General features: G+C 40.1%; 7 protein-coding genes and 1 long non-coding RNA gene across 51 annotated transcripts; 4 read left to right on the top strand and 4 right to left on the bottom strand.

Annotated features, from left to right (window-relative positions):
- Positions 1–27,406: 27,406 nt before the first annotated feature.
- EMP2 (epithelial membrane protein 2) lies at positions 27,407–45,782 on the bottom strand. Of its 2 annotated transcripts, XM_085514747.1 has the most exons (6): positions 45,716–45,782; positions 36,153–38,956; positions 33,613–33,724; positions 31,378–31,471; positions 30,638–30,784; positions 27,407–30,062 (listed from the first exon to the last, which is right to left on the bottom strand). In XM_085514747.1, the coding sequence occupies exons 3-6, from the start codon at positions 33,688–33,690 to the stop codon at positions 29,878–29,880; spliced, it is 504 nt and encodes a 167-aa protein (XP_085370873.1). In that variant the 5' UTR covers positions 33,691–33,724; positions 36,153–38,956; positions 45,716–45,782; the 3' UTR covers positions 27,407–29,877. The 2 variants fall into 2 exon arrangements, with proteins under 2 accessions (XP_085370873.1, XP_015732596.1); XM_015877110.2 differs by lacking the exon at positions 36,153–38,956.
- A 149-nt stretch (positions 45,783–45,931) lies between these two features.
- LOC107320860 (uncharacterized) lies at positions 45,932–86,147 on the top strand. Of its 4 annotated transcripts, none has more exons than XR_014934094.1 (4): positions 45,932–46,097; positions 47,238–47,378; positions 52,657–52,735; positions 85,802–86,147. It is a non-coding gene; the product is annotated as an uncharacterized LOC107320860 (long non-coding RNA). The 4 variants fall into 4 exon arrangements; XR_001558401.3 differs by lacking the exon at positions 85,802–86,147 and adding exons at positions 57,251–57,502; positions 58,554–58,909 and having other exon boundaries at positions 45,932–47,378; XR_014934093.1 differs by having other exon boundaries at positions 45,932–47,378.
- TEKT5 (tektin 5) lies at positions 84,199–101,432 on the bottom strand. Its single transcript, XM_015877103.3, has 7 exons — positions 100,191–101,432; positions 99,362–99,445; positions 98,404–98,474; positions 97,639–97,782; positions 95,407–95,629; positions 86,628–86,782; positions 84,199–84,548 (listed from the first exon to the last, which is right to left on the bottom strand). Exons 1-7 carry the CDS (start codon positions 100,749–100,751, stop codon positions 84,335–84,337), a joined length of 1,452 nt encoding a protein of 483 aa, XP_015732589.1. The 5' UTR covers positions 100,752–101,432; the 3' UTR covers positions 84,199–84,334.
- On the top strand, positions 101,416–118,006 carry NUBP1 (NUBP iron-sulfur cluster assembly factor 1, cytosolic). 2 transcript variants are annotated; one of them, XM_085514745.1, is made up of 11 exons: positions 101,416–101,457; positions 101,534–101,635; positions 101,805–101,941; positions 102,031–102,099; positions 102,902–102,934; positions 103,248–103,338; positions 103,663–103,817; positions 104,430–104,540; positions 104,660–104,762; positions 105,177–105,260; positions 117,867–118,006. In XM_085514745.1, the coding sequence occupies exons 1-11, from the start codon at positions 101,424–101,426 to the stop codon at positions 117,977–117,979; spliced, it is 1,032 nt and encodes a 343-aa protein (XP_085370871.1). In that variant the 5' UTR covers positions 101,416–101,423; the 3' UTR covers positions 117,980–118,006. The 2 variants fall into 2 exon arrangements, with proteins under 2 accessions (XP_085370871.1, XP_015732591.2); XM_015877105.3 differs by lacking the exon at positions 117,867–118,006 and adding an exon at positions 105,779–105,945.
- Positions 106,862–114,686, bottom strand: TVP23A (trans-golgi network vesicle protein 23 homolog A). 3 transcript variants are annotated; one of them, XM_015877107.3, is made up of 7 exons: positions 114,531–114,686; positions 114,349–114,428; positions 110,668–110,812; positions 109,869–109,958; positions 108,833–108,958; positions 107,433–107,562; positions 106,862–107,028 (listed from the first exon to the last, which is right to left on the bottom strand). In XM_015877107.3, the coding sequence occupies exons 1-7, from the start codon at positions 114,537–114,539 to the stop codon at positions 106,967–106,969; spliced, it is 642 nt and encodes a 213-aa protein (XP_015732593.2). In that variant the 5' UTR covers positions 114,540–114,686; the 3' UTR covers positions 106,862–106,966. The 3 variants fall into 3 exon arrangements, with proteins under 3 accessions (XP_015732593.2, XP_085370872.1, XP_015732592.2); XM_085514746.1 differs by having other exon boundaries at positions 110,776–110,812; XM_015877106.3 differs by having other exon boundaries at positions 114,349–114,686.
- A 524-nt stretch (positions 118,007–118,530) lies between the features above and the next one.
- CIITA (class II major histocompatibility complex transactivator) lies at positions 118,531–144,199 on the top strand. Of its 13 annotated transcripts, XM_085514728.1 has the most exons (21): positions 123,057–123,613; positions 124,155–124,348; positions 126,302–126,442; positions 127,196–127,324; positions 127,757–127,816; positions 129,143–129,226; positions 129,879–129,929; positions 130,465–130,611; positions 131,842–131,982; positions 132,121–132,177; positions 132,801–132,866; positions 133,278–134,994; positions 135,096–135,269; positions 135,369–135,440; positions 136,591–136,671; positions 137,784–137,876; positions 138,816–138,899; positions 139,635–139,718; positions 140,339–140,422; positions 140,835–140,927; positions 142,430–144,199. In XM_085514728.1, the coding sequence occupies exons 3-20, from the start codon at positions 126,319–126,321 to the stop codon at positions 140,905–140,907; spliced, it is 3,321 nt and encodes a 1,106-aa protein (XP_085370854.1). In that variant the 5' UTR covers positions 123,057–123,613; positions 124,155–124,348; positions 126,302–126,318; the 3' UTR covers positions 140,908–140,927; positions 142,430–144,199. The 13 variants fall into 13 exon arrangements, with proteins under 13 accessions (XP_085370852.1, XP_085370859.1, XP_085370854.1 ...); XM_085514726.1 differs by lacking the exons at positions 123,057–123,613; positions 124,155–124,348 and adding an exon at positions 118,531–118,629; XM_085514731.1 differs by lacking the exon at positions 124,155–124,348 and having other exon boundaries at positions 123,057–123,406.
- Positions 144,200–145,535: 1,336 nt separating this feature from the next.
- DEXI (Dexi homolog) lies at positions 145,536–151,344 on the bottom strand. Of its 11 annotated transcripts, XM_085514754.1 has the most exons (5): positions 150,389–151,344; positions 149,379–149,579; positions 149,119–149,210; positions 147,296–147,600; positions 145,536–146,174 (listed from the first exon to the last, which is right to left on the bottom strand). In XM_085514754.1, the coding sequence occupies exon 1, from the start codon at positions 150,756–150,758 to the stop codon at positions 150,477–150,479; it is 282 nt and encodes a 93-aa protein (XP_085370880.1). In that variant the 5' UTR covers positions 150,759–151,344; the 3' UTR covers positions 145,536–146,174; positions 147,296–147,600; positions 149,119–149,210; positions 149,379–149,579; positions 150,389–150,476. The 11 variants fall into 11 exon arrangements, with proteins under 11 accessions (XP_085370880.1, XP_085370875.1, XP_085370876.1 ...); XM_085514749.1 differs by having other exon boundaries at positions 149,119–149,579; XM_085514750.1 differs by lacking the exon at positions 147,296–147,600 and having other exon boundaries at positions 149,119–149,213.
- A 230-nt stretch (positions 151,345–151,574) lies between these two features.
- CLEC16A (C-type lectin domain containing 16A) lies at positions 151,575–200,481 on the top strand. 15 transcript variants are annotated; one of them, XR_014934091.1, is made up of 25 exons: positions 151,575–151,774; positions 154,217–154,345; positions 155,129–155,262; positions 156,015–156,163; positions 156,961–157,066; positions 158,497–158,620; positions 159,368–159,542; positions 160,151–160,204; positions 160,889–161,002; positions 162,212–162,440; positions 163,104–163,233; positions 164,182–164,282; positions 164,502–164,624; positions 165,709–165,818; positions 166,282–166,326; positions 167,426–167,479; positions 168,044–168,172; positions 171,644–171,764; positions 174,803–174,954; positions 175,545–175,749; positions 176,193–176,360; positions 182,803–182,949; positions 187,461–187,584; positions 189,960–190,040; positions 191,318–191,333. XR_014934091.1 is itself a non-coding variant. In XM_085514736.1 (25 exons), the coding sequence occupies exons 1-24, from the start codon at positions 151,695–151,697 to the stop codon at positions 189,992–189,994; spliced, it is 2,934 nt and encodes a 977-aa protein (XP_085370862.1). In that variant the 5' UTR covers positions 151,575–151,694; the 3' UTR covers positions 189,995–190,040; positions 191,318–191,455. The 15 variants fall into 15 exon arrangements, 13 of the variants coding, with proteins under 13 accessions (XP_085370862.1, XP_032303453.2, XP_085370864.1 ...); XM_085514736.1 differs by having other exon boundaries at positions 187,465–187,584; positions 191,318–191,455; XR_014934092.1 differs by lacking the exons at positions 187,461–187,584; positions 189,960–190,040; positions 191,318–191,333 and adding exons at positions 197,782–197,906; positions 200,338–200,481.
- The last annotated feature ends 7,903 nt before the right edge of the window (positions 200,482–208,384 follow it).

The raw sequence follows: 208,384 nt of genomic DNA, 5'->3' as shown, positions 1-208,384 counted from the left end.
CGATGCAGGAGCCGTCGAAGTGAAATCCCTGCCGCGGGCTCAGGGGAGCGAACGTGGAGCGGCAGCCACTGCGCTAAAAGCAGCCCGGAAAGCTCCAGTCCGCCGGCAGGTCGCACACGGGCGCTGTGCAGCAGCCGGGCTCCGTCGGGGCGCTCCCGCTGCTCTGTGCAGCCCCGCACCCCATTCCAGGCGCTGTGCCCACGGCTGCCGCCCTCCCGGGGCGATCCCACTCCGCACAGCGCTGCCCGCTCCTCCTCCTGCACCTACACCACGGCTCCGCTGCTCCCCCCGTTCCAGCACCCCGCTCCAGCTGCCAAAACTTATTCTCTTCTGCCGGAGTAATGCAGCAGCTCGCTACCACGCAGGTGACGTCTTCATGCACTCACTGCTTTACAACGGCACTCATTGCTAAGCTAAACAGCTGGGACCCGCAGCGGGACAGACCCCTGTCCAGCAGGACCCGCGGCAGAGGAGGACTTTGGGTTCGAACAGGCTGAAACCATCCTGCCACTCCCCCCGGGCACACAAAACACGAAACTCGGTCCCCAAGGCACTTAAGCGCACGTCAGTTTTACTGCTCCTGACAGTCTGTTTGTAAGAGTCCCCAGCAGATCTACGCCTTTTCTTTCTCGAGAAACATCGTCTCCTGACTTATTTAGAGCTGACTCCCTCAGATGTCACATTAGACTTTCGAAGCAAAGCAATTAAGCAGCTACAACTTGTGCCAGTTTTTAAAGTTTGATGTTTAAGTGCATCTTTGCACGTCACCCCGGTGCACGCTGCCCTCCATCCATACAGGGTAGCAGCTCCAGCCGTGCCTCACTTCCATAGGTCTGTCACAGCAGCAATTAAACGGGTTGGAGACCTTCAGGATCCTCCAATGCGAGTTAAATCCACAGTGGGGAACCGTGGCTCTAACATCAGTGTTTGAAATACATGTAACAATGGCCTTTAGTATGGGAAAAACTAAAAATGATGCCGCGGGTGAATGCCCTGTGCTTGGAGACATTCAAGGTTAGGCTGAATGGGGCTCCAAGCAGCCTAACTGAGCTGTAGGTGTCCCTGTTCATTGCAGGGGAGTAGGACCAGATGACCTTTTAGGGTCCCTTCCAACTCAATTCTATGATTCTGTGAAAAAGAGATTTGTTCTCATGTCATGACACCAAAGTCCGACAAAAATTCTTCAACGCATTAGATATCAAATTCTTGCCGTTCTATTCTCAGAAGTTGTTTATCTGCAAAAGTTTAAGTCGAGATTCAAGATTCCTCTAAAGCAAACTTGCAGTCATTCCCACTGCTGCATCAGTCTCCATGATGGCAAGATGGGAAGGAGAGACTGCTGGAACTGGTTAAGGGGAGACACGCTTTGGATTTACTCCAACTTTAAAAACATCCCTATTTCCCCTGACAACTCATTTTGCATTTTGAAAATCTCTCTGTGATTAACAGGACTATATTTACCTGTGTCTTATCTGCCGCAAACATCTCAAGGCCCTCCGCCCTCAGAAAGCTTCCACAGCAAGCACTGAAAAGACATGGACATGAGGTCATTTCTCAGTACACACAGGATCAAGTCTGAAATGAAATGATTTGATTCAGCAAAACCTTAACACATGGCAAATAGCGAGCTTACTTTCAGATGGGCTGCAAAGTTTCAAGCATACTAAATGAACTCTACAAGTAAAAACAGAAAAAAAGATTCGACTGCTTTCAGATTGACTAAAACATTTGGTTACAGATGGCCCTCTTATTGAAAACTGGCTTAGCTCCTCATTTGGCAGTGTCCTTTCTTGTACAATTTACCAAGTCATGCATGAAATGATGGCCTTGAGCTACTCTCAGTTCTGCAAAGGACACGAGCTGGCTGCCACGGAAAAATGGCAACAGCTTCACTGAGAGGACCTGAGGGTACAGCATCCATCTCCTGCAAACAGCCCAGGACAGGGCAGCAGTTACTGCCCACCCGTTAGCCCCCATCATCAGGTATCTGACTTTCCCCAGAACTATGGCCAGGAGTTGTTCCATGCTCTCCAGGGTTGTGTATTTGCTGCTTCCATCATCACTTCTCCCTATCAAATCATGCTTTTGCTTTATTTCCAAACTCTGCCTTGCAAATCTCAAGAGGAATCCTGTTTTCTCTGGGAACTCACTAAATTAGTCAGATCTCACTGAGGGTCAAACCAGAATTCCATTGTGACTTCCATGCCTTTTAATTAAAGCTGTGCTGTTAACAGATCTATGTCACAGCAGTGCAGTTGTGTGAAGGCTGTCAGAAGCAATCCCGTAGTACATCCAGCTGCTTGCATGAGGACTGGACTTTGCAGATCTGAATGAGCTGTAAATGCGTAGCTTAAGGCTACTTCTCTTCCTCCCCAGCAGAAGTTATGAAATACCCATCTATTTCTAATAAAACCTTCTAGGAAGCACCCGAGGAAGCACCTCACCCTTGTATATCCAGCACAACTTGTTCATTCACCTCCAAGAGCAAGCAAGAAGTTCTCATCAGCTGTTTAGGGCCAAAATGCAATCCCGTCATCATCACTGAGTACAGCAGAAGTGACAAGCCTTTGTGAATCAGATTTGTTTTTAAATACTATTTTAAGTCTTCCTTACCCTCACACAAACCAGCCCCTTCCCATTTATTTCTGGACAGCACAATGGGCCCCATCTTGTATCAGCCTGCCTATAGGATGCTCAGATACTGCAAGTGTATGAGGAAGTTTTGCTTTTGCCTCACGTGGAGCATTCTGTGTCCCCATGTTTGAGACGGTCTACATTTATACAAACAGATTGTTTGCCCAAAAAAGCTCCTGTATGTAGCTGATGCATATTTTTAGAACTTCTGCTAAAAACTTGAAACAAGTTGGAAATTGCCTCTTAGAAGGATTAGAATGACAATCAGTTCCAAACGCCAGCCCTTTAGATCAATGCACGTGCATTCAAAGGGCTGGACAGACTGCTGAGGTTTGAAAATATCAGAATATTTGTCATGAATCTTGAAGAGAGGTGAACTCCTACAGTCTTATCAGTGTTAGTGTTGCCTGCAAACCAAGCCTTGGTGGAATATTCTGAAGTTATTTCACTCCAGATTTGATTTGACACAAAGAAGAGACTTCTTCGGACTGACACCAGTGACCTCTCACACTCCATTCCTCAGCAGTTCCTGCTGCCAAAGCTGCACTGAGGGGGAAGCACTGCAGTGCCTACACTGCAGCTGCTCCCCAGGGCTTCACTAAGTATATTTCTGCTTATGGAGCTGAGACTTTGCTAAATCCAGAACATCAAATTTAGTAAAGGTCAATGACAGCTCCTCAACACACAGTTACCTCAGCTCGAGCTGGAAGATATTTTTAAGATGAGTAGTATTTTGCTCCTCAGATCCAACTCATTTCTCAATTGTAGGCACTGTCTCTATTAAAACTAGGTGCTAAAGGCTTATGAGACATCTGAGCCAGTAGGAATAGATCCAAGATAGAAAAATCCTTCTTGGTCTTAAATTACAGTTCCACATGATGAGTCAGAGCCTTCTGTTACCCATTTCTGCAACACGTTGCATGGCTTTTGTTCACATGCTGGAATGCTCCTGAGCCACTTGATTATTGGTTTCCTTTAAAGTGCAGTGATCACAGTTCTCTGGGGTTCTGTATCAACATGGCTCTTGCTCCTGCCCAAGTTCACCCATCCCTTGCTCCCTTCAGAGAGGAATCCTCTTGCTTTTCCCTGCCTGGGTAGGATTGAGGCTGCAGCGCACTTTACATCAACTGTGATTATTAGACCTAATTAGTTTCATTCTATTTCATTTTCAAACCTTGCATGGCTTAATCTCACTGGCGAGAACAAAGAATAAGACAAAGGGGTTTAAAATAAAATAACATATTAAAACACATTCATCTACCTAAAATGCTATGGGCTAGCTTACCCAGATAACCCCATTTCTAGTAACTGATACTCAGGTCTATCATTGCTATGGCCCTGGCAGCTCCAACTCAGGAAAGCAAAAGCTGTCTCCCTTTCCTCCGAACTGTTTGCTGCCTGACAACAGCTCCTAAAACCTGAAAGAACTGGCTTCCAGGCAGGGAAAGTCAGGTTTGAAGGAAGGAGGGAGGATTCAAGGAATCTCTCAGGTTGCTGGGCATGCAGGCACTGTCTGCTCTCCTACTTCAAGGTAACTCTTACAGAATTAACCCTTACTAGACATGGCTTTTGCTGTTGTTTGCAGTGGTTTCTGAGTCATTAAAAGGCCTATTCCCAGAAAAAAAGTTACTGTTCAGACTCTTATTATTTCCTCCTCCCCCTCCCTAAGGAGAAAAAAGAAAATACTGTATGGACTTTACAAAGAGAAGTCAAGGACTGCACAGGCTCATTTCTAGCTTTCATTCATTGTTAATTCTAAACCTCAAATGTCACAGCACTGCTATAAACACTTGATTGGAGATGAGAAGCTCCTGGTTCTACAGGTGTCACACAGTTCAGCTCTGTGTTGCTTGGAAAACAAAGCTGAGTTCAGAGGCTGAGATTTCTGTGAATCCAGTGCCTGGGAGGATACTACTGACTTTGCCTGCAGTACCACTATAACCTAATCTTCCCAAGCTGGTTCTGTGTTCAACATACAGTTCCATTCACATTCAGAGATGTAAATCACTTGAGCTAAGATCTTCATCTCATTACTTTAATATCAGAATATAAACACCCAGGTGTATTTTGTATTTAAATACACGTAGATGAATATTCTTTAATGAAGTGTATCATCATAGCTGTTCAGAAATTCACAAACTGAAAGCAAAACACAAGCAACTTTTCAAATAAAGAGCAGTCAGTGACTTCCTGGAATGACATGATCATGACCTCATTATAGCAACATAAATAGATACCAATGAGATCCTTGTTGACTGCTGACATCCTTTAAATCGAGCTCAGCTATTCTTTGAAGCAGCACTTGCTAAATAGCAGCACTGATACCTCTCTGAACCATCTTCATTCACAAGATAGACTCATGTATGTGTTCAAGTACATACTTTAAACTGCAGATATCCTCAGATTTGTTTTATCTGCTCATCCAAGTACATTCAATAACACAAATACATGCAGGGTTAGCAATTTCTTTAAGTGATAATTATACATGTAAAAGTCATTAGATAAATATAAGCTCCTGAAAGTTTTTCCATCAATCTATTGAACAAAAATGGCCCCGGATCCAATTTCTAGAACCAGTATGCAATTGCTAATTTTTTACGAGTCAATTAACTAGAATCTCTCTTGGCAGACAGTTCTATACTAACAGCTTTCACACAACTATTTATGTTCCTACCAGTTCTTTCTACAGCAGACTCCAAAATAGCTGTGATATATGTAGGAGCAAGAATATTTTCTGTTCAGCCTGCCAGATCTTATCTTTCACCTGCAAATAAATAAATAAATAAATAAAATCTGTCAGATTTCTTGCTGTCTTGGTGTTGACCAGAGAGACAAAACGCTGCCAGATGACAAGCAAGAAGACAAGGCTTTGTGTTTAGGCCTTCTTGCTGGTGAAGAGCCATGCACCTCTCCAAAGCGGAGTAACACAGGAGAAGGGGCTCAGGAGGAAGCCCACCTGCAGCTGTGTTTACAGCTTCCAACCTTACATACTTGGCTATGATCTCTTATCAAAATTCACAGAAGTGTGAGTATTTGCAGGAAAAACAGCATGTGCTTGCATGCTATCCCAGGCAGTTAAAGAGTATTTATAATTACATTATATTAAATAAGAAACTTTAAAACAGATTTCATTTACATTCTCCTACACAAGTATAGAACAACTGGATCTCAGTGATCTCACTGTAGTCCTAATCTATTACAGAGATATATTTCATGGCCCCAAGTTCTCCTTGACTTGGGTTTGAAGCAATTTAAATACTGCATTTTTCTCCTTTACCAACTGACTTCTCATCTTCTCTGGTTATCCACTCGTATCCTCAAATGCAGGTGGAAGATTTATCCTAGACAACCATGTGAAAGTTCAAAAACAAAATGAAAAATGAGTTCTGTATTTAACCTTCAGACCTATCCAGCCTTCATTTTGATTCTAATTGATCAAAGTGAACTTTTAAAAAGTTATTAAAGATGTTATTTAAATAATTAATTCCCAGGCTGGCCATTTACACTGGGAGTGAATTAGAAAATTGGTGGGGTAGAGAAATCCCTCATCATGCAAGACTGCTAAACTGATTGCAACAGGCCCTTGAAGGTTTGGTTGTTTTAGTGTACGCTTCTTGTCTTATAAGCCTTAAGATCATCTGCTTCTTACATCGATTTGATCACATTCCATCTGTGAATTGCTAATACAACAGAGCAGTGACAAATCTAATGTTTTCACAGGAAAAATTGCACTTCTGTAAACAAAAGTGAATTGAACTTCAAGAAGCAAAATAAACCATTGAGCTAAACCTCATCTCAGGATGATCAATTAAGGCACTTGGACTGCTGAGGGAGAAGAGCACAAGCAGGAATGAAGCTCAGTTTCTAAGGATGAGCAAATAGTATTTTTTCATTCAAATTGTTTTCCAGTAAGTTAATTTTATAACCATGAAAAATACAAACACGAGAATCGGCACAGGTCCAAAAGCTTTGATGTTATATATGGATCCATTAAAACAGCAGCATGCAATAGAAGGGAATATTAAGTCAAAATTCCAACTGAATTACAAATTTACGAAGCAACATGTATCTAAAAGAAAAAGAATTTAAAAGGTGAATAAGTACAATTCTACCTGTAAAATATGGTGTTGGAACTTAACCTGAAGAACCATTCAAAATAAGATCAGATCTGATAGTTGTCCACTTATCTCAAGATGCAGACTCAACCAATACAGCTGTAGCTCAACAAACGTTCCCTGTTGTAGCTGAACACACTAATCAGTGCAACACAAAGATGCATCCCTGGCAACTAGAGAATGATGAGAGCCTACCACCCCACCTCATTTTAAAGAGGTGCAAGTAGACTGAAACAGCTTGTGTACGTATCACCTTTGGAGCATGATATTGTTAACCTAAGCACATAAAAACATTTATTTTTAATATTTAGGACATTACTGTATGAAATGCTCCTCTTGAAGTGTCATGCTCAGAATAGTTGGCTTCATTCACAAGGCTTCTGAATAGTTCAAGCTCCAGCTAAATCCCCAGATTCCACTATGACTACTCTTATCAAGTAGAACAGCATCCCCGTCTTTGATTTCCCTCCAAGAAAAGAAGAGGGAGCAGTATGAATGGAAAGCTTGTCTAGAAGTCAAAGGACATTAGAATTAGTCAAGGGGACAAAAAGCAATTTCATGCACTGCCTTGAAAGGCAATTACCTAATAAATGCTGCATGTCACTAGAGTACAGCAGTCTTGTGTAAGCACAAAGCAACTGCATGCTGTATGTTCTTCTATAGGAAAGGTAAACTTAGAACATGAAAACAGCTATTTCAGCAGTTACCATGCCTTCCAACTGCAGCAGAAGAATGACTAAGCTTGCTAAAGCTGTGCACTGCACATGCTGCTTCAAGTCACTGGTACCAATCCCATCCAGTGAGAACTCCTTTTCCCAAGTGGTGTGAACACTAGCATGCAAGCTTCTCACACTTGTACAGGCAGAAGCAAAATGATGTGTTGAAAGCTTGCTTTGTGCTAATACTAAGAGCTTAAAATCATTTAGTACAAGGCTTAAAATCCAGGTCTGCACTGATACTGCAGTTGGATCTGGAAGGCTGTAGACATGAGAGCTTCCTAGCTGAACATTTCTTTATAGCTCCTGGTACAATGAGCTACAGAAAAACTGTTGTGGTTTTTCCAGCTGTCCAAAAAGTCAAGTCCAGAATGGTATCAAAACATGCAATAGAAGCATATTTGCTCTGTGTGCAAACATCAAGCCCCTGCATAGAAGAACTCCCCTGGACTGCACTAAGCTTTACAGAGATCAGCTGGACAGGCAGCACGCGATGCAGTTGGATTTCAGTCACTTGCATTATTCTGCAAAACAAGATCTGTCCCACACAAAACAGCCTAAAGTTACTGTGCAGCACAAGCAAGTTATTTTAGTTTCCTTCCGCATGGAAGCTACATTCAAAACTAGGTTGAAGATTTCCAGTACACAGCTATATTTATATTGTTTACACTGAAGCTGTTTCAGAAGCTATCCACATACTGTCCACATCAAATTATTTGTCAAGGTATGATCTGTAACTGCTCCTGGAGACGTTACCATGCAGCTCTGATTGCTCAGCAAGCATCTAACAAGAGGAAAGGAAAACAACGCAACCTCATTGATTCAAAAATTGTTATGGTATAACCTGATGTAAACTGACGGTGCAGTGTAGTTGCAGCACTGCATTGCATCGGAGGTGAGCCAAGCATAGAACCAGAGCTAAGAGTGCATTTAACTCTTCAGATACTATCAGAACAAACAGCAAGAACAAATAAATCAGTCTGAGCATAGCTAGCATTGAAGAAATCCCATTATTCAAGTCTTCGCAAGGCTTGACCGCTTGGGGCATGGGAACATTTACCAAACATAACAAGCATACAGACAAAGCTTGTGTGCACATGAAGTACCTTTAAGAACTCTGGAGAATACACACGAGCAAAACAAACTACAGATGATGCTTGCTTTCTTTCCTGACCCTGGTGAGAACTGACAGACAAAACCTTTCTGAATTCAGATCATCCTTTCAGATCACTGCCTGGAGAGTTGAGGTTCTTTATTTTGTTGAGTGCAGAGCTGGGATTTTTCTTTATTTCTTGTGATGCTCTTCTAATCACCCTGTGAAGGCTGCAGGCATATACTCCAACCCTGCGTATCTATTTAAGAACATGCCAAGTTCCTAGGTGGAACTGCAGCTTCTTTTCTTTTAGTAGCTTACAGTTACACGCTGCCATAGCCTGCCTGCAGGGGAAAACTAAAGAATACAGAGCAGATACTCCTTCCTGTATACCTTCCCCCTCCTCCTCTACAAGGACACAGAGCTGAGATCAAATTATTCACATCTTGGTTGCCACTCTTAGGTCATCTCTGAGTTTGTGCTTTCATCCCATGGTTTAATTCAGGTGTTTTTTGCTTCCTTACAAGATTTTGAAGACAGACTTGTCAGGGAGCCTAGGGTACAGCCAAAGCAAGCACCATCTCATTGAAGAACAGGCTTCAGCTATCTCACAGTCTTTATGTGAAGGTTATCACTATCTCTTGTAAACTACCAACTCTGCCCTGTTTGTATGCTTGACAGATCAGATTTTACCCCAACATTCCTCCTGCTGCTCCAGCACCGGAATAGCAAATTCACTTCAGCAGGACTGTGGTTGGAGCTGCACCATCATTGCATTCAAGGCATGACACAGAATGGTGCAGCACAGCTAGGAACCTTGCCCACCTATAGATTTAAACTCTTTTACATTACATTTTTTGTCTCAGCATACTAGAGCAATCCTGTATGTGAAGGCACTGTGAACCAAGTCTGTACTGCATTTACAAAAAATTTAAGAAATCATGGCTGAAAAGTTAAGTGATTTCTACAGGTCAAGGCAGAAGAGAGAACAGAGGGTGGGATTTGCTCTAACAAGAGAAGGGCTCCCCACTTGTACTCCAGCCTTCCAGAGAACATGGGCAAATGTTTTGCCAGCAGCTTTCTCAGTGATGACTCACCTAGCCTCTTTTTTCCTCAGCTTCTTTACTTTTACATAATATTACAGAAATGTTCTGTTTCCCATCAAGGAGTGTCTTGCATGTTTTTTAAACACATTAAAGAAGATTTACTTTGAAGCTTTGAATTGTCTGTAGCTTCCTCCAGTAGAAGCATCACAAATACTGCCATCTGAATGAAGGATATTTTCAGTTCACTAGTTAATCCAAAACAGGAAAACAAACTTTTGATTTAAAGAGAGCAATATTGTTTTGAAGGAAGTGTGGCACATTCACTTTTCTGAGCAAGATAACATTGTTTCAAGAATATTTGGCTAAAATTACTACTTCAACAACTGGACAAGCTCAATAGGATTAGAGAGCAATATCATACTTTCAGGTGACCCAAGTCCATATTTTCTACTGAATAAATGGCCAGAAAAAAATACAGCCCATTTCTGTTCAGAAGTAGAACACATTAACAGCATTTTACCTTGTGTGCCCCTTTCTACCTGCCTTCACTCCTCAAAACAACTGCCAGTCCAGCAGGATCCCAACGCATCCAGTGAAGTTTATGCACTGCTCTGCCTTCTTCATGATGTGTTTTGAGAAGATCTGAGAGGATTAATTGCTGCCAACCCCCAGAATTATACCATAGTATCCACCTTACTACCTGGGATGACTACTTAGTTATGCACTGAGTCTTTCTCTATCAGCTCATTTCTGGGAAGGTTAACCCATAACATTCTATGAGCACCGCCTCCAATATCTCTCAGAAGTTACACAGATTTGCACACATTTTATTTGTAGAAAGAATCAACACTAACATAACAAAGATATTCCCCAACAGATTTAGTTTCGTTCAACACAATGGATCCCATGTCCACAGGGGAAGAACAGAATATTTCATTCATACAAAATTTCAGTAGAAGTCCTACATTATAACTCAAAAAACAGAAGAAACATCAGAATTACAGCATGAATTTACAACAAGTATACAAAAATGACAACAAAATGCTCAATATTGTATTTCACCCAGAATTGCTATACTTTAAATAGAAATATGAAATTACCAACTTAAAGATGTAATCACATCAAAGAGGGGCACACGACTGAGTTATGTATAAAATTATTAAGCACACTGGCAACACATTTAAAGATAGTTAACTAATTAATGCATAATCACAGGAAATTAATCTCTTTATGAGCAGATTTTCAGTTTATACTGTTGATCATTGTGCACTGAGACAAATAGCTTTCTCCTTTCTAAGTCCATTTTTGTTCCTTGCAAGCTACAGTAATATTCATAGATGCCACCATTCTACACAAGCAGAAAAGGAAAGACTAACAAGAAGGAACTGAACAATGGTTACTAAAGAAAACTGCTTGAGTGGGTCTGTAATTTGGTACAGGGCAGTAATTTGTTGTCTCAACTCATGATATGCTTGCTATCTGCATGTAGTGGATTATTCCTCTCTCCATACTTGAAAAGCCTCATTTATTGTTGTTTTATTTTTGTTTTGTTTTGCCCTAGTTTCATTATTATAAATTATTATGCTTGCATCAGCTTCTGACCTAAATCTTAAGAAACTGGATATTTCCAAGCTAGAATTCAGAGCTTACGTATTCTCAGTGACAGCAGCAGTTCTGGGACACAAGCTTAGATTAATGAACTGTTGAGGAGAAGTATTGAAAAGTGGGTCTTGAAAATTCAGCTAGGAGTCTGAAACCAAAATGGGACAACAAGCAAACACAGAAACCATTTCATACTGGAAAAGTGAGATAAATCCTCCAGTAGCCAGTTCTACAAAATACTGCAGTCTTGCATTTGAGACCAGAGAAGGGACCAAGGAGTGACCTGGTATGGAGGGCAAGAGGGTCTGACTGCAGAGCCGGTTAAGCTGGCAGGAAGCAGGAATGCCAGAATCAGATCAAATCCACGTCAGGGTGTAAAGCTGCCCTTTCTGATCAGTTCCACAGCAATGGTGGAATGCCAGCGCTCAGAGGATACCTCTAGTGAACAGAGTTCATAGAATGGCCTGGGTTGGAAGATATCTTAAAGATCAGCCAGTTCCAATCCCTCTGCCATGGGCAGTGGTGCCACTCGTGATAGCCCAGGTTTCTCAGGGTCCCACCTAGCCTGGCCTCCAGACACCATGCCCGTGCCCACAGAATGACTGCTTGTGCCAGTGTATGTAGGGAATCAACTTTGCACCTTGAAGACCCTTCCCATTAGATCTTTTTACATTTAAGTATACACCTAATTCACCTCAAGCAGTACAACAGAAGATTCCCCAGGAGCCAGATAGAAGTCCCTACGCTCAGCAAGAGTGATGTCTACTACAGGAGCCTGTTCTGTTTTCAAAACCCCACATGACTCATTTCCAGGGTTTACAAAATCACAGAAACAAAAATTCATTTAATAATTTGTCCATCTTCAAGTGATGAAAAAAAAAAGTTGGTTCCCACAGAATTCCAGTACTTAACGGATTAAAATAAAGACTGGTGGCTGACCATTAACAGTCCATTTCCATCACATTTCTCCTGTTCTTAGAAGAACCTTAAGGAACACCTTCCTGGTAATGCAGTACAAATGCCTCAATTCACTTCTACTTTTCAGCCTCTTAACTAGGATAAAATGTGGAAAAGTACAAAATTTTTTCCTTGCCAAGACAATGCACATTCTGCCACTGAAGCCTCAGCATAATGGGCACACAGCAGGTGCCATCCATTCACTTCACTGAAAGCTACTCATCTCCAAATTAAACAAACACCAAAAAATATTTTGTTTTATTTTACAGACTCTCGCTCTGACATTTGCACTACAACCACTACTAAATTGCTACCTACACTTCAAATATGCACAAGTTTCTCCAACTAGAACATAATTGGTTTGTTTTTTATATCTCTTTAAGAAAAAAAAAAGCATCGTACTGCAAAGTACTGGAGTGGCTTTAGCCAGCTCACTTCACTCCCACCCCACAGGAGAGTTCCTCTAGAATAGAAGATGGATAATTTCAAGTGGACCTGCCAAAGGCAACTGTGGCCTTCTGTTGTGGACACAAGCAAGCTGGTAATGCAACCTGCTTTCAGGAGTCATCAAGACTCCATCATTCATTCTGTTCCAACTCACTCATGCCTTTATGAAAATTATGATCATTAAAAAGAAGCTTTTTTATGATCATTAAATAGAAGCATCAGAAGCTGCTTTGAAACAAATATGTTGCAATCCTAGAACCAAAATCATTACTGTGATGGCTTGGGCTACCAGCCCAACCCTATGCAAAATAAAAGGACACACAACTAAACCCCTTTATGGCTAACTTTAAAAATAGGCAGCACATATTAATTCACACAACCAAAAGTGGTGTTAGACCAATAAACTCAGCCACATCTTAATGTCCTTCAACAAGCGAGGATTCTGGCTTAATCCTGCTTCATGATCAATAGTAATACTTGTATTGCAAAAAACACAAGTTTGATTTTCTTCTTAATTTTTTGAACAAAGAATAGAGGATTTTACCTTCAACAGTTTCCTACAAGAAGCATAAAAATAAACAGCTCTATTACAACAAAACAAAACAAAACAAAAACAACCCTTGATCTTAGTTCTTCACATATTGAGAAGTTAAATCTTCAGATCTGCAGAACAGAGTTCACTGCTAGAAGCCAGTTCAGATAACCATGATTGTTTAGATGTTCCCTATCAAATACTGACTCAACAGCACTAGAAGAGGTTTATTTATGACTAAAGTAGTTGTGAAACACATACACAGTGAGACATTTTAATTAACAATTACTCATTGCTACTGAAGTGATTTCAAATATTTATTTTTCAGCTGTGTAGTAGGTAATTTTTAATGGTTTCTTTAGCTTTTCTATTTTCATTCAGAAGGTAATTTCCAATCTGTCTTCAACAACCTGTCCTCTCAGTCATAGCTGAAGTAATATTTACAAATGAAAGATGGATAATAGCCTTTAATGAACGATGGTGCAGAGCTCTGCAGTTGTACATGATTCATATCACAAACTGTGCTCCGGTTGAATTTACGCTGTTTCCTTGAGATGTTAGGGACCCATGAAGTAAACCGCTACTAATGGGCAGTTTCTCTATTTTATTGGCAGCGCAGGTAATAAAGCAAAGCAAATGAATTTGCACTGCAGAAGGATTTTGCTTCCTTGCCAGCACTCTGCTCTCACTTTCATACAGCTGCCTGTATGGAGAGGTACCAACACACACCAAAAAATCACTGAAAGAGTAATAGTAATGAATGTAGAGCTTCCACAGTCAAGCTGGCCTGCCATAACTTACAAAAGCAAGAGCCACCTGAGCAAACATCTCACCTCTATCCAGACAACGATATATTAGGAACTGTACTTAAAAGAGCACTTGTATTTTCTATTGTGAACTACTCAAGGTGCAAGAACTCAACATTTCAAATCAAAGCATCCTCACAATATCAGTTCCACCTGAAGAGGTAGCAACTGAAATGTGACACTGATATTTCTATAAGCCCTTTAAGAAAAAAATATATATACATCTCCTAGGTAGGGTTGTATGAATTTTTCAGCTCATACCTCACCTGTCTCAGGACATTTTTTTCACTTTTATTTTTTGCCAGGGGAAAGGTTTGGCCATGTTTCAGTTCATAATTTTGACCTTCATCTACCCCAATAAAGGGAAGACTGAAGATTTTCACTGCTGCATTAACAAAAGTTGGACTCATAGCTGGTTAAGAAATTTTGACATGCAAGAGAACATGATTATATGCCCACACAATTAATTAAATTAGGTAATAATTCATATTTATGGCTAAGCTCTCAAATTAGAAAGCTAAGCTAAATTTAGTAATTTGCCTCATCCTAATGTGTATTACTTTTATTTCATATGTTTCATTCTATTTCATCCTAAGTTACAGCTTAGAAACTTTGAACTTGTAGTATTAATTATAAATTGACATTATTCCAAAGGCTGTACCCAGTGACCTTTAAGCAGCACATCAAAAATGAGTGCCTCATCTAAAGCATTTATGAGATGAGATTTAAACAAGATATAAACACAAAAGATTTCTGCATATCAGTTAATCAGATACTTTACATAAGCATGAAAGAGGACATCATCTATCTTTTAACATATCTTAACTGTTCCAAAACTCATCTGTTATCACTATGTGGTCAAAATTAACATCCCCCTGAAAATCCCTTCCTCTTGCTCAAGCACTCACAAACCCTGAATTTCAAAGAACCCCTTGGAGTCTCATAAATACCATAAAAACTGTCTTACCTGGATAAAAAAGCGCACTGCACGGATTTGAGGGATTCATTTTCCTTTGCTTGGGTAGGTTACATTTTCCTGGTACTTTACAGTGTTTTTTTAAAAAAGAAGTGGAGAAATGCCTAGAAAACAGATGCTTATAGTGAGTTTCCAACAGTTAATGCTGCAGAGTGAAGCCAGAATTGGAAAGCCTCAGCAGCATCCACGTGACACTACAGCAAGTTCAGGAACCCAGTGTACAGAATCCTTAAAAAGCCATCACAAGCTATGAAACATTAAAGTCTTAATGCGTATTTCAGCTCAAAAACGCTTCACCCAAATGTCCAACTCCACAACCACTGTCAGTCACATTTACACCTTCACAGCAAAATCAGAACTCAGCCATACGATATAGCAACAGGAAAAAAATGGCCAAAAGTTGAACCCTCAATGCTTTTAACGGCTCATATGGAATATGTTCACATGCTTTGAACTCCTCTGCCCAGAAAATAAAGTGGATGGGAGAAAACTGCTGAGGGAACTTCACTGATAAAAACCAAAGTACTTCCACGGCTCTCGTACTCTAAAGTGCATTACAACAACCCATCCCATCTAACATACCCTCAAGACCTTGCAGCCTGGAGGGCCAACTGTATCTTGGGCTTCATCAAAAGAAGAATGGCCAGGAGGTTGAAGGAGGTGACTTTCTCCCCTTTGCTCTTCTCTCATGAGGCCCCACCAGGAACACTGCAGCCAGGTCTGAGGTCCTGAGCTCAAGAGTGGGTCTATAAGAGGCTGTGAAGACGATCAGAAGGCTGGAGCATCTCTACCACAAAGAAAGGCAGGGCTGTTCAGCCCAGAGAAGAGAAGGATCTGGGGGAGACCGTACTGCAGCCTTCCAGTACTTAAGGGGGCTTATAAACAAATTGGAGACTGACTTTACACCACAGTTTCATTCTAGAATTATGGAAGGATGAACTTGTTATTCCTGATAAATGGCAACCTCTCATTTACACCACAAAACTACACTCTAATCTCCCATCAGTCATCTCATCCTTAGCCTCAAATCTTTGAGCGGCAAGTTAATCTATAAATGAACTGCTTTATGCTAATTGAGGCATTAAGATGAGTCAAAGAGATTGGCAGTCAGTCAGTTTCTCACTGACCCATAAGCACAACAGGAATTTTAATACCCACTTTACTAATTTAGCTGACCCAATCCTCAGCTGCACATTTACTAATTACAGCTTTAAATCCTATAAAGAAGTTTATCTTTTATTATAATAGCCCATTACCAACACCAAGCTGTGGTATTGAACAGCTTTGGAAAACTGCCTTACTAGTAGTTTTTCAGACAGTATCTGCATTTCTTCTATAAAGATTAAAGCATTGTTTGCCTCTCTCAGTGTATTAACAAGGCATAATTAACTTTGTATCAGAAGCTCAGCCAAGACCATCAGAACTGATTAGCATTTGTAACGAGATAAGAAAAAGAAAATACTCAGGATTTTTGTAAAATAGAGACCCTTGTTAGTGCATCTCCAAACAGGCTCCTGAAGAATGAAAACACTGAAGAATCACAAGTTGCTTTCCAGAAAGTCCAAAGTCATGGAGCAGTAAGGAGAAATCAGAACAGAAAGGTCAAGTAAATCAAAGGATGAAAAAAAGGTTGCAAAAATCATTTGTGAACTGTTGCTTCCCAGCAGAATTAGAGGGAAAATATACTTTTACCATCTTCTATATCTCACATTCGAGAACGTAACCATCTTGGCAGAATCAATACCGAATTTGTTTTATTTTCCTATTATGGACATATGTATTAACAACCTCTCTATTTCTAGATGCTTGCTTTTCAACCACAATCAGACACATGGTGAACATCACTTCAGCAGAGCATTCAACCAGCAGGCAGGATCAGTGAGGATGTAGCCCACATATCCTACCTCCTGAAGGAACACCTCCCTCCCTACCTATCTGTATAACGAACAGGATGTGGCTATTCATTTTCTTTCAGTTTTAGCTTTCTTCACGCAGCTGTGTGGTGTACGGCCTATTGTTGCAGTAACTATGAGATATTTGTGATTAATATAAAGTAGTAAGTAGTTATTCAGCATAAAATATGTATGAGTCTAAATTAACAACATCATGCAGAGTAATTCAAGCATAGGATGACAGCAAGATCTTGAACAGGAAGGTGGGAGAGGTCCCAGCTACACTGAACTCATGAATATAGTTGATTGTTGTTCCTAGTTTCACTAGCTCCCAAATTTGCATGCAGCTGAAGATTATTGGTCAAAGGGAACAAAGAATATGCATCCAATATAAATGAATACATGCAGTATATGATCACCTGCTCAGGTTTCTAGTCAGGCAAACAAATAAAACCAGACAACTTAGAAAACACTGCACTGCTGAAAAGAAATGCTTTAATTTTGAAGCTTCATTTGAAGGTATCTAAAATTGGTTGAAATAAGTTATAAGAAGGTATATTTTTATTGCTTAAGAATAAGAAAACCAACTTGTAATCAACAAAATTAGACTGACTTTTAGCGCTTATCTCTAAATGATAGAAAATCTGACACCAACTGTGCAGTGAAGACACCAGCTAAAAAAAATGAAACCTCCTTTACTTAACCAACCATTACCCTTTAAAGTTTTGATTTCAGAGACTCAACTGTTTCTTGATTTTCTTACCCTCCTAAAAAGTTCTCTGAGAACCAGTTATTTGCTAATACCTGAAAACTAGATGGCTAGAAACATCATCCTTAAACTAATAGACAGGGCTTTTGCATAAATGCCTAGCAAATTGTTCTGTCTTCTGCCTTTGAGTAGGTGTTCCTGCTGTTTGAGATATAATAGTTAAGTGATTAGCATACATATGAGTTTGTGCTGACATGAACATTCATACTACCAAGTACAGAAATGAAATACAAGAATGATAAGCAACATTTTAATATTTACTTTAGGCTATACAAATATCACCAGCAGCCAACAGCTGCATAACGTATCACTCAAAATTTTCAGCTTGTTTTTTTTTCACACGCTGGCAGAGATAATAAGGTTCCCCTTTTACAGGCACTGCATTTTTCCACACATCATCTTTGTTCAAGAGGCTCAGAGATTCTGAGGCCTGCAAGCCATGGGTTGGGCACACCTGCTTTAAGATATGCAGAGAGCACGCACGGTAGGCCAGTACAACACAGACACAAGAACAGCTTGGCTTTCAGCAGCTCCACAGCTATACAGACATGACTCAAAAGCAGAATACACACAACCATGCAGTGATCATGTATTGCAATAAAGAAAGTGCAAGTTAAAATAAAGCAATCATGGATTTATAGAGAGCAACATAGGAAAACATTTGGAGAACTTAGAACTGAAATGCTAGAAACTGTATGTGCTGGTAAATGCCTTTTTACACGTATGTCCCAAAGCTGAAGCTTCACATGCATCACAGATCATCCTGTGCACAGTATGGTCTTCCAAACATTCAAGAAGAACAAGTTCAACTCTCATTTTAGAGACCAGTAAGACAAGAGGAGAGACAACAAAGGATCCAAAACAAAGATGAGGAGGTGATCAGCTTTAATTTCTCATGAGTAGGATTAACAGCAAAGTTCACCCTTTATGGAAAAAACACAGCAAACAAATGGAAATGCAGCCCCAACATGAATGACGGACTGCATGGTGCTGTCTCACAATACAGGAGCTGCCAAACATGCTGAGGAACTTTGGAACAAGGGTTCTACCCTCTTCCCCCCATCATTAAAACTGTTTTTAGGACAGGCTGAATTATTTTAACAGAAGAAGTGCCACGTCAATGTTATATGCTGTATATTACAGAAGCACACAAACCTTTGCTCCAGACAACTGTGTTATTTATGTAAAGCACGAGAATGCTCAATGCTGCCCTATACTAAGGGGAAGGAAGCCATCTTCACTGTCTGCAACTGCATGTTTCATTTACTAAACTATGTATGATAGATTTGTTAAATGTCTGTTAAACTTCATTGCACCAAGGCACTGTGCTGCCCACCTGCTGATCAGCAGCACATCATCTCACCACCGCACAGTGCAGGAGCTCTCAGCTCATATGCTTTTCCAGAGCAGAAACAATAAAATCTGTACTTTGAAGATAAAAATACAGTTTAGCTCCTTGACTTTGAAGCCTTCAGGCTCCACACCTTTGAATTCTCATTCAAAGCAACACCATAACATTGTTGTTTTATTTTTAATTAGGAAAACCAACAATCACCAGAAGCAAGGTAGGCAGATATCCTCTGCAACAGCAAAATCACATAGGGACACTGACGATTGAGGATGCAGCTAAAATCATCACTGCCAAAAGCTCCCAGCTCCCCTGCTTCTACAAGTCCACAAATTACTTAATTCCTTTATAGATAAGGAAAGCCAACCTGTGCTCAAGGCTCTGGGCCTGGGACATCAATCCCAGAAGAATACTAATAAGATCAGTTGGCGAAGAAATACAGCTTATTAGTCTGGCCCTAATTTTTGTTATAGGTTAGCAGGCCCCCCCCCAAATAACAGCACAACAAGGCCTAGACATTGCCACACAGGAAGACAGCCCAACCAACACAGCAGGGGCTGAGATTAAATGGGGCCCAGTGGTTGGAGGCTCCAGCAAAGGCTGATCAGGGCAATTAAGACCTATTAGTGCCCTCAGGGCCTTGACAGCAACTGAATCAGAGCAGTTGTTCTAAGATCTGCATTTTCCTCATTACAGGTTTACTTGTTTCTCTTTAAAGACAGCCTGACTGCCTAAAATAAGGCAAAGATGGGAATTTCATCTTGCCTTTGATATTGCAGCTATGGCATACTATGGTGTGTCAGCTTGTTCTGACTCATCTGCATTGAAGTTTGTCCTGGATACGGTTTGCTTGTTCCATTTTGCACTTTATTTGTCTATAATCTACTCATCTTCCTCTATCAAAATCTGTTAACCTTTTGCAATTCTCCACTTCCAGTTTCTGCTACGTGTATTTTTTCACTGCTGTTGTTGCTTACAGCTGTGCTCAGCCACTTTCTGCCCTCCACACTGACTACCAATGGTCTGTCTCTTTTCACCCCATAATCTCTAAAAATATACCAATGAATAGGAATACATATCTCTTAGTACACAGGTGAAATAGACTTCTTAAAACCAGCATTTTCCAGGGACTCTCCTAATAATACCCCTAAAAGGATCCTGCACCACCAATTCTTAGCTCTGAATACCAATTCAGATGCTAACTCATGCAGTAGGTGGATTTTTTTCACACTATTTAAAATAACCAATTGTTAACACAAGTTGGTTTCTCCCACTTACAGGTCTGAGATACATTATACCATATTTCAAGAAATTAAAGACATTGCTAAATAGTAACTTCAGTGACTTCACATTCTTTCTTTTCTTAAACTTACTGTTCAAGCAGTTTTGAAAGCCTTAATGCTATTTCAGTCTGTATAGTTCAACAGACATAATTTGGCAACTACCTCATATAATAGCATCCTAATTTGAATGGGTTGAAATGAATACCTGAGGCAGACTCCAGTGCTGTCCTAAAACCAGCATTTTCCTAACATTCCTAAAGTCTTCTTTACAAATGTATACATTCTAACCCTTGCATTTTCTTTCTCTTCCAGGAGATCGAATTCCAAATACTGGATGCAGAAAGCACTAACATTGAACTGAATTGTACTGCGCAGTGGTAATTATCAGTTTCACAGCGTTAAGTAACACCCTTACCATACTGCAGTATTTCACTATGCTCAGTAATGAAGAACATAAATTCTGATCAATGAACAGTATTCCTTTCAGTTTCCTAGCAGAGCTCATGTAGCTCGGCAGTGCAGTTTAAGTTAAAATATATTGTTGTCTAGTTCTAAGACTGAAGATTTTTCAAAGAATTCTCCTTAAAACAAGATCACCAGCTGTATGAAAGGAAAAAAAAAATCAGCTGGTGCAGGAAATCAAATAGGTTCACCATACTTACCACACTGCATAACACTATAATCATCACAGGGCCAAAAATGATCACTTAAGGGACCTGAATCATTACTGGATTTTGCACTATCCTGTCTCCTTACTTGGCATATCCCCAGAAGTTTTACACTTAAAATCTACATTGTGAAAACTTCCTTGTTATTACTAACAGGAGCATGGAAAGTACACAAGAGTTACTAAGCATAACATACTCTATGAGATATGATCCCACTTTGCTAATGAAGTCTACATGAGGCAAGATAGACTGGCATCTCCATACCCTTCAAATTCTAAGATGAATGGCTCAGCAAATGGAAAGCATGCAGAGTACAATATATGAACAATGGGACACCAATGTGGGATAGCTCAGTAGAAAACACTTCTGGACCCATTTGGGTTCACAGTATGGTGCCAAATTAATTATTCTAGAATCATAAATAGACTTTTCTCCATCAGGCAAGGCCCAGTCTTCAGATGCCAAAAATGTATTAGCTACTAAACTGCACAAGCTTAAATTAAATAAAGCAAACAGAGAAAGGGGCAGATTTTGTCTGGCCGAGGATCAGGAGAACTATCGCTACTCCTTTTCTTCCAGTAACAGCAAGTTATTAAATCAGCTCAGCCATTCATGCATTTCCAAACAGCTGTAATAACATAAGCCAGCATTACACAGCCCATATTAACAGTCTGCCATCATATAGGTGCTGGCACCATGCTGACCCAACAGTGTATTTTTTGGTGGGAAAAAAAAAAAACACAGTCTGCATCCTGTTAGTCAGCTCTCTGACTTAGCTCTACATGGATTACACAGATGTCCCACAAAGAGAATGTGAGACTGCGTCATATGGAAAGAAGGGGAAAGGTAGGACTGAAGCGGTGCTGACTTGAATTAGTTTAAGCTGCTGTGTAATGACATGTACAGCTACTTATTTAGTAGCTTAGAGTGATTAGAAAATAAAGACTTGAATGAGTCAGATTCTGTCAGACGACATGCATATGCAATAATTGCACAGATGATCTCAATACGCACTTACACTGTGCTTAGGCTTGATGTTTCACGTTACCTAACTTATGGTATTAAGGGCAAGCTACATTGTGCTTTCTAAATGATACACAAGTCTTTCAGCTCAGACCTTTCAAAGAAAAATGCCAAATAGTAGTCTCTAATAAGCACAGATGAATGAAAGTCTGACAGCGGTGTGTTTTAATGCAGGAAACCAGTATAAAGGATTGTTCAGGAGAACGTGGCCAATTAATTTGATTTCAGATGTCACAGTGATGTTTCTGTCTGCATAAGAACATGTTAGCCTTTAAGGATGACATAAATTGTGTGTGACATTTGACAAGCTTACCCTTACATTTAAGTGTAAACTAGGATGAATAGTTACAAGTTGTATTAAATTGTCCTAACTTGTTTCCTTCTGTATATACACACGAGCAATGTGTGAATATTGGAATTTTCAAACCTGGGAGTTTGGAGAGTATTTTCCCTACGGATAAAAGTGATTGACAAATTCCTCCTATTATGCTAAATCAGTCAGCAAGGTTTTGACTGGAAATGATGTTGAAGGCAGTGGAATTGTGGAAAGCAATAAATAAACAGAGAAACAAACTAAAAAAGCATAATTAATGCTACCCAGCATGATTTCAAGGAAAGTCACTTCGTGTGATCATTAACTTTCGCAGGCAGTGAGTTTTCTGAAGTTCTGAAATAAACATCTGCAGCCTACAAATCTACGTATGGCATTTCATTTCTAATTAAATAAATAAGAAATTGACTTTCTATCTGACTAATCAACATGCTTTTCAACCTGGGTCCCCCTTAGATCTATTGTAGATCTATTATTGCTATTCCAGATTCACGTTAAGACTTAAACTGAAAACTGGAGTTGGTGCATAACAAAATCTGTTACATTACTTACCATATTGCCACCACCTCAGCTTCTTTCATTTCTTTTCTCCTGACTTACTGTGACACTCACTGATAGATAAAAACTAGCAGCTGTAATTCTAAGTGAGATGCTTGATAGGCAAAAGTGCTCTGTGAAGATCTGTATTGGGTTCTGTATGAACCCATCTCCACTTTTCTACTTTCCATCTAAAGTTTATGTTTTTCTTCCTCCTCTTCTCCCCAAGAAGTGAGGAAAGAAAATTAAAGGCATTGTCTTATCAAAGATTCACACTGCTCTGAAATGGACTTGGCTGTTAGCACGATTTGTTACAGTTAAGGAAAACATCTGGATAATTTCTTTTTACTAATACGTCAAATGTCTCCTTATTTTAGAACAAGATTATATTATTAAATCTTCATATTTTTCTTTTATCTGCCAACTTTTTATCTACAGAATAGATTTTTACAGTTTGGATAGATTCACAGCCTTCAAGGATCCCCATTTCACCGCCATACATATTCTAGCAGCCGTATAGATTCTTCATACAGACACTACATGTAAAGGTTCGTTTGAGCTATTCTGTTTCTTTCAGGATGCCAAATGCTGTCTTCAGTACTAAGACTGAGTACGTCATGATACTTCAATCTGTGGGCAATTCTGCCACTTCGTTCTTGACTGTTATTTCCTGACCAAAATATTGTTTCAGAAATAGTGACCCCTCTTTCATTTTTACATTTCATTTACTTGCTGCAGAGTGGCTCTGCTTTCTAGCTGTTTTTCACTATACTTAGAGAAAGACTCCAGTTACTCCCTGCTCCCGGCCTTTCAAGGTAGATCTTGTATCCAGCCTATGCAGCAATTGCACCACCCAATGGAGTCCAGAGTGGAATCCCCATTTTTTCTTCACCACACATCACAACTTACCTCCAGCTATTAGCCTGACTAACCGTGGCTTCAGGAAAAAATTGTGCTGAACTCAATTTATGAATAAAATCAAATGTACAAAATACAGTGTGGTGGATTTGGCTTATGTGCTTGGTGCCCTGCTTCTCATTGGAGGTGGTAAGCAATTAATGTGATTTTGAAACTCAGCATGTGTTCTGCCACATGAAAAGATACGGTATGGAATCTGTAAATGAGAGGAGAAGCCAACGAGATATTCTAATCCTGTTAAATGATATTTTTTCTACCTCTCCTCTAGAAGATGGAGAATCATGCTAAAATATTACAAACCAAAGAAACACAAAGTGGATAGGGCTATGATAGCCCCAGAGAAGAGTTCCAGCTATTCCTATCTCTTCTGCAGAGCTTCTCTGAGCAGATTCAGAACCTAATGGTCTTACCAGGCTCTAAAAACCATTTGGAGCAAAGCTTCTGGTTTCCTTTCCTTTGAGAGGAATCTAATTTATGCATGCAGGAACTGCATTAAGAACTGAACCAGCAGAAACTAAATGGAAGTAATCAGGGGACTCCATTCAAAACTGCACTGCTGCTCTGACCTTAATTGCTAATGCAGACAGGAGCCAAAGCCTGGGTAAAGGAGTACACTGAGGAGGCAAGAGTGCATATGCCTCTCTCTATAGGATAGAGCATGGGAAATGACCATACAGCAGAGTAAGGTGAGAAGCCCATTCAACTGTTACTAACAGGTCCTTATAAAGCATCTGTTTCATTCTTTAAAATATTTAAAGCAGCCACTCGAATAATGTATTCCCTGTAATCAGTGACTGCACAAGCTTATCAAGCTTCAGGACCAACACAAATACAGTCCAGTATAACATCCCTGGTACACTTTTGTTGATACACTGTTGCAGTGATCATTGCTAATAAAGCCAGCCTCCCTGCTTCCCATAGAGAAAAGCTGTAAATCACATTAGGAACGATGATGTTGCATTGGTTTAAATTTCACTGAGAGGACGTTTTCTCACTTTATTCACACATTTCCAGCAATGTTAGCCATATAGAAGGATAGCTGCTGAGCAAGTTTTTCATAAACAGATTTGCTTCTAACAAGAGTCACACACTGAGAAAAATCAAGCGGGTCTGGATTACTTTGGTGCATAGGAACATATTTGCATGTGAGCCAGACAAGGCTTAAGACCACAGTATTAACTGCTTGGTATAGAATGCAATAAGAAGCAGCCCTTGAAAGTAAGAGCCTGTTTAAGTGGTTGATTCATTTTAAAGTGTCTAAATTCGAACACTTGAAGATGGAAAAAGGGGTTACAGGAATAGAGGAAATGTGGGGTAAGGACTGGATTTATTTTCAGCTAAAATCCAGACAGCCTGATAATTTTTTCTAATATTACCTGAGAGATGTCAGTCCACTCCAAATATATGCAGTTCTCTACTCATTTGCTTATCCATTCCACCAGTAATGTGTTCATCCAGGTCTGTCTAAGAATCTCTAGGCCTGTTACATCTAATAGAGGAGAAGCAGTGTCAGTCTGTGCTGTTATTTTTGTTTTGTGGTTATTTCTCACAGAGGAATAGCCAAGATGAAATCATGTAGGTTTCTCAGTACGTAAAAGTTTTGCTTAACAGTCACTAAGAAAAAATACATGATATTTTATGCTCAAAATACATTCCCTGGGAAATGAGAATTCAATTTGAGTCTGTTGTCTGAGCAATGATGCAGCAACTAGAGAAACTAGAAACCTAATAAATCATTTTGATTAATGAAAATCCTTTATGTTATAAACCTTTCAGAGAAAAATTAAAATAAACCCCCAGCTCCTCTGTATTTCTAACTGCAAGTTTGCCAGTAAACCCAATGAGAGAGAAGACTGCATCTTCACAAATGTCCTCCATCATTGGAATAAAGAGTGGTTGAACAGAGAGGGGAGGATCCCCAGTCCCTGCGGTTTTATACCTAACTGAATGTTTCAGAACTTACGGAAAGTCGGACTTTTTAGAGGCGTTTTGAAATGGGTGCGCAGCGGTGTTTCGCCACGAGGAGGCTCTGTCGGAACGCGAATAGTGCAGCACGGCCAGCAGGAAGGGAATGATGCTGTGGGTACCACGGGCAGGCAAACACATAACAGCTCCATTCACCTTTTTCTCTTCCTTACTCATCCTGTTGCCTTTCTCTTCCTCCAAATCTTTCACGACTAAAAATGTTTTAAGACATCGGTTCCTAAAAGGATTGCAATTTTTAAATCCCACCAACTTGTAGGTTCCAAAACTGTAATTCCCCAACACAGATGCTTAAAGAATTTCTCTGCCCGAAGAATTTTACTAAAAAGTAAATGAAACTATCTAGAGTGATAATGCAAAAATATCAAGGAAAAGAGAATATAGCAGCTGTATATTGCTGATAATATGTTAAGAAATTGAATCCCTGAAGCAGTGCACCCATGCACTGTATTTCTGGCTTTTCCCTTGTATTTATGTGCGTGCATCTGGTTTGAATGAAGTTTTTTGACATTTATGACAGCAATATAACTGCCTTTCGTAGTCATCAAATTTTGTGGCAGCACCTGCAGCTGCGTAGTGTATGCCTGTTTTAAATGTAAGTGGCTGAGTACATGCACGGGTTGGTGAGTTTTGAAGCTGAATTAAGGAAAAAGAACATAGAAGTCTACAAATTCCATTAGTTTGGTATTGATCCAAAGTAAATCAACGTCCCTCTGACATAACACGCTCCCTTCAATTGCACACAACATTTTCTACTTTGTTATTACGAGTTTGCAAGGAGTATTTTCTAGTCTAGGCAAAAGGCTAAAGATAGAAAACAGGGATCAGCAAAATGCTGAATGTTAATACATAAATAAGAGATAATCTGGGACAATTCTGGTAGCTTGCAAACTATACAGACAGTAGCAGTTCAGAAGTTTCTGTATTTATATGAAGGAAGGTTTGCATGAACTAGAAGTTGTGCATTTGGCTTGCTAACCTTGTTCAAATAACTGCTCTTGTCTTGGTGCATGGATTTCCAAGCATGATCCACATCTTCACCACTGGCAATGACCCCTCCTTCTCCTCCTCAGAAGTCTGAAACTGAAAGAGCTCCATGTGCAAAATCCAAAGGGTGCTGCACTGTCACAGACCCTTACAGAAATTGAACCAATTGTGCTCCCCTACACAGTTAACATTTGTGCCTGCTCCATGAAAACATCAGGAACAGGTATGTACAATGTAGGAGGACAACAGGCAAAATAAGGGCTTGATTTGCTGTTCATCACACGTTATTATCCTTAATTACTTCTCACTTTAGAGCAATCTGTACAAACCCACCTGTACTTCTGTCATCCTACTGCACACATGAAGCTTAGGCTGGAGAAGACACAGAAGCTGCTGACTGACTTGTTTCTAACATTTCTCAAGGCATTCAAAATAATCTCAAACACACAGCTGTTTCTGTCAATGAGAAAGAGAGACCTTACTAGTAACTCTTATCACAGCACACATGGGTCCTGCAGTACATGGTAGCTATTCTAACAGGACTGTGCACTTCCACATTAGTACACTGATGTTCTCTCTACTTACCCTGAAATCTCTTCAACAAATGACAAAAATAACCAGTGTGTGGCTCCAGCACAGGCAGGAAGAATTTGATTTCACCTGTTCACACAAACACTCAACTATTTCTCATCCCACATTGTATAAATGTACCCCAGGCTTAAACACAAGGTCAGACTGCTGAATGCATTGATCTTGCTAATACAATACAAGAATTTGTTTTATTTTCATGTACAGTTTCAGAATATATAGAGCATAGAAAATGGTATATTTTAAAGGCACATCAGGTAAAAAGAATATTCCAAAATATGTTTGTCCCATTAAAACTCTCTTTCAAAATTTTGGCATTTATTTTCTTGGTACTTCCAACACTGACATAGGTTCTCTGTGTGGCACCATGTGCATGCTGCTGTTTGTACATTGAAGTGTGTGTGCTTTTCACTTCTAACTAAAGTGGCAGAGCTTTTACCATAGAAGTAAGCGGAGTTCATGTATATATACATCTTTATCTTAAATATTTGCTCTATAAATGACCTAAGTATTATTAAGGCAAGAAACTGAAGAAGCATCTCTTCAAGTCAGTGGCATTTCAGCTTAATTTACAGTGTTATAAGATTATCTTCTAGATATAAAATAGCTTTAATGCACATTTGGTTTAGAATTTTGCCCTTAATATTTCACGTTTGAATAAAACTAGCCAAACACCTGACTTACAAACTATCTATCTATCTGCTTTCAGCCTTAAACCTACATCTGTTTATTTAAAACAAATCCTCCTTGCCAGCAAAATTCAGGTTTTGAATCTGAAATGTATTCAGCAAACAGCAGAAACACTTTTTTAAAAAGTAGGGTGGTAATGCCTGAAATTCAGAGTGTTCCCACTAAGAGAAATAGGACTAACAGAACACCACATCATGCAAGACTGGGAAGGTGAGAATGCATTTCGCTCAGACTGATTTATCGAGGGGTTTTTTTAACTGCTGTTATTTTAATTTGCTGTTCTGCTTATTTGTCTAATTAATTTCTCAACACCCCTGTTGTGCTTTCTTTGCTCCCTAATAAAAGTATTACTCGTTAGAGCATTTTAGGATGTTCAGGGAATGGAGATGGAACAGCATGACCCATTACTTTACTCATGTCAGAGACAATTTCTACACAGTTCCATGAGAACTCAAGGATGAATTACCTGCAGCAAAGGGTCAGACTATCAGTTGCTGAGTAACAGGGAAAGTTATCAACATTAGTAGAGCTACATTATTTTGTAGTAGTAATTTTGGTCTACATTAAGTATAAAATCTCATTTAAAATTCATTTACTTTTATTGCCTATATATTGGGTCAGCTGCAGCGAATATCATGGAATGAATACATGGTTAATGCTTTTACAAAGTCAAATCTACGTTTTAATATCAAAGGTGTGACTAACATGAAGAAGCCACTTCATTCATTCCCCACACAGGTCTCCAAACCCTGAAATCACCACCAGCCAAAGCCAGTATTATATTGCTGAGCACTTAAATCTGGTATTACAGTAATTCTCTCACAGAATTACTGAAAAGTAAGAATCACCAAAAACTTTGAAAAACTATCCTGGAACTCCTATGCATTAATAGTTACACTCTGGTTTCTCTAGCAGAAATTTTTATTCAAGTAAAATTCACATAGGAACTTAGAATGAATTTTGTAAAGGCCAATTTCCTAGTGAGCAGACACAGGAAAAAAAAAGCAGCCTTTCTAAATCATATATTAGCCAACATGATACATCCAACCAAAGCCCAGTGGAATAAACATACTGAGTTTGGCTGTTTTTAAAAAAAAAAAAAAAAAAAAAAAAAAAAAAAAAAAAAAAAAAAAAAAAGTTATATTTGGTACTGCACAATGCAAAAATGAAGGGCTGCAGGACTTGAGTGGAGGATCTCTTTCTGCTCAGACTGCTCCAGTCCCAAGTTGTGCACTGAACATCAAATTTACTTGTAACTTTTCCTGCCAAAGGCTCTGTAGGCTTAAATTAAAAGTGAAGAAGGATAAAGAGAATCATTTGCTGGAGTACAAAAAGGAGTTGTTTACTTTTGCAAAGCAAGTGGTTTTAATAAAAGCTTGATGACACTTACTGCACATTATAAATAGCAGAACATTCGTCCTCTGCTATAACAGCCACATTGAGTGCAGCTTTAGGCTTTCATACTTGTTTGCTTTTGCACCATGATCCTGACCTCATTTTTCACTTCCCTTGTACTTATCCCATCCCAAAGGACTAGATCCAGGCCAGGAATATGCTTAGCATATTGCTTCCAAATTAATTTGCAAAGACTTTAATAGTGATCTGACAGAGGCCAGGAATTGTTTATGCCTAGAAAAGGGAAATACACCATTTCACCTGTGATGACGGTGAAATAAGTAAAAGAAAACTTGGGTCAGTCTTGCTCAGACCGAATGCCAGGCATTCCATTAAACCTGCTGTTGGTTGTTTTTGTTGTGGTTTGTTTTTTTGTTGTTTTTTTCTTTTTTTTTTTTTAAATTCTGTTTCATATCAAGAACACAGTACATTTTTAGAGAAACAATACCTTTACTACGAAACCATGTAAATGATTATATACAAAATAGTTATTGGAATTTGGTTTTGTACTGTCGTGACAGTAATAACTAGCTGCCAACATTTATTTACGTTTCCTTAATACTAGGTACATAACACCACTGATCAGAGTAAAGGCAAATGCAATCCAGGCTAAGACAAAGGAATAGCCATATTGGCCTTTAGAAACTTCAATGGCATATTCCATGCTCTTGTGCAGTTCCTCATGCCTATCTGTGTAAATTGAAGCTGCAATCATAACGCACAGACCTGGAGGAGAAAAATACAGCAAAGGTTAGTAATGTTAGATAATATCAACATGTATAATAACCATCCACTGACGCTCATCTGATGGCCGCTTCCAGCAGTGTCTTTTTGCAAACACTTATTTTCCATCTGCCAATGAAACTGGGGGCATTTCAGGACATGCTCTCAAGTTTTTTTTGGCAGGGACTAAGTTTTAAGTGCTGTTGCATATTCATGTAATTTGCAATGAACACACGATGACTCTTAACATCTGGATAGTTTTAAAGACTAGCAAAACTTAAGGAAGTACCTGCCTGCAACATTTGCAGAGTTACTTAATTTGATCAAGATGCTCAGAATCTTAGATTCTTTCCCTACCAAATTTTTACTTCTGAGCTGTGATTTTTCCCATGTTTCCACTGCCTAAACAGTACAGAATTGAGCAGTTCCGTGTTTAATCATATATGCAGGACAAGCTATGACCTCCACAGCCCTACACATTTCTCATACAGCTCATTCTTTCTGAAACCTTTTTCTCCTTCCCTTTCATACTTTCATGTAAACATCATTAAAGTCACAAGTGTTGAAAAGTCACTCACATGACAGGAGCTGGATAATAGAGGTTAACACAAATCTTTCTCCTTGCTTTAGACGGAAAAGTTGAAGAATGAAAACCAGAAACGCCACACAGCAGAAAATAGTAGATAGGATCATGGAGGCCTGAACAGCCTGAATTGATTGATATTCTGCAAAAACAAAAGCAGCTTTGATTAAAAAATAGCTACAGTAACTCTTGAGAATTTTATATATATATAAATTTTATATATATATAAATTTTATATATATATATATATATATATAGGTAAAGTGGGATAAGTTAGGTTGTACTGTACATTAATTTATCCATGTTACAACTTCAGATTGTTTTCTCATTTTCTTTCCCTTTTACCCTCATGCCAGTAAAACATTGTATTTAGGTTCTTCTTTTAAAGTTCAGTTCTGAGAGGCGAGTTCCATCACTGCATAGCCACTTCTTCACCACTTCTACCTGATCCAGTACTTTATATGTTCTTTGGCACTTATTCTTAATTGCTTGTGTTTAGTCCCTCATATTGGGCTTTCAGCATACCTAACAGTCCTTTCTGTTCTCCCATGAGAAAACCTGTAAGAACAGTTTGCTTTTCCAAAATGGAAATCCAGTATTGAAAAGTTTAGAAGACATGAGTAGTTAGAACATACAGGTTTTTGAATAAGTATATTCTTGCCCCTGAAAAGTTTATGTTGGTTTCCCCTATCTCCTGCTAAAGGAACTGAGACATATGCATGCAGAGATACTCACCTCTGAATTCAACAGTTATAGGTGTGCAGGTGCTAGTATTTGTGGCACATGTACTCCAGACATCTGTAGAAAAATTGTCTCCTACCCACCAGGCCTGAAAAATGAAAGTAAAGTTACATCCACTGAAACAAAACATCTGTTCATTTTATTAACCTTTGAAACTAAATTTCAGATGTAATGAGCTTAAAAGCATTTGTACAGTCTAGGCCTCAAGAAAGAGAGGGAAAGAAACATGTTACTATTCCATATTTGGAGATGGGATGGGAAGCCAACAGCATTAAGAATTGGAAAATACTTCTGCCTTCTCAGTAAAGAACTAAAAGCTTCAGTGCTCCTGCTTGAAATCAAGGCTTGGGAGGTAATAAGCAGAAGAAAGAGACCAAAGACCTTTCTACATTTTTTCTGATAAATTTGTACTGAGTCATGTACTGACCACAAATCCGAAGGCTGCATGTTGTCTGTTCGATTCTGGAATAAAGGATATTTCTTTATTCATCATTTTCATCTTAAACCCATGTGAAGTAAGAAAGGGACAAGATGGCAACCCTGAAGCACAAGCAATTTTCTACTTCTCAGACAGAAGTCTTGGACATTCAAAGATTGCTAACTCCAGAAGATACCCAGACAAGCTATAATTTGTTCATCCAGACCTCCTTTGGAATGTAAATTCCCTTAAGGCACAGCACTTTTTTTAACTCATGGGAAACAGCAGAGTAATAAACCAAGAAACAGAAACCCTGTTTACAAATTTTCTGGTTCCCAACACTGAATGAATTAATCTCAGCTAACGTAGCTGTGCTGTCAATGTGCAAATGTGGTTTGTGCAATGTGGCATCTGACAGGAAGTAACAGCAATAAATTAAGATCTCACTATGGTATTTCTATTTCAGTGTTTTAACTTTTAATGCAAAATACTACTACGGTAACTGAACAGATTTTTTACAGTAGCCTGGGAAATGCTGCAACCACTCCACACAAGTGGCATTTCCTCAGGAAATCCTCTCCAGCTCCAATAGCTACCCAGGCCTCAGTTTTGAGTAGCTTCTGGAAAAATATGACTTTTAAATATGACTCCTGGAATCATAAACTGCTTAAAGAGACATTCCAGAAACCTCGCTGAATACTGGGCAGCTTTAAAGGCAGCAATAAGGACATCATTGTGTTATGATGGTATCTCTGTATGTCAGAGTAACAATGGATTACTGCGTTAAGAAAAAGCATTACTTTCCCAATACGCACTAAGCCATTCATTTTCTTGCTGTCAGCATGGAATAAATTATTTTTCAGCTTTGAAGGGTTTTTAATACTTTGAGAGAGATTTTCTTGCCAACATAAAACCTATGAAAGTGCTAAAACCAAGTAGAAGCTGGTTGCGTAGTTTGTTACTGCTTAAAAGTAGTTAATGACACAAAGCAGAGCTCATGGTTTTGGGATTCTGTAATCCTTTGTATGTAACTGACCTGAGCTAAGAATAATTTGCCTGTCCACCATCCTAGCTTTCTAAATATTCAAAGGAGCAGGAAAATAAAACTTGGTTTTAGTGCTTTTAATTTATTACTTACTCCAGTGTATCAACTAGTTGGCTGAAAAGCAACGTCAGTTCATTCAGTTTTGCAATGAAGAGTTGTGGATATCACATCATTTCACTTAGAGAACAGTGTTTGGAAAGACTGTGGGATTCAAACCCGCTTCACTGAGTGAGGTAAAGTATTTCCAGTACATTTTTTTTTTAAATCCTAAAAGCCTGTGCACTCATTTGAACCTCTCAGAGAAAGAAACCATTGCAGTTAAGAGTATCAATCATTGTGCCAGCTGTTTTGGAAATAAGTCATTCATATTAAGAGCTAGATGTAAACACTGGAAAGTAATCTTTTTCTTGTCACAAAAGTAATTAAAAGAAATCAGAAAAGAAAGCCACATGATTCTAAAACTTTGAGCTGAAATTGCTTCAAGTAAATAGAAACTAATCCATAGCAGAAATTATCCTCCTCTGAGAAGAAAAGAGGCCAAATCTATTTTCAGTTGCACAGTTTTAAGTGTTATTTGGAAACAAACTTTAGGATAATACGATTTTTTTCTTATACAAACATTTGTTCTGATAATAAGTTGGTGGAAGACTTCTAAGGCTCAAAATACATCTGGAAAATTATCTGAATCACAGTGAATAAAATAAGATCACATAAAGCAAAGCAATAACTGGGTGCTAGAGGGACAAGAAGAAGAAATGACACTTACATTGTCAATAGTTGAGATGAACAACAGCGCTGCTGAAGTTATGTGAAATATAATAATGAAAGCCAGAAGAATCAACATCCTTGATCTGAGGAGTATTTAGTTTGAGATAAATCTGTTATAAAGAAAAAAAGATTGTAAATGATTGTTCATTAAAAGATTGTTCATTAAAAACCCATCATTATACTACTTCAGTGTGGCTATGAGTGCTCATGGTCATTGCAAGCGTATTTCAAAGCACAGTACTATTAAAGAGTTTGAAAGGTTATATGTAGTTTGGCTGCAAGGCACGTATTCTTTCTCCGGAGGTAAAAAACTCCACTAATCATGCTTTACACCAGTACGACAGCTTTCTGTTTGTTACATGTGATATGTAGCTAGCACCACCAGTGTTTAAGTGAATCTCAACTTGAAGTGAAGCCAAGAGGTGTGTTTGTGTAATATGCAAGTGGGATGGATGCAGTGAGTAAACACAAAATTTCTTTCTGCAAGCTTCTCCTGCAGAGATATAAAGCACTCTTTCATGTTGACTTTTAAAGAATTACTTTTCAAATGGCATCCTCATTTCCATGCTATGCCAGAACTTCCATTGGCTTTTTGGTAAGGTCTTGTTTCAACCATGCTTTTAAAGTATCACTCGTAAGTTCCTTTTCAGTGTTTCTCCCCTTCCTTAACTTTGGAAATTTCCTCCTATGTCAGATGACCACATATTTGTTACACAGCAAATACATGGAAGAAAAGGCAAATATTTGAAGACTCCATTTTTGCTTATCTAACCCTCTCTCCCTTGCTGTTGTTTCTAGATTCACAAGCTATATGTATGACGAGCAATGCAGATGGAGTGTGTAATCAAATAAAAGGACAACTTTGACAGCATTTTCAAAGAGAATAGCAGCTCCACTGGCACTCCCATCAATCCAAAATACAACTATACTCTGCAAAAACATGCTGAATACAGACTAGAAGTTCCAGATCAATCCTTTACTGTCCACACTGCAGCACATTTCACTGCAGCACCACGTTACAATGAGCAAAAAGCCAAAAAACATACAGGTGCTTATGAGATAAGGAAAACTGATCTGTTTATTTCTGTATCAAACTTGAATGAGTCTATTGGAAAACTATGTCGAATCCTAAAGCAGGGAAAGCAGCTAGTCCAATTTTTATTCCAATTTTCTCCATTAAACTTGACTTGTCAGTCATAACAAATAACAGAAGCGGTAACTTCCCCCACAGAGCCGACTCTGCTATCCGAGTCAGGATCTTCTGAATCTAGCAGCCACATTGTGCTTCTAGAAATGTCATTCATGGCTGCCTACCGAGACTTTCTTGAATGAAAGGCAGGAAGATGGAAAAGAAGCTATTTTGCGGGTTTGTGTAATGCCACATCAAAATATCTTGACTGTAAAATGTACCAGTCTTCACACAGCACTCCCTTGTCTTGTGGTTAGGATTTTTTCGGTTTCATTTGTTCACAGATACTATCTAAGCAGACAATAGTCATCTGCCATATAAGGATCGAGAATCAAACTGTGCTCTATTATTTTAAGGCTAACAATGCATCTTATTACATGATGCGTCATAAAATAAGAGAGAGAGGAAAAAATGTAACCTAATTAAAACCAACCTTGCAAAATCAAGACTTGCCAGCCCAGAACTTGCCAGTTTTAATCAACTGAGTGGTTTTATTTTACTGCTTTCAGCCATAACAAGCGGAGTTTCAAACAGGATAGATAAAAACAGGCAGGAGATGAGGAGACGTATGTTTCTCCCAAATAAAGCCAAGATTAAATGAAAGAGCTTTATATTTTGTTTTCACACACACACACACACAAACAAAGGCAGTAAGAATAGCCTGATGCTTCTCAAGAACCTTCAGTTCTTCAACTTCTCAGTAGACAGGGCTACAAACACCTCAAACAGATACGGACATTGAACACTTTGGGGGAGCTAGGCCAATTCCAAGTAATTCACATCAGGGAAGACAACAACTTGCTCCCCATTCCCAGAAGAGCACAGACAGATCTGCAGGCTACAGTCACTGCTGGCAACCTCTTCCTCTGGACAGCAGGGAGAGCATAAAGTTCATCCCAGCTTGAGTAAGGAATAACAAGGGAAGGGTCTTCCAGCCTTCATACATCTTGGCACAGGAAGCACAGAGCAGCTCCTTCCCCTGAAGCTGCAGCCAGCAACGAGGAAGATACTCTTCCAGTATCTGCATCCCGCTCAAGGCAGAAAAGACGTCATCTCTCAGCACACCTATAAGGAACCACTACTCATTCAGTCCTGACAAATCTGGGATTTAAAAGTTTGTTTTGATTACTCAGTGTTCTTCTACTCTCTAAAAAAAAGTTTTTCCTTCACTGGCTCTCTGAGGTCTGTCTGCAAACCCCTCTCAGAAGCAGGCAACAACTGTCCTCTCTCATGAGCTGGCAACTGACAAAGTCATGTTTTTTTCATGGAGAATTTCTGAGAACACTGTTTGCATTAGCATTCAGAATTCTTAATATTTTAACTATTAACTAATAACTATATTAACTAACCAAATGCTTTAGTAGCATCCTATTTCTGCATGCTAGCTGTAAGTCTCCCTGATTTTTATTCACTGTTCCTCAAGGGTTCTTTCTCTTCAGGCTCCCAATTGGTTCCAGTTGTTCCAGCAGCCGCAGCTTGCCAAACCAGCAGCATTCCACCTGGTAATGTGATCAGCATCTGCCTCGTCTGCAAAATGGAGAGCACCTGCAGGAACAGATCAGCCTGCACCACTGCTTAACCTGGTTGACCTAATTCTGCTCAGCAGAAGCACCAACAATTCAGGTTAGATGAAAACCCAATCTTTCACATTTAATTTATGTAGCCAAGAAGTGTTTCTTAAAAGTAGTTGATAATAATAATAGAAAATACCTTTAAAAAAAAAAAAACACATATATTTAGTGCACTAACACTTGGTAGTATTGTACATGAACAAGAATCTACAACAACATTAAGAAGATGCACAGAAAGTATCAGTTACCTCAAAGAAAATGTTGGTATCAATGTGTGATGTAACAGAGGATTCTGTAATTATTGTTTTTTTTTTTAATTTCCTATTTTTTGCAGAATTGGAAACAATATCCTACTTAGCCACTGTTTGTACATGCTGCCATGGAAAGCTTCATTGCTCTTTCAGGATTCTTACTCTAAAATTGCTCAACTTTTCTGTTTTTGAGGGGGAAACATTCAATCCACGTTTCCCAACATTTCTGTATCGTAATAAGCAAACACATTACAACACTGACTCACTTCTCACTAACTCCCCCCAGTCATTCCAACTTTAAGATAAAGTATTATGTTTATTGCCCAGCAGTACAGAGCTATGCCTACATGAATTTCTTTTGCTGTTTAGTGCATAAATTAAGAACAAAAATTCTGCCTCGATAGCTCTCAACAGAAGGTTTTATCACTACCTTCCAGCCCAGATGTGATTTCTGCAACCCGTGTTTTTCTTTCTTCCCATGTGGTTACACTCTACTGCCAATCTACGGCTCATGTTTGTGCATACTTAACTTCTGCAACCAGAGCACCATGTACACAGCACAATTTATCCTGCACTCATCTGCACTGAGAAAACCAGAGCTTATCCCTAGCTCTCATTTCCTAAGATCATTTCTTTGTATCGTACTCAGTTGTGTCCACACATGTAGAAGATCTCAGCCCAGACAGTCCTGGTTCATGTTCCCAGAAGCAGGGTGAGAACAGCACAGAGCAACTCCAACTTCTACACACAGCATGGCTGAGGTGTGAGGGCTGCCAGTCACCCACAGCTGGTGGGCAGAAAAGGCACACCCAATGCAGGGGCAGATCTGACCAAACAAGTCAGCAGACCTGCAGCCTTCTGCCCTGAGATCTTTCACTGCAACTAGCACAGCAGGTCTTGGGGCCATCAATAAGAATTTAATTCAGCTGAACTTTCTTGAGGTCACCGCTGTAAAACTGAATCAAGGCAAGCCTTAATTGCCAATTCTTCTGTCCCTTGGTGCTATAATTAAGGCTGTATATGTGAAGTTAGAAGAAAAATCTTGTATACTGGTCACATGAAAAGCCTGTCATCTTGTGATGCATCATAAGATGTTTGGATCTACATGATAAGTGCTTCATTCTGCTCAGAGTTCCTGTGCCACGTCTCATGGTGTCTCATGACAGAGACAGAGAACTCAGGAATCAGTGCATTACCTCTAACCCTGCCTAGTATTCTCTGGTTTATATGGAGGAGAGAAATACTGTAAGCTTTTTTCTTTCTTTTTCTTTTATCACATACAAATTATTCAGTTTTTCTTGTGTGATTCTGAGAACTGGAACCAGAAGGGAACTAAGTTTAGACAGCAAAAGTAGCAGAAGCTTTGTGGGTTTCAACGATGCCTAAATATCAAACAACATAAACGACAAGAAATTCAGGAAATTTAACACAAAGGAAATAATTACACCAGGTGAACCAACCCACTCCGGTTTCATTATTACTTCTGCCTGAGTTAATCAGGAACACCAACATTACAGGACAATTTACTAAGTGATATTCCTTAAAATAAGGCAAATAATATTCAAGCTCATATTTTTCCCCTTCAGGTTCTCCATGCTGACTAGCACATAAACCTGGGCACCACAGCCCTGTCTTTAAGCTTGACTCTCTGCTAACTTGCATTATTTCCAGTTACTTCTTTGTTATGCAGGAGGCTCCACTTTCCTCCCCGCCACCACTCACTAACCTGTTGGTGAACCAGTTACATAAATTTTAGTGGCGCCTATTGCTTGTTCTCACCAGCTGCTCTTTCATTTTAGGGATTCTGGATTAAAACCTCAACATGCCCAGAATATCATTTGCTTCAGGCTAATTCTTCTAACACCAGTTACACTTCTATTTTCAACCTTCAGTGGCTTGTGAAATACTAGTGCCCATGACTGTATTTATGTTACTCTAACCCTACTCACAGTCTGCAGTATCCGTACATTGCTCCACTGTTTGAGTAATTCCTGTTGGATCACTTTCTTGTTGGTATTGTTGCCAAGGAGTTAAGCAGGGCAGCTGGCATGTGCTGGAGCTGCCTTCCTACGTGCTGCCATGTCTCTGTGCAACAAGTCTGAAATGGATAAGTCTGAACTCTGCTTCTGTGGGTGATACCCCATACAGCTACAACATAAGAATACGTTCTTAGGTAGTAGGTAACACAATGGGTAACCTGTCTTGAAGGACATTTTGGTCTTTAAGAGTCTTGAAGGATCTCCAAGGACTATAGATGACCTATTCTCCATGCTCAGGGGTAGATTTTATGTAGAAACTTCTCACTTACGCTTCCAGCTACCTTTCAAAGTCCTTCATCACAAAACAGGGAAATCAGAAGGAAATGAAACAATGTTGCCCACATACAATGAATTAATACATACAAAAATAATAAAAATAGTAGAGTAAAAATGAATGGCTAGAGTTTGTTTTCTGTGGGCTACACTACTTATGTCTTTTCAATTCAGTGCAAGAAAATGAAAATAGTATCACTCTCCAGATCTAGATTTTGTGTTGCACTTGCAGCAGGCTGTCTCAGAACCCAGGAACTTCAGCTCAACTAAAACACTCCATTTGTTGTATTTTGACAGTAAAATACAGAAGCTTGGAGGCCAACTGTCAAGATATGGTACTGACTTATTTTTTGTCCAACTTCCTTCAGGAGATTTTGCCTTGAAACCAAAGCCACAAGGTTTGCTTTTTCTGTGCACCTGTGTCTTTCTAAAGCCTTTTCTTTACAGCAGTTAAGTGTTGCATGGGACTGTCCGAAGAATAGTACACTTAAAATGAAACCCCACATCCTTTGCCTAACATTCACCTATATGTGAGGGGATCCTAAAGCAGCATTTCAGCCCTATTTCATGCTAAGCATTAACTCCTCCTCAGAAACCCTACTTGGCTACCAAAGGTAGAACAAACTGTGCTTACCAGTTAGGTCATCTCTCCTCATTACATCTGTGCTATTAAGCCAGAACTTCAAAGCCTGGGAAATTATAATTCTGCTATCCCATACATTTCCAATCAAAACCAAGGAAAAAAAAAAAAAACTGCAGCGAAATAGGGTAACTAAACTGCTAGCTTTGAGTACAAAGAAATTGATGCTTCTAATTTCTTAGGAATGTTTTTAATAAAGTTTGGACCTAGGGATGGCAGCTCTGCCGCCACTTCTGTAACCATGTCAGTCATTTATTTGCAAACAAGTTCAGACTGGGTTTAGACTTGCCCTACGACTCCTTTCACTATGACCTTAAGTATTGCTGCTTGAACTACAGAACAAAGTCACTGTGCCATGAAAGCCATTGTGGGCAGACAGCAGAGCAATCAGGCAGGGCCTATGGGAAAACATAAGCACAATGCCTTGCCACAGGGTGGGGAAGTGGCACTCACAGGGAAAATGAGCCTTCTGACATACCTGAAAATCCTAGAACAGTCTTGAGCTTAAAAGATTCAAGATAAAGTTATTCAAATACTCCAGAAGAAGAAAAAAAAAAAAAATGGAATGAGAAGCCCAACAGCCACAATGTGTTGAGAAGGTCATTTAGGAGGTAAAAAGCTGCAGTCACAGAAACCTGCTCCCTATGCTCGGTGGACAAAACCTTGACTGAAGGTGCATTTGAACAGTACACCTCAAGCATTCATCCTTTCAAAGCCTTTTTCGATGCTTTTGTGTTCAGCAGGAAGATGCGTCCTCCTCAAGGAGTGCAAAGCAGCACTTTCTTCCCAAGGAAATCTTTAATATATTCTTCATTTTCCACTAAAAACACCATGTAACTGTACTTTTCCACTAGGTAATCATAATCCGAGGTTTGGTCAGTTCAGTACGATCCACACTGTTGCATGGAGGTGGCTGTAACACCATCTCTTAATTCCCATCAAGGTTGTTGCTTGTGTCCTCCACCATCTGCTCATCCACCTTCAGTTTATGCTGAAATAGTCACATGCTTTTGGAGAAATGCTAACAAAAACTTGTTTTTAATGAAAGATGCCCCATGGCAGCAGAGAGATCTGTTGTACCTCAAGAGGTACCCACTGTTTGGGAAAATCCAGCACTAATGTGAAAGAAGGAACTGCTCATATACTGTTGGTTTTGGTTTCTTACAAAATATGCATATATTCTCCTAACTTTCACAGTTTAAATAGCACTACAAAATACCCTGAATTACATATAGGTTGAGCTTCTTAATATGCTTACAAAACAGGGGAAAAAAGCCAGCAGTTTCTTCCACGTTAGGACACATAGAAGGGAAAAGAATAATGTAACCTAAAGATGAGAACACATAGCTATAAATCAGGTGTGAGCACATTCAGGATGGACATCATAACTCTCAGAGTTCTCAGGCTCTGTAGAGCAATCCGCTCCAAAGAGCAGTGAGGTCTGGCCTTGTGAAGGTGCCCTCAGGGCCTCTGCTCCTTCCCACATTCAGCAGAACTGGTCTGGAGCAGCCAAGCTCAGCACAGGTGACAAGCACATCCCTGCTTCCAGCACCAGTGAGTGGGCGACCTCACGGAGCTGGGCAACGACACGAGAGCAGCAGTAAAGCTTTGCCAGCTGCAAGACGTGCCTGGGAACCCACTCCTGCAGCAAACAACTGAGCCAAGGTGTGGCCTGGCCTCACCCGCACTCCATCACCACATGGCCACATTCTGGCACTGAGGCTGTCCCCACTTAGTACCTGTCGGGGCAAGGAGGTATAGACCAAGTGTAACACGAGACCTCCTCATCAGGTTGACAGTTTAAATGCGTCATCGGTTTGATCCAACAACAAGCAAATAGAACAAAAAAACCAAAACGCACCTGCAGCATTAATTCTAGACAATAATAGAGCTCTGCAAGCAAGTCTCAGAACCAGGGTTTGACTGACTACAGGCTCCTGCTTATCCAAAGATTAATCCAGATACAACAGAACAGTTTGAGTGATTAATGCTGTTCCATCTAATTAACCAACAAACAAAGGTAGAAAAAAGTCTGTCTTTCCAGATTGAAAGCAATTCATTTAATTCAGTAGAAACGAAAGCTGATATTGTTTTAACTTTGGCAGATGCTTTATGGAAATTGCTGGCAATTAAATGTGTTACATTCACTGTTGTAAAATTTTCAAAGTGCTTGTTTTGATTTGGCAATGACTTGCTCTGCATTGAGAAATTTGACTTTTAGTTATTTCAGAGTTTACACATCACCTATGAAAGAGTGTGAAAATACATCCCTATTGACCGTAGAGCACTTGGCTATAAAATGAGAAGATCAAACTCTTCCTCTATTACTACTATTTTTGTTTCACAGCAACGTGGTAGCATATAACTGGTCTTAATACTCAACCAACTAATCGACTTTCTGAAGGCTGTTTTTACGTTCTAATTTGCAACCGGTGCAACTGAAAGTAAAGCTTAAGGATTGCTACATTAACTTTACCAGCTCAGGTAGGAGCATTTCTAGCACCTCTTCACTGCCACACAATGCCTGCTGCACCGCAGGCTGACCTCCCAGCTAAAGGTTCCATGAAGCACAGGATAAAATGGGCAGGCTCACTACATTAGTCTCTTCCTGCAGTCTCCAGACTACGGTTTGTTTCTGTGTTTAAATTATATTGCTGATTTGGTGCTCCTGTGCATTGAGAACTGTCAGCCTTAGAGACCAAGTGAGTCTGTAAACTGACTGAAGAGCTCAGCAGTTGCACACACATCTCAACAGTGATATCTGGGTACCTTGGAAGGTCCCTTTCTGCCTGAAAGAGGGGGTGTAAATTTCACGTGCCACTTAGCACCTGGTTAGACACTCACGCTTTCTGTCTGTGCAATTCCAGACACCGTGTCATATTTAAGAACTGGAGAAGTCACCCATAAATGTATGTCCCATAGCCATCTCTAAGGTGTGCCTGAGTCAGCCCACTTTCTGCCCAACCTACAGCCTCCTTTGAATATCTCTCCACAGCCAGAGGGTTGTATTTTAAGGTCACACCCAAATTATGAGGCTTCACTTGGCATGAACATACCGTCATTAAACCTGCCCATGAAACTTCATAGACAAAATAAAAAGGCGTAATTACATTTTCCCCATTTGGTGAAGAAACATGAATTCCTTTGATGGATGAATTCAGGCCATCAGGTTTTCTCTTGAATCCCACCCAGCAAGATCTATTTTCTGAAAATGAAGATGCTTATCTTCCTGATGAAGTCATGAACACAACCTGATGTACTGAGATACATTCGACAGAATTATCTCCTCTCTAAAATAGTAATGCTTTCAACAAAGAAAGCAAACACAGAGCCCACACCACAACAATCATTGGTTCGCTTTGAGCATCCAAGAAACCAAACGAAACCTAACAAATGCTGAACAGCTCCATGCATGGAATTCCTTACTGCTGCGGCCCCTTTGAGACCAATGCGATTTCAGTAAATGTGTTCCTTTCTCCACTCACATTTGTCTGCTTTCAAGCAGTGAGTGTATTTTTATGTAAAGTGTTTGGTACACATCAGGGTGAATCTCTTTCTTATCAGTTCTTGAATAACACAGTGCCTTATTCCACCAGGTCTTCTTCCAACAGGAAGATGGCAGCAGGACCCGGAAAGTGCATCTTCTGCTGGCTAGCAATACAAGTGGTCTTGTCCCCAGAGACTTACTTATCTCTTTAACTAAAAGCATTCTTGTAGTGATTTGTGTGGTGGTGTCATGTCTTATAGGATATTCAAGACAGAAATAGAACTTGAAATCTAATTGAAAAATCAGAATATATACAAACCACTGAGGTGGAAAAGGAAGTGCTGCCAAATACCTCATTCTTAAATGGGCTGGCAAACAGCATTAAGACAAGAGACAAACTACAACTGATGTGATTAGCAAAATCGGAGGAAGGCCTTGCTCTTCTAAATATCCATATAGGACTACTCAGTACAATGTTCTTCTGATCATTCTAAGAATTACAATCCCAAGATGGGAAACAACCCTGAGATGAACAACACCATAAAAGAAAAGTCATGAAAATGGAAGAGAAAGACACAAAGCAACTGTGAAGCAAGAGATGCTAATAAGTCACGAGGCAACAAATGCATTAAGTAGCAGTTGGTATAAGATGAAGCTGGTGATGTTGATTTCATTTAAGCCATGTTTGCCAGAAAGAGTAACTTCAGCATCTGAGAATTGCAACAGAACTCATCTGAAAGCAGGACGTTTCAGCAGCCTCCAACCTTGACTGGCTCTGTGTGTGGAGCAATTTCCATTATTAGCAAGAGCTTTAAATCTGTGTAAGCAAATAGAATGCAGTGTCTTTCCTCCCTGGCAGATCCACAGCATAATCAACACTGTTTGGGTGCTTACGACAGAAGTCCTTCCAGAGACCACAAACAAAGAATACACCACCAGCAGTGTCTTGTCTACCGATATTATGTTTTTATTTTAAATTATACCAACAGACTGTTTTCCTTCCCAAATGAGTATGCTAACAAGAAACTGGTCATCTTGCTAGAGATTTCATGATATAATTGTATTTCACTTTGAGTTGATGTTTATTACTCCCCAACTAGCAGAATAATTCCTAGTTTCATCAGAATTAACCTGGCAGGGTATGCAGCTGACTCGGTAAATCCATGTCAGCCATGCAGCTGACATGATACAAACTGTGCACAACTGTATTCTACACGAAGGATCAATCTTCCTCCACGTACCCATTCTCCGGGTCAATTTTACAAGTTCACAACTGAAAGCAGAGCACAGCACCTCATCTTACTGCCCTCATGAAAGCTCATGGGCTGCTGCTGTCTGAACACCTGCAGCCACCTTGCCATCCCACTGCCAGCAGGGCTTTTCTGGGGGGCAAAGCCTTCAAAAATCAAAGCAAGAGAACAGATAGAAGAATCATTACAGAGCATTTCATTTGATGGGGAAAAAAATATCTGCTCTGCAGGAAAGCTGGCTTATTTTACATAGCTAACATACCAGCCCTGTATGTATGGAGTCTGAAAGTAAAGGAAAAGAAAGTGCTTTTTTCCTTTTTGATGGAGACCAGCCAACCCCAGCTGTTTATTTTCAAAGTACCTACAGAACTCCATGAAAACGTGCTTAAACGAACAGCGATTCTCAAGAGTTCCTCCACACACCTGTAACGAAGTCAGATACTTCTAAGACGCTCAACTGCAACAATTACTCATCATTTACAAAGTATTCCCGGGGAAAAAAGATTAAAAAATAATCCAGCACCACTTGAAGCAAATCTTTCTGCCAAGAGTTTAACGAGGAGGCCGAGCTCAGGGTTTCTTGGTGGCTTCAGGATGAGAGCAGGGAAGGAAAGCGAGCTGATGCAAGGAGGCATTGGGAGCTCCTCCTGGAGATGTCCAAACAAGGAGCTGACCTCCACAGCTCCGTACTGAGCGACCCGCCTTGCTCAAAGTCGGGGCGGGCATCGAGCTCCTGGTGCCACGGGGCTCTGCAGCCATCAACAGCCCCTCTGAGAGCGTAGGAGCGGCTTTTTGACACCGTGGTGGTTTGATTCAAGTGGAAAAACGCCTAACGCTGGCAAATATATGTATAAATATAATAAATAAATAATAAAAAACCCTAACTTCACAAACCGAAGTCTGTGCTGCGTTGTATGTAAAAGTTCTTCCACTAGGGGGGGTTCGGCTGCCAAAAAGAATTGTTACCGTAGTACACGCAAACATTACTCAAATCACATCAACAAGGAAAAAAAAAAAGAGAGAGAGAGAGAAAAAAAGAAAAAAAAAAGAAAAGAAAAAAGAAGATGAAGAAGTGGGGGAGATGGGGTAGAAGAAAGAAAGAAGAAGATGTGAGTAGAGGGTGAACTCAGAGCGGGCTCGGGGCAGCTCGAAACATCCCGCCCGCCGCTCCCTCAGTGCCGAGCGGGGCGGCGGCTGCTCACAGCCACAGCCAGCACTGCAAGCCGGGCCCGGATAGTAGTAAACAAAGCCCCCCTGCTCCCCCCTACCCCCCCCCAAACTTTTTGATTTCCATGTGAATATTCTGGTTTGGGGGGTTTTCTTTCGGTTTATCCGTCCCCTTCGCTGGCACAGCAGCTCCCCCGTGTCCCCCCACCCCTCCCCACCGGCCGCGGTACTCACGGGGCGCGGGGGCCGGCGGAGCTCTCCGCGACCGTCTGGCGGCGGGGCTGTTCCCGCCCTCCCTCCTGCAGAAGTGATGTCAGACGAGGGATGGGAGTGGAAAGAAAATAATTGTCAAAAATGCCCCTCATCCGCCTGCAGAGGCAGAGGTGCGTGTATGTGTGTGTGTGTAGAGGGAGGGACGGGGCGAGCAAGGGAGAAACTTTTCCCCGCCCGCTTCCACTCCGCCCCGCGGTCGCAGCCGTCCCGTGAGCTCGGCCCCACCGCCCCGGCCCCGCGGGGATGGCAGTCCGGAGGCGGGCGAGGCACCTCGGCGGGAGCGGCGGCTCCGTGGGGAGCTGCGCTGTGAGGAACCGCCCGATCTCCATCCCGGGAGGGCACGGTACGAGGAGCTCCGGGTCCCGGCTTTGAAGCGAGAGCCGTATTGAGGCAGAGCCTCCTCCGTGGAGACCGTAGCTCCGCTGAAGTGGAGCTCGCAGAAATCTCTCTTGAATAAGGAAAGCTGGGGGAAGGTTTAGGAAGCCATTTCCGCGCCCTTCAGGTCGTCCCTTTGGTGACCGAGCACCTCACGAGTTCTGAGGAGATTTGGTCAGCGCCATCGCTGTTAATAAGTCAGTCCTGACCCGTGTCTGTTCCCAGCTTAACTTTCACAAACTGCATGACAGAATGGACAAAATAATGACTGCTCGCAGGAAGGCGATGCTGCTTTCACTCACAAAGACAACTTTTGGTTGCCTAGCAGATTTTTTTTTGTGTTGGTAGAGCCCCTGTGCTCACTCAGAGGGCTGAGGTCCCGTGTGCTGATCAAAATCAGTTCTTAACACTGCTCAAAGTTGGCTCTTAAAGTCTTTGCACAAATAGCTGCTGTTCTGCTGAGCAAAGCCCACTTAGTGCCTAACCAAAAGCTAACAGCACGGCCTGCATTGCCTCACTGCACTCCCTCTGGACTAGTGGACATTAACAGCTGTCAGCAAGCTCGTGTCCTGCTAAGGAGTGGAATTACAGCAATGTGGTGAAAAGATTGCTTCAGCAATCTAAGTTCCATCAGCTTCAAACACTATGGGCAATTCAACTGAGAAGATGACATTCTCTGACATAGAAATCCCTCTGGGTGTGTCATTTTCAGTCTGAAATTAGCTTTCTCTCTGTTACAACCATAACTACACATATGAGCATCCAGTGTCATAAACAGTCTCACCTGTACAACTTTGGATTTCTACTACCCCATAAATCCCAAGTTCTGGGTAGGAGAGATTGGCAGAGTGCTTTTGTGACTTCTTCCTTTCATCCTTCCAACATCTCTAGTAGTGAAGACAGGATTTGGAACACCAAGTGGTTATAAGAGGGATGATCATAGCTCTGAAGGAGCAAAAGGGAGAGACTTGGTAGTGGCAGTGGAAGATGTGGTCCTGCTTGCATATGCCCAGGGATTTTGGGAAGGAAATATGCCAGGCTGAACACTGGGAGCAAAAGCACCTGACCAAAGCATTAGAGCTGAAATCATTCCAAATATTCCCTCCAGGTTTGCCAGTGGAATTGTGGTATTAACCAGAACACTTGATTTTTAAACAAAAGATGTTGTTTCTTACAACTTAAGTGACTAAAAAGAGGAAAACTGACTGTTCTACTTCATCATGTACTGTGTGAAAAGCATTGCCTGCTGGTAAGTGTATAATACTGTTCCTATAAGAAAAAAGAGCAATATTTAGTGGTAAAAATAGTCTTGGTTCTTCTTTAATTTCTATTACTTGTGTTTTTAATTGTTGTATAGTTGTCAACCATATTTCATTCTTAGCTAGAAGCTAAGAAGAAGTATTGTTAAAGCAACATCAACACAGTGCCAGATCACTTCAGGCTTTAACTGGGAACAAATTATCCAGGTTTTACTCTTCAGGCTTAATGTTGCATTGATGAGCTTTGAGTTCTTTTTTAAGGTTATGCTGAGCGTATGAAAAGTGCTGTTGACCTTTTGGTCTGACTCCTCTTGGCTCATTTGCATGAAGGATAGTACTGTGGAGGCAAAGGTGGAAGGCTTCCTTCTCCCTTGGCAAGCTTACATGGAAAGATGCACTAAGAAAAAAAAGCCTTTTTCCCAGTGTATATGATTCACTCTTATAAATGAAATGCAGGCCATCATGACCAAGAAAGTCTATATAACATAAATCCAGGGTAAAACATTGGTCTTACTGATAAATATTTATGCACCAAATGTGGTACATTACTACCCACAGAGGCACACCAGGGTTCTCTTAGCTTTGCACTCAGCCCATCTTCAACATTGCAAGACTAAGGAGGCTTTTCACTTTCATCCCTCAGAGCTCTGGTATACCCATAAAAAGGGTCTCACCTTTAGAATCCTTGGTGGGTCCTTGGTAAACACCTTACATACTCCTACCTACTCCAGCCCTGGGAATGTTTCCACCACCCTCTTAATGGATCATTATGAGATTAAGTAAGAGCTTCAGCTTCCCAGCAATCTCTGACTTCTTGAGTGCTGAAATCCATGTTTAGGCTTGCTGAGTTTAGAACAGGGCTGTTGGAAGAAGTTCTGAAAAAACTTATGAAATCCTGAGAAGTGCGAAAAAAATTTGTTACTCCCTTCCTTCATACCTATTAATACGCTTCTCCAACTACCACTTATTCTGCTGTCACCCTCTGAACCAAATGATGTGCGAGTCCCTCCATCACAAAATAATAATAATAATAATAATAATAATAATAATAATAATAATAATAATAATAATAATAATAATAATAATAAAGCCAGAAAATAAATGAAAGCCTTTAGGTAGCTACAGCAAGGCTTCACTGAAAAGAGTGGAAGGCTTGGGCATGAACAGCACAGCATATCACAGAGCTCTGTTCCATTGTTAATGCAGCAAACATATATAGTGTATATTAATTCCAAGTTTCCTTTTGTTTCCCAAGCTGATCTGCAGAACCTGCACATCAGTCAAGGGGATTTAAATGAAAAGGAAAAGCTCACCCTTCCTTTTCATCCCCACTCTTGTGTGTTCTCTTGAAAAATGCTCCTTTTGTATTAACATTGTAATTACTTTACGGAAACCAATAAAAATTCTGACAAAAACTAGCCAAAGCAAACTATTGCGGCCCCTGGAAATGTTATTACTGGATCAGACAAAGCTATGTGTTTTCATTAAAAGAACATTTTGAAAGCAGAGAATGGTTATGGATAATGGTGACAAAAGCACTGATTCCAGAAGCCTTTAAGGCCGGAGGACATTTTGGTTTGTATGTTGGCTACAGTGTCACCTTTCTGGAGCCCATTTGCAGAGCTTTTCTGGGTCCAAAGTAGTGAGGACAATGGTAAATTACAAAATGTGCTCAGTAATTGGATCTAGCTATTAAAATTCTGTAGCGTTAGGATTTGTCAGCCCTGACTTTGTTTGGAAAAGGAAAGGAAAGAAATTGGCAAGGACTAAAGACAAGCCACAACAAAAAATAAATTGTGGAGTCTCTGAAGTACAGTACAGCACGTCAAGGGCTTCATACATTGCAAATAAAGCTGTACGTTGCTTTCCATCCTGCCAAAACAATCACAATAGCAACCCAACCGTCTAAACATATTAGCTTTACAAATCAAATGCAGAAGAAAACAACTTCTAACCAGTCACTGTGCTAGAGAGATGAATACTGTAGACTAGATCTTGTTATTAACAAGAGAGGTAATAAGGACTTGGCCAGAGAAAACTTGCCATTGTTTGAAATCTGTAGAAGTGTGTGGTTAATGGCAAGACTAGGATATGATTGGGCAAACAAAATTCAAAACAAGGTCAAAGTGCCCACAATAAAAAACTATTTTGAAAAGTAGCCACTTGTGCTGCTTAGATAAAAGGATATATTTCGTCAGTTGGTTACTGACCTTGTCACCCAAAAAAGTCTTGAACCACTCAGAAGTCATTAAGAGTGAATTAGAAAACACGCCTGTTTGCTCCTGAAGAGAACTGATAACTCTCAGCACATTTCAAGTAATATCAAATGTTTAGAATGTAAGAAATGAATAAATCATTTCTTCACATGAACTGTAAAGTGAAATAAGCTACTTAGCATTCTCATTTCTTAGTAATGACGAGACACATGAGGAAACGTACCCATTTACAGCAAAAGGAGTGACAAACAGCTCACTCGTGACAATGCTATCTTTCTGTATGAATCTGCTCTGTAAAACATACCCATAAATATTTAGACTCTGACATCTACAAGATGTTTTTGCTGACAGGCCCATGCAGCAAACTACTGCATTCCTGCAGTTTTCTCACTTAAATGGCAAGTCTGCTGTGCAGACGTACTGCCCCCCTAAAATTGGTGCACACATACATATGCACATTTCCAAATATCTGCACATAAAAATTCCAGTCCAGGGACCCAATCATCTGAAAAGAATTTCTGGATTAATATATTGTCTGAGAATGAACACACACTACAGAGTCCATGTGGAAATTCATTATCTTTGTTTATTATTATAGTATGTCTCCATCAGAATATTGCCCCTACTTAAGTCTGATGTAAGTTTCAGTATTTTAATGATCACTTTGTTAAATCTCAAAGTAAAGGCATTGCAGGGAGAAAACAGCCTCTACAGGTTTTAACTCACTGAAGTCAGTGCAATAAGCCCTTAACTCCTTGGGTGAGCATTCAGCAGTGAAACAGACTCTGACCTCAGATACTCATTTCTAAATCTCATTGTTCTATTGGGATGTTGCCACAGGCACGATTTGGACCTGTGCACTTTTAAAACATTTCACAGAGTGGAATTTATTTTCATAGCGATTGCAAGAATTAATATTAAATGGACACAACATGAGCCTCGCCATTAATAATAGCTATAGTTTTTAGCAAGCTACAGGCAATTCTAATAAAAAGCATAAATTAAAGGTATTAACAAATCATGCAAATTTTACATTTTAATTTCTACTACATAAACAGTGCATGAGGGTATTAGGAGACGGCAGTGTGTTGTAATTCTTGCAACATTAGGAGTCTCAAGGCATTTAGTGTTTTCTCAAAGATAATCATAGGAATATGAGAAAGCCTTTTACCCTCATATCCAATTTAAAAAGAAAATAAATAAAAGAAGGAAATATTTTTGTTATATAAAAGCTGTCATTTTTTAAGCCAATTTTGAAATGGATTGTGACTTGACTCCTGTGTTTTAAATGTAGGTACTTGCCAATGCTAAGATGCCATCATACTGGTTCAAATGCCTATATATATATATTCTGATTCTAATTAAACTTTGGGAAGGTAGCACAAGTTACAGTGCAGGAGCAAGCTGTAAAAATCGGTTTCACATAAAAGGTATGGGCAAGAGATACTCATGAGTTTAGACGCAGACTACTGAAGGAAAATCTGAAGCTGTGGAGGAAAGAACTAATTGGAAAGGTCTGTCTTCATTGCTTGAAGAAGTGGCTGTGCACAGCCCTCCTCCTCTTTCCCTCTGACCCGCTCCCTGTTTCCACCAGAAGGAAACACATACTTGTAAAGGGGAGATTCAAAGGGAAATCAGACTGTGTTTCTCCAGACTGGCCATTAGCTTATGGCTGGTATCTACCCTTAGCGATGGGTAGATTAGCTGGGCAATCTGAATGGCCACCACTGGGAGCAAATGGGACAGCAGCAGGATTTAGATCAAGGAGCAGGACTTTGTTGAAGGTAGGAGTAGCACTGTAAATTTTAAGCCATTAAAACTTTAATTTGTAAGAGGTAGTATCATTATGATGAGGTAAGATAAGATAAAGTGTGGGTTTCTGCATATAAGTGCAACGGTAGCAACAGTAATGGAAGGACAGTTGGACTAGATGATCTTTTAGGTCCTTCTCAACCTTGTTATTCTATGATTCTTTGATTCTATGGAGTTTGGTAACTGAAGGGGCATCAGGGAATTGCCTGAAAAAGAAGGAGAGAGAGACAGTTCAGAGCATAATCTGGTGTATTTAGCAGAAACAGAAAATACCAAGTGAGATTAATCTAGATGACTTGTACAGTAGCTGTGTTCAGGACCCAGCTTTTCAATTTGATCTGCACATACTTGTGTTGAGAAAGGGGGAGTATTTGTCTAATAGAGATGAGAGCAAATTTAGCTGAACTGAATTTCTCCCTGATGGGAAGTGAATTCTCTGGAAGTGAATTCTCTGGAACCGAAAGCACTTCTGGGAAAGCTGTTTCTTCTTCCCTCCCTCTTCCCATCCACCCCATTCTAGGACTTGAGCACTTGCAATTGTTCCCTTGCCAGGCAAATGTCATCCGCCGCACAGTTGGATCCACTGCTTTACTTCTTGCATTTATCCCAAGATCAGTCTAGACTTGTCTAGTATTGCCTTGCATTCCTGGCAGCTGTAAGGAAACATATGTCTTGCTGGCTGCATGTGGGCTGCTCAGATTGAAGGAGATGTGGCCAGAATGCCCAGGCTGGGCTGCTTTCTGAAAACCACAACAGCTTCAGTTTTCTTCCTTTTAAGAATTCCATCTAAACTGTGTTGTTTTCTTTTCTCTGTGGTTAAAACATCACGTAGGGCAGTGTTTACAGTCCTCTGTGTGGAAAAGTGTATTCTCAATAACATCTAGCCTTGCAGTTCTTCCTCTTTCAGAGACTCTGTATCTCAGTTTTGTTCCTGCACAAAGCTCCTTTGTGTGTGAATATTCAAAAATAATTAATAGCAGATAAAACCCTAATTATTTCTTCAGGAAAGGAATAACAGGAGCTCCCATTTCCACATGGGTTTTATAAGTCACTGGATGTACTTATCCTGTAGAGTTACCAAATGGGTCAAGTTCTTTTCTTGGACATGTTCTGAAACATAAAAGCTTGGTAAAAGGGCACTTTTTAATTTTTTTTTTTTTTTTTTCCCTTTTTGGACTTTGCATTTACCTGCCATCCAGTTTTCTATTTTTCACCAGCTTAAACAAATGCTTTTTTGTAGGATGCACAATGAAATGTAACACCAGGAGGGAGAAGCAGGGAAGCCAGATGATAGCATGATGCCACAGCAGCTGTGTCTGGTGAGTAGCACTGCAGCACCTGCAAGGGTGAGTTGCATGACACTTCACTATGCAGATCACCAGAGCATGTCTGATAGTGAGACTGCCGCAAGGTTTCCTGGCAATGTCTATTTTTCAGGATCAAATGACATATTTATTTCATTAGTTCTCTTTTTAGCCAGGGCTTAGATGCAGATAAGTGAATCATTACAGATACCAGGAAGCAGAAAATTCTAAAAATGGCAGACATTCATAGAATGTGAATAGTATGTGTCAGCCATTTCCTGCTATTTCTACTCTAGTGTGTTCACGTGAGCAGAGGCTACTCTAGGAATTTAGATCTGTGAAGCTGAAGGACCTATGTTCTAAAAATCCCTATGTGAAGAGAATAATATCCAATACAAACCATTCAGGATATACAGTTTATATTTTAGTATAACCTAGAATATCTCTTAGGCATGAAGAAATTACAGCACTCAGTTGCACAACAGCAATAAGATTTTCTTCCTCCCAGTTATGTATAAATTCATAATCTGAAGCTCTGTGTTTCTTTATGTATGTCATAGTATACTCTTGAAAATTGTTCCCTGTGGCACAGTGCCGTAAGTTATCATAAGAGTGCTAGAAGAATGTTACATAAGACCTGTTTGGCTCAGTTGAATCTGTCAATTTATCATGGTGAGATAGTATTTCCATTTTATTAAAGTTTACACATTTTGATTGCACCTATTTTGTCCATGCGTGGTAAGCAAAAGTATAATTCAGGAAATGGACATATAACATCTGAAGAAGGCTTTGAGAGTAGATTAAGACTTAAACAGCACAAAGCAGAGGGGAAGTTGAGATATAAGAATAGTCTCAGCTAAGAACAGACATAAGAAGGTAACTTCGTACACTGGTGTTGACCTCATGTCAAGGAATTCATAAACAGTATAAATTAGGAAAAAAATAGAAGGTTTCATCCTCTATTTACAGTCTCAGCATTTTTTCAAAGAACTGGAAAGAGATTAGTAATGCTCACGTGCTTCTCTGTGTGGCAGGAAACAGTGATGCACTGTAGTTTTTTTATGACCAAGAGAATGTGGATGTGCTAAGATAGAAAGCCATGGACAGTAAATTATCTCCTACAGTGGTTGGTAACTATATCTATAAAACTACCTTCTCATTTTCCCCTGTGACTTCATAGTTTATGCAGTACATGTGGTTATTTCATCTGGTAGCAGCACTTTGTTTTCACCTCATGCACTAGGTAAGGTATATGTAAAACAATACAGTTTTTACACTTCCACATGCAAGCCTGTGGAAAGCTGATGAACATGGAAGTCACAAAAAAATGGATGGGTGTTTTTTGGCAAATGTGGTGGTGCTTGTAGTGAATTGATGCACTAATCACTTTTCGTAATTAGCTATGAATGTTTTAGATCAGTGATACCATTTATTAGTAACTACTATGGAAGTATTTACATGTTACTGTAAGTGAATTCAAATTCACATTTTTCCAACATGTTCTATTGATAAATTTGCAGAGAAAGAAATAACCTTTTTGATAATCCAGCATGGAACTGTCTTTACTCCCTGTGTCTCAACATTCAATGTGTACAAGTTCAATGAGTTAAGCAGAGCTCACAAGTATCAGATGTTTTTGTTGAAAAACATTGAAAAATCTTTTCCTATATGCTTTAATAAACTTGAATTAACCAAGAGCATGGTCCTAAATATCATTCAGTAATTTTACTTCACATGCCTCAATTGCTTGTGACTGCTAACTATCCAACTGCCACTTTGTTTGAAGAGCAAACAGTGAAGCAGTCTGCAATCTGCAGTTTAAATTCACAGGAAGGGTGTTAAAATTCTTTAGGGACTGTCCTGTTCAACCTTTAGTTGATAACAGTAATCCCTCTTTGAAGAGATTTACTGCTTAGCAAACATTTTTCAGTACATTAATGATTTATGAAGTCACTGAATGCACAAGATCTCTAGCCAGTCATAGTGGAGAGCTGGACATCATCTCAGCATAAAAGTAAGAATGCCTTTTGTAAAGAAACATGCACAAATCTTTGTCAAGTAAGTTTTAAATTGTTTGCTGTGGACTCCCACAGTAACCCTTGTCTGCTGACAGATCTGTTCCAGAATCTCTTGAATTATTTAGGTGGTGCAACTACTATACTACAGATTTTCCTCTCCCTGTCACATTCTTTCTTTTCTTCCAGAGTGATGGTTTGCAAAGAACTGTGAACTCTTCAGTGATAAACCACAATCCCTGAACTATACAGGCACATATAAGCACTACACATACATGTTTACAATGTGTGTTCACTAAACATACAGATAATGTAGATCTACACTATGAGTACTACTAGTCCTCCATAATTCGGTCAATAGAAGTTGCTCCCATATCATGTTTAATGCTGGAGGGATACAAAGAGAGAGGTGCCCCAAGAACAGATAACAGAACAGAACTTCACCCTAGATAACAAGGCTACATAATGCCCAGTCTGCTTTTGTGTCTGCCAGCTGCTGTCAGACAGACTGCATTGTTGAGCAGATGTTGGAAGAGATTAGACAATGCAGGGAATAAATAATAAAGTGGGGCATTAAATAGTTTGTTTGGTGTTTGTTTTTGTTTTTGTTTGTTTGTTTTAGCAATTTCCACTTTCTGCCCTAATGATGAAGATGTTGGCTAGTGAATGAGACATCTCACAATATCCACCTCCTTTAAGGACATAAGGCCGGTTAGCATACACAGTTTGAAGGGAAGAATACTGCTAGAAAATCAGACTGTGATGGCATTCAGACTGGTCATTAGTAGTGCAATAAATATCAAAATTTTAAATATTTAAAAATTGGAGTAAAATACCCAATTTTAGCAATGCTGCTAACATGCAGTCAGTTATTCTACAGTTAGTTCTACTGTTCCAAAGCCAAAGTGGTTATATCATTTTCAAACTTCTGCCTATTTTGTAATACATATTTTAGAACTATTCATACTCAGATAAACTAGTTAACCAAAATATTCACTGTTGCTACTTTGTTGATTCTCTAGCTGGAAAGAAGGAATGAAGGGATTCTTTGCCTTCTTACCCTTCTGTTTGGTCAAAAGCTATAAGCTCTGTTTATTTTCTCAGTCATTCTGTTTTATTTCCACTGTACAAGCAGGACATTTTAGCCTGTTTCTCTACTCTCCCACAACCTTGCAGGACTGCTCTAGTTTCACCTGAAGTGCTGCTCTGCAGAAGGTGCTGGAAGGTAAAGGTCTTGTCCTTATAGGCCTTCTTGGTATGTGGAAACCATTGTAGTTTGCAAATCAAAACAGCCTTACTTGTTGTGAAAATATGGACCTAGCAACGCTTTGTAGGTGCAAATGGTTGTGGGTTTGGTGGGATGTAGCAAGGTTCTATTATTAGCTTTTAAATTGCTCAAGCAGTTCAAAAGCTGTATGGGATTCTTAAATTGTTCCTGAAAGAATATGTAGAGTCTCTTGGGTTGAGTCATTCATCCACTGTGTTCTCATCTGAGTTTTCCCATTACTCTAATCCATTGATGTTCTTTGTCCTAGGATTCTTCATTCAGTTCATGATGGTATTGCAGAAGCCCCTGGGGAACTCTTTACCACATCTTAAGAAAATGTAGCATTGGCTCCCAGCATGCAAACTTCTGTTTCTAGGTGCATTTGTTTGCTGTAACAAGCATGGTCTGCTTTGAACACACTACAAATTGAATGAAGACTTTTTGCATGTTAGTTCCTCCCACTGGGCTCTGCATCAGAGCTAATGAACATCTGTCTGACACTGCACTACTTGTCCTGCCCAAGAGGCTGTTGTTGCATAGAAGTACCTCCAATCATCATCCCAGAATGTATTTCTCTTCCTCTTTACTTATGTCCCATTTTGTTAGCCACATGACTACCTTTTATTCAAACTCTGTGAATGTGGCTTAGGACAAAGCTACTGCTGCCCTTTCACTATTGAAGATACGACTTTTTTTTTATTTTTTAAATCTATTTAGGATTAAATGTACTTGGTATTCTGCCTTTAATTTGAACAGGTTCTACTCAACCCAGTAAGAGCAGGTTTCTACTTATGCCCCATAAGGGCTTGAATATGAATTATCCTAGAGCTGCAGTAAGTTTCTTCTTCTATTATCTTTACTTACATGATTTAGCCATCTTCATACTAGCTTGTTTCCCATATTTGACTAAAATTAGTTCTGCTCTCCTAGTGTATTGGAAAGACTGTACTAGAGTACAAGAAGATTTTGAGTCCTTCAGTGCTTTGAGCCTGGGTGAACCATATCAAGCAGCTTAATCTCCTTTCATTGTGAGCCTCTTGAAGGTCTCTTAAATTATATCATATAAACTATTCCCATATTTTCTTCCCACTATCCCTGTTTTAATTATGTACAACCTTGCTGCCACCATTGTGAATGCTTTCCGCAGTTTGTCTGTATGTGTTCAATAACAGATAGCATCCTCATTTAATTGCTCAGCACCCCTCGTGTTTAACCTATAGCATTTGTTTGACTCTCCTTCCTTTCCAGTTGGCATAAGTTCGTTGCTGACTCCTCGTCTCACTAGTTACAGCCCAGAAGAAAAGTGCTGAGAACAGCTGCTGAAATTCAGCCCAGAGAAGTGCCCTTAAACTGGCTCAGTGGACAACTCAAGTGCCTCCCCACCTTGCCTGTAGGACCAGGCACTGAGCTGGCTCTGGCAGCTGCCTCAGGGTAAACAAGGGGTGAAAAGGAACCTGCAGTCCTGAAGTAGAAATGAAAGGAGACAGTGAGTCCGTTGAGGTATACAACACTACTCATTTTCTCCCATGAGGCTTTACTATAAAGCAAGAAGATTTGCTAGGACTGCTATCAGCACTTTAAAAATCTGCTTCATCTTTGGAGTTAACTGACTTTACTGCTTGCTTCAGGCTCTCACTTAATCAAAACATGTACAGCAAGAGCTCTTATCTCTCTTTTTGCTAACCACAAAATACTGTACAGTGCCAGTTTAGCATCTTCAGCCCAAAGCATGCTGGTGTATGGCAGCAATATGCATTTGCTAATCACTACTTACGCCTGGTAACAATGACTTCAGACACCCCAGTAGGACAAAAAGTACAATACTGACAAAAACATGCTTTAAGAAATTTGCGTTTTCCTTCCGCAAATAAGAGTCCGTCTATGAGTGAGGGCTGCTATGACGTTTTGAGTCCGTGTTTGTGTGTGTTTTAAATGTCCTCAATTGTGCATCACATTCTGTACGAGATGATTCACTTTTTCCAACCACTTCACTGTTGCACATATGGAATCTGTTTTATACTGTCAGCCAGTACTGTACAATGTTTCTTCCCCTTGTGTATATAAGCCATGCTGAGGCTTTCAGTCAGTCCTATAATGTGCATATTTCTGCACTGTCCTTCACAGGAGGCAGAAGGGAAAGATGTAGGATTTGGATATTTTATTCTGTAATCCCAAAATGTAATCTAAGAATATATTAAAATTTATTGTAATAGCCACTGCAAGAACACAGAAGATTACTTGATGCATTGTTAACTTGCACAGTATAGGGTGCTTAGCTTGTGATCCTAAAATCTCTTTGTTCCTGAGATTTTAAGTTTTTTTAGTCTTAGAAAGATTATATTGGTGCTTTTTATCCCCTGAAACTTTTGACTGTCACATTTGCAGAAGATAAAAGCTTTTCCTGTGATGCAAGGCCTTCTCATCTGACTTACCCTTTCAGTGTTTAGCAACTGGGATTAAAGCTTTAGCTTGCAGCAAAACAAAAGTTCTAAAGTAAGCAACTGTCAATAAGTGTTGTCTGTTGTTCTAGAATATTCACAATCACTTACAGATTGCTGCGGCTGATTGGCAGTACTCAGTGACTGCTTCAAGAGGTTGGAACTGGCATCAGAACTTGTGGACATGTCACAGGGGAGGAGCAGGGGCCTTGGGGATATGTATCTTTTCATTTGATCTGCCATCTAACCCAGAACTACAGCAAACTCTCATCCTTATTCAAAATGTTGGTTGTTACTCTTTGGTCTATTTCTTTTTTTCTACTCTGTAAGTGATAGAAGCATCCATTTCCAGATTATTTTCCAGTTTTCCTGTGGCTGTCCATTGCAGTCTCCTTGTCTTTCCTTTTGTTTGGCACAAACTGTGTTGTAAGTTAGTGCACAGAATAATAAACTAAATCTCAAAATATTGAATCACTTGTGTTGTGAAACCATAGATTCTAAATGTGGGCACTGAGTGAACTCATTGAAGTGCTGGTGCTGGAGAGCCGTTCCCTCACCCTCCTCCTTCATGTGCACCTAAAACCAGCCTGACAGGTGAGAAACAGGCTTTCTGGTGTGGGTTATTTTATGCCTGCTTTGATAATGCCTGCAGCTCTGCCAGGTGCAAGGTGTGGCCGCATGGGAGCTGAGCTGCCTTGTGCTGAGTTGTTTATCTTTGCTGGGAAACCTGCCTTTACCAACTGGTGGTAGGGAACTCTGCGCTTAAACATCATGCTTAAAGAAGACCACCTATGGTGAAGGAAGCCCCATCTGCCCCTGTATTATTCTATACTGAATAATTAAATCCATAATGAAGAAAGAAGAGCTTGTGCCATTGGAATGCTGTGTTTTTATTTTCTCCTAATGGCTAACTGTAAAGATCATAGACTCCTTTAGAATCTGGATCCCTCTCCACCCTTCCAAAGACAGAGTTGCTGCTTTGTAAACTTACTGTATTACTGTTTTCTACATATCCACAATGGTAGTGGTAGAGTTGTAGTGCTTACTTGTGACAAAAACAGTTTTAGTGTTGAATGGAATATTTGCATGTGCCAGTAGATACTGGAATACAAACTTCTGTTTTGTAAACAAATGTAGTTTTGATGCAAACAGGTTCCCAGTTTTAGAAAATGTTTTGTGCTAATGGGGTTGAGGACAGCAAACATTTTAATTGGTCTTTTTTGTGATCTCTGGGTTATTTGTGTCCTGTCTCCCCTCATTTTCTTCTTTCCTCTGCCACTGAAAGATTTTCTTTCTCTTTTCATAAGTGAACATTTATTCACATACTGCTATGTAGTCTTGCTTTTCATGAATGTGAGGAAGCCATCCGTGTGGGTTCAACCAGTAGATGAAAATAAATAAAACACTTCTTGTAAGTGGTATGTAATTTTATATGCAATACAAAGAATTACTGGAGTTTGTTTCTTTGATATCTTGAAGAATGCATTACTGCTTTTCAGACCTTGAACCTGTGGTGGTATATTAATATGGGGAATTTTGCTAATGGCTTTACCTAAAATGACTGCTTTACATAATGTACAGGAGGGAAAACACTGACTTGTGAAAATTCAAATAATTTTGTGGGAACAAAATATACACTTGGCATTTTTTTCCAAGGAAGAATTCCTACTGCTTGAGCGAGAGAGCTGTCCTTAGATGTCCCTCTGACCAGAGAATGTGGCTACCCTCAGGTCTTGGTTTGCAGTTCTGCTGACAGTGTTGCCTCCCAACTTGCAGATCTTCCTCTGTCCTACTGAATTTGTTTCATTTCTTATCTATTAAACATCCTCCAGGACACGACTGAGACTGTGTACTGCATAGGAACTCCCCTTGTTCAGATTCCTGTACTGCCATCCCTAGCATATGCCTGATGTTTGCCAGCCATTTGCTTGTCAAATAAGGATGGAATGAGGACAGAGTTCCTGTCCTGAACAGATCGGCCAAATTCATGTTTTACCTTACCCCTAAGCATTCAGCCTCTCAGACCATTTGGCATTCTGGAGTAGTCTATCACAGACATCTGTTTCATGTCATCCATTAAAAAAAAAATACATAGCACCTCTGTTGTATCTGCCTGGATGCAAAGAGAACAGGCTGGTATGCAATTGCCTGGCATCATCTTAAGGAATGAAATACGATGCCTTCAGAGTTTAATTCTGTACCTTTGGACTCTGTCACACAATCAGACCCTGAAGGTGCCAACATTTTCTTACAGTGCAAGTTTCCAAGTTCAAAAAGGTAACAGTGATTGCAGTTTTTCCTCTTAATTGAAGTCAAATGGTAGAATATGCTTGATAATATAGGACTTCTTGATTCTTTCTGCTTTCCAAGAAAGATGCAATTGGTTGGAATAGTTTTAGACTCACTGCCCGGAGGACCTGCCAAAGAGCTGCTTTATAGATTTCAGCATTTCCATTTTGCAGTTTTCCATAAGACAATGAATTTTTTCCTCTATCCCGGATCAAGACAAAGTCACACACTTGAAATGAATGAAAACTAAAAGGTATTAAAAGATGACTTGAGCAGGAATGTCTGCTTTCAGTTTGTTGCTTCCTGGGTTGCAGGACTGCCAAACAATCTTGTCATCTTAAACTCTGGGTGGCATCTTTAGATGCATAGAACCTGATATTTATGCTGAAAGGAGAAGGGATGTACCAAAATGGTGATGCCTTAACTTTACATGCAGTGAGCTCCAAGTGTACTCGTTAACAAGATGTGAGCATAGCTCAAGATATGGTCCCATTTAATATAGCAGATAGTATTACAGGATTCTGAACAGCAGACTTGCTAGTTGTGGCACAAAAATTATATAGAGCCATTACTCTTGCTTCTCCTTTTTACATGTATGGTTCTAGCTGTTCATTTCAATTTTCTGTAATGACACCCATGTCTTGTTATGTAGTTTGCAGAAACAATTAGAGGCTTCATGAGTGCAAAGAGCGAAGTGAACTTCCTTGCTACTTGCCAAAGTTCCTTTAGAACACTTCCCTTATAAACTTAATGCAGGTATTTGTTAAAAAACGAAGCTTATTTGAACCCACAATAGAGAAACTTAAGCCATGTGTAGCAGTGCCACCTAGTGTAGTCTGTCAATCCCTGGTTTTCAGGACTAAGCACATTTTTACTCTCGCATCGTGAATCTATAATGGTTCCAAAAACAAGCATTATCTCTTTGTTGTAGAGAGGCTATTTAAATTTGTTCCTCTTGAAATCTGGGCCAGAATATCATCTTCAATGAGTCTGGCTCTTAGGATGTCTTTCATTTTTGTTTCACTCTTCTTTGGAGAACTAATTACAAAATACTTTGAACTAACCCATGTAGAACAGGTTATTTTCTTCAGCTCATGTTTAACTTTTAAAATAAAGTGGTAGGTAAGGTGGAGCCATGATCAAATATCAGCTTGATATTGCTTATATCTATTGAGTATCCCAAATATTTTATAAGATCATTCATTGATGAAAGTAGCAGTTAATATGATCAAGCAGGTAGAATTTTGCATCCCTTTCTATAGAAAACTCAACAAAGGAGGGGGGGGGAGGATGACAACAAGAATTAAATTACACACTTCAAACAAATACTAAATGGTTTTCCTCTGTGAGAATTCCAAAAAGAAATGAGTTTAAACATGCTGTGACATTCAGCAAATTGTTGTACCTTACAGACCTCGGGCTGTAATCAGCTGTTATTGCTGTTAAGTTTTGTCTCCCTGATGTCTAAGAGTATCTCCTACAAGTCTGAGTCTTGTCATAAATAAAGCCATGGAGTGGATTTTTACTTATACTGTATCACCTCTACCTATTAACTAATGTAATCTAGAGGAGTTCCTCTGGATTTTCATCAGTGGTAAGGAAGTGGATCTAGTTCTCTTTGCCTGTTTAACCAAGAGGAAGTACATCACCACAGCTGGGATTTGTGTGTTTTTTCTGGATTCCCAAAGGAAACACTGTCAGCCAAAGTTAGAAATGGCAGGAGGACAGAAAGCAAAAGGCACAACTGCTGGATTTAGACTTACATAGGATTTGGACTGTTTGGCATTCTGACTTAGCTGCCTCAACATTTCCAGTTTAGAACTGTTTATCTAGTGCTGTCTAGTTTGTTAGAAACAGACGCTGCTGAGGCCCACCCACGGAACATGAAAGGTCCTGTCTTAGATCAGGTTGCAGATATGCCCTCCTTACATCTGCTGATTTCAGCCACCACGGGGGGAAAGCTCTGCCAACAGGATATTTGAAGGAGAAATTTATATGAAAGGCTCTAAAGATTGTAGATCTATCATTACTCAGCATCTTCTGCATAGATAATTTATGGCATATTGATCCTCAGAATATCAGAATGTTATGCAGTGCAAATTACAAGCTTCTCAGAGATAACTCCAGATGCTAATGCACTTGAGTTCTTCCCTTGAAGGCAAAGTGAGACTGATTACTTCATGCTTCATGGGTTTATCCTTCTTCATAGGTGATGAGATTCACGTTCAGCCTTGCATGTGCATCAGCATGATTTTTGTTTGCTTGTTTCACCTCATTTGGGGCTTGCATCTGCACCGCTTTGATCAAGGCAGTAGTAGCTCCAGAACATGGAGAAAATGGACAGTGTTTCTTCCTGAGCCGAGATCAGTATTTCAACATGCATCTATATAAAGAATAATTAAAATTAGTAATTCTAATGTAGTCCATTAACATAGTCAGTTTTGGAAGCTTTGGAGTGGGAGGGCATCCATATAGCTTCAAGTTTGTGAGCCTAATTTATTTATTTATTAGAAGCATGTGACACATAAAGATGTCAGTGGTCCTGTAGTTGCTGATTCTAGGCAAGTACTAGATAGAGCAGGAACATTTAAGAGTTTTCTGGCCCCGATGTTTAAGTAATGGCCAGGTCTTCAGGTGGCACACAAAGTACACTGAGAGCATATAGAGGGAAGGGAAACCTGTGTTGTTGATAAATGTGAGAATGTTTGATCTTACTCTGATGTTGATCACTGATTTAGTGGAAAATGATGTTTTACACAAAAAAACAGGTGGTTCAGTTCTTCCCATTCTGCCAGCATGCTAATACAGAACATTTGAGGGGAGGCACTATTAGAATGTTGGTGTTGCAGGTGTTGCATCACAGGCCTTTTTTTTTTTTTTTTTTTTCCCTGGGTTATGCAATAAAAAGTTTTGAAAGTACACTAAGGGTGGAGATCCTGATGGCAATGTCTTTCCACTACTGTTACAGACCATCTGGTGTGTTTTGGTACCACAGTCTCAACTAAGTCCCGCTGCAGACCCCTCCAGGGCTGTCTTCTGCCACAGTCAGCAAAGCCAGTTAGCTTTGGAAAGGAACTTCTTGAAACTCAATCACATGGCTTCACTTTCATTCCCAAGAGGCAGCCACATCAAATGAAAACTTTACTTTGGTGGGTTTTCCAGATCCAGGGTTGATTTGTGCATGGAAGACTGACAGATACCATAAACAAGAATTATGTATTTTGGACAAAGGAAAATCAAAGTAAACAGGCTGCAAGTGCAGCCTCACAGTAACAGCCAGGTCATGATTTTGGACTCTTCTGGATTTCACAGCTTCACTTGAGTATTTTACAATCAGAATAGAAATGTAATTACTTATAAGATATTTCTCCATTGGTCCCGTGTATCAAGTTCAACATAGCTGCTAATTTCCAAGAAGCAAAGTAAACAGTCTTTTGAGGCAGCACTCATTTACAGATTTTATAGGGGGCTTTACTGGAAGGAAATTTCTTCCCAGTCAAAACAAAGTCACCCTTCCTTATCTTGAGGATGTTGTGAGCTCTACTGAATTTCAGGGATGATGAAGTAGGTAGTGATTAGTGTTGTTCAGTCCATGCCATGTTTTTTTTTTCAATCATAGTATAAAATCTCAAAACTTCTCTAGATTAATAAAAAGGAGAGACACAACAAGTTTTCATACAGGATAAGGCTGGGAAATATCTGAACCTGAATTCCACATATTGTTCTCACACTTGCAAGCTAAGCACATACAATTGGAAAAGCAGAGTGTTGTATACAGCAAAAGGCAAATGTCCTCTGCCTGACTATCTACAGCACAAGTGGATATAAACAAGAGGAGACAGCGCCCATACCTAGAATGCATCTCTTTCCTGAAACAAATTTGTTTTTTTCCTCTGGCTGATGGTTTGATAAGAAATAGTTACAATAAGATCCAAACTGATTTCAGAGGGAGCTACCACAATCCCTGTTCCTGGCTAATCTCCTTTTGCTCCAGTTGAGCTGTGATCTATTTAATATTTTCCAGTGAGCAATGATACTAGGACTGTGGACAGCTATAGCTGAGTATTTTCTTTGGCATTGGTATTGCCTAGACATAAAAGTGAGAGAGCAAAATAAGACAAATGGGTAATTCCTCCCTCTGGATTGGCATAACTTGTTTCCCCAACTCAGCTTTAAACTGCCTAGATTGGGTACAGCTTAACTTCTAGTTATTTATTTACTTGTTTTGCCATTACCATATCCTTCGTCACAGCATCTTACTTGGAGATGCTGTTATGCATTCCAATTTGGTGTAATTTAACATTTAGATTTTTAGCTAAATTTAACATCCCTAGAGGCGTTAGAGTTTGCAGACTTTTTTTAATTAAAGTACTAAGATGACAGGCAAACAGTATTTTCCCAGGCTGTCTGCTGATGATGCAAAGTGGCTTGCTCTGTGTCTCCTGAGCGTAGGGGAATGACATTATGGGAGAATTGCACAATTCAGTGAGGAGCACCTTGATTATTAGTCATCTGTGTAATGGGAACTATTTGGAACCTTGGCTGCTAGTCTAAGAAACTACTATTATAAATAAAAGAAACACCCCCACAGAAAGACACTCAAGTACAATATTGTAAGCAAAAGGACCAATCTTCATTCACATTTGAAGCACAGGTGGCCATATATAATGGCTGCAGTTACAGTGTCATTACTTTTATTGATGAGGTAGACAGTGAATTTTGACTGCTCTGTTGTGAATGAGTAGCAGAATTGCATATCCACATTTGTTAGTCAGTCAAGCACAGCTGTGTTTATTGCTCTGAGCACTAAAGTCAGCACAATCCACACTCCTGGAAAACATTCAAGGCTTTGCATTTTGTGCAAAAAGGGTTTAAAATAAAATCTGCTGCTCATTAAAGGTAGTCTATCCCAGCTCCTTCACAAGGATAACACACAAGGATATGGCTTGTTTCATATGTCTTGACTGTGCATTTATGCTACAGAGGTGGGTGAAAGTAGAGACCATCCATGACCAGTCCCACACTGCAATAGTTCTTTTAGCTCCAGTTTGTGGCTTATTTGCCTTTCAACTTACAGGAGAAAGAGAATATTTTGGTGGAATTCCATTTCAGTTTTCAGGAATATGTAATCAATTCAAACCTTCTACTAAATCACAAGTAGGACACATGCTTATTAATGATGAAATTAATCCAGTAAAGGTGACTAGTCTAGGAGAGTGCTTTCCCACAGTAGTGAATGCCTTCATTTGCCTTTTCCAGTAACTTATGGAGAAACATCAGGAAGATCTTCTCAATATTAGATACATCAACAATGCATTAGAGCAGAGAAATAACTTACACAGTTTTTAGTCTTCTGCTTTTATTTCCTTCTGGACAGTGTGACTACGTGAGCCTGGGAATTTTCACAACTCTTCTGTTCTAAATTCTCTAGTAAAAGTTCCCCTAACAGGTTCTCTTGAAACTCTGCAGTTATTTAAAATAAAAGCAGTTCATGTTTTTTAAGACAACAAATATAATGCAAAAATAAAATGTTTCTGCCTCCATGCGTACTTAAGGAAGGAAAAGTAAAAGCAACTTTGAGGTTTCAAAGTTGGATCTTTATTTCCGTTTACTGCTGTAAATTGACCAGCCGGTGAATGGTTTAAGTTCATTATGCAGATGCATGGATTATGTTGAGAAACTCTTGATGTTGTTTTTGAAACAAGCCTGAGTACTTCTCAAATTTCATCATCACTTCCCAGGAGAGATCAGTACAAAGAATTACACAGAAATTACTGGTAGTCTATTGTCCAACCTGAATGCATTCAAGTACCAACAGCACAGATTCTGCTGGTTCTTAATCCACATTTCTATTGCTTTTGGGCAGTACTGTGACCTATGCTGATTATTTTGAGAGCTCAGTCCAGGCCAATTGAAATCATTACTAAATTTTCACATGTTAACATGAAACCAATGTTTAGTGTTCAAACAATCTAGGAGATAGAGGGAAACAGAAGTAATCAGTAAGTAATCATTGCACAGCAGCCTTGAAAACCAAGTGAGATTGTGACTAAAGGAATTTAATTTTACTGTGAAGGAGACAGTGCTGGAGAGGGGAAGAAGTAGGGGGGCTTAACTGACTTTGTTTGCATATTAAAATGATTAAACCTATTGCTGATTAAAGGAAGCAGGCAGCTGGTGTTACAGAGTTAATGTTTCTTTGCAGTTCATTATTAATAAGAGAAATACTTGGAATGAGTGTTCCATGTACTGGGAAAGAAAAACTGTAGGAACTTCAGTGCAGCCATGCCTTTACAGTGTTAGTTCCACTTCTGCATCTTCACAATGCTGTAGAGTACCAAAGCCTCAAGCTAAAAGGCTACATTCCACTTCTGTGTGGGTGTGGAAGGAGTTTGGCTGCCAAGGAAAGCATCTAGGACTTAGTAGTGGCGGTTAACAGGGGATCGCTGGTGGAACAGAGATGGTGCCAGTTAGGTTCATGCACTCAAGATTGTTTTGCAATCAAGTCATTGCCTGAGCCTTTTGACTTAGGATTTTTGGCTGGACTTCCAGGAAAAATAAAAAATAAAAAATATCAGAAGCTGAGAATGTCTGTATTGACCTGCAAAGCCCCAGGAAGTCTTTGCTTAAAGACACAGGCAACTGGAAGTGTGCCAGCTAATGAAATGAAGACTGTGTGCAATGGAAACAGGGAGCCTACTGTGTTTGTGCTTCTATCCAGCAGTCCTGTTACCAGCTGCAAGAGGGTTTCTGACAAGTCCTGCATGCTTTACAGCCTAATAAAAGAAGTTGTCTGCCTTATAATAAATACCTCCTTCATTATGATGTTTGGATATCTACCATTTTTCTACATAAGGAGGAAGATAGAAACTTGTAATACTGCCTATGGAGAAAGCTGCTGTAAGTGTGATAATTACTAGCAAAGTTTTTAATGTTTTACCTCGTTTAAAGAAGAAATTTAAACATAAAATAATACAATGTTTTTCTCTACAAATGAACTGTGATCAAACTAATAGTTAAAAGTCACTCCAGTTACTCACAGTAATTACCCAGATAGCTTTTTGTCAGTGCAAATGCAAAGTCCAAGGTCTCTGGAAACATCTTAGTATGTACTATTGCTGTCAGCCAAAAAGATCCAGTCCTTCTCTCCCTACCCCACTCTCTTGTCCCTTTGTGATGTGATTGCATTGTCAAAATAAATGAAACATTCATAGCCTCCGTGTTATGAAGGAAAATTCAACCGACAGTGAAAACAAATTGCAGTGCAGTGAGATAGCACCTCCAAACTCAGTACTCCCTCTCATTAAGATTAATTGGTTGCCGTCAGAAACATCAGAACAGTGTGCATAGACTCACTTAGGTCTCTAGGGCATGTGGGAAGATTAATGGCCTATATTAAATGTAATAATTTTCATTGACTGGGTAAGAAAGAATGTTCTTTTCTTTATCAGAACTGTGAGCCACTTTGTTCTTTATATGATCTCTCTCTGCGGACTCTTAGTGTCTTCCATCTGTCCTGTTCCACCTCCACTCAGGAAATGATGTCTCACTCCTGTCTCTTTTCTAGCATGTAGTTGTAGAACATAGTTCTCATACTGCAACCAGCAGCTAGATCTCATTTTCCCAATACTGTTTTTAAAAACTATCCAGTCGTGTACTTTTGGACTGTCAAAGGTAGAGGCTGTGGTGTACTGACAAGAACACAGTGAATTTCTTTGTGTCTTACTGAAGAATGTAATGGCAATGAGATCAGTACATCCAAATATTTCTTATTCTTCCTGTCTTTTGCGAGGTTTATTCTGTATAAAACTACATTTCATGTACGTATTTAGTTAAGTGTAGGGACATTAGAAATATTGAAACATTTATAATTGATGCTGTTGATTAGAAAACTAGTAAATAGGTTTAGATGTACTCTTCCACCAAGTGATACAATTGTATAACAGAGGTGTGTTGATTATCAAATGGAAACACTATGAAATCCTGGTTAAAGTTTGTCTTCCATGTCTCCTGAGAACTCAGGATTCAGTACAACTAAGTTAAATCTCCCATATCTACTTCTGGGACATGACTCAGAAAATGCTTCAGGCAGATGTTTCAAGTTATGTTCTGAGTCTTACTTTTTGTTTTGGTTTTGATAACTTTATTTCCTATTTTGTAATCAGAATGTTACCCTCTGTTTTTCTAGAATAAACTCAGCAGATGATGAGATACTTTTTCCTAATTCTGAGACAGTGTATGCAATTCGACTTCATCTATTTGAGACTTCATAAAGGAGAATTGGTAGGAGGAGAGTCTAGCTGGAAGGTCTGAAAGAGTTAGTGGTAGTAGGAGATCTATTGAGTGAGGTTGCTCAGGAAATAAGCCTGTTCTTCCATCAAACTGTATGTAAGTGTTCATACCCCCATATAGTATCTCTCCATGTAATGTCTATTAATGACACCTCAAGGCAAGATCAAACAGGAGTAGCCTGGTGAGTGGTAAGGAGGATGGTTAGGGAGGGTTATTTGCATTTTCTATCTCTTCCTTTATCTCTTATTATTAAGGTTTTTTTGCTTGTCCTCTAATTTCAAGCTTATCCAGTAATTTAAATGCATGTCAAGTGGATAAAACCTGTTGTAAGTAGGAAGCAAACAACACACTGTTCTTTGCCTGCAGTTGTGCATTCAGTGATGCTCTTCATATCAGTCTAGGCACCCAGTTTCATTTTTCCTCTCTGGACTGAATGTATATTTTCAGAATTAAAGATAGTCTGCAGGAATGCAAATCTCTCCTGTGTACTGGGGCTGTGGGAGGGATATCTCTGAGGATAGAACCAACGTAGACAAGACTGCACTGACTTTCAAAGAAGAGAGGAAGCACATGAGTGACTGAGATACAGCCAGATGCAATTAATCTTAATGTGTTTTTCTTTTTTCAAGACCCAACCCATCTATAAACAGAGATGACTGACAAGAATCTATCCACATTTATAGGAAATTATTCCTAACGTCCTGGATTGGATTTTGCATTGTTCCCTGCAAGCAAACTTGGTACTAAATATAACAAGCATCCCAGTGTGAAAGAAAAGCTCTCTGGCTACAGATTGAAATCCTCAAAATGGCAACTTTTCTTTTTTTATGTTGTATTTCGGTGTCTGTATTTACAATAGAAAAAGAACTCTCACAATATCCTGCAGTTTCCCTAAGTATGAAGTAACAAGATTAGCTGTACTTTTTTGTGTATATTACTGCTGATAATGCAAGTTAAGTTTCCTGTGCATTCCTCTTAGGAGGTATAACCCATTGGATTGAAAGGGAGCACTCATGGAGATTGTAAGGTGGGACTTAGGGGAGCCCTACACCTTTCTGGCATGGTAGGAAGAGGTGCAGTTGGACACTGCATGAAGTAAGTGACATTGGGCATGTTGTGCATAGGTAGCAGGATGCTGGTGGTAGCTTTTGTTTTAATATTAACTTGTGGGGCTCCTTTGAACTTACAAAGACAGTAGTGTCACTCTGAAAGTAAATCCAAATTTAATCTAATAGTGCTCTTTATCACTGGGTGCATTGGGTGACATGACTGTCATTGTTTAGCTTTTCCTCTAAGTCTAACACTGTGGTCTGTTATAAGTGCTACTATTATGTGGGTAAAACTTCTTTAAGATCAGAACACTACAATAGGAAGCTTGTGATTGATCCCTCTTTGCTGGATTCCTCTTAGGATGTCTGTGAATATCCTCATTGAAGGCTTATGTTGTTTGTCCATTTCCATTAATACCAGTTGCCACTGCCCTTGCTTTGCTAGCAACACAACTTCTGATGTGGTGAAGTTAAGATAGCAGAAGTATTAGATTATAGGATTTGTCTGCAAAAGAAGAAAGCTTGTCATCACAGCTTGTCAGTATAGATAGTGGGAGATGCTTTATTCTTCTAATGCATGTACATTATTTTAATAACTTTGACTTGAGGTATTTCCTGTTGAAAAGTAAAAGACTTAGGAGGCTGATTTCTTGAGACTTTGGTTAAATTGTGTGCTGTCAGGATTTGCATACAAGCATAGCGGTAATATGCTGATGGAGATTCTTTTGCCTGAAACTTTCTACTGGCGTTTACTGACTCACTGCTTCATCATGAGTCATATCCTTAAAATTCTGCATGTTTGCTATGTTTCTCACCTAACTATTGCATATCTAGTAACAGTCAGCTTGTGAGCAGCTTTTGTCAATGGGAATATGGTAAGAGTGAATTTACTTGTAATGGGTGGTTGAGAAATGTACATGTACTGTTGCTTGAGAAAGGGTTGATTCTGGTTGTATTCTGAATTAACAACATGACGCAACTTTATGTCTGGAAAATTCTAATACATTTTATAGTTGGAAACTTACTTGAAGTGAACTGTGAGCTGCAAAGGGAAAAGATGGTCAAAACCCTCCTGGGATGTTATCGTGTACAGATGTGATGGGCCAGCACTCAGTCTGAGCATGTCATTTCAGAGCATTCAATATGGTAAAAATGAAGTTCGGATCTCCTTTTGTGTTATTAAAGCTTGGACATTATCAATCTGAATGCACCTGCTGCTTTGTTGGCAGAGTCAGCCTTATGGCTACACTTCTCACTAACTGAGAAGGTTGCAGATTGTGTTCTAATGTTCTCCTGGCAGCTGTGAAACAACCTCAATTCTGAATTTTCTGGTGCTTAATCATAATACTGCCATCTAGTTTAAGTTTCTGCCCAGCTTTAAGCACAGAGTCACTTGTTGTTTTATAAAGCTGTGATGTTCATTGTTTTGAAATTCAACAATGCTTCATGAGAGAAGTGGAATGCTGTAATATTTTTCATTTTAAAAGACACAGTAATAAAGAACCAGTGAGAACAGGCAGATGCAGTAGCCCATTGTATCTCAGCTCAGCCCGAAGTCTATAAATCTTGTTTTTATCCGACTGAAAGAGAATTTTTTTTATTTTTATTTTTTTTAATGTCTGGGATTTGTTTCTGCTTGTCCAGCCAACAGATGACAAGCAGCTCTCGGAATTTCTCCGTGCAGCAATAGAAGCTGTCACTAAGATTTGTCTATTTATCTTGAAAAAAGATCCAAATCTCACCATGGAAAAATAATCTGGTAGTACATGTTTTGTCCATTTCAAGTTAAACTGTAGTACTAATTGAATGCAAAGATGGGAAGATAAGTCAAGTGGAAGGAAAAAAAGCAAAAGAACGTGGCAGAAAACCTGTTGCACTCCTGTGTGTAAACCAGATCATTGGAGAGGCAATGAGTCTTGTCTCTGGTGTGTGACTGTTGATTACAAAGTCACACCTATTAGCATGGTATTGGAATGGTAACTTGCTCCATCTCAAATAGCAGCTGTCCATAGGAAGAGTCGAGTTATCCATTCAGGAAAAGGAAACTCTAGTTGTAGTTGTTTTTCTGTGTATCTGTTGATAGCTGTTAACATCAGCATCCTCAGGGTCTGATGGTTCCCTAAAAGAAGCTCGGTGCAATGACTAAAATGGAATTGCAGCGGTGAAGAATATGTGGCAAGGCAGTGAGGGCTGCCAAACACAATGTAATATCATTAGCATGACAGCTTCCACAGACCTGCACTGCATTCCCAGCAATACTCTTCAAAACAAATTTTAGCCCTCATTATAAATCAGAAGTAGAAATATGGACAAATGAAATCTTCTCTTTTGCCTTCCTGCGGAAAGTCTCATCCTGGAAACTTAGTGGCTCATACCATGCAGGAGATGACTTTTATTTGGTAATGTGCCACTATTTCCTTTTGATGCTGCATGATGTAAGGCTGAGCTACGTAAGTTTTCAAGACATGTAAAATCTTAAAAGACAAGTACAAAGGCCTGTAAAATGCACTTTGATACTGTTAAAAACTTGAAACCACCTGCAAATAATGCTGTCCTTTCCTCTCATTTCCCTTCCCAGTTCTGAACTGTAGCACAGCCAAGAAAGTGTTCCCAAGAGCTCTCCACAAAGTCTGAATCATTTGCAAACTTGTTTTAACTTCTTTCACAGATTTAAAATAACTTCTGAGACTCTGCATGTGCCAAAGAATACATTGCAATGGTTCATACGGTGTGTTTGACAAGAACACAGCACACACATGCACAAAATAGGCTGATCTTTTTTGATCTTGTATGTACATCCTACGTATTTGCAGGAGGAGTGAGAAAGCAGAACTCTGGTGCTTTTATGTGAAAAACAGCATTAGAGGATTTGTATCTATCACTGAAAGAAGCTAAATACTAAGAAATCTATAAACAGAAAATTGGGAGCTTATTATATACATTATAGACATTTAATGCTGCTTTAAGGTTAAGTTTTCACTCTGAGGGGAATTTGATTCTGGAAGTCCAGAGAGGAATTAGGTACCCCAAGGTCTGCTGAGCATTCAAATTCTAACAGCCAGCTTCCAGTTTTACCTTTACAGTGATCAATTAATTGAAAATGAATGTTTTCCTTGCAGAGAATCATCCTGAATATTTCCCACTTAAACCCCATTGTATAAATATTTGCATTTATTCAGTGATGAATGTTCTATATAACAGTGCTGATTTGATTAAAGCAATCATGGAGTTTGCATAGAGTTACAGGGAAGGCAGTGCAGCTCACAGTTTTCTTATGTGACCATCTTACATGCTTCATATCTATGCTCCAGAAGTTGTACTCATTCACTTTGAATGATGGTATTTCTATAAGCTTTGTATGGTGAAAATTCAGCATCATATAAGGGAGCTGTAAAAACATTTCCTCTGTGTTTAGTACATAGTCCTCCTCTACATCTGAATATAACGGCACTCTAATGAGAACCAAAGTCCACTGTTTGTTATTTGCAGCATTAGCAATGTCAAGAATGTGGAAACTGTGGAGTGTGAATCAAGGGAGAGCCCAGCAAATGCACACAGAACCTGCCTGGACCCAGTTCTGCTCCTTTCCTCTATGTTCAGCAGCAGATCAGCCACTTAAGAGTCTCAAAGACCAGCGAAATGTATTGAGGCAGCAAACAGGCTGAGGTTATGTATGTAGCTGATTCAGCATAACCAAATAATGAGCAATAAACCCAACTGGACTCAGGTGAGCTCCATGTGCTGGTATGCCTTCATGGATGGAGCTGAGCAACAAGTGATGACTGTTTTATTAACTAGGGCTTGTTGCAGCCTTGCCAGGAACATCCGTTCTCTGGGAGCATGATAGATGTTCTGCTGTACTCTTTATGTTTTCAGAACTGAAATTACATAAAGGAGATACACGATGAATCCATGAAATATGTGTTATTCACTTAAGCCTGTGAGAATAGATAAAGGCTTTTCTAAGCTATTGATGGATTTGTTTGCCAGATGCTTTCCATGTGAGTATAGTGAGGATGGAGAAAGGAGGACTTTTGGCTCAATGCAATCCCTTTGATTCCTGTAATATTTCTTTCAAAATGAGCTTTTGATTTTTGAGGAACAGGAAAAAAAAAATAAATAAAATTAAAAATTGGCAAGTGGAAGGTTTTTGAGGGAGAACATTAGTTTTAAGTAATATTCTGAAGAAACACTGGCATTTTTAGTCCTAGAGAGATGGAGAAAATTCCTCAAGGCTTTTCCAGATTCTTAGAAAGATTTCATTTTTCAATAACTGGGTGTTAGTTTGCTAATGTCGAGAAATGTTCTGCATGTGAGAAGTCTGAAAATAATAAAATTGGCATCTTAATTACTTGCAACATTTTTTTTTCCCCATGGCCAGTATGTAAGGAGCCACTTGTTCAGTGCACTCTGCAAAGCAAAAATGGAAACAAGCTACTACTTTGTTTTGTGTTTATACCCTGACATTTCTAAACAGGAGAAGAATGTAGAACTTGTGGAAGAGATGGTTTTTTCTTAAATTTGCAAGAAATACAGAATGAGAAGTTTTATTATGATGGATTTGATTTGGTAATCATATATTATATGAGAAACAGTCTGAGCAAATAAACATCTCCAGAGAGTTGGGCATTGTACCTAATATGATCCCATAAACTCCAAAATATTTTCCTGAAGAAAGGAATGTCGCAAACATTTCAGTACTATTTGGACTATTGATGGACTATATTAGATAAATCATAAAAAGTCCAATGAACAGGGAAGCTAAACTTCTGAACTAAAGAAACAATTGACTTTTCTTTCCTGCTCTGTCATTGCTGGAAGTGCAGTTCATTTTATTAAAAATAAAAATAAAAAGTTAAAAAATAAAATAAAATCCACTGTTAATTGATTGACACTTCATCACAGATAACATCATTAACATCATTTGCAGCACGGTTGCTTTGCTGTGAGGAAGCACACAAAAGCCATTCAAATTCTGGTTCCCCTTGAATGCACTTTCTATGAGTATTTCTAAAGCACAGACTCTGCAGTGGCTTGGGAAAGAACTGTAAAACATCTCAGCGCAGTGAGTCCTGGGGTAAGGCTATGAACTGCTATTTGTTATAGAGAAAGCAAGCAAGAGAAGGAACAGCACTTACAGTTTTCCAGTGTATGCGTAGCATAGCTATGTACCACAGCCTGAATTGCAGGTCTGGAACATCTCATTGTCAGTGCCTAAGACTGAGAAATCTGTATATTTATTCTGCAGCTAGTGCTGTTCGTTGCAATTCTACATTACTGAGACAAGCTGAAAAGTTAAGGTCACAACTGGCTTGAGCTGCCAGTGCTGAATTCATCAGGCAGGAAGGAAATGCATTCTGCAAGAAAGAATTTGGATGGTAACTATTACATTCTCCACTTTCCTCATGTATATGATAAAATTATGCTGATTGCTGTAGCTCCCTCTCAGAACATCTTCCCCACTCCTTTTCTCACTGCATGTCCTTCACAACTAGCAGTAAACCAATTTTCTTCTCTCTAAAATTTTTTTTATTATTATATATTAAAAATTATTATATAATTTTTTCTTCTTCTTATCAATGCCTTCTATGCTGCGAGTGGCAGCCACTGCTTGCTTTGCCAAGGCCACGTGCCAGGGAGCAGCCAAGCCAATTAGTGTGTGGCTATGAGTGCTGGTGATGAAGAATTGTGTTTCCCTTGGGTAATGGAGCAATCTGATTCACAGCTCCAAACAGATCAGCCCACTGTTAAAAGAGTAGGCCCCAGTCTTGGCAACTGAGATAAAATGAGCTTGCTGGAAGATGACTGTGAGGAGAAATAACACTGTTGTTCCTTCATCATTCTCTCTGTAGAATGTGGGATATTTTCTGAGTTGAAGATAGAGGGTTGAAGGTATCTCATCCATTGCTTGATATCTTACCATCAGCTTTGAAGGACAGTATTTTTTTCATACCTAACTACATAAATGGTATATTGTTAAGAGATCTCTGATCGCTGCTTCTTAGAGAGAAGGCAACAGAAGAAAAATCATCCCAGAGGATGCATTCAGACAGCTCAGCACCAAGTTATTTGACCAATCATCACCACTGAGCCATGAGTGCTTGCTGACATACATATCTCAGGGGCAGGGAGGAAACCAGATAGGCCTGTGCTCAGCAGCTCCATGCAGAGACTAGGGGAAACAGGGAAGCAAGTGATGCTATGCCTTCTCCCTGTTGTAAACCTGTATCATTTTGTCATCTTCCCAGTTGCATTCATCTATGTAACTGTTCCTATTTTGGAAGCTTGTTCTAAAACCATGTGTATTGTTCAACTCAAAATAATCAGCCTGGTGTTGTCTCATCAGTTGTCCTCCATTCCCCTCATCAGGGCCTCGGATACTCCAGTCAGAGAGAGAGCCCTGCCTCTGCTTTCCTCAAGGTACCCAACACCCTTGCCTCCAGGCTCAGTGCCATGTGCCAGGACACACTACTAGACTGTGACAGGCCTAGGTACCAAGTGTTGGCCTTGAGTCAATAAATCAGTCTGGCTGCATAAACTCCACTGTGCTTTTGTACCCAGAATAGTCCTTCTCTTCTAAGAATATGAAAGGTAAATGGACATTAATGTGCTGGAGCTATCTACAAGAAATAAATCATACTGCTTAAATGTTTATGTATAGAAATTCTGCAGCTCTCCAGCACTCAGCTATGATTTTAGCTGTCCCTGGGGGAATCAGGTAGTAGTTCTTTTACACAAGTGCCTTCAGCTGGGGCACAAAAATAATGGATTGTTTGGGGCTATCTGCCTGGCAAGTCTATCAGTTTTACTGCAAAAGATGCACACACTTCCCACCACCTCCAGTGATTTGTTAGCAGCAAAGCCTTGCACATCACTTGCAGGTTAGCAGTCTAGTCAAGTAGACCATATTATTCCTAGTTTCTCCTTCTATGGAGTTGTGACTTCAGTAAAAGGGCACTGCTTGCTCAGGCACGCATTGCCTGTTCTGTGTTCAGGCCACAGGAAACCTCAGCTATGCCAAAAATCTGTGCTGAAGTACTCAGAATGCATTTTTAAAAGGCGTTCTTCTATCTAACTGAAAACCATTGCACTCTCTATGCAGACAGACAGCAGCACTAATATATGAATTGGTTTTTTATTGGGCAAATCTCTTTATGCAGTAGAATGCAACTAATTCATCACTAAGTAACTTACACAGATGAATTTTTCCTCTTCTCCAGTACATTTAAAGAACAAGCACAGCTTTGAAGTTCTAGAATAGGGAACATATTTGCAATGTATGATAAGGGACATATGTTTGCAATTATTCATTACACTCTCACTTTGTTTTGAACATGGGTTGCAATTGCTATGGCACCACTGAGCCTGTCTAGCTTGGGTGACACTTTCCAGTTATGAAATTCATCTGGAGAACTGATCATATTGAGGGACTCACCCTCTTCATAGGAGTATGTATGTCTTTGCAGACACCAAGGAGGCCAAACATTGCAAACAGTGTTTGGGACACGAGCATCCCCTGAGCTCACAAGATAGTTGCTTTCCTGGCCAAAATGGAAGCACAGCAGTGCCCTTTCTGCATGTATCAGATGGCTGCAGGGAGAGACCTGGCAAGGGCTGTGTTCTTTTCTTTCATGAGAAAGGTGAATTGAGGGCACTGAGCAAGCAGAGTATCAGCAGAAAGACCAGAGCTCACGTGCTGCAGCTCCCAAGGAGACAGACAGGCTGTGGGATAGAGAGCAGCAGTGGTGAAGGCTGGATCTTGCTAGTGGCAGGTTAGAACAAGCAACTGCAATTTCAGCAGCCGGTTTAACCCAACTAAACTAAGCCAGTAAGAGCACAAGCCTAGTTCTGCAATAGCTACATGCATAACTGATTTTTCTTGGTGACTCCTTACTGTTGGGATACAGTTCTGTACAGTACTTTTACAAGCAACCAACAGCAGCACAAACCAAGGCGATGATTTGATTTGTGTATGTAAATGCTTTTAGCCTGTTGGCCAGCATGACTGCAATCTAGTAAAATGTGTGTCACGTCTGTGGGCAGCTGGCTCTGAATTCCGCCTCCCGGGGTTGGCCAACCATCTGCCATTCAACCATCCTCTGACCTGCTCTGGGGCTGCTGCCTCTGTGCTCTGCAGTGCAGGATGGCTGCAGAGCCCTCCTGCTGGCCTGTTTGCCTGTGGGATGGGCTTGGGAATAGACCCTGGGGCTGGTGGAGGAACAGCAGTAATGCTAGTGCCACTTTAGTCTTAGTCAACCACCAGGGGCTGGGGAAGACATGCTGGAATGGCCAAGAGGGCTTAGATCACAGTAAAAGCATCCAACAAAATGGCAACTAATGAAGAGAATGCACAAACCATGGCAGCACAGAGCTCAGTTTTGGCTGTAAAACAAATGCAAAATCCCTGGTTTAACATTTAATGATATCACTGCATAGGCTGAAGGCACAGCAGCCCCACAGTGCAGTGGTGCCGTGGGCTGCCTGCACAGAGCTGCACCGAGCAGTACAACAGTGCAGTGTACTCAGATCCCAGTGCCTCTCTGCAGGGAGAGCAAACAAACACAGCTGATGCAAATGAAACTCCTGAGCCCATTTTCATGTTCACCTCATTTTCCTGTACAGCGTGTTTGTAAATGCTGCTAGTTAAACGCAGGCAGGAACATCAGGGTCACGTACACACTTCTGGCATGGAGTCAGGCCCTGGGAGAGCCGGGGCTGAGGCGGTTACAGGTGGAGCTCTCTGAGATTGCTGCAAGTGCAAGTTTCACAGACTTCTCATTGCCTGCAGGGCACAGATGCGATACAGGGGGATGAATGCTCTCCTCTCTCTCTGTTCCATGTTTGCAACAAAATAGCTGGGTTTGTTCCTGATGCTTCTTCCTCACAGGCCACAAGCAGCATATTGCAGGAGCTGGTGCAGGATGATGGCCATCATGTATTCAGTGGTCAGTGCACAGGATGGCTCCCGTGGCTGTGGGGCTGCTCAGCACATCCATCTGTGCCCCTGGAGTTTGGGGCAGCTGCCTGCTCTGCCAGCCCTCCTGGCTGGGAAATCTGTGGCTTGGAAGGGTCTGTGAGCCCAGGGATTCACTGTCACTCACTGTGCCAGCACCTTCCTGACCATGCTTTGCTCTGTGCCCTCTGACCTACAGAATATTTTCATCACTCTCTTTTGTTTGTATATAGCCTCATTTTCTTGTGCTGTATTTTCTTATGAATGTTTGTTTCACAACATTAAGAAATTTCCCACCAGAAGACAACTTCTGCCTTGTTTATTTAGGCATATTTCCTTTCATATTTTTTTTTTTTCACTTTAAAAATTCCACTGAATATTAGTTGCTTTGGTGATAGTAATAAACTAGAAAATGCCTTCATACAAACAAACAAATAAACAAACACCGGTCAGGGCTCTCATTTGTGCAGAGTAGGTTGGCTTTAGATAAAATACTCTGGGGTCTTTTATATAAACCTGAATGTCTTTGCATTGGCAACCAGTGAAGGGCTGCCTTTGTGTTTATAAATCCTCAGAGAAAATCCAAACAAAAGTTCAAGCTACTGTGTTGTCTCCTCTTATTTGTCTAAGAGGGATACAGGAATGTTATCTCTGTTTTTAAAAATAAAAATATGTGAGAGATCAAAGGACATCATAGGAAGAGTGGGTAAACATTTATGAATTTCAGTTGAAAAATAACAAGAACTATAACACCCAGATAGTCAGGAGGGTCTTTCCTATGACAAACAATATTCAGACAAGTCTGACTTGTGTCTTATTCTCCTGAGCAAGTTTTAATAGAAGGTTTGTCTTACAGCATGGATTTCAGCAGGCTTGGGGCCAGAGAACAGATCTGAACTGGTAATGCACATAATAAGGAGGCAGCGGTTATTTTATGACTTAAGGAAGAACAGCAAGCATGTTCTTACATGCTGTAGGATCATAGCTCAGTGACAAGAAACTTCTACCAATCCTTAACACTTCAAAGCAGAGCAGAGTGTAAGAAAGATTTGCTGGTTTGCATTGTCTGTAGATTTAAATTCTTTATTGCATAGTAAAGCATTATTTATTTCTTTGTCATTTGGTTATTTATCTCTTTGTTGGAATTGGTTGTGCTTTTCTGTAAGAACTGAATCTCTTGATTTATAAAAGAAGCCCCTACCATCCTTGGCATGTATTTCCTTTCATAATAATAATAATGATGATGATGATGACGATGATGAATTTGAGCCAAGTAATGCAGAAATAAACTGAAAATTTCACAGTAATTTGTACATTACTATTCTGACTACTGCTTTGCTGTAGAAATCCAGATCCAGAGCCATCTGTTTTTTCTGTGTTTCAGGTGGTGTGTCTGCCTTTACTGTATTACTACCCTCGTGTTCTGATTAACCTCTATTATAGAAACTATTGACCTTTGTGCTTTCTCTCACAATGATGGAGAGAAATGATCCAAAACCGTAGGGTGTAGTGACAGTCATGTATCACAGCTGCTTGTGGATTACAGTCTCAATCATCTAACAGATCATTTTTAATCAGGACTGAAGAGACAAAAATGCCAAACCTCATCTCTGCTGAACATAATTTAGATATGTGCCATATTGCCATATTTGGTAGAGTAGAATCAGGTGAAAATACAGGAATTACAGGAAATGTGAGAAAATGTGAGGAAAAAAACACTTCTTTACAGTGCATGGAGGTTATCAACTCTGTAACAGGCTGCCCAGTGGGGTTGTAGAGTCTCCATCCTTAGGAGCGTTCAGAACCTGAATGGACACAGCCTTGCCAACAGGAACTTCCAAAATCAGCACTTCTTTAAAATCTCCTTAGTTAATATTTGTTCTTTGTCTCCTTAACACACCTTAACATCCTGTGTGATTTTGTGCATGCCAGATCTTACCTAGCTCTGTGGTTCTACTGGGATGACTTGTCATACAAGAACCATCGCATGCATTGACTGGGAATGGACACCACCTGTAAATTCTGTGGGCACATTGTACTTCCTTGGTGTGATTTAATAAAGTAAAATAGGAAAAATGAACTAGTGGTAGATCAGGATAAGATCAGATATCTTCACTGCAGTCAGTAACTATGTGGGACTGAAATGGCATTATTATTACTGAAGATACTTAGATCCATTGTTTTCTTGCTCTGTTTGGAGGTTGAGTCCATAAACTTTTATGAGCTGTAGTTTAGATAATGTTAGGAAATAGCTTGTCTGGAACTAAAATTATCTCATTGTCTGAAGCAGGCAGGGACAGGTTTTGGTCTTCTCTGCGTTACTTTATTTGCTATAGAACAGATCTTATCTTTCAAGTTCTATGGATCTGCTTATTAGATTTGTGGGTTAATTAAGGATCCAGTTCATAAGAAGAGATCCATGAAATAAAAGGAAAAAAATTGCCTGAAAGGATGTTTATGTTCTGTTTTTTTTAGGGTTTTCTGAAGAGATTCTCAGGTTTATCTGAGTATCTTTATGCTTGTTAGAAATGTGTTTCCTTTGACGTATTCCCATCACAAATGATATTAACTGTGCTTTCAAGGCTGCGTAAATTCATTTACACAGTAACGCAGTTGCAAAACAAGAGTATAATCTAGCCTTTCTGCCTTATCTATCAACTCATCCTCCCAAGAACCAAATACTGACTTATCTCCATCCTCTAAAATTTAGTTAACAAATTCCAGCCCTTTCCAATTTATATAGATTTATAACCTGAGCAGGTTTCCCCCTTTTCTTAGATTGCCTAAAGAAAACTTTATACTTTTACAAAGATGCTGAACATTATCAGCAAACATAAATGTGCTGCATATGTGGGTACTACTAATGAAAGACTGGAGCATTTTCTTTGCTAAGGCTTTTCCACTACGTTAATATACTTTATATCTTCTGGTAGCTGTAGATAGGGAATACAATTATTTTCTGTTCTGTTCTTGTTTTGCAGTAACCAGTAGAAGTTTATTCATACTGGTGGTGGCTGAACCTCAGGGAGTTACTGTTCACATGCAGAACGCTGCTCTCAGAGAATGAAACTATCTGTCATAGATCCCTGGTTGTAGGCAGTCACTCCTAGTAGTTCACACTGTGTTAAGACAAGTTCAGAGTTGTTTGCACTGAAAATAAAGAGAGCACTCCACCCAAAAAGCAGAGCTGAGATCTTGCAGAGACTGTGGCTGAAGAAAGGCAAAGGGAGGAGCTGGAATTTGTGATGTTCAGAGCTATTGTTTGACCCCCAGCATCCCTAAACCCCAACATTAACAAATTCAGACTGACTTCTTAGTGATGCTGTCTGCTGTCAGGAAAAGATTTTTCCTTCTTTCTTTTTCTGTATAAAACTGTTAAAAGAATTTGACTCTCCTAAAAGTGCTTTCCTTCTGCTATATGCTTCTTAATCGAGTTTTTGGCATAAGAAGGGGAGAAACTATTTCTAGCTATTAGAGTAGTTGTGAGAACTGGGAAGGACTCCAATTTCTAGAAATTTATTTGCTGCCTTCATGCATGTTCAAATTTCCAAATAATTCTTAGTTCTCTGCATGGTCAGCTGTCATTATTTGATGAATAGGGTGGGACCGCTGTCAATATTTAACAGCTCAATGCTAATATTATTCTTCATACGCTGTAAAATAACATACAAAATGCAAATCAAGGGCTTAACAGTTTGGTGGTAACAGAAACAAGTGATAAAATTTCCCTCCATACCAGAGCATACAGAGGGAGGAAAACGTTACCAGTGGTAACAGTCCTCCCTGCTGAGAAACAAAGCATTGTGAGATTCCTTACTTTGCACTCAAAGGTTGTTGTAAAGTGTTTCAGATTAAGAGGCAGTAAGATACAACCTTTAATTCCAACCAGATTGCCAACAAATCTTCAGTGTGTCCCCACTACCTCCATTAGCCCTGGAAATGCTCTGCACTGCTATCACTATCGCAAACAATCAACACAAACTGTGATTCTGGGACTTTTCCTGCACCTGGGTAATTCCTCCCAAAGAGCTGGAGACATAATGCTGGATGGAGCAGTCTGCACTGTTCATAGCCATGATGCAAGAATTATCTTAATTTAGAAGAAGATGCAATGTGAAATGAGTACCTGTGATTTTGAATCAATAGAAACATACCACATGTAAATGGTTTGACAGAAAAAGTTTTAACTGTACGAGTAAAATGGAGTGTGAAATGGCTCAGCCACAACCACACTCAGTGAGAGCTGCACTTCACTTGCCAGGAAGTACAACACTGCACAGCTCGGTGTTCCCCAGCAATGTGACGTCTGTTGTGAGCTGGGTGAAGCCACCACCTCCACAAAACAAAAGAGGAGGAACGGAGCCAGTTTGTTCAGGCAACTTTCAAATCAAGCATTGTTTCAGATTTGGCTTTGGTTCAGTTAAAATGTGTTTTATGTGTTCCTAGAGCTGTTCTGTGAAGGGGACCCTTGTAGGACCAAGGTAGCAGGAAGCAGCTCAGTTGCTAGAACTGTGCATTGCTGATTGTGCTGTACGTGAAGGCACATAAACCCCACACAGAAACACAATTAACAGAAAAACATTGTTATTCAATTTGTTCAAAAGTCAGACTGCTTTAACATGGGTTAAAACTAGTGCTTCCTCAAATCCCTTTCTGAGATTATCACATTATCAGTGTTTCAGCCTTCACTGTCTTCATTTCGATGATGAAGAACAATGGTACGGTCTGTGCTCATGAAGTCTGTTGACATCTACTGATAGTACACATTTCTGCATAGTTAAGACCTCTTGGTCTCAAAGGCAAACATTGGTCATGAATAGTTCACATAAATATACAAGATTTTCTTCTATGAATCAAGTCTGCTCAGCCTCCTCTAATTTCAAGCAAACACCAAATTTACTTCTACTAGACAGAGTTGAAGGACGGGCAAGCATTTAGATGTGATGTTTTCAGACCAGGACTTCCCAGAGAGTTAAATCCTATATTGTACATATTCTGTTGAAAAGTGTGGGATGTCAGTTAATAATTTTCTTTAGCTAGTAACTCACAAATCATGCAGTATTTCTGTATTCATTTTAGTGTGGTCTGATTCTGTTAGAACAGGTCTACTAATTCTATTCCATGGAGCATCTACAGCTGAGATTACGCAGTTGTTCAAAGAAAAGAAGCACAGTATTGATTTTGGTTGGTTTATTTCTATTGGATTCCAAACAAAGAAACGAAACCCCAATAAAATAATGATTGCCTTCAGGAAATATTTGCAACCTTTGTAGCTTTCATGTCATGCACAGGAGACATCAAAGGTTACTGCTCAAGTGTAGCCAATGAGCCGTGGGGTGCAGGGGAAGGTCTTGCGCATCTCCATACACTTCTTGTCAATGAAGAAGGAGTTTGCCTTCACAGAAATGTCGTGTTCCAGCTTTGATTTGGTGTTAAGTAGCATTTGCAGAGTATCACGGGCTTCTTGCAGATGTTTCTTTAAGGTCTGTATGGTGTCATCTAAAGTATGAACTTCAGTGACAAGCCTGAAAAAAGAGAAGGGCACAGGTTGCTCCAATAACTTTAGCAATCTCCCACCACATGCCTCTTTTTCACAGAGGACAAGTCAGATTTTCAGACAGAATTCAAACAGAATTCAAAATTCAATCTGAAACCTATTCTTTGCTAAACTAGCTTCCACAGCACCTGTAAGAAGTGTCAATTTCTGCTTACACCGACATTCAACAGCAGGTTAAGGCACTTGGCATCCTGAATTCTGTCTTTCTCACTTGCTGTCTCCTGTTTGGGTAGCAGCTCTAGGGCTAGCATGGCCATGTTGCATTTCTGGAGACCATCAGTGTAGTTCCATGGCCTATCAATGCAGACGTGGCAAAGTTCCTTGCATAGTCACTGAGTGGGTAAACTCTTTAATACTGTCAACCTGGTGTGTTAGCAAATGTTCTATTAAATAAGCCAAGCACTGTAAGCTTTAAGAAACTGATTTTTTTCCAGAATCCACTTCAACTTGTTTTGGGATAGTCCCAGCTTTTTCAGCATGGAACAGCACAGAAAAACTAGACTTTATTAATTTGTTTTCTCTCTAATCCCTTAAACTACAAAGTTGGCAGCACACACACAGAGAACAAATGCACATCAGCACTTCCTTTTAAATAAACAGCAAACTCAGATAACATTTACATGTTACAAATAAGTGGTTCATTTGATATTTTCCTTCCCTACTGAGCTGAATATCTGTGATTTAAACCAAGAGATAAATATGTGGAACAAATTATTTAAAAAATGAATTAGTAAATGGTTTTTCATTCTCAGGTTGGAGTTTCTCAATAAAAATATATTTTATTTGAGGTATGAGCTCAGCCAAAAACTGTGATAGAAGAAGTGCCCACATTTCAAATACACTCCGTCAGTATTTCAAGCTCTAATCACAGTTAGGATGAACATTGCATACAAAGAGTTAGATCAGCTAAAGCATCCAGAACAACGTCTGGCTTAGGGAGCTGTGGCATAACAAAATTAATACTCTTCAAAGGAAGGAGAATAAGATATGGTAATTATCAATGTAACTGTCTAGCAAACAGTGTACTTGCATAGATACTTAGGTTGAAATACTGGAAATTGTATCAGACTGATGGAAAAATTATGTGTACATTAAGCCTAAAAGTACTTCTGAATACTTTTATAACTGCATGTTAAGTTCTTATATAACCTGTAAGCTGGTGAGAGCTGAACTGATTCAGAAGCCCTACACAAATTTCCTATTTATATCCTATCATTACAGGTGAAGAAAATGTTCAATGATTTCAAATGAAGCTTTCAAACTTTCTCAGACACGACCCTTTGGAACATCAACAGCATCACTTTCAGTTATAGGAAAAAGGAATAATATGACCCTGTGCTTCAGCGCATTTTTGATCCTAACTCAAAGAAGTTTTGTATTTTGGATACACACAGTCCTGATGACTGACACCAATCATGATGCTGCAGACATTTTTGTGGAGGAGATCTTCAGGAAGGAAGTGAGGAAATAACAGACTTTGAGTGAGTAATAACTGAAGTTGTATAGTAATATTTAAGGCCATCTTGTTGGTAGTGATTGGCATTTCTTTAATAAATTGTTGATACTAGCTTATTTGTATTCCTAATTGATGGTGCAAAGGTAACTGAAGTATTAACTGACCTGCTCCCAGAGTAAAGGTAAGAACCCACAACCAAAATGAGCAGATGAGCTTATCGGTACAATGATTCTGGACTCACTATATTGGATAAAAGTATTGAAAACAGCAAGTTCAGGAAGAAAGAGAACTTTCTTCCTTAGCCTTGCTCTAATTGGCAGATAACTTTTAAAGGGATCTGAACATCAGATAATTTTTGCATCAAGACAGAATTTTTCCTGAGAAAAAAAATTCTAAAGTAAGGTATTTCATGATTCTACGATTCTATGGTCTGGCCCATTACTTCAGCATAGCTACTTCGATTTTAGTTCTTTCTTCCAGGGTGTATAGTCACATAATGATTACAATTCTAATCCTGTTGAATTAATTCATACTGTTGTTAAATTTCTTGAGTAGCTGAGGAAGGGATGGGGTAGTCTGGCCTCTACTTACTGAAACTGAGGTGCATCACGGCATAGTTCTATATTGGGTCGCCTAGTTCTTCCCTCCAGGCGTGTCTGAGCCACTTTCAGTGGGTACTCCTTTGCCATTATGGATCTCTCCAGTAGCATGATTGTATCTTCTGTCTGGAAGATTTCTTGAAGCACCTGACCAGAGAAGAACATTTCTGTAAGCCTCACATGCATCCAAAATCAGAACTTCATCTGCTTTAAACAGTCCTATTGAAACTGCTTCCATTCTGGTATGTCATTTTGCTTTGGTTTAGGGGAGGAGATTTCTACAGCCTCACAGCAACCAAACATATTTGTATAATTTGTTGGCTTGATCTTGCCATTTCTTTCAAAGGATATACAGCAGTCACAGCTCATGGGAGAGCCAGAGGCCATTAAATGCTGTTAAAACATGTAACTAAGTTGTTCCTGCAAAACTGGGTATCAACACTGGAGAACAACTTAGCTCTTACTTCTTGAAGTTACTTACAGGTAAAACCCAGAAGCCGGCACACCAGCCCAAATCTTTAAGAGCTTGGTTGATATTGTACAGTAGAGCAATGTGAGACATCTTTCTTAATTAAATAATCACTGTAAGCAAGCTGTGTTTTATAGGAAATGTTTATGCAGATACATCAACGTGTTCTGGTAGCTGTTTATTTTGCACACTAATTACTTACAGTAATAGCACATTGTTAGATCTACTGTTTTCTATATTGCCTACAATTTTACCAGGTACATACTTATTTCTGTAGATTAGGAAAAAAAATAAATAAATAAACAAAAACAAGGGAATGGGACATTATATACAATATAGTATATGATGGTATGAAAACACACAGGTTTTGGGTCTTTTTGTTGCTCAATTAAAAGTAGAAGCAGAATTGGAGCAGCTTATGCTGTTGCAAGAACATCACAATTTAGAAATGTTCTAAGAGAATCCTGTGTATGTTCATGTGCACGTGGAGGAGGTGAGATGCAGCTCCCAGGTGGGCTGCTGGGGATTAAAGAGATGTCAGGGGGTTTCTACAAGCCTGTCAGCCCTACCCTTAGTCCACAGCTTTCATCTTCATTGCCAACCAAAATATCAACCTGTGGGGATGTGCCAAGGCTGTGAGGGAAGAGTACGCAGTGCTTCTAGAGGTCACCCACTGCTTAGCAGGGTCCTCCTTTCCTGTGTTTATGTTACAGCTTCTCTCACTGCAGGAGTGCTTCCCATGCTACGCCTTGCTGCAAACAAGTGAGCCAAGTTCACTGGGGTGTGGTTATGTTACCTGCAGTGTGATTTAGTGAGGGTTTGGGCCTCTTACATTAATTCTACATACAGTTTATAATAAATGGTAAGATGATTTTTAAAAGAATATTAAAGAAGTGTAAATCAAACTAAAACCATTGAAACATAGTAGCTCACGTCACCTCAGCCCAGTAAGAACTCGACAAAGCTATGTTTCAATTTCATAAAGGATTTGGGAGGGTCATTTGTTTACTACATATGGTGAAACAGAGGACTTGCATTCTCAGACCTTTTTCTGAGTAAGGCCTGCGTGGTTCAGAATCTGAGCTTTATTGGTGACAACAGCTAGACCACAAACCCATGTATTTCAGCTGTAATTTATCATCATATTGAGAATCCAGTTGATTGTTGGTACCAAGAAGAGAGCTTTCATCTAAAATTCACAGTTGTATGTCCTGCCCTTATAACATCGTGTCTACGTAATGCACAGTCATTAAAAAGCACCCTCATGCTACACACACGTCTTCACAAGTCCTGCTCATTACAGAGCCAGTAGTGTGCAAGGGCATTATGCACAACCAGGGCTACCGAGCAAATCCCTCACAACTCATTCACAGAGAAAAAAGTTGTTTAAACCTGTTTCCTAACTCAAAATTCAAATGTAAAACCATGCATCTCTCTTCAAGCCCTGCTTGGCTTCATGTAAGTGGATGTGGTTCCTTGTATGTTGCCATTTTTTTTTCCTTGCTTTTTTTTAAGTGCTGTCGTTTCAGACATGCAAAGTAAAATGGCCTCGGGGGAACCACCTCCAAAGCATCACAGAAGCTTAGTTCAAACATTTTTTGATTACTCATTCTGGACACACATTGGATAAAATGACTTAGATAATCTACAGTGCATAAACGGATTGGTGGGGACGATCACCAGATAGTGTTGCACTAGTACACGTCATTTCTGGATGGCCTCCAAAGGCAGGAAGCAAAAACAACAAATGCTGAGCAGCGTGTTCCTAAGAGACTGTGCTGAGGGATTGGCTCAGGCTGCTGCCCACCCGGAAACTTTCCCTTCCAGGACATGAGGAAAGTTTTGTGCTGCAGAACACTTGAGAGCTTCTAGAAACCTGCTTTCCTGCTGCTCTCTCACCTCACCAAGGCCATGATTTTTATAGTCTGAATACAGTACAACTCAGAAAAGGAGCCACTAGGTCACACATGTGATCAGAGCAGTCTAACGAATAACACCAGCAATGCTACAATCTGACAATTATCGTTAATCTTTCTTGATGGAAATGAGATTCTTTCTAGTCATCAATGAAAGAAACAAGTTGCCTTCTACAGCAACATCAGCAAAGGCTTGCTTTCATTCAATACAGGCTGCCTTACTTAGCAGCTGGGAGCATGTCCTTCAGTGTGAGAAGACGCTGTGCAGCTAAAGACACTGGATCCATAACAATCCAAATGCATTCTGATGTGCAATGGCTACCACTTGATTACTCCAATTCTAGCCTACCCACTGTGAGTGCCACTTAGCCTAATCCATGAAGAGAAGTATTGTTGTGTGGCAGACTAAGAAGCCAGGCTTCTCCTACATGGTTGCCTTGCCCACTCTTAGTACTCTGATTCAGCCTGTGCAAGTCTTAATGACTTTGTGAGACTAAGCAGCCATTTTAGGAGGCATAAATCTAACTTTGTTTTCCAGTTATTGCCTTACTTTTCATTTGAAATTTCTAGAATACATGCATATCTATTTCCTCCTTCAAACAGGTTTTTCCAGGCATGTTTGAGCTGCTTAAACCTACCAGCACACACCTTCCCAACCACTTCTGAGTCACTCTTCATTAATCGTCTGAAAACTTTACTCTCAAACAGGTTCCCATATTAAACGATAAGATTAAGCGAATGAAGTGTATACGCAGCCACCAGGAAAAGTCATCAGAAACCACAAATTACTGAGTTTTTAAGGCATGAAATGAGAAAGAGAAAAAAGTAGCAAAAGACATATAAAAATATGAGGATAGACCGGGATCCAAGATGAAAGCCCATGTGGGGAAAGTGCCACAGGGAAAGTGCTCCCTCTCCTATACACATGCTCCATCCCTCAGCTCACAACACTGCTGCACCCCTGCTTATGTCTTGAACTAGAAGTAGATTGTGTAACTATTAAATGTAACCAATATTCAGTATTTCCTTCTAGCCATCATATAAACATATTCAATAGGTGCTAAGACAACAAATTGCTTGTTTTTGGATTTATAAATACATTTGAATTTAATAAAAAAGATGTGTGAAGGGTGGAAACTCAGAGGATAATCTATTTAAGTGACAGAGCAACTTACTGAAACGAAATTTCTGTAGGTTCTTCAGATATAGAGTAAAGATATATCAAACAGAAATGTAAGTAAGAATTAGTTTCCATCATATATTGATGTAATATACTGCCTTTTCACACCCCAGAGGCTAAAAAAAATAAGTAAGGGGGAACCGTTGCTAAAAGCACTCATTCTCAGTGAACTGAATGGAAATACTCAGAATTGGGGCTACTCTTTCACTGGAATGAGTGGCTAGTTTTTCATGGTTTTACTGAATATCTATCTGTTTTTCCAGCATGTTTCTGATCCCTGTGCTCCTGGGTAGAGGAATAGCAAACCTTGCAGGAAGGGAGGAGCTGGGCAGCTCTGCCTCTGAGCATACAAATGCTCTGAGCACAGTGCAGGTGTTCTATCTTGTTCAGTGCTAGCTGAGATAATCTGGTGTTTAGGCATGGGGTAAATACTGGGCTGTGTAAATATGTCACTCGCTCTCTGGTCTGACTGATTTTCAGCCCTACTGCATGTAAACATCCTGTCCTATTGGTTATTTCTAGGAGAGGGAAGCCAAGGTAACTATTTACGTTAATATTAACTTTATGGAAAATAGATGCAAACATATTAATGAGGGGCTGCAACCATGATAAAAGGTTTTCCTCCTTTTCTTAAAGATTTGTGTAGATTTTATATCAGATGTCACATACATTTACCATAATTTCTCTCATCATAAAGAGATGCACTGAGACATACTGTAGTTACCATACCGCCATCTCTACACTGGATTGTGTGGGCTATATTTGCTGTTCACTACCCTAAAATATTGGTCCCAGAACAGCTCTGTGCCTGACCAGGGTCACACACTGTGATCAGAACCCTGGAAAATATTTCCATCCCCAAACAGCCACATTCTCTGTGAGCCCGGTGACAATGAAACACAGCAGAGCTGTGATTCCCTCTGGTTTAGGATTTAACCCTGGCCAGGGGCTTCTTGTCTCCAGCCAGAACCTCATATACCTAAAGTTCTTCCATCCAGATTCTCACAAGAATTCTCCAAAGATTAATCCCAGAATCAAGTAAGACAAGTAATGACAGACTTATGCAGTTGAGATAGAAATGGAAATAGAACATTTTCAGTCTCAGGGTGAGAAGAAATCCTGAGTTATTTAGCTGCCTACACTGCCTGCAGGACACTACAATACCCTGCAGCAATTCCTCTTCATAAACCAGTGCCTGTAGGAAAAGCAGAGCTGTCAGGGAGAACAGCAATCTTGATTTTCAGTTCCTTGTGCTAACAAAGTCACCTATCTGTGGTAAACTGCCGCAGTGATGAATTCCTTTGCTTTGAGAAAGAAGTGTGTATGTTTTCCATCTGGATTTGTCTGGCTTCTTTCTTGCCACTGATTCTTCTTTTGTTTTTGTCTGCTTTTATAGAGCCAGATTTAGCAAGTGTTCTGCCCCTTCCCCAGCAGTCCCTTGAATAAGCTGAATCAAGTGCAGTCATCTAGTGCTCCTAACATCACCCTTTTCATCCTACTAAGGAGGAAGTTGAGGAACTTATTCAAGCAATTGCCTGCTTTGCACTCTTTTAATCATTCTTGCAGTTGTGATGACTTCCAGGCTTCATAGCTGCAGTAGGAAATGCTTTATACCACACCCATACTTCCTGCACTAAGTTTCTAAAAAGATGGCAAGTTGTCTCAGCCTGCTAGAGAAAAATCAAGCAAAAGTGGGCAGAGGAGAATTGATCATGGAAGGCCTACCATGAACTAGAAAGGGAGACGTATAAAGCAAGTTTTTAAGGAAAGCATTTCCTTTCTGCATTCAATAGATTCCTGTTCAGAGTCATACAGAACCACTTCAATCCGTTTTTGCTGTTTCCCTATGCAAATCACTTCCCAGACTTCTGATAGAGCTGGGGGCTGTGAGCCTCACCATCCAGCTTCCCCAAAAGAAGTGGGAGGAAGGAAAAGCAGACAATCAAAATTCGAAGAGAACTCAGACAGTTTCCTGAATACATCAGTGGAGCAACAGTGAGAGCAGACAGCAGCTGGAGTGCAAATGCAGAAAGGCAAGCTGGAATCACTGGCAAACAATGCTCCTTGGAGACCTCTCTTACACTGACTTGGAAGCTCGATCTGAACTTGGAGCCCTTTCAAGCACCGACCTTCAGACTGAACTCCAAGTAGAATAAAAGATAAAGTCACAGCTGATCTAACCCAAGATGATACATCTGTAAGTCACTAAACCATTCCTATAAATAAATGCAGATTAGTGGAGGTTTGTAGTAAAAAAATATAGTGGAGCAGGTGATCTGTGTTATAAAATGGCCTTATTTGGACTCGTTTAAATACAAAAAGGAAGCAGAGTGCCAAACACTTTCATTGTTGAGGGTTTTGCTCCATTCCTCTTGAAATAATTTCCTCATGTCTATTTATCAAATGCCTTCCAGGAAGAGTTCTTCACTGTAGCCTTGGTCCTGATTGGATTGGGAAGTGTGTATAGTGAAGGCAAATATATGAAGTACTATTCTCAAGTGCATGTTTTGTTCATGCACTATTAAAAAATGATGTGCCAACACTTTATAGTGGGAACCTACGTTAAAAGCTGTGTCAGAACCTCAATCAGCAACAGGGAATTTCTTGGGATCTGCTGTTCAGTTGTATATCAGGAACACAAGGTAAATGGCGCAGGAATGTGGTAGAGAATGAGGTTCAAGTCCACCCACCATCTTAGCAGCAGAAAAAAAAATGCTTAAAAAAGCAGATGTACTGCTGTGTAGTTATTGCTCTTAGACTTGTGCAGTTTGTAACCTGAAATGGAGACATTATGTCATTGATGGAGAAGGTCCTGGCAAAACTCCTGGCCTAACTCTTGATAGAAGTGAAAACAACAGGATGCCTTTATTACATAGAGAATGTCCCTGTGTCTTTTGGTAAATAGGAAACACTTATCTGGATGTAAAGAAAGACAATATCCTACAATAGAACTAAACAGAATAATAATTAATCACTCATTTTCTTTACATTTTGGGTTTTTCTTATATACAAATTTGGTACTTTTTTAGGAGGAGGAAGAGCATGCTGAGACCACAAGCTGAGGCATTTAGGTTCATAATCTTAACCAGCTGATCTTCTACATCCAAGTGATACAGACAGAAGAAAATGTGCTATTTCAACATGTGGCTATTTTTTATCATCACCACATTCACACTATTTGTTCTTGTATGTATTTTTCTTTCTAATTCTTTCCTTTCTGATTTTAGAAACAAATGGTTGCAGGAAGTTCCCTGTACAGCTTTTTGTCTGGAAGAGATTTGGCTGTTTCACAAAGCAGAAAAGTATTTTTTCATTCAGAAATGAGCTTCAGATTTCATTAAATATAGAACTTCTCCTGGTTCCAAGCAAACTTTGTCTATATTCATTCTCCTCTCAGTTCATGGAGGTAGTCTGCTTAGCTAGGAAAAGAATTTGGCAGAAGGAAGGATGTCTCTAATATTGACATTCACTGCTTGTGAAGCCAGCACAAAAACAGCCTTTGAAAGAGTGATCCATTTTCTAATCACAAGAAAATGAAATTGTGGCACCTGTTGTGGTTAATAGGTTAGTATTACACGTGAGAGGAAAAGGAACTGTAGCACAATATATTGACTATAATGATAACCCAAAGAAAAAACAGAAGAGTGGTTGTGTTTAAGGGACAGCCATGTGTCCTAGCTGCTCCTATGGCTGCCTTAATGCATATCCTAGCAGTACTTTTTTTTCCTCTAAGTGCTTCAGACTACAATACAAGCCTGGAGAAAGAATTAAAGGTAATCTGCTCTGCTTAGCTATAGATGACTGTTAAATAAGCATTCATCCCCTACTCTCTCTCCTTCCTCTTGTCCTTTTGAGGTATGGTGAGCAAAAGAATTGACAGGCTTTCTATCATACAGCTTCATCCTCTTCTTAACCAGCAGCAAGTGTTCTTAGATAAAGTCCATGAGAAACTTAGTTTGCAAGTTCAGGGATAAAGTGCTATAGCTGGCTTCATTCATATAGGATCCAAACCACACAAAAACTACATTCAACATCTTTTGTGCTTTATAAGCAGGAAAAAATAGGAGAAAACATTATGTGCTGCGACTTCACACATATTTAGCTGGTTGGTTTGCACTTTCCTTTGAGTCCCTAAAAATAAACTGAAAACATCTTAAACAACTTATGACAAATAGAATGGCAGGAAAACTCTATTGTTTCCAAATGTGCATTGAAACAAATGAGTGAACACGAGCCTCCTCTATAAGAGAAGGAGTCTTAATAGAAGAACACAGTGAACTCTGACTGAAGTCACATGAATAACAAGGTAAATCTTAATAGCTCGACAAGTTTTTATCTGTCAGTACAAAGGCAGCACCTCTTGTTAACTTCAGAATATGTTTCAAAATTCCACCAATACATTTCCAACAAATCACATTTTTCCATGCAAAGTGACTGGAAAGGTAATACAGATGGAATTTAATACAGGTCTGTCACCTTTGGTGCTATTTCTCCTTTTTATCACATAAAAAGAAGAAATGTTTGAGAATTTAACCATCTGAACCACCCCAAAATAGGAGACTATTTCAAAGCACAACCGGGCTGAAAGTCAGGTTAAAGATGTGGAAGTATATTGTGTTAAAAGCAGAAGGACAACTTGGAACTTAGGTTTCAAAGACAGTCTGATAACATTTTGAATATAAGGATTCTTAATTTTTCTCTTACTGCTGCAAAATGAAAGTGCAAAAACTTAAAATGTTTTCTTTCCTCTAAAAGAAAAAGAATGTTGCAGTGCTGGTGGGCCTTTTTATTTGTGTGCTTTCCAAGGTTATTTCACTGCTTACCAAAAGAAATAACGAAACTTTCCTTTGCTCAGGAAATGACTGGGGAATAGCCTCAATAAATGAAAAATAGAGAAAATTAAAAAATACCATCTAAAACATCTTTTCCCACTTCAGGCATGTAAGGTGCAAATGAACATAAGCACACTGATCCTTCATATAGGACACATGTTGAATTGTTTCCTGTAAAACTGTGTCATCTCAGGCTGCTCATCTTTGAGTGAGCTCTCCCCAGGCTGCAAGTGATGCAAATGCATTGCCTGAGGAAGCTAATAGAGCTGTGCCTTCTGATGCCTTATTCAAGAAGGATGTAAACCCTAGAGATTTCTGTGCCTTTCATGCACAACTAAGATTATATGCAGCTGCCGATGCTTAGTGAATCTTACCTTAGCCAGCTGTGCCTGGAGTTTGTTCTTTGCATCAGCTACTTCGGCAATGCGTTTGTTAAAGGCCAAATTGGTGCTGACATATTGATTCCACAGCTCCTCAGATGTGCTCTCCATTGCAAGCTCTGTATCCTCCCGGAGCTTGGCAGAGTTGGCTCTTGCAAGTTGAGAGCACCTGATATTGTCTTCACTGAATTTAGCCCATGTTGCAGGAACTGAAACACTAGTAAGGAAAATAGAAGTACACTGTACGTCATCAAATTAGATTCAAATGCTGCCTACCTGAGTGAACCCAAAGCCTTTCTCCTGGAGAAACTGAGCTGTGTGTCACCAACTACCAGAAAACATGAGAAGCCAACTTAGGTGATGGCAAAAGACCAACTAACCATGAGAGCAGGATTGTTACACATCAACAGCCCTGCGTCACAAGAAATGTATGACCTGTGTTGTAAAGTATGTGGTTTTGATTCTTCTAGTAGCCTTTAACATCAGAAAGAATGGTAGCAGGAAAATGGATAACTCATTGACTGACCTAGGATAGGAGTAAGGAGAGCTGGAATTTTCTTCCTGCGCTATCACTGTCCATTTCTACTATTTGGAGGATATCCATCCTCTTTCTTTTCCATGTATTATAACAAACACTTTTGCTTTAATTTATGGGGCTATTATTCTTAACCTTATTAATACATATGAGACATATAGAAACAACATTGCTATGGGAAAGTACATGAATGGACAGAGAAAAACTGAATAAAGGTCTCCTGCACAGAGAAAAATGCCACCTAAGAATATTCCCTCTGCAATGTCATGTAGCAAAAAAACTTTGGGGTTCTTAGTTCTATGCTTATCTGTTAAAATCAACAGGGGAAATTTTGCCATTTTTTTGAGTCTCACATTTGTTTTCTTTAGATATTAATTGAATGCTGAGATTTAACATTAAGGGATGAAATAATTTAATTTTGTTATGGCTTGTTTTTTCAGTTGCTCTTTTTTTGTCTTTCCAGTTTTTCACAGTGTATTCCTGTCTCTCCAAACCAAGAAGGTTTCAATCTTGATGGTTTGAAATAGTTAATACCTGATCTGTTTTTTTAACATTGCTTTCCCAGACTGTAATTTATCTGGCTGGCTCTGTTGAATGATTCAAGCAGAAAACACCTGCTCTGCTCCCAAGTGCTGCATGTGTCTCACTTTGCCAAATGATTTCAGTAAGATGTTAATGAAAAATGGCATTGCTTTGGATTATGGCTGGTGAAAAGCAAAAGGGGCTGTAAAACTTATCCACATTAATCTACTTTTTTTTTTTACCAGAGTTGACAAGCATATTTTTACTCATTGCTAATCCTAAAAGCAGGTAAAATGACTGGAGTCAGCAGAATTCCTGCCAAGTTTCTCTCATTTACTCCCTCATTTCAGTAGTGAATGAGGTGATCTTCTGTTCTGTTAGTAAACAAATAATGCACATTTCTTCCCTCCACTGCTCAGCAAGACAGAGTCGCCATCATCTGAAACTGTGGAGTATGTTCACCATTTAGATACTGCTCTGTTCAAGTGAGAAGCACATTAACGAGTCATTAGCACAAAAATACTGCCCTCTATTGCAAGTTGTTTTTATTCTGCTATCGCTTTAGGATTGGATGCAGGTGTTCATAACTATACCATGACATACAGTTTTAAAGCTGTATATTATTGCGAAATTTCAATTCATCATGCTAAAATCTACTAAATCCTTTTCAGTCATACTATTTAATACATGTCCTGTACATCTTGATGGGCTAATTTCCAAATAATCCAAGCTATTTTTGGTGGGCACCTGCATGCTGCTCACCCCACTACACTTAACCGCACGCCTTAGCTATGTTTTGCTTTGATTTCACGTGCTTTGGAACCTGAAGAACACAGAAGATTATAAATTAAGAACAAGAAGAGCTATCTGCATGAAGCAGTTTGAAGGCAGCGAGTCAGCTGCAACATGTTTGTAAATGATTGTTCTCTCTGAAACAGCCCAGCGCACAATATTGTAGATGCGGCAGGCTGTCAGCTTCTGCCTGCTCTCCGGCCACAGCAGCTGTTAGAAAGCAGGCATTGACTGAGGATGATGGAGGGTTCACACCAAGGAAAGCCACACAAGGAGACACTTCTTTTTCTGCTGCTTTTCTAAGATAAGGCTCAAACTTGTGCTGTAATCAGGCTCCTGCTTGGCAAGAGAAGACAGCAGCGACCACTCATACTCACGTCCCATCTGCTTTCTCCACTCCGTGGTAGAAGTTGATGCTGTCTGATGTGTTCCTCAGGTTAAAGCACTTCGTGTCAATAAAATGGGCTGCACTTTTGTCAGAAAGATCCTGCTCCAGGGCATGCTGCACATCTCGGTTGATGCTGTGAAGGGGAAAGTCTTACTTTAATCTGAATATCTTTAAAGCTTTAGTACTAGGTAGCTAATTGCCTTCATTAACACCCTCCCATGCTTCAGCATATCATTTGCCGGCATTTACAGTGGCATGAAAATGCTTTGCGCTGTAATTTAACTAGAGGGAGCTGCTGTACCATTTCACCCTGCCCACCTTTTAGCCTCTGAGCATCCCCCAAAGAACCACATTTAATTCAGTGCATGGAATGTTGTTTGTCGTTTTGATGACAAATGACCACATGGGTGAAAAACAACAGATAGCTGTTGTGTGGCACGTGGGGCAGCCTCAGAGCAAAAGAGAGCGGGCGTTCAGTAACAGCTTTCACACTAGCAAAGCTGTAAGATGGGAGAAATCTTTGAACAGGATGGCAAATTGTCTTGGTTCACTTGGAGCTTTAAGTGATAGGTATTGCTCTTCTGCAGCTTAACAAATTCTATTCTTAGGAAGAATTAGAGGCGGAGGGCAAGGAGCATCTAACAGCTTAAGCCTCTGATTTTGCAATTGCTATTTTCAGTCTGTCATTAGATCCCAGCCAACACTGGATTTAGCTTCTTTGTCTTTAAAACAGGAATTAAATGTAAATACTTACCCCAGCTGATGATTGATTCTTTGTGCAAGTTTTGCCAGTATTTCTTGACAGTCTTTGTATAGATCAACCTCCTAGAGTGGAAAACATCCAGATGTCAGTGTTTGTTTCATCAAACTCCATTTGTTTTAGTGAATACAGCCTACTTATTCTGCATTCTAGATGTTGAAGTCATCTCATGTATCTCAAATGTGTGGATCAGGAAAGTGTTTTTCTCCCTTTCATCCTCAGTGCTACAAAGTTGTATCTTTGGAGTTGGTTCTGCGTGGCCTTTTATATTATGTCAAATATTCTAGTAGATTTTAATGGATAGAGTCATTATTCTGACAAAGTCAGATCTTTCTTGGGCTACGTATAATGAATGTACTTGAAACATGAGCCTTAATCCATCAAACTACTCTCTAACTACCGTTACATTTTTCTACAGTAATACAAACACTTGGTTAATAGCAGAATAGGTTGAAAATATATCTCATTTCAGAAGTAGGTTCCTTGAAATAAATAATACTCTTCGTAAGTACAAATATTAGTCAAAGAAATTCAAAGCCAAGTTTCCACTCAGACTTAAATAAATTAAAAATGCTGAAATAAACCACACTGGAAACTACGCAAACGTTACTTACAGTCCTTCAGGCAGCATTATATACTGTAAGCTCTTAAGGACTTCAGAGATTTTATAGAACATGGCCTCAAAAACAATGAAGATTGTTTCTACATCATTTCATGGGCAAAGACAAAACTGGAGGGACCTCACATAGACCCATGGCTGCTCCTCTTGTTCCAGGGAGGATGAGCAGAACATCAGTCATTCCCACATGTGTAGTTTAACCCATTTTTTCTCCTCTCTCACCTTCAGTCTTCCAAATGAGCTATGAACTAATGCTTTTGCCCTGATAAACATTTAGTTGGATTTCGGTTATTCTCACAGCTTGAAAAAATAAACCACTGAGTCCAATCCTACCTTCATGAGGTTCTTTTCCACATCATCATGAACCAAGTCTATTTCCTTCCGTTTCTCACGGTAGTACAAGCATTCCAGGGCTGTCTGCAAGCAAAGCAAGGAACAGTTGCAATAGGCACAGTACTGCATTATTGAGCAAAAAACTTTGCTGAAGAGACCATAGAGCTGACATGATAAATAATGGCATCCATTGAGGGTGAAACAGAAGATGGCTTCACTGCACAGAACTGATGAGTTTTTGTGGCTCATTACCTTACCTGCTAATACGTACTTTAAGGGGTGAGCTGCCACCCAAACTTTCATTTGATGAGCTGCATAGTAATGTGCAGCAAGGCCGACATCACAACTTGCCCCAGTTTTGTTTAAAATTGTGTTACTTAAAACACCTGTTTTACACTGATCCATAGCAAAATCCCTGACACTCATCTCTCCCAAATGACCCTTACTCAATATCAAAGTTTGGAAGTCTTGTAACCATAGAGAATGACTACCATTACTGAACAGGGGGCCCAGGGGTACTGCAGCTCACTGAGCCACTGGCTGCTCTGCTGGAAGGCACAGAAATGACCTCAGAAATGACTGCCTGCACCTGCCAGAGGCTCGGCCTCCTGGAGCAGGGAGATGGGACAAGAAGGCGGAGAAGCACCTTGGTATGTTCCTGTATTGAGCTGTGACCATGGTGGCCAAGTTTCCTTCCTACAAAGGGTAATATTTGACCAAGGTCTGTCTTGGTGACAAGGAAGTTATAACAGTATGCAACAGAGAGAAAACTATTCTCTTTACCCATTTGGCCACATAATCATGAAGTAAGCGGCTGTGTCAAACTTACCTTCAGTGGTACTTGTATTTCAGCTATAGCACATTCAAGCCGCTTCTTGGCTGTTTCCAAGGCCTGGGTCTCTTTGAGCAGACATTCCAGCTCATAGGCGAGCTCAGATCTCCAGAAATCAATGTTAGAGATCCTGTCTCCCAAGTTCCTGCGACTGTCTTCTTGCATCTGATGAGTCAGTTGGTCCTTATCTTGCATCATCCGCACAGAATCAGTGTTCATCCTTCCAGCCCAGTACCTGGAGGCTTCAGAGCCTTTTAACTGAACCATGTTTGCATGGTGCCAGTCGCGAGTGCTGTAGCGGGAATGCAGAGCAGAGCGCAATGCGGGCAGAACAGTGGGTGGCCGCCCGGTGGGACCAAACTGCTCAGCAGAGCTGGGAAGGACCGAAACCACCTTATGAAGCACACTGGGCTTCCAGGAGCTGAGGTGGCGGTACCCTGGTAGGTAGTAGGACTGGTAGGTGTCCTTAGTGGTGCTGGTCGGGGCTGGGTCCGGGAACAGGCAGCTCTTCTTTGTGCCACAGTAACTGGCAACCTGCGTGGTCCCCAAAAACTCCATGGTGCGCAGGGCTCAGGCAGCCGCCTCCAGGCAGCCCCGCTGCTCGCTGCCCTGCGTGCCGGCACCCGGTGACACACAGTGGTGTCACAGGGCTCTGAGCCCATGGTACATTCCATGGCCTTTGCTCCACCCTTCAGAATGTTTACAGTAACGCGCTGTAGGGAACAACCAGCCCAGAGGCCGGGACCCCTCACACTAATTGTGCTTCAAGGCTTCTGGCCATCCTTTGTCTTTCTTGGGAGGTGGGCAGTTACTTAAAGCAGTGTTTTATTTTACCCCAGGAAAGATGAAGAACGTCACCATGGCTCAGTGGTCTATCAGATGGTTCAGGCTCCATCATGGTTCAGTCTCTATCAGATCACCCTGGGCTCCATCAGATCACCCTTAGGGCAGTGGCTGTCCTTTGCTGAGCACAGTGGATGCCCAGTTGGGGTCTTTTGGGTTCTCAGTTTTACAGCTGTGGTTTCCACAGATACTCAGAGCTGCTGCTCAGTGTTACCAGCGTTGTGTCTGTATTGAGATCACACATAACCTCATGTACACCAAACTCCCAGCAATAACATCATCGCATCATGGCACTGCGGCCTCCATCCCCGCCCGGCCCTGCAGCGCCCCCCAGCGGCCAGGCGGCTCCGTGCAGCCCCGGCAGCGGAAGTGTCGTAATGCGGCGCCATGGCCGAAGTGGCGGCCGGGTCGCAGCCGGAGGGTGAGGGACGCTCCGTCCCTTCGTGTCGGTTCGCGGTGCCGCTCCCGTCCGCTGCAGCTCTCATGTTCCTTTGCAGACTGCCCGGGGACCAGCAGCGCTCAGGCGGGTCGTGCCGCCGCCTGTCAGGGATGCCCCAACCAGAAACTGTGCGCCACCGGCGCCGCCGCCACGGACCCGGGTGAGAGACGCGCTGTGCGGGCCGGGCGGAGCTGGGCGCTGTGTCGGGGCTGACACGGCCGCACTGCCCGCATTGCACTCATTGCACTCATTGCCCGCACTGCCCGCATTGCATTCATTGCATTGCACTCATTGCATTGCACTCATTGCACTCATTGCCCGCATTGCAGCCGAGGCGGCGGAGCTGCGGGAGCGGCTGCGCGGCGTGAAGCACATCGTGGTGGTGCTGTCCGGGAAGGGCGGCGTGGGGAAGAGCACGTTCAGCGCGATGCTGGCCCATGGGCTGGCGGCCGACGAGGCCAAACAGGTGGGAGGCAGCGGGTCGGAGCCGGCACTGAGCGGAGTTTGTGCTGCGGGGTTTTGGTTCCCACGGGCCTTCGTTGCTTTGTGTTCCAGGTCGCTCTGCTGGATATCGATATCTGTGGGCCGTCCATCCCTAAGATGATGGGTCTGGAAGGAGAGCAGGTGCGCAATGACCGCTTCTATAGCGAGAGGCCAAACGTGTGCATTAAAAGCATTGCCGATGTTTCATTAAGGCTTCAGCTTCACGTTTGTGCTTCTATGAGGTTGTTTATTGGGAAGCCAGCCAGTGGGCAGGGGAGCAAAGAGGGTGAGATGGCTGATGTGCGGCCTAGCAGGACACGGGGATATGGTTTTAAGTTAAAAGAGGGAAGATTTAGGTTGGATGTTAGGGGGAAGTTCTTCACTAGGAGAGTGGTCAGGTCCTGGAACAGGCTGCCCAGGGAGGTTGTGGATGCCCCGTCCTTGGAGGTGTTCAAGGCCAGGTCGGACGGGGCCCTGGGCAACCTGATCTAGTAAAGGTGTATGTTTGGTGGCCCTGCTGGGCGGGGGGGTTGGAACTACATGATCCTTGAGGTCCCTTCCAACCCGGGTCATTCTGTGATTCTGATTCTGTGGTTTGCTAAAGAATGGCAGGCAGTCGGGGGGACCAGTTTTGTCCGGCAGGTTCTGCTCCGTATCTACTGCTAATCCATTCATGCTGAACTGGGTCATATCAGCATGCTGCTCTTTGTCAGCTCTGAAGTGCTTCATGTATTTATATAAAGTCATGGGTGTGCTTCCAGCAAGGGGGGTCAGCAGTTCACTTATTAATGGAGGCTCCTCTGCAATTTTTATTTAAACTGGCCCAATAAAGTGGCACCACATGGACAGACAAGGTCTTTTTATCCTCTTCTATCTTCTGCTCATCTTTTACATAATTTCTGCATTAATTTCTAGTGTAACTTTGTATCTCTTCAATTTTCAGGTTCATCAGAGTGGATCAGGATGGTCTCCAGTGGTAAGCTGTGCAGCTGTTCCCAGAGGTGGCTGGATGGGTTTGACACTGTTCTGAGGAGCAGAAGGACTGGGGAAGAAGCACAGCGTGCTTTTATATTAATTCTAATGACATAAATACCCAGGTTCTGTACAGTAAGGTGATAGTGTGTCACTCTCTGATGGACAAAGGGCCTCTTACGCCCCCAAAAAACATCTCCTTAATCTCAAAAGAATGCAGGGAAAATGCAGGGTGATGTTTTTGTCTAAAGGTCACCCATAATGTATCCCTCTGCCCTTTGTCTCCTGTTCTGCATGGAGTTTCTCTTCTCTTTTAGTATGTTGAGGAAAACTTAGGTGTCATGTCAGTGGGGTTCTTGCTCAGTAGTCCTGACGATGCCGTCATCTGGAGAGGACCAAAGAAAAATGGTACGTGTTCAGGGTTTTCAGCAACAACTTACATGGTTAGAGGAACAAATACCTGAAGATGAGCTTACTTGGCTAACAGCACAAACCTAATATAGTAATTGATGGCAGAAAAGCAGTGAATACTTCAGACTGTTCAGTGGTAGTTACTGCACCTTCCACTTCTATCAGAGAACATTCCTGTTCTCTGGAATAAATAAGCATTCCTGTCCCTGAGTTGACTGTAGTCAGAAGGCTTTGCATACCTGGGCTATAGAATTTGAAGCAGACTGAAGTATACAAGGGATTTCATTTCTTTTAATCCCACGTTCTTCTCCTCTCTTCTAGGGTTGATCAAACAATTTCTTCGCGATGTGGATTGGGGTGAAGTTGACTACCTGATTGTAGACACCCCTCCAGGAACGTCAGATGAGCACTTGTCAATTGTGCAGTACCTCGGTGCATCACATATAGATGGCGCTGTTATAATTACTACCCCTCAGGTAAGAGATCTTCATTTCCACTCACAGAAGCAGCACAGTGAGTCCTTGGTTGAGAGTCTGTGTTTAATTTCAGAGAAGGGAGCTGACTGACTTGCTCTGGCTGCTTTATGAGTTATGTGGGTGCTTGGATGGAGTAATGGACCTAAGTGAGCTTCTGCACCACCGAGTGGTTCATGATCAAAAGCTGATTTGTACTGGGTAGTGAAATGCATTAATTCACTTCCTTCTTCAGGATATGAGCTGGCATCACTGTGCATTTGTAATTTGGTCACCAGTGGCTTAAAGCTCAGAAGTCAGTAAGTTTAGTGTTTAAGTGATAAGGTGTGCACTGTTTGTCAGCAAAGAAAGTGCTGCCTCCCAACTGCCTGATGCTATGCATAAATCAGTTGGAGTAGTGAAAAGTCACATGAAGGCTTAAAATCTGGGGGAAAGTTTGACTTGCAAATAGAAAAATGGCAGATTTCTGTGGTGTACGTTTTTAAAAGAGAAAGACAGCTGAAATTGAAGTTACATCAAATTCATGGGGTTATGTTGATCACGATACAAAGGGAACGGCACCAATTGATTACAGACAACTCATTAGAAAGTCCAATTGTTTCTTCCTGTTTGTAGGAAGTCTCACTTCAGGATGTTCGAAAAGAAATCAACTTCTGTCATAAGGTGAAACTGCCCATCATAGGTGTCGTGGAGAACATGAGTGGCTTTATATGTCCAAACTGTAAGGTAAGGCTCTCTGTATCTTAAAGCATTTCTTTATCTCAATGTTGTTTGCATATCAGACATGAAAAACACCTCGTTCTCAGAATCAGAGCACTGTAACTCTTATTTTCATGTTATCCCAGAAAGAATCTCAGATCTTTCCCCCAACCACTGGAGGTGCAGAGAAGATGTGCCAGAACTTAAATGTTTCCCTGCTGGGCAAAGTGCCTCTAGATCCTCAAATAGGTAACGTTACCGTGTTGCACTGCAACAGCTTTAAAACTGTGCTGGTGTTACTACTGGGAAGCCTGAGGTACAGAAAGTGAAGCAGTTAGTGCTCTGTCATCACTGCCACTGGCATGACTCAGGTTCTGTTGTGGATTATGAGATATCTGGTTCATCACCCACTGGCTATTAGAGCTGAACACTTGATTTAATGACTTGATCAGGTCAGTACTTCCAAAGTAATGACTGGAACTTCCTGCTGATTGTGGTCCTTTGTAAAACTGAGCTGTAGCTCCATCACTGATGGAACTGCTGCTTAAAAGGAGTGGATACCGGTGGTTCATTGGAGGAGTGTAATCAATAGTGTGATGAGCAGCAAGTAAAGACAAGTTCCTTTCCTGCTGCACTGTTTTCATGCTTCTCCCGTCCTTCCAGGAAAAAGTTGTGACAAAGGCCAGTCTTTCCTGTCTGAAGTGCCTGACTCTCCAGCGACGTCATCTTACAGGAACATCATTCAAAGTAAGTCTTACAGTCACCATGAAGGTGAATCCCTTCTGCAGTGCACTGAAGGTGCTGGAAATTGGTTTTCTACCACGTGTCATCAGAAAACAAACCAGGGCACACATGCATAGCAATTAAGAACATAATGTGCGATATAAAGTTTACTTCTTTTGATTCATAGTTATGAGGGACTTCTAGAGTGATGACTAAGTTGTAAATACAAACTTTTTTCATCCTTTTGCTTAAATGATCAATTTTAAGAGGTGTGTTTGCTTGCTCTCAAGCAATTGTTAAGCAGGCCACCAAGGGGAGCCTACTAAGTATGATAGTGCTGATACAGTATGATACTATTGCCTCCTTCTGGTTGTGATTACATGTAAACTACCTCAGGAGCCAATGATGTACAGTTTGAAAATACCAGCAATGTTCCTAACGCTGTTATAAAGGCCCAACCTGTGACAGCAGCAGGGGATACACTGATGCCTGGCAGGTGGTGGGATTGGTGTCTATGTGTTACTTTTTCCCTGTCTCTCCAGGGATTCAGGAGTACTGTGATCAGCACCACTGTCAAGAAGAAAAGATTATCTGAATAGAATAGAAACATGCTTTGTGGGTAATTATAGAAAAATAACTTATGCCTTGCCTTAATATAAGGAATGTATTCTTTTTGTACATTGCAAATAAATTCTTAGTATTAATGTCATTCTCTTAGGGTTGTTTTTTTCCATAAAGATTAATCAAGATTACTGAAATTCACAGCTGGTCTCAGAGCTTGCCATGGAGTTAATGAAATAAAATAAATGAATATTCATATATGTTACAAAGGTGCAATTTGCATCCACTGTCATCATACTGATATCCTGAATATGGTGTTTGAAGATGTGCATAGGTAAAATCTTATTCATAGAGCTGAATGTAAAATAGGTTTCACTGGCATTGGGACATTCCATCTAAACTCACACGTGCACTGCTCTGTCCTGCCTTCTGCTGTGGGATGAGCTGCAGCACTAGATTTCTCTCTTACTGAAAAACATCAGTATCTCTTTCAGTGGAAGAGATCTGTCTTTAGAGTGGAATGTGCAAAGTGATGTTTTTTCCTCACAGTTGGTGCTGGTTTTGAAACCACGAGGTTAGGCAGCTTGCAGTTAACAGAACATGTACAGAATATTATTTACTACACCAATCAGAATAAGATTAATGGGTTTTGATTCCTTCAACAGAACTGCGGCTGCATGACACTGTTCTGTTTCTTTGTGCTGGATCTTAAGCCCGAGCACTTTTAAAATAATAATAGTCCCTAACCAAGCTGCCCTTTTACAATTGTAATTCCTCTTCTTTTTACTGAGGAATCAAAGACTTGGGAAATCTGTGTTGAGTACAGGAGGAAAAGGTACTTTCACTTTATTGGTTTTAGCTCAAAATGAAACAAATGATTGTCTTCTGACTGCATTCTGATGCTTAGTCCAGCAGTTCCAGGTTCATTTACAGGCTTTTCTCAAGACAGTGTCTGCTTTTTTATGTTCTGCACAACCACGAGCAAGCTGCCTTTTGGGGGAAGTGTTATTTTGAAGTAGATTGAGAGGTTTTAGAAGACAAACACAAATGATAGAAAGTCATTATTTCATGCAGATGATTCTAGGAGAGCTTTACTTCAATTCCATATGAAAAACAGCTTTAATAAATAAGTATTCCTACTGTTCATTCTTTCAGTTTTCCTTAAATGATTATCTGCTCCGTGTCTTGCCTTGTTCTTCAATGCGGTCTTCTGAAATCCCCCTGCTCTGTCCTGTTGAATGAAGACATGATGGGTGGTTGTTAGCATTATCTAATATAGGCAGGGAAGAGGCTGTTGGAAACCTGATGGGTTAAGGTATCTCTTTCAGCAGTGCCTGTGTGTTATGCTAACTCAGAAAGCATCATACTTAGGATTCAACTCAGAAAATTCATCATGGGGTTTAGAAGCTGCTCAGCCATGAAGCTTCAGCCAGCTCCTTAATTACAGAGCCCAGGTGACTTTGGGTACAACCCTGCGGTGGGATCTCACAAGATTGACATGCTGGAGAATCACTACAGCCCTGCCAGAAGATACATTAGGAACCAGTAGCTGGAAGGAGCCAAAGCCAACAGAATGAGGCAGGTCAGCATTTGATATTTCACAGGCTACTGCTGGCAGACCAACTTAATACTTACTCTTGGCAACATCTGCTGTGACAAAAAACCTCGATGTCATCTTGCTGATGCTTTTTTGTCCCCCTAGTTTGCAGTGGATGTATCCGTATAAATTAGCGGTCTGAAGGGAGATACCAGCTATGACAAGAGCCTGCAGACAAACAGGAGTTTAGCAGAGATGAATACACTGCCCTATATGTAGATTGTATGTGTGGAAAATACACGCATATATACATTATAAGAAAGGAATATTGCTTCAAATAAGGAATAACCTTAAAAGAGATGCGTTCCTATTAAACACAGTAATCCCTTTCTGTAAGAAATGACGTTTTTTAAAAGCATTCTCATTTTCTGGCTGAGTTCATTGTGCATCTTGAAATACTTAAGCTCCTATTCAAACAAAAGCAGCACCTACCCAACTGATCTGTGATCATTTCACTTCTTCCAAGCCTGGTTTGTATCTAAAACCTTCATTTTCGATACACAGCAAGTCTGCAGCTATATTCACTGACACATGCCTCACTGCAGACCCAGATCCTGCAACTTGCAGGTTTACAAAGAGCACCAACAGATACAAATCAGTATCCATCATTAGCAGGCAGTAAAAGTAAGAAGAACCATTGGTGGCGCTTATAGGCTTGAGAAACTTTGTTTCCTGGAAGCGTTTTCGTTTGTGGAACTTGGCTTCCCAATGTATGAACAAAGTGCATCTTCATTGCTGGACTGGGTCCCTTCCCCAGGTGCCTCTTTGGTCAGCAGACAATTTCTGGTTTTCAAAAGTAAGGGTGGAGAACAACTGCTGGTTTAATTTTAACTATTGTTTCTTTAGTGATTCTATTTGAGCCACTATAAAGCAGTTAATTATTTGCAATCAACTCATAGCCGTTGATGAATTTCCTGTTCCATTAAGTAATAAAATGTAATCTCAGATATTGTTTGTTATGTAGCAGTATGTAAGCAAGGCACTTTATCTCTTTTAAAGATCAATAACAAATCATACATAGCAAAGGAACTTAAAAAATGTATCCTATGGTGATTATGCAGACAATAGGAAACTTTACAGGGGAAAACATGAAGATTTCCTTAAGTCTGTTAGGATAATACAGCACATGGGGTACATAACACTGGGGAAAAGTAACCCTCTGTAATTAAAAGTGAAGCAATAATTTTGCCAACCATTTAAGATGCCCTACTTGAGATAGGTGAAATTGCTGACAGCTGATAGCAGAGGAAAGCCAGGCTACAAGTTCCATTCCTGAGCTCAGGGTTTCACTGCAGAAAACTCTGATTTCAAGTTCTTATTGGTTTTTTTGTAATATTTGAGATCTTGATCCAAAGATTTTTGCAAAACTGCAGCTCTGGGTTTTCCCTCAACTAACACTGCTTGTCAGCTGCCGTCCATTCAGTGACCCCAGACTTACCAGCCATTTCAGCTTCAGGGCAAACAAGGTGCTGAAAAAAAACACTGTCCAAATTACAGGGCAGATGATGAGGCCAAGCCAGAAGATCCGAGCTTCAGCTTCAGTTGAGGCAGCTATTGTAGGCACCTACAAAGGAAATTATTGAAACATTTAGTCACAAAACTAAAATCCACAATAAATAGCAAATCAACAGAGACTCACGTTAATCAAACTATTTGCCAGAAGTTTTGGAAGGCTTGAGCCCACAGAGGTGAGCTGACTTCGGACTTGTAGGCTGACAAACTGCAGTGAGTGAAGTAGTCAGTGCACTTACTCATAGTAAGTGCCAAGAAAGCTCTTGCTGTCTTTCTCAGATCCACAAAACCGTGATACACTGGAGGTCTTCCAGCTTCTCTGTTTTGCTGCAGACTTGCGTGTATCCTAGATTTCACTTAAATTACAGGCAGAATGCTGACGTCTGTTATCTCTTACTGGTGTGCAGCCACAACCCTGCTGCATTCCTGCAGGTCCAGCTCCAGCTGCACGCAGTGCTGCTAGAGGGCACTGCTGGCCTGCATCTCTGGGTCAGTTCCCATTCAGCACCTCAGTTGTGTGCGCTGCTGACTTTGCGTGAAAGGGGTGACCTGCTGTACAACACCTGAGTGGTATTTGACCAAGCTTTTGTCTGGCCAGGTTGTTGGACAGTGTTAGCAAACAAATGTGGAACTGGCACTCTTGTCTCTAGCACCAATGCCAGGTGCCAATTGATGGTGTTTCTTTGCTCAGCAGTGTTTGAACACACCAGAGTCTGGGTGCTGCTGCCCAGCATATTCCACAAGCATCAATAAAAGATACTAACTCTTAAGAAATGGATTTGAACTATTCAGCCTTGCTTTCAACATAGTTCTTTCCTAAAGATAGTTCTGTTTTGTAAATAACTATGGGAAGATGGATTCTATAAGTTGTTCACATTTGTTCCTTCTTTTTAATTGCTATGGATATGACGAGCTTTTCACATGTGTTCTGTTTGTCATGTGCCTTTTATTGCCATTCTTACCCTTTTTGCTTCAAATACCCAGTGACTTTTTCCATCTTCATCAATCTGGTTCCACCAACGTAAACCAACCAAGAGTCTTCCTGTCACATTCTGGTGACAGAAACAATTATTTGCATTAAGCAGCTGCATCACTCATTTGTCAGAAAACATTTTAAATAAAGACAAGCATGTCTGAAAATGGGATTTCTTACCAAATGCTAAACGTATTTTTAAAGGCTATGTCAATATGTGCACAACAGTCTCTAGGGACAGATGAGTTAATAGAAATGGAGAGACCCATTCTCCTCATCTGATAAATAACACAATAATAGTAACTTAGATAAGAAATAATAGGGTGCATTTTTCCTACGTTTCACTTAGGACTTAAACTTCGTTCTTATTTGTATCCTTGGGGACTCTGGGCTGGCCCCACCACCCCCCTGCACCATCACTATGGTGCTGGTGCCATGGCTCAGCTCTCCAGGAGCTGTGAGGCACAGCACTGCAGCTATAGACATCCAATGGGTCCTTTCCCATCCTTATTGAAATCTACTATCTCTTTATTTTTTCCTAGGGCTACACAAAGTATATAAACAAACCTGCCTGTAGCAAGGCTACTTTCCTACCATGTTAGTCACATCAGATACTCAGATATGTAAAAGTCTTGTATAAAATGGGCTAGACCCATTCACTTAATCAACACATCACAATGTCTGTCTCCATTTCAGTATATATCTTCCCTTTTTAGTAATGATATATATACTTGTTAATGGCATAACAATACTTTATCAAAGGTAATTACTGTTCAGGGTCATCTTACCTTAACTGACCAAAAGTCAAAGGATAGAAGAAGGAGAATAGTGACAAAACAGGCAACAAAGCTGTTGCTGAACCAGTCACAGAACAAGTAGGTAATAATAGCACTCACTCGGAAAAACAGGTGGAAAAAGGTGGCCAGTGGGTGCCTGGAAAAACAACACAGAGCACTTAGGAAGTTATGGGACAAGGAGGAAAGTTAGTGTATGTGCTGACAGTGTAGTACAAGGACTATTTCTGGTCTACAGTGGCATCTCAGTTTGTAGCTGTTATCTCAGATCTTGATGAATGATCAAAGTGGTGACACTTCCAATAACCAACTTCCAATCTACAGCTAAGAGATGGCAGTTGTTGTATTAATGCTACCTCAAAGGTGGAACAAAACCTGTACTGCACTGCACTGCTGTCTGAAGGAATCCAGTGAGTGGCTGCATTCAGCACTGCACTCCCAGCTCCTCCATCTGTGTCGCAGAGCACAAAGGAATTAACAAATCTTATGTCTTTCTAAAATGCTTTGAAAACAAGACCAGCAACTCTATGGAATTAAGTGACGTAGAATAAGACAAAATGAACCTTCATATGGAATAACTGAAAGTGAACACTTCCTTTTACAGAGGGAATACAATTTAGGAAGTTTACAATTCTTCTGAATGAACGGTCGTCAATTTCACATCTCTGCCTCTCTGTGCTGTGCTTCTCAAAGGGAACTGGGCCAAAAAATCTCCTTCTCAAAGGAAATTTCAGTAGAAGAACCAATTGTACAGGGTTGAATGTTGGTCTGCACAGCAAGGCACAGGTTTGGGAGAATGTATAATGTGCACAGTCCAATCTTAAGGGTAATATGAAAAGTGAAAAACTAATTCTGTACAGTTGTTTCTGCAGGTTCAAAATAGCAGTTAATTAAAAGCCATTCCAGCTGAGTAACTTCCTCCCTTGGAACTATAAGGAATGAAATCTGATTTCCAAAAAAGATGGTTTATTTCCATCTGTGATTGTTTCATTAAGCCCCCTACCTCTTTAAGCAATTAACAGTAGTATGGCCCAAACCTTCATTAACTATTTTCTTTCTTATTCTACTAGGTATAATTAAAAATTTCATATATATAAATCTTCATAAATTTGAATGGAGTTTAAGTTATACTATTTATTATATGTATTCCTTTATTGTAGTATTATTACTCTGTACCTATTTATTGTAGAAGCTGACTATTATATAATGTAAATACTGTGCTTGTAGTAACCATGCAAGCAAGAATGACACACAACTGCAGCCTGCACTTACTGCTGTGCCCACAGTAACCACAAACTTTCCAAAAAGCTTCTGACTTACAGATAAACATGTGACATGTGAAATGAAAGGGGTTTTTTTCTTACACAGGCGGAAGGAATACGGTGAGCTGCCAAAAGCAGATCCTGCCTTGGTATTTCTTGTTCACAATGATGTAACCGTTCAGCTGCACAAATAGTATGTGGTAGTAATAAAGGCTATTTGTAGGCTGCCACCCTATGAGTGTCAGGACAGTCAGCTCTTATAGTTATGCTAGGGGCACTCTGGAGAAGTTATAATGCTTTATTTTGGAGGTGTGATGATGCATTACTGATACTGTTCTGGTGATGGATTTTATACAGTGTTTACTGACTAGTACATGAGCAGGAGGCCCACGTTTGTTACAGCACTGAATGCTTTTCATGGTGACTACAGAGAGTCAAGCCCCTCACAGAGATATAGAGATATAGCTCTCAGGCCAAAGACACATCTACAGGTCCTATGGGAGGACTGCTCAGCACTGATGTGTTATCTCTGCATGACTCCCTCAGTCAAGAAAATGTGCACATATTTATGCTGATATTTATGCTGCAGCACCGTCCCTCTGAAGGCAGGCTGAGGGAGCTGGGCTTGTTCAGCCTGGAGAAGGCTGTAGGGTGACCTCATTGCAGACTTACAGTACCTAAAGGGAGCCTATAAACAGGAGGGTAGATAGGGTAGATAACAGCAGGACAAGGGGAAATGGTTTTAAGTTGAAAAAGGGAAGATTTAGGTTGGATATCAGGGGGAAGTTCTATACCAAGAGAGTGGTGAGGAGCTGGAACAGCTGCTCAGAGAGGTTGTGGATGCCCCTTGTGTCTGGAGGTGTTCAAGGCCACGACAGACCGGGCCCTGGGCAGCCTGGTCTAGTCTGAAATGTGGAGGTTGGTGGCCCTGCCTGTGGTGGGGGGGGTGGAGATTCATGATCCTTGAGGTCCCTTCCAGCCCAGGCCCTTCTGTGATTCCGTGTTGCTAATAAATAAATACAATTCTGAAACTAAACAAATCCAGTTCATACTGTTTGCTTCCTCATCTAGCAGAGCAAACATGCATTTCCCTAATGCACAGCCACCAGATGAAGCTTACAGCTTCCACCATATAGGAACAGAATGTTTAACAAATAATCTGAGATAAAGAAAACTTCAAGCGTGAAGGCAAAGCCTCTGCTTGCTTTTTAACATAAGCTGTACAGCTCTCAGTGAATACATTTTCAGCATCAGTATCTTAACAGATACTGAAGTTCTGCAGCTCATGGGTGGGTACCAGGCTCATTTGCACAACTGCTCACACAGAAGTTTTTCTATTTCTGAGCAGTTTCATTTCTGTATTCTACAGCACAAAATATTATTTCAGTAAGAAGTTATCCTTTAGCACTGTTATAATGAGGGTAAGAAAGAACAGTCTTTAATGAAATGGCATCTAAACAAAGATGTATGGTTATCAGGGAGCATGAACCTGCAGCACAGAGCTCTGCAGTACAGTGCTGGTGCCACAGGCCCAAAACAAGCACTTCAGCAAAGTTCCACTTCCCACCAGACTCCAGTCTGCTTACACAGTGAGGCTGTGCCTGACACATACAAGACTTGGAAGTTTTAGTTCCCAGTTTAGTCACCTCCATTCAAGCCATGTGCTTCACACCATGATACAAAACAGAATACGAACCTTCCTCAAACGTGCTAAAGTAGAAAACATAGAAAACATTTCTGGGGATGTTAATGCTGCGTCATGGCAGCTCACCATGGAGCTGCTGCAAGTCTAGTGCAGTGGAAGGGCTGCGATGTCCCACCAGACACTAGCAAAGTTGAGCAATTGTACTGTAAAGCTGCGTGACTGCCTGTGTGCCTCAGATAAGCTGTGCAGGCTTAGTGTCCTTATTTTACTTTATTTATGCCTATAAGGTGTGTTAATGTTGCAGTCTACTACAGTCATCTGGGGCGCAGTGGGAGGGGAGGGAGCAGTATCAATTGAAGGTGATTATATGAGGTATTGATGAGCGTGTATGTTCCCTGACAGCTGGTGGAGCGGGTCCAGAGGAGGGCCATGAAGATGGTCAGATGCCATGAAGATGGTCAGAGGTCTGGGCACCTCCTGTGAAAGGCACTGGTTGCCCTGAGCAGTTCTGGAGGTGCCCACAGCTGCACGGGCCTGGCAGTCTGATTTGCTGGGTGGCAACTTGCAACGGCAAGAGGTTGGAGCTGGATGGTTTTTAAGGTCCCCTCCAACCCAAGCCGTTCTATGATGCTGTGATACACCTCATCCTGCCACAGCCTTTGGCTGGGCATCCTTCCGCTCCGAGCAGACCGCTGCCGCAGTGGCGGTGCTGTGGTGGTGCTGTGGAGGAGCAGAGCCTGCCGTGGGGCCGGGCCCGCTCCCCGTTACCTGATTTTGGCTTTCCGCAGCGCCAGCTCCTCTTCGGTGCCGAAATCCAGTGACACATCCTCGGTGTCGTCCACCAGCGCCTGCGGCGGGGACCCCCACAGCGCTCCCGTCAGCACCGAGGGGCGGGGAGGCCGCGCCGCCGCCACATCCCGCCGCCCCGCGCTGCCCGCCCGCTCCTCTACCTGCTTCATGTCGCGGCCAAGCCGTTGCCGGGTGTGGCTGTTGCCAGCGCCCCGAGGTGTCGGAGGGAGAAGGATCCGCCGGTGCCGGGCGCGGCCCGCTCGGGGTTGAGGCGCGGCGGATCCTCGCTGCCCGCCTTGAGCTGCGCGGCGGCGCCTGGGGGGGGCGGGCGAGAGGCTCGGGCTGAGGTAACGCGGGGCCGGGGGGATCCTGCGCTCACACAGCCGGCCCCGAGGGAAGCGGGGCCGCCCCACAAACCGGCCGAGAGGGTGGAGGTGAAGATATGTCAGGATTTCCTGCTTTTGTTGGTTGTTCAGTGTAAAACACAGAGAAAGGCTTCTGAATATGGGTAGGGGAACCAAAGTGCACACACAGTGACTGAGAAGTGGGTCAGTCAAGTAGATACGAAGTGAAGAATTCTTTCTTAATACCCAGCCTGAACCTCCCTTGGTGCAGTGTAAGGCCATCACCTCACATCCTTACGTGAGAGCAGAGGCCAACCCTCACCTCAGCACAGCCTCCTTGAAGGAGTTTGTCATGGTTTAATAACCATGGTTTAAACCGTGACAGAGTTGTAGAAAGCCATCAGGTCTGCCCAGAGCCACCTCCTCCAGACTAATATCCAAATGAAACAGTGGAAGTCCGGAAGATGCCCAGGTAAACGTTTAAAAAGCATTAATTGGAAAGTAGTTCTGTGCAATCCCCAGTGTTGGTACAGCTCTGATGCTGCAACTAATGTATTGGAAGATCAGGTATAGCTGTTGTCAGTAGGATTCACAGTTAAAACAGGTTACATGATTATAAGTGATCAACACTTCTAATGTGTCTGTAAGTGCCCCAGAATGGTAATAAAGTGAAGTGTGTTAACTGAACTCAGAGTGACAGCACTGACCATAAGGCAGGGAACAGAAGGGAGTGCAACAGAAAGTCTGTGCAACCACGGTGTGCAACACGGACCTGATACAAATATCTCTTGTTCTTTTAAGTCTGTTAGTGTACAGTAAATAGAACCTGCTCTAAGGATAAGGCGGTGCTTTGTTGACTTGGTTAACTGAAGTCAGCTGATTTCTTGTAATGCTTTGGAGTCCTGACTGGAATCTACACTGGCACAGATTCAGAGACTTGCCCTTTAAACTGCGTAAAGATATTTTGAATAACTCTATAGTTGTAACTGTGCCTTCAGTATCTCAGTTACAGCTTAATATTCAGAGGAACCAAATGCTTGAAGATATTGATTAAGAATGATTTTTCCCTCACTTGTATTAGATACACAGCTGCACTTTGATGGGAGATCAGTAAAATGCTTAAATTTTGAGGAGATAGATTGGCCAAATTACAAAGTTACTGAATAGATAAATCTGTATTATTGCACAGCTCTGTGTAGATCTCTGACATGCTTGCTGGACAGTTCTTCAACCACAGCTTTCAATGGCAAAGTCTACTTCATCTTTTGTCACAGACGCTGTGGTTAAGTGGCTTTTGCTATGTTTGCTTGTGTTTGTTCTTATTTATTCCAAATTTGTAGCTTTGAAAGGGAGAAATAATCTTTCTCAGGAAAAAGAATACAGACAAAAAAAAATTTTTTTAAAAATCATTAAAAAAGAGAAGTGAAAAAGAGCTCCTAACCTGGTTATGCAGTGAAGAGAGAAACCTCTGTTTACAACTCTTGATTTGTTTGACATGTGGATTGCTGTGAAGCAGGCCAGTACTGCGCTGTTTCTGCTCAATAGTGTCTTTCCTTAATTTGCTCATCTTTTTTCTGGTTCATTGGATAGCTTCCACTCCCTGAAATCTTGAACTTGATCACAGAGAACTTGACGAGCTATTGGAGGAATCCGTGCTGTTTCTGTAAGTCTGTGTCACACCCAGAGGTGGAGGCACTCAGAACTGTTCAATCCCTCACATAAGCCACAGAAACATTGGTTTGGGGTGAGGTCCAGCACACTGACTCGCACATTCTTTGCAAGGTATACCAAATACTGGAGATGTCTTGCCCTACATGCAGTACACAGCTCTGAGGCTCTCCTAGGGATAGGGGTCCACTTGTTTTGGCCAAAACAAAAGCATGGTGCATGTCTGTCTCTTAACAGTGTCCTATGAGCGTGTTTTCAATGGAGTCTGTGCTCAGGAAGAGACCACAATTTCTTCATCTGCCCCAAAGATGCCAAAATCACCAAATAAAGGTATTGAAATACATCTTAGAAGAAGGGCAAGAACCCAGCCCTGCTTGTTTCCCAGAAGGCATTAACTTTTGGTTTCATCCTTTGGGCAGGATAGAACAGCTTCAAAAAAAGGCTTTGAGAGCTCCATGTCCCTCTCAGCCAAGCAGCCCTTAGGTCACACTGCGGAGCTGTAGAAACATGAACCTGAAGAAATCTGTGTGACTCTGTGATCATCAGATTCACTGGCTGCTGTTACAAGAAAATGAGCACAGCTACAGGAGTGAAAGTAGCAGTAAGGGCTTGTTTTTACAAGTGACTAAAGATAGAGCTACCGTGACTGATGTGTATTTTAGTATCTTTTGTGTCTGAAATCTGCTAGCTGACAAAAATCAGAAATGCTGCAGGGAAGCCCCTAAAATACATGATTTTACCAACTGTCAGTTGGAGTGGTTTTGACCAGTTTTCTCATCTCCATCATTATGAAACTTGACACAGAGCTGTGGTTTTGAACTTGTGCTTTTCCTTGTTGGAGTGGGTTTGAACTTGTATTCTGTTTCCCATTCTTGCTGTGTACTGCACTAATTAAGTGAAGTCCAAGTGATGGTGACAGAAAGAGTATTAATTCCTTTTTTCTTCTGTTCCTTCCATTTCTGTAATTGCTCTCTGTTATAGAAGAAAAGTAAGATAATAATTTAGATAACATTTCTTTAACAAGATGAATACTGTTCTGTGCTGCTTGTCCCAAAAATATCGAGAGATTTGCACAGTTATGTGACCCTTGCAGACTTCTTGAAAACCAAGAGGAGGAATAACAGCTCCTTCCTTTCTCTTCCTCAGTCCATAGGCCAGGAAGTATCTGGATGCTGCCGCAGGTGCAGGTGCTCTCAGTGTGCTTGCAGAGCATGCAGCTGCAGCCAGATGCTACTAAAAATGGTTTGCACTCCATGGCATGCTGACAAAATACCTTGTCCTTAAGGTATTACTTTTCCTGCAAGTGGCAGGTGTTATCTACTTTTCCAAAGACAAGTAAGAAAGGTACCTCTGCATTTACAGCGATGGATCCCCACCCTCAGAAGTGTCACAGTTTCTTCCTTTTTAGCCATCATGGCTATACTGCTCCTGTGGAAATTCTTGAAAATCTGCTGAAATATCTTCTCTCTACCTCTTCTCTTTCAGGTGAGAACATCAGTGGGACTTGCGCAGCTACTCTTAATTGTGATAAAACCTGCAATGATGATGCTGCAGTGGAAAACAAGACGGACAGATCTATCACATCTTCCAAAGAATGAGTACAAGTCATCTCAGGAATGTTCTCCACTTTTCATGTGTCTCCATTGCTCCTACAATGCAAGTATAAGAAGCTACACTTGCCCTTCTGGAGCTGCTGTATGCGGGTAGCACTGGCATGTCAGTAACTTGCATCACAGATAAATGTGTTTATTTATCAACACAGCTTATCTGCCCAAGAATTCTCTTTAAATAACACATACACTAAAGTGGATAAGTGATGTGATGTAGTCAGGGTGTCTCTCTTTAAGGATCACAATAGTAGCTTTTTCTGAAAGTCCAAAGGAAAAGAAATCTAGAAAATTCTAAACAGTGGCAACGTGAGAAGCAATGAATAGCAAAAATATACAGTCTGGCTTAGTTCTCCTTTTTCATATGCATTGTTTGTGTTATGATATGTTTCAAAGAGGAAAGTTAGTTAGAAAGGAGAACTTATGCTTTTGATTTCTTTGTTGAGAGGAAGTCTCACTTCTAAGTAAATATCAATCTACATGAATTTTGAAATCCAAATAGCCATAGTAATCTTGGCAATTAATTTCACTATTTTTCCTAGGGGTGTGAAGCATCTGGAACGTACCAATGTAGGCCAGCTTTTGGTACCTGGCATTGCGATGTGTCATGAGCCTTAGCAGATTTTACCTGTGTCAAGATGGTAAGAGAATCTTTTGATTTTACAAATGCAAACACAGAAGAAGAAATAAAAATCATGTATTTGTCCAAAATAGCAAATTAGCAGAGCTACAAGTTGAGTCAAGTTTTCAAAGTTTAATGCTGCTGTAGGCCCCTTTTGCTCATTTTACTCATAGCTACAAGATAATCAATTTCTAAGTCAAAGGCAGAGAGTACTTCTAGCACATTACTTGCTTAATATCTTTTCCTACAGTCCAGCAAAAGCTGGGGACAGCTGTGCAGAAAGCAGGCTTCCTGCAAATGTGTGGGAAGAGTAAAACATGGATCAGTTATAATCCTTATACTCTAATACCTGTGCAAAGGCAATCCTACTTTTGGTCTGTTTGAAATCCAGCATAAAAAGAAAAAATAAACAAAACAATATTGTATGTGATTTAAGAAGCCTACAATCACTTCCTTTTGCTGTACTTTCCCGGGAACCTTTGCAAGGAGAAACCGCTACAGGTGTGAAACATAAAATACCTGCTTTCCTCATGCTTTAGTGGCGATCCTCATGATATAACACAAGATATTTTTTTACTTGCTTGTCTGCATCTGGAGGGAACTACCCTATGGATATGAGCTCTTTCTTTGCCCATAAAAAGGAATCCGAAAAGAAATTATGGCAGTGTTCAAGGAAGTGAAACTGCCAAGCAAATAATAAGAAAAATATTTGGGTATTTAAATCCTTATCCCATAGTTGACCTCCATTCTTGTTTGGCAGTCACACAGTAGACTGGATGTTAAAGATTCTATAAGCCTTCAAACAGCCCTAGAAATTTTGTTGCAGTATTTATCTTATAGCTGTACATTATGCTATAATAATAAGATACTTACTGGGCCCCCCAGTACAGGAGAGACAAGGACATACTGGAAAGAATCCCAATATAGATGATGAAGGGATAGGAGCTGAGAGAGCCAGTGCTGTTCAGCCTGGAGAAGGCTCTGGGGGTCTTGTCAGTGTTCATAAATACCTGAATGAAGAGGGTGTTCCAGGTTTTGCCCAGAGCCTTGGCTTTCTACCCTGGTTCTGTCTTGTTTGGCTTTCCTGAAAGAATTCATTCACAACCTAATCTCTAATTCTGCCTTGGAACCTCCAAGTTTTAAATCTATCCCTCATGCAGGGGTGTGTTTAGCAGTGACCTTGGCATGTCCACTGGTGTGCTCACACTCCACCTCTACTGGGAGACAAAGATACTGCATAGTAATCCTCTTCAATGAGACAAGCATTTTTGGTATTATTTTATTTTCAAGTGACCACATCTTTTATTAATGCTTGGAAGAATTGTGTTGTTTTGTCTTCTCGTGAAGAAGTTGTTTATTCTTGGAAGTGTTGTTTAAAGCCTAACTCAAATGAGGAAACACCTCTGCTATTGCAGGCCAAAGTCTTTCAACTTTTTTTTTCACTTCATCTTTTTGATGCTGACTGAGTGAATCTTTTATTTTAGTTGAAGTTCATATTTTGTTCAAACCTCCTTTATGCGTCTTAAGATGCAAGTATAAATCTTTTTAAGGAGATCCTACCTAGAGTAAGAAGGATTATTTTGGGTGCTACGGCTTCTGATGACCATGCATTGCTTAACCTCATGCTGAAGGAAGATGTGATACCCAAGGAGTATCACCAGGCCTTACTCCATGCAAAAAGACAGAGAGGACCTACCTAGGAAGATATCACTGACATTTAAGGAAAAATAGGATCTGTATTTGAACACTTTGAGTATCCACTATTGTTTAAACCTCTGTGTCAATAAACCTCAAAGCACGACAGTCAATGAGCCAACAGGAACCAAGTACTTATCTGGTAAATCAGATTTCTCTTTTTGTATTGTTAAAGATTTACTTTTGTTTATTGCATTCTGACATAGTGCAAAGTGCATCAGTGGGGAGCAGCCAAGGAAGAGAAGAGAGCAGAATGTAACCCAAGAGCAGCTAAAAGCAGGTCCACCCATTTAGGATAGCTCTCCAATAGTCATTTACATAGTCAGTCCATAATAAAATTTAATCCTTGATATCTTTGTAGAATGAGAAATGCAAAGTAGGTCAATGACCACAGTAAGGTCAGTTTTTGTCAACTGACATCTCAACCATTGATACCCTGAGCAGGATTTGTTCATGACCCATCCTGAAAGCTCATGGTCAGGATATCACTCATCTTTTTCAAGCGTGTATAGGAAGAACATTCTCTATTGCAAATTCCAGCTGCCTATAAGCACAAAAATTACAGTATCTGTAACAGACCACTGCATGTTTAAGGAGAGGGGGAACTTAATGACTTAAGAAGCTGGATTCAAGAATTGTGAGGTTCTTAGTTGGCAGAAGGGAAGATAAAAATTTGAAGTCCTTATAATTGTGAGTTTGTAAACTTACTTAACTTTTAAGTCTTGCCCATCAGAAGATTAATGTTGTGTATAATGGAGAACAGAAATAGCGTTGGGATAATCCCAACATGGTCCATCCTGTGTGAAAGATAACTTCAGCTTAGTTAAATTACTCAGAATGACTTTTAGAAAACAATTCTAAAAGGATAATGAAAGAATAATTAGTAGAATATGCAGATAGTCTTGTAAAACTGATGGGAGAACACTGGGCTGCAGCACAGGGCTGTGTGTGAAGTTTTTCCTCTCCTGTAATATGGTTTTGGGCAACGCTTTTCAGGGCATTTCTGAGAAGAAATAAGATAGTTTATTAGTGGGAAAATACTGAACTGGAAGATCTTAGTGCTGTTCTTACATTCAAATTAATACCAAGGAGTCATATTTAAATGTGGAAAATCACAGCAAGTAGCCTAAGGTGACATAAGCTGGGACAACATATAGTCTGCTTTTAATTAAATCCCTGAGATGCTTGTAAACACATCCGCTGCTTCTCATTTTTGTAATGCTCATGCCTAAAATCTTCATCCCAAAATCATAATCCTGTCATGCCTGACTCTGTATTTCTGTCACAAAGCTTGGATTAATTGAAGACATGACAGAGGGAAACCAAAGTATACCAGAATAAGCATTAGTCTTCATCCATCGCATGTTCAACCATTGTCACTATTTTCTAGATTTTGTAATTAGAAGCAAAGCTTAAAGAAGTAGCTTCAAAAATATACGTTTACCAGGAAATGACTCAAACTATTTGACTAAACTTCCTTTGAAGCAATTTTTTATTTATTTTTTTAAGTTTCTTTTTCCAATCTGTTCATTATCAGATCTGTGTTCAATGACTTTCACTTGGCAAAGACAGCACAGATCAGGAACAGACTGATACCAGCAGGTCTGGAATAATCTTTATAATATCTGGTTGAGAAAGCTTCAGATTTCCTCCACTTGCAAAGTGCATCATTTACATCAATTTTGCAGTGCTTCCAGTACTTCCTGGTACATTTTGCTTGCTCCTTTTGCTGTAGAGCAGCTTGTCTTCATTTTGAATCAGCAAAAACTGAAGCACAAAAGCAGGTGCTCATCTAAAGAGTTTAGGCACTTCTCAGCTGTCTCGCAGACTCCTATCCTCTTTATACTCTGTGTCTGAGACCGTCATTAGAGATTAGTCCATTAGATGAACCAGTACTCTGATTTGCTCCAGCAATTCTTTCCTTATGTTCCTTAGCAGCTATGGCTGTTGTGCACAAAGTGTAGCTACATTAATTGGAATTACAGTAAACAACTAAACTTGTTTGTTCTCCAAACTTTCAATCTTGAAGTACATTGATTATTCCTAGGGATTACAGCCTTAGGAATGATGAAGTTTGCCTATGGGACTGATAAAGGAGCCTGTGATTTGTGGGGTTGTGCTGCATTAACAATAACCCCACCTGATTTCTAGGGGTTTTCCTTGCAATGACTGTTCCCAGGAAAGAAAGAGCTTTATCTCTTCTAGGTTAACGTGTTCCCACGGAACCTGGTGGAAGTGGAGCTAAAGGAAAAAGGCTTTCACAGATCAGCAGCTGCTTTGCTCATAGGACCTGCTGCTGCCTTGTGAGGAAGCTAACTATTACCAAGTGGCTGACCAAAAACTTGCAAGTCCTGGATACCACTGACTTGATCAAATCTCACTGCTTTCCTTTCCCCTTCAAACCCTGGAACTTTGTTAGAAGCTATCACTTACAAGAAGCATTTGCTCATTTGAGGATAAGTTCACTTTTTTAAGCAGTTTCCAACTTGTGTAGGTCTTTGCATAATAATAATAATAAAAAAGAATTGAAAAATAGGAAAACAGGGTCGCATTGTCAAGCGGAAGTAATTATAGGCATTGTGGTAGGAACACTCATTAGGTAAGTTAATTTTCATCTTTGTCTTATTCCAGATAGGCACCAGCAAGGTGTGACTCAGTCTGAGATTCATTAGATGAATAAACACTGTCTGCTAAATGGTGGTACCAGCAAACTCTGAATGTCGTGTAAGTTAGACAAGTTTTATCTTGCATAGAGCACCATACTTGTCAGTTTGGACCAAGGGCAAAAGCCATTTGCAGAAGGTACCAAATTGGCTTTGTTTTGGCGGTTTGTAACCATGTGAAGGACACTTTCACTTCTGTTTGAGCAAATGGAGCATCAAGGTAAGAGTGTTTGCATGCTGCCTGCTTTATTCTTTGCAAGGGACTGTTAAACTGTGTGACTTTGGGACAGATTTGAAATGGGAGAAAAACTGAGAATTCTGGGGAACACCAAACCTTGTTCCGCCAACTCACAACCAGTTTCAGTTTCCAAGTGGATAAATGGTTCCGTTCCTACCAAGCAGCAAGTGCGGGCTCTTCGTAGCTGTGGCGAGTGACAGGTACCAATGCTTACTGTACAGGGCTGCTGGAAGGAAGCTTCCTCTTAGTTTTCCTCTTAGGAATTCCCCTAAGCCTCTAACATTTCAGCTGTGACTTGCCTGGCTCATTTCCTCCTTATTTCTATGAACGGAGCAGTGAGAGCAGCTCTCCCGCTGTTCTGGTGCTGAATCCAAATTGAAGGAACAGGAACCACCTGCTTTCCTAAGGTCAGTTTTTGCTCAATTCTCCACTGCTATGCTTTTGTCATGATGAATTCATCTTATCTTACCTGCTGTGAAGAACTGTTACTGTCTTGTTTATCAACACCTGGACTTGTATTGCTTGAAGTATTCTTAGGATGAAGTCTGAAGTAGAGGGGGTGAGATTTTGGAGGACTTTTAGTTACATTAATTGTTTGAAAATGTATAGTTTCAGGTTTTGAGGGGAACATGCTTGTACTCTGTATAGCTACTGTTTATACGGAAAGTGAAACTGCAGAGTATTGGAATAAACTAGCTAGTTTCTGTTCTTCTGACTCCTCTGGCAAGAAAATGTTCTGGTTTAGGAGGGTAGAGGTTCTGATGGAGGAGGTCTCTGAATATGAAGGTAGTTTGTCTGGTAAAATATAGGCAAGGGGTCTGCTCTGCCACTTCATATCACCTCCCTGCTGAGATGGGAGAGAGGGGCACAGCTGTGACAGCAGAGGCACTGCTGGGTTCAGGAGTCAAATTCTGCTCTCAGAGATTTTCTCAACTCTGACACCTGCAGGACAGCACATGAGCAGCCTGCCCACACTGAGCTATCGACCAGGCAAGACTGGTGAGGCTTTGGGGTTTGTTTCTCTAATCTGTTGTTCGTCACTATACGATGAAGTTCACAGAAAGGCAGAAAATCCTTCTGGCTGACATCTGTACTTTTTCAAACTGCTCTAAACTCATCTGATGGAAGCAAAGGAGAGTAAGGTAGGACATACAGCAGATTCTTTTCCAGCATCATCTCAGTTCTTCCATTTTAGACTACTGCATAAGTAAGATGCCTGCTGTTTGGTTAAAGTATTATCTTTTGTTTAATCACATGATACAGCAGGAAAAGATAAACGGGCTTTCAGACATAAGCTTCTCATAGGTTTGAAATAGAACCCCAAACTTCCAGTGCTAAATATAAGCTGGGCACTTTGCTTCCTAAACTGATATAAAAATTAAATTGTAAGGCAAGGTTCTTCTGTTGTACGTTTTCCAGGGCCATGGATGTTCTGCAAGGCCCAACTTGTTTAGATTTTACATTAATTCAACACAGAGCGTGCAGCAACAATTTGAGAAATTAACGTGATATGTTTATAACCTCCTTCTTGGTTCTCATGAAGGTTTGTCAACTTCTGCTTTCCATTTATAGTAGGGCAGGCAATAACCACAATTTTTTGTAATGTTGGTAATGTAATGAGGCCACACGGTATGAAAAATGAGAAGTACCTGAGTGTAGGTCACTCCTACAACGTGGGGTGTTGCTGTGTCCACCTGCTCTCCTAAGGTTTAGCTCTAGATTTGTGTGTCCTCTGCAGAAGAATGCAGAGAGGTCCATTTCCAAGATGCACAAAGGGACAGCTCCACTCAGGACTGGGAAGGAAATGAGGATTAGTTCATAAGAAAGTAGCTTGTGGTAGTGTGACTGGTTCTGCTTGCTGCCTTCACCTCAAAATATGATTCTCAATACCAGTCTGAAACTTCCATGGTTGCAGTGTGTGACCAGCTATTTTAACAGGATGCAGACTGGAAAATTTTCTGGTTGTCCATTTCACGTTAGTATCTGAGTATTATGGTGGATTGAATGACTTGGATCATCAACACAGATAGCAATTATATCAGAGATCTGTAAGCACTGAGAAGCCAATATTTGTTGTGGAAATTGATAAAGATGATGAGTAACCAACATGTACAGTTATCCCACTATCTGTGGAATGTTTGAGCTTATGCTGGCGCTTGCTGCACTAACTGGAACCATACAGAAGGGATTTAAAATGAGATGGAGGACAGATAAACTTTATCTAAAGAAACATAGAAACAAAGCAGTTCCCAGTCCATACAGAAATGTGGGAGAGCAGCAGGGAGCACAGGAGTACACAGAGAGTTCTCTGGATTTTGTATGGCACTCTAAAATGCTTATCAATTCTTAGCTCATGAGCAGGTACTCACACAAGTTCTTAATGTATCTATAGTTTAAATGCTTTTTTTTTTTAATTTGTCTAGTGCAGGCAGATATTGCTAAGTCTGGAAAGAAAATGGATTTTAAAATTACTGGGATAATTGTGCCAGCAAGTGCCCTGTTACCAGAAATGAATTCCCAATGTGATCATACAAAGTAAACCATAGGGTTTGGGGAAGAGCTATATAAAATAGCTGTGCGATCTTTTGGAGTTCTTTTCTGTGCTGAGGGGATGTCTCCTAGTGATGTCTACAAGTCTCATGAGCTCGGATGCAACATCCCAGCCAGAAGCTGCTGACCCTGAACAGACATTGTCAAAGCTGTACAGCATGGGGTACTTCTATCCTCTTCACTGCAGTCTCCTCATTACCTCAATAACTGCTCCATCTGTGCTTGCACCACTTATAGTCTGATGAAGTTACAGAAGTTGCACTTTATTTAGTACTTGCCAGGTTGTTTTGGGCCACATGGTCAGACTGCAGTATCCCAATCTCTTGAATAGAGTGAAAAATGGGTGAGTCTCATACGACTGACTTAAAATTACAGACCTAGATGCAGATAGCAATGAGACTCACCCATAAGACCAATGAGAACAGTTCAAGTGCTGTCAGATTTCAATGGCTTATGATCAACAGAAAGCCACAGTGCTAGACTTTTACTTTTGATTGACAAAAGTTGTCTCTGTCATAGCTCACTGTTTTGTGATCTGATTTCAGACAACAAGAGACAAATCATGGATTCAGCATCTGTGCCTGAAAATGGCTATCTCGATTTGCTGCTTTGTGATATTGATCCAGTGCATCTATTTACATTCTCAGATCCTAAGTCATCTGGAAATGAAGTCGAATTTTTTGCAGGTTAGTAATGCACTAAAAAGCACTTGAATAATTTAGATAGAAGTCATTGACACCTCTTCAAGATTAAGTGGCCATCCAATGGCAGTTCATTGTGGTGGCTGGACTGAATTCACAAGGTACTTTGTTTTGCAGTATGATAACTTTGTCCGTATAAGTATATAAAACAGTGACTGCTTCCAGAAAATACCACGTATTTAAAGACAAGTGCAAGGTGCTGAACCTGGTCCAGAGCAATCCCAAACATCAGTGCCAACTGGAGAGTGAGTGGATGGAGAGCCTCTCTGAGCTGAAGAACTTGGGGGAACTGGTTGATTAAAAACTTGACATGAGCTGGCAATGTGCACTTGCAGCACAGAAAGTCAATCCTATTCCATGCTACATCAGAAGAACCGTGACCAGAAGGGTGAGGGAGATGATTCTTCCCCTCTGCTCCACCCCTGTGAGACCCCACTGGCAGTGGTGCTTCAGCTCTGGGGCCCCCTGCACAAGAAAGACATTGGAGCAGTTGGAGCAGGTTCAGAGGAAGGCACAAAGATGCTCAGAGGTCTAGAGCACCTCTCCTATGGAGGCAAGCTGTGAGAGCTGGGGTTGTTTAGCCTGAGAAAGAGAAGGCTCTAGGATGATCTCATTGGAGCCTTGCAATACTTAAAGAAGGCTTAAAAGAAAGATGGGGAAGAGACTACGAGGGTGTGTAGTGATGTGTCCTTAGCTATGGTATCTGTAAAACCAATGCTAACTCCTTTTTCATTCTAGATCCTGAAATTGATACCTGCAACTATGAACAATTTAATAATATGGATTTCCTGTGTACGGTGGAAAATGAAGAAAATGAGGATGAATTGTATCTCTCTTCCAGTGCCAGAGATGCTTATGCTAGAATAGGTATGAAAGCTTTCTTTTTTTTTTCAACACTTGATATCTTAACATGATCATTCTTTTCTACCCATTTGGTCAACCGATCTTTCTTACAAATTCTATTTTCACTCTGAAGCAGTGGCATATATTCAAGGGTCCTCATGCACAATGAGTCTAACCTTGGTACCTAAAACCATGCATTGTGGGGAAACAGATGAACAGCAGCCAGTGGTTGTCAGGGGAAAATCTCTCTATTAATGGCTTCTTCTGCTTAATACTTCCTGTCTCCACTTCTCCTTTCTCATGTTCTTTGTTTCCTGACCAACAATTTACAAGAAAATCTTAATTTAACTCTGTTATTTCAGTTATATTGCAGAACTCTGTGAAAAGTAGTAAACAATTTTTACTGTGAAATATAGTGTGGTATTACTGTTTTCCTGTCTCTTTTCTTCTTTGTAGCTGAATTAGCAGAATATGTACTCAAGGATCCGCATGAGAAGCAGGTGGAAGATGCTTTTGGTAAGATTTATGTAGACAAGTTTAATTTTCATCATGACAGAGTTCTGGATAACACCTTGCACTGTACTTCATGCTCATAATTAGAACACTAGCAGGGTTTCTGTCATCAGCTATCCCTGTCCACCTTCAGCTTTCTCTCACCCAGGAACTGTGTCCTGACGAATTCTGGGGATATATTGTTTTTTGCAGGATTTTCTCTGTGATAGCAGTTGTATCTGTGGCCAAACAAAGCAATAGGGTAGGCATTCCTTGACTTGCAGTATATGCCTACAAGAAGCTTATCAGCATTTGACACAGATGATGTGCATATATTCGATAAGCCTGACACACCAAGAGGACTTATCACATGTAAAAATTCCGTTCATGCACCCTTATTTCTGTCTAGGATGCACTAAGTTGCCTGAGAAACCATGTCAGCATTTACTTCTCCCAGATCTACGCAGGAATGGTAAAAATATACGCAGTGAATGATTTCTTCATATCAGTACTTGATCGGAGATATTTGCTTGACATCTTGAGTTCTGACTGTGGCACAAATGCAGCAGTTTACTGTTCTAGAGAATCTGTATTAATGTGTGGCTACTGAGAAATATATAGATTCAGAAAGATTCACACAATATCTGCACATCCTCTTTTATGCTTGGGGAAAGTAATTTGAAATTGCTTGCTAAAGGTCACACCATATCCAGGACAATTAATTCTGGCTACAAGATGCCCATGTGACCTTTAAAATGTTTTTTACCTCTCCCTGGTGTATTTAGAATTCAGAGTGAAGAGGTTGAACCTAATGGCAAAACTGGTGCTGATCATGGAGGAAATGAGATCCTATATTAATATTTATGTATTTTCCTGTAGAACAATGGTACAGGTAGCTTCACTGTTTTATAACACAAAAAATATATGAACAGTTTAGAAACTTTTACTTTTCCTCTAAAAGAATTAATTTTTTTCATATATATAGTGACTGAGAACCTTTACTGGTACAGAGATCACACAAATGCTCCAATCTAGCTGAGATCCAGCTATGATGTTTAATTATTTGCACATAATTAGTAGTGTTTAAGTAGCCACTGAATTTCTCACAGTACATCAATGTCTTCACTCTGAAAACTAACAGAGAGTGACAGAATCTATGGCTGGAGTTCTGAGGGCTTTCTAGATCCTATAGATTTGGGTGTGTTTTGCAGAATGATTTTTGTCATTCATCTCTTATTTGGATCATGTTTCATCACTGCTGTCTTCTTGTGTCATTCTCTCACTTTTATCTCCTCCTGTAACATTTCTAGAAGAACAAAGGTTGAGATTTGCAATATTTCATCTTTTTAGCAGGGAGCCTTATTTTGGATGAAATGGCTCTTGAAAACACTGAGAAATTCACTGACGTAAAGATGCAGAAATGTCACAAAAGAAGTAAGTAAAAACAATGAGAGCCTGAAAGGCTCTAGAGTTTGGATTCAAAATTTGGATTAGAGTACTCTGGTTTTATATGCAGCCTCAGTGCATTTCTCATGTAGCTCTTCAGTGACACAAGCAGATGTGCTTCCCCTGATTTTTCTTATCCTGTGTAGACATGAAGTGAAAACTCCCCCCAGAACATTCTTCACAATTTGCAGAATTTGTTTTCCTGTAACATGACATTAACCGTGTTATATTCCTCTCCCTCCCCCCAACTTTTTTGTTGTTGTTGTTTTCTATGTGACAGTGTCAACTTTGTTTGCAGTGTATCTACAGCTTAGCAAGCATTAGTTCAACTATTTCCTCTTTAACAGTAAGAAAAACAGCAATGCTACATTATTTCTGGCAAAAAATCAAAATCAAAATCAAAATCAAAATCTAGAGCCAAAGTCAAACTTCAGGATCACAGTAAACTAATACAGCACTATTCACATTCATGTTTAATGTACTGGACTCATGCAGTTCTGAAGTAGCTGAATTGATTGAACTTGTTAGCATCCTCTTTTACTTTCAAGTGTTAAAATAAGTTTCTACAATGGAAACTTAAAAACAACAAACTGACTTCTCTTTCTGTCATTTACTGTCCCCTTTCTTCCATCCTTTTTAGGCTCTGCAGAGAATTGCTCTGATGCTTCAGAACCTAAATACAAGAAAATTGGTAAGATACTGGCTGAATAGGAAAAGATTATTGACCATACATTGCCTCATGTTCCATAGTGCCTTCCTGTGTTACATGTAGCTCTGCCTTGTAAAGATCAGCTGACATACATTTTACAATTAGCATGGTGGTGCACTTTCATGCTTCAGTGCTTCCAGTCAAGTAGAAACTGCTGTAGAATCACATGCTTCTTATGCATTCTTACTTGCAGTCCAATTCATGATAGAAAAATGACTTTGTCTGTGTCTAGAGAGGCACAGTTGAACTTTTCTAAACCCACCTGAGGGCATAAAGAAGACCAGTGGAGAACTGGAGCAATGACAAACTGTAACTTTTTTCATGTACACCTTTGATTTATGATGTATTATGTGACTGAACAAAAGAGGATCAATACCAGGAAAGAATCAGGTTTTTATAATATCATTGATCCATTTTATGATATTTATTAATACCTCTTCCATAGCCCCCCCAGCTTCTAGCAATGGAGTAACTTTCTCTTTTTGGTTTTTATCTCATTTTTCTTTTTACTTTTAAGTGGATGCCCCTGCAGTACCAACAGGGAATGGATGTTTCCTTACGATGTCTCCATTCAGCCATTCATCTGACTGCACCTCACTAACTCACCAGCACATGTCCTTTTCAGTTCCTGCTATCAATGCACTGGGAAGTTTTGTAATTCCTGGTATGTACCACACAGCTGTAGCTGTGCACTCTTACACTGGTTGTTTTATTGCATCTTGTAAGTTTGGTCACTGACTGTGAACATTAGTGTGGAAAACAATTTAACAGCTATTTCAGTCCAAGACTTAAAATTGAGACGCTCACTAACAAAATGAAAATGTTCAAGATAAATTTGCCCCTAATTGAATAGAACGAATCTTCTGTTTAATTGGTGAAGTGCAGGTTAATAAAGAAGAGATCAGAGTTATTTAATATAAACTAATATAAAAGTTAACTATTGGTCTTAAAAGAATAGGAAATAGTAAAATTTTCGAGAACAAACTTTTGTTTAGTTCCAATTTCTTTCTCATCCAGGTGTTTGTAAAGGGCTGCTAGGTGATTGTATTTAAGTGATACGTGCCATCTGTGTCTTTGCAATAGCAGACCAAAATCTAGTGTGGAATTTATTCTCAAAAAGTGAATGTTATCCAAGTGATGGGCCGAGTAGCCACCTTGGTTTGATCATGTTCTATAAAGCAGGTGTGCAGGCTGCACTGGCAAGTGCTAATGACAAAGACTCACAATCTAATACCTCTTGCTGTTAAACCTATGCTGGGAATGAATCCAAAAGCTTTGTGTAATTTTGAAGTCTGGGGGTATCTCTGTGAATCTAGGTGAAACAGCATGAAGTAGTGGAAGAAGTTCTGTCACATGACAGAACCTCAGAGCTATGTATGACTGAGTTACAAACACCCAATCAACAAAAAATTCCCTGGTTTAAGGTCAGAGGGAGGATGGTCACTGGCTGCTTGTACAGCTGTGTTATGCAGTTCTGTGCAAAGGGCAAACATTCATTCTGATCTGTAGTATCGATACACTTTCTCTCTTCTTGATCTGTGGTCTGTACATTTATGGATTTTGCCCTGAGTACACTGCCTTAATGTTAATGGACTTTGTCGTTTGACTGTCAAGACACAGCGGTCACTCAACACTGGGTAATCCCCTGTATTTCCCACTTATGTTACCTTTTAAGAGTTGATTCTGATGGGGTCTGTGTCCCTCATGTGACTTCATGAGCTGTAAAAAAACATAAAGTCATGCAGTTCTGTTTCATAAAGTCTCTGCTGGAAGTATTTGCCCAGAAAGTACAAAAAAGATAATTATCTTTGAGAAGGCTGTTTAGTTGTTGTTTTTAGAAACCTTTTGAAACAATAAGACTGAAAACAGGAGAGTAATGATACTGCTGTTTCAGGGTCTTCAGTACCTTTGATTCCAGACTGTCTGCCACTTAGCATGAAAGACAACAGAGAGAACATAGACTTTGTGGATCCTGCTCAGCAGAAAATTAATTATTTTCTTGGAAATGGCACATCTAATGCTATAAAATATCCAGGTAAGAACTATACTTTTATCTGCATAAATAGTCAGAAAGTACTGGAAAAGTCATTGCTGTTAATATAAGTACTCGACTCTCTCATTTCATTCACTAATAGCTGTGATAAACTGAAAACTCTCATTTGTTTCTTGTCAGCACTGAATTCCTCCTCTGAATTAATGGTATCCCCAAGTTTTCAAGTTAATTTAAATGGTAAGTATAACATCAGTTTGCATATATACAGTACTTTGGATCAGGGGGAAGAAATACTTCCTTGTATTCAAAGCCAGTTCATCCCTGCTGGTGTTACTAAAGTTGACTTCATTCAAGAAAAAAAAACAACACCAGTGGCATTTCATGCTTTATATTGATGACTGGCTGCTTAGTGTAGTCCAAAGTATGAGGCAGGTAAGGGCTTGTAGATCCACAGGGTCAATTACAGAAAATTCAGCTTCTATTGGAACTGTAAAACCAATGTCTCATTTAACTAAACAATACAGAAGCATAGTATACAGAAAGGCTTATAAATAGATCAGAGTCTTTTTCAGGCTGTAACAGTCCAAGCTGGGAAAGCAGACTTTCCTCTCTACTTTCCTTTCAACACTGAGAGTGCAGGGAGATTTGTTTTCAGTAGTTCCCCTCTTTCCAATCTCTGTGTAATCTGGTGATTACAGCTGCTCGCAGTTTAGTGTTTTGTTGCCATCTGGTGGCGAACCCAGCCCACAAACGCACAATTTTGAAGTAGGAATTACTTGGATTCATTTTCCTGTTAAAATTAGTAAAGATGAATCAGTAACTATTTGAATATCTTTCTCAAGTATATTGTTGTGTTTCAGGATTAGAAATGTTCAAAGAAGTCCAAGTTCCAGTAATTCTTTCTGAAGAAACTTCAAGAAGACCAAGTGAGTTTATTTCCTTTGAACTTGAAACTTCCACAATTTGCTGTTTATCCTTCTGAGCAGAATAGAACCTTGTTTTAGGAATTGTCATTCTCAGCAATCTGTTAAGTTGTTCCAACTGCCCTGAGCTCAATTCCTGCTTTTGAGATCTTAGACCTGTAACCTTTGGACATCTAGCTATACGTCCTACCCAAGCGATTAGTCTTTATCAGTTTTATCACTTCCATAGATATCTTTAGATACCATTACTGCAGTCTTAACTAAAGTAACTGGAGCTAGATAAATTCAGGCCTACATGCTTTATGGGAATCAGTGTATTTTGACCATATTACAGTCATGTGCTTAAAGCACCCTGAAGCAGTGTTGTCATTTTTGGACTGGTTTCTTCAGTTTGCATGTGTGTTTTTTCTCTAGGGTCGGTGGAAGCTTTCTGTACATCGCTTATGGATTACTTCCGAGATGTATGCAAATCTGTGTCTGTGGAGCGTGAAATGTCTCTTGATCACATGTATGTTGATGGTACACTTAGGCAAAGCCAAATTGAAACCAAGCCTGGGAAGAACAGTGTAAAATCAGCGGAAAAGGATTCGGTAACTTACAGTGAGCAAGGGAAGGAAAAGACAGTCCTTGAAAGAGACCAAATATTTGAAATCCCAGGAGGCAAAGAGTTAGAGACTAAAGTGATTGTGGTGCTGGGAAAAGCAGGAATGGGCAAAAGCATTCTTGTTCAGAAGATCTGCCAGGACTGGTCCAACGGCGAGTTTCCTCAGTTTGAATTTGTCTTTTGGTTTGACTGCAAACAAATAAGTTTGCCTGAAAAGTGGTACAGCTTGAAGGATCTACTTCTTGATTTTTTTGTAAAACCTCAGGAGGGAAGCAAAGAGATCTTCGAGTACATACTTCAAAATTCTACTAAGGTCCTTCTGGTTTTTGATGGTTTGGAAGGGTTGCATGGCCATGAGAATTTTCCTCATTGTGCAGCCAGCCACCCTATCAAAGACTTGTGCCGCGTGAAGGAGCTGCTTTCAGGTCTCACCCAAAAGAAGATACTCAATGGCTGTACGTTATTACTTACAGCAAGAACAAAAGAAAAGGTGTGCCAGTATGTGTCCAAAGTGGATAAGACTATTGAAATAGTAGGATTTTCCCCTTGGCAGAGAGAACTGTACATAACCAAATATTTTGAAGGATTATCCTCATGCAATAATGCACTGGATTTAATCAAGGAGTCTGAGTACCTCTTCAGTCATTGTTACAGCCCTGTTATGTGTAGATTTGTTTGTTTTCTCTGTGAGACAATACTTGAAATGGGAGACCAAGGCCTTCCTTCAACTCTTACTACACTCTTCCTGAAATTTGTTCAGCAAAAAATAACGCCTACACAGAAAGATGTTACAGATGTTACACTTGCACACAGTCAAGAGAATCTTGCTTTGCTCGCCTGTATTGCCTGGTGTCTTGAAGAAAAGCAACAAAGTGCCATGAAGAGTGATCTTCTTCCTTCTATGAAAGTTAAAGAGTTTGCTCTGAAGAACGGATTTTTCCTGCCATTTGCATTCCCCAAACATTCAGGTACAGGAGAAGAGGAATATGGGACTATGTTCTCTGATTTTGTCATTCAGAATTTCTTGGGTGCACTTCACCTTATACTAGCAGAAGGCATCAAGGACAAAAGTCTAATAAAGTACCTGTCTTTTCCATCCAAAAAGAAGAAACCTTATGACTGGTTACATTTAGTGCCTCGGTTTTTGGCTGGGCTGTTATTCCTCCAGGATGACACTTACTTCTGCTCCCTTTTAAACAAAGGTGTAAAAAAATCAACCAAGAAGCAGAAAATGCTGCTGAAATATATTAAAAGGTTGCAAATAAACAACCTCTGCCCAGAGAGGTTACTTGGGCTTTTGCACTGTATTTATGAAACACAAAGTGATTATCTCCTGCAGCACGTGGCCTTAAGACTCAGGCCAGACTTATCCTTTCTGGGTGTTGTTCTTACACCACCTGATGTCCATGTTCTGTCCTCTACTTTGGAAAGGTCAAGAAAAGAATTTTCCTTGGATTTGCAAAACAGCAGTATTGACATTCATGGGCTAAAAAACTTGGTTGGCCTGAAGAATGTGACATCATTCAGGTTGGTCATTCTGTGTAGATAACGAGTGTCATTCATAAAGCTGTGTGTAGATGACCCTTTCATGAAACAGCAGCTATACCTGTTGTTTTATCACTTCGCAGAGCCTCCCTCAGTGATACAATCAGGCTGTGGAAATATTTAGAACAGACAAAAGACTATGAACTGCTAAGAACATCAACAGAAAAATTTGTTCTTGATCCCTTTAAGGCAAAGACAATGAAAGACATCAGTGACCTCTCTGACCTTGTAGAAGTGCAGAAGATAATAATCAACTGGTAAGCTTGTTTATGATCAGGATCCCTTTTAAATTCTTTTTAATGAACTGTCCTGGTTACTCAAATGTTTCTCATGCTCTTATTCTGTGATTTATTTAGTGTGCAAGATGCCTCTGGTTGCAGCAGTTACGAAATTCCTGCCATAAAAAATCTGAGAAAACTAGAATTTGCGTAAGTGAAATGCTTCTCTGATGATTGATATCTGATTACATTTAGGGCTGTCGTGGGGATTGTCTACAGTGTGTATTTAGTTTATGGTAAAGCATGAAGTAAAACCCATTTATTTACATTTTGCTCATATTAACTACTTTTAGTAATTTACATCCAACTAAAAGAAAAGTAATTTCTGGATCCTGCAGTGATTCAGATCAATGTGGTTCTATCAATTTTGTTTGATTTTACCAAAATTCAGCTCTTTATATTCAGATACAGATCCCATGTCAGTATGCAAAATGCAAAACTGTGATCTAAATGCCCATGAAAGAATTTTTCACCAGAAATATTCAGCTGTTCTACCCGAATCTTCTGCCCCATCCAAGTTTAACCTGTGAGAGGAAAAGGTCAGAGAATGCCTCCCAAATTAAGTACGTAGTACAGTTTTCCTGGAAGGGGGAAGATTCACTTGGAAACATGGTCCTGAAAAATGAGGTTTATTATCCCTTACATTTTCCAGACTGTAAAGCAGTTTACAAATGTAGACATTTCTCCCTTCTACTGCTTAAAAGTATCCCATGTTAGGGAATTTGGGAAGAACTTACACCAGTGCAGCGGAGAACTCTCACCAGGTCTTCATCTATTTCTTGTTCTGCATATCTGACCTAGTTCAGAACTATAATGCTTGGCCTCCCTTCTGATTTTATGCTTCTTTCTCAGTTCCTTTCCTAATTTCATTTAATTTTAAAATTCTGGTTAAAATTCCATGCCTTTTAATTAGGCCGATCTTGTTCTGATACAAAAGGAATTCCAAATGAGATTAGCATCTGAGGGATACATTTGATGAGCAGATGCCTAGAGCTGGAATACTGTAGTTCTATTTATGCCTTAAGCTGCACTAGAATGTTCATCTTAAGTTAGTTTGAATTGCCAACAATTGGAAAAAAAATCCACCTCAGTGCAAACAGCTCTGCTCTGTCTGGCTTTGACTTTGTTGGAGCAGAAATACCTCCTGCAGACTGTAGGGAATGGTTGCTTCTGAGGAAGGTGAACTGCCTGGCATCTGGGGCTGTAGGGGAAGAGCTTACTTAACACATTTGTAACTCCTGCTGTTTCCTTCCTGACCATGAATCAACTCCAGTGTGTCTGTCTGTTTATTTTCCTCCAGTCTGGGTCCTGCGTGTGGCCTTCAGGGATTCCTAAAACTCGTGGAAATTCTTGCATCATTTCCATCACTGCAGCACTTAGAGTGAGTAAAGCTAAGGATTAACCTTGCTAATGCTACACCTCATCAGCCCATGATGAGTGGGGAGTTTGTTTATCCAAGAAACACTATATTTGCAACAGGACTACCTACTTTGATGAACAAACTGAACAACAAAAACACTCAGTGAATATAACTACAAAATGTGAACTAGGGCTCTTCAGCAATATTAGGGCACTCAGTAGTGGCTCATTCAATAGCCCTACTATCACCTCCCTGGGTATTACCCAGTGATGAGGTTACTTACAGTGCCCTGTTGCTTGCGCACGTGTTTTTTATTTCTCCTTACAGGTTTTGTAAAAAACATTAAAAAGGTACTCAGCTAGTATCTGCTTTCATTCCGCCCATGAATCTTGGTGCTGTCTTTGCACTTTTCTATACCAGGGGCAACAAGTTATGTCTGAATTTTTAAGCTGTTTTACACCAGAAACAATGGTAGCAACAATAGCCAGTATTCGGTGTCCTGACTGTGGGAAGAGTACTGGGTTTTGAGAGTGCCTTTAGTCAATGGTTCAGCCCATAAGCCATTTCTCTGTATTGTATCTTTTTATGATATTATAGGAAAGCAGCAGGGTCTGAAATTGAAACAAGCCCAATGTATCCTAGTGTTGTCTGTCAGATTGTAAAGGGATCCAGTACCTGAAATATTGATTACCTAAAACTCTTCCACTTGGATACCTGAATGAGGAAAAACTTCTAATGCTCCCTACCTGGCAGAGTTGCTGTTTAGGTAGGGATTTGTGGCTTCTGCTGCATTTTATCAGTTTTGTGTTTCTATGTACACAGGAAATCTTATCCCAACATTGCTGGAACACAGCTATTTCGTAACCATTTTAATAATCCTCAGCATATGGTGGAAGTAAGGCATTAAGTGCAACCATTTGCATATCAAAGGAAATGGGTCAAGCCATTTGACTAGGCTGTAAATTTGAATAGCAGAAAGCAGCTTATTAGAGAAGCTGTGCGATGGTTCTTGCTGATTGAGGCCACTGCTGAGAAGCAGGTTCTCAAGACATACAGAATGTTCTCTAAGGTGAATAAACCATAAAAATTTGTATTCAAAGGAAAGCTAATTCTCTCTTTTTGTCGTCATCCAGCCTTGATGCTCTGAGTGAAAATGGTATAGGAGATGAAGGAGCAAAGAGTCTGTCTGAGGTTTTTCCAACACTGACGTCACTGGAAACATTAAAGTAAGTTTCGGGGTTAACAATTTGGAACTTTTAAACAGAAGTAGATTAAACCGAGGGCCTAAGGAGACTGTGTGTTAACAGTCACAGGCAAGACTAACCCATGGGCACAATAGAGCAATTAATCCATGGACATATTTAATCTGCATATTCATTAGATAAATAGTTTAATTCTATTGCAATTCCTTATTTCCTCCCAAGGTTTATAATTTGTCTTTTTCCCTGCATTTGGTCCAAACAGATGTAATTTGTGTAAATTGCATTAGAAAATAGAAGATAGGGTACATATGAATTATTGAAATATTTCTGCCAGAGCTGCCTCAAAAAATTAAAGCAATGCAGGGAAGAATGAGGGCCAGGCCAAGGCAGACATATGCTGAGGGCCACAAACATTGAAGGGCAGGAGGAAATAAAGGAAGTGAAGTTGAGATTCAAAGGGAGTTCATCTTGCTGCTTCTGACTTTAATGAGGGAGTGGGAGAGAAACAAGTTGCCAGCCCCAGTCACCACCTCACACAATCAAGATTCCCCTCTGCTGATTCTTCAGAGGACTGAATTTTTCAGTGTGAAAATGCAGTTTACTGTTATCTTTTCCTCCTTTTCAGCTCTCTGCTCTTGAAACTGTCCAATTTCACAGCCTTCTGAGGCCATTAGGCTTCCCAGTGTAAATCTTTTTTTTGATTGAAAACACAAGTTACTGCTCTTCGTTTTTCAGAAACTTGCCAAATTTAACCCAGAGGATGATCTTGTTTATAAGAAAAGATTCTTGAAATTCAGTCTTAGTTCCTGAGCAAATCTCTCAGGTTAACAGTAACCTGGGGCTTTATCATTTTGCACTGTAGCATCGCATTTGTTCTTCAAGATATCTAAAGTCAGTTTGTTACACACTGTAATCAATTAGAATAAATGTGCACAGCTAACAAAGCAATTTCATTTACTGTAGCTTGTCACAGAATAAGATAACAGATGTGGGTGCGGAGAAACTGGCTACAGCTCTGCCCTACTTGTCTTCATTAACAACACTAAGGTAAGTGGTTGTGTCCTGTTGGGTTGTTTTATACAACATTCCTCACTGTCAGAAATTACTGTAAAGAGAATAAATTATCAATAGACAGGCTTTTGATTTCATTCTTGCACAATGTAGGTAGAAGGTGAATATTTAACTCAGTGTAAACACAAAGAAGCGTATCTCAGGAATGTAACAAGAACTATGCTGGTTTTTAAAGCCAATTCACAATACCTGGTGATCAATAGTGCCCTATACAAATATACACACATGATCATGGTCTACTGCAAGCTTATGCAGAGCTTGCTAAGCCAGCAATGAGGTAGTGTGTGCTTGCAGATAGGGTACTAATGGTCCATTCCACTTGGTTAAAATATCTGGCATAAGCCTGAATGAAGTGACACGGGAATGTAGGAAACTGCTCTGCAATTCTGGAATAGTTTGCTCATGCAGAAATCTGGATGCAGTGTGCCACAGCTTTGATCTTCATTTTCGTGTAGATTTTTAATTTCCTCCAATATGTCAGGAGTTTCTCCTTATTCACTAAAACTTCTAGATCTGTTTTTGCTGTAGCTGTGTAAGCTGGAGGATATTTATGACCTTGATATAGAACATGGAATTGTTTTAAAGATTAACTGCAATTAGATAAGGATACCTTGGGCGTACCAGTCGTATCTAGAAATCTTTGATCTAATACAGAGTCTGTTTACATTGCCCATAACTCAATTGTGACTATATTGGTTTTATTGTCTGCAGCTTATACAATAATAGCATTTGTGATTTCGGAGCGGAAAACCTTGCAAAAGTCCTTCCTGCAATGGCTTCCTTAAGAGTGCTAGAGTGAGTATGGAATATTGAAACGGCCCAGGAGAACTGGCTTGTGTGGATACTGAAAATTCAGATATTCCAGCTACAGGCAAAAGAGACAGAATTTGAGGAGGAAAATCTCTTTTTAGTGCGGTTGTGCTATGCTTAGAGGCTGACATTTGTTGAGACAGAAAATTGTGGAAAGGCTGAGAGATGATCCCTGATGTGCATTTACCTGAAAATCTGGAGTACAGCAGGAAATTCTTGAGAGGGCTGGTGTGGTTCTAGGAAATACTGAAGACTTGAATTGTTGCTGCCTGTCCTTATAGAACAGCTGTGCTTCACTCCCAGCCTCATGTGAAGGGGGAAAGCACACAGTTGGAGTACAGACATTCAGATCTTAACAAGCAGTTCACTACAGATGCTCTGAAATCACTTGAGGTTACCACCAAGACATGTAACTTCCTAGTTTTTTAGATACTTGATAATAAATGATTTTAGTTTGTTTTTTGAATCACGGATCTATTTTCTTTCTTTCCCTTCACCCACAAATACAATCCTGTAGTATTTTTGCTTTTGAATGAAATGTCGCTGGTACTGCTACATGATCTGATCTAAATTAACAAGACCTTTGTGGTTTTTTTCCTCCTCAGCATTCAGTATAACAAAATAACTGGTGTTGGAGCCCAACAGCTGACTGACAGCCTAAAAAAATGTCCCCATATAAAAAATATAGTGTAAGTCTCCTGCTCTGTACTCTGCTGTGTCTGTAAATCGGGTGAGAACTCATGCTAATGCAATCTTTGGTATTTGCCAGATTTATAAGAGGCGCTAAGAGGAATGCCAAAATACAAAAGCAGTCACACAAATAACTCCTATAATCGGAGTCAGCTGTGGTCTGGGGGAGTGGACTGCTTTCTTTGGAATGAAAATGAATTTTCCTTTGCTCCATAGTTTAAATAATGCTATAGAATGATTTGGGGCGGAGGGGGGCGGACGGGGGGGAGGGAAGAAAAGAAAAGCCAAAGCAAAACTCCATTATCTCCAACAACAACAGTATGTTTACATATATATAAGAAAGAAACAAAACCCAAAAAACTGCGGAATGTATTAAGTTCTAAAATCTTTTTTCTGAACTTGCTCTTATAGGATGTGGAATCCTACAATTCCATATGGAGTTCTTGAACACCTTCAGCAGCTGGACTCTAGGATCAGTGTGTAGGTTCAGATGATCCTATAAAGGTAATGTAAATCCTGGCTCCTTGAGACAGACAGATTTGGTTTTCTGGCAGATTCTCATAGGTCCCATTAGCAGCAGGCACGTTAGCAGCATCTATGTGTACATGGCTACATAAAGAGATGCTGGCACAAATCACTATCACAACAGATCACCTTTCACCTGTCCATCTTGATCTCCCATTTCCCTAATGCCAGCACTATCAGCCTGCAAGGGCTGTAATAATGAACTTCATCAGGGGCTCCTGGTTCAGCTCAGTTCAGTGCCTGGCAGCAGGTCTGCTAATCTCCTGTCTTCAGTTTTGCAAAACTAAATAGCTCTGAGTTGTTTTCATGTGTTCCATACACTTAAGAGATTGTTTTGTGATGTTTTTAGTGAAGTAAGTCACTTCACTTCTTTGTTTAATACAAAAACATCACTGCTGTTTTGTCTTCATATGAACCTGTGCCTGTACTGTACTGAGAGCAAACCATTCATTTCTACATTCGTCTTTGTCAGTACATTTTGTGCAGTTTGCCCACTCCACTGGCTGCCACTTTCACTTCATGGATTCTGCCTGCACAGCCTCAAGGATCCTTGAAATAATTACATCCTTAGCAAACAACAGCTTGCTGATGATTACCAGGATTTTACAGCCTTGACACCACCAGCCTGATGGAGATGCAGCAGGCAGCTATAGGAAGTTATGATTTCATTTAGGATTTCTACTCCTTGTTTTCCACTATGTGCTTCTTCCTGCTCCCATGGAAAAAAATATAATGCAGGATGAATCAGTGAAATGATCTCTGCAAGAACCAAGCAGTCAGAGTCAAGTCAGACAGCAGAGACTCTCCAGCTTTCTTTCAAATGGCCAACATCACACTGCAGAGTGGTTGCCAGGCTGCTTAAGCAGCTGTTCTGAATAGTCCTGCAGTTGCCTTTTGCTCCCGAGTTTTGTATGACTCTTGCTCTCAGTGTGCTAATCACCACATGCAGATTTAGCTATTTTTATAGCTCACATCAGGCTACAAGTTTTGGAAGATTCAGGTGCTGTGCCAGCTTCACAGACCAGCTTTATACAGCAGAACAGAAAAGCTGTAGTGATGATTAATAGCAAACAGCACAAGGAAATACCAACGCTTTGTCATGCTGAAAAATCATACCTACTTGGAGAGAAGACATTAAGGATCACAACACTGCTGGGAAGCCTCATAAGGGCAAAGTTTTCTGTAACTCCTTACATCTTTCTCCACAACCATCCTCTTGTGTTGGCAGTGCATTTTTTGTGGCACAGGTTACCACATTAGTGCAGTATCTGAGCATGTGAGGAAGCCTTTATCTTCATTAGCACTGAGGATTGGCAGCATAAGGAAGCCTGGATTCTGTCTCCCACCTGGAAACATCCAGCACCCACTGACCACTGTTGTGTTTCTTCAGAGCACAGAGCACATATCTGCAGTCTTGGCAATGTTAATGGTGATTAAGCTGACGTGCTTGCATCTAATATCCTGTTTCCACTGTTTCACAGGTAACATAAAGAAGAGGGGAGGATCTCTTCTGTGTTTTCCTATCTTGCTGCTTTATGAAGCAGGAATTAAATGCCAACTTTTGCGATAGTGGCAACATGAAAGAAGTCACATTGAACCTTCTGGGTGATGCTTGAAGTGGGTGAATGGTGGAGTTCACATATTTTTAAGAGGTCATTTAAACTGCTTTTTAAAAACTCAGTTGTGTCTCCTTTGAACTGATGAACAGTTAAGTAACACGTTTCACAGAAGAACAACTGGATAATTTTTACTATTAAAAGTGAACAAGAGTCACCAGCTTATTGGCAGTAGAAAATTCTTCACTGATTCATCGAAGTGTGCTACAAGCTGCTGCACCTGCAATATCTGAAGTCATGCGAGATGAAAACTACTTGTTTCGTGGTGCCATTGATAAGCACGATTACGTTTGTTTTTATTTTAGACTACCAAAGTTGATGTTTTCACCTGTAAATCTGGATTAAATGGAAGTGTCTGGGTCAGAAGTGTAAAAATGAGCAGTCTGGAAAACAGTCTGAAATTGGGAATCTAGAAGTGGCTCTTTTCTTCGTGTTCATTACCAATGCTGTCTTTAGAAAGGTATTTTTTATCAAATAACTGTCTTGTTACAGATTCCTTCAAAAAGATTGGAGGGAGAAAAGAGACGAATTAAAACTGAAAAACTACCAGGGATTTTTCTGATGATGTGACAGAAATCCAATTATACACAAACAGCTCCAGCCCAGTGCGCAAAAATCTTCAGAGTGACATAAAATGTCACTTAAATGCTTAAATGTTTTTACTGTCACAAATGGAAACTTCACAAATGTGAGGTCTTTTCTGATTTTTAGTGAAAGAATTTCACTCAATGTAAGCTATTACAAAAAGAGATTGGGTTGCAAAGTGTCAGCTGAAGCATTTGTGCATGAAATTCTGAGGAACTGAAAACAAATGTTGGACTTTTGAAGCCAATTTTTCTTCTCATTCGTATACCTGAATTGAGATTTAATTGTCACCTGCAAGTGTGAGACTAAATGCACAAATATCTATTTTATACTTGAAAATGAAATCACTACTTTGTGTTGTTGACATGGTCTGCTTCTGCAGAGTTATGAAGAATTAGGCGATGACAGGAAATCACGTGTTTCAAAGAATTAACCTGGATCTGTTCTGCTGGCCTCAGTGTTATTTGAGCCAGATCCTGGTCCTACTAAAAGCAATAGCAAAACAGTAGTCTCCTTTTCCAGCCCCAGGGAGGTAATAATACAGGAAAGCAAGGTGAAAAACACTATGGAGAATGCAATTCTAACTAGAAAATTATATTTTCCTTCATTATCTGCTTGTCTTCAAGTTCCAGCCAGAGGTGTGGAAAAATCTTATTTACATTCCTCTCTTTAAGCTGCTTGAATGGGAAGTAGCTTGAGCTAAATGCAGTGTGACATTCCCATCAGCCTACAACACTCCACTCACACAGAGCTACAGTGAACCCTCCACTTGGCTTCCTCGAACCACGCTTTGGATGACAAATGCCCCTTTAGGGATATATTCTGCAGCCAGGCTTCACTGTGACTGAATCTAAGAATATGCTAACTACTATGGAGGCAGCTGAATGTTACAGCACTCTGCACTGCTAAAACGGTGTTGGGTATTCTACTGTTCTCTTAGTGGGAGATGTATGCTTATAATGTAGATTGTAAATTGTGATGCAGTGTTTTGGTCTTCTTTATACATCTTTTTGAAAGTATTAATAAAAGTGAGTATTCCTTTTTGCAGTAGCTTGCAGTACTCGTTGAAAATCATTTCCATTTTTCTCTTTGGAACGCTGGGAAACCACCTCTGAACATGATGACAAGCTGAGGGTTCTCCTATTCCACGGTAATGGCAAGCAGCGTGTGAGGCAGACAGCACGGTCCTGCTAGCACTTACCAGTTCAGTGGTCTGGAAATGGAGAAATAATGCTTTTTGAACAGGCCATGGATCTTGTGACGCCAACTGGTAGGCTGTGCAGCCACAGGTAGAAGGTATAAAAGTGCTGTCTGAAGCTGCCTGCTAATAACAGGAAAAAAATGACAGAATTATGGAATGTCTTGGGTTGGATCCCCAGGGATCATCGAGTTCCAACCCATCTGGGGCTTTAAGCAGTTACAAGTTTTTAAATTAATCAAAGTCTGGATGCTCTTGTGTAACAGAGCTCGTGGGAAAGGCTCATCAGTTGAGAGCCTTGTGTGCAGAGCACTGAATTCACTGGCTACCCTAAAAAAGATACTGTTCAAATCTGCATTCCAAAATATCCTTTTAGGATGAGAAGAGCGCTTATCTTGTCTCTTTGCGCCCAAACTCTTTTTGTTAGATCTGAAACCTTGCTAAAATTCTAAAGCTTGTTTTATGATGGTGATCAGATCTACTTTTAATCTGAGCACTTTCCCCATTATTAAAATATCTGAAGTTGAGCTGTTCTGAGAAATGGGAAATCTTGATCTTCAGTTCAGAATCTCCACAGTGAATTACTTGGTGGAAATAGTATTCCTTGATCTGTGAGTCACGTAGCATAAACCCACAATGGAGAACAATTACCAAGCAGCAGATGCTGTAGATCCTATGAAAAACCAAACCATGTCCTTAAAATGGCATACATGTGACCCTGAATAATTGGTATAAGCTACTTCTGAACAGTATAAAAGTCCTAACTATAGAGCCAGCAGGCATGCTGCCTTTGGTAGCAAAATTCAGTATTCCTTGTGTTAGACCTAAATGGGCACACAAACACAAACTTAACGAGTCTTCAAACTTGTCAGCTCTTACACAGGTGCCTATGTGAAAATTCAGAAACATTCTTGATACATCAACTCAGCTTAGTGCCTTCACTGTTATGAAAACTCAACTTTGAAGGATATGTAGTAAGACAAAACCGGCACGATACCTTTTTTGTTCCCCTGTACATGATGAGGTTCCCAATATTTCAGTTCTGGTCTATTTTTTGAAGAAATTTTCTATGCAGAACGACTTTCTGTGTGCTGCCCATCTCAATAATCAGGAGCTGCTTTCAGCAGAATTCACCTTATTTTCTGTTCAATTGGAAGAAGAACCACTCCAACAAATGACTCTTTACTCTTTCATGGAAAAGGTCAGTCTTTATTGTATTGCTTTCAGATCTGTACATAGGAACATGAACTTAATCTGCAAATTATCTTGTGTTAGGTCATGAATCCACCTAACAAAATTCAGTCTCTGATCTGTTTCAAAGCTTGCAATTTAAATAAAGTTTCTTACTAGTGCACTTCTTGTCATAATACTGCCCTGAACAGAACCTTGCGGCACTCCTGGATATGTTCCCCTGAGAAAGCGCAGATGTGGAACTATTGGCTGGTAGAGTTTTCAATGTGTCAATGCAAAACTTGCTTAAGCAGCATGTACAGTGTGTCCAGTCAGGTGAAATGGTATTTATTGAAAAATTTATCAAATCTGAGTAATATCTTGATTTTCTTTGTAAGAGAACATAGCTTATATTATTTGTTCGCAGAGTCCATCCCCGAATTACCTATGGAAGCCCAGTACTGTACATGAATCACAGCAGGTAGTGCACACTCGAGAGGCAACGGTCATGAGGAAAAGGTCACAGCTGACAAGGTCTGATAACAACTCCTCGTTGTCCCCTTGTCCTTCTTTTCACCTCTACATTTCAGAGCATTGTTTTCCTCCATAACTTGATCCATTCATCTGGTCATAATCCATTTCAGGTGTTTAATGCATCTGTTTAAAAAAGAACACATAACAAATACATAGTAACCCTCCAGACCCACACTGAATGGAGAAGTCACTGTATATGTTAGATACAGCACTATGCCATCTGTTTCTTTCAAAAGTAAATCAATCAATAAATCAACTCTTTGAGGTACTCAGGTGCTGCACTGACAGCAAAGAATTCCAGGAGGACTTCATAACATTGAGTGGGCAAAAAAGGGCAGGTGACATTAGATGATGTAGTATAATCCAACTGAAGAGAAACAATCTACACCTGCCTACATGACACTGACGTTGGAGCTGACAACTACAGCTGGGCATCACCACCACCGACTCCCTGAGCTCAATATCTCAGCCATGGCACACAAAAAAGACAAGAAAACTTTGGACATTATCATGAAGGGCACTGAGAAGATCTGAATCCTCAGCTGACTTAAAAACAGCACAGCAAAATGTGCCAGACTTCCAAAGCAAAGCACAAAGCTGGCCAACTAATGTTCCAAATGTGGCTGCAGGCCTGCTAGACCAGGACAGAAATTTGTGGTGGCAGATGTTAAAAGCTGTGTGAATGATACAATTGACCAGGATATTCACTCTTGTGTTTCTATTTTATGTGAACCTAATCCTTAACCGAAAACTGCGTGGGTAAAGTCATTGTTCATGATGGGCTGGACCAAAGGAAACACAGTGACCCTGCTCTGCATCCAGGCATTGTCTGCCTTGTTTCCCAGCTTTCTAAAAGTGTTCAGATACTGTGCCCTATTTGTGCTATGGTATCTGAGCAAACCTCAGCTCCTTTTTCTGGGCCCTTCAAAGAGAAGCCTCAGATCAGTCACCTGAACTAGAGCTTTACACAGCAATACATCATCTGGTGCACATCATTATTATCGATTCTACCTCTGTCATATATGGGCTCCATTAGCCTCTGCTTTTTTATTACGGTCATACTCCGTATAAATTAGCATCATTATAATGATTATAAGAAAGACAAAGAGTTGGATGAATCAAATATACATCCTAAATTTCTCTAAACAAATTATTCTTTCATTTTAGGATTGTCATATGAAACAAAGTGTTGTTTTGCCCATTCTCGGGAGAAAACAAATAAGAAGAAACAAACTGAATTCAACCTGCCAGGCTGTGGTTAGCGACACTGAATGGATGGTCCATCATTAAGCCACAATTCTGTCTTCTTTCCATCTAGGACAGAAGTCCTGCAAGGAACCACTGGAATACAACAGTGTCTTTACAGCAGAGCTGCCAGGTGAGTTCGAGCATTCAACTTCTAATAATGTTAGTAACACCTGAGAGTTCACACCTCTAAAAATTCCAGCTGTTGCTCTTAATACTGTCATTACTATAACTGATAACAAAACAGACAAATTATCCATCCCATGGAGTCAATGATTCACCTCTTTCTTTGGCATGGAGATTCCTACAGAAAAACGAGAGGGTTAAAAAAAAGTAACAGACTCTGTTCATTATTTGCATGATTCCAAATCAGGGAGAATTCTAATGCGTTTACGTTCATTCTGGCTGGTAGTAACATTCTTCTGATCCACTCCTTTATAAGACATCTCAGTTTCTGAGATGGAAGAGGAGCACAGCTGAGTTAAGCTCACAGAAGCCAGCAGTAGCAGACCCAGGCAGGAGCCCAGCGTGCTTATTTCCCTCCCCACTGGACCACTTTGCCTCCTGCAGACACTGAGCGCTCAGCTCTAATTGGCACCACTTTGATAAGCTGATGAGTGCAGCTATTTCTTTGACTGATTCAGGATTTACAATGATGCTGGCAAAGAGCAGAAGTGCTGAGTCACAAGCTTTTGGGTGCTGGGTTCTGCTCACCAAAGACATGCACTCTGATTCATTTTGAAAATAAAAAGCCATAGGTAATACTTGTACAGTAAGATTATGTAAATCAAGTACATCCAATTTGGTTTTCATTATCAACTGCTCATTATCCCTCTGATTAGAGTACTTTGTGATGAGTCACATCTGATTTTAAGGCAGGGCAAAGACAACAATCACATCACCTTATTCCAGGGGACTTCAAATATAATGAAGAATCTGGCATACCCAAGGGAAAAGGACAGGTGCCATGAGTCAGCTTGATCCTGCTCAGCTCACACAGATGGATTTCTCCATTTGAGTAGGACACGAGGCTCCTTTGAGCTCCTGGTTGTCTATCTTCAACCTCTGCCACCAATTATGGTTAGAAACCTGAACATAACTCTGCTTCTATTGAGTATATTCAGCTGAAGTTTTCAGTGCAAGACAGAATACAGCTCTTCTGATCCACCTGCTATTTTACACTGAAATAAGCCTTTCCACATTGTGCAGAATGGCCTCTTGGGATTTCCTCCCTTTGTATCCCTGTTCACACATGCCACTCATCTCCTGCGTGGCAGCAACACATTTCAAATGCAAGAAGAGCACCTGCAAGGCTTTAACTGAGGCTAACCACTGCTTTGCACTTGTTCTCAGTAATCGCTGGTGAGTCACATGAAGAGCATTCCTCTTATTCTTTGTGCAAAGAGCCATTCTCCTATCACATCATCCCTGCTGGTAAAGCTGGGACTGCTCTTCCTGCATCGTGTGCTGAATCCTCTGCATGGCAGCTCAAAGTGAGCATTCCTGTGTCCATGGCTTCACACAGGGAGCTGGTGGTGACAAATACAGCACTGTGAAGAACTGCGTAAGCAGGATCTGAGCACAAATTCCTTCTGATGGTGACATGCTGAGCCTTGGTCTGGTAGCTGAATAACCAGGCAATTTACAGCCCGGCTGCTGAACGTATAATTAAATATATAAATAGACGAAGCACAGTAATGGCGTATGCTTTGCTTCCTGGTAACTGGAGATTTGTGATTTGGTTCTCAGTGGAAACAACAATGTAAATTGACAGCTGCCAAACAACAGGGCTGAGCGCTGCGCTGAGCGGGCCGGCGCTTACCTCTGAGCATGGAAACGTCACTGCCATTTCAACATGTGGAGGTGATGTTGTCTTACAGTGAGAGTACCAAGCACTTTGCAGAGCTTCTTAACCTACTAATATAAAGGAAAATGTTAAGAAGCCCATTTACTGACACTGAACAGAACGGTGCTCACATCCTGTGCTCTATTAGATGATGTGCTCGTGTAGTAGCAAGAATCCCCTGTGTGAGCTGATGTGGCAGCTGTTCTTGGGTCTCCCAGAAAACCAGATGAACTCACTGTAACAAATCCTGGTCAGCAGAAACGTCCTCCACCATCACAAGTGTTAAAACATGTTCCTTTTCTGAATCCTTGTCCCAGGTGACGTTGGAGTGGTAAAATCTGGAGTTTGGGGAAAGGTGTTTATGAGGAGCAAAGGGTTGGGATTTTCTGCACCACAGATTTTGTTTAAATTTCTATTAATTATGACGAATTTCTTCCCTGGAAGACAGAAGATACTGGTCTGAATTCTCCAGTAGCAAGAGACATGTGTATCTCCAGTGCCACACACACCCTCCTGTGCTCCCACGTGCCGCTGTCCAAGCCTTGCTCAGCTGTATTGGTGTTATCCATATTCATCCAACACCACCAATTCCCATTTCATATTTTCTAGGCTATTGACCAAAACCTGACGCTATCATTTTATATGGAACCTTACTGAGAATATTTAGAGTTCCAACCTGTATGAAGGACTGCATTGTAGAGATGTGGTTTTGCTTTTGTGGTGTGTTTTTTATCATGTGGAAGACACCAAAATAGCAGCGTGGCAGGCAGCACTTGTGTGACGTGTTACCAAGGTCATGTCTGTGACCTTACAGCAGAACCCCCTGCCTACACGTTTTCATGCAGAACTTGAAAGGCATCCTAACCTCATTTTCAGACTCACAGGCGATATTTTGCTTAAACATTCTGCTGGCAGATCTGGGAACGCTCAAACTGTGAACGTTCTTGTTAACATACATTTGGCACAGAACGTCCTCGCTGGAAATAGTGCTGAACTGCAGTTCAGCGTTACAAAACGCTGCATCCTTACATTTGTAGCGTCACCGACAGCTACAGCTCTAACAAACCGGCTGATCAAACAAAACCCTCGTGCTCCGATCGCTGCGACGATCCCGGGTTAAGGCTCAACTCACCTTCGAGCCCCGGGCAGCGCAGCCGCTCACCGCCCGGCCCTCCCCGCGTCCCGCCGGTCCCTCCCCGCCGTTCTTAATGCTGCGGGTCCCCTGGATCATCCGTTTCTCACTTACTTCTGCGGCCCCTCCGCGGCCCGGCGCGTTCCGGGGGCTCCGCAGGGGCCGGGCAGTGCGGGCATCCCGCGGCCGCGCCGGGACGGCGTCACTCCAAGTAGGAGTCAAAGACGTCCAGCTCGCTGTCCGTATCGTACGGAGCGGAACCGGGGTCGGACAGCACCCCCAGGTCCACCAGCGCCTGGTCCATGTCCTCGGGCAGGAAGACGATGCCCACGTTAAGGACGATGTACTCCATCAGGAAAGCGTAGTACAGGATCAGCACGTTGACGAAGAACAAGCCCACGTAGAACATATAGGGCAGCACCAGCAGCGCGTGGAAGGCCCAGGACTCCAGCGAATCCAGCCGCGCCGACACCGCGGTGTGCATGCAGCCGGACCGGCGGGCAGCGGACACCGGGGAGCGGGGACGGGACGGAGCCGGAGCGGAGCTGCGGGGGGAGGCGGCACCGCCGGGCTGCGGGCGGACCGAGAGGCTGCGGCAGCCCCAGCCCCAGCCCCAGCCCCAGCCCGGCACAAGGCTCCGCAATGCCCCGCAGCGCCGCCTCCCGCATCGGGGCCGAGCACCTGCCCCGCACACTGCGCTGCGCTCCGCCCCAACGCACTGAGCGACGTTTGACCTCCGTCAGTGCGTCTGCTGCGGTGTGCGGGGTCGGCACTGCGGGGCTGTATTGTACTGCTGTCCTGTACTGTTATACTGTGTTGTCCTGTGCTGCTGTCCTGTACTGATGTTCTGTATTGTTATCCTGTATTGTTATCCTGTGCTGCTGTCCTGTATTGTTATCCTGTATTGTCCTGCATCGTTATCCTGTATTACTGTCCCGTGCTGCTGTCCCGCAGCGCTGCGGGGCTCTGCGCATCATTCCCTCACCGCACACAGAAGCGAAGGGGCGACTGTAAACTTTTTATTTCTTTTTCCTTTTTCTTTTTATTCACACAGCTTGATCCCGCTCCATCCCTTCACCCCCCGTCGCTCTGTGCCCGCAAAGCAGCCGGCACTGCGTTGCGTTGCGTTGCGTTGCGTTGCGTTGCGTTGCGTTGCGTTGCGTTGCGTTGCGTTGCGTTGCGTTGCGTTGCGTTGCGTTGCGTTGCGTTGCGTTGCGTTGCGTTGCGTTGCGTTGCCGCGCTGCCCGCTGGGAGCTGCAGTCCGCTCCGAGCACAACTACCCGTCGTGCTCCGGCCGCGCATGCGCAGAGCTGTGTGTGTGCGCGCCGGTGTCCGTCAGCCCGCTGTGCACCGATTGCGGCCTGTTGCCGCTCGTCCCCTTGGAGCCATGAGGCCGTAGAGCCCGCCCAGCACAGCCAGCATGTTCGGCCGCTCCCGGAGCTGGGTGGGCGGCGGGCACGGGAAGGGAACCCGCAGCATTCACTCCTTGGACCACCTCAAGTGAGCGAGGGCCGACGGAGCGAGGGGCGGCCGTGAGAGGGGATGGGGGCGGCGGGAGGGAGCGGCGCGGGGCGGGGCGGAGCCGAGCTGTGGTGTGTGGTGTTGTGTTGTGTTGTGTTGTGTTGTGTTGTGTTGTGCTGTGTTGTGTTGTGTTGTGTTGTGTTGTGTTGTGCTGTGTGGTGTTGTGTTGTTTTGCTGTGTGGTGTTGTGCTCTGCTGTCTCGCAGTTTATGGCTTCTGGTCTTTACCCAACCTAGAGCTGTGTTTTAAACCAGTCAGGCCGCACAGCAGTGTGTGACAGGGAAATCAAGGCTATAAAACAAAGCAGTGAGCAGTGAGTGAGGCAGCAGCACTGCAGGGAGGGATCCGGGAGGGTCCGGCTGAGTGGCATTGCAGGGAAGAGCCTCACTCACATACAAACAGCAGTGTTCATGTATGTGAGCAGTGTTCTCATTACAAGGGCTGGTCCTTTGGTACTAGTCAGTGCCTGGGGAGCTTTAGGGTCTGTCTGGGTTCAGTGCAGGTACTGATACATGTTAAAATTCAAAGAAACTGAGTTCAAGGTTGGAAGGAAAAGGCTGATGAGAGGAATGTTTGAGGCAAGAAAAATGTGGTCTCGTGTTTCCTTGTAGCCACAGAAGGTAGAGCAAGTGATATCCTGCTGGTGGTTTGACTTCTTACATGACAGCTGGAGTGTGTATTTCCCTGCTAAAGCACCAGATTGGGGTTGGGGTTGTAGAGTGTGTCAGGGATGTGGCAGTCAGCCCTAATGAGCTCACCTGCCTGTGAGCTGGCTGCATTCCTGCCTTTTCAACTCCACCTCGCATTCCTCGTCACTGAGCTGTGCAGAACTCACTGAGCTTGCTGTTAAAAATAGGCTCAGTGTATAGGAGGTACATGATGGTAAGTTAGGAGAGCAGAGGGACCATGTCCCTTAGGGAGTATTTACATATATATACATATATAGTTAGAGTTCTTCCTAAGTTGTAAACAAGACGCCTGTTAGTGAGAGGGTTATTCCTTCTTATCAGCAAGTGTTGGATCTGGAACTTCTGTTTCTGTTAGTTTGAATACAGTATGAGACTTGTTTGAGCAGATTGGCTGAAGGCACACTGAGGTTGTTTGCATGTCTGTTTCTTTGCTAAGTGGCAGTAGTTACAGCTTAATCTGCTTTTCTAGTGGTGAAACAAGATTGGGAGAGGCTGTGAGATGGTGCTGTGCGCTGTCAGTGCTTCTGGTGGGTTGTTTTGAGTGCTTGGCACTTCTGTTCCCTTTGGTGAGCAATGGCTGGGCTGTCGGGGATGTAAGAGCAGGCAGCCTTAGCAGCTGCAGGCAGGAGTGCTGGTAGTGGCTTGTGAGAGTGATCTAAAAAGGCCATTTCTTCCCTCGCCCTGAGCTCTGAAACTGGGCCAGAATCTGCTCCTTAGAACCGAGCTTCTGAAAAGTTTGATTGAACACACCCTGCACTTTCCAGCTTCAGTGGAAGGTGGCAGAACTCAAGCATGATGTCTTTGTTTCTAAGTTCAAAGAACAACGTTTCCTATCTCTTGCCTGTTGCTACCTCCAGCCTGTTTCCCCTTGTTGCTTCAGTGCTTGGTATTTTAATTGTTCCGTGATAACCCAAAGATTTTTTCGTCATTAGAGCTTCATGCTGAGCATTTCTCCTGGCTGGGCCTCATGCTCTGCCTGCAGCCCTTTGCCTGGAGGCTTCCTTCACAGCCCATTCATTTCCTGAAGCATTGTCCACGCTATACTTTGTTTCCTCTGCGTGAACAACAAATAACCACGTAACTGCTGTCAGCATGAAGAAGGAAATATGGTTAAATCTATTGGTGTTTTTTCCCATTTCTGAGCACTTGACTTCTTAAACTCTTATGTGTTATTGTATTTTTTTAAAGTAATAAATAGACAAGCCATTATAACTTTCTATATGTGTGAGTTACCGTAGTGTGTATTATTTACACTTATTCACATATTTCTTATGTGACCTGTGTATGTCAAACTCTTATATCCTTCTTTCTTCAGTATTATTATTGTATAAATGCATTTTAAAAACAACAGAGGGAGGAAGGGAGTATTTCTTGTGCTTTAGTTTACCCTTCCTCTGTGCTCCTTGGACTTTAAGGTGCTTCCTGGGAAATTCCCTGAGTTGAAATGGGAAGCACTGAGGGACAAATACTGCATAGTTCTCCTTCCTTTGTTAGCATATGTAGGAACATTCCTACCTCACTTGGCTGATTAGGGGTTAGTTCTGCTTGTCTTGTTCTGTTTTAACAGTTATTTTTGCTTTGCTTCAAGATTAAAAGGAAATGTAGGTGTTGTAAAACGGTGATGAGAAATATTGCTTGTACGTTTGTACCTACATTGTCTTAGTGACGAAAGACAGCTGTGGTGCCTGTAGTAGTGGCAGGGCAGTGTGTTAATTGTTCTGTTCTTCTTTTAGGTACATGTATCATGTCTTGACTAAAAACACAACAGTGACAGACCACAACCGCAATCTCCTGGTGGAGACTATTCGTTCTATAACAGAGATCCTTATATGGGGGGACCAGAATGACAGCTCAGTGTTTGAGTAAGTATTTGCAGGCAGCCTTAGCTCTGGCTGTGGAGCATGATGAACTATGCAGATTCCTAGTTTTCAAAGATAAACTTTTCCAAGGCAATTTCCTACTGATGATCGTGAAAATAGCCTGTCCTGTAGTCGAGAGCTAAGCAGGATCACATCCTTGTGTTATGAAACAGAATTTGCTTCTGTTAATGAGAGTTCCAAGTTCAGAGCTCCTTTTACAAGCTGTTTCTGACTCTTGTCTTTTGACATAGGTACAAAAGTCAAACCTATTAGTGCTCAGATTTACTCACTGCCTCTTTTAAAATGAAATGATGTTCATTTGTTCATTCTAGTTTCTATGATGCTCCTAAGAGATACCTTGTTCTAGCTATAATATACAACATTTTAATCCTTGTAAAATAGTGTGCTAGTAAAAATAACTTGGGAAGGGGTACTGATTCTTCCTATCTGTATGGCAGCTTCATGAAATTTCTTCCCATGTTCTCTTCTGGAGGGAATCTTAGAGATAAGCAGCTTTTAATGCAAATAAAAGCCTAAGAAGAAACTAAACAACGGAAAAAGAAAAAACATAGATACGTATTTATGATGTCCTGCTAGGAAAGAGACCATCGTTGACTGTTTAAGTGTCCAAGGTTTTAAGGGTTTTGAAGATAAAGCTTTGCACCATATTCTTGCACAAATATAGAATATGCTGTTTGTCCAGTTTGTTTAGAATTATCTCTGATGTTAGGAAAATCATGTTCTTGTCAATACAGCAAGTGACCTTATTGTACCTCTTTATTTTAGCTTCTTCTTGGAGAAGAATATGTTTGTTTTCTTCCTGAACATCTTGCGCCAGAAGTCCGGCCGTTACGTGTGTGTGCAGCTGTTGCAGACTCTGAACATCCTTTTTGAGAACATCAGTCATGAAACATCACTGTGTAAGGGCACGTTTAGGAGCTGTTCAGGATTAAATGATCAAAATCTGATTTAATGTTCTTTAATTTAATAAAATGTAGTCCTAGTGCCCCTTCAGAACAGTCTCTGTGAATTCCTAATATTCTTTTTAGTTAAACACTATTGAAAATGTTGCAGTTTAACTCCAACTTGCCTCTTAATGTAAATTTTTGTTAATACAGTAGTTGTTTGGTACTGCTGAAACATTTTATATGTTTAAAGGTGTTCTTTAGGTCAGCAGATTAGTCATGGTCTGAAATGTTTCCCTTGATGCTGCAGATTCTGCAGCAGAACTCTGTCATCTAATTTGTACTGGAACTGTTCTCCCACTGCTGGGGCTGGCATTCAGCCCACTGTGTTTACTTTGGTGCTTTCAGAACCAGAGAGGAGAGAGAATTAATTATTGGTTAAAAGTATTCCATGACTAACGAGAAGAGGAAGTCATGTGAAGGCCTTTGAAAGGATATAATTTTGTGGGGGAAGAATTCTGTATGTGTGTTGTTACGAGTGTTACTCAGTACTAAACTGAGGAGGAATGGTCTCAGTTAACTGGTGTTCTTGGGAGTGAAGACATCTGCAGGTGAACAGTAAACCACTGTTCCTGCATGCAGCCATCACTAGGGTGATGTTTTTATCTTGAAGCACTGGGTAGCTTGTTGCTAGCTGGTGTGTTAAGTGCTGCTAGTTACATACTGATTCCTTTAGATTCATTCCTGTAATGTCTCTTATTTTTCAGACTACTTGCTGTCCAATAATTATGTGAATTCTATTATTGTCCATAAATTTGACTTTTCTGATGAGGAGATTATGGCATATTATATATCATTTTTGAAAACTCTTTCCCTGAAACTCAACAATCATACTGTGCATTTCTTTTACAATGAGGTAAGTAATAAATGCGGTTGTTATATAATGATTAGAGGACTTTAATTAAAAAAAAACAAAACTGAAAAAACCTGAAGGTAGTTAGGCACATTTTCTATTCAGTCTTCTGTCTAAGCTTGTCCAACTTACTTAGAATCATCTCTAATCATACTAAAATCATCTTCTCATTAAATGTAGCAAGTGACTGACATCTCTTTATTTTAGCATTTTCTTGGAGAGGAAAACATTTGTTTTCTTGAACATCTTGTGTCAGAAGCCTAAGCTTGTCTAATGCATTATTTGTCCTGAATTTGTTTTAGTCTCAGTAATTGAGAATGAAGTTATGAGGATCTCTGCAGAAATGTAGTGAAACAGGTTCCTAAGATCTGTAAGGTAGTGTTACACTGGACCGCTTGAGCAGTTCTGAAGTCAGCTTTGTTGAGAATTCAGCTTGTTTGTGCCTTGTTTTCTGTTCCTCCACTTGATTTTAAGAGGCTTAGTCAAAGTCTGAAAAAAGCTGATTAATCAAAGGCTGCAGATGAAATGAGCTTATCCTTGCTTCATGCTGGGTTTTGCCAGAAGAGGGCATTAAAGCTCTGAAAGTGCTTTAATGAACTAACATAGAAACCTCTTGATGCTCAAAGCAGTTTATTTTAATTCAGAGCTACAGAGCCTGTGCATTACGAAATAATTTCAGTTACTTAAGTTGAATATTGAAGTATTTGAGTAATGCACAGGAAGCGTTTTCCAACAAATTCCAACAAATATATCATCTGTGTTTTGGTTAATTTGTTATGCTTTATTTTCTCTTGTTGCAGCACACGAATGACTTCGCTTTGTACACAGAAGCCATTAAATTTTTTAACCACCCAGAAAGCATGGTCAGGATTGCTGTTAGGACTATAACTTTAAATGTCTACAAAGGTATGCTTTCCATATCTAAAGAAAAGGCATGCGTACAAAAAAACTTCATTCATTGTAATTTAAGTTGTCTAAGGGGTTTGTTTTGTTTTGTGGGATTTGAAACTTCACCACGTTGATGTGCCTCAGATACATTTTGATTTTTATGAAACAGAACCCTAAACCTTTAGTGTGTACTTGTAAATAATACTATCTCATGTGAAACTAGTTGAAAAAACATTGTGTAAGAGTACCAAGCTTTCAGGAGGAGCTTCAGTTTATCTTCCACTAGGGATTGTGGTATGACTGAATTTAAAAACAAAAGAAAATTGAGAATATAAAGTATGTTGGTGTTTTTTTAAATTTACTTATGAATTTGAGTTTTATTGTACGTGAAGCAGTGACCTTACTGGTGGCATCACTTCCATTCAAAGTGCTTTAGAATGTGACTGTAGGATTCCTAGGTAAAGCAGCCACTCAAGTGTGAAGAAACAGGCCTAAACCGTTTCTAGAGGTGCCCAATGGAAGTCAGGATGCTGCAGTAGCCAATTATTGTACTGGGCGTTCCAGTTGGGCGTAAGGAAAATGACTGCATTGTGAGAATAGGTGAATTATGAACAATTTACTTTGCAAATAGCATCTATAGCAGGCGGGTTCTTTGTAGCATTCACTGCTAGAGACATTTTTTCTGTTGGACATTGAGGAAGAGGTACCTGGTACTTGTTTCCTACTTATCAGCTGTAAACTCAAATGTGTGTTCACAGAGCAGAGTGCAGGTTTTGTATCCTATTAGTGTGCATTTACATGACTAAATGCTTTTATGATAAAAAATATACTTCTCTAGAATTTTGGTTGAATGCTGTAGCAATGTGGAGGTTACAGTAGTAAAACAACTCAGATATTCAGGGTTCATAACTTTCTGACTCTCCATTTGCATATGTTCTGATCTAACTCCTACGCTGTATCTTTTAGTTTAGATGCTTTGTGCTTTAGCTTCTTAAATCCTTTTGGAGGATGTCACTATCCCGGTTCCTAATCCTGTTAACTGTTGTCTGTTTCTTTTGCCCTTCCTTCACTGATGATTCCTGTGTTCCTTAATGCAGTGTCATGTAAGTCTAACTGGCTTGACTTTTCAGCATTACTGCTTTATTCTTCCGCATTATTTTCTCTTCTTTTTTTTTTTAAGGAATGTGCTAAAAACTTTCTGAATTCCACTAGATTTATTTGCCTTTAGACATGTAAATATATCAATATGAGGCTCTTTCAAGCCAATTAAGAATTGACGTGATGCTTTTGTAGATGTCCATTTCATGCATAAGATCATCTCAGGTATATACTCATGTGAAAAGCTGGCATGTAATCAAAATTCGGAAGATTCTTTGTTGTATTCATTTTAAAAAAATCTTTAAAAAAGGAGTAGAAGCTGATTTTTCTTTCTTACAATTTCTCTGCAGTGGACAACCAACCTATGCTGCATTACATTAGAGATAAAACTGCGGTCCCTTATTTCTCCAACCTTGTCTGGTTTATTGGAAGCCATGTGATTGAACTGGATAACTGTGTGCAGACTGATGAAGAGTAAGCTTTTTAAAATGTCATTTATTAAATGCTTTTCCCAGGCATTGATGCTCACCTCACATCATCATTTAACAACCTGCTTTTTCTTCATCTTTGTTTGAATTTTGCTGAACTTAATAGGAATTCAGAAGACAGGGATGGTATTTTGTGCTTCTTAGTTTTAGTAACTCTTTTGTGTTTCTCTGAGTGCTATCCCAGCAGAACAGCTCTCAGAAAAAGATTCTCTGGGAGAAAAAAAAATAGCTGGAAAGATGAACTTTATTTAATATGGGAACTGTAAGCAGTGAAATTCCCACATCGTGCACCACTATCAACTGTGGAAATGTTTTATTGCTTCAGGTTAAATAACCAGAGATAAACTAAGGTTGCTTGCTTTACTCCCCACTCACAGTGGGTGATTGTTTCATACTTCCTTAAAGTCAAAAGGTAGGTGTGTAATAAAATAGATGTGTTTTGATTTTTTTTGAAAGAAAACCTTTTTTTTTTATGATTGATTACTGAGAAGATTCTGGCAGTAGGAAGCAAAGTTTGTTAAAAGTACTACTTCTGGAAACTGGGGAAAAGACTTTATATGTGCTTCTTAGAGAAAATATATACCTGAATGCTGTTTGGTAACTGTATTAGATATGAAAACATCTGTTTTAGGCTGTCAGTCTGCACAGGGCAATTAATAGGTCATGAATTATTAAAGTAATTAAGTTTTAAAAATTTTTACTTAACTGAGACTTTATCTGCTCTGTTTTCCAGACACAGGAATAGGGGCAAGCTGAGTGACCTGGTAGCAGAACATCTTGACCATTTGCATTACCTTAATGATATACTTATCATTAATTGTGAATTTTTAAATGATGTGCTGACGGACCACCTACTTAATAGGCTCTTTCTACCCCTCTATGTGTATTCATTAGTAAATCAAGATAAGGTAAGTGAATAAATGCAAATTTATAAGTTGTAAAGGAATTGTTTCCTTTCAGTATGAATAACAGTTTGTTAATCAGATGCATGCCTTGGTAGGGTTCATACTGTTGATTCTTATGTTTATATGTTGAATCAAATAAGGACTGTAGGGGGAGGAGGTAGGCTATGTTTTGTTCATCATTATTTAGTTGATCTATTAAAATGTCTGTCAATATTGTTTTTTATTTATACATAATACTTCATTATTTCCAAATAGCTAATTCTTTAATGAGTGTTAGCGGAAAAAACTCCTTGTGAAGGAATGGTTGAGTAGGGAATGCCAACTTAATTCTGGGGTGTTTATCTGTTGCAGTGTTATTAAAGGGGCTCTGACTGATAACAAGCAGGAGCCATTTTTAAGCTTGTAGACTGTGAGGTATTCTTAACTGGAGAGTCTTCATTTGAAATTGTTTACCAAAAAGTAAATTTTAAATAGCACCATCGCTAATGGATATTTTGTGATAGAGTATGAAACAACATAGCATTGAAAATTTTGTTTAAATAAAATCTTAATCAGTGTCAGTGCTTCAATTTTATGGAAATAAATTGTTTTCCATAACTTCTTTTTCTTAGGGTGGGGAGCGTCCTAAAATAAGCCTCCAAGTTTCTCTCTACCTTCTTTCTCAAGTATGTATTTGAATTATTTTGTCCTATTTCAGAATGTGTTTTACAGTACTGTTATAATTTGTGATATTAATTACCATATTTTCATCTATTTTGACAAAACCATTTTTAAAAAATTGACAAATACTGTTGAGCATTTTTTCCAGTTTTCTTATTAAATATATATATATATATTGCTCATTTTTGCTTAAGACAGAGTGAGTAGCTTTGTAGTCAGTATTCCTCTGGAGATCTTGTAGCACACGGTGACAGCTTTTGGAGCATCTGTTACAGTTTGTGTACAACGCTTGATAAACAGTGCACAGTGGAGTCATGCAACATTTCTGGACAGTATTTGTAAAATTACAGATGAGATTCTCCTAGACATTGTGTTGCAGTTTGAATCTACCTAAATCTGAAATATTCTCTTGAGAAAACAGAGGGGGCATTGATCTGTATCATGGCTTGTGTTTTTCTTTATTAAAACTAGGTAGCTCGGAATGTATCTGTAGAGAGAATTATGTTCTGTTGTGTTTTGAAGCAGATTTCATGCTCTATTAATGTTAACAATTTAATGTTACTGTCTGTGTAAACTGAAGATAACGGTGTTCAACAAGGATGTGAATGAAAGTATGTTCGGTGACTGAAATAGAGAAACCATGTCATGTAATGTGTGTCTAATATTTCTTTCCACCTTTGTTTTAATAGGTTTTTCTTATTATACATTATGCCCCTTTGGTGAACTCATTGGCTGAGGTTATACTTAATGGTGACCTGTCAGTGTTTTCTTCTAAAGCTGAGCAAGATGTTCAGAAAAACTCAGTAAGTGGTCAAGTAATATTTGGATTCTCCTTTTTAGAGGCAAAAATTCTATTTGAAATACCAATAATATCTAGAAAGTAGCTAGAAATGCCAACATCTTGAAACTGGGAAGTTAAGGTGATTGTGTATAGGAGATAAGAGCAGAAAAAATTGTTAAATATGACATGCAGAAAAATGTTCTTCATGTCTTGCAACATTACATTCTTACTTGCCCACATTTCTCTCTTCTGTGGTGGTCAGACATGGCCTATGGAAGACTAAGTCTTCCAGTGCTTTTATAATCCAGCCTGTGTTCAGTTCTGGTTATTGACATTTTTCCAGTGGAGCTGACTGAATGCTTTGAGATAAAGCAATCTCTTATTTGTGTTAGGAAATGTTTGACCTTCTACTAGTTGCATACTGACTGTTATGCGCTACTTGTGCAGAAGCAGCTTTGTTACTAGGAAATTTGTGGTGAAGGGGTGAGATAGTATATGTTGTATAAGGTTTTTTCCTGTTCCGTTTACTGTACAGAGTTGCAAAATATCTGTAGCACGTGTTCGTGTGCTAACATTAATGTGAGGAATATTAGGGATTTCCTTTAAATGTCTGTTCATCTGCTCTCATATTTGTAATGCTGTTCTAGGTTGCTGCTTCTTAATGGTTCTGTGACCTCCTGCTACGCACACTGTGAGCTGTCACACGTGAGCAGCTACCAAATAGGAGGTGACTGGTTTTCTAGCATAGACACTGAGCAAAATTGTACCATAGGTGGAGCTTTGTTGCCAAGCATGGTGGTGCCATGGGTGCAACTGTATTGTTTAGGAAATTCAGTGTATTTCATATTAATGCATTGTTACCAATAGACACTTCCGATTTTGCTGCCTTTATCCTATTTGCGTGCAGTCTTTTATTTGTATTAACTGCTTTACCTGTTAAGCAAAATCCAAAGAAGGGAAATACAGCTTTAAGAACCCTGTACTGTTCAGCTGATCATTTGATTTATTCTTTTTTTCAAAATGGCATCCTTCTTAATGACAAGTCTTTAGGTTATGCCACTTTGAGTACAACTTTCACTGGTTTGGTACAGCTTCTCCAAGGTCTGCTTTCCTGTATTTTGAAACTCATCTGAAATTTAAGTTTTTAATTTTAAAACTTTGTGTGAAGTGTCTTTTATGGAGTTCCAAATGCCTTGATTACAGCTCAAGTGTAAAATCTTAATATTTGTAGGCAAAGTCAAGTATCAGATGTTTCATAAAACCAACAGAAACACTTGAGAGGTCTCTTGAAATTAATAAACAGAAGGGGAAGAAGAGAGTGCAGAAAAGACCCAACTATAAGAATGTTGGTGAAGAAGATGAGGAGGAGAGACAATCTGAAGATACCCAAGATGACTCAGATAAAACAAAAAGCACAGAAGCAAGTTCAAAGGGCGTCAGAACAAGCAGTGAAAATGAAGGTGTGTGCATTAGCAAATGAAAAATGCTGCTTACATTTTGGGTACTTAAATTTACTGTGTACATCTAATTTTGATCTATTAGATGGCTTGGTGTCTTGTTGCAGTAGGTTAACATGGAAATAGTAATTTATTTCACTCTCTTTTGGCTGTGTTTTTTTCTGTGTTAAATCTTTCTATCAGGAGGTGTACTTTTAGTCTGATTGAAAACCATAAAAAAAGTCTGATGCATGTGGGACTGGGTACCTTGTTTGCTCTAATAGTAGAAAGCCATTTACACCCTCTGGGAAACTTCACTTCCCCTGTTAGTGCTCATCAATGTTTTCATGAATTTTTGTTTTTCTAAATGATGCTCTGTGTTTTTTTTCCCTGTGGTTTAGAAAGAGAGGCATTACTGCTATTTATTTATTGAACAGAATAATTGGCATGTTTTCTTTCGTATGTTCTGTGTATGTGTAAATTTCGTATAGCATTAGATTTCATACAGGAATGCAAGCAAGCATTTTGGCTATTATGAAGAAAAATTAGTCTACATTCAGTTATTTAAACTTTTTGAGGCTGTGGCTATGCCTCTTGTAGTTGCATCAGTGTCTTCTAATGCAAAGTGGTAAATGTAAAAGCTCGCAAAAACTGTTTGTTAAAAAAAACACCATTTTTGTTTTATAGAAATAGAGATGGTGATCATGGAGCGATGCAAACTCTCAGAATTGTCCATCTCTGCCGTGACAGAACAGAATACAACAGATGAAGAAAAGAGTGCTGCTGCCTCCGGAAGTGAGATAACAAACTGGAACAGGTATGGAGACTGTACCATCTTGCTGAATTGCTTCTGTATTTGCCTTCCTATAGACTTTCTCATCTCTTATGGGATGTCTCAAATCTGCCTTTAATTAAAGTTACGAGTGTTCTCGTAGAACAATCAGATGGGAGGCAATAGGAAGACAGAATATTAGTTCTCAGTTTGGAATATGATCCAGTTTCTTTGTTAAGGTGGTGCTTTCTTTCACGGCAGTTGTGATACCTAAAGTTGGTAAAGTTGAGTTACAAAGCATTAGCTCGGTAAAAACAGAAACTTAAAAGTTTTCATTCCAGAACTTTCCAAAACCAAACTTTCTAAACCATCACTAGTGCTTAAACGTCGGAGACCAAAACACTTCTGCAATCAAAAGCTTTAACTTTTCCACTTAAATGTTCTTTTCTTTTTCATTTTTCCCTCCTTTAGTCAGTTGTGTGTACAGTTCTTGGCAGCTGGTTTTAGTGTAGCCAACCTTGCTCCAACTGTTAGTGAAAGTTAGTGAAAATTTCCTTCTTGCTCTAGTAGTAGTAAATGCTTTTCAACTCTGCTTAGTACTTGAATTTTAAGATAGGTCTTTTTTTCTTTTTTAATGCAACAATGATTGCAGCTTCTTGAACTTAATTATGTATATGTGCACTTAAGCTGTACAGTGCTTCTGCGTACATATTAAATGTGCTACAAACAAACCCAGTAAGTGTATGAACAGGTAGTTCTCAGAAAAGTGTTATGAAACAATTCCCATAAAAATGTTTGAATTAATGTCAGAATGTAGAATGAGACAATACCGTAATCTGAGTACTTTCAAACAAGTTATATTTTGCTTTAATGCCTGAAAACGTGCATTACTGTAGACTTCTTTCATTAGCTGTGTGTAGAGCAGGATAGTTATTGATTTTCCTGTAAATGTTGTCTTATTCTTGACCATTTCAAAGTTTTTCCTTTCTGCAGGCCATTCCTTGATATGGTCTACAATGCACTGGACTGTGCTGAAGACGATTACTACGCCCTCTTTGTGCTCTGCCTTCTGTATGCAATGTCACACAATAAAGGTAAGCCATTTTCCTAGAGAAAGTAAATGAAATGTGGTCTTAGGTTTGAACAGTCCCATAATGTGTTTAATCATTTTGTTGTTCGTCCTTTTCCGCTTGATAATTTTGCAAGTTGGTTTTGAATTTCTTTGTATTGCTAGTTACTCTCTGCCATCTATGAAACACTTACCTTGAGGCATAGTCCTGTTTTCTAATCTACTTCATTTTCTTCCTGCAAAGGCATTGACCCAGTCAAGCTGGAGAGAATTCAACTTCCCGCTCAACATGCTGAAGAGAGAAATTCGTATAATCATGTACTTGCAGAAAGGCTCATCAGAATAATGAATTATGCTGCACAACCAGGTATCACATTTATTAATATTTGTTTTCTTTGCAAGCTGAAAAGCTACTTAGTCTCTTGTGTGTGAGATGAAAGTGCCTGTTTAACATGCTTTCTGTTGAACAGTAAGTAAATATGGGCTGTGAAAGACAAATACCGTTTTTTCTCAATTGTTGAGTAACCAGAAACTGCATTTCTGCTGAATAGTTGTTCAGATCATGTTTTAAGTTCTGAACTGTTCTCCAAAATTATTTTTTTTCTTAATTTCAACTGTTTTGTCAGATTAGGGATAAAAGGCCACAGTTCCTCTTGCCTACGGTGCCCCTATTAAAACTTTAAATGGGTGGAACCAGTTTCCCCTGCAGCTGATGCACTGTTGTTACCAGTTGCCTGCAGAACGAAATCTAGTGCTTGTTTAGCACACAAGTCTTCTCTGTTGGCTCCCCAGTGGTTGCAGCTTTCTTCAGTCTGTATCCTGCTGTGGTGTGGGGTCATTCATGGTCTGCAGTATTGGTATCTACTGTGATGTGGTTCTCCTTGGGCTGCAGTAGGACCGCATGCTTCATTGAAGGTCTCTTTCATGGGCTGCAGTGCCTGGAGCACCTTGTCCCTGTCCTTCACTGGCCTTTGTGTCACATTTTTTTTTTGGTCACATTTTTCTCAAATTCTATGTTTCTAATTTTTTAATAATTTTACTGAAAATATAAACTTAAACTCTCAATACATTCTTTCCTTTTGACCTCTCTGGATTTTTTCATCCAGGCTTTACCTAAATCCTCTGGATGTAAAGAAGGCCTGTGCTTTACTTGTATGCTGTATACAAAGCATCATTTCATCTTGTACCCATGCCAGCCAACTGATTCTCCCCTGATCCTAGTGTAATTCAACCTGTGTTTCCAATTAACTGAGGTGTTTGGTTTCAATGGCTTTTGCAGTGAAGTATATCTATTACCTTCTTATTGCATGGTTCTGTTTTTACCTAATAACTCTTCTCATTTACATCTTGCAGCCATCCACACTATACATCAGCATCAGCAACCACCCTTGTCAGGCAGGGTGTGTTTGACAGGTGCTGCTGTTTCTTATATTGAAATTCTCTTTTCATAGATGGAAAAATCCGTTTGGCAACCCTAGAACTTGGCTGCCTCTTGCTGAAGCAGCTTGTGTTTTCTAAAAGTGGCAGCATAATAAAAGATGTTCATCTTGCATGCCTTGAGGTTAGTATTTTTAATTCACATTGCTACTTTTAGCATTACTTGTTTGCATCTTGCTGTATAGTTTCACAAACGTTTTGTCTTTTATTGTAATAAGCTTAGTGTGAAACTTGAGCCTCTAGTCTTCCATTGGTGATTCCATGCAGTGAAAGAAGCAATAAATACTCTGTATGCAATTCTCAAGTCTGCTGTTACCTTACTAATTAACTCTGAAAAGTTAGTTTCATTTTTCTCTCGGATGATTGTAAGTTAACCATCTCAGCAATGTGAAGAGAAGTACTTTTGAAACAAACAAGCTCAGCTGAGCTGTAAGAGCTAGAAGTGCTGTATCAAATTCTGAGCTGAAGGCTGTACGTATGGGGATATTAGTTGTTTTCTCTGTTTGAGGTTCTGGGTGCATTTGTTTTAATGTTACTTTTGATTAAATGTTCTTTTTTTACTCCCTGAAACATTTTCTATTTTCTAGGGTGCAAGGGAAGAAAGCGTTCATCTCCTTCGCCGTTTCTATAAGGTAAATATGCAGAGGGTCGTAAGAAACAAATCTTTACATGTGGATTTAAAATAAATTCTGTAGACCAATCTCATTCCCCAAAAAAGCACTATATATTCATTACAGAGAAGGAAGTGTTTTGTTAGATGGTTTCTCTCCTTCCTACATTTCCCATAGCCCACTTCACAAAAGAGGTTTGAGAAGTCCCCATAGGCTTCTGCATCAGAGGACAAATGAGTAGTCATGCTTTTGTTGCAGCTGCTGTGCATGTCGTGGAGCATTCATGCCATTAGAAAGTTTCTTGGATTTTTCTAACCACTCTGATATGGAAGATGCCTCTTTTTGGCATTACTTCTTGTTTGTATCTCATCCAAAATGATGATCTGTAATTCTATTTAATCTTGTTTTGAGACCTCTACAGCTTTTTGCTCCTTTTAAATGTCGTAAACAGTGAGCCCTAAACGTGAACTTCTTAGTTACAGATTTACTGTCCCTTACATAGAAGTGTCTAAATTCTCCTCCAATTTGTGCTCAGATTCTCTCGAGGAAGAAGGTGCAGGGTTATTTTTAATTTCCAGTAAGTAAAAAAAAGTTTAAAAAAAGTAATTTGTGGTGTGCTGACCTTGGCCAGCTGCCTGACACCCACCCAGCTGCTCTTGTGCTGCCCTTCCTCTAGGGAGAAAATGAGATGAAAAAACCACATGGGTTCACGTAAAGAGAGACAGATTGTTTAATAATTACAGTCATGGGCAAAACAGATTCAACTTGGGGAAAATTTAACTTACCACTAATTAAGTTGGATTGCATGAAACAAAGACTGATGAAAACAGCACCTTTCCTTCACCTTTTTTTTTCCCTCTCCCTTGCTCCTGGATAGCATTTTGCTTTTCCTTAAATCTCTCTTTTGCAGAGGCACAGCCAGTGTTGCTGTGGGGCCCGGCTATGATGGGGCTGTTGGAGTGCTGGCTGTGGCCAGCCCCAGTTTCCTCCAGAAGTCACCCCTGCTGCTCACCCCTTGCCACCTACACCCACTACACAATTAAATAAAAGCAAACATGTCTCCTTAGCCGTGTTTGTGGATTCATGATGTGTTCATATTTCTTTGGTTTTTGTTTTATGGAAGGGAGAAGAAATTTTTCTGGATATGTTTGAAGATGAATATCGAAGTATGACAGTAAGTGACACCTGTATAAGTCCCTCTGAAAATCTTCCAAACCAGATGCAACACAGAAACAAATATTTATTGAAAACTATTGAATGTAGCTGTTATATCTAGCAATAGAATAGCAGAATGGTTTTGCTCCTCTGAGGAACTGTCTGCACTTGCATAGGTTGTTTGTGTAAAACAACTGTTTATTAAATAAAAAGCACCATCAGCTTCTGGAAGTGGGTATACAAAAATTTCTTCATTCTAGGGACCTACACATTAGATTGATTTTATTATTTATTTATTTATTCTTCAGTTGTTAAACAAAGTCATAATCTTCCTATATTTGAAGCCCTGCAAGGTTTTTCGATGTGGGAACTTCAGCAGTGTGTTAGGGAACAATGTACAAATTTAGAATTTAAAATGGAGATTGCTTGTGAAGAGCTTTAAATAACATGGTTGGTATCAGAAGTTCTCAGAACTCTGTGACGGCTCCTTCCTCTCCATCTGTATGATCATTAATTGTATTTGGAAGAAAAACTGCAAACTTTCACTTTCTGTATAATAATCAGCATTAAAATATTTTTACAGATGAAGCCCATGAATGTGGAGTACTTGATGATGGATGCCTCAATTCTGTTGCCTCCAACGGGAACACCACTGACTGGTATTGATTTTGTGAAAAGATTGCCTTGTGGAGATGTGGAAAGAACGCGAAGAGTAAGTAAGGCCTTTTTCCTTTCATTCATGACGTGTTAATGTCAAAGGCAATGGAAATACAGGTATTTGTTCTCAAAAACTGCTTGATTGGAAGCTCCATCTGTAACATCATAGAAGCTTAGTGAAAGAACTGTGTAGAGCATATAGTATTTCCCTGTCCCAGTGGAGAAGCCTTTTTTCTAATTTCTTGTAGTCTCTTCAGTATGTTCTTGTGTTGGGACTCCAGACACAGAAATTTACATAAAATAACATTTGATTACCCTCATTAATACTTTATTCATTCCTTCACTATCTGATATCTCAGTCTACGATTATATTCTTTTAGTATGAAGCAAACTTGGCTTCCAGTTGTTGTTTTGCTCCGTCAAGAAACACACATAATTCTGTTGAAGAACATTCATCTTGCCCGAAATAATTCAGTGTAGAGATGATGAGAATGAGGAGGGCGATAGCAAAATACTTCATATTTTGACTGACGAGATTTGTAGAGATGATACTGACACAGATAACCACGATAATCAGTTTTGGCCTGCATCCAGCAGTGTCCTGTAAGCTCTGTAGTACTGCTATATCTTAACAGTGCATTACTGCACAATAATGCTGTTTGGAAAGTGCTATTCTATGAGGAGTTTTGCGCTTGTGTAAGTGTATGCAAAAGTATATTCAAGTACTGTTGAAGAAAAAAACAGATTTCCAGTAATCTTTCAAATAATTTTTCTTTCAGTGCTATTTATGAGCCACACAACTGTTGTTAACACAGGAACGTTTTTGATAAAGTACAGTAAATTATCTTGAAAAGTATTGTTGAGAAGCAGGGATGTTTTCATAGAATTTTTTCTGTGAGGTATTGAACAGGACGGTACCCAGAAATTCTTCCTGATGGAAACTACTGTATTAGTTTAATGGAATAAATAAGAATAAATTTAAATTAGTGGAAACTCAGAACATAAATATTCCTGTAAGTTATTTGCAGTGGAAGAGACTTCTTTATCAGCAGAAATTCCCAGAATTGTCCTTTCTTGTCGGTACTCCTTCCCTGAATTTCTCAGAATTCCTATTGCAGCTACTTCTTGTTAAGCTTTGCATTATCTCCTCCTGCTGCTGAATTGCAGTGCCAGTAAGCTGAATTTCTGGAGCGTCTTGTGACAAGCTGCTGGTGCTTAACCTACTAGAATTCTTTTGGCTGACAGTTTAAAATGGACGATGATTCAATTCTGAGCATCCTATGGCATGATTCCAATAAATTTGTCAAGCTTTGTTTTGTTAGCAAGTGAAGAAGTCCCAGTCCCATGCTTTGATCTTATCATGAGCTCTTAGCTTGGAAATCTGATCTCTTTATATTTTCACTTCTTCTTTTTCTGTAGAAAGTCCCTGCAAACAGCAATTATTTTCCATTTAACAGCTTTAGGAGGAGCTGCATTTCTTGCTTCTGACTTCTATAGTGAGACAGTGATATGTCTCTATGTATTGGTACTCCTTTGCATATGGTATGCATATTTAAATGAAAGAATCGGCACAAAGTTTACTTTTTTATGCATAATAGTTTATGGCAGAGAGCTCTTCAAATTTGGTTCTACCTGACTCTGAAAACAGGACAGCCGAAAAAAAATAAGTTATTGGCCTTGGAACTGTTCTGCTGCCACACTGAGATCTACTAAAGTTAGTGGTTATAAAGTCAGATCTCATGCTTTCTGGTTTATATTGCTATTGTAAGCAGATTTGGGCCATAACTTGTAAGATTGTAGTTGCTTTTTCATCTGGCATTCCTGAATTCTTTCATTCTTGTAAAGGTTAATTCCTGATTTTCTTTTCTGCTCTTGTAGATGATTCTACAGTAAATGCAATTACATTTTGGAGATGAGTGACAGTAGTTCTGTGGGGAATGCATGTGAGGATAATTAACACTGTGTAGGAGGGGAAGAGGGTTGTGGGGAAAATAAGTGAAAGGCTGAGTGATGGCTGCCCTTTGAATTAAGTTGTTTTAAAAGGTAAAAAGCCCTGGTGGCTATTACATTAGAGTTAATAAACATGCAAGGATGGTGCTGGTTTTGACTGAATATGGAAACTTGTAAGCCCGGTACCGTCAATTGTTGAAGCATCTGGTAGTAAAACTGTTATTTTAGTCCCAATTTGCTGAAATTAAATTTCAGCAAATTCACAGTACTCTTGAATGCAATCTCCCCAAATGGGAGAGATTATCTCCTATTATAAACTGGCTCTGCTCTTGCTTGTAAGATAATGTTCTTTTTTTTTCTTTTTTCTTTTTTTTTTAATAGATATGGCTTTTGCTCCAATATAATCACGTTCTTCCCCTACTAGATTTCAACAGCATATCAAATTCATTCGTTGTCACATCATATAAGTCAGATACATGAGTTCTCTCTCTTCATCTCTGTTCTGCCAGAAGTTTCTGTAAGCACTGCCAGTATGACAGCTGGCCAAACTTGCTTCTGGCTCACAAGATCCGTAGCCACATTGTCTTTAAAAATACAAAGGGGGTGAAGAGTTCTGCCTCAAAGCAGTTTAGGCAGGTTTTTGTAATGCTTCCTGCAAACTGGGAGTGCTCAGGCACTGCAGCCTTTAGTGAATTCGGTGCTTTTACAGTAAAGCAGCAGCCACTTAACTGTGTGCCACAGGATTCCTATGTAGGAAGTTCTTTTTTTTTAAATAAAAAAGAAGAGAAAAACGGCACCAAGCAGCTGTTAACATTAAATGATTATTTGTGTTTATTATACTGAAAGAACAGTCCTTGTAGTAGAAGAGGTGCTTTTCAGAAAGCGTCTTAATAAAATCACTGCTGTTCTTTGCTGCTTTATCTAGTCTTTGCGTACCATATGGCATGTATTTGTAAATCAAAACAAGAATATAAATTTCACGGCATAGATGTTGAAAGCTCCTTGGGGCTAGTGCAGCTTTCTGAGTGCTTTGCCCTGATGTAGGCCATCTGGGAATATAAAAGTTTATTGAGAATGCTCTGTTACGAGAGGTTGGTGTGTATGAGCACTGCAAATTGAGACTTGGGAATCCCCACTGTCTTCTCTCAAACTTGTTGGGCGTTGTAACTTGACTGACTCCATGGTGTTTTCAGTTCAAAATGTGAGTGTCTGAAGACTGATTGCTGGTCTGGAGCAGATTTTGTAAATGAAATCAGTTTTCAAATTTATTTTTTTTTTAAATGACATAAGTTTTTAGTTTCTGTTTAAGCAGCATTTGTGATGATTTGCATGTCACAGTGCGTGAGCTTTCTAGTGGGTATAAGCTTTGTTGCTTCTAAAAATAAATAACATGCATTGACTTCTGTATACGTTTTTAATTGACTTTTAAATCATGTTAAGTTTTGTTAATTTAAAAGGTAAACATACTGTATGGCAGCAAACTCAGGAGTTGTTAAAGTATCTAACTTTTAAGATTCTGCTAAGGCATGTAATACCGAGTACAGCAATATTTTAATTGTCTTTTTAATTTCTCAAGGCAATCAGAGTTTTCTTTATGCTTCGTTCATTATCATTGCACTTGCAAAGCGAGCCAGAAACCCAGTTACCACTGACAAGGGAGGAGGATCTGATAAAGACAGATGATGTTCTCGACTTGAGTAAGTATTCCCTCAGTTTCCCAAATTGAACCCATTTGGTCTTTCTTTTTATAATATACTCAGCTTTGTCATAATAGATGGAAATTTGTTTATGTACATAGTAACAAAAAGGCAGAGCAATGTATCGAGTGCTTGTATAATTTGCTACCATTACAGCAAACCATGTTGTCAGAAGCAGTTCTGACTTTACCCTTCCACAAACCTTGAAGTCTTTTTCCTACCTGAAGGTTTTAATTTTAATTTTGAAACTTCCATGACTGCTTATTTTGAAAGGAACTCAAACTCCTGAAAAAACTTTCCTGAAAGAACAGTGCATTATACTGTTATAACAATTCTAGGTTGTTACGTTAAAAAAAAAGCCTGTCCAAGTGTTCATTAGTTTTGAATTGCTGAAGGATTAGTAGTATAGAATTAACTCAGTTTCCTGTTTCAGATGAGCTAGATATTTGTTGTCATGTTGACACTCTTCCAGAGGATGAGGTGAAATAATGAATCATAATGAAGAAACTGTAGCATATGGTCCTTCACAGCCTTAAAGTGGAAATAATAGTGTAATGAGGTGTATTATGAGGTGTAAATGAGGTGTATTATGACTAGTGGAAAACCAAAAGGTTCCGATAACAGTTGCCTAATAAATTATGAATGTTCTTTTCTGATATTTGGTAAGCTTTGACAGTAATGCTTTGCCTTCAGTTTCTTTTCACATCTGAAATGAAAAGTTGCTCTGAAAAATCAATCTTCTGATTTCTTTGTCTTAGTAGCTATTGCATGTCTGTAGTCAGGCAGCTTAGGCACTATTTCCATATCTTTTCACCTGTGTTCTTTAGTCTCTACTGTTGCACTGTAACAGTATTAATACTGGACAAAACCACATTTGACAACTTTACTCTTCTTTGTGCATGTGTCATTTCTGCCACAACATTCAGCAACTCTTAATTCCACTGTAAGTTACTTCAGTTCTTGAAAATGTGGCTGGAATTACTATCAACTGATTTAACCCGTAAGAGTTGGATATGCAGGACAATAGTACAATAACTGTAATGTCATGAGGGTGCCCTTTAAAGCTCTATGCATTCTGCGTATCACTAAGAATTATTCATTAGGCTTTCTTTGCAGAAATATAACAAAAACAACTTTTAGAAGAGCTTGTTTGTGTCATTATTGTAGCTTGATGGAGAAGAAAAGTATGGAATCTTCTAAGCTCTTCTATACAACCAGCCTTAGTTTCAAAGCAAAACTTTCAGTTAAATTCCTTGCTCATTAAAACTTAAATAATCTGATACCAGGTTTGGTTTTGTCATGGCTGACTATTCAGTTCCAAAGAATAAGGTACACCTGTAGCATTTGCAGCAAATGCCTATTGGCTTTTGAAAGGACGTGTCTGACACCTGCAGTCTGTTTGAAACTTACCCACCCCGATCCATTTTTCATGTGAACTTCTGTTTTCTAAAGAGAGGCATTTACTGTTCCTCTGAAAACTGTCTGCGTTTCTGGTTAGTGAGAGAGCACCAGAGGGTTCTGGCTCACCAAGTTCCCTTGGCTTTTACATGTTATCAACTTCACTCCCTTCATTTACTTGGCTCTGAAGAGTAAATATAATGTTTGTTACAGTATAATTCTTTTTTGTTGAACAGCTGTGCTTATATATACCTGTACATTCTCACAGAGTTTGTTGGTTTATGCTGTTTCTGTGGCTTTGAAGGAGCATGGCATGTATCCTGTGCATTAAGAGTGACTTCCCTGGAACAAGTTCACCTTGAATCAGAGTGTAATTCCTAGACAAACATCCTTTCTTGCTTAGAAACATTGTCCTATGAAGGAACAGTCTATGGATTGCGTAGTTCCATCAATTGTTTTTCTTATGAAGCTGCTGCTGTTTGTAGCTTCAATGTATTATATTAGCCTCAGATTTAATTTTTATTCTCTTTGTACTATTTGTGCATGAATTAAGATTTCCCCCAAGTACTCTTTGAATTACATTGAATTGTTAAGCTTTTAGCTAGAAAGAAGGTATTTAATTCTAATGGATTGCTGTGGTTGTCTTTCAAGTTTCTTTCAGCCTGCTTTAATATTATGCATACTCAAACTAACACGGTTTCACAGTAATGATTGAGTATAAAGCAGGGTTCCTACCTGGTTGTGTACACCTCAAGGTCATGGATAATAGGAATGAAAGTGTAAATTTGATGAAATAAAGAAAAAGCTTATCCAGATTAGCAAAGGTCAGCTAGGAATTGTCAGCCTCCATTTATGGGACTCTCAGAAGACTTCATCTGTTGTAAAGAATGTGATTCGGTCACTGAAGAATGATAGGTTGGAACTGGAATACATACCTTGAGGTATGGAAGGATCGGGGAAGGGAGGCACTTTGTTTTGGAGATGTGCAGTTTGAAGGGGATTTTAGTGTGATGGCTAAGAGAGGTTCTGATTATACATTCGTATTGAATAATGTGGGTGGGAAAAGATGTAACCTAATTTAATAAATAACAGCAAAAAGGTACAATTTACGGTCAGAACCCATATAATCTTGAAGCTGGAAGTCTTCCAGCAGTCAGAAGAGCCAGGTTTCAGGCTTCTAGAAGTGTAAATCGCATTGGACTGGAGCCTAAGTTTAGAAGGAAGTGTAGGTGTATCTGCATGCAGCAGCACTGGACTCTGTGGTTTTTCAACAAGACTTGAGGCTTCGATTTAGTGAATGAAATCAGCAGTGGTGCAATTCACCCTGAAATAAAATGGAAAGGGGATGAAGGTGATTTAAAAAAAAAAAAAAAAGCGTTATAATATATAATCTATAAGTAACTCCAAACACTTACTTGTATTATAAGGACAAGGCTCAGAGCCATCTGGATATGGTCCTATGCAGCCTGCATGACTGCACCTGGGTGACTCTGCTTTTGAGCAGCAGGGTTAGTCCAGATGACCTCCTGAGGTCCTTCCAATCACATTTGGTGATTTTGTTTTAACATTGTGATATGTGAAACAACCAAAGCCAAGAATCCTGAAGTTCAGTAGCTGTATAACTTTTTTCTTTTTTTCAGATAACAGTGATCTAATTGCTTGTACAGTCATAACAAAGGATGGAGGTCAGGTTCAAAGATTCCTGGCTGTGGATATTTACCAGATGAGTCTGGTTGAGCCAGATGTTGCCAGGCTTGGTTGGGGAGTAGTTAAGTTTGCAGGCCTTTTACAGGTAAGAGGTTTTAATATGGGTATTCTGCATTTTCTCAGATGAAAATCTCAGTTTATGTAGTTAAATACCAATATTAGCTTATGTATTTAAACGGTGTGCCCTGCTTATCTGTTCCTTCTGTTAGTAGTCTTTTCTAGTTTTTGCCTTTTAAATGTTTTTTATGTTTTTTAAATGGTAACTTCTCTAATGTAATATGAGTTATGTCAGTTTGAACGCTGAAGTTGTACAGGACAAGGCTGAGTGCCAGGTGCTTTCCTTAAATGACACAGTAAATGAACTCTCCCAGAGTTCTGACCCTTATACAAGAGTAGAGGATGTGACAGGTTGTTCTTATCTAATTAATTTCAAAAACTTTAAATGTTCGTTATCAGTGTCTCTTACTTTAGCCAATGTTAATATTTACATTTCCTGCAAATTCACTGATGTCCAGAGTCATTAATTGCATTTTAAACTGACTTAATATCTAGGAGTACAAACTTCTTTAGAACTGAATCCAGGACTGCCAACTGGTGTAGTCCTTCTTTTTAACCCAGAAACTGTTATAAGATGCTACCTTTTTAATTAGCTTATTGCCCTCTCTTTCTTTTTAGGATATGCAGGTGACAGGAGTAGAAGATGACAGTAGAGCTCTGAACATTATAATTCATAAACCTGCCTCGAGTCCTCATTCTAAGCCCTTCCCTATTCTTCAAGCCACATTTGTTTTTTCTGATCACATTCGCTGCATTATTGCAAAGCAGCGTCTTGCAAAAGGCCGAATCCAAGCTCGGCGTATGAAAATGCAGAGAATAGCAGGTAAGAAGTTATTTTTTTGAAATGACTTGGAGAAGCAAGACTTATGTCATAGAAAATGACTGTGCTGTAAGGATAGAAAACAAAATTGGGCACAGATAATTGTAAACAAGTATCTAACTTCTAAGCAATGGATTTTATTGGAGTAAAATGTGTTTTGATATGAAAGAAAAAATGTGTGTGTTGGTGTTAATGATACACCACTTGAATGTGGTGATGATAAGCATTCCAAAATGTTAAATAGAATGTCAGTAGCTAGATGTCTGTGATTGGAGGAAATGCTTGAGAAGAGGTAAAGAGTTAATTGGAATAAACAGCAAAGAGTGATTAAAGTATTGCTTGAGTTTATCATTTTATATTTCATTTGCTATATCATTTTACTTTCATCTGTTCATCCCTCTCTGTATTTAAAAGTAACAACAGTTATCAATTGTGATTAATCATAGCTCTCCTGGATCTTCCTGTTCAGCCTTCAAATGAAGTTATGGGTTTTGGACAGAGCTCTGCAGCTACATCCCAGCACCTTCCATTTAGATTTTATGATCATGCACGGCGTGGTAGCAGCGATCCTACGGTGCAACGTTCTGTTTTTGCATCTGTTGACAAAGTTCCAGGTAACATTATCAAGAAATTTTTGCTGTGTTTCAAGATAGATAGAACAAGAAATTCACTTGGAAAATTCCAGCTAGATTCCTTTTTTAAGTTTCATATTTGCTGAAAACGCTATATAACAAAAAACAACTTGTTTTCATGTTTCATAGAAGCTTGACAAATGACTTTTAAATGAGATTGGGTGTCGTTCCTTTCTTTTTACAGTATCAGTACTTACTTGTAAAGAAATCTTAGTATTAGCAATGTGAACATTTAGAAATGCTCTGACAGCTACCAGTTATCATATCAGATGATATGATATATCAGATAACAGTGGTTATCTGTGATAGGTGTGGTAAGTTGGGCTGCTTATTCTGATATTCTGCCTTATAAATGCAAATGTGAGTTTGTAACTCATGGTCATGGGCTTAAAAAAAAGGTCGGAACTCACTACCAGTCATTTCACAAAACAGCATTTCTTCTGAAACATGATTCACAGATTTAAAAAAAAAAAAAAATTAAATTGCTCTACTTAGAAAGCAGGTGATCTGCTGCCTTATGACTGACTCAGAGCTCAGCTTACCTGAGTGAGTCCTGGGAATGGAGGAGAGAAATCATGAAAGTTTTCCAATTGCTGTTCACATTTTTCAAGACAGATGTATGTTGTATGATGGGAATGTATTTCCTTATTTGACATAAGGTTTCCATGGAAGAGGTGTGGTGGGAAAGGTGCCAACATTACTGTTTCAGAGTCAACCTTCTTGTAGATCAGTGTATGTAGCTGTGATGAGTGCCCTCTGCATGTTATAGCAACCAAACCTGCACCCAGTGCTCAAGGTGAGGCAGTACCAGCACAGAGCAGGACAATCCCTTCCCTTGCCTGGCTGGCAGCGCTGGGCCTGGGGCACCCCAGGGTACGGCTACACCTTCTGGCTGCCAGGGCACACTGCTCACTCAGATCCAACTTACCAGAACCCCCATATCACTTTCTGTGGGGCTGCTCCTCCAGCCTCTTGTCCTCCAGTCTGTACATGTAACCAGGATTTTTCCCTGCTGGGCATAGAATCTGACACTTGGTCTAGTTAAACTTCATGGGGCTGCTGATTGTCCAGCTGCCCAGTTAGTCAGGGTCTCCCTGCAAGAAGGCCTCTTGGCCCTTATGGGAGTTAACAGCCCCTCCCAAATTAGTGATGTCTCTGAGCATGTTTGAGATGCATTCAAATCCTGCACCAAGCTCTTTTATAGAAATACTAAAGAGAACTGGCCCTGAAATGGGAAGGGGCCTCTTCTCAGTAATACCTTAGTCATAAATAGTGTGTTCTGTTGAATCAAAAACATGACTATCAGAAAGGAAGCAATTATGTTTGGAACTAATCTTTGTCATAACTTGAGAGCCATGAAGGAGTGACAAAGGCACTTCTAAAAGCATTTGAGCATCATTTTGCTTCCCAGAGCTATGATTAATTCTGTTTGCATTTTCTCTGCAGGTTTTTCCTGAATGACTTTCCTGGTTCTTGTTCAGTACTTGTTGTGTCCTTGTTCAGTAGTGCTTATGTACAGTATTCTGAATGACTGAGACTTACCTTCCACTCTCAATTAAATTACCTTACTCTAGCATGCTCATAAGCCTTTATCTGCGGTTGTATTGCGTGGTGTGAAGGTTTTGCCATTACTACACTCAGTGCTTTGTTGTGATTTGATGTATTTCATCTTTTTTTTTTTTTTGGTGTTTGTTTTTGCAGTATCTTCTTTCTGTCGTCCTGTGCTGAGGTGCTCATATTAGACACTTGTGCTTTCCTTCCATATAATGAACAAAGGAAGGAGAGGGTTGTTCTTTTTTGCCACTCTCATGAAATGCTATTTTACATTGATGTATGTGTAGGATTAAAATGAACTTATTTGTGCTTGCAGTAATGAGAAGTGAATATTCTTGCAGTGCTTGCAGAGGGGTGTGCTAAATGTGTTGTTTTGGGATTCCCCATCTTCAGCAAGAGAGTAGATTTAAATTTCAGTTTTCTGCTCAGCTGCCTTCTGCAGCAGCTGCTCATTCAGCTGCTGTCCAGTGACCCATCGATTCCTTTAGCACAAGTGGCCATGGGTTTAATTTCAACGCTGTCTTCAAAGAAAGGCATTTCTTGCTGTAGTCTTTGTGGTGATCCATTTAGCAAAAAAACACTACCATAGGTGGTTGAGCAAATTCAACTAGGAGTGTTATGTGAGGACAGGAGAGAAAAGGGATGGGAAATTCCAAAGATGGATGGACTGCTGAATGGAGCATACTATTTAGCCATACCTGTGTCTGCTAGATTGTTCAGTTGTTTCCCATAAAAGGCACTTCGAAAAACCACTGAGTCTCCTTGTGGTCTTTCAGAAAGAGGATTGATAATCTTGTGGCATGCAAAACAGACAGTGGTGTGGGCCACTGCATGACCAAGGGCAATGCATTGAGGCAGCTGAGTTTCTTTCCAATGTTAATCCATTCTGAGTTCTGGTCAGCCTAAGGTAGTGTGTGAGGACAATGTCTCTGGAAAAAGACAAAGCACTTATTTCAAATAGTCAAATACTCAGACAGGGGCTTGTGAGGAAGTTTACACAAGATGTTGTCTGAATAGAGTTTAGGGAAGTTCTGGATCTAATGCTGTAGGATACAATTTTGTTTACTCTTTTGCCAAATGTATTTACTGCAATTTGAAATTAATAACTGCTGTGTTTATAGGAATATGAGGGATCCTTCATGAGCTTGTTCTTTAGCTTCCCAGTAGAACTGTCTGCTGTTGCGTCTTGACCCACAACTTTAGAAGTAGTTTGTTTTTATTTTTAATGGAACTGCAAAAAGTCCCATATGGATGCTGTTTTATGAAGGACTGTCCAAAGTATGGATTTATTGTTCTTCCCTGTTAGCTGTGGATTTAGAAAATGTTGAATTTTCAGACAGGGTGAGTGCTTAAGTATTTCTATTTGGGAAACATTCTCATGTGAACATGCTAAGGCAGTTGCTAGAGAAGTTGTCTTAGACATGGTAGTGTTTGAAGTTTGCTTTGGGCTAGAGGGAGTCATCAAGGAGAGAAAAAGTTGTTTTTAAATATTTTGAGCAGTTCAGTCTTCATAGGAAAGAAGAGAACAAAGTTCTCCTTTGTATTTATTGACTGCTTGTTGCTTTGGAGAACTGTCTGAGTAAAACTCTACTTAAGTACTTGAGTTTTTGGTTAACTTTTAGCAGACCATCTAGCATTACTGTGTGTAACCTCAGTGTAACTTAGCTAGAAGATTGTAGAGCATTGATCAATTTGGTTTCTAAAAATAAAGAAAATTATGTTTATGGAATAAAGAGATCCGTACCAAACTATTTTAACTAGAGCAGGTGCCTCCTGGCACAGCTCCTATGTAATTCTTTCAAGTGGTGTTTATCTTGGACATGATGAGTAGTAAGTTAAAGTAGGACAAAAGCTTGGTAAGCTTGGTGAAGTGTCATTCACCCATCTAACATTATGATGCAAGTAGTACAGCAGTTCAGATAGCACTGTGTTTCTGCAAGGGGTTTTGAGTCTGGGTCCTGAATATGAGCATGGGCAGTACAGGGTCAGAAGTCAGACCATACATGAAGCTCAGTTGTTGGTAGAGTAGTGTTTATCAGCTTTTGTCTGCATGCCTTCCTTTCTTCATCTATTTTGGCTTTTTTCCTTGTATTGCAGACTGACAAAATGTGTTGCTGTTAAAAGCTGTACTTTAAAGCTTTCACATGCTTCTTGTAATTTATTTATTTATTTAAATATTTAAATGGTGTTTAACACAGAGATTGGTTGCCAGCTGCAAGGCGTTGGCAAACTCCTCGTACAGAGGATTCTCTATGAAGTGAATCATCCATGCAGTGCCGTGGCAGATTGCCCATTTCAGAGTGGAATAAAGTATTGCTTGGTGCATTTGCACTTCCAGCGCTTGCTACACAGCAAAGACAGCAAGTAGTACATTGTTAGGAAATTCATGGCATTTAAGAGATGACTACAGTAAGTAATTCAGCAAACTGCCAATAAAAGGGAAAATTTGTCATTCATGCTTTCCATGGGAGAGTGAGGAAAGCACTGGAAGCAGCGAACAGCTGTGGATGCCACTTCATCCTCAAATCATACTGAAGGCAAGAAGTTCTCCTGAAGAACTGTTAACAAAGTCTGATGTGATGAGTAAAAGCTTGCATCTTCTAGGAGGACTCAGCCTAAGGAAAACCTCACTGAGAAAATTAAGGGATCCCTATGGGCACATTGTTGTTATTGCAGAAAGTTGCTTAAGGAACCACAGTAAGAGTGTAATCTTCTAAGGAAAGTGTGAAATATGGAAAGTATGAACAGTACAGTCGTATTTGTCTTCACTGGAATTGTGCAGGACAGGCAATAAGTGAACTCTGCTCTGGGAGCATGTTAAAATTCTAGGAGGTAATTTCATGGTATTCTAAGCAGATAATTAACGTTTTGGTTCATCTGGATTCTTATAATACTGATGCCATTTGAGATGAAATCATTTATTTCTGTAATAGCAAAACCATGAAAGCTCTTAACAATTCAGCTGAAAAATCAGATTGAAGGGGAAGAAATGCTAAGTGAAAGACACAGCAAAGGGCAACTCACTGGTTTTTATCTCATGGTGGATATCCAGACTTGTTCGGACAGTCTGATCACAGTTTGGAGGCAAATAAGATCATCAGGCTTTGCAAGTCTGGTGGCACACGCTGATTCTTGGATCCTCATAATTTATGAAACTGTGGTGGCTATTGATAATTACATAAAATGTGTATTATTTCATTTGTTTTCACAAATATGGAGTGCTGCAGAAGGAATGTTGGAACCTAGGTGGGTTCCTGTTGGAAAAAAATAAGAATTAGAAAATGACATTATTGAATAACCGAAATTGTAACAAGTTCTCGTATTCTGCAGGGACGCTGGATTAGGTGAGATCTATATTAAATTCCATGTTCTGCTTCGTAGCTTTGATACAAAGACTTCTTGCATAAAGTTTTTCTGATTTCTTCGCAGTGGAAAACTGCATCCTGTACCATGCATTTCGTGCTCTGGGTTTCTCAGAAACTAATGGCATTCTGGGGATTTCTTTAGCTGTTGTTTTTAGAATTACAAACATTCCTGAAAACTGGCTGTTCCCCACTTAGCAGAGCAGGAGAGAAACCATTAGATTGTACAGCACGAATGGTGGAAAGCACCATACATGACTTAATAGGAATCTGAGTTACAGTTTTGGGAAGACACTTCAAATTTATTCTTAATTTTAAATAAAACATGAGAGCCAAAGAAGATCATTCTCCTGTATCAGCTAATTTTAGCTTCTGCTTGGTGGCACAATTACAGTGGGCTACATAATGTAGGACAGCATACGTCCTTTTGTATGAGGAACCTGTAAAATAGAATTTTCTGTAAATTTTCGCTATAAGGGAAAGAAGGAAGTGTTTAATACCTGAGAATCAGGGGAAAATGCTGGTTTCAGTGCCCTCTGATAATCCCTGTTCAGTTGATTTTCAAGGTAGAGAGCATGAGTGTTCATCTATGGAGGGAGACATTGCATTGTGTTCAACAGAGGGCGTGTTCAACAGGTGGGGTGTTAAGTGCTGGTTTCTTGCAGGGGATCAAATTGAATTCTTATGCAAGAAACAATTGTTTTTAGATCTGTCAACACTTTATAATATAGTTTGTTTTGTACGAAGTTACGATATAATCCTTCTCACCCTTAAGGAACGAGAAGATCGTCCTTTTACTGCTACCAAGTGTTCAGCAGATGTTTGCAGTTCTATTGGATTTACCTCAGACGTCTCTGGGTGGATTTTCTAGTGGAGTATGCCTGATTGACATAGTGTGTTCTCTGGTAACCAGAAGTGTAAATTTCAGTTATCTTTTGGTTCATTGCTTAGATCTGGGGAAATTCTTTAGCACCGCATACACTGAATAACCTGTTTACCTTTGGTTCAGCATAGTATTACGCAATGAATGTACAATATAGATTCCATATATTCCTCTCATCCTGGCTCTCGTGTTGGATTGGTATGAGACCTTGACCTTCACATCTTTTGTGAATGTCTTCTTACTGCAGTAAGAAAGGTTGTGCAGGCTGTTTTTGTTCACTTCTATCTTGTCATTTTCGTTATGTTAAGGAGTGTGACCATTGAATGTATTGTGTATACACAAAACTGACATGTTTAGACTGCGCAAGCTCTGTTCTATAATATTTTGCATCATCTAATCTCTATATCCTTATCCATTGATCTGTACTTGTATGTATAGCATCTGTGTTCTGAGTAAGATTTTCAGGTGTCTGAGATGAGGATGAGAGAGGGCACATCCTCTGAGTCACACGGTGGACTTCACATTAATTTGATGCAGTATTATCTCTTAATCTTTTATGATTTGTTCATGTAGGTGAACTTTTATGAGCTAATTACTTATGAGTAAACTTTGTCCTATTTTGCAGGCTTTGCTGTGGCCCAGTGTATAAATCAGCACCATCCATCACCACTCTCATCACCATCGCCGTCCAGTGGCAGTGGCAGTACAGGGCGCTGTGATTCAGTGGCTGCAAGCTCAGCTTCCACTCCTTCTGTTGCACAGAGTCCATCAGGTATTAAATCACTGTTTTCAACCTAGGCACCAAGGGTTGTGGAGAGCAGTACATGTTTCTGTCGGATTGACTTCTGATGTTATTGAGATAAACACAGGGTATGGTATTCAGATCACTTGATCACTTACCTAGTTAAAGTCAATTGAGGTGTAAATTTTAATGTTGTATTCACATTTTCTTATTGGATAAGGAGTTACATACTTTCAGTGGCAACCTTAAATACTGGTTAAATGATTCCCTGTTTTTCTCCTAGCACGTACAATTTGAAATGTTTTGGTCTCTTGGTCATTGTTTAAACAGAACTTTTGTTCTGCATAAATTCAAAGCGACATTTGTTTGCCCTAGTGGGTAAGTCTGTCTCCATGTGAAGCTTTTTCTTTTAACTGGGCATTTGTATGTTTATCTGATTCTTCTGTTACTTTTTAACAAGAGGCCAAGTATGAAACACTTTCAAATAGCTGTAGTTATTTAGGATACTAAATAACACTCTTGGCTGAACACCATATCTGAAGAGGCTATTTCATTGGCTCTGGAGAAACCGTATGAATTGACTGATAATATAACTTGCACGAATGTAGCTAGCACGTGTCTGAGTTGGTCAGTAAGTTCAGTGAGATTGTTTATACTGGGATCTCTTGTTGCCTTAGAATGCCTTCGTTCCTTTTTGTGTGTGTAGTGTTTATGAAGAATCCTGTAATGGTGTTTGTTTTGAAATCAAAATGAACGTGAGGTGGAGAACCTCCAGCTGAAGGCTAAGCAAGAAGTAAATTCTGAAGGGTGCATATTGAAATGCTTTCACTTTCAGCTGAGCTGAGTCTAACTCTTTTAGGATATTTAAAAAATATATATATTTAAAAAAAAATTGAAGTGACTTGATTTGCAAGGCATTTTCATACAGCCCTTTCTTGACAGTCACTTTTGACATTGATCATTCTGAAGTGGTTGTTCTGGTTCCTTCAGTTAAGACACACCCTTTTGCTTTCATTTAAGAGTTATAAAATAAAAGTAAACTCTTGTGCAGTCTATAGGAAGTGATGCAATCAGTGTTAGGCATTTAGCGTTTTATACGTTATGGAATAGCTTTGCTTCACTGAAAGCTGTCAGGAGATCAGTGTAAATTATATATCCAGAGTGACTGTCCTTGCAGGAAGTGCCACTGGAGAAGCGTAAGCAAAAACTGTTAATCAAGTTTATAAATAGTTTATAAAGCATCCTAGCATCCAGACACTGTATTAAAAAACATTGATTACTTTGATAAACTAACACACAGTCACAACATTACCACAATATGTACAACTCCAGAATAAAATTGGAGTTCTTTTTCTATATGCAATTCTTTCAAAACATTGGAAGGATCATATTTGATTTTCTTTGCTAGCAGTTACTTGTTGTTATCTGGTCTTTGGAGTGTCTGGATAAGTAAGTAGAGATCACACAGTGAAGCGCTGTGATTTGGCAGAAGTCTCAATATAGAGAAGCATTAAAGACAGAAAGTTTCACTACACAATTCTGCCCAGCTGTGTGAAAAGTCTCAGCTATTGTTTCCTTTACTGCATTTGAATTCTTTGTGATCCAGAATTGAAAAGGCATCTTTGAGTTCTAGTGACTAGGAGATAACTGTGGTAAAATAAATGGAAATTAAAATCTACATTCTTACTGTTGCAGTAAGCAACATGTTAGTTCAGAGAAGGATTAAGTAAGTTCATGCTACGGAGGTCAGACAGAGGTCTTTCAAGTGCTTTCAAGACTTCTATGAAAAGCTGAGTAGATACTGGAGGATGTAATTCCTCATCTAGGAAGAGAATACCTCATTGGAGAATAGAATATATTAGAGATATGAAAGGAAAATATATTTAATATGCTGTTGTTTGTATATCAAAATTGTTTGTTTTTGCTGCATTTTGAAAAGTGATAACAGGATGCTGTTCTAAACTAAATAGTAATAATAATCACAGTTTGGAAATGCCTGATTTCTACCTGCATTTGTTCAGCTACCAACACTTAGTGTTACCTCGACATTGTGGCTTCATTGTAGCATGTTCAAAAAGCCATTTCATGCAGAACAGTGTTTGGGTGTTGGATGATGGATGATGATGTTGGTTTTGGTGTGGGGTGTGTTGTGTTTGTTTTTTTGTTTGTTAGCTTTTTTTTTTTTTTTTTTTTTTGCGTAGGATCCGGGGATACTGACAGGTGCTTCAAGAAGCCTAGTTGTAATTAGGCTGTTCTGTGCCATATTAGTATGGGCATTGTAACCCTTAGCAAGGTCTGTGAAAATTAATGCGAGAATTTGCTTCAGCTGTTTCAGCACCAAGTCATCAACTTACAGTGGTGTGCTGCAGGGAGGAATTCTGAGCAAAGCTCCTGGATTTTTTTTTACTGCTAACTCTACTCAGAGGGCAGTAACAAAGAAGGCAGTTACTGTATGTACACAAGCAGTTAATTCAGAGCAATGGGCTGACAAACAGTTGATGCTAAGGCTCACTTATCACTTCTGCATGAGAACAACAGCTGTTTCTGCTGTAGATGTGAGATCATGCCATCCTAAGATTGTATTTGTTGGCAGATTTAAGCTGTTCAAAATCTGGTACTTGTAATCTACACATAGAGTAAGATTTAGAGCATAATACATTGACTTTTACATAGAATAGTGATAGATGAGAACAAAATAAAGACAAGTTGCACATTTGTTAGTTGACAAATACAAATGTTACAAGATAAAGCATATATTGACAGGCAGATGGTTAAAGAGAAAAAAGAAAAGCTTTTGAAAATGTATTACAGAAAATCATGGATTGTTGGTTTTTTGTTTGTTTTGTGAAAATATTTTCCTTGCTCCACCGTGCATCAAACAGTATCATACTGTCTTAGTGTGAGAAAGAAGATAACTGAACATATACAGAATCATTTGATTGGGTACATTTCAGTTAGTGTAAGAGGACAATAGTTGTGTTAACTCTATTATCTTATGCAAAAGAAACTGGTATAACTCCTGAGTTTACCAGCCATTGTCACAGTACTTCATGGCATAGATTTTTCTTTTAAAGTCTAGCAGCTCCTGCACTTACAATATCTGGGGATTAAGCTTAGCCCTTTGCAAGTTCTCTGTTCCCTTAAAACTGAAGAAGTGGAGCCCATCCCATAAAGAAAGGACAGCCCAGGGCAAGGTAGAAAAAATACAGCTGGATTCTGCAAATGGTCTGTTAGGTGTTTTTCTTCATGTCTAATCTTTTTAAATGAGCACGTCCATTTGAACTGCTGCTGTGCCTATGGTAAAAATGTTCTCTTACTAGGCAGAATTTTACCATTAAATTTCTGAGCTTAGAATATAGTCTCCTTTTGGCTGCATTTGCTGGAACCATGAACTTCTGTCAAGTGCTTATTTTTATATAAGCCAAGGATTAAGATAAAGAAGCAAAGTAAGTTAGTAAGAGATTAGTAAGAAGTAAGTTAGAAGTCTTGTAGAGTTATAGATATGTAACGTCATCAGTATTGTAGCTTGCCACTTTTTAAGTTTCTTAAAGCTTTAAAATTCATTTGGCTTTAACAGTTAAGAAAATGTTTACATTACAGCAATGGTTATTGAGAACTCTAGAAGGCACTGATTTATCTATGCCACTGGACTCTTATTTCATATTTCTAGCAGATATTAATGGTAAATGATCTAAAATAAATATAAAAATCTGTCCCTTGTTGCAGAGAATAAGGTGGATAACAGTCTGTAAAATAAAACTTACATATTCCAAGTAGAGGATGCTTAATCAAGGATGGAGAGCATGTGAGAGTGCAGTGCTGCTGTCTTACTGAAAACATCCTTGTCTATTTCCTCTATGATCAGTAGTGTAAAGGTGGTATGATCTGTTCTCCAATGCTAGTAATTTTCTAATTAGGTGAGGAACTACTTTTGTTTCTAGAAAGTCTCTTACTCAGAAACTTTCTATGCACCAAGCATCATCATCTTAACTGCTGCTATCTTTTAAATTGCTGTATTTGCCTTTGTTTTAATCCAAGTGTACTCATTCAGTTTCACTTCATAGAACAGTAGCACTGAGTGATCTAAAGTATTGTCATCTGCTCTGTAGAGCAACTCATGTAATTGATTGCCAGTGGGAATCCAAATAATGCTGTATCACTAGAATTTGTGTTAGATAGCTTTTCTCAAGGTTTTTATAGCATGTACATATCTGGTGATATAAAAGCCTACCAGTCCTGCCTCCATGTAATACTGTAACACTACGAGTAGTCCAAACTGCATTATGTACCTTTCCATATAAGTAAGCAAACAATAATTTTGCTCATTTGTTTCTAAAGAATGAATACTTCTAGCTGCAGAAGTATTTCCCCAAATTTAAGAGGTCTCAAATCGTGTTGGAGATACCAGCAGTTATGGATGCGTCCTTGTCACTTTTAATCTTGTTGCTGCTCTAACATTTATCCTTTGTCTTCATTCCAGTTTCCCTTCCTTGTTTCATTGTTACAGCCTTGGTATGATATATCGCTGTGTTTTCCTCTAGTAAGGTCTGGCAGGAAAGGACGACGGCGGGTGTTTAGTCTGTCGGAGGCTGACAGTCACGGTGGACACTGGGTTTAGGTCTTCAAGCAGCAGCTGCAACCGAAACTCACGCAATATCCATTCAGGCAGGTTCCTGCATAAGATTTCAAAAGCCCATAAAGTTAATAGAGCATGCTTGGTTTCCATGCTTGTAGTAGTGACAGTGAGGTAGGAAATTGAAGAAAGCATCATTAATAGTTGACTGTGATGATTTTGGGGAAAATTGTGCAGCAATTTCCAAATTCCAGCTGTATCTGAAAGTCTTACCTATAGTTTCTCCCATATTTCCTGACTCTCTCCCCAAAAGCTGAAATTCTATGTACCACAAAATGATCTATCAAGCTTCCAGCTTCAAAGCAGCCATGTATTCATTTGCACAGGGGCAGCTATGGCTGTAGTGAAATTCAGCAAGCACAGGGTCCAAAATGGACAGTAATGCAGGTATTTGCTAGCAGCAAGAAATCAATTTATAACTCAGGTAGAACAGAGGCACATTCAGAGTAAGACTGTCCTCAGATTGTGATGGTACAAGCTTGATTTTTTTTCTATCATCAAACTCAGGCAAATTGTTTCATGGACTGCTTGTCTGCCTGAAGGGTTGGGGAGGGGAAGCATAAACAAAAAGGATGCAAGTGGGCTTTGGGCTGATCCTCAGTTCTGTAACCTGTGTTGAGTCTAATTAATTTCTTTTTTCACCACCATGGCGTAAAGATATTTTACTCTGTTAGTATTATAGAAATACCATTTTTTATTTATTAAACTTGCTTTATGTCTTTTTACTTAATGTACTGTTATTTATGTTTTTGTTTTTCCTTTTACAGTATATTGCTGTACAGGATGTTTTTCTGTAAATTATATTCATTCTTACCTTTTTCTATTCTCTCCTATCTTTTTCCCTAATAACCACTGTAACATAAGATGATATAACAGAAGTGGAGTGTTTTGTTTCTATAATGATAATCTTGGTAGGTCTATAGAAGTGCTGAAAAATAAGGTTGCTGAACCCTCCACAGCCGTGGACAGCTGGTGATATCCAGAGCCTTGCAAAGTTACACCATGGTTTTGAATCATGTTTGGTGCTTTAATTCCAGATCTGACACTTCTTTTGTCAGAACACTCCTGTTTAAATGCATGTGAGCTGGGGAGAGGTAAATAGGCACATATGGGAGATCGTAGTAATGATTAATGAATGCAAATCACATAACCTGTGTGTGCACCCAAAGCCCCAGTGGGTCTGTGTGCTCAGTCTCAGAGGTGCAGGTCTGGCAGGCAGTAATTGTAGCTGTTCGAGCTGTGACTGCAGGGTTGGTTCTCAGTTATGAATCATTCCAGAAGGGATAACATGTTGCAAAATAGTACTGAGCGCTGTTGGCCTTTTCCAGAAGGTTAAAACTTCTGTTGTTTTTTTTCCCCCTCTGGTTCTGCACTGATATTTACTCCCTGCCCCTGTGAGGACTAAGTGGCAGCCAGCTGCTCCCTGGGCATTTTGGCAGGGATGCTCTCACTGCTGCCCTTCAGTGCAGTGACAGGAGCGAAATCTAGACAGCGACTAATGGAAAATGGAAAGTAGAGGGGAGAGAATTACTGCTATCAATAATAAATAAAGCCCTCCCCAAAAAGCACAGAAGAGCTCTGCTTTTGTCTCTTCTATTTATGAGATGCTAGGCACCAAGTTTGTTCTGCTTACGTTTCCCAATACCATCAGTCTTTTTCTGAATGCACTGTCGGACCTTCAAATAGAAAATATGGTGGATTTTGACTCCAGTTTATTTTTTTAAATGGAGTCTTTTCTAAATGTTTTTTTGTTGCTCAAATTAAGATGGGAGTTGCTCAGCAGTAATTTAGATCCTGTGTGAAGGGATTAAGGACAGCGTAGTGTAATGAAATGTCAGGTTTTCAGTGAATGAAATTTATACAGAAATACACTGATATTTCATTAGGAGAGGGGGCCAGATTATTTAAGTGAACTCCAGAGCTAGAAGTGAAACAGCAGAAATAGAGATATGACACGTTACACCACTCCTGAGCAGAATACCATGGGCTGATAGTATTTCATTTACCAGAATTTCCTGAATCTTGAATTTTGGGGAATTCTTACTATTAAGGAAAAAGAAAAAAAAAAGTCTCGGCAAAGTATTGAATTTCTTAAAGATTTCAGGAATGCAGAAGTTAAAACCACTGTAAAGAGACCCTGCATTTTTTTCAATACTGAAGTGTTAGCATTTGTTTTGGAATTCAGAGCAATAAATTGTTACCTTATCTTAGAGTTCTTAGCAGCTCATTTTCCATGCAAGCCTTGCATCACTTGTGTTATCAGTTGCCAAGTTTTGTCTAAAGTTTGTGGCACCTAAGAATAATAATCTGCAGTTACTTTGAATCTGCCCTTACTTTTAGAAATAAGTAGTAACGGCGTTCTTGTTTCAGACTGTCCTTTTAAATCTAAATTTTGTTTTCCTTAAAGCGAGAAGCTTTAGCTACAGATTCAGGAAAAAGTAAAATTGAATGATTTTCGAAGTGAGAATGCACCTTTGTGTGGGGAAAGGTAAAATAATAAACATAATAATAATAATAACAACCAACAAAACTGTCTTTTACTGCTATCTCACTGATACATTACTGATGCTCATTCCATTCTAAGCTTTGTTTTTCTTTGTTGATGTCGTTTTTTGTTTGCATTTTTTCCTCCCTTATGTTCATGTTTTGTTTTGTTTTTACAGAAATAATTGGAATTATATTGACAGTGAAATATTTTAAGGTTGCTGTGTATTAAAACCAGAATTTGATTCTTAGCCTCTGTGTTCACACTACATTGCCTTGTAGCCTTTTCTGCAGATGCCTGTACACTTGAACACGTGCTGTTTTTTAACACGAGCTCTAAATGGTCTGTCTTGAAGCTGGATACCTGTTACTTTAACGGCATCTATTGCTGTAGTCTGAAAAGAAAATAAATAAATCTGTGGGCACACTTGTTCATACAAGGCTGTACCCCCTGATCTGGTACATTCGCTTTCTGTCTGAGACAAATGAGCTACTGGCCAGTAATGGCTGCTTGCCAGTTAGCAGGACTTAAAGGGGAAAAAAAGGACACAACAAGTAAATGTTAATGATTTATTTCATTGTGGAGGAAGTGCCAGCAGCATGTCTGTTTTCTGTAGTATGTAATGGCTCATTCCCAATTTTACCTATGTTGCATGCTCCAGCTGTGAGCACAGAATTTCAGTTAAAAGCCTACATAAAAACAGGCTTGTTTTGTGGCACCTTCGTTACCATAAGCACATAATTCTCCTTTTTGTCCTTCCATAGTTATAGTTTCTATGGCTGAGACGTTGTTTTAAACTGAATCTGCAGAATGGAATGAGCGAAAAACTTCCAAATCTTTGTTTTTAAAACCATAAATAGGTATCCTCTTGGGCAAATTGGTTGTGTAGGGGTTCTTTACTAATTCTGAAGAGTTTCCAGGTATGGGGCACTTAATTTTGTTCAGACTGTGCTTAATTCTGGGGAGGCTTTCTTATTCTTCCCCCTTATTTCCTCTCCTTAGGAATATTTACTGCATTGCTGTATAGTATAAGATGTGTGAATGTTCTAGTTGCTAATGTGAATAGTTTAGTGCTGGCATTTGACATCATGCCATCATATTTTACATGTTGTTTCTAATTACTAAAAAGCAAAATTTAAGCGCAGTGCTTCATAGCACTCGATTTTCCACCTAAGCATTCTTAAATATTCATGAAGTACAGTACACTGTTTGGCTTAATAAATGATGTACATGCTAAGTTGAATCTAATATTGATTCTTTCTTGATGTTTTCATTAATAGATGACTCTTCAGCTCCAGAGCAGCCCCGCACGACCGTTTCTGATCAGATGACATTGACTGATGAAACTCTTTCAGCTGTCTCAAAGTCTAGCAAGAGTGCTATAAAAAACAATGACATAGAAACAGCAAACCTGTCCCCCAGCCTGATTCCTGCACAGCAGCCCACAATATCATTAATATCAGATGACAATACAGATGCACTAAGTGTAGAGTCACTTACACTGGTCCCACCGGTCGATTCACACAGTATTCGTACGTTCAGCTGCATTCCTCAGCCGTCTTTGCAGTCTGAACTTGAAGTTTGCAAGGTAAAAGAGACAGAAGAAGAATGTTCTGACTAAGTCTACCCACAGACTGTGATAGAGTGACGCAAATTAACCAAATTTGTCATTGTTTGTTTTTTTTTTTTCTTTGGGAGCACAAGATACTTCCTGCAGCATCAGAGGCATCTGGTCTGCGAGAAGAGGCCCAGCAATGAAAGAATGTGGGCAGCTTTCAGAATAAGCATCAGATGTTTGGCATATTTAAACTAGGGGAGGAAAAGAAACTGGATTGGATATTTCCCTTCCTATTTCTGTTGTACAAGAGCACCTACTTTCTTCCCATTATCAGATAAAGCTCCAGCTGAAGTAACCTGATTGTTAAGGACCTACAGCGTTACGGCAGAGTGAAGATGTTTTTGGATACCTGGCTTCAAGATGTGGTATTGCTATTTTGAATCTGGAGACATACCATTCACCAGGAAGAAGTGTAAATTATAATACAAAGATTCCTTTTCCATTTGTTTCATGGTTTTTTATTCTGATCTCAATTCAGCTTTCGGAGGCCAGTATGATACCAGCAGGCTCAGCCCCTTTCTGTGTTGCATTCGCAGGACTCCAAAGTTCAGTGCTTTGTTTTCCATGTGTAATATTTGTTTCAAAGCCAAATGCATCTAAACATATTTTTTTCATAAGGTAATACTCTGAAGCTTAATTTGACAAATGCTTAGTTATAAGATTGCAAGGGAATTTTTAAACATTTTTAGTCTTTGCTTAACTAGATACAAAGATACAAAATATTTTAATATCTACTGCTTGTTTGTTCACTTCTGACAGTCAAATTGCTACACTTCTGAGGAATGATAGTATGATGATACCCTTCCTACCGAAGAACAGCTAGAAGCAGACAGAGGCAGTTTTACTCTTAAGAGGTTTGGGAGGTTTTGTTATTGGAGATCTTTCTTGTTGGTTTCTTTGGACTTTGGTGGGGTTTGTTTGTTTGTTTGTTTTTGTCTGTTTGTTTCTCGTCATCACATAGGAATAATACCAGTAATTTCTTTGGAAGTCTGAAAATGAAAGCGAAAGCTATTGGGTTTTCTTTTCCTTTTTGGGAGTATCACCAAAGGAAATTACAGCATCAAAATGATTGAGTTTGTTTGCCGTACTTTGCCTCATAGATTCTGAATCTGAGCTGACAGTAAGCAGTGAAGAAATGTGGATTAAAGTTTGGAATGCTCTTTGCTGGCTTTTATACGTAATTTACTGTGACTGGTAAATTTAAGCTTTCTGATCGATTTCCATGCATATTAAGTTAAGCCAGTAGAAAAAAAAGAGCAGTGTCGTTATTGTTCTGTGTATTACACTGAGTGCTCTCTGGCTGTCAAACATTGAAGTCTACTGTAAACTTGCTGTTGTGATTTCCATCATCAGTGCAATTGGTTTCCTGGTTCTGCCTCTACTAATATTGATTTCTAATCAAATAGGTGAATCTGAAAAGTTCTTGCCTACTTTCCCATCTTAATGTACCTCTTCCTTGCTGTCAGGTGGAATACTTGAATTGATTTATATGTAATATTTATGAGATTTAATCATCCACGAGTGTATCTTGACTCACTTTTCGATCTTTTCCTTTGTGTAAAACATGTATATAAGATGCCTGCTATTGAAAAACAGCATCTTTTTAATTCCCTTATTAGCTTTTACATGCAGTTTTATTGATTTCTACTTTTCTGTGGCTTCTACTTTGTCTTAAATTGAATTAGCAAATATTCCAACCACTCCAGAATGGCACAAACTTTAAAATGAAATGAGAGAATTAGGTGTTCTTATGGGTGTATGATGGTGAGAATTTGGCCTTGCTGCTGGAGTAAGAGGCCGCGGTTTTGGGTTTAGATTTTTCCATGTGCTGAGGGTAAGTTCATACTGCAGTTACTGTTGTGGCTAATACACATGTATCTGAACAAGCAGCAATTTGGGCAGAAGAAGCACATAAATAAATTTTTATTAGCTGAATTTCCTGTAGTCTAGACTTCCTCCACCATGTTGAAGCATTACACTGTAGCCCCAGTAATATTCTGAAGATCATTATAATGATGATGCCTTAATTGGAAAGCATTTTATGTTAGCTGTTAACCTTGACTCTTGACCTGGATTACAGAAAATGCCACTGTGCGGGCTGAGTTCCCCTAAATAGTATGAATTCTAGACAGGAAAACCTTGATCTTTATTTATCTTATTTAAAATTCAGCTCTAGCAAGATTAGGGCCATGCACAGAGGGACTTTTATCGGGCATGCATAATCTCACCCTTGAGCCACACTGCACAAGAAATGGTGATGAAAGAAAGGTGACTTTGTGCTTTTCATTGCTTTGGAGTGGCTGTTCAATCTCACGACCAGGTGTTTCCTGTGGAGCTCTCAGTAGGCAACTGAGGTACAGTTATTAGGAAAATATTAAAGCATCTGTGTATACAGTCTGACTGTGTTTCATGCTGTATTATGAGTCTTCATAACATAGAAGCTCTGGAGATGCAGCAATACATCATCTGGCAATCTTATCTCCATGAGTTGTGTTGTTACTAATCTACAATTCCTTGAAGAGTATCGTATCTGTCTTATCAGAAAAGCTCAAAGGCTATTTCCTTATCCTCATTTCACTGTAAAAAGGAAACTCAACCAAGAAAGCATTAGCACATCAGCCACAAATACGTTTTCTTCTCAAACAAAAGTTGATGTGAGTCAGTGTAGCATCACTCACTTTAACAGAATCTGAACACTGAGTTGCAAATGAGAGCAGCTGCTGAACTACTGACTGTTCTTGCTCTGTCAGTGCAACACTGCAGGCGAAAGGGGAGAAAATGAGAAAAAATCCTTAAATGTTGTGAGGTGGTAAATGATCAGTGTGTTTTGTAGAGGCTGAGCCATATTCTGATAACAAAACAGCTCTGTTACTCTTTTTCATTTTGAGAAGAGACACCAAGGACACCAAGGCCTGCTGCATGTTGCTTTGTGCTGTGGTCTGTGTCTCACTGTATTGAACTTTACCAGGATACCAATTGCCTGATCTCTTGCTGTCACTGCTCAGTCTCACAGCCTCTTGCAGGTCCTTTTGCTGTTCTGTCACACAGTGGGCAGTACTGGACAAGGCTCCAGCATTTCCTTTGTGAGAAGCACAGTGGCAGCATGCATGTGGTGAAGCAGAGAGTGGTCAATTCCAGTGTCTGCCTCGCTGGTGGGTGATGATTGTAGTGTAAAACCTGTGTAACATAATTTCTTTCTTGCTCAAATTCCTGGATATAGGAAGGAACCAAACATTTCACATTCTGCCGTTTTTCACAAGCTGTGTGGGTTAAAACAAATTTACCAGAAATACAGTCATACGTATTAATACTGGAGGCTGTGTTTCGTGTGTAGTCATGAATTATGCTGTAAAGGCTGAACTCATTTGTATTTTCACAGCTAACTCATAAAGTGATTCTATGAATTCATGATGAACTAAAATTCTGTCTTCTGTTCCTTAAATTAAGCTGACCTTATAAAATTACACCTGTTAAAGAAGCTCCTTAATGTTCCTCGCTTTACAGCACAACTGCAAGTTTCTCTGAAGTCATTTGTGGAGAAATTACAAAAAATCAGTAATATCTTCCAGAACTGATTTACTCTTCTGAAATATTCTTGCTGAAGTATGGGCATATGGCATTTAAAAACCCTTCTTTCTCCAGAGTTTAGGACTCTAAGTTAGTTGGTGATCAGAGTTTAAGTCAACGTCTACTAATTCATAGAAACCCTTTGTCCCATACTGACAGAATATAAGGGGAAATAATGTTCTTCTGGATTTGAAGCATTCTTCTGTGCATGATTTTAAAGTTCAATGCCTAAAATAGTCTATAGCAGCATCAGCAGTTGTTAGGCTTTGAAGTTTCTGTGATTTTTTTTTTCTTACTGAGCAGTGAGACATGAGTAGCTGTAATTGTCGTTTTGCTTGCAGGAAATGGGTTTCCTTTTCTCCTGAAGTAAATGAAACATAAAATTCTCTGCTTGAAGCCATAGGGAAGCTGTAAGACAACCAGGCTGAGCACTTTGTGAAAGTGAACATAAGACTTGAATCGTGTGATGCTGTTGGTGCTCCAGTGTATTTGGTCTCTCTTTTACTGCACAGGTGTTAGAGGTAAACACAGAATAGCTTAATGAGCACTCTTGCAAAGAAAAGAAAATCATGCTGAGTATTCAGACACTGTCCTTGCTATCCTGCTTTTTAGTGGGCAGGTAGAGCCATACAGAGATTTCCTTGTAAAAGGACTTTGTGCTATCTAGGAAACTTCACCTTTTTGTCTTAGTGCTGAGTGAATGATTCAGAAAGAGACATGAAATCAGGGCATCATGGAGGTCTGGGCATTTTCCCTCATGAGTGGTAACTCTCCTTGGTAAACTTCCTACCTATTTTCAGGCAGCCTGACCGTAGGCATCTGATATGTGTAGGAAGTTCTGAACTGTTGCTGTCACTCTTTACTGACCGCAGGACATTGTTCCCCTGGGCACTGCTCTTCCATTATCTCTTGAGTTTTTGGAGTGATTTCCTGTGTTGTGTGCTCTGGTGCTCTGATCTTTCCTAATATCTGCATCACAAATTACGAACATACCTAACAACTCTGTCTGTCTCCTATCAACTCTAGCAAAGCAGATGGTGACCCAAGCAGAGCTTGCTGGGGTAGAGCTGTCTAAGGAGGTGGGGAAGGGGGAAATACTTGTGGGTTTTTTCTGCTGTTCTGATTTCTTTGAGCAGCAACAGAAATGTGGGAGATGAAGTTCTGGACTGAGTCTCAAACAGAAGGTTATTTCATATGGAAAAATATTTTTATATTACATTTGTACAAAATTTTCCCTATTTTGGTCTCCCAAAATTTTTAAGAATATGCACATTGCTCAAACTTGATTTGTTTTGCAGGATGTTTTAAGATATGTGTTATGTTTGCTAATGTATTACAAATGTAAAGCTAAGTTTTGCATGTCTAATAAACATGCACTGTGGCAATGTGTGTTTTGTTTGGCTAACTTGAAGTCAGTGCTTCTTAATGAATATGGAAGGGAACTTGAGTCATTGTTGTGACCGTCTCTTGAGCATAAATGAATGTGTGGAGTGTGTTTATTTAAAAAGGGCTTAACTAAGTAATGACAAGGAATACTTGTTGATGACAAAGGTTAGAGTTAAATAAAGTTCAGCTTAGTATATGGTGTTCTCAGGACTCTTTTCATGTTGTGGTCTTTAAATAAGATTTTTTTGTCATCTTTTGGCTATGGGCACTCATACTGGTGTAAAATGGGCTTTAGACGTGGTAACGGCAATCTGATACTTAACGTCTCTATGAGATGAGAGTCTGAGTGTTTGTGTAGAGCTGTATTTAAATACTTCTGCCACAATTAGTTCTTAAAATGTACATAAGGATAGTTTTTGAAGAGGACTGAGAATAGCTTCATGCTTCTACATTTATGGACTATTAGAATTCCTAGAAGCTTTGTTTTACCTGTGGTAGCACTGAAGAACAGATGGTTACATCTCTGGGGGACCTGCTGGGAGCATTTTCAGCTTTAGGGGCTGGCTTTAGGCATCTCCACATGTGAATGTGCATTGATGTTTTGTTGCAAACGTTTTGATTCATATTGAACTGTTTTGCAAGATGGATTGTTTCAGGTGCAAAGGGAAATGTATTTTTCTAGAAGAATGAATGTATCTGGGCTTTGTATATTAAAGCATTTAATGAACATGGAAGTCCTATGAAATACATTTCAGAAATGTCTGAAATGTGCTTCACTAAGAAAAAAATAACGTCCTGAATGTGCACTTCTACATTTAAATGGAAAGAAGTACAAACAGAAGGTGAACGGGGTTCCAAAATGGCTTTTCTACAGGCAATAAGTATTAATTATTTAATGTAAGTTATGTTAGACATTTGGAGTAAGTGTGATGATATCTTATGTTAATTTAAAGAAAAATGTATATAAGTGGGAGGGGACTGAACTTAGAAAGTATTGTTGTATATCTCTGAACTCCAGATTTCTATAGCTGAGTCTGTATTTGCTGGCACTGATCATGTCCTGGTATTGAAAACCTGGACAAGAGTGAATAATACACCTTTCTATGTAAATGGAACTTGGCAATAAAGATGATGTTACTGAAAACTTTATTCCCTTTCATGTTCTGTTGCTAGATTAGATGCACAAGGACGTCCAATGGCAGTGAAATGCACAACTTGCAGAAGTGTGCGCTTGTTAAGAAGAATGGAGAATGAGAGTGGGCATGTTAATCTTCAAACTGAAAACTGAATTAGCCAAGGTAATTTAGTGTTGTGTATGCAGAAAACAGTGTGGATAAGGGAGCAGAAATGAAACCCACTGTGGTGATGGAAAACAGACAAGATCCAGGGCTGAGAGTCGCTGGGAACCACTTTGAACTCGTCCTTTTGCCTGTCGTGTGTGATTTCTTCCCTACATATATCCTCGCACCCTCTGCCTCGTTCCTGGCGCACGTTGCCAGTTCAGTACGTGGATTAAATCCAACTGAGTTATTACTTGAAATCTTGTTAATTAGACTCTCCATCTATGGGGATTAATTACAGTCAATATATGTTCCTTGTGAGATGTTATTTTGCAAACTAGGCATTGCTCCAGAAGCTTTCTTGGATAGAAATTAAATCCCGTTGTACCATGAAACAAGCAAGCTGGGTATCAGAGAGGAGACAGTACTGTGATTTACTGTAAGATGCAAGTATTAAAATGTGGTGTGGGGGGAGGAAAAGAGCTTCAATCTGCTACTGGCGATTGGACTTTTGATGTTGTGCCAATCGTACTTCCTAATTCATGGCCTCCCTTCCATTTGGAACGCTTTGGGGCTTCCTGTAACCTCCTTATAGCTCAGGACATCTGCAGCATTTTGTCTTGTAGCGTTTCCTCTGTTTCTGTATGAGATCTTCATAATCCAGTCTAACACAGTTATAATAAATAAGGATGTGAAAGTGTGTCAACCCATGATCAATGTCTTTATCACAGTAACTCCATCTTTATCCAAATAACAAGTTAAAATTCAGCGTTTGGAGGCTGATTCCTTTATTATTTTACTGCTGGGTAATGTTTCCACGTCAAAATGAATTCACTGGGATGGTGTGGGCTTCTTTAGCTGCAAGCAGTCACTTTCCTAACTGTATTTGTGCTGCTGTGGTGGAGCTGTAGTGTAGGCTCCTGTGTAGGCAGGAGCTGGACTGACAACTCCTGGTGATCTTTGTAGGTATGAACTAGGAATGCAGTCTGGTTTATCTGAGTGTTTCCTGAAAAGTCTATTCGAAGAGCAGCTGCAGGTTTGTTTTCTCAAATAACAAGAGATGGTGGAAGTTGTTGCGATGATGGGAATTAGCTGGCAAAATCACCACTCATTGCTGGCCAAATGAGAAGAATTTATTCAGGCAAGTGTTCACATGGAGTTAAAGCAGCTGAGCTGAAAGGGAGTAGCTGAGGTAGCCTGGACAGTGTGCAGTTGTATCTGAGTTTAGCTTGAGTGTTTTCCCAAAGGCTTACGTGCAAATACAGCTAGATGCTGAAATTGTGAGTGCTGTTGTCTGCCAGTTCTCTAAAGCTGATTTTTAGAGGTGAAATTTTCAGGCTGCCAAGTGGAAGTGCATTATTAATTAGACTAAAAATTGGGATTTTAAAAATATATACGCTGAAAGCTTTTGCCTGTCCTCTGTCTCCTTCTACCAAGCTGGGAAATGTTGTACTTGTGGGATGGAAAACACTGATCTCATCATTCCGTCCTCGCTCTCTTGCCCCTAAATAAAGGTTTATATTTCACATGGGCCACAGTTTATTTTTATTTGCCCTGTCTGGATGACCAGTTGGGACAGATGAATCCTCAGGCTGTGTTTCCTAGTTATACATAATTTTTTTTCTCAGCTTTAGTATGCAGTAAACACTGAGATGCAGGATGGGAAAACAAGCCTCTACTTTAGTGCAGAAATAAATTTTGGCTTCAGGTTAATTGGGGGAAGACATCTCTGCATAAATTTGTCCTCATTTTTGGATCATTTATTTGAAGCAGCTCCAGGCTGCTGAGAAGCTGTCCTAGAAAAATGTCTAAAATTTCCAGCTGCAGCTAAAATTTGGGTGTGTGAAGTGAGTCCAGCTGCTGTGACCCGATTGTCTGAGCAGCGCTGGGTGTAGGAGTTAATGCAATTGGCACAAGAGCAAGAGATCATTATTTATTCCAGCCTCTTGCCAAAAAACTTATTAAAACAATTGTTACAAAACTGAGAGAGGAGGCTTATTTTAGTTCAGTGGTTAATAGCAGAGTGTTTCCCCAGGCTTCCTATCTCTGCTGCTATGAAATGTGCTGTTCCAAAATGGGTCACTTATTCCCGGGAAGCATTTGGCTCTTTGCTTCAACAGTATTGGTGTTGTCAGTGATTTACATGGGCTGCCAGCAGGAGTGCCTTTGGGAGACCTCTGTGTGAAGGTGGAAGAATAGAACTGCAGTCTGCACAAAAGCAAGAAGTTAAGTGAAATCAGGGCTCCCTAAGGGTGTGTTACCAGCATCAGCCTCCCCAGGCTCTTCTGGGAAAGCTGAATTTGTTGCAGTAATGTTTCAAATGCATCAGCTTTGACCTATTACTAAAGGGCTGGGAAGTGGCATGGCGATCTGGTGGAAGCCACCAAACTGAGGGTTATGGAGTGGTTGATTACACAGCTACACAAGCTAACATGCTTTTTATTTCCAGCTGCAACGTGGAATTGCATGATGATGGATGAGTGAGTCAAGGAGGCAGCTAGTCAGGCTCCTCAGAAACAGGAGGAATTTCTGAAGGAGATAGGCAGAATACCAGCATGTCCTAGAGAAAAGAACATCAGGGCTACAGAAGGGAGGTAAGGCCTACAAAGTACACTCGTAGGCTCTCTTTCCCTAAGAAATCCTGGCTGTAATAATGTGCACACAACTCTCCTGCCCTGAATAATAAATGGCTGCTCAGCCTCCAGCACTGAGGGAAGCTGCTTGCCTGTGTCCTCTCAAAGCAGAGAAGCCAGCAGACCGAGCAGTCATGGGATGACTTGCTCATGGCTGTCGCATATTGAAATAACTATCCTAATCATTATTCCAGAGGCTTTGTTGTAGATTACTAATTAAATAATGCTATAATATTGTCAATACACTTATTAAGACTATTAGATGATATCCTTGTAATAACATATTGCGGAGGAGGGGAAGAGAAACACCTCAGTTATCTCAGTGGCTTATGGCAGGTACTTCAATACAATTCTGATAGTTCAGAGACCAGTTGCTTGCAGGTGAGTATGCATTACCACCAGATTTTAAGAGCCTTTCCATAATTAAAAGGCTTGTAATAAAGTCCCAAGAACTGACAAAACTGCTTATCCTGCTCCTTTGACTGTTGTGCATCTTGGTGTAGGTTAGGTGTAGGAAGAATGCAACCATATATGACTTTCATTACGACAGGATTTACACAGTCATTAAAGCTCAGTTCCTCTTGCAAGTTTTGTCACACATCAGGGTGAGGTGAGTAATAGCCTACATGGGAAATTCTGCTCAATAGTGTGTACCAGACAATCTATGGAGGTGAATTCTGCACCAGGAAGATGGCATGCCCTGGACAAGGTTTCCAAGCAGCAGGTAGAAATGTTGCGTTGTGGAGTCTGGGCTTGTTTTCACACTTAAGTGATGGTACATACGCTCATTGGTGTTCATAGTAGATAGCATTCAGTAGTTCAGCTTTGACAGCTGGTGTTCCCATGTTGGCTCCCAGGCAGAAGGGTCAGTGTTCTCTGAAGAATGGTCCAAATGAGATAATGAAGAATTCTGAATCAGCATCTTTTATCAGATCTTACATTGTTTCTTAGACAGAGTTGCTTATGTTTCCTCTTGCCTTCATCCTCTGCTTTTGCATAGCTTTTTATTAGGATGTTTTTGGTTTAAGGCTTTAGAAAACTCAAACAGGGGAAATCCTTTCATGTAGGTGGGTAAAGGAAGAGAATCATCTTGGTTCTCTGGTATTTAAAACGTTTCTCACATAAGCTCTAGCAGGGACTTTCTGTCATAATTTTAAACCATCCTGTTCAGGAAGAGCTGCTTTCTGTTTGCCAACATGGTTCGTTCTGCGAAAGTAAGGGTTTTTTATCTTCTTTTTAGTATCTAGAAGTGACTTTGTAAATTTTCCCACTGATTTCAGGGCCCTACTAAACAGACTGGGCCTTATTTAGGATTATATCCTGAAGGTGGACGTGCCATTTTGGGTGGCCAGAAGTCAGTAAATATCCTAATAGCTCTGCCACAAGCTGGAGGTGGGAAGGAATGTATCCTTGTCTGGAGGGCAGTATCTACCGTGGTAGTAAATGCCCCTAACCAACGAATACTAATTTAAGACATTGCAGTCAAGATGAGAACTCAAACAGGTTTTGGTAGTATCTGATGAAAAGTAAATTTACCCTCTATTTCTCTGTAGCACATAAGTGGTTTTTGCTCAGGGGTGAAAAGCAACAACAGTGAGAAAAAAATTACCAATGCAATTGTTTTTGGGCAGAAAAGCCACTGTTGCCCGTGGTTATTTCTTCACGTGGTTCTTATCATGCGGACTGAAGGGAGGACTTCTTCTGTGCAGTGCTGCTTCAGACTCCAGTCTGTTCACCAGAGTTGTGACTCATTGTTGATTCAGAGGAAGAAATGGTTCGGCTTTTTCTTTTTTTTTTTTCTTTCCCATCTGAAATTGTCTTCTATTTAAGGTCTTTCTTCTCTTTTTCTGTGCACTGTGGGAGCAGCAACGCTTGTTCAGGTGCACATTAGTGGGTGCAGGTTAACTTTGCCAGGAGACGATGAACAAATGGTTGGGAGTGAGTAAGAACAAAAACATCAACGAGTACAATTACAAAGTAGGCTCCAGATGGTGTGCTGATGGACCACCAGAATGTTTCGGATCTGGTGGGACAGCTGTTTCTCTGCCTATCTACATGAATACAGAATGGTGTGTGTTATGATTTGGATATACTTAATATACCATATATAATAATATACTTTTCCTCTATGTGGGATGTCACTTATTCCACCAGTACTATAAAAAGTCATCTGTGAGGACACCGGGTTTACCTACACCTCTAAGCCTTACTACACTGTGTGCGTATCATCCTGTGCAAACTCATTTGTTGATGTGAGAGGGTGTGACCTCAGTTCCAGAGTTCTTGGGAACAAGATGTGAGCTGCTCTGCTTTGCTGCTTCTCCATGGTACAGTTCACTTGAATTTGCTTATCACAGTTATCAGCTTCAAGGCTCTTCCTGTGAAAGTGCTCTGTGCAACCACTGTCTGCTAGATAACTTGTAATTCTTACGTAGTTGCCAAACTGCTCTGGAGGGAAGTAGTCTTGTCTGGCTTGGCTAGATTTTGGTAAAAAAAAATAGGTCTTAGCTTCTTCTTCTTTGCAACTTTCTGAACAAATCACAGTATTAGATGTTTGGCTGAGGAGGGGAACTTGATGCATTCTTGAAAACCACAGGTGTTTTTGAGCCGTAGCTAGGAGATTGCCTTCCTCTGTTTTTTTTTCATTATATCAGAGAAGAAAATCAAACCTCTTATAGGAAATCAGAGCTAACTTTCTGTAGCTGCATTTAGATGAGCTCTCGCACACCACACATGTGTTATCCTGGTATCAGCAGTCTTCACCTTTGCTTTAGCTTGACTGGGCTTTGAACAGGTTATTCCGCCTGTCTGATCCTTATCTCACCTTTTACAAATATATTGATGGCAAACTTAATAGTTAATGTTCTGGTTATGAAGTTTAGTTCATATTTGCGAAGTGTTTTGATCTGAATCACCTTAGCTTGTTTGCTACAAAGGAGCATTGACTAAATTATCGTTCTAGACTTGGTGCAGTAGCAGGTAATTTAGTTCCTGGTGAGTGCCCCTTAGCTGTAAAAGTCACCACAATAGAACTTTTGTTTCTTCATTTGCACCACAGCAGCTTCCAAACATTGAGGAAAAAGGTCTGCCCAGACTTTTCAGCTAATGGAGCAGATGAGAAGTCAGGGGTTAACTCCCAAATGTTCACATTTTCCTGTCTCTGAAGTGGAATTGAGAAAAACTTCCCTCTAATGGAACAAAGGAAGAAAACACAAAGAAATCTTTAACTGTCAGAGGCTGATCAGTGGGAGTGCAGAAAATACAATGCCCATATATCTTCTGAACTTGAGCATAAGAACCCACAACACAGTTTAAATGCAGTATCGAAGTGTCCATAGGAATGACTGTGCACAATCCCGTTAGTCATTCTATGCCAATCTGTCAGAGCCTGTGGAGAGCTGGGTTGCTGGGAAGTTTGCTGGTGCAGCTTTGTCTTTTAGAAAGAAGCTTTCTTAGTAAACCAGTGGGAGCATCTGGAATGGGAAGAGTCCAGCTTCAGAGAGAAGTATTGAGAATTTATCGTGAAGCTGTTTTCAGATACTTCAAAATGGAGGAACGGGAAGCAGCAATGCCTTGGGCCCTGCAAGTGATAAGACTCAACCAGGACTTGCTTTTTTACTTCTTTGAACAACTATTTAAATGTTACCCTGACTGAAGGAAGCGCGTACACCTGAGAGATGTTAGAATGTCCAAAGGAGTGCTACAAAGACAGTGAGCAGTCTGGAAGGGCAGGAGGTGTGAGGAGCAGCTGAGATTCCTGGGTGTGTTCAACCCATGGCAGCAATGTTGAGAAGGGGAGACCTCGTGGGGCTGCAGCTCCTCGTAGGGAGTGGAGGGCAGAGTGCTGAACTCTGTTATCTGGGGACAGCAACACATGGAGCTGTGTCAGAGAAGGGTCAGGGGAAGGTATTGCACCAGAGGGCAGTGGACATGGACCAGGCTGCCCAGGGCAGCGAGCACAGCTCCGTGCTGCCAGAGCTCACAGAGCATTGGGACATTGCTCGCAGAGATAGGCTTTGGGTTTCATGTGGTTCTGGGTGGAGCTGGGAGTTGGACACAATGATCTTTTTGCAGTCCTTCCAACTTGGCATTTGCAATGACTCTTTAGAGAGCCTTCTAAGGAGCTCAAAAATGAGAAGCAGACATAGAAACAGATGGTTTCTGGCTAAGGGCACATCAGCGTTGACACTGTTGTCTATACATGGAGCTGTCATCTCTCTGAATTACTTCTAGATTAGGGAAACAATAGGAACAAAAACCACCGTATTTCTTAACTCAGAGAATTAAAGTAGGGTTGGTTCCTCAAACGGGTAATTTGCAGAAATTGCAGTGCAAACAAGAAAACATGCCTCCATCCGTGTTGGAGCTACAACTCATGCTCATGTTGAAGTTAGTTATTAGTTGACTGTTGTGCATTTGTTATTTTCTGATTTCAGTGTTAAATAAAAAGTCTGAAAGCCTGAAACTGTAAGGTTGGGACCCAGCATCTTAATGTAAAAGTGCAGTTTCAATAGAAGATTAATAAGGATCGTCTCTGCATGTACATGTACACACAACCTGAGGAATGTCCTCATTGTATCTCTGACCTCTGTTAGCATAAGTCAAGACAACCTGAATTGGGAACAGGGCAGTAGAGTGCTACCTGCTTCAGGCATCCGGTGCAGGGAAACGCTGAGCCCAGTGGAACGGTTCTGGTCCTTCCTGCATCAGGGAGAGCTGCTGGAGCAATCCGAGGGCATGGGCAGATGGCTCTGGAGGCTGTTTTCTTTCCCTTTTTTTCCTTTTCCAGCTCCTCTAGGATGTGGTTAATTGTATAGTGTTGCAGTGTGGCTACAGAGGCAATTATTGTTTGCGTGAAACGAGATAGAAATGGGTGGTTAAGTCTGCTTCAGATGTAATTAAGTCTGAAATGCCTCAGTGGTCACATTAGAAGCACTCATTTTATGCTCACTTATTGGTTTAGGCCATATCCATTTGTTATATAAAAAAGGAAAAGGGTTGTTGTGTGTGTTGTTTTTTTTTTTTAATCTTCAAATTATTTTCTGAGGAAATCAGGGAGAAAAGGAGTACTGTTTAATGCAAAGACAGTAATGCCTGCTACAATCTCCTTGTTCTGCCAAGATAAATTAGTTAAGAAAACCCCAAACCTTTTTTTTTAATGGAAAAAGTACCTAATCATCCTTTTTTAAATTTGGCCATCAGTAAAGGCAACAGGGGTGACTCTCACTGTTCACATTCCAAGGAAGGATTTTAATGGCAAGACAGGCAGAAGCCTAAATTTAAATTGCGTTCAGGAATGTGTAGTCTCATGTGTTTTTCCTTGTAAAAAAGTTCAAGAAGTCATTTGCTTCTGCCCTTAACTTGCAAGTTTCCACATTCTCCTATATACTGATGCAACTCCTTGTTGAGAACGTGTTGCAACCAGTTCTGATTACATGAGATGGCCTTGAAAGTGTGGAAAAGTGAAACTCACTGGTCGGAAGAGGAGAAAAGAAGCGGAAGTTGTTTGTGCAGTGTTGTTGGTAGGACGTTCTCATCATGCTTAGTCCCTTGCTCAGAAAAAAATGAAACATCAGATGTTAATTTAGCTTAAATAGGTGGAACTGCACCAAGAATTAAAATACCAAAACTTCTATATAGTTGACGGGAAAGAATAAAGTTGTTTTATGCGTTCCCTGCCATTGACCTTTGGATACAATGCTTATGTCATGGAAGACTGCAGTTTCCCATCACAAAGTGTACATTTTTGAGCTGTTTCAGCAAAATGCAGAATGTGTGTTTAGGCATTTCAAACTGACTCACTGATCTGAACAGCTGCTGTGAAGGAATGTCCTTGCAGCCACTGGTCCGTAGCAGTCAAGAACAGGTGAAGATAGCGAATCATGGGATGGACCACAAGTTGGAAGGGACCCACAAAGGTCATCTCCTGGTTCCACCTAGAACCCCATACAGAACAACTCAAAATCAAGATCCTTGTCCAAACACTCCTTAAATTCTGTCCGTGTGGGGCCATGGGACCTTCTCTGCTCTCGGCTGAACAAATGAAGGGACATACATCCTACCCTCCAGATCCTTCTCCATCTTTGTAGTCCTCCTTTGGATGTTTTCTAACAGCTTTATGTCCTATCCTTACTTTTCTGGAGATGGTTGGGAGTGCTTGTGGAAATGTTTAAGAATCCTTTAGTTTGGAACAATCCCTGTGGGAGAGTAGGAAACCTAAGTGTACAGAGGCTCTACTGAGAAGTAGAAACTGAGCTCCTCCCCAGGTGATGAGCGTGGCAGCTGAAGAATGAAAAGTGAAACTAAGGCACTTCAGTGATTCGAGTGAGATCATTGGCAATGAGCACATTGAAGCATTACCTGAGCTTGAAACCAGATCTGACTCAACTACAGCTTGTTGTTCTGCTCATCTACCCTTTGTCTTTCTGCTGATGGTAATGTCTCAAAACACAGGTTTAATGGGTTGGGAAAAACTCATCTGCATCTAGTGGTCCATGATGAGTAGATGAACAGACCACTCATCTACTGGTGTAGCATGCCCACCACTGCAACAGGTATATCACTATTTCAGTCTGTAGTTGCTCTTTTTGTTAAAGCATTCATGAAAATGTGTATTAAAACATTTGTTAGTTCCTTTTCAATGTTGTGTTTGAACTCCAAACAAACAGAATGGAAGCCTCTTTTTTTGTTTAGCTAGCCTGAAAAGGTTATGCTGATGATACTTCCACCTTTGTATGATGCTGCATGCTGATGTGATGATACCCAATGAAACATTCACTCAACACAGGCTAAAGGAATGAGTATTATGAACAGAGTTGGGTTTGTGATATTCCATCTAATACAAAAACAGTCCTACAAACATGTCTGTAACCCCCAGATCTGTAATCTGACTTAGAGTAATCATGAGCCTCCGGGAGGTGGTAGCTTCTGTTCCCTTTCTTACCCTTGACACTTACTTATGAGAAGACAGCATGATGTAAAGAAGATGAGTGAAATGGCAAGTAAGATGAATGGTAAGTAACTGGGAAGGTGTGAGGAGCACAATCAGCAACAGGAGAAGTCAGGATCTGAGTATGGCTAGAAAGTCAGCTCTGGGGTTTATTCATTTCCCGAGCTTTCTGCACACCCATTGCTTCTGCTGCAATTCACTGCTCTCTCACATGGTTTCCAGAAGCCTCTGGTATGCATAAGTCCAGAGGTGTGGGTTTTTTACCTCATTCCTTCCTTTGCCCCATCTCTGCAGCATTAACATCTTGAGGACATCATGGAAGAATGTTTGAGAAATAAGTGGTTTTTTTCATTCATGACTAGTCTGAGTGTTTGTCTTTAAGGAAAAGGGTTACATAATTCTTCTGGAAATGTTACTGCATATGACTGCCATCGGAATGAGCATCCACTTGGCGTTTAGGTCAAATTAAAACCATTACATCAGCGCAACCTCCAGAGGCTGAGAAAAAGGCATTTGTAGCAGTTGAGAGAGTTCAGAGGACAAAGGCCCAGGGCATCCAGGAGCCAGAAGTACTAAAACTCATTTGGTATTTTCCCCTTTCCACCAGCATAAGGCATTTTGAAAAATGAAAGAGTGAAGTAAGCCAACAACTGTCTGAAGCCACTGCAGCTGCTGGAATGTTTTGGAGAAGAGCCTCCTGATACCTTAAGCTGCTTTCTGAGGCTGTCTTGCGGATCACCATCCTTTTGGAGATGTTTGGTCTTCTGCTCTCTCACTTCAAGCCATTGTTTACTTAATGTGCTTTGACATGGTTTCTCAGAAAGGATTTAATTGTAAAACCAAGAACAACTTAGAGCACATGGACACTGTCACGCTGGGATATACCTGTTTGTCTTTCTTCCCTTTTTTTAAAG

Source organism: Coturnix japonica, chromosome 13 (genome assembly GCF_054131305.1).
Source record: "Coturnix japonica strain WE chromosome 13, WE-NBRP24, whole genome shotgun sequence".
Taxonomy (NCBI): Eukaryota; Metazoa; Chordata; class Aves; order Galliformes; family Phasianidae; genus Coturnix; species Coturnix japonica.
Note: the sequence above shows the minus strand (reverse complement) of the source record. Positions and strands in the feature narration are given on the sequence as shown.

Coding starts and splice junctions, on each gene's coding strand:
- CIITA (XM_085514724.1), top strand. CDS start 124,163: ATGAGCAGCCTGCCCACACTGAGCTATCGACCAGGCAAGACTG. Junction 127,817..129,142: donor GCAGGTGGAAGATGCTTTTG/GTAAGATTTATG, acceptor TCATCTTTTTAG/CAGGGAGCCTTATTTTGGAT. Junction 138,900..139,634: donor TCTTCATTAACAACACTAAG/GTAAGTGGTTGT, acceptor TATTGTCTGCAG/CTTATACAATAATAGCATTT.
- EMP2 (XM_085514747.1), bottom strand. CDS start 33,690: ATGTTGATTCTTCTGGCTTTCATTATTATATTTCACATAACTTCAGCA. Junction 31,472..33,612: donor TCATCTCAACTATTGACAAT/GTAAGTGTCATT, acceptor TTCATTTTTCAG/GCCTGGTGGGTAGGAGACAA. Junction 30,063..30,637: donor TATTATCCAGCTCCTGTCAT/GTGAGTGACTTT, acceptor TTTCTCCTCCAG/GTCTGTGCGTTATGATTGCA.
- CLEC16A (XM_015877125.3), top strand. CDS start 151,695: ATGTTCGGCCGCTCCCGGAGCTGGGTGGGCGGCGGGCACGGGAAGGGA. Junction 154,346..155,128: donor AATGACAGCTCAGTGTTTGA/GTAAGTATTTGC, acceptor TCTTTATTTTAG/CTTCTTCTTGGAGAAGAATA. Junction 171,765..174,802: donor AGATGATGTTCTCGACTTGA/GTAAGTATTCCC, acceptor TCTTTTTTTCAG/ATAACAGTGATCTAATTGCT.
- TVP23A (XM_015877106.3), bottom strand. CDS start 114,539: ATGAAGCAGGTAGAGGAGCGGGCGGGCAGCGCGGGGCGGCGGGATGTG. Junction 109,959..110,667: donor TTGACTTTTGGTCAGTTAAG/GTAAGATGACCC, acceptor TTCTGTCACCAG/AATGTGACAGGAAGACTCTT. Junction 108,959..109,868: donor GGGTATTTGAAGCAAAAAGG/GTAAGAATGGCA, acceptor TTTCCTTTGTAG/GTGCCTACAATAGCTGCCTC.
- TEKT5 (XM_015877103.3), bottom strand. CDS start 100,751: ATGGAGTTTTTGGGGACCACGCAGGTTGCCAGTTACTGTGGCACAAAG. Junction 97,783..98,403: donor AGAATCAATCATCAGCTGGG/GTAAGTATTTAC, acceptor TCCCCTTCACAG/CATCAACCGAGATGTGCAGC. Junction 86,783..95,406: donor TCCAGGCACAGCTGGCTAAG/GTAAGATTCACT, acceptor TTCTCTGGTCAG/GTGCTTCAAGAAATCTTCCA.
- NUBP1 (XM_085514745.1), top strand. CDS start 101,424: ATGGCCGAAGTGGCGGCCGGGTCGCAGCCGGAGG. Junction 101,458..101,533: donor GGCCGGGTCGCAGCCGGAGG/GTGAGGGACGCT, acceptor GTTCCTTTGCAG/ACTGCCCGGGGACCAGCAGC. Junction 101,942..102,030: donor CGGCCGACGAGGCCAAACAG/GTGGGAGGCAGC, acceptor TTTGTGTTCCAG/GTCGCTCTGCTGGATATCGA.
- DEXI (XM_085514755.1), bottom strand. CDS start 150,758: ATGCACACCGCGGTGTCGGCGCGGCTGGATTCGCTGGAGTCCTGGGCC.